This window comes from Schistocerca serialis, chromosome 12, assembly GCF_023864345.2.
Source record: "Schistocerca serialis cubense isolate TAMUIC-IGC-003099 chromosome 12, iqSchSeri2.2, whole genome shotgun sequence".
Taxonomy (NCBI): domain Eukaryota; kingdom Metazoa; phylum Arthropoda; class Insecta; order Orthoptera; family Acrididae; genus Schistocerca; species Schistocerca serialis.
In genome coordinates this window covers 14,473,164-14,761,521 of record NC_064649.1, presented here as the reverse complement: position 1 = coordinate 14,761,521, position 288,358 = coordinate 14,473,164, and the positions used below count along the sequence as shown (strand labels likewise).

General features: G+C 41.5%; 3 protein-coding genes across 3 annotated transcripts; 2 read left to right on the top strand and 1 right to left on the bottom strand.

Moving 5' to 3' along the window:
- The first annotated feature begins 76,251 nt into the window (after window positions 1-76,251).
- Window positions 76,252-149,010, top strand: LOC126428121 (uncharacterized). The gene is made up of 6 exons (XM_050090027.1): window positions 76,252-76,371; window positions 112,057-112,133; window positions 120,327-120,420; window positions 132,126-132,211; window positions 138,061-138,214; window positions 148,452-149,010. Exons 2-6 carry the CDS (start codon window positions 112,062-112,064, stop codon window positions 148,523-148,525), a joined length of 480 nt encoding a protein of 159 aa, XP_049945984.1. The 5' UTR covers window positions 76,252-76,371; window positions 112,057-112,061; the 3' UTR covers window positions 148,526-149,010.
- On the bottom strand, window positions 148,998-195,447 carry LOC126428120 (pleiotropic regulator 1). The gene is made up of 10 exons (XM_050090026.1): window positions 195,219-195,447; window positions 195,009-195,115; window positions 194,789-194,928; window positions 186,545-186,819; window positions 182,888-183,037; window positions 180,320-180,514; window positions 173,529-173,647; window positions 156,087-156,288; window positions 149,783-149,914; window positions 148,998-149,701 (listed from the first exon to the last, which is right to left on the bottom strand). Exons 1-10 carry the CDS (start codon window positions 195,225-195,227, stop codon window positions 149,642-149,644), a joined length of 1,389 nt encoding a protein of 462 aa, XP_049945983.1. The 5' UTR covers window positions 195,228-195,447; the 3' UTR covers window positions 148,998-149,641.
- Window positions 195,448-195,676: 229 nt separating this feature from the next.
- LOC126428286 (uncharacterized) lies at window positions 195,677-272,644 on the top strand. Its single transcript, XM_050090203.1, has 7 exons — window positions 195,677-195,967; window positions 196,041-196,162; window positions 206,261-206,402; window positions 234,211-234,338; window positions 250,628-250,726; window positions 267,775-267,981; window positions 272,097-272,644. Exons 1-7 carry the CDS (start codon window positions 195,826-195,828, stop codon window positions 272,211-272,213), a joined length of 957 nt encoding a protein of 318 aa, XP_049946160.1. The 5' UTR covers window positions 195,677-195,825; the 3' UTR covers window positions 272,214-272,644.
- Window positions 272,645-288,358: the final 15,714 nt, after the last annotated feature.

Below are 288,358 nucleotides of genomic sequence, written 5' to 3'. Positions count from 1 at the left end.
GGAACTAATAGGGATCCAATTGGTTATCTTTGGTGACATCTGTGGGCATGGCAGTGGGAGATGTGGTCTTGGGAGCTGCTGGAATATGCAAGGAACAGTTATGTTATGGCCATCAGACGGAGAGCTGGTTTAGTTTTTCTGATGCGTGACTGAATATTTGATTATGACCACGATAAAATTGTATTTTTCATGATGGGGAGACTAGCCAAGTCATATACTAGGAACAGAGACTTACGATTGTGACTCTGGCTGACAGAGCATGTGTCTGTATTGCACATTATATGAACTTTTGTTTATGCATCTGATGTGGGGTTAGAAGACCTGGTGTATAAACTCACTTAGCAATTTAAGCACATTAAGTTAAGACTACCATCACTTGTGTGCTGTTACTTGTGTTAAAAATGGGACATTCTTACTAAATGACTCACTGTTTTGCTTCATTAAGGACCACAATGCAGTAGGAAGCCATGTCTTTCTGAATTAACCAGTTACATTAAATATAATTCTGGGGCATAGCATATGTTATTACTGCAATTTTTCTGATAAGTTGCATGTAATAATGTTTAACTCACATTGTGTATCTGCCCTCAACTATTTCATGGCATGATTACCAGTGCAGTTGACTGATTGGTCTCTACCATATTAGGGTGTAAAGAAGACTGTGTATACCACAACCCTGAAAAAAACCATGAGCCAAGTTTTTAACTAACAGAGTTGTGCATTGGGCCACAACAGTTAAGTCACAAATGGGGTCTTTCTTGCCTGGAATGTGGTCTTAAATTTATTTAGTTCTGAATTTACAATGAAGAATGTGTTGTCCCGGTCCTGAGAGGTGTAGACAATTTTGTATAGGGGCATCGAGCTTAGAAAGATTCAGCAGTAGTAGTAGTACACAGAGTTGCTAGCTATATTAAGCAGTAGAGGAGGGAAGATGATGGCACAATGAAAGAGCACTGAATAAGTGTATCACCTTCAGCATCAGAGATCAACAGTGTAGAAATCAGCTACAAACATGAGAGCTTCAGCATCATCATCACCAGCAGCAGCAGATCCAGAATCGGCAGAAATTAAAATCAATGTAGATGTTATGATTGAGTGGAAGTTGAATCAAATCAGAACCAAAATTGACAAAATTCCCAACGAAGAAGGCTGCGTGGATGAGAAAATAAATCATGTTAAAAAGATCAATGGACCTAAAAGTGGAAAAGATGCATGACCATTGAGGGGTGGTGTTAATTACTCTTTTCTAATGCAGAATTCACTTTTGGAGGAAACACAAGATGCGATTCAGAATGTGTCTGAAAAAACTGTGAATTGCAAAATGGTCATAGGAAAAAATTCAATGGAGTTTGGAGGAGACGAGTTTGAAAGTAGATGTGTTAGTGGTTGATCAGGTCACCACATTAATAAATGTACCATGTGGTGGACCAGGATCTTCAATATGCTTTCCTAACAATGGAAAGTGCCATCTGACAGACTTTCCTGTAGCATGTAAAGACTGCTGCACACCAGGAATGTCAGATGTGTGAATAATAAAACTAGTGGGAAAAGCAGTTAGAAAGATATGTGCAACAGTAGGAAAAACTGTTCAATGACTTGCTTAGCATATATGAGGAATTTGAAAAATGTTTTGTAAATAAATCCTGGAGTGAGGCAAAACAGACGAAACTTCAGAACAAGTTCTTAAATGGACCAATTTACAGACATAGCAATACATTAATGAGAAAGTTTTGTGTATGTAGAGTAGCTAAACCCATGCACAAAGCTTGACTGCTGGATGTTCTAACTGAAATTAGAATGCTCAAGTGACAATTTCCAGAATCAATGCAATGGGACTTAATACACAGCCCAACCAACCCTGTAGCCAAATTATTAGAACTTGTAGTGAAACTGGAAACCACAGGGTTTCACCAGCAAGAAAGGGAATGGGAACTACAATGTATATTTTAATTAGAACAAAAGGAATCAATACATTATATTTCACAGGAGCATCAGTAATTATGGAAATAATTAATAACAGGGGAATATAGAGGAAGAAATTTTAGATATCAGGACAAAGAGGAAAGGTTTAAACAACCAGCAATGCAAGGACAACATAACCACAACAGGAAAGCAGAAAACTAGATTTCTCTGCATCTCAGGTCCAGAGATGTCAATCTAAACCAGCATGGTAAAGGACAAGATGGGTAGCAAATCCAAAAAAATATAGTGAGTTACAAAGCAAGGTTGAAATAATGAAAATGGAGATTGTAAAGGAAGGCAAGAAAGTAGGGACAAATCAGATGCAGAGTAACAGCAAGGAAAGAGAAATACATGGAAAAGATGTTGTTGTTGTTGTTGTGGTCTTCAGTCCTGAGACTGGTTTGATGCAGCTCTCCATGCTACTCTATCCTGTGCAAGCTTTTTCATCTCCCAGTACCTACTGACACCTACATCCTTCTGAATCTGCTTAGTGTATTCATCTCTTGGTCTCCCTCTACGATTTTTACCCTCCACGCTGCCCTCCAATACTAAACTGGTGATCCCTTGATGCCTCAGAACATGTCCTACCAACCAATCCCTTCTTCTCGTCAAGTTGTGCCACAAACTTCTCTTCTCCCCAATCCTATTCAATACTTCCTCATTAGTTATGTGATCTACCCATCTAAACTTCAGCATTCTTCTGTAGCACCACATTTCGAAAGCTTCTATTCTCTTCTTGTCCAAACTATTTATCGTCCATGTTTCACTTCCATACATGGCTACACTCCATACGAATACTTTCAGAAACGCCTTCCTGACACTTAAATCAATACTGGATGTTAACAAATTTCTCTTCTTCAGAAACGCTTTCCTTGCCATTGCCAGCCTACATTTTATATCCTCTCTACTTCGACCATCATCAGTTATTTTGCTCCCCAAATAGCAAAACTCCTTTACTACTTTAAGTGCCTCATTTCCTAATCTAATTCCCTCAGCATCACCCGACTTAATTAGACTACATTCCATTATCCTTGTTTTGCTTTTGTTGATGATCATCTTATATCCTCCTTTCAAGACACTGTCCATTCCATTCAACTGCTCTTCCAAGTCCTTTGCTGTCTCTGACAGAATTACAATGTCATCAGCGAACCTCAAAGTTTTTATTTCTTCTCCATGAATTTTAATACCTACTCCGAATTTTTCTTTTGTTTCCCTTACTGCTTGCTCAATATACAGGTTGAACAACATCGGGGAGAGGCTACAACCCTGTCTTACTCCCTTCTCAACCACTGCTTCCCTTTCATGTCCCTCGACTCTTATAACTGCCATCTGTTTTCTGTACAAATTGTAAATAGCCTTTCGCTCCCTGTATTTTACCCCTGCCACCTTTAGAATTTGAAAGAGAGTATTCCAGTCAACATTGTCAAAAGCTTTCTCTAAGTCTACAAATCCTAGAAACGTAGGTTTGCCTTTCCTTAATCTTTCTGCTAAGATAAGTCGTAAGGTCAGTATTGCCTAACGTGTTCCAGTGTTTCTACGGAATCGAAACTGATCTTCCCCGAGGTTGGCTTCTACTAGTTTTTCCATTCGTCTGTAAAGAATTCGTGTTAGTATTTTGCAGCTGTGACTTATTAAGCTGATAGTTCGGTAATTTTCACATCTGTCAACACCTGCTTTCTTTGGGATTGGAAGTATTATATTCTTCTTGAAGTCTGAGGGTATTTCGCCTGTTTCATACATCTTGCTCACCAGATGGTAGAGTTTTGTCAGGACTGGCTCTCCCACGGCCGTCAGTAGTTCCAATGGAATATTGTCTACTCCGGGGGCCTTGTTACGACTCAGGTCTTTCAGTGCTCTGTCAAACTCTTCACGCAGTATCATATCTCCCATTTCATCTTCATCTACATCCTCTTCCATTTCCATAATATTGTCCTCAAGTACATCGCCCTTGTATAGACCCTCTATATACTCCTTCCACCTTTCTGCTTTCCCTTCTTTGCTTAGAACTGGGTTTCCATCTGAGCTCTTGATATTCATACAAGTCGTTCTCTTATCTCCAAAGGTCTCTTTAATTTTCCTGTAGGCGGTATCTATCTTACCCCTAGTGAGATAGGCCTCTACATCCTTACATTTGTCCTCTAGCCATCCCCGCTTAGCCATTTTGCACTTCCTGTCGATCTCATTTTTGAGACGTTTGTATTCCTTTTTGCCTGTTTCACTTACTGCATTTTTATATTTTCTCCTTTCATCAATTAAATTCAATATTTCTTCTGTTACCCAAGGATTTCTACTAGCCCTCGTCTTTTACCTACTTGATCCTCTGCTGCCTTCACTACTTCATCCCTCAAAGCTACCCATTCTTCTTCTACTGTATTTATTTCCCCCATTCTTGTCAATTGTTTCCTTATGCTCTCCCTGAATCTCTGTACAACCTCTGGTTCTTTTAGTTTATCCAGGTCCCATCTCCTTAAATTCCCACCTTTTTGCAGTTTCTTCAGTTTTAATCTACAGGTCATAACCAATAGATTGTGGTCAGAGTCCACATCTGCCCCTGGAAATGTCTTACAATTTAAAACCTGGTTCCTAAATCTCTGTCTTACCATTATATAATCTATCTGATACCTTTTAGTATCTCCAGGCTTCTTCCATGTATACAACTTTCTTTCATGATTCTTAAACCAAGTGTTAGTTATGATTATGTTGTGCTCTGTGCAAAATTCTACCAGGCGGCTTCCTCTTTCATTTCTGTCCCCCAATCCATATTCACCTACTATGTTTCCTTCTCTCCCTTTTCCTACACTCGAATTCCAGTCACCCATGACTATTAAATTTTCGTCTCCCTTCACAATCTGAGTAATTTCTTTTATTTCATCATACATTTCTTCAATTTCTTCGTCATCTGCAGAGCTAGTTGGCATATAAACTTGTACTACTGTAGTAGGTGTGGGCTTCGTATCTATCTTGGCCACAATAATGCGTTCACTATGCTGTTTGTAGTAGCTTACCCGCATTCCTATTTTCCTATTCATTATTAAACCTACTCCTGCATTACCCCTATTTGATTTTGTGTTTATAACCCTGTAGTCACCTGACCAGAAGTCTTGTTCCTCCTGCCACCGAACTTCACTAATTCCCACTATATCTAACTCCAACCTATCCATTTCCCTTCTTAAATTTTCTAACCTACCTGCCCGATTAAGGGATCTGACATTCCACGCTCCGATCTGTAGAACGCCAGTTTTCTTTCTCCTGATAACGACATCCTCTTGAGTAGTCCCCGCCCGGAGATCCGAATGGGGGACTATTTTACCTCCGGAATATTTTACCCAAGAGGACGCCATCATCATGTAATCATACAGTAAAGCTGCATGCCCTCGGGAAAAATTACGGCTGTAGTTTCCCCTTGCTTTCAGCCGTTCGCAGTACCAGCACAGCAAGGCCGTTTTGGTTATTGTTACAAGGCCACATCAGTCAATCATCCAGACTGTTGCCCTTGCAACTACTGAAAAGGCTGCTGCCCCTCTTCAGGAACCACACGTTTGTCTGGCCTCTCAACAGATACCCCTCCGTTGTGGTTGCACCTACGGTACGGCTATCTGTATCGCTGAGGCACGCAAGCCTCCCCACCAACGGCAAGGTCCATGGTTCATGGGGGGAGGGGAAAAGATGTATCAAATTAAAAGAAAATCAGAATAAAAGATTTATTTGATTCAGGATATGATGAGGCTATTGGTAGAAAATATTGAAAAACAATATTGGTACGAGTTTTGAGACTAGAAGCTGATACAACCTTGGCAGCGATTGACCATAATCTCATCTCAATTGATATATAATCCAACAGCAGTAATCACTGCAATGTCGGTTGGAACTCAGTGGATGCATCAATGGATGTTCAGGAAGGAAGTGATAGTGGTTCATATGTTGTATTGACGGATGTAGAGAAGGTTGGATTTATGTTGATAGATGTAATTCAATCATTGTCAAAGGGAAGTCAGGGGGAGATTTCAGAGAATAAAGTAATGGGTGAGCATTATGATACTGCTGGAATAGATGTGTCACAAGGGAAAATCAAAGCTTTCATTTCTATAGAGGATGGGGAGCCAATCATTTTAGATGATGATAAAAAGTCAATGACAGTTATAAGCCAGACACAGAAAAGTAAGAAATTATGAAGAGACTATTGAGCTGGATCTCAAAATTAATGCTGAGTAGTACATAAAGGAGGAAATGGAATACAGTTTTATGATTGGAGATCATATTTGAAAATTTTAAAATCGCTGTTACTGAAATTGTGGGAGAATAAATAGTTCAAGGTGGTGAAAGCACTTAACAGAACGACACAAACGTTAGCGCAAGAGAGGTGTATGATGAAATTTTTTAAAAAATTACAAAGTTGAAAAGATGTCCGTCAAATGTCTATGATGTGATTATCACGGGTTAGACCCTAGAGCAAGGGGCGAGAACAGGTCCTAATTTGAGGAAATCGATGGTTACATTAATTCCAAAGGAATAATCTGTTGTAGCTAGAAATGGTGGTGGTGGTTGTTGGGATGTTTAAGGGGGACTAAACAGCTAAGGTCATCAGTCCCCCATTCCAAAAACAGGAAGGTGCTAAAGAACACAAATTAGGCAACGAACACTACAGAAAAGAAGAGTACAGACGAACACCAGACAGAAAGAAATAGAAGAAAAGAAGATGGCCGGAGACTGGTTGATTGACCACGACAACAAAAAAGGGAAAGAGTCAACCATCCGATAAGACACCAAAACAGCAACAAATATGGAGAGACGCAAGGACAAAAGACACAGAAACGGAAAAGTGCAGGACCCCCCTAAATGGATCCATAAAAAGGACTAGCACGGATAAAATGTAAAACATTGTCAGCCATGGAGGCATCGTCGCATAAAATCATAGGCAAGGTGCCCGGGAAATTAAAAGACTGCCGAAGGGTGCGCAGTCGGGGACACTCCAATAAAATGTGGGCGACCGTCAGCCGGGACCACACCGACACAGGGGGGGATCCTCCTGACGCAAAAGATGGCCGTGCGTCAGGTATGTATGGCCGATGCGGAGCCGACACAGGATAACAGCGGCCCTGCGAGAAGACCGCAGGGAGGAGCGCCACACATCGGTCATCTCCTTGACAGCCCGCAGTTTATTAGGCATTGTCAAGCCTCGCCACTCAGCAGACCACATCCCAAGCACCTTACGGCGCAACACCAGCTGCTGATCGGGAGCCGTGAGGCTGATCTCCAAAGCTGGGGCGTCGAGCGCCCCTTTGGCCAGCCTGTCAACACGTTCGTTCCCCGGGATGCCAACATGACCTGGCGTCCAAACCAAGACCACCGAACGTCCAGAACGGGCAATGGCAGAAACAGACTCCTGAATAGAGGACACAAGAGGAGAAGAGGGATAGCAGCAGTCGATGGCCTGAAGGCTGCTCAGGGAGTCACTGCAGATGACGATGGACCTACCTGACCAGAAACGCATATGCTCAAGAGTGCGCCAGATGGCCACCAGCTCTGCAGTAAAAATACTGCAGCCAGCCGGCAAGAAGCGTTGCTCAACATGGGCAGCGTGAGCAAAAGCGTAGGCAGTGCGACCATCAACCAGGGAACCATCAGTGTAGACAGGCTCACAGCCCGAAAATGATTCGAGGAGTGCAAGAAAACGGCGACGGAGGGGCACAGGCAGAACCGAGTCCTTAGGTCCCTATGCCAAATCCAGACGGACGGACGGCCGGGACAAACACCAGGGAGGCGTAGGTGTACGGACCCGGAAGGGAGGCAGAAGAGGGAATGACCCCAGTTCTGACAGCGGGACTGGACACGGACAGCTACGGAAAGCCCAGACCTAGGTCGCCGTTCGGGCAGATGGAGGACCATGGCAGGGAAAAGCAGGCGACGATTGGGATGGTCTGGCGAGCAATGCACGTGGACAGCATAGTCGGCGAGCAGTCGATGGCGGCGAATCCGCAGCGGGGGAACCCCGGCCTCCACCAGTATACTATCTACGGGGCTGGTACGAAAAGCGCCAGTTGCAAGCCGAACCCCACAGTGGTGTATGGGGTCTAACAACTTCAACACTGAGGGTGATGCAGACCCATAGGCCAGGCACCCATAATCAAGCCGGGACTGCACAAGGGCTCTGTACAATCGCAGCAGCGTGCAGCGATCTGCACCCCAAGACGTGTGGCTAAGGCAGCGGAGGGCGTTGAGGTGCCGCCAGCATTTTTGATTCAGTTGAGTAACATGAGGAACCCATGTGAGCCGGGCATCAAACACGAGTCCCAAGAAGCGGCAAGTGTCCACCACTTAAAGCAGGTGGCCGTCGAGGTAAAGTTCAGGATGAGGGTGGACCGTCCGACGCCTGCAGAAGTGCATAACTCGAGTCTTGGCTGCAGAGAACTGAAAACCATGAGTCAGAGCCCATGATGCTGCCTTGCGAACGGCGACTTGCAGCCTGCGGTCGGCGACTCCCGTAGTCGTGGAGCTAAATGAGATGCAGAAGTCGTCGGCATACAAAGAAGGAGACACCGACGACCCCACTGCTGCAGCCAGACCATTAATGGCCGCTAGAAATAAGGAGACGCTCAACACTGAGCCCTGCGGGACCCCATTTTCCTGTATATAAGATGAACTAGAGGTGGCACCGACTTGCACCCGGAAAGAGCGGCGCAATAAAAAGGTTTGAAGAAAAGCCGGGAGCCGACCACGAAGACCCCACTCATGCAACGTGGCGAGGATGTGATGGCGCCATGTGGTGTCATACGCCTTCCGCAGATCGAAAAATACAGCAACGAGATGCTGACGTCGGGCAAAGGCCGTACGGACTGCAGATTCCAGCCGCACCAAATTGTCCGTGGCAGACCGGCTCCGACGGAAGCCACCCTGGGATGGAGCGAGGAGACCGCGCGACTCAAGGACCCAACACAAACGCCGCCCCACCATACGTTCGAGCAATTTGCACAAAACGTTGGTGAGGGTAATGGGATGATAGCTGTCCACCACCAGTGGGTCCGCACCGGGCTTCAAGATGGGGACAATAACACCCTCTCGCCATTGCGACGGGAACACGCCTTCGCTCCAAATGCGATTAAATATCGCGAGAATGTGTCTCTGGCAGTCCCTGGAGAGATGCTTCAGCATCTGCGCGTGGATGCAGTCTGGGCCTGGTGCTGTATCAGGGCAATCGGCGAGGGCAGCGAGGAATTCCCTCTCGCTGAAAGGAGCATTGTATGTTTCAGAACGACGCGTGTGGAATGAGAACGGCGTCCACTCGGCTCGCTCCTTTAGAGAGCGAAAGGCGGGGGGATAGGATGCAGTCGCAGAGCTCTGAGCAAAGTGCGCGGCAAGCCGTTCAGCAATGGCGGCAGCGTCCGTGCAGACAGCGCCGTCCAAGGAGAGTCCAGGGACACCCATAGGGGTCTGGTATCCGTAAATCCGCCGGATCCGGGACCACACGAGCGAGGGGGAGACATGGGAGCCCAAGGATGAGACATACCTCTCCCAGCACTCCTGCTTACGCCGTGCAATAAGACGACGGGCGAAGGCACGGAGCCTCTTAAAGGCGATGAGGGTCTCAAGAGACGGGTGCCGCCTATGACGCTGGAGAGCCCGCCGACGGTCGCGAATAGCCTCAGCAACCTCCGGCGACCACCAGGGTACAGCCCTCCTCCGAGGGTGGCCAGAAGAACGGGGGATGGCAGCCTCGGCCGCTGAAATGATGGACGTGGTTAAAACACGCACCACCTCGTCAATGTCACCCTGTGGGGGAGACTCAATGGTTGCAGCGGAAGTAAAAGCTGGCCAGTCAGCCCTGTGGAGAGCCCAGCGGGGCAAGCGCCCAGAAGAATGACACTGGGGCAGTGACAAATAGATGGGAAAATGGTCACTACCACACAGGTCAGAATGCACTCTCCAGTGGAGGGATGGGACAAGTCCAGGGCTGCAAATAGAGAGATCGATGGCCGAGAACGAGCCATGGGCCACACTGAAATGCGTGGGAGCACCGGTGTTCAAGAGGCTAAGGTCGAGCTGAGCCAACACATGCTCCACGGCCCGACCGCGGTCATCGGAGACAGTCCCACCCCGTAGAGGGTTGTGGACATTGAAATCGCCCAGCAGCAAAAAAGGTGGCGGCAGTTGGGCTATCAGAGCAGCCAGGACATGCTGCGCGACAGCACCATCAGGTGGAAGGTAAATACTGCAGACGGTAATAGCCTGTGGCGTCCACACCCGAACAGCGACAGCCTCTAAAGCTGTTTGTAGAGGTACAAACTCGCTGTGAAGAGAGTTAAGGACATATATGCAGATGCCACCAGACACCCTTTCATAAGCTGCCCGGTTCTTAAAATAACCCCGATAGCCACGGAGGGCGGGGGTTCGCATTGCTGGAAACCAAGTTTCCTGCAGAGCAATGCAAAGGAAAGGATGACGGCTGATAAGTTGGCGGAGCTCAGCTAGATGGTGGAAGAAACCGCTGCAGTTCCACTGGAGGATGGTATTAGCCATGGATGGGAAAGGCATGAAGGGATTGGGGAGGCAGATTACGCCTCCGGGGCCCCTGCTGCTACTGAGTCACCACCTGGACAACAGCTATCTATTGCATCCGAGGGACTGGCGAGATCCATGTCCTCAGTGGACGCCAGAATCTCCACCTCATCCTCAGACGCAGAGCTTGTAGGAAGCGGTGGAATGGGTGCCACCGCAATGTCGGTAGCCTTGGGGAGTTTCTTCTTCTTCTGCTTCTCGCACTGCGCCTTGGGTGGTTCAGGCAGGGAGGGCGTCACTGGGTCAGTCTCAGGGACAGACGATGACCGTGTGTCCCGACGACCAGGGACTGGCGGTTGTTTGAGCCACTTGTGGCTGTCGGCTTTGGAACTGGTCGGAACGTGCGAACGGAGGTCCGCAAGGGACCCCTTCCTTACGAGAGTAGCCGAAGAAGTCTTACGCTTCTCCGGTTGGGAAGGGGGGACTGATGTCCCCGATGGTTGGGGGGGTGTTGCACCTGAAGTAGATGGAGCAGGAGCAACAGGAGGTTTAGTGCCCCCCACCATCAAGGGGGCAGGTGTGGGACTTCGACTCTGAGAGCTGACTGGAGTGGATGGAATTGTAGAAGGAGTGACAGTTGCGGCATAAGAAGCTGTCATGCGCACTGGATGAAGCCGATCATGTTTCCGCTTCGCCTCAGTGTACGTCAGGCGGTCGAGAGTCTTGATTTCCATGATCTTCCGCTCCTTCTGCAGAATCGGACAGTCTGGCGAGCAAGGCGGATGGTGCGCACCACAGTTCACACAGATTGGAGGCGGCGCACAGGGATGATCAGGATGGGAAGGTCGACCGCAATCGCGACAGACGAGGTCGGAAGCACAGCGTGAAGACATGTGGCCGAACTTCCAACACTTGAAGCACCGCATCGGGGGAGGGATATACGGCTTGACATCACAACGGTACACCATCACCTTGACCTTCTCAGGTATCGTGTCACCCTCGAAGGCCAAGATGAAGACACCGGTGGCAACTTGACGATCCCTCGGACCCCGGTGGACGCGCCGGACGAAATGGACACCTCGGCGCTCCAAGTTGGCGCGCAGCTCGTCATCGAACTGTAAAAGGAGATCGCGGTGAAAAATAATTCCCTGGACCATATTTAAGCTGTTATGTGAGGTGATAGTAACAGACACATCCCCCAACTTCGTACAAGCCAGCAAGGCTCGTGACTGGGCAGAGGATGCCGTTTTTATCAACACCGATCCAGACCGCATCTTGGACAAGCCCTCCACCTCCCCGAACTTGTCCTCTAAATGTTCGACAAAGAACTGAGGCTTCACAGACACAAACGAGTCCCCGTCAGCTCTGGTACAGACGAGATACCGGGGCGAGTATCTTTTGCTCTCATTCACAGCCTTTCGTTCCTCCCATGGTGTGGCCAGGGAGGGAAACGATTTGGGGTCATACACATTAGCCTTAAAGTGAGCTTTGGAACGCTTAGAGACTGCTGACGGCTGGCCGCCAGCGAGAGATGATGTACCACGCTTCATTGCGGGTCATCCGCCCTGATGCCACCTACTCCGACCAAGGGCCCTCCCCACGGGCGCCACCCAGCCACAGCAAAGGCCACCTGGCAGGATGGCCATTGCCAGGAGTCCCGATGCCCCAGGGCGATGGGCATCTACTCCTTGGCATACGTGGGGAGTTAACGGCGCAGGCATCAGTAGAGCGATCCCTGTGTTGTCAGGGGGCTACAACCAAGAGGGTACATGGCGGCCCCACCACAACGGACTGGCTACCGTGCTGGATCTTAGGTGCAAAAATGGCCAAGGTCGTCGTCGCAGTTAAAAGAAACACTGCAGAGTGCAGCGTGGTAATCGCCCAAGAGATCGAAAACGAGCGGGACACCATTGCAACGACGAGAAAGACGGCTAAAGGTCTAATTGCACGACAGATACAATGCACCATGTAAGGCGCCCTTCCCCAAGTGGCTCGCTCTTCGGAATAATTTAGAAAGATGGAGGTCAAACCCGAGAGGGGACCATCACATAAGGCCGAAACATGTGAGACTCCTTTTAGTCGCCTCTTACGACAGGCAGGAATACCGCGGGCCTATTCTAACCCCCGAACCCGCAGGGGGGTAGCTAGAAATATTTAGGCATAAATGGAGCAGCTCACTACCGGATAATACACATTGTACAACACTTGACAGATTGTGTGCAAAGGAAATGGAATGAAAACAAGCTGAAAATTTTAATGTAGACGTATATGTAAATGGAAATGGATCCCATTATGACAATAATAGTTCTACAATTAATTTAAATATTTTACTTGAAACAGTATTTGATACTATGTCTACTGATACTAATTACTATCCCTTTAAACACATATCTATGCTTTTCATAGACAAGATTGTGTGGTTATCAATGTAAATGTAGACTTATATGTAAATGGAATTGGACCCCATTACTACAATAATAGTTCTACAATTAATTTACATATCTTACTTGAAACATTATTTGATACTATGTCTACTGATTCTAATTACTATTCCTTTAAACACATATCTATGCTTTTCATAGACAAGAATGTGTCGTTATCACACTTTCATTCAAATACTGTTGACAAAATCAATGCGTTAAATTAATGTGTTATACTATTAATCATGTACCACTTTCTTTATAAGTGTATGTGTGGAGTATTTTGTGGTATGCCTCAATTAATGTATGCACAGATCATCATAGTATATTAAATAATAATAATATAATTTGTGTTACTACTCATGATAGTGACTACTGTGCAAAACTATTATCAGATGCTACGTCTACCTTGTAAGACTGCTATGTTTGTTATTTATAAGGTCTAATTGCCTACAGTGTACTGTCTAGTTATGTCTGTAGTTACAGTTGGTGTTTGTTTACATAACACTGCATTCCTTTGACTGACATCCAAACCTTTGGATTACTGCCACAATATCTCTCTTCACATTCTAAGTTATTAGAGTGTTTGTTCTATTCTCAGCCTCACATTTCCAAACAACACTGCTTTGCACATATGTAGCTGTCAGCTTCCCTCTTGTCTTACACGTAAGTGCCTACCACTTAAAACTAGATGCTCACCCCTGCTGATACATCCTTTGACCATAGGCCCTTGTCATACCGAGCTCGGTGAAACCCATTACCATTTACCAAGCTACATCATTACACATAGCAGCATCAACTGTTTCCTACAGAATGCTACATTAAATGCATTTCCCAAAAGCGAACCAATGTAATGCCCTTCAACAGTTCAAACTAATGGTTATATTCCTTTACTACACTGGTCTTCCATACAACACTCATTAAGGAGTGCCTTATTGTTTATGCTTAGTTGCCTTACTGCAGCAGCGGAACATTCACTTATTTCCCCAGTTTTACAAATAACTCTTAATGGCAGCATAGTGTTTTCTCTCTAGCCTCATCATAATACAGAATCTCCACTCAACACTACATTTGATTTATTTGATGACACATTCAGTACCACATAGCATACCATTGATGTTAGCATAATTTCTATCTTTGTCTGACCAGTAGTGTAAGTAGACTGAAGTGCTGGATGAAGCAATACTAGTAAAAATAGAATGATCCAGTACTTTTAAATACACTATCCTATAGGTTAAAAATTGAGTGACTTTGCATACTTTAGCACAATGAAAGAGTAACTTTACATATTATAATGAAAGGTCTTTTATGCAACAGTGTACCAATCTGCAAATTATAGTTGACTCTCACTTGTCACTTATTTGAATAATTTATATCAGCCCACTACACATGGTTCATCATAGTGCTTTACTTTTATAATGGCCAATTGGTCACAGCACCTGGCATTGCTCTCCCTACTCTTTCCAGTTGCACATCTCATTTGATAAGTCTGGTACCCAACAGTAAGTATTGCAACCATGCCTGTGTCACTCTGCACCCAACCTCATCATAACTAATGTCGAATCTGCCAAAATTGGATTTCAAAGCAGCAAGCACAATGCTAACTCTAAATAAATCGCCAAAGTCTGTGCTCTACACACCATTCCCAGTGGAATTGACATGCATGTCATAGCCAATGCAAACCACCAAATGCTTTGACAGAACTACATGTTCATTTATTTTAACTAAACATTTATATCCCTTGAATATAATAGAGGGAAACATTCTACGTGGGAAAAATATATCTAAAAACAAAGATGATGTAACTTACCAAACGAAAGCACTGGCATGTTGATAGACACACAAACATACACACAAAATTCAAGCTTTCACAACCAACGGTTGCTTCATCAGGAAAGGGGGAAGGAGAGGGAAAGACGAAAGGATGTGAGTTTTAAGGGAGAGGGTAAGGAGTCATTCCAATCCCGGGAGCAGAAAGACTTACCTTAGGGGGGAAAAAAGGACAGGTATACACTTGCGCGCGCGCACGCACACACACACACACACACACACACACACACACACACACACACACACACACATATCCATCCGCACACCATTGGATGTGAAAGCTTGAATTTTGTGTGTATGTTTGTGTTTGTTTATATCCCTTGATATATTTTAAACCTAACTAAATGACAGTTACAGTTATACACATACAAAAACATTTTAATTACATTAGCTCCTCATCATCCCTACTTGTACTGATTGGTTGCCCTTTCCCAACCTCCACATGCCTCGAATGACGCCAACTATTTGTAATACCTCCTGGCATGAAATTTTAAGTTCCTCTTTATTCTTTCAATTCCTTTGAGCACTATTAAGATCACCGTAACAGAAGACATAAATATCCAATGAATATTTTTACATTACACATGTATTACTTAATAATTTTATGCATAATCTTATATCCGTTGTGTACAGTAATGGTGAGTGAAACAGCTCATCTGTGATGGAATCTGGGGCAACTCTCACACACAAATGCAGCATTTTTTGTTCGCTACCAAGCATCCCGTTCAATTTTATTCTTGCTATTTTATGTTGTTCTTTGAATTTTAACCATTTTTTCATGTGACTTAACATCATGCTATACTTCATCATAAAATCAGTGCCCCACACAATATCTTTTATTGAGATGTTAGTGCAAGAGAAGTGTGTGATGAATTCTGTTTAAAATATTGTGAAATTGAAAAGATGTCTGTGGAATGTCTATGATGTGAATATCAGGGGTCAGGCCTCAGAACAAGGACTGAGAACAGGTCCTAGTTTGATAGAAATGGAGGGTCCCATTAATTGCAAAGGAGTAATCTGTTGGAGCTACAAATACTTAAACATTAACAGGGATTTTTGGCCACAAAATGTTGGTGAAGGTGATGTGATGTTTTCCTTACCTGCTGAGATAGTGGAGCTGTTAGATCAGAGGAATCAGATGAATTGTTTTTGGAGGAGGATGAAAATGGTGAGATAAATAATCATATTTTATGTGTAGCTGGTAAAGCTACTGAGAGTAATATGATGGAAGAAAAGTAGAGTACATTAAACTCTGTCGAGAGCATTGAATCAGACTTTGAATGACGAAGTCAAAATAGATTGTAGTACAAAAGATCTAGACAGGTATCCTAAAGATGAATGGTGTTTATGCAGTCAGAATTACAGACATCAGAAGGGTATGTCAGAGTTTGTAAAGGCTAAGATAAGGAATGAAATTGATAAGAGAACCAGGTGTGGAGGAATTACTTCACGAATTAATGGAAGGAGATAACAAGGCTCTACAGTTTTGCATTGGGAAAATGCAGACTGATCTAATAAATGGAATTTCAATTGTAAAAACCAACTACATTCAAAGACAGATGAAGCTAACTAATTAAAGCAGATATAAATGGTATAATTGAGAGGAAGTTAGCTCAAATCAGAACCAGTATGCCACATGAGAAAATAAATAGATTTTCTTGCAGCATTTATAGACAGTTGCAAACCAGAAATGTCTCATGTGTGAAAAATAAAACTAGTGGAATGACAGAAGGAAATGTGCAACAGTGGGAAAAATTGATGAATGACTTGTTTATCAGTTATGAGGCACCTGAAAAATGTTTTGTAAATAAAGTCTGGAATGAATCACAATGGACGAAACTTCCAAACAAGTTCTTGGGTGAGCCAATTTACAGACACAGCAATACAATAATGAGAAAGTTTTGTGTATGTGAAGTGGCAAAACTGATGCACAAAACTTAACTCGCTGTGTGTTCTAACTGAAATTACAATAGTGGAGTGACGATTTCCAGAATAGATGCAATGGGATCTAGTACACAGCCCAACAAACTCAGTAGGCAAATTCTTGGAATTTGTAGTGAAACTGGAAACTGCAGAGTTTCAACTGCAGGCACGGGAATGGAAACCACAATGTAAATTTTAATTAGGACAAAATGAATTAGTCCTATGTATTTCACAGAAACAGCATGAATTATGGAAATAATTAAGAAAGGGGGGATAATTATGAAGAAAATTTTAGACATTATGAGAAGGAACAAAGTTTTGAATGACCAACAATGCAAGGACAGCATAACCACAACAGGACAGCAGAAAACTAGATTTCTCTGCATCTCAGGTCCAGAGATGTAGATCTAAGCCAGAATGGAAAAGGGGAAAGATGGGTAACGAATCTGAAAATATATAGTCAGTTAGAAAGCGAGGTTGAAATAATGGAAATGGAGATTGTAAAGGAGCGCAAGAAAGTAGGGAAAAATCAGAAGCAGAGTAACAGCAAGGGAAGAAAAATACATGGGACACGGACATCAAATGACAATAAAATGGGAGTAAAAGATTTTTTTGATTCATGGGAGGAAGATGCTAATGGTAAAAGACTTTGTAAAACAATATCTCTATCAGTTTTATGACCAGAAGCAGATACAACCTTGGCAGAGATTGAATGGAATCTTATCTCAATTCATATAAAATGCAGCAGTAGTAATCATTTGAATTTATGTCGACAACAGATGTAATTCATTCGTTGTCAAAGAAAAGTGAGAAGGAGATTTCAGAGAATACTGTAGTGGATGAGGATTGTAATACTGCTGGATTAGATGTGTCAGAAGAGAGAATCAAAGCATTCATTTCTATAGTGGATGGTGGGCTAATTGTTTTATATGATGATAAAAAGCCAATGAGAAGTTCTAAGTTGGACCCACTGACCAGTAATAAATTATGAGGAAACTATTGAGCGGGATCATGAAATTAATACTCAGTAGTACATAAAGGAGGAAGTAGAATACAGTTTTATGATGAGAGATCATACTGGAAAATTTCAAAATCACTATTACTGTAATAGTGGAACAATAAATAGATTAAGGTGATGAAAGCGCTTATTAGAAGGAGAGAAAAATTAGCACAAGAGAAATTATGATGAATTCTTATTAGAAGATTATGAAATTGAAAAGATGTCCATGGAATGTCTATGATGCGAATATCAGGGGTCAGACCCTAGAGCAAGGGTGGAGAACAGATCCTAATTTGATGGAAACAGAGAATCCCTTTCATTGCAAAGGAGTACTCTAGTTTAGTTAGAAATATTTAAGCATAAATGGTGTAACTCACCACCGGATAATACACTCTTACAACCTTTGAAAGATTGTGTGTGGATGAAATAGAATGAAAATGCCCTGGGAATGAAATGTAGGTGTAAATGTAAATGGTATTGGACACCTTAACTGCAATAACAATTCTACAATTAACTTACATATTTTACATTAAACCTTACTTGGTACCATGTATACAGATACTAATTACTATTCCTTTAAGTACATGTCTAAGATTTTCATAGACAAGAATATGTGTTTATTGCACTTTCATTCAAAAACCACTGACAAAATAAATATTTAAATTAATCTGTTCTACTATTAATCATGTACCGCATCTTTTATAAGTGTATGTGTGGAGTAATTTCTGGTATCACTCAATTAATGTAAACACTTATTATCACAGCATATTAAATGATAATAACATAATTTGTGTTGCCACTCATGATGACTATTGTGGAATGCCATTGTCCGATATTATGTCTACCTTGTAATGCTGCTGTGTTTGTTATTTATAATGTGTAAATGCCTACACTGTAGAGTTGTAGAGTCTAGTTACACTTGTAGTTGAAGTTGGTGCTGGTGTACATAGGACTGCATTCCTTCAACTGACACATAACCCGTTTGGATTACTGCATCAACCTTTCTTGTCTAATTCTAAGTTACTAGAGTGTTTTCAATATAATAGAGGGAAGCATTCCACGTGGGAAAAATATATCTAAAAACAAAGATGATGTGACTTACCGAACGCAAGCGCTGGCAGGTCGATAGACACACAACAAACACAAACATACACACAAAATTCTAGCTTTCGCAACAAACGGTTGCTTCGTCAGGAAAGAGGGAAGAAGAGGGAAAGACGAAAGGAAGTGGGTTTTAAGGGAACAGCCATGGGCACCAGGATGGCCCACTCGTAAGCCAACCTATTCATGGGTCGCTTAGAGGAAGCCTTCTTGGTTAGCCTGGCCTGCCAACCCAAAGTTTGGTACAGATTTATTGATGACATCTTCATGATCTGGACTCACAGTGAAGAAGAGCTCCAGAATTTCCTCTCTAACCTCAACTCCTTTGGTTCCATCAGATTCACCTGGTCCTACTCCAAATCCCATGCCACTTTCCTTGACGTTGACCTCCACCTGTCCAATGGCCAGCTTCACACGTCCGTCCACATCAAACCCACCAACAAGCAACAGTACCTCCATTATGACAGCTGCCACCCATTCCACATCAAACGGTCCCTTCCCTACAGCCTAGGTCTTCGTGCAAACAAATCTGCTCCAGTCCGGAATCCCTGAACCATTACACCAACAACCTGACAACAGCTTTCGCATCCCGCAACTACCCTCCTGACCTGGTACAGAAGCAAATAACCAGAGCCACTTCCTCATCCCCTCAAACCCAGAATCCCCCACAGAAGAACCACAAAAGTGCCCCACTTGTGACAGGATACTTTCCGGGACTGGACCAGGCTCTGAATGTGGCTCTCCAGCAGGGATACGACTTCCTCAAATCCTGCCCTGATATGAGATCCATCCTTCATGAAATCCTCCCCACTCCACCAAGAGTGTCTTTCCGCCGTCCACCTAACCTTCGTAACCTGTTAGTTCATCCCTATGAAATCCCCAAACCACCTTCCCTACCCTCTGGCTCCTATCCTTGTAACCGCCCCCGGTGTAAAACCTGTCCCATGCACCCTCCCACCACCACCTACTCCAGTCCTGTAACCCGGAAGGTGTACACAATCAAAGGCAGAGCCACATGTGAAAGCACCCACGTGATTTACCAACTGACCTGCCTACACTGTGATGCATTGTATGTGGGAATGACCAGCAACAAACTGTCCATTCGCATGAATGGACACAGGCAGACAGTGTTTGTTGGTAATGAGGATCACCCTGTGGCTAAACATGCCTTGGTGCACGGCCAGCACATCTTGGCACAGTGTTACACCGTCCGGGTTATCTGGATACTTCCCACCAACACCAACCTATCCGAACTCCGGAGATGGGAACTTGCTCTTCAATATATCCTCTCTTCCCTTTACCCACCAGGCCTCAATCTCCGCTAATTTCAAGTTACCGCCACTCATACCTCACCTGTCATTCAACATCATCTTTGCCTCTGCACTTCCGCCTCGACTGACATCTCTGCCCAAACTCTTTGTCTTTAAATATGTCTGCTTGTGTCTGTACATGTGTGGATGGATATGTGTGTGTGTGCGAGTGTATACCCGTCCTTTTTTCCCCCTAAGGTAAGTCTTTCCGCTCCCGGGATTGGAATGACTCCTTACCCTCTCCCTTAAAACCCACTTCCTTTCGTCTTTCCCTCTCCTTCCCTCTTTCCTGATGAAGCAACCGTTTGTTGCGAAAGCTACAATTTTGTGTGTATGTTTGTGTTTGTTTGTGTGTCTATCGACCTGCCAGCGCTTGCGTTCGGTAAGTCACATCATCTTTGTTTTTAGATATATTTACTAGAGTGTTTGTTCTATTCAGGGCTTTGGCATTTCCAAACAATATTACTTTGAGCATATGTAGCTGTCTCTTGTCTTTTACATGTAAGTGACTAACACTTAAGGCTACCTGCTCACTCCTGCTAATATATTCTGTGTCCAAAGGCCCTCACCATGCTGAGCTCAGTGGAACCCATTACCATTTGCCAGGCTACATCCACATACATAGCAGCATCAACTGTTTCCTATAGTGATGCCATGATGAATGCATTTCCCACAAGGGAACTGTCCTTGACGTCCTTCAGCAGTTCAAACTAATTGTTATGCTCCTTTGCCACTCTGGTCTTTCGTACAACACTTGTTAAGGAGTGTCTTATTGTTTATGCTTAGGGGCCTTACTGCAGCAGTGGAATATTTACTTATTTCCCCAGTTGTATCAAATGGCTCTTAACGACACCATAATGTTTTCTCTCTAGCCTCATCATGTTACAGAATCTCAGCTCTACGCTACTTTTGATTTATTAGATGACACATTCAGTACCACTTAACATACCATTGATGTTGTCATCACTTCTATCTTTGTGTGACCAGTAGTGTAAATAGCTTGAAGTGGAGACTGAAGCATTACTACTAAATATAGAATGATTCAGCACTTATAAATACACTATTCTATAAATTTAAAATTAAGTGAATTTGCATACTTTTGGACAAAGAAGTAGTAATTTTAAATACTATCATGAATGGTTTCTTATGCAGTGGTGTTCATTTGTGCAAATTATTGTTGACTGTCAACTGTCACTTATTCAAATAATTTATACCAGCCCATTTCACATGTTTCATCATAGCACTTCATTTTCTTAGTAGCCAATCGGTCACAGCACCTGGCCTTGCTCTCCCTACTCTTTCCATTTGCACTTCTCATGGTGCTGAGTCTGGTACCCAACACTTAAGTACTGCAACCATGCGTGTGTCACTCTGCACCCACCATCAGCAAAGATGATGTAGAATCTGTCAAAATTGTTTCATTAAACAGTTCTCAGAATACTAAATCCGAATGAATTCCCAAAGTTTATGCTGCGCACACCATTCCCAGCAGAACTGACAAACATTGTAGGAGCCAATGCAAACTGCCTAATGCTTTGACAGAACTGGATGTTCATTTATTTTAAGTTAACATTTATATCCCTTGATAAATTTTAAAACTAACTAAATGCCAATTACAGTTATACACATACAAAAAAATTTAATTACATTAGCTTGTCATTGTTACTACTTGAACTGATTGACCTCTTGTCCTTTCCCAACCTCCGCATACCTCGAATTACGCCAACTGTTTGTTATAACTCCTGGTGCGAAATTGTAAGTTCCTCATTATTCTTTATATTCCTTTGATCTCTATAAAGATCAACATAACACAAGACACAAATATCCCATGAATATTTTTATATTAGATATGGAACATTTATAATTTTACACATAATTGTATATCCATTATGTACAGTTATGGTTTCTTTCTCCTGATAACTACGTCCTCTTGAGTTGTCCCCACCTGGAGATCCGAATGGGGGACTGTTTTACCTCTGGAATATTTTACCCAAGAAGATGCCATCATTATTTAACCATACAGTAAAGCTGCATGCCCTTGGGAAAAATTACAGCTGTAGTTTCCCCTAGCTTTCAGCCGTTCGCAGTATCAGCACAGCAAGGCCGTTGTGGTTAGTGTTACACAAGGCCAGGTCAGTCAATCATCCAGACTATTGCCCCTGCAACTACTGAATAGGCTGCTGCCCCTCTTCAGGAACCACATGTTTGTCTGGCCTCTCAACAGATACCTCTCCATTGTGGTTACACCTATGGTACGGCAAGCCTCCCCATCAACGGCAAGGTCGTAGTTACCAGGAGAAAGAAAACTGGCGTTCTACAGATCAGAGTGTGAAATGTCAAATCCCTTAATCGGGCAGGTAGGTTAGAAAATTTAAAAAGGTCAAAGTTAGATACAGTGGGAATTAGTGAAGTTCGGTGGCAGGAGGAACAAGACTTTTGGTCAGGTGAATACAGGGTTATAAATACAAAATCAAATAGGGGTAATGCAGGAGTAGGTTTAATAATGAATAAAAAAATAGGAGTGCAGGTAAGCTACTACAAACAGCATAGTAAACGCATTATTGTGGCCAAGATAGACACGAAGCCCACGCCTACTACCGTAGTACAAGTTTATATGCCAACTAGCTCTGCAGATGATGAGGAAATTGATGGAATATATGATGAGATAAAAGAAATTATTCATGTGGTGAAGGGAGACGAAAATTTAATGGTCACGGGTGACTGGAATTTGAGAGTAGGAAAAGGGAGAGAAGGAAACATAGTAGGTGAATATGGATTGGAGCTAAGAAATGAAAGAGGAAGCCGTCTGGTAGAATTTTGCACAGAGCACAACTTAATCATAGCTAACACTTGGTTCAAGAATCATAAAAGAAGGTTGTACACATGGAAGAATCCTGGAGATACAAGAAGGTTTCAGATAGATTATATAATGGTAAGACAGAGATTTAGGGACCAGATTTTAAATTGTATGACATTTCCAGAGGCAGATGTGGACTCTGACCACAATCTATTGGTTATGAACTGTAGATTAAAACTGAAGAAACTGCAAAAAGGTGGGAATTTAAAGAGATGGGACCCAGATAAACAGACTAAACCAGAGATTGTACAGAGTTTCAGGGAGAGCATAAGGGAACAACTTACACGAATGGGGGAAAGAAATACAGTAGAAGAAGAATGGGTAGCTCTGAGGGATGAAGTAGTGAAGGCAGCAGAGGATCAAGTGGGTAAAAAGACGAGGGCTAGCAGAAATCCTTGGGTAACAGAAGAAATATTGAATTTAATTGTTGAAAGGAGAAAATATAAAAATGCAGTAAATGAAGCAGGCAAAAAGGAATACAAACGTCTCAAAAATAAGATCGACAGGAAGTGCAAAATGGCTAAGCAGGGATGGCTAGAGGACAAATGTAAGGATGTAGAGGCTAATCTCACTAGGGGTAAGATACATACTGCCTACAGGAAAATTAAAGAGACCTTTGGAGAAAAGAGAAGAAAATATCAAGAGCTCAGATGGAAACCCAGTTCTAACAAGGGAACCTCCCCATCGCACCCCCCTCAGATTTATTTATAATTTGGCACAGTGGATAGGCCTTGAAAAACTGAACACAGATCAATCGAGAAAACAGGAAGAAATTGTGTGGAACTATGAAAAAATAAGCAAAATATACAAACTGAGTAGTCCATGCGCAACATAGGCAACATCAAGGACAGTGAGAGCTCAGGAGCGCCGTGGTCCCATGGTTAGCATGAGCAGCTGCGGAACAAGAAGCCCTTGGTTCAAATCTTTCCTCGAGTAAAAAGTTTAATTTTTTATTTTCAGACTAATCTGTCCGTGCAATTTTAGTATGGAAGTAGACGTGATTATCATTCCTGCAGATTGTACACCTCTTGTGCAACTGTGAGATGTGTTTGGTTCTCGGCAAGCGAAACACTTTGTGAAAAGATTCTATGATTTTGCGAAGCTACACAGGTACACAGAGCAGTATTTTTTACGTGATCATGTGTCAATTATCAAAGTTCAGGCACTCACACATAATCAACTTTGCTGTCCAAAATTCCAGGACATGTTCAGATTTGCTTGGACATATGCAGGATTTTACGGTCTACACATGGAAAAATTTGAAAATGTTAAAAACATATGTTTTGACAGAGCACAGGGAAAACTGTGTTACCATGAAACTGTTGCATTCATTTGTTGCAGTTTATGTGACACTCTTATGTTTTCATCACTTTTTTGGGAGTAATTATCACATCCACAAGAAAACCTAAATTGGGTGAGGAAGAAGAATCTTTTTACCCATTCGCCAAGTGTACAAGTTAGGTGGGTCGACAACATATTCTTGTCATGTGACGCACATGCCGTCACCAGTGTCGTATGGAATATATCAGACGTGTTTTCCTGTGGAGGAATCGGTTGACCTATGGCCTTGGAATCAAATGTTTTCGATTTCCATTGAAGAGGCACGTCCTTTTGTCTACTAATCACACGGTTTTGCGGTGCGGTCACAAAACACAGACACTAAACTTATTACAGTGAACAGAGATGTCAACGAACGAACGGATGGATCGTAACTTTGCAAAAATAAAGCAAGTAAACTTTTCACTCAAGGGAAGATTTTAACCAAGGACCTCTCGTTCCGCAGCTGCTCATGCTAACCACGGGACCATGGCGCTCCTGAGCTCCCACTATCCTTGATGTTGCCTATGTTGCGCATGGACTACTCAGTTTGTATATTTTGCTTATTTTTTCATAGTTCCACACAACTTCTTCCTGTTTTCTCGATTGATCTGTGTTCAGTTTTTCAAGGCCTATCCACTGTGCCAACTTATAACTAAATCTGAGGGGGGTGCGATGGGGAGGTTCCCATGTAAGCAAAGAAGGGAAAGCAGAAAGGTGGCAGGAGTATACAGAGTGTCTATACAAAGGCGTACTTGAGGACAATATTATGGAAATTGAAGAGGATGTAGATGAAGATGAAATGGGAGATATGATACTGCAGGAAGAGTATGACAGAGCACTGAAAGATCTGAGTCAAAACAAGGCCCTGGGAGTAGACAACATTCCATTAGAACTACTGACAGCCTTGGGAGCGCCAGTCCTGTCAAAACTCTACCATCTGATGAGCAAGATGTATGAGACAGGAGAAATACCCCCAGACTTCAAGAAGAATATAATAATTCCAATCCCAAAGAAAGCAGGTGTTGACAGATGTGAAAATTACCGAACTATCAGTGTAATAAACCATGGCTGCAAAATACTAACGCGAATTCTTAACAGACGAATGGAAAAACTGGTAGAAGCCGACCTCAGGGAAGATCAGTTTGGATTCCGTAGAAATGTTGGAACACGTGAGGCAATACTGACATTACGACTTATCTTAGAAGAAAGATTAAGGAAACCTACGTTTCTAGCATTTGTAGATTGAGAGAAAGCTTTTGACAATTTTGACAGGAATACTCTCTTTCAAATTCTAAAGGTGGCAGAGTAAAATACAGGGAGCGAAAGGCTATTTACAATTTGTACAGAAACCAGAAGACAGTTATAAGAGTCAAGGGGCATGAAAGGGAAGCAGTGGTTGGGAAGGGAGTGAGACAGGGTTGTAGCCTCTGCCCGATGTTATTCAATCTGTATATTGAGCAAGCGGTAAAGGAAACAAAAGAAAAATTCCGAGTAGGTATTAAAATCCATGGAGAAGAAGTAAAAACTTTGAGGTTCGCTGATGACAGTGTAATTCTGTCAGAGACAGCAAAGGACTTGGAAGAGCAGTTGAACGGAATGGATAGTGTCTTGAAAGGAGAATATAAGATGAACACCAACAAAAGCAAAATGAAGATATTGGAATGTAGTCGAATTAAGTCGGGTGATGCTGAGGGAATTAGATTAGGAAATGGGACACTTAAAGTAGTAAAGGAGTTTTGCTATTTGGGGAGCAAAATAACTGCTGGTGATAGAAGTAGAGAGGATATAAAATGTAGACTGGCAATGGCAAGGAAAGCATTTCTGAAGAAGAGAAATTTGTTAACATCTAGTATAGATTTAAGTGTCAGGAAGGCGTTTCTGAAAGTATTTGTATGGAGTGTTGCCATGTATGGAGGTGAAACATGGACGATAAATAGTTTGGACAAGAAGAGAATAGAAGCTTTCGAAATGTGGTGCGACAGAAGAATGCTGAAGATTAGATGAGTAGATCACATAACTAATGAGGAAGTATTGAATAGAATTAGGGAGAAGAGGAGTCTGTGGCACAACTTGACAAGAAGAAGGGACCGGTTGGTAGGACATGTTCTGAGGCATCAAGGGATCACAAATTTAGCATTGAAGGGCAGTGTGGAGGGTAAAAATTGTAGAGGGAGACCAAGAGATGAATACACTAAGCAGATTCAGAAGGATGTAGGTTGCAGTAAGTACTGGGAGATGAAGAAGCTTGCACAGGATAGAGTAGCATGGAGAGCTGCATCAAACCAGTCTCAGGACTGAAGACCACAACAACAACAACAACAAAAACAGTTATGGTGAGTAAAACAGCTCCTCTGTGATGGAGTCTGGGGTGACTGTAACATACAAATGAGTTGTTAGTTGTTCGCCACCGAGCATCCTGTTAAATTTTATTTTTGCTTTTCTAGCTGCTTCTCAAATTTTTACATTTTTTTCTTATAACTTAGCACTGTCCTAGACTTCATCATAAAATCAGTGCCCAACACAAGATCTTTTATTAACTCTCTCACTATAAAACAACTCATTCTGAACTGAAATCAATGACTGTACAGTTCTACTAACATTTCTTCTATTACTGACTTTCTCAACCCACTTGTTACAAATCTAATTTTTACACCAGTGACAGTAACAATTACCAAATTCTTGGTTTTTTGCCTATTTAACAAATTTTCTAAAATTGCTGACATCTTGCTCTCATAACCGATAAGTGCATGTATTTTCTCATCACAATTATTGATTTCTATGATCTTCGTCCAAAAATTTTTCGCTTCATAGATCATTTTCTAACTGCGGAAGGCAACGGAATACCACCGCAGATTATCTTCCCTGCATAATGCAGTCTCCATTTTATGCACAAAAAATGGCTTCCTCTCATGTTAAATCAGTGTCCGGAGGTAAAATAGTCCCCCATTCGGATCTCCGGGGGGGACAACTTGAAAGGAGGCAAAAAATCAAAACGAGAATTGGTACCTGGAATGTCAGAACTCTGCTACAAGCAGGAAAACTAGAAAACCTTAAAAGAGAGATGGAAAAGAATCATATGGACCTCGTAGGAGTTGCTGAAGTAAGATGGAATGGACATGGAGAGTTGCAGTCAGATGAATATGTATTCTACTACTCAGGAGGAGAAGTAAAAGGAATTAATGGAGTAGGGATGATTATGACAAAGGAATTGGCTAAATGTGTGGAATATGTAGACTATGCAAATGACCGGGTTATTGGTGTAAGGCTGAAAGGAGCACAAAAAGATTTACTGATTGTCCAGGTGTATATGCCAACTTCAGAACATGATGACCAAATTGTAGAGGAAACGTACAATGTAATAGAGAGAATAATGGACGAAAATAAAAAATGCTGCAAAATAGTAATGGGAGACTGGAATGCCATTGTGGGAGAAGGGAAAGAGGGAAACATAGTAGGCAGTCATGGTCTTGGAAAGAGAAATGACAGAGGTGAATGGTTAATTGACTTCTGCAGGGAAAGGCAGCTGATAGTGGCAAACACATGGTTCAAGAACCATAAGAGGAGGCTCTACACTTGGAAATCACCAGGGGATAAATATAGAAACCAAATTGATTTTATACTGGTAGAAGAAAGATACAGGAATGGAATCAAGAAGGTGCACACATTACCAGGTGCAGATATTAATAGTGACCACAACTTACTTATGGCAGAAATAGAAATAAGAATGAAAAAACTGAAAAAGGCGACAATGGTGAAGAAATGGGATCTAGAGAAGATAAGGTCCAACAAAGAACAAATTACAGAAATGCTGTCTCGGGACTTTCTAAACACATTACGAGACAAAGAAGCACCTGATAATGCCAACGAGTACTGGAATATGCTGAAAGAAGGAATCATTAAAGCAGGACAGCAAAATATAGGATATGTAAAAGGGAAAAGGTCAAAAAAACCATGGGTCACACAAGAAATGATTTCCAAGATGGAGGAGAGAAGAAAATTGAAAAACAAGAACACTGAAGATGCAAGAAAGATATACCGAAGGTTAAATAACGAACTGCGAAGAGAAACAGAGCAGGCTAGGAAAAAATGGCTAAAAGAGGAATGTGATGAAATTGAAGAACTGGACAGGAAAGGAAGGTACGATTTACTATACAACAGAGTAAAGACTATGACATGGGAACAATACAGAGCAGGAAGTGCTACTATGGAAATTTTGAGTAAAGACGAAGAGGTAGTGTATAAAGATCATGACGATGTCCTCCAGAGATGGGAAGAATATATAAAAGAGCTATATGACACAAATAGCAAACCAGAAACTCTGGAACTTGAATCACACAACAGTGTAAATGATGAAGAGAAAGGACCGACCATCATAATGGAAGAAGTAAAGTCTGCTATTGCTGCAATGAAAAATGGCAAAGCAGTAGGTACAGATATAATACCGGGAGAAATACTAAAATGCTTGAACCACAATGGAATAAGAGAAATATTGAGGTTATGTAATAAAATATATGACAGTGGTGAATGGCCTGAGGACTTTTTGACAACAGTAATGATTCCATTGCCGAAAAAACAAGGAACCAAGAAATGCAGCGAGCACAGGACAATCAGCCTCATTTCACATGCAGCCAAAGTGATGTTAAGAATAATTAATAAAAGACTTGAAAAAGTAATAGAGGAGAATCTCGGCGAGGAGCAGTTTGGCTTTAGACGGAATACGGGCACCAGAGATGCAATAGGGCTCCTACGAATCTTAGGAGAAAGGTTTATTGAAAAAGGAAGAGACCTATATATGTGCTTCATCGATTTAGAAAAGGCATTTGACAATGTGGTTTGGGACAAGCTGGCGACTATTATGAGGGAAAAGAGAGTGGACTGGAAAACCAGAAGACTTATAAACTCATTGTACCTTAATCAAAAAGTTTCAGTTAAAGTGAGAGGAGAAAGTACGAACTGGATCAGACTAGGGAAAGGAGTAAGACAAGGATGCTGTTTATCACCTACTCTTTTCAACCTGTACTTGGAAAATATGATTGACCATTGCTCATTAGATGACAAAGGAGTAGAAATTGGAGGAAGAAGAGTAGGGTGCTTGAGATTTGCTGATGACATGGTCCTTCTAGCCACAGGGGAAAAAGAATTACAGGATTTGATGGACACCATTGCAACTAATGGAAAAAAATATGGAATGAAAATTAACACAAATAAAACAAAAGTATTGGCAATAGGAGGAAATAAGGAACTAAAAATTGTGCTGAATGGAGAAAAACTAGAACAGGTGCAAAATTTTAAGTATCTTGGAAGCAGGATAGACACCGACTGGAAGTGCACCACAGAAATTAAAACAAGGATAGCAATGGCAAAAGAGGCGTTTTATAAGAAAAGGAGAATCTTCTGCAGCGGTATGGACAGAGAACTCAGAAAGAGACTCATAAAATGTCTTGTATGGAGTGTTCTTCTATATGGCGCTGAAACATGGACTATGAGGAAAAAAGACAGAGAAAGGCTGGAGGCTTTTGAGATCTGGACATAGCGGAAGATGGAAGGAATAAGTTGGATGGACAGAGTAAAAAATGAAGAGGTACTGAGAAGAGTGGGAGAGAAAAGGCAGTTACTAGATGTAATAAAGAGAAGAAAAAGAAATTGGATTGGGCAAATATTAAGAAAGAATGACGGACTGATAAAAACAGTTTTAGAAGGTTATATAGAAGGGAAAAGAAAGCGAGGAAGGAAGAGATTCCAGATACTGGATGACATGATGGACGGTACAACATACAGCAGCCTTAAGAAGGAAGCAATGGATCGCAGAAAATGGAGAGGCAAAGGACCTGCTAATATAGCAGATAACTGATGATGATGAGATCATTTTCTATGTCTCTGTACTTCCAGTGCATACATATTGTCTGTTAAACAGTCTTGACCTTGGTTATCTGGTTCCATTAATTCATCAAGTAATTCCTTCACTTCCAGTTCTCTGATCAGTTTCCCTACCTATCTCGGCCTTCTGAAAATTCCATATACCTGAATGATGTCTGTAATTTTGAGTACATAATCACCATTCCTCTTTTGTGTAATTGTCTAGATCGTTTGTACTCCCATCTAATTCGACTTTGTCATTCAAAGCCCGATTTGATCCTCTCGACAGAATGTAATGTACTCATCCTTTCTTCTATTGCATTACTCTCCATAGCTTTACCACGTACACATAAAATATAATTATTTACCTCATCCTTTTCATCTTCCTCCAACAACACTTCATCTGATTCCTCCGACCTAACAGTTTCACTAACTCATCTGATGAGGTGTTTGGTGGCTGTAGTGGCAGGGTGGTGGGTGATTTACTCTTGGGAGCTGTTGGAAAATGCAAGGAATGTTTATGTTACGGATATCAGGTAGAGAAGGCTGGTTTGGTTTTTCTGACATGAGAGAGACTGTTTAATTATAACCATCATCAACTTGTATTTTTCGTGATATGGAATTGAGCCAGGTGATAGGTTGAGAATAGAGGCTTGAGACTGTGTCTCTAGTTGATGGAGCATGTGATTGCATTTCAATATATATGGATTCTAAAATGGTGATGGAGCATGTGATTGCATTTCATTATATATGGATTATAAAATCCATATATAATGAAATGCAATCACATGCTCCATCAGCTAAAGTCTGCTTCTGATCGTTACGTTAGAAGATCTGATGTATAAATGCACTTAGCAATTTGAGCATATTAATTGGAGATTACCATCACTTGTGTGCAGTTAAGTTGAAAATAGCACATCCTTACTTGATGGAGCCACATTTTTATTTCATTAAGGACCACCATTCAGTAGGATGCTATATCTTTGTAATTAAGTGAATTACATAAAATATAAATCTGAATTACAACATACATTATTACTGCGATTTTCCTGATCTTTTCTCTTTAGTTATCTCTAACTCTCTTTACATGTCCTCCCTTAACCATTTGACAGCAGGATCACAGTGTTTTGATTGATTGGTCACTACCATATCAGGGCTTAGCCAGATAGTTTACGGCTCAACCCTGAGACATTTACGAGTGAATCTTTTAAAGATCACCACCACCACCACCACGATTATCATCAGCTGAACTGTGACTTTCACATTCAGAATAGAATTAAGAAACAATGATTTCATGTAGACTTCACCCTGTTGTTTAAGGTTGTGAATGGAGTCTGTGCTCTGATGGCAAGATATTCATGTTTCCACACAACATAAAGAAAGAAACTGGGAGTACCCACCAATTCAAAAGAAAATTAAAAAGCATACCCAATTACCAAACTTTCTACAAATTATCTGGTGCCCTAACACTAGGAAATGATAAGTTGTTGCCTATAAGGCAAGTAACAAAGTGTGACTAAAAACTGCATAACAAGCAGTTATGTACTCTGAATAGAATTCAGTAAATAAAGTTTTAGGTACATATTTCCTTTGAAATATACCATTCTAATAAAGTAAATATAAAGCTACCAATATCAATAAGCAGCAGCAATATGGCATGACTGAGATGGCACCATCCTTTTGTTCAGAGAAGCAGATTTCCTTCTGATTTAGGACATGCCATTAAATTTAAATGATAAACATGGAAAGTGTTACACAGTGTAGTGATAATTTAGGGTTAAAGCAGTATACGGATAAGGTTTCCACAATTTCCTTGTCTTTTCTTAATTAACCTTTATCTTGGCTCATTTCACATCCCTGAAGGCTATCTTTCTTGATGGACTCTAAGAAACATGATGAAAAAATGAATGGAACTCGATTTAGATTTATCCTCTAATTGTCTTGTGTAGGTATGAGAAATCAATGAGCCCCCCCCCCCCCCCCAACTGTATAATCTTTTTCAAGAACCTTCTCCAAAGATCTTAAATTGCAGATGACACCACTGGGCCTTGATTTTACTTAAAAATGCTTTTGTAACCTGGTAATCACTTCCCAAAGAGTTTTGAGCTAGTTCTGATAGTCCCCTTTTGTGGCTACTAGCCAGCAATAAGATCATTTTGGTCTTCATAAAAGTTTTCTTCCCACACAGACTGCTTGAAATTTCTTGGGTTCTCTGAATGCTTTCATCCTCACATGGGGAGGAAACAATGGCTAGGCAGGAAACTTCAAAGTTTTAGGGGTCCATGTATCAATAATCAATTTAAGCTGGAAAAAAATACATTTTGGAACTCTTAAAAGAACATAGTTCAGCTGCATTTGCACTTCAAATCATAGAAAATCTTGGAGAGAAACTAATCAGCACGCTGATATATTTTGTGTATTTTAATTCAGTTAGATCATATGAGATAATGTTCTGGGGTAACTCATCTTTGAGAAAGGAAGTGTTCATTGCTCACACATGTGCTTGCAAGAATAATATGTGGTGTTCACCCATGATCAACTTATAGGCACCTGTTTAAGGGATTAGGCATTTTGACTACTGCCTGACAGTCTATTTATTCCCTCAAGAAGTTTGTTGTAACTAGTCCACTGCAGTTGGATAGGCATAATGATATACATAATTACAATATGATATACATAATAACAATATCAGAAGACAAAATTAAATAAAATTATTCATTACTCCACATTACGGCTGCCGTTAGCACAAAAAACTTTGCTTAATGGTGCCACCAAAATTTTTGGTCTTTTTCCCTATGATGTAAAATATCCGACAGAGAGAAAAGTTAAATTTTAAAATAAACAGAAAAATATTCTTTACTTAATGTGAACTTGTAATGAGAATGTAGGATGACTTGTTCCTCATTATAATGATTAATTATACAAATGCTCCATGGAACACGTAGCTAAATCAGTCTCCAAAGCAATGAAGCTACACAACTAGAATGAAAAAAATACATTTGGAGCATCACCTAGATCTTTGTACAGATTTAGAAGGCTTGATCCAGACTGCAGCTCTCAAAATTGCCAACTCTTCTTGCACTACTATCAAATTAGCACCTAGTTTCAAGACAAGCTGCTTGTTTTTCGAACACTTTGCAGTAGAAGAGACAGTCACTGGACAATTAATGGTTGTCATGTATATTGCATTACAACATCCCATGTGAGGGGGGGAAAAAAACCACTTACATTCCTCACACTAGCTGCCATTCCTGATGATTCTGTAGTGGTGGTAGTAGTAGTAGTAGTGGTAGTAGTAGTAGTAGTAGTAGTTTTAGTCATCTGTGGATTATTTTTACAAGGATATTGGACATAACACAGTATTACAATTTAAGAAAAACAAAAATAAAGTAGTACACATATTGCATACTTACAGTACAGAATGCCAAGAATGCAACAGGTAGTTAGCTGTGGCCTTACAGTAGTAACCACTTGAAATAAATTAGAGAAACCACGGAAAACTTGAATCACAATGGCTATATGAAGATTGGAGCCTCCATCCTCCTGCAACAATTTGTACACTTGTTTATTATAACACTCGTGGTAATTGATTAGAACGCTATGTTACAAAAAGATAATGCACAAGGGATTTGTGCAACACTGTTAGAAAATTAGAATTATTTTGGGGAAAATTAGTTACATAATTTAAGAGTAGTTTTAAGTTTAAATACTATTCGCATCACAATGAAATTTATTTTCCGAGAGAATATATTATTTATTGGTGAAGATTTTAAGACAGATGTAAACTCTCTCGTCACAGAAACGGAGGTTAGGTTAGTCCACAGCTACTAGACAGTCGTGATAAAATGAAATAATCTGATGGGATTCAACTAGTAGTTTTGTGGATACTGGCGTTATACTAAACTATAGTACCGGCAACTGCACAAAACTACTGATATTTTCCTAAACCTAAATGCTAAAAGTTAGCTACAGCTTTGTTTTACAACGTCGATGCGACGTATTTTCTCCCTAACACATATAATCTACTAAGTACAGATAAACTTGATATATTGCAATAGCTGTAACTACGAAACTTTAAATAGCCGCCTCTAAACTATAATTATGACCAACCAGAAAAGCAATTCAGTAATTAGAACCTTGAGCTACATTACAAACCTATATTTCACAGCAACCTCTATTCAAAACCAGTAATTAAGAAAAATGTCGAATCTGCTGTGCTGAAAATTCGAGGGGAGAGTAAATCGTCGAATAATTTCAATTCCAGCGCTTCGAACATTTCACTCGTTCCTCGTCTCTCATTGGCTGCCTAAAACAGTCTTCCCATTGGCTACGGGACTGACGCAGTGCCAACATATGTAAATTGCAGTTGTTTCAAAGAAATTGCATTCTTTGCATGCTGCACATCGAAATTTTTATTTATGCACCCAGACGTAAAAATTGGACAAATCATGTAATACCCACTGAAGATGACTTGTAAAAAAGGCGAAACGCATCTAGGTGCATAAATAAAAGTAACAAATTTCGATGTGCAGCAAGCAAAAAAGGCATTTTCTTTGGAACAACTGCAATTTATACATAGCTGCTGCGAAAATGACCACTACAAGAAACGTTCCAACGAATATGCTTGGAAAAAAGTAGTTGTTGACACTACCCTGACACAGACTGTCACCCTGATATGAACTGGAAAACTGGCATGTTAGATTTTATTTCTGCCAAGCATCTGTTTTGCTCTTGAATGGCCTACACACGCATGAATTTATTGACCGGCCGATCGTCCACACTAGAGATGGGCAAACTGAAACACGTTAACTGTTTCGAAACAAATGAAACAGTACGATGTAATGTTTAGATACGCTGCTTCGAAACAGTGAAGCAGTTTGTGTTTTGTAATCTAATAAACCTACACATTTTATCATCTTGACTGTCTACTGTATAAGTATGTCCACATAAACAGAAATGAGGTGCGAAAGCGCTAATCATATCGCAGAAAGTATGAAATTATCACTTGGGCGTCTTGGCAGTTTCGTATTTCCTGCAGCAAATGCGCTGCTTTCGTGTCGTGTGACTTTCATACTTTTCAATTGGCTGAGGACAGCCATGGCTGAAGACAGAAGAGCCACCACGAACGGGAGGTGGGAGCAAACTGCAGAAACAACGGATATGCTACTGGGATTCCCACATTCCGTTAGTATGGGTAATATACCCATCCTGCTAATTTCTATGTACACAAAGGGAATCACTGAGGATAATAGGCACAGTGACTATAGACTCACAAATAACGCCAAATAATTCGAATAAATAACAAAATATAACAGGAAAAAAATTTGTCTTACAAGGTGTTTCGAACCGTTACTATACATTCACCATGCTTATTAGTCCTTCCCGTTCACCATTAGACTATCAGTGATATATCAAATAGATTGCTTGCAATTATACCTACATCAAATTTATGTATATGTCTAATAACTGTCACTCTACGCCTTTTCTTTTTAAATTCAATGCTGTAGACTTACTTACGTTTCTTAATATGATTACTGTACATGAACAGAGAAGCGTATGTTATCAAAAAGTGTAATTTAACTGAATGATTTTCACATATTTATTATTTTGAATGTGAAAAGTATGCGTTGTTTTATTGTTTGGTTAGTGTTTATAAAGCAGATGTGAACGCCAATTGGAATATGACAGTCAGCTAGAAACGAAGCTTTATTTTCGGATATCTTAAGCTTCATACTATTGCTCGTCAAAAAGATTTCGACACTCTTGAAAGTGTTTCATGAAATAATATGTTAAATGTGTTTCAGTACCTGTGCCGAGCCCGAATTTCGTCCGACACAGAGGGGAATGAAACATCACTGTTTCGATACAATTAGTCCGTTCCAAGCACAGGTGGACTGAAACAGCCTTATTTTGAAACGACGATACAGTTTCTGTGTCTGGCTCGATATCGAATCTGGTCCAGTTATCCGAGACAGGGACGGAATGAAAGACCACTGTTTCGAAACAGTGAGCCGTTCCGAAACACTGAAACAGTTCCACGTATCGATACACTGTATCGATACATAGAACAGCGGCCAAGTCTAGTCCACACCATTTCGCTCAACAAATCATGACTTGTGCAGCGCTGTCGTGACAAGCGTCCAACAAAAGTTTATACAATGGGTAATCGGCGGTTAAATGTATCAGGAGACAAATGACACAGTACACGAATATTGACTGTCCGTTATCACTTTGGTTTAGTGAGGAACGTCCTCAGCTGCGGGTAAAGAGATTAATTTGCAAATTCGACAACGCTGTTTCTCAACCAGTCATGAATAAAAATGTTATTATTTAGCTTCACGTTTCTGATAGCTTCTGCGACTTATCATTGTCAATAATTTACTAATTTTCCATGAAACACGGAAAATGCGAATGATTATATGGCAATAAACTCCCACTCATTGTTAGAAAAATCACGAAAAAAGACTGATCCATGAGAAAAAGAATTAACAGATGAGTTATTCTCGCTGTCAGTCGCCTATAAGGTATAAAAGAAGATTTACAAGCTAATAATTTTAAGCGACAACTTTTCCAAACAAGAACATCTTCAAATAAACCACATATGCCGACAAAATTCATTATGGTACTGGTACAAGCATATCCGTGCTGGTGTTTTTTTCTCGTTGTTTCAGTTACTTTCAAGAGCTAAGGAAAATTTATTTTTCTAACAGTGAAATGTAATTTTTCGCACAAATTATAACGTACTTCATGCAACCAGCACATTTATTTAGCATTGGGGGAGCTTCTTAAGTACAGGGCTATTACAAATGATTGAAGCGATTTCATAAATTCACTGTAGCTCCATTCATTGACATATGGTCACGACACACTACAGATACGTAGAAAAACTCATAAAGTTTTGTTCGGCTGAAGCCGCACTTCAGGTTTCTGCCGCCCGACCGCTCGAGAGCGCAGCGAGACAAAATGGCGACAGGAGCCGAGAAAGCAGATGTCGTGCTTGAAATGCACTCACATCAGTCAGTCATAACAGTGCAACGACACTTCAGGACGAAGTTCAACAAAGATCCACCAACTGTTAACTCCATTCAGCGTTGGTATGCACAGTTTAAAGCTTCTGGATGCCTCTGTAAGGGCAAATCAATGGGTCGGCCTGCAGCGAGCGAAGAAACGGTTGAATGCGTGTGGGCAAGTTTCACTCGTAGCCTGCGGAAGTCGATAAATAAAGCAAGCAGGGAGCTAAACGTACCACAGCCGACGGTCAACAGGATGGTGCTCCACCGCACTTCCATCATGATGTTCAGCATTTCTTAAACAGAAGATTGGAAAACCGATGGATCGGTCGTGGTGGAGATCATGATCAGCAATTCATGTCATGGTCTCCACGCTCCCCCGACTTAACCCCATGCGATTTCTTTCTGTGGGGTTATGTGAAAGATTCAGTGTTTAAACCTCCTCTACCAAGAAACGTGCCAGAACTGCGAGCTCGCATCAACGATGCTTTCGAACTCATTGATGGGGACATGCTGGCTGAGTGTGGGAGGAACTTGATTATCGGCTTGATGTCTGCCGAATCACTAAAGGGGCACATATCGAACATTTGTGAATGCCTAAAAAACTTTTTGAGTTTTTGTATGTGTGTGCAAAGCATTGTGAAAATATCTCAAATAATAAAGTTATTGTAGAGCTGTGAAATCGCTTCAATCATTTGTAATAACCCTGTACTTTTCGTACTACATACCAGTACTAGGTTCTCACTTTCCAAGAAAGAAAAGGCAGCAACAGTTTCCAAGTTTGCAGTGAATAAACCAGATGAACATGAAAAGAGCTTCTGCTTTAATTCATCTGTTAGAATAGCTGCCATAATCACGATTGTACCTCAATAACAGATAGCTTTATCGATGCCTTTGAGAAAGCCAAAGAATATTTTTGAAAGGAGTGCAGCTACATTACCTCTCGTGATGTGTAGAAAAAAGGCACACAACACTACTCTCTGCGCTGTTATGCAAATCTGGCATGGACTCCCGCTCCTCTCTCCTTTTACTTTTATCATGCCCCACGGATCCTCGAATGCCATGTGCTCCATCCAGTGTTTGGGCTCCACTTACACTCCCCCCGCCCCCTGCATCCTTTGCCAACTTAAAAATTCCCCAGACTACTCCTTCATCTTGAAGACCCCCATACCATAAACTCGACACTACCCACCCCCTGGCATTCCCTCCCCCCATTCACTGACTGTGATACTCTGCTGTACCTCTATGTCCACATCCCCCCAACTCCACACCTCCACATCTTCTCCCAATGAAACTTTAACTGCCTTCCTTTACCCAACCATGAAATCCACCCTGAAATATATATATGCCCATCCTACCAGATGTAATAGATCCCTACCACCATCCCATTGTGAGGGCAGTATTCCCTTCCAGTCCTCTCCACCCATTTCCTAAGTCTCAATGTCGATTCAGAGCACTCCTTCCCACTTCACCCTTCCCCAGTCCTTGCTCCAAACATCCACCCACACATATGTTTTTATATTTTAATTAATCATCAAATCAACCTTTTATATTTTAACTTACACAGCTGATAATCTGTCTTTTTATTGTTCAAAATGTTTACTCATCACCATATCTAATCTTTCTTCTTCTGATCTAAATGTGTTCCCAGTTCTCAAAATTATAGGAGACATCATTTGTGCTACATATGTAAATAAATAATTCCCCTCCCCCCCCCCCCCCCACACACACCCCCCCCTGAATTATCAGTCTTCTGACTGGACTGATGCAACCCGCAATGAATTCATTTCCTGTGCCAACCTTTTCATATCAGAGTGGCACTTACAACCTACATCCTCAATTATTTGCTGGATGTATCCCAATCTCTGTCTTCCTCTACAGTTTTTACCATCTACAGCACCCTCTACTGCCGTGAAAGTTTTCACTGATAACTTAACACTTGTACTGTCATCCTGTCCGTTTTTCTCGTCAGTGTTTTTCATATATTCCTTCCCTCGTTGATTCTGTATAAAACTTCCTCATTCCTTTCCTTATCAGTCCATCTAATTTTCAACATTCTTTGGTAGCACGAAGTCTCAGATGCCTCTATTCTCTTGCATTCTGGTTTTCCCAATTCCGCGTCTCAGTGCCGTACAGTGCTGTACTCCAGATGTACTTTCTCAGAAATTTCTTCCTCATACCAAGACTTATGTTTGATACTAGCAGATTTTTCTTAGCCAGGAATGTCCTTTTTGCCAGTGCTAGTCCTCCTTGCTCCATTCATCATGGGTTATTTTGCTGCCTAGGTAGCAGAATACCTTAACTTCATCTGCTTTGTGATCACCTATTCCTATGTTAAGTTTCTTGGTGTTCTCATTTCTGCTGCTTCTCATTACTTTCGTCTTTCCTCGGCTTACTCTCAATCCATATTCTGTACTCATTAGATGATTCATTCCATTCAACAGATCCTGTAATTCTTCTTCACTTTCACTGAGAATAGCAGTGTTACAGTGGATCTTAACATTTATATCCTTTCACTTTGAATTTTTATCCCACTCTTAAAACTTCTTCAGTATATAGATTGAACAGGGCAAAAGACTACAACCCTGTCTTACACCCTTTTCAATTGGAGCACTTTGTTTTTGATCTTCCCGTGTTATTGTTCCCTTTTTGTTCTTGTACATGTAGTATGTTACCCATCTTTCCCTAGAGCTTACCCCCATTTTTCTCAGGATTTAAAATATCTAGCACCATTTTACTTTGACGAACACATTTTCCAGGTCAACAGATCCTACGAATGTGTCTTGATTTTTCTTCAGTCTTGCTCCCGTGATCAACTGCAACATCAGACTTGCCTCTCTGGTGCCTTTACCTTTGTTAAAGCCAAACTGATCATCATCTAACAGTTCCTGAATGTTCTTTTGCAGTCGTCTGTACATTATTCTTGGATGCATAAGCTTTTCAGCTGTTTGAGTGATACTTCTCACATTTTCAGCTCTTGCATTCTTGGGAATTGTATGGATCCATTTTTCTGAAAGTCTGATGGTATATTGCCATACTCATACATTCTATACACCAGTGTCAGTAATATTCTCACTCCCCCCAATTATTTAGAAATTCTGAAGGAATGTTATCAATCCCTTCTGTCTCATTTGATTTCAAGTAATTCAAACCCCTTCTAAAATCTGATTCTAAAACTGTATCTCCTCTCTCTTCCCTATTTATTTCTGTTTCTTCTTCTATCACGTCACCAGGTAAGTCTTCCCCCCATAGAGACCCTCAATGTACTCTTTCCACCTATTCACTCTCTCCTCTACATTTAACAGTGGAGTTCCCTTAAACTATTTCTTGCATTTATCTTCCTTGCACCTACGTTTTTCTCTCTAACTTCCGTGATTGCCCATTTTACAGATGTCCATTTCTCTTCAACTGAGCTGCCAACTGAGCTATTCATTATCACAGTATGTATAGCCTCAGAGAACTTCAAGCATATCTCTTCATTCCTTAGTACTTTCGTATCCTACTTCTTTGTGTATTGATTCTTCCTGACTAGTCTCTTAAACTGCAGCCTACTCTTCATCATCAGCAAATTGTGATCTGAGTATATACCTGCCCCCAGGTGCGTTACAGTCCAATATCCGATTCTGGAATCTTTGCTTGATCATGATGTAATCTAACTGAAAGATTCGTGTATCACCCAGCCTTTAGCAAGTGTATCTCCTTCTCTTGTGATTCTTGAGCAGAGTGTTTACTGTTACCATCTGAAATTTATGTCAGAACTCAATTAGTCTTTCTCCTCTCTCATTCCTATTACCAAGCCTATTTTCTTCCATAACCTGTTCTTCTGCTCCTTCACCTACAACCGCATTACAGTCTCTCATGATTATTGACTTTCATCTCCCTTTACATACTGAATTATCCATTTAATATCCTCATATCCTTGCTCTATCTCATCATCTTCTGCTTGCAACATCGGCATGTATACCTGAAATATTGTTATTGTTGTTGGTCTGCTGCCGATTCTGATGATAGTAACTCATTCTCTGTCCTACTTTCCAATTCATAATGAATCCTACTCTCATTATTCCATTTTCTGCTGCTGTTTATATTACCCTATGCTCGTCTGACAAGAAACTCTTTTCTTCTTTCCATTTCACTTAACTGAACACATGATATCTATATTGAGCATTGGCTTTTATCTTTTCATATTTTCAAGCTTCCCCACCACATTCAAACTTCTGAGATTACTTGCCCCAACTTGTAGAAACAATATCCATTTGTAGATTGTTCAAGCTTTTCCTCATGATCACTTCTCCATTTGTAGTCCCCCCGCAGAGATCTAAATTGGGGGACTATTCTGGAATCTTTTGCCAATGGAGAATCATTATGACACTTTGTGAGTTGCAGGCCACATGTCCTGTGGATATATGTTATCTGTCTTTGATGGGATGGTTTCCATTGACCTTTGAATCCACGTGCCCTTGATCATTGTTGTTTCTGATTTGCTTTACCATGATGTATTTCCTGAACACCTGTAAGTAATGCTGCAGATTTCAGGAATAATTTTACACAATAACTGAATTAGAGAGCTTGCTAAGTTCTGTTAATAGCTAGAAAACTTGATACATTGAAGAGCTGCTCCTCACAGCTCACTGCTTCTCTTATTACTGTACCAGTATCCTTTTTCTTTGAGTGTAACTTAATGTGCTTCAGCAGCTTAGAAAAGCATCTCTCATCAAGCCTTCAATAATTCCAGAAAGCATCTGATCCCAATTCCTTCACTAATGTGGGTAAGTAAATTTCTTTCTTTGATAAAATCATTTCTTTTCCCACAGCTTTCTGTAGCCACTTCAGTCCTTGTCAGTTCTAAACTAATCAATGTAAATACAAATTGTGTGTACAGCCTCTTAGTGTATGTTTAAATTGAATGAATAATGGGTCCCTGAAATGGTACACAGTTCAAACTTGTTTTGTTAAAACAAACAATAAGTTAAAGCAACAACTATTCTTCTTAGAACGCATTCCTGCTCCCTAAATTTTGTGAACACCAAATAGAAATAAATTTCTTGTTGTATTATTTTAAGGAAGAATAGAGAAGGAACATGTACACATAATGGTGAAAGAATAAGTGTACATAGGTCAGCCAAAATAGTATAATCACCTCATTTACAATACAATACATTTGAGGGAAATGTTCGGGTTAGTTACACCAAACAACCCCCATTTAGCAGCAGTTCATTTATTCACCCAAACACAAGCAAGGCTCACAAAGAACTGGACATGGCGGAAGAGGCCAAAGATAATCGTAGCTAGATTCAAAGATGGATGCATCGATGTTGGTGTCGATTCCATCGGCGTCACATAGCCAGCCCCCCCCCCACAGTACGGAGTACTCTTGAGAGACTGGGGGGAGTGACTACGGCGTCAGCAGGAGTGGTCCGTGGGAGACGGACCATGGTCAGCTCGACAGTGTCGTCGGGGAGCTGTGTGGGTAGATTTCGTGAAGGAAGGTTGGGCCACCGAACCTGGAAGTCGTTGAAGCGAGCCGGGTGTCGAACTGGGCATGCTGGTCGTGTGGCGACAGGTAGGCCGGCGGTTTGCAGATGGAACAGAGCGACGGCGGCGATGTCTCTGGTGGGCATGGCGAACACACGAAGCATGTCCAGGTTGACGTTGGGCGGGAGGGAAACACATTTCACCATGTGGTAGGGCATGGCGGAGGTTGTAGCATGGGCACTGGATGAAGAGAAACACGACGAACAGTGTATAATCGTGCAGTATTATTGAGATGTCACGGATTATGTCCGGGGGGACAGGCACAAACACCTCGAGCGAGGGTACGTTCAAGATGGGGGAGGGGGGGGGGGGCGTGAGAAGCCTCGGCAGGGTGAGGCAGGCAATGGTGGAGAGGTCAAAGGGTCCGACGAAGGGCCTGGCGGCGAGAGCGTGATCATAGGTAAGCTTGATGTGGGGAGCATGTGGTCACTCAATGGAGTGTGTGAGACCGGAGTAGAGGTCGAGGTCAGAGGAGAGCTCGACGACTGGAGCTGGAAGTCACTCGACTGAGTGTGTAAGTCCGATGTGGAGGGAGGGGTCGGAGCGTCGTGAGCCATGACAGTGAGTGGCGTGGTCGTGGCCTGAAGGGGGTTAGAAGATGGCTCGACGTGAGCAGACTTAAGTCTGTTGAGAGACACTGTAACAGCTGAATCTTTCATCTGGTGTCATAGGTGTTGGCTGAGTGCCGGAGAACTCGGTACGGGCTGGTATATAGAGGTTGGAGGGGAGCACAGACAGTGTCATCTTGGAGCATGATGTATTCGCAATTGTACTCAGATTTCGGGATGTGAACCTTAGGGCAGGAGTGGCTGGCAGGCGGAGGGATATGGAGGTTGATGAAGTGGCGTCTGACGCAGTTCATGAAGGAAGGTAGGTCAGACTGAGGGAGAGAAGTGGAAGGGCTCACATGTTCGCCAGTGAGAACAATGTTCTGGCCGTACACGAACTCGGCTATTGTGCCTTTGAGGTCTTCCTTATAGATTGCACGAATGCCGAGTAGCACAAGGGGAAGGGCCTCCGTCCATAGAGAATCGTGGCATCGAAGAGCCGCCTTGAAAGTGCGGTGCCAGCGCTCAACTAGCCCATTACTTGCTGTGGTATGGATGCACCGGATGCCGCAAATGTTACAAATCTCGTTGAACAGGGCCGACTCAAATTGTCTGCCCTGGTCAGTCGTGATGATAGTTGGACATCCAAAATGCGATACCCATGACTCGACGAAAGCTCGATCAACAGTTTCTGCCGTAGTATTGGGGAGGGGGACAGCCTCGACCCTGCGAGTTGTTCGGTCGATAGACAAGAGAACATAACGAAAGTCGTTAGAGGGGGGAGAGGACCAACAATGTCAATATGAATATGCTGGAAACGCCCAGGAGGGATCAAAACGGCGCCGAGGGGGGGAGGGGGGGGGGGGGTGAAGTGTGCTTGTGTACTTTGCAGCGTTGGCAAGCGATGCAGGAGCGTGCCCATTGCTGGCAGTCCTTGTTGACATTTCTCCACACAAAGCACTCCACTACGAAGCTGGCAGATGCACGAACACCGGGGTGAGCTAAATTATGCAATGCGTTGAAGACAGCTTGATGGAGCATGGTTAGGATGTGGGGGCATAACGTGCCCATACTGTCGTCGCACCAGATCTCACCAGAAATGCCAGGGAAGGTGGTGCGGACGAAGTGTACTGAAGAGGTAGAGTCTGAAATCAGGTTTTGTGTTTCCTCGTCGGTGGGTTGGAGATTAGGCAGTTCAGAGAAGTCCCACAGTGAATGGACGGCGTCGACTTGTGAAAGGAAATCCGCTTGTGAAAGGAAATCAGCAACTATATTGTCAGCACCCTTTATGTGTCTGACATCAGTGGTGAACTGAGATATGAAGTCAGTGTATCTGAAGCGGCGAGGAGGCGGGTCAGCTGGCGGGTTTGTAATGGCTGCAGCCAGGGGTTTGTGGCCCATTAAAACATAGAAAGAGCGCCCCTCAACGTCAGTCTTAAAATGCTTGATCGCTTCGTAGACCACGAGCGACTCCCTGTCAGACGCGGAATATTTCCGTTGTGCCTTGGTGAGCTTGCGCGAGAAGAACTGCAAAGGCGAAGTTTGGCCGTCAATTGTCTGGCTAAGGACAGCGCCGATGGCAGTATCGCTCACGTCTGTGACGATGAAAAGCTGCACATTGGGATGAGGATGCGCGATTGTGCAGGCCTCGGCAAGAAGATTTTTGAGGGCAGTGAAAGAGTCAGTCATAGCAGGGGTCCATGGAACGGGCCGAGACCCAGAAGCGTTGGTGCTTGCCAAGGTGTCCGTCAGTGGAGCTTGAATCTCCATAGCCTGAGATAGATGTTGGCGATAATAATTAACCGTCCCCAGAAAGCGTCAGAGCTCTTTGAATGACGAAGGTCTGGGTAGGTTTAGTATTGTTTGTACTTTCTCAGGGGGCTGTGAAATGCCGTCGGCAGAGACCCGAAAACCAATAAAAGAGACAGCGGGTTGATGTAGCTGCAATTTGTCCTGGTTGGTCTCGATGCCTGCTGCTGCGAGAGTGTTCATAACATTTTGCACATGTCGAATGTTGTCCTCGACAGAGAAGCTGAACACAAGAACGTCATCAAGATATGGAAAGCAGAATTTTAGGTCGAATAGCACTTCATTGATGAAGTGTTGTCAGGTCTGGGTTGCGTTTTTCAGACCGAAGGGCATGAATCGAAACTGAAATAACACAATCGGGGTGGTGATTGCTGTCTTCTCAATGTCTTCAGGTGCCATGGGGATCTGGTGGTAGGCCCGTTTGTAATCAATGACAGAGAACGTGACCGCACCTGCGAGGGAACTGGTAAAGTTGGCAATGTTGGGTATGGGGTAGGTGCCCATAAATGTTCGTGCGTTTAGTTGACGGTAGTCTCCGCACATGTGCCAGGACCCGTCTTTCTTGGGTGTCATATGTATGGGCATAAACCAGCTACTGGCAGAGGGTCCAATGATGCCAAAGCTTATTAGTTCAGAAATCAGGTCGGAGAGGCGCTCGGGACAAAGTCGATCTGGTATATTGGAGATCAGGGGACCTGGCGTGAGGCAAAGCTTGTGAATCGTGCCATTGGTGATGACAGAAATGTTGCTGGCGGCGCGGGAGGATGTTTGTTTACAATGTGTGGCGGGCGGGGCAGGCGAGGCATGGTCATGGTGTTCGGAGCCACTCGGCGGATCCGACGGGAGTCGAGGCGGCAAAGTGTCCCAGGAGTCAACGCAACAAGATGGTCGCCGGCCCGAAGCAGTGGCACCATGGTCGGGTGAGCTCGGTAGAGCTCGTGAGCCGTTAGTGAGTCCATTGTCTGAGGGCGCGGCATGTGGTAGCACGGTCGCGAGCGAAACACTTGCCGTGAGTGCACTGTTGGTCTTGTCAGTGGGGTTCGCAAGGCGGCGTGCAGGAGCCGAAGTTGCATAGTTTGAGGTGCTGTCTTGCGAGGGGTGGAGTAGGAGCCGTCAGTTTGGGAACACGTGATGCTCATCGTGCATGCGAACTTGTGTCTGGCCGAGTGTCAAACGTTGCCGTGTTAAGAGGGTGTGGCCCTGCAGAGCTGTCAGTACATGTTATGGCAGTCTTGATAGCACAGTTGCGAGGGGTAGTGGGAGGTAAACAGACGGAGGCTCGATTGCTGGGAGGGGAAGCAGTTTTGGCGCACTTACTGACCTTGCTTTGTCCTTGCTGTAGTGTCTGTAATTCCTTTGCTTCATCGGAGAGCTGGAGCTGAGTTTCGTGGAGCCAGAGGGAGAGCTCAAAGTTTTCCTTGTGTAGGCGAGCGACGTTTTCAAGCTTGACAAGGCACTTGTGTGCTGTTTCTTGTAACATCGTTGACAGAGACGAGCGAGCATGTACGGATGAGATGAGCCTGGACCGATGTATCACGGGGGGGTTTGCTCGACGGAGCAAAGGAGAAGTGAGCCTTGGACGGGTGATGAAACACGGTGTTTCACACTAGGTCTGGTGAAAGTTTGTGGTGTTGCAATAAGTCAATGCCTAGTATAGGTTCGTCAATTTCGCACACTAAAAAAGTCCACTCGAGTTTGCAGTTTGTGGAGGGTGAGACGACGTGGGAAGTTGAACCCAAGCATTGTAGTTTAGTTGAATTCACGGCCTGCAGTGAAGTATGATGAGGGTGGATGTTCGACGACGCTAAGGACATAGGCAGCAGCGAAACATCGGCATCTATGTCCACTAGGAAAAGGTATTCCGACGAAATGTCTTTAATGTAAAGGCATCCGCAATTATCTGGCCGTTCCCAGACAGAATGGAGCACTGGGGGGATGCCTGTCATGTTGTGCGGAGGAGATGGCACCTGGACCTACCTGCGATTGGCGTTTGGGAAGTAGCAGGGTGGTCTGCAGTTCCGTGCCGTCTCACCAAACCATGTGTGGAAGTAACAGTACGGGTAGTACGGTTGCATTTCCTGCGGAACATTCGTTGCCAGTGGCGGTGGCCGAGGTTCGGTGGCCGCGGCATTCTCGGTTGCAGGAGGGGGCGTGACCATGGGAGGAGCCGGTGACATCCCAGTAGCTTGTTTACTGCTTCCCTGAGCGAGTGGAATGGTTGGCGCAATGTGGCCCCAGCCGCGTCTGGCCGCAGGACGATGAGCATGATCCTGAGACTTGTCAGGTAGGCAGTGGCTGGCGAAATAGAGCAATGATGCATCATGTAGCTCGTCAGCAAGTGTCATTCTTTGCTCGACAGGTTTGGGAGACCTCTGAGCCAGAGCAAAGCAGATGTGTGGAGAGTTTATCCGACAAGATGGCGAGGAGAGCTGTGTCAGAGAGTAGATCGGCGCTGACCAGGGCACGTAGCCATCTCCAGAGCTGGGAAGGTTTGTCTTTGCCTAGTTGCTCAACGTGGAGCACTTGCTGTATTGCTGCGTCAGTTGAGCGTGCAAGCCGACGTAGAACTGTCGTTTTGGCTAGAGTGTACCAGGTAGATGAGTCCGGGGCATCGACCAGGTCAGCAATCAAGTCCTCCTGGTCATGCAGGTGAGGCACAGAAACCTAGTTGACTCGTCGAGTTTGTAATGGTCGAGCACTTCATCTGAAATTCTGAACCAGGTAGTAGCTCTGTCGGGATTAAACAGCAGCAGCGTAGAATGTTCGGAAGAACAGGTTGGGTTGAGTTCATCGGAGCACTGCCTAAAACGAGCTGTTGTTGCTGTAGTATTCCAGGAGAGTGTGCCTTCAGGGGATGTGGCAACAACAGCTGTTCGAGTGGCAGCATGGAGGTGACATGCTGTGGTTGAGCGCAATCCGTCGTGACGCGGAAGGCTGACGCGGCTGAGACACCGTAATGTGCTGATTGCAGTTATGGAAGCTCAAATTGTTGCGGGTGTATTCGGATTGACGCAAAGCAGAAGGCCGATGTGGATGAGGCACCAAGATGTGCTGAGAATGGTAGCAGAAGCTCGCCTGGAGCCGGCGCGGGGGTGACACATGAGAAAAAGTTCAAAGTTTAAGAATGCGTGTTAGTCTGCGGAAAGCTCGACGTATGATCAGAGCCGGAGCCACCTGTGTTGCAGGGAGGCTGCAGAGGTGAGGGCTGTCCAGAAGCACAGTGTGGCAAATGATGTTGAACGTGGGATGGAATGTGTGAATGTTCACTGAGATAGTCACTCCACTCAAAACAGTGTGCGGATAAGGTGAATGTCACGGCACAAAACACTGAGGCATAGCACTGGGACAGAGGTGGAGGTCAGGCACAGATAACAAATTATTGTTCCTGTTGCAGGCCAAGGTATCAAAGGAGGAAGGGCCGGCCGGAGTGGCCGAGCGGTTCTAGATGCTACAGTCGGGCATGGATGTGTGTGATGTCCTTAGGTTAGTTAGGTTTAATTAGTTCTAAGTTCTAGGGGACTAATGACCACAGCAGTTGAGTCCAATAGTGCTCAGAGCCATTTGAACCATTTGAAGGAGGAAGGCATGTGGTGATGCTGAACCGAGGCAGGTGCGGGCGTGGTCAGATGCTGAGGAGGTAGACCTGTGAACAAAGCAGTTCTGGCCACGCGGCAGGTATCCGTGTGGTGCTGCACGGATTGCGGCAAGGCAAATCGTTGTCCTGGTGGTGGTAGGTTGTCCAACGAAGCATTTGCAGAAATCGGCAATGGTCCCGCACTGCACGGAGATCCGTAAGAGGTAACTGCACAGTCGATGAGGGAGGGCACATGTGATGGGAACAAAGGCATTTGATAGCTGGAGTCATGCACACTCCTAACCTCACTTATTGTTGCAGGCTCGAAAACGTCCGGCGAAATCGGCGAGTGATAGGAATCGTGCTGCAGTCCTGGCGGGTGTACAGTGCCCGCAACACGATGCATGTCAATCACAAAATCCGGCATTAGGTGCTGGGCCGAAATCATTGTTCGAATGCTGTGTCGATGTAATACACGTGAAAATAACCGACGTGGAGGTCGCACACACAGTAAAATGGCGAAAACGGAAGACGTTACAACTCGGGGTCACCAGTGAGGGAAATGTTCGGGTTAGTTACACCAAACAACCCCAATTTAGCAGTAGTTCATTTATTCACCCAAACACAAGCAAGGCTCACAAAGAACTGGACATGGTGGAAGAGGCCAAAGATAATCTTAGCTAGATTCAAAGATGGATGCATCGATGTTGATGTCGATTTCATCGGCACCACACATTCATCCTGTATTTTCAATTACTTCATTTACAATATGCATTTTTTATCTCAACAGTAAAGCCTATATCAAATACAATAATTTTTGTTATAAGCTTACTTTCTGGCTTCATCAAGTGCTAGGCTAGTTCCCCGTATGGAGCATGCCATGTTTTTGTGACAGCTCTAATATTATTTTTCTGCATACAAACTTTGTCAAGAATTTTAAAATATGCTGTGCCTTGAGAGACACAATACCACATCTAAAGAATTTTATTCAAAAATGTATGGTTTGCTGAACCAGTTTAATGTAAAACATAGGAAAGTAAAATCAGCTATAGAAGAGTTGCAGTGAGCTAAATGATGTAAGTAAAGAACTGCATATTTTCTACTGTACTTAAATTAAACATGTTATTTCCCAAAAGTCAGGCACATTTGACTATTCTCTGTGTGATTATTAGGCTCTTAGCTACCTCACAGTCAAAATGTTTCAAATTTATGACACACATTTGTGATTATGTTGCACTTAGCAGTACACTTACTGTGGTGTTATTAACTGAAGCCTTCGATACCACTTTACCAACTCACAACCAAACTGCCACTTCTCAGACTAACTTGTGCATCAGGCTACGCTACAGATACCTATGCCACCACAAGGTTTTTGTATTCACATTAGTCGGCTTTGAAGATTCACAACACAATTTTCAACTTTCAACGTAATCTATACCTTGGAAAAGAGGAAAAAAAACTGTCAGTGAGCTGTTCTTTTCCTTTGTGCATGTATGACGTTACACACCACATCATCAGTATATCCTTGGATAATGCTGACATATGGTATCAATACGTTCAGTTGACCCCTAATATTCATGTACAATGCTGTGTACTTAACGACCAAGGAAATAAGAACTACCGCTATCCATTTTTTGTTTCCAAAGATTGTTGAAATTTCATATATCTTCAACGACTAGTTGATGACAATGTATTTTCCCACCAACATATTTTTATGAACTTTAAATCTCGCAGATATACAAATCCACCTTGCGGTATTATCAAAAATTATTGTTGATGGGAGACATCTTTGTCGCAGAAACGAATGGGAGTCTTAGGACACAATGGACACTCATCAGCAATAAGCACTGATGACAATGATGTAATATGTACTGTTAAGTATTAATTTAATGCAAAAGCTGAATTTTGTAGGCCTTATATCTGTAGCATGTAGAATTCAAGTCCGGTAACGGAAAGAAGTTTGATTGAAATTGCAGAAATTGTAATGAAAGCTACTCCTGATGTACAAACTGCTTTTTTACAATCAATATATTCAACTGTTTTGTTGTGATACTAAGCACTGCATTCAGTGCTCCAATGAATTTTATTGTGTTTCACAATGTACACGTGTGCAGTGAGCCCTTAGATGAAATATAGTTTCCTTTAAGCAGTTCCATGCAGAAGTCATGACAAGATTCATTCTTTTGTGAGTCCACAGAAGCTACAGTACTCATGTAGGCATATTGCAGCCACTAGGCTTAATTTACGAGCTCAAGAATCACCACAACCACCACAAGGTCAGCACGCTCTGTGTGTTACTCCGAGTAGAGGGAGTACGCAAAGAGGAGTACTGACCATTACACGTCAGCAGTTGAAGTAATTCCTGCAAAAAGAATGTGTGCATTACTAACACCTCAATTTTTTTAACCATCAATCTGCTGACTGGTTTAATGCAGTCTGCCACGAATTCCTCTCTTGTGCCAACCTCTTCTTCCCAAGCTAGCACTTGCACCATGAGTCCTCAATAACTTGTTTGATGTATTCTAATGTCTGTCTTCCCCTACAGTTTTTTTTACTCTCTACAGCTCCCTCTAATACCATGGAGGTTATTCCCTGAAGTTTTAACACTTGTACTATCATCCTGCCTCTTCGTCTTGTCAGTGTTTTCCGTATGCTCTTTTCTTTGCCAATTCTGCAAAGAATCTACTCTTTCTTATCTTATCAGTCCATCTAATTTTCAACATCCTTCTACAGCAGCACATCTCAAACAATTTGATTCTCTTCTTTTCCAGTTTTCCATCAGTGTATGATTCAATACTGTACAATGCTGCGCTCCAAATATGCAGTACACACTCAGAAGTTTCTTTCTCAGACTAAGACCAATATTTGATACTAGCAGACTTCTCATTGCCAAGAATACCCTCTTTGCTTGTGCTAATTGGCTTTGTATGTCCTGCTTGTTTCATCTGTCATGTCTTATTTTGCTTCCAAAGTGGGAGAATTCCTTACCTTTGTCTAATTCACAGTCCCAGTTTGCAACGTTAAGTTTCTTGCTAATATCATTTCTGACACTTCTCATTACTTTTGCCTTTCATGAATTTACTCTTTTTCCATACTCCATTCTCATTAAAATATTTATTCCACTCAGAATGTCCCTTAATTGTTCTCCTCTTTCACTGAGGACATAAATGTCCAATGTCATCAGCGAATTCAGCGAATCTTATCTAATTTTAATCCCTTTCGAAAGTCATTGCTTCCTTCCTGTCTCACACCCTTTTTAATCCAAACCACTTCAGTCTTGTTCTTCCATTCTCTTTGTTTGCTCTCAGTTGTTGTAATACTGTATACTATATCTTTCCCTATAGCTTATTCTTATTTTTCTAATAATTTTGAAAATCTTGCACCATTTTACATTGTCAAATGCTTTTTTTGGATTGACAAATTCTATGTAGGTGGCTTGATTTACCTTCAGGCTTACTTCCACCATCAATCACATCAGGATTGTCTCTGTGGTGCTTTTACCTTTCCAAAAGTCAAACTGATCATCATCTAACAGATCTCCATTTTCTTTTCCATTCTTCTGTATATTTACATAGTGATCAACTTATCTGTTCCAGATATCTGCAGGACTGAGTGGCTGATATTTTCACGAAAGTCTGACGGTACATCAACTATATCTTGATTCTACACACTAATTTCAATAGTTATTTGGCTCCACTTCCCCCAATAATTTCATAAATTCTGAATGAATGACCTCAAGCCCTTCAGCCTTATTTGATCTCAGGTCTCCCAAAGCTCTATTAAACTCTGAAAACTGTAATCATGGATCTCCTATGTCTTACATATTGACTCTCATTACTTTGTAAATCACATAACGAGACAAGTTCTGCCCCCTTAATACCTGGCCACACAAAACAGGGCTCACCTGTGCAGTCTGTGATCTCGAGCTGTGGCAGACAGGATGTATCATTCAGATGTGTGTTATCACATTGTGTAGATCACACAAAGGACAGCTTCCTTGCTACAACCAACAAGCAACTGCCTCAGGTGGCGCAAGTCTGTCTCACTGTACAGATTCACTGCTGTGGCCGGTAGCTGTGAGCACCTGCAGGTGCATTCTTTGCTTTGTTCTGACACTGACGGCTGAGCCAGCAGTGGCAGGGGGCACATATTTCATGTTGATGGGTGCATCATGCACACAATGGAAATGATGGAAAAAGAAAAACTTTTTGAACAGTTGAGGTGGCACAACTTCTTGTACAATATAGATGATGGAGGTTTTAAGAACATTTTGGAGGAGGCCAAATCATGGAGGGATATAGATGCTAAACTGGATCAATATGGTAAATATTTTTGCAAAAATTGTAATTTTCAAACATGCAATATATTACATAAAATGGAATACAGTACAGTATTAATTACAGGTAATAAATTAGTGTTCTGGTATATTCACTTTAACCCAAGGCAATGATATATTTGTAAGTACGCAAGCAACAATGTTATCAAAACAGAAAGCAACATGTAGAAAATTGAACAGAAAATATTTTGTTGACTGCAGGGTTCATACAAGCCAGTTATGTCTCATTTAAATGGAATTAATTGCCTGGTCCCACATGGCATTTCTGATGTCGAAATGAATTATTAATTATTTCTGTGCTCACTTCTAACTCTAGCCTGGCCTCTGCACCCAGGGATAGTGATTGTGTTTGTGTGTGTGTGTGTGTGTGTGTGTGTGTGTGTGTGTGTGTATGTGTGTGTGTGTGTGTGTGTTGTCTGATTCACAAGAAGGTCTTTTGGCTGAAAGCTTACTTGTTTAGCAGGGTTGTTGTGTCTGTCTGCAATCTCAAATCTCATTACATGGTGAATAGTAACCTATCCTTTTCATATTATTGTCGTTATTCCAGCCCGGAATTTTCCATTGTTTAACAGCAGAATATGTTATTCTGCCCAATTGTTTCCTAATACAAGTTAAAACAATAGTTCTGATCTTACAACAAATTGTGTGCTTAACATTTGCGATCAGTAAAGAGTTTACTTACTCACTGAACAAATCCCGGAGCCAAATGGAATCCCTACCAGATTCTACACCCAATTTGCAGCTCAGTTGGTCCTCTGTTAACTGTACTCTGTCATAATACCCTGAACAAAAAACTGTGCCCAGTACTCGGAAGAAAGACTACATTTCACCTACATACAAGATGTGTAGCAGAAGTGTCCTCAAAACCAGCATCCAATATCCTTCATATCCATTTGTTGCAGAATCTTAGAACATATTATGAGCTCAAACATAATGTGGTACCTCACAGAGAATGGTTAGCTCCACGCCAGCCAGCATGGATTTCTAAAACATCAGTCATGTGAAACCCAACTCACACTTTTCTCACACGACATACTGAAAGGCATGAATAGATGTAGTCAGGTAAATGTATTATTTCTCGATTTCTAAATAGCATTTGACTAGTACCACACGTATAATTATGATCAAGATTACAACTGTAGGTGGGTGTATCAAAAAAATTTGTGACTGGGCTAATCATTTTTTGTTTGGGAGGATGCACAAAGTTATCTCGGATGGAGTCATAGATATTGCAGGGAAGTGTGTTGAGACCCTTGCCGCCCATGTTGTGTATTTTAATAGCGTCCTCAGATTTTCACAGCTAATGCTGTTATCTATAGCAAAGTACTGTCTGAAAGAAGTTGCACAGATATTCATTCAGATACTGCTAAGATTTCAATGTGGTGCAGAGACTGGTAACTTGCTTTAATTTTTCAGAAATGTAAAATTGTTCCCTTCACAATACAAAAAAAATGCAGTATGCTGTGACTGCAGTATCAATGAGTCACAGTTGGAATTGGTATACTCATATAAATACCTGTGCGTATCTTTTTGTGGGGATACAAAGTGGAATGATCACATAGGCTCAATCATGGGTAATGCAGGTAGCAGACTCTGATTTACTGGTAGAGTAATGAGGAAGTGCAATCAGTTTACAAAGTAGATTGTTCACAAATCACTTATGTCACCCATCCTAGAATATTGCTCAAGTGAGAGTGAGATCCGTACCAAGCAGGACTCACGGGAAATATTGATGTATACAGAGAATGGCAGCACGAATGGTCACAGCTTTGTCTGACACTTGGGTGAATGTCAACAGAAATTCTGGTCAAACTAAACATGGAGATAGATCTTGTGAAAACCTACTTACAGAGTTTCAAGAATCAGCTTTAAATAATGACTTTAGGAATATACCACAAATCCCTATGTATCAAACCCATTGAGATCATGAGGACAAGGTCAGACTAATTACAACATACACAGAGGCATTTAAACAGATATTCTTCCCATGCTCCATGTGTGAATGGAATGGAAAAGCCCTTACAACTGGTACAATAGGACATATCCACTGCCATGTACTTCACGATGGTTTGCACAGTATAGATGTAGAATTGTGTACAGATACCACAAAATAGAGAGACGTTAAATCTTGGATGTAGTTTTGCAGAGATTTCGCTTGGCTCTCTTACATTTAAAGCTGTTCATATTGTCGCAGAAGGAGCTGAGTAGTACCATGGTTTAGTGGTTATAAAACTAAACTGTTGAATGGAGGGTTGTGAGTTCAAAACTCACCTGGACTGTGCCATTTTAATTTCTATATTTGGTTCGATGCCAACTAGCTCTCCAGATGACGAAGAAATTGAAGAACTGTATGATGAAATAAAAGAAATTATTAAGATAGTGAAGGGAGATGAAAATTTAATAGTCATGGGTGACTGAAATTCGGTAGTAGGAAAAGGGAGAGAAGGAAACGTAGTAGGTGAATATGGATTGGGGCTAAGATATGAAAGAGGAAGCCGCCTGGTAGAATTTTGCACAGAGCACAACTTAATCATAGCTAACACTTGGTTCAAGAATCATAAAAGAAGGTTGTATACATGGAAGAAGCCTGTAGATACTGACAGGTTGCAGATAGATTATATAATGGTAAGACAGAGATTTAGGAACCAGGTTTTAAATTGTAAGACATTTACAGGGGCAGATGTGGACTCTGACCACAATCTATTGGTTATGAACTGTAGATTAAAACTGAAGAAACTGCAAAAAGGTGGTATTTAAGGAGATGGGACCTGGATAAACTGACTAAACCAGAGGTTGTACAGAGTTTCAGGGAGAGCATAAGGGAACAATTGACAGGAATGGGGGAAGAAATACAGTAGAAGAAGAATAGGTAGCTTTGAGAGATGAGGTAGTGAAGGCAGCAGAGGATCAAATAGGTAAAAAGACGAGGGCTAGTAGAAATCCTTGGGTAACAGAAGAAATATTGAATTTAATAGATGAAAGGAGAAAATATAAAAATGCAGTAAATGAAGCAGGCAAAAAGGAATACAAACGTCTCAAAAATGAGATCAACAGGAAGTGCAAAATGGCTAAGCAGGGATGGCTAGAGGACAAACGTAAGGATGTAGAGGCTTATCTCACTAGGGGTAAGATAGATACTGTCTACAGGAAAATTAAAGAGACCTTTGGAGAAAAGAGAACCACTTGTATGAATATCAATATCTCAGTTCTAAGCAAAGAAGGGAAAGCAGAAAGGTGGAAGGAGTATATAGAGGGTCTATACAGGGGCGATGTTCTTGAAGACAATATCATGGAAATGGAAGAGGATGTTGATGAAGATGAAATGGGAGATATGATACTGCGTGAAGAGTTTGACAGAGCATTGAAAGACCTGAGTCGAAACAAGGCCCCGGGAGCAGACAACATTCCATTAGAACTACTGACGGCCTTGGGAGAGCCATACCCGACAAAACTCTACCATCTGGTGAGCAAGATGTATGAGACAGGCGAAATACCCTCAGACTTCAAGAAGAATATAGTAATTCCAATCCCAAAGAAAGTAGGGGCTGACAGATGTGAAAATTACCGAACTATCAGTTTAATAAGTCACAGCTGCAAAATACTAACGCGAATTCTTTAGAAACGAATGAAAAAACTGGTAGAAGCCAACCTCGGGGAAGATCAGTTTGGATTCCGTAGAAATATTGCAACACGCAAGGCAATACTGACCCTACGACTTATCTTAGAAGCTAGATTAAGGAAAGGCAAACCTACATTTCTAGCATTTGTAGACTTAGAGAAAGCTTTTGACAATGTTGACTGAATTCTAAATTCTAAAGATGGCAGGGGTAAAATACAGGGAGTGAAAGGCTATTTACAATTTGTACAGAAACCAGATGGCAGTTATAAGAGTTGAGGGACATGAAAGGAAAGCAGTGGTTGGGAAGGGAGTGAGACAGGGTTGTAGCCTCTCACCAATATTATTCAATCTGTAGGCCTATATTGAGCAAGCAATGAAGGAAACAAAAGAAAAATTCGGAGTAGGAATTAAAATCCAAGGAGAAGAAATAAAAACTTTGAGGTTCGCTGATGACATTGTAATTCTGTCAGAGACAGCAAAGGACTTGAAAGAGCAGTTGAACGGAATGGATGGTGTCTTGAAGGGAGGATATAAGATGAACATCAACAAAAGCAAAACGAGGATAATGGAATGTAGTCGAATTAAGTCGGGTGATGTTGAGGGTATTAGATTAGGAAATGAGACACTTAAAGTAGTAAAGGAGTTTTGCTATTTGGGGAGCAAAATAACTGATGATGGTCGAAGTAGAGAGGGTATAAAATGTAGACTGGCAATGGCAAGGAAAGCGTTTCTCAAGAAGAGAAATTTGTTAACGTCGAGTATTGATTTAAATGTTAGGATGTCGTTTCTGAAAGTATTTGTATGGAGTGTAGCCATGTATGGAAGTGAAATGTGGACGATAAATAGTTTAGACAAGAAGAGAATAGAAGCTTTCGAAATGTGGTGCTACAGAAGAATGCTGAAGATTAGATGGGTAGATCACATAACTAATGAGGAGGTATTGAATAGAATTGGGGAGAAGAGGAGTTTGTGGCACAACTTGACTAGAAGAAGGGATCAGTTGCTAGGACATGTTCTGAGGCATCAAGGGATCACCAATTTAGTACTGGAGGGCAGCATGGAGGGTAAAAATCGTAGAGGGAGACCAAGAGATGAGTACACTAAGCAGATTCAAAAGGATGTAGGCTGCAGTAAGTACTGGGAGATGAAGAAGCTTGCACAGGATAGAGTAGCATGGAGAGCTGTATCAAACCAGTCTCAGGACTGAAGACCACAACAACAACAACAGAGCCAAACACTCGGCGAAGTAAGGAATCAGAAAAGGAAATGTGGGGTACGGCCTTTCTGCCATACATTCCCAGAGTGACGGACAGAATCGGCCGTATATTGCGAAAACATGGCATAAAGACGATTTTCAAACCGAAGATCAAAGAGTGTCTTAGATCGGTGAAGGAGAAAAGGGACCCCACTCGCAATGTCGGTAATATACCGTATACCATGCACATGTGGAAAAGTTTATGTCGGAATGACTGGACAATCAGTTAACACCAGGATCAAAGAGCATAAGCGACATTGCAGGTTGGGGCAGGTGGAGAAACCTGCTGTGGCAGGGCACTCACTGAGTGAGACCACCACGTAATAAAATTCGCCAACACAGAAGTTCTGTCTGTAGAGAAGCACTATCACACGTACTTGTTCAGAGAAGCTGTAGAAATACAAAACCACGCGAACAGTTTCAACAAGAAAGAGGAAAGCCTTAAGGTAAACGGGTCCTGGCTTCCCGTACTGCAGCGAACGACCATAGCAGGTAGCAAGAGGAGAACCGCACCGGGAATGACCGCGGAGAAGCCCTCGGACATTGGCGCGCCAGGTACATATAGTCTGCGGCTGCGAGCTCGGCTCCAGTTCACCACCGGCAATGGAGGGTGAAGCTTTGACAATGCCAGCCACTCGTGCTGGCAAAATGTCAGTAAAAGCATTAGATTAACCCGAGACAGAAGCCAATACGTAGTTTGTGAACTAAATATTACGATATATTTTATAAATAATTGACAAGTACGCCAAAGAAGAAGAGATACAATGGACATGTTATTCCATGGACTCTTGCGCTTCTGTGCATGAACTATCCTTCCTTTGTCATTTGCTTATCTTATTAGCTTGGCTTCGGACCTAAGAGGATGTTGTTGTGTAAAGCTCATCTTGCTGTATCAGTTGATAATGTAACTTGTACTTAAAACCCGAAAAATAAAATGGTTATTTTGTCAAAAGGATTTGTGTATGTGGTCAATCTGTTGTGAGTCTGATACCTAGACTGCCTTAAGTAGATATGGGCCTTAACAAAGAATTTTCATTGTTAGGCACCATCTTAAAAAATCTTTAACATTTTTCTTTTAGCTCTTCTACGAGACGTGCCGTCGGGTAGGACAACTAACTTTATTTAAAATCCCATGGGACCAGAGGCAGCTACCAATAATTTAACAATTTTATTTACAGATTTTCTTTATAGAACGAGATAACAGGCAGGAAAGGTCTGGTCACAGGATTCCAGTTCCATTATAGGATTTCATTTGTAGATGCTACTCTTGTTATCTTATATTGGGGAATCGAGACGAAACCACGATAAGTTACGTATTACAGTAGTGTACTTCGAACAGACTTGGCAAATATTCTCTGGTGCAATAAGCACACGACTTCTCACGAGCCTGGAATAATATCTGTAGTGTTGGATACATAAGAAAAGGACAATTAATTATCGATGATTACGTAACTACCCTGAGAACTGAGCTAGTTTAATGAGTGCTTATACACGTCTGGCTAAATTAAACAACATATTACGCTGTTAATAATATTCCTACATTAGTTATTTCTCTTTTACGCTGAGCCATTGCATTAATGTGTGTTTCTTTTTTATATAAATCACAGGTCATATTTTATTTTATTACGTTACACTAATAGTCACAAAATAATAAAAAAAATTATTTTATTACATTACAGTCCTCAATGATGAGTGTTCATCAGAGAGAAAGATATCATCAGGAGTGCTCCAGGGAAGTGTGAAAGGATTGCTATTATTCTCTATATACACCAAGAAGAAATGCAGATGATAAACGGGTATTCATTGGACAAATATATTATACTAGAACTGACGTGATTATATTTTCACGCAATTTGGGTGCATAGATCCTGAGAAATCAGTACCCAGAACAACCACCTGTGGCCTTAATAACGGCCTTCATACGCCTGGGCACTGAGTCAAACAGAGCTTGGATGGCGTGTACAGGTACAGCTGCCCATGCAGCTTCAACACGACACCACAGTTCATCAAGAGTAGTGACTGGCGTATTGTGACTAGCCAGTTGCTCGGCCGCCATTGACCAGACGTTTTCAATTGGTGAGAGATCTGGAGAATGTGCTCGCCAGGGCAGCAGTCGAACATTTTCTGTATCCAGAAAGACCCGTACAGGACCTGCAACATGCGGTCATGCATTATGCTGCTGAAATATAGGGTTTCAGCAGGGATCGAATGAAGGGTAGAGCCACGGGTTGTAACACATCTGAAATGTAACGTCCACTGTTCAAAGTGCCGTCATTGCGAACAAGAGGTAACCGAGACGTATAACCAATGGCACCCCATACCATCACGCCGGGTAATAAGCCAGTATGGTGATGACGAATACACGCTTCTAATGTGCGTTCACCACGATGTCACCAAACACGGATGCGACCATCATGATGCTGTAAACAGAACCTGAATTCATCTAAAAAGGTGACGTTTTGCCATTCGTGCACACAGGTTCATCGTTGAGTACACCATCGCAGGCGCTCCTGTCTGTGATGCAGCGTCAAGTGTAACCGCAGCCATGGTCTCCGAGCTGATAGTCCATGCTGCTGCAAACGTCGTCGAACTGTTCATGCAGATGGTTGTTATCTTGCAAACGTCACCATCTGTTGACTCAGGGATCGAAACGTGGCTGCACGATCCGTTACAGTCATGCGGATAAGGTGCCTGTCTTCTCGACTGCTAGTGATACGAGGCCGTTGGGATCCATCACGGCGTTCCGTATTACCCTCCTGAACCCACCGATTCCATATTCTGCTAACAGTCATTGGATCTCGACCGAGGCGAGCAGCAATGTCACGATACAATAAACCGCAATCGCGATAGACTACAATCTGACCTTTATCAAAGTCGGAAACGTGATGATACGCATTTCTTCTCCTTACACGAGGCATCACAACAACGTTTCACCAGGCAATGCTGGTCAACTGCTGTTTGTGTATGAGAAATCTGTTGGAAACTTTCCTCATGTCAGCTCGTTGTAGGTGTCGCCACCGGTGCCAACCTTGTGTGAATGCTCTGCAAAGCTAATGATTTGCATATCACAGCATCTTCTTCCTGTCGGTTAAATTTCGCGTCTGCATCACGTCTTCTTCGTGGTGTAGCAATTTTAATGGCCAGTAGTGTACATAAAGGATTTGGCAGACAGCAATCTGCTGTTGTTTGCCAATGGTGCTGTGTTGTATGGGAAGATGTTGTTGAGTGACTGTAGGGGGAAGCTAGACAACTTAGACAAAATTTCTAGTCGGTGTGATGAATGGCTGCTTGCTCTAAATATAGAAAATTTCTAAATTTATGCAGATCAGTAGGAAAAATAAACCAGTAATGTTTGGATACATCATAAGCAGTATCTTGCTTGATACAGCCATATCTGGGCATAACGTAGCAAAGCAATACGAGGTGGAACTAGCATGTGAAAACTATGATAGGGAAGGCAAATGGGAGACTTTTAGGAAAGAGTGGTTCACCTGTAATGGAAATTGCATATAGAATGCTGCTGTGACCAATCCTTGCGTACTGCTTAAGTGTTTACGATCTGTACCTGGTCAGATCAAAGGAAGACATTGAAGCAGTTCGGAGGTGGGTTGCTAGATTTGTTGTCAGTAGGTTCGAACAACATGTAAGTTTTATGCAGATGCTTTGGCAACTCAAATGGGTATCCCTGGAGGGGAGATGACATTCTTTTCGAGAAACACTATTGAGAAAATTTAGAGAACCAGCATTTGAAGCTGACTGCAGAACGATTCTGTTGCCTCCATTACACAATGCGCCTAAGGACCACAGTGATAAGATACAAGAAATTAGGGCTCAAATGAAGGCATATAGAAAGTTCTTTTCCCTCATTCTATTTGCAAGTGGAACAGGAAAGGAAATGAATGGCAGTGGTACGAGGTACCCTCTACCATGTGCTGTAATGTGGATTGCAGAATATCAGTGTAGATGTAGATGATTACCACCTCCTTTTACATTCTGAATCACCTATGATTACCACCTCCTTTTACATTGTGAATCACTTATTCAAAAAGGCTGTAGTTTTGACTCCACAAATTCATCCAACTGCTTATTTCAGCCAATTAAGAATTTTTATTTTTTTTATCAAGATGAATTTCCCTAAGACAGATCTTTGCTAACTTTGTACTGATATTCCACGTGATTTTTCAAAGTTAATTTTGAGTCAATATGAATCCCAAGAAGTTTAGCAAATGCAATCATTGTCATATTCAGTATAAAAATTGTAGAGAATATTTACAGGTTTTTCACAGTTAACACGTTGACTGGCATGCAGCCATTTATACACAGATGTGAGATCATGTTTCCTGCCTGTTGATTTATTCTTTTTTTACTACCGTAGCACAACAGCTTCTTAACATATTTTAGTGCGCATTGATAAGTAAATGCATCTTCAAGATAAGATTGTTCTCTCCTATCATCCTTAAACGTGTCCTGTGATTCTCAGTGTCATCATTTAGAAGTCTAGTGTACTTCATTTCACTGCACTGTGTTGCATGCAATTTAGTTTTTGATTTTAATCGTATGCCTTTATGGGTAAAAAAATATATTATTGAGCCCCCTTGCACCCACAACCAAACTGTCACCTTCCAACTAAACCTAGAACTCAGGAGATGCTACAGGTCAGTCTGTCACCAAAACTTATACATCAAGGGGCTTTTGTCCACTATCATACTCAGTTATCTTTATGGGGGGACAGAAAAATGCATATTGAACAATCCATCTTCCTACCGATTTTCTGAACTCTGGTGATTACATTATCGAGACATGATAACTGTGTACTTGAATTAAGCTGACCAGATTTCAGAGAGAGAAAAAACCAGGACACATGTGCGTATACTTTATGCCTAACTTTATTACTGCACTTATGGCTATGTTTCTTGTCAGTTGTAATGATATTTTGAAATAGATAATAGGCCTATGGCAATGCACAGCTGAAAAACCTACAGCAAGAATGTATCTTAATGTTGTGAACTGGAAAGGAAAATATTGTTAAATACTTTTATTTTGTAGTAGCCTGGATATATTTTCTGCAATGTTTAGTCACTTATTCAGCACCTGGACCCAATTTCTTAATCCTAAAAACAATGTAATATTACCAGTCACTAATCAGATATGAATTATAAATCTCATATTACAATTTAAGATTTCAGACTGTAAGAGCAAGCATGCACACATGACAGAAATATTCAGTAGGCACTGCAAACACACACTGCATCACTCACATGCTTCACAAAATTTACTTCCATATAACTGCAGTATTGTCAGGAGAAATAGTGTAAGTTAGGTGATGCTCTCTTGGTTTTGTTTTTATTTGTCTTGAAGGCCATAAAGAGTAAAGTCTGCAAGTTAGAGGAAGGGGTAGGTAATACCTCCTTTTTCTTTAAACATCTTTCTTACTCTTTCTTTAAGTACAAGACGAGTTAAACAAAATGCAATAGTCGTATATACTGTGAAAATATATATTTCTGTAACATTCTACTTCTAGAAAACATGTTTTACACAAATATTTAATTAACTGAAAAATATTATTGCACAATTAAAAACCATGGCAATTAGTCTTGTATACAGGGTGGACGCTGTACTGCACATCTATGCCAGTACTAATATATATACGAAGCAATCCATAAATTTCTGGTTGGTTGTTTTAAGTACAAGACATGTAGGCCTATATGCAACAAACCCCTGCATACAATGTAATTGGACAGACAAACAAAACATCTACTCACCAAGTGGTAGCACAACATGCGCATACAAGAAGGTTATACTTGTGTGAGCGTTTGGAGCCAGTGGCTCTTCCTTCCAGCAGAATGGTTGAAGTGGAAGAAAGAGGGGTGAAGAAAAAGGACAGGAGAGGATTAGGAGAAAGGAGTAGATTCTGGTTAAGTCACCCAGAACCGTTGGTCAGGGAAGACTTACTGGACGGAATGAGAAGGAAAGACTGTTTGTTGGGGATTGCACCAGATGAGTTTTGAAAACCTGAGCGGATTCAAATAGATGTACATTGTAGTTGCTGTGTAGAGACGAAGAGTCTTGCACAGGATAGACTAGCACGATGAACTGCAGCAAACCAGTGTTTGGACTGAAGGAGAAGACTAACCTTCAAAAATTCTGAAATACCCATTTTATTCTGATGCACAGACAGTTTTCTTTTCTCTGTCATTTGCAGGTACTACTTTACTCCAGTTACACATTTTATTATTTTACATACGTCTACAGGCAATTTAAGACTCACTGCGCCTAACCCATTTAAATGTAAGCCATCCTTCCCACACCATCTCTCCAAAATGTGTTAGGATGAAAGGATATTGCAGCTAACTTACAATTAACGTAATGCCAAAGTTTACGTACCTAAGTGAAACAATTTCCTTACATATACCGGTGTATATCATCGAAACATTGCATCTTTTTCATAACTTTATACCAGCGTGCTCCATAGTAAAATGCATCAAGTTTTCTGAGTAAACTGCTTGCAACTGTAGATAACGCTTGTAAGTGTAACACAGCTGGGCGTCTGTGTGTCAATAACTGTCAAAGTTGCTTCTCAAGGATATCAAATTATTTATGGATCTTCATTATTTTTAATCATTTATTCTCAGTTGCAATATATATTAAAACATTTTACATGATGCTGGGTAGAGCCATATATAACATGGTTCTAGCATGTTAAAGAAAATATTGCGATTCTAATTTAACTGTGTTTCAAAACAAACACCATCTGAAGTGGCCTCAAAGACAAAACCGGTACCAACCGGCCGCTGTGTCATCCTCGGCTCTTACGCATCACTGGATATGGATGGGTATATGGTCAGCACACCGCTCTCCTGGCCATTGTCAGTTCTCATAACTGGTGTCCTCCTCTGTCAAGTAGCTTCACAACTGGCCTCACAAGGGCTGAGTGCACCCCGCTTGCCAACAGCACTCGACAGACCCATATGGTGATCCACCCAAGTGCTAGACAAGACCGACACTGCTTAACTTCGGTGATATAATGTGAACCAGTGTTGCCACAGTGGCAAAGCTGTTGTCTTTAATTTTGTTACAGCCAAAGGAAACTAGGATGTATCTGCCTTGTACTGCTTCAGTTGTAGATTTTGCAACTCTCGGAATTGACAATTCTTGCACTAGAAAATTAGATGCAGAATAAACTGTAATATTTAAGTTATATAATATTTAACTTATCCTATCCACTATTCCCTGTTCCTAGCGGAGCTTTTGGTCTGAACTATTGTTTTTAATGTTGCAACATTACTGATTCAGGGAGCAAGATGTACAGGACAATGTGTTGTTGTTGTTGTGGTCTTCAGTCCTGAGACTGGTTTGATGCAGCTCTCCATGCTACTCTATCCTGTGCAAGCTTTTTCATCTCCCAGTACCTACTGCAACCTACATCCTTCTGAATCTGCTTAGTGTATTGATCTCTTGGTCTCCCTCTACGATTTTTACCCTCCACGCTGCCCTCCAATACTAAATTGGTGATCCCTTGATGCCTCAGAACATGTCCTACCAACCGATCCCTTCTTCTGGTCAAGTTGTGCCACAAACTTCTCTTCTCCCCAGTCCTATTCAATACTTCCTCATTAGTTATGTGATCTACCCATCTAATCTTCAGCATTCTTCTGTAGCACCACATTTCAAAAGCTTCTATTCTCTTCTTGTCCAAACTATTTATCGTCCATGTTTCACTTCCATACATGGCTACACTCCATACGAATACTTTCAGAAATGACTTCCTGACACTTAAATCAATACTGGATGTTAACAAATTTCTCTTCTTCAGAAACGCTTTCCTTGCCATTGCCATCCTACATTTTATATCCTCTCTACTTCGACCATCATCAGTTATTTTGCTCCCCAAATAGCAAAACTCCTTTACTACTTTAAGTGCCTCATTTCCTAATCTAATTCCCTCAGCATCACCCGACTTAATTAGACTACATTCCATTATCCTTGTTTTGCTTTTGTTGATGTTCATCTTATATCCTCCTTTCAAGACACTGTCCATTCCATTCAACTGCTCTTCCAAGTCCTTTGCTGTCTCTGACAAAATTACAATGTCATCGGCGAACCTCAAAGTTTTTATTTCTTCTCCATGAATTTTAATACCTACTCCGAATTTTTCTTTTGTTTCCTTTACTGCTTGCTCAATATACAGATTGAACAACATCGGGGAGAGGCTACAACCCTGTCTTACTCCCTTCCCAACCACTGCTTCCCTTTCATGTCCCTCGACTCTTATAACTGCCATCTGGTTTCTGTACAAATTGTAAATAGCCTTTCGCTCCCGGTATTTTACCCCTGCCACCTTTAGAATTTGAAAGAGAGTATTCCAGTCAACATTGTCAAAAGCTTTCTCTAAGTCTACAAATGCTAGAAACGTAGGTTTGCCTTTCCTTAATCTTTCTTCTAAGATAAGTCGGAAGGTCAGTATTGCCTCACGTGTTCCAGTGTTTCTACGGAATCCAAACTGATCTTCCCCGAGGTTGGCTTCTACTAGTTTTTCCATTCGTCTGTAAAGAATTCGTGTTAGTATTTTGCAGCTGTGACTTATTAAGCTGATAGTTCGGTAATTTTCACATCTGTCAACACCTGCTTTCTTTGGGATTGGAATTGTTATATTCTTCTTGAAGTCTGAGGGTATTTCGCCTGTTTCATACATCTTGCTCACCAGATGGTAGAGTTTTGTCAGGACTGGCTCTCCCACGGCCGTCAGTAGTTCCAATGGAATATTGTCTACTCCGGGGGCCTTGTTTCGACTCAGGTCTTTCAGTGCTCTGTCAAACTCTTCACGCAGTATCATATCTCCCATTTCATCTTCATCTACATCCTCTTCCATTTCCATAATATTGTCCTCAAGTACATCGCCCTTGTATAGACCCTCTATATACTCCTTCCACCTTTCTGCTTTCCCTTCTTTGCTTAGAACTGGGTTTCCATCTGAGCTCTTGATATTCATACAAGTCGTTCTCTTATCTCCAAAGGTCTCTTTAATTTTCCTGTAGGCGGTATCTATCTTACCCCTAGTGAGATAGGCCTCTACATCCTTACATTTGTCCTCTAGCCATCCCTGCTTAGCCATTTTGCACTTCCTGTCGATCTCATTTTTGAGGCGTTTGTATTCCTTTTTGCCTGTTTCACTTACTGCATTTTTATATTTTCTCCTTTCATCAATTAAATTCAATATTTCTTCTGTTACCCAAGGATTTCTACTAGCCCTCGTCTTTTTACCTACTTGATCCTCTGCTGCCTTCACTACTTCATCCCTCAAAGCTACCCATTCTTCTTCTACTGTATTTATTTCCCCCATTCCTGTCAATTGCTCCCTTATGCTCTCCCTGAATCTCTGTATAACCTCTGGTTCTTTTAGTTTATCCAGGTCCCATCTCCTTAAATTCCCACCTTTTTGCAGTTTCTTCAGTTTTAATCTACAGGTCATAACCAACAGATTGTGGTCAGAGTCCACATCTGCCCCTGGAAATGTCTTACAATTTAAAACCTGGTTCCTAAATCTCTGTCTTACCATTATATAATCTATCTGATACCTTTTAGTATCTCCAGGGTTCTTCCATGTATACAACCTTCTTTCATGATTCTTAAACCAAGTGTTAGTTATGATTATGTTGTGCTCTGTGCAAAATTCTACCAGGCGGCTTCCTCTTTCATTTCTGTCCCCCAATCCATATTCACCTACTATGTTTCCTTCTCTCCCTTTTCCTACACTCGAATTCCAGTCACCCATGACTATTAAATTTTCGTCTCCCTTCACAATCTGAGTAATTTCTTTTATTTCATCATACATTTCTTCAATTTCTTCGTCATCTGCAGAGCTAGTTGGCATATAAACTTGTACTACTGTAGTAGGCGTGGGCTTCGTATCTATCTTGGCCACAATAATGCGTTCACTATGCTGTTTGTAGTAGCTTAGCCGCATTCCTATTTTCCTATTCATTATTAAACCTACTCCTGCATTACCCCTATTTGATTTTGTGTTTATAACCCTGTAGTCACCTGACCAGAAGTCTTGTTCCTCCTGCCACCGAACTTCACTAATTCCCACTATATCTAACTTCAACCTATCCATTTCCCTTTTTAAATTTTCTAACCTACCTGCCCGATTAAGGGATCTGACATTCCACGCTCCGATCCGTAGAACGCCAGTTTTCTTTCTCCTTATAACGACATCCTCTTGAGTAGTCCCCGCCCGGAGATCCGAATGGGGGACTATTTTACCTCCGGAATATTTTACCCAAGAGGACGCCATCATCATGTAATCATACAGTAAAGCTGCATGCCCTCGGGAAAAATTACGGCTGTAGTTTCCCCTTGCTTTCAGCCGTTCGCAGTACCAGCACAGCAAGGCCGTTTTGGTTATTGTTACAAGGCCAGATCAGTCAATCATCCAGACTGTTGCCCTTGCAACTACTGAAAAGGCTGCTGCCCCTCTTCAGGAACCACACGTTTGTCTGGCCTCTCAACAGATACCCCTCCGTTGTGGTTGCACCTACGGTACGGCTATCTGTATCGCTGAGGCACAGGACAATATCTCACAGCAAATTTAGCATTCTTTGGCAGTACATTCATTCTGTCAGTGGAGTTACAAATGCATATACCTTATACTCAGAGTCCTTACAAACCTAGTTAAATCTGGAGAATTACAAAAAGAAAATCTCAGGGAACACTAATGTGCAAAATAATTCAACATTCTTCTATTTTTTATTCAGTGTATTTTTTGTCACAACCGAGTAATATGTACGCAAAAATACCAATGTAAAAATTGCCATACAGTGTGTAGATCTACAGAAGACTAACAGTACTGTACTACACTGTTTACAAATTCAATCTTATACGTGACTTCAGTGGATACTGATACTTTAATTATTAAAGTAGCAAGGTCACAAAAAGTCTCAAAATGCACATCATCCAATTCATATTGAAATAATCAACTGGATATTTCAGTTAAAGTTTGTTAGCTTAATGCAATATGATAAATGTATGAACAGGAGCAAGGCACATAAATCATTTCCTTTCTTCATTAACAGCAGTTGAATTTTGACATCACCATAAAACAATTGCTTTCTTTATTAACAATACTCGAATTTCAACATCATAAAAATCTGATAAATTACTCATTTCCTAAGACGAGTTTCCCCAACTGCCCTATATCCATGATGTGAACCAAGTGCAGATAAAGTTAATTCTTACAATGTGTGTGTTCAGTGCCAACATTTCCCTGTCAGGTGCTGATTACCACTGATGCCAAAATCCCTCATGGTGTGAAGGTCCAACCAAGTAATAATTTGAGTTCTTCAGTATGGATGGAATCTCTCACATCATCCAAAATCATTAGTAAAGATACCCCTTCCACAATTTACCTGAAGCATTCCAATAGTTAGCTAAAATGTAAATATATCACTAAACATACACTACTAACCATGTATGACATGCAACAGCTCACATCATTCTGTGAGGGTGAATACTAAACTGAACAGATGACACAATGCATAATTGCTCTAAGGTACAAAGCTTACTGCAGCTCAGTAAGGACCACAAAAACTGACTAATTTTAATGTATATATAGTCTACACAGAAATTATGTCTTTACCAGAACCAAATAGTACTTTTAAACTGTGGAAGAGATACTGCACTGATGTGTTTGGGTGTGTATGATGTTGTCACGTGAAACTGGAGGATATACATTGGCAAAATGATGTCTGTTGAAGTACCCTTTCTAAGAACACAGAGTGTTAGTATTTTGCAGCATGTATGTATTATGTATTAACAAACTTATTACTGTTATTTGCCAGGGCACAGCGCAAATAAAACTACCTTACGAGTTTGTGCACCAAAATCTAATAATTATATGAAGTTACTTACGGCCCGATGACTGGAATACAATCATTTCTTTTCAGTATACAACAATATACTCCCTCTGCGGTAATTTCCGAGAATGATTGCCTATCCAAATCGTGGGGTCCAAACGATACATATCGAACGTTCGATCGAATTCGATCATGCGACTCTGGCGGGCGTTATGAGTATGTTTACGTTGGTCACTACAGTAACGACAAAAGAAGAGCGTTATAAAAATACTTGTAATTATAAAGGAGACGACTTACCTTACTCGTCGTCGGTGTTGTCGTCATGTAAAAGTCCATTACGCTGGTGTGGATGGACAATTTTGAAGAGACTAACCATGTATTCTTCCTGATACTCGTTCGTTTTTCGCACTGTCCGAAATGAAATTATAACGGGATTTCAGCATCGAAACTGTTCTTACGAAGTTTTACGTGTTTCGCACCGCGAAATTCTACACAGTCCCTTATTTCCTCGTCCGGTAGTACTCCATATTTGCTACAAAAAGCCGAACCATTTTCTACGCTGCATAAACATGGAATTAGATTCTTCCATGTGAGAGAATCCGCCGAAAAAACAGCAGTAACACCAGACATTCACTAACGATGTAAATCGTCTGGGTTTCCCTAGCAACTCATAAATAATGTAAATTATGTAATTTAGAGCAAGAAAGAAAAACAACGGAAAACAGATAAAAATGACGATCACAACGCCATCCACCAGGGTCCCATGATCGAATTCGATCGAACGTTCGATATTTATCGTTTGGACCCCGCGACTTCGATAGGCAATCATTCTTGGAAATAACCCTTTTTGACACTAATTACAAATTACTCAAAACGCTGCAGTCCTACATATGGCAATTCATTTTACCTTCCTCATTTACCTTAACTGTATGCACATTTTTTTAAGTATGCATACAAAATCTCTGCTTAATTTTATTATCGACACATTGCACTGTACACTATAAAAAAATTATTCATCATTAACAAAGGACTTTCGCCACACGCGAGCGACTTGACTTGCGCCAAAACACAAGCTCCTAACGTCAACAGATCGCGTTAACTTCAAACTCTTACGCCTTTTTATGACGTCATGTGCGGTAGCCAATCAGCATCAGATGTTGATACGCAGACGCGCCGCAGCGAGATTCAACTGCCAGGCCTTAGTGAGAAACCAAGTGTGTTTAGAACCCAACAGTAAACAATTTATGATTCTGTGCCCACATGGAGCTATTACATTCCATGTTCCAGAATGCCCAGAGAACAATAAAACATGTTAGCACTTCGATACTCGAGTGTGATTCGGGCATTTCACAGGATGATCGTAAAAATGGATTCCATTTAATTTTCACTAGCGCTTTACTCATTCGTTCCACTGTCGTGCAAAATAACACCACCATATGCAACAGAAATCTCTGAATTAGATACTACATTGGCCAAAAAAATATGAATGAAGTAAGCAAGTGGCTTGAGTAGAAAATGGTACTGATACGTGCAAGAACGCCTGCCTACTTCTCTGTCAAGTGCGAAACAAATGTTCAAGTTCTTGGTATCTAAAGCGACGTATCGCCTACCACCACTTATGCTGCTCCCAGTGTCACAGAGACACGTATTTTAAATACAACAACGTGTTTCCCTCTACAGGACATTAAAGTCGAATTGACAGAAGTCAACATGCACTTCTGAATACTACCTGTGGCTCATAGTGACGTACCTTCACAATTTCAATTTAACAAGGTAATTTTCAGTTATTAAGTGGAAGGGTAAGGCGATAAGTGAGATTATAAAATTCATAGTCAGTGTGGAGGAAGGAATAATTCTGGTTATGTGGGCAATAATAGAAATGCATTGTAACTTTGTTTATCCGGATTAGGCGGGACTGACTATTGGGAACCCGGATAATGACATTCATAAAAAAAATCAAATAGAATGACATGAGTTAGATGCCACAAAAACAACGGGTTACATTTATTTTCACGTAAATTATACATTATTTTCACATACATTTTTATTTTAGCGAAATACTGAAATTTAAAGACGCAATAAGTTTTATGCGTCGAAATAGTCGGTGACTGAATTTCATGCCTTATACGTATGTCGTTTATATGCAGTGCGATCAAACAGATGTTTCACCAGCATTAGCTGGGCCTACGTTGTTCCAAATTAACCATTATTTTCCTCTAACTGCATAGTTGGATTTTTATGTGTCACAATTGGTTCAGATTTGTGCGAATTTCATCAGCTAATCCATCATCACCTTCGTGACGGCGGTAATTCATTCAGTTATCGTCGTTTCACAACTAGGCTTTACATCATTTTTTTCAACACCTACGTCTGAGTATCTAGGAATGTTTGCACATGTGTCAACAAACTCAATCCTGTGCAGTGTGTTATGCGTCTTTCCCTGGACACTATCATTGTCTTTCTCTTTCTCGTAACTTAATACTCCCAATAAAGTTGGCAATACACTGCTTTAAACCTAAAATTCAATGTTAATTTGTTAATGGAGACGGTGCCACGATCCGTATATGCGGTTGGTTGAATTCAGCTTTATGATTATCGTCTTTGGTTTTTGCTGTCATAACTTCTGGAATATCAAATACTATACACTTACTGTACGCAAGAGAGAAAAAAAAAAAAAACTTAACTACGATTCGGGTATCCAGATTAATAAGGCCCGCCCTAAGCGGTTATTTAACCCCGGACAAAAGACAAGTGCCGCCCGTTTGTGGCAAAAATAAATATATATTTTTGGACAATTTTGAAGAAATTTGCGGCTTCCAAGTACGCTTTTGCCACACCACTAACGAAAAATAGAGAACAGATAATGTTCACGAATTATATTGTTTATAACAAGATTCCACTCCTGCTATTCGTCCCTCGTATTGGACCCGTTGTCATAACCCTACGCCCTGCAAATTTGAACCGAGTTAGTAAGGTATAATATAAGGCATTTGTCTTCTTGTGGATCTTTCGGCTGATAAGAAGCCCAAAAATCTTTCGTTAAATTTAATTTGACATCTGTGTAAAATTTACTGATTGAAACATATACGATTACACGAGGCATCTGCTCGACCTTACTAATGTCAGCGAGTACAGCCTAAAACTATGCAAAAATATGCCGATTTATTTTTTTAATTTCAGACTTTACACTTTTCTATATTTTTCCGATATAGTAAGCTTCAGCCTCTTCTTTCTTTAGCTCTTCCACAATGGAACTTCAGACGGCAACTCAACTATTTTTAAGAAACTACCATTATTATACCTGAACAACTTATCAGTTGTATTTTGAAAAGCCAGAACATTTTTACCAAGTATTTTAGTAATTGGTACGATTCTCAGAAACACTACGTTCCGAAGATTTGTTTCGGCATTAATAATTCTCTGAGTTGCTGCATCTATAATTTTACAACACTTTAACCTTCGGTTCATTTCTAGCCACGATTTTCAGGCCTGACTATGATTTTTGGAAATTTCATGCTCTTTTAAAATTCGACGAGTGGCTTCCAACTTTTTAAACCGTCCTTTGAAAGGAAACTATGTATCCAGCCGAACATTTTGCAAGAGAAACAATTGACATAGTTTTGTGAATTCCAACCTCGTAAAACTTGTTCTGCATTGCTTAAAATTTGTGTACAATAACTTGCACTATAATGTCAACCAGTGTCGCTGGAAGAAAATTTGTAACTATGCAATGCTTTAGGCAGACCTTGTCTTACTAAAAAAACTTATTTCCGCGTCTTCTAAAATTCTTGGCCACAATGCTGCATCTGTACGCAGTGTTTGTAGAACGCTTTCTGTGAGTGTCACTTTCTTTCAGTGCTTTCATCTGGTGGTGACAGAGTGTCATCAGTTCCAATTGATTTAGAAACTTTGTATATTTGTTTGTCATACCCTTTGGCGATTCCGTACTTTCTTTTATAACCGTGCTCGATGTTCAATTCTCAGACTCGTCAGTTGTTCTGGTACAACTCTGGATATAATTTTTCAATGCGCCAACTTGTTTTGGCTTTTCTAGCCCTATTTGTTATTGTACTGGTAACCAGACAGTTTTGTTTGACCTACAGACATTCTGGAAAAGGCAGGTACTCACATAACTCAAACATTGTAATCTACAAAAATTAAAGATTAATCCTTGTACCAAATAAGCTAAAACCGTAATGAACAGAACTTCGGAATTATATTCTGACACTCGACATAAAAATATTTATGATCTATATAAAATATTTTTCTTATCCTGTGAATGCAAAGAAAGTTTTATGTTATTATACATGCGTTTTATAATAACAAATATTTCAGCAAATCATAAATAAAACCACCTTCAAAATTCTCGATTTTGTGATTTCATTCAGTTCAATTATTTAAATACACTCCTGGAAATGGAAAAAAGAACACATTGACACCGGTGTGTCAGACCCACCATACTTGCTCCGGACACTGCGAGAAGGCCGTACAAGCAATGATCACACGCACGGCACAGCGGACACACCAGGAACCGCGGTGTTGGCCGTCGAATGGCGCTAGCTGCGCAGCATTTGTGCACCGCCGCCGTCAGTGTCAGCCAGTCTGCCGTGGCATACGGAGCTTCATCGCAGTCTTTAACACTGATAGCATGCCGCGACAGCGTGGACGTGAACCGTATGTGCAGTTGACGGACTTTGAGCGAGGGCGTATAGTGGGCATGCGGGAGGCCGGGTGGACGTACCGCCGAATTGCTCAACACGTGGGGCGTGAGGTCTCCACAGTACATCGATGTTGTCGCCAGTGGTCGGCGGAAGGTGCACGTGCCCGTCGACCTGGGACCGGACCGCAGCGATGCACGGATGCACGCCAAGACCGTAGGATCCTACGCAGTGCCGTAGGGGACCTCACCGCCACTTCCCAGCAAATTAGGGACACTGTTGCTCCTGGGGTATCGGCGAGGACCATTCGCAACCGTCTCCATGAAGCTGGGCTACGGTCCCGCACACCGTTAGGCCGTCTTCCGCTCACGCCCCAACATCGTGCAGCCCGCCTCCAGTGGTGTCGCGACAGGCGTGAATGGAGGGACGAATGGAGACGTGTCGTCTTCAGCGATGAGAATCGCTTCTGCCTTGGTGCCAATGATGGTCGTATGCGTGTTTGGCGCCGTGCAGGTGAGCGCCACAATCAGGACTGCATACGACCGAGGCACACAGGGCCAACACCCGGCATCATGGTGTGGGGAGCGATCTCCTACACTGGCCGTACACCACTGGTGATCGTCGAGGGGACACTGAATAGTGCACGGTACATCCAAACCGTCATCGAACCCATCGTTCTACCATTCCTAGACCGGCAAGGGAACTTGCTGTTCCAACAGGACAATGCACGTCCGCATGTATCCCGTGCCACTCAACGTGCTCTAGAAGGTGTAAGTCAACTACCCTGGCCAGCAAGATCTCCGGATCTGTCCCCCATTGAGCGTGTTTGGGACTGGATGAAGCGTCGTCTCACGCGGTCTGCACGTCCAGCACGAACGCTGGTCCAACTGAGGCGCCAGGTGGAAATGGCATGGCAAGCCGTTCCACAGGACTACATCCAGCATCTCTACGATCGTCTCCATGGGAGAATAGCAGCCTGCATTGCTGCGAAAGGTGGATATACACTGTACTAGTGCCGACATTGTGCATGCTCTGTTGCCTGTGTCTATGTGCCTGTGGTTCTGTCAGTGTGATCATGTGATGTATCTGACCCCAGGAATGTGTCAATAAAGTTTCCCCTTCCTGGGACAATGAATTCACGGTGTTCTTATTTCAATTTCCAGGAGTGTATATTATTGCGAAACGCGTTTTATCGAAGCAATGAACATGATAAATGTCTTATGCTGTTGATTCAAAAGACTGCTTTTGTGAAGCAGAAATATAAATAATTATATCTATAGAATACATTCAGATTTGATTTATGCAAAAAGAAAAACGGCTTCTTTGGATAAATTAAATATTTATTTTATTTAAAACGCTTCCATTCTTTTGTTCTGATGATCGATTTACGATAAATTAATATCTACCAAACTAAACGACACCCGAATTATAGATGCACTTACGTTTCAAAAAACTGAGCAAGTGTGAATAGGATTGGTACTCTTATGATTCCACACGGCTGCTGGAGCCACGCAACCGCCATACCAGCGAACGGCGCCAACAACAGTCCACCTTAAGTGCAGATAACCGACGTGACGGAAACCACTCGCATCACTGCTGCTTACATTTTAAGCTTGCTGCGGTATCTAATGTTTTTCTGGTATTAAGTACGTAACGCATCAATATTTTTCTCACACTTGCAGCCAAATTAGGTTCCTAAATTTTGCCGCCCCTTGACCTCACGCTGGGACCAGATAAACTATCTAACAATCTTGTGCTCATAGGACAACTCCCCGTTTCAGTGCTGTTAAATGACAAAGGTTCGTAACCAGATGTAAACAAACAATCCTTAATCTCGTACAGACCGGCGGGAACTTTTTGCTCCGCTGTAGTAAGGTGGACCGCGCAGACGAGAGCGGGAATTAAAAGTGCTCAGAGCCCAGGGTTCTCCGCGCACGCAGGACGGAAGTGCAGCAGGCAGCTGGAAGGCGTGGCGTCTATTTGGGTTGTGCCGCTGTTTTGGGTAGCCGCCAATTCCACGAATAGCTGCGACGCGAAACGGAGCGAGGGCCAGTCTGCACCCAGCGGCACCAGCTCCCCACACCAGGTGACGCGCAGCAAGCGGTACGTTCCAAAACATTAAGGCACGACAGCCCGCAAGTTAAACCCAGGCCCTCCGAGCAAGTCGGAGAAACTCGCCGCTTCATCCACTCTGGCAGGCAGGGCCGGCCTTAGCCATCCAGGTGCCCCGGGCGAGTCGACCAGTTGGCGCCCTTTATTGTATAAACAGCGAACCTGGCAGTGCTTTGCAACACGGTATTTGACTGTTTTCTAGAAATCGTCTTAAGTGGTTATGATCATAACATGGTTTTTTCCATCGTAAATTTGGAAATGAAATCCAAATAATCGGAAAGCCCGCTAAGACGCTCCATGTGAGTCTTGTGTAGCCTGTGACGTCAGTCCAGCATGCTGCTGTCGCTGCCGTAACAGTCAGTATAGCAGTGATATATTGTTTGGGCATTCACGTTTTGGGAAATTGTCTAAAAATATTGCGTAGTACTGCACTATACATCTACAACAACTCCAGAAAATTGTTTTTGCGTGTTCCAAACAAAGAAAAGATGCGTAAAATGTGGTTGAAACAGGCTCGTATATCCCAAATATTTCTTTTCTTTTCTGAAGCACCCCTGTACTAAAGCGAACAAAACAAAACAAAAATTATTCAAATTGGTCAAGCCATTTCTTTGTTTTGGTGAGACTAACACACAACAATTGATTTTTATATATAGGAGGTATAACGAAAAAACACTAATTTTGAATTGGGTAACATATTTTTATTGAATTTAATACAACTGTAAGCCATAAACCTATATTTTCTGTCAGTCATCTGAACGCAAAACATATTACGCCTAATGAAAAACAATTATAAACGACTAAAATTTTACTTTTCACGCATTTCTGTCGGCAAAGTCTCTGATCAGATTAGCAAAGTCCAGGTTTTCTGCAACTTCATTTTCAATGGACAGTGAGGCCAAACTGGTTAGTCTTGTTTGAGACATTGTAGACCGCAAGTACGTTTTTATCAACTTCAGTTTGGAAAAACTGCGTTCGCCGCTTGTGACAGTCACTGGTATTGTTAGCAAAATACGTAACGTTATCCAGATATTGGGATATAACTCTTGAAGATTATGCTTTTTTATGAAGTTTAAGGCTTCAATAGGCGTTGCCTGGCTGTCTTCGAGATAGTGTTGCAGGCCTAAAATTTCGTCGCACAGCAAATTTCCATCAATATCTGACTTCTTGTTGACAGTTAACTTTTCTTGTAATTTAGAACAGCATTGTATTAGTTCTTCTTTATTTTGATTTTTTAAAATGTCAAACAAGAAACTCCACGTCGCAGAAAATTCTTGCATCTGTTCAAATCTTTCTTTCATGGATATGTGCACGGTGTCCAACAGTGCATTGAAAAACTCTACTTTAAACTTCTTTTTTGGGTCAGTTATTTGATCATCAACAGCCTCTTCACCCGGCCTGCGTTTAATACGTCTTAATCGCATTTGTGGTTTAAATAATGGCTGCGTATCAAGATCCGAAGCCAGTTCAGTTGCTGTTACAATAGCTTGTTCGAAACCTGTTTGTCTATATGTTTCCAAATAAGAGCAACATTTGTCAAGGATTCCCATAAACTCGACAAAGTTGATTGTGGGTGACTGACTTGCTTTACTCACAACGTTAATTTGAAACAGAACATCATACCATGTCACGAGAGAAACAATGAAGCTGAAGTCTTTTAATTGTCCTCCTAGTGTTGTCGCTTCGTGTGACACCGCAGCATCGCTTTGTTCAGTAGCATCGGCCAAGGAAACCAAAGCGTCATGCATTTCGCATAATTGATTACGAACCGCTTTGACGCTATCAATTCGAGCTTCCCAGCGTGTGTCACTTACATTTTTCAGGGTGTATATCTTCAAATGGTCGGTCAAAATTTTCCATCTATTTACCGATCCAGCAAATAGATTAAACATTTTTTGTAACATTCCGAACAGTGTCACGGATTTTACTGATGATTTTGCCGCATCACACAATACCAAATTATAACTACGGCATCCACATGGCACAAAAAAAGCTAGTGGATTTAACTTCTTAATTCTGTTCTGGACGCCTTTATTTTTCCCCTTCATGTTCGCGCCGTTATCGTAGCCCTGTCCTCTGCAGTCATTAATGTTAAGGTCAAGATCACTCAATGTTTTTAAAATGCTTTCTGTGGGGCCTTCACCGGTTGTATCATCTATTTGCAGAAATGAGATGAAATGTTCTTTTACACTTACGCCATCCTCTGTTATGTCGGCGCATCTTAAAGTTATCGAAAGTTGTTCTTTGTGGCTTATATCTGGAGTACAGTCAGCTATGATTGCATAATACTTTGAACCCTTTATGCGGGATACGATTGTAGACATAACGTGTGATGCCATGAGTTCTATTAATTCATTTTGTATATTTTTGCCGCAATAATGGTCAGCCAAATCACCATTCAATGCCAGTCTGACGTGCTCTTCCATGATTGGATCAAACTTTGCCAATAACTGTACAAGACCTAAGAATTTTCCATTATTTGGGGTAAATAATTTATCTGATAACCCTCTGAATGCCATATTATTTTCAGCCAAATACAAAGTAATGTGCATCAATCTTTGAAGCACATTGCTCCATCGTAAACTTTCTTTAGAAATTAGCTTTTGTTCTTCCTTGTCAATAGTTAATCCAGCTTTAAACCTGATTTCAGCTTCAGTCCATTGAGTAAATACTTTTTTGTGGTTAGGACTATTTTCATGCAGTTTCAGAGCTTCACTTAAATGTTTCCAATTTCTGAAACCCATAGTGGTAGTCAAATTAGTAGTTGACTTTAAATCAAACAGTCGACAACAAAAGCAAAAGACACTGTCGTTTGATACAGAATAAACTAGCCACCGTCGTCTGATAGTTTCTTCGTTTGATAGTTTTCTTGTGTAATGAGTTGAAGAGAAATGACGCCCATTTTCATCTTTTGGAAAGTTATTTAGACATACTTGTGAGGGTCCACATATTATAATGCGATATATATCTCTAGCATTAAGTACTTTTGGCCACGTACCTACATCAGAAACATTGTATTCTTTTATTGCAAGAACGTTGATACTTTCATCGACCACAGATGTCATGTGTTGATTTTGACATGGAGAAATATCAGAGGATTCATGCAAAGATGTACTGCGCTGGTCAATTTGATCACCTTCAATAGGTGATTGTATATTTTTTGTGTATAATTGTTCACAGTCTGAAGAAATATTTGCTGATACATGGACTTTTGATTCAATATCTGAAGTATTTGCCTTAGAATTTCCTTTAAGGTACTTATAAATATTCATGTGCTTTTTAGTTTCTTCAAGAACTTTTTCTTTTTCAGCTTTTCTTTTCCAATTTTCTGAACCAGAAAGCTTTTTTTTAATCATTTCCTTCTCTTCTGGCATGATTTAATAATTTGACAAATTATTGCTTGGACACTGCTCTATTTCGCGACCACAATATTCGATCTATAACAAATAAAGAAATTCAGCTATCAGTAGAAGTAACTAGAAAAAAACCTGAACTGAAAGATAAAAATGTTTTTCGCACCTACCAGAAAATTAAAATGTTGACACAGTCACGACACTCGTTTCACTCACAATTATTCAGCCACGAAAACATGACCGCTGCCTCCGACTCTTACTGACAATTACTGACATGCTGGTGCAAATCGTAGCGCTGCCAACATATGCAGTCTAACAAACATTGTGTGGCGCTGTATTATTTCAGTAAGTTAGGGGAGAATTCTCTATGAATGCAGTGCACGCATTGCATGATCTATTAATTAATGTACATGAGTCATTAAGTCACAAATATTCGATATAAATACATTCGTATTAATTAAATCATAATGTAATGTATATTTCACAGTCTGTATTTTCTTTTATTTGGAGCGACCGGTAGTTTCTGTTGTAAACGAGAGATGGTGCGGCTGCATGGGCTCTTCCTTGTTGCAGTTCTTGAAACAAATAAGAGAGGCGCTTTGGTAGAGCCCGTGCGAGCCCGCGTCAAACATGGATGGTTGCAGACAATACGAAGATTGCATTCAGCATGATTTCTCTTCTGCTACCCCGAATTCATCGCGCATTCGTGAGATTAGCGACGTATGTTGAATGAGACTGAATAATATTTTAGTTTCGCGAAATGGGTGATTGTAAATTGTAATTTTTTTTTTTACATGCGTTTAGTACGTGGCGCCCCTTGAGCCCCGGCGCCCTGGGCGACCGCCCGAGTCGCCCCACCCTAAAGCCGGCGCTGCTGGCAGGAATTACCGCGGCCATTGCGCAGGCTCCGATACCGGGATTATCAGTCTCGTTCTCTGTCGGTTTCCTACCGTTCTACTGAATAAGGATTTAGGAATTCCGAGGTTTTGTGGGCGATACGTTGTGTTGTTGTCGAGCCGAACGAACAAACTTCAACATGGAAGAAAATGAATGATATTTTTCGTGAAAGCTCGTGATTATTTTAACCCCGAAAAAATACAGTTCATTCATTTGCTTATTATTCCAAACACACACGTGCTTCCCTCTTTATTTAGCAAACCCACCTGCAGGAAAAATTATTTTGCTAGTTAATTTCACTGTGTATAGTGACATGAACAGACTCTTACGATTTATCTCTAATTTTTATCTTTCGATAATACGAGGTGTTGAAAATTCCTGGCATATTAAAACTGTTTGCCTTATGCGAGGTCTGCAGGACAGCTTCTCGCAGTTTGGAAGGTAGTGGACGAGGTACTTGCGGAATTTAAGGTGTGAGGATGGGTCGTGAGTCGTGTTCAGGTAGCTCAGACAGAAGATCACGTGCCCATGAAAGCCAGGGGTCCCGAGTTCGGGTCTCGATCTGGCACACAGTTTTAATCTGCCGGGAAGTTTCGCATTCTCCTGTAGAATGAAAATTTCGTTCTGGAAATATCCTCCGGGCTGTGGCTAAGACACATCTCCGCAGTGTCCCGTCTTTCAGAAGTGCTAGTTCTGCAAGGCCTACAGTAGAGGTTCTGCAAAATTTGGAAGGTCGAGGACGAGGTTACTGGCGAAATCAGAGCTGTGAGGACTGGTTGTGAGTCGTGCTCGGGTAGCGCAGATGATAGAGCACTTGCCCACGTAAAGTTAAAGTCTCGGTCCAGTACACAGTTTTAATCTGCCAGGAAGTTTCGTATTAGTGCACACTCCACTGCAGAGTGAAAATTTCATTCTTGATACAAGGTGTTGCTTGTAAGAAACACTCTCAATTTGAGGTACAGATCTACCCACACAGGCTCTGCAACAAAAATTTGTATCCCAGCCTACTTTCTCATTGTAATACACAAATATTTCACTGTTTCTCATGAAAAGATTTAAAACAATTTCGCTTCGAACAAAGCACAATACAACATAACATTTACCACATCTAATTGTTGAATATCCAACCAGACAAAATCTGCACCTTCCTTTTGCCCCACATTCAAAGGAGTGGTATGCTTTGTCCTATCTAATGTCTTGGACTGGTAAAGGAGATGTTCCTTTTCTCTTCTTCTTTTCAGTTGGCTGTGCTGCTTCCAGTAATGGTCTACCAACCTCTCTTCTTCCCCTGCAATCAAATCATTGGCAGTATCTGCTTGGAACTGCTTCAGAGATGTTCTGTAAAGTTCTGTAAGCATACCAGCGAAGTCCACTACTCTAAAATGTTTGTTATACTATCTCACAATTCTGAGATATGGGACATCCATTTTATCTTTCTCTGCAGAATCCTATCTTTCCACAGGGCTGATTGGTTCATTACCACAGAATAAGCTAGCTATCCATACAACCTTACTGTCTATTCATCTTGCTGTTATAAGGTCAGAATTTCTCTCCTTCCTGTTGTCGTAACTACCTCAACCACACTTCTGTGGATTTTTCCCATCAAGTAATGGGCAGTTTTTCAATCTATTCTTTCATAGTGTTCCAACTGAACCAATGTTCAGTTTGAATGATAAAGTCTAGACGACAAAAAATATTATCAAAATGTACCCTGCATTTTCCATCTTTTGGTATAGTCTTGCTCAGAGTAATCATGTCTTGACCACCAATTCCAAAATACTTCTCCTCTTCCAACAGGTTGGTCAGCATTTCCTTACCAGTACAAGGAAGCAAGTGATAGATAATGCTAGATATCACAGATATTACAAAAATTTTGAAACCGCATTTGTGGGACTTATTTTTTATACACTGACTGAGATTACCAGTGCTCGATCCTTAGTAAGGTACCTTCATTTAATCAATCAATTGTTCTGTTTCTTGATTTGGATTACAACAAGTAACAATCACTGGATTAAGAATAGGTCTTATTTTGAACATTCTATCATTACTATTGACAGCCTGTTCATTGTTGGCAAAATGAATGTATATGTGACACTATTAGAAGGTGTTTCAGATTCATTACATTGGAAAGCTTCTCGGTGTATGTCAACTGTGACCAGTGATCAATATATGAAGGCATTGCGAGAATGCCCATGTAAATCAGTATTCCATAGAATTTCTCCAGTCCATTTCTATTTTGATTTACAGATGATCATGATGTCTGCTGAACAGAATAGAGCTTTGTCTCGTTTTGTGTCCATTATTGCAGAGTTGAAGAATTTCTTGAAGCACTGCAATGGTGTATTGCTAACACAGGCAAATGTAACAGGGGAAAAGTTTTGTTGAGTCTGAAGAAATGTCTTTTATATGCTTATACACAATGGATGAATTTTTATTTCCGTGGTTCTTAGTTTTGCCTCAATTTGATGTACTAAGCAAAAAAATATCGAACACTGCACAATTAATTTCTTCAAAATTCACACTGTCACTTTCTAATTCTATATCTGATTCTTCCATTGCCATACCAGAGAGAGTCCCTCTGGCCAGGATCATTGTCACTTTTATCTGCTAGGATTTCAAGCTCATGTGTCAGTCTCCTTCAGAATCACCATCAGACAGTATACTGCCATTTCCTTGTCCATTGAAGGAGTGTGCATCAATTTCCTCTTGTAAATCAGTGTGTGCCACAGTGACACAAAAAACTGATAAAAACTTATCTTAGATTGGCAGAGTTGCGTACAAGCAATGTGCTTTTTATGACCAATTTTATATGCCCCTTACTGTTCTGACATAAGGTATTTATCATTACAGCTCACCTTTATAACTTCTACTACTGAATAAAAGCGCAAATTACTTCAGAATATAAGATAAACACAGAAAAAATTACTTTTATTAGCATGTAGTATCACAGGTAAAGACTGTGACTCGGAAGCTTGTTGCTGATTGTCTTTGCAACTATGATTGCTAAGTATCTGCAGATCACACAGAGTAAATGTTACTTGTATGCGTCAGTGCCAAATGGGGAATCAGAGAGTGTGTTCATTTCTCTAAATTATCTCTGATTTCAATATTGCATCAGAGCAACATCGCCAGATAAAGGGTTAATTTGTTTTCCAGTATAGGGTGCAAAAGTGTATGCCTCGGTTGTGCTTGTCGATGGAGGCTTCCCGAGATGTTTCAGTACAGCTCAGCTGACATGTCGGGAGACAGAAAACTAGTGGCTGTACAGCAAAAATGAAGGTTGTACAAAGTGGGTGTCACTCACAAAACAAGCACTTCAACTTGGCTTGTTGTGCCACATTTGGTGGTAGAGAACCTGTGTAGTTCTTATGACTCGGGTGCAGAAGTACCGTGTACGCTTACACTTAAATAGGACAGTCTACCTTTATTTATTTTCCCACTGGTTTTCTTCACTGGCTTGCTGTGAGTCCTTTGCATTGTCTACATTTATTCCGCAAAATCAGTATGTGTGGCAGAGGGTACTTCCCACTGTATTGTATATTACAGTTTTGTCCTGTTCCATTTGCTTATGGTACCCAGGAAAATGCTTCTTTGTATGTGATAATTAGTCTAATTGTGTCCTCAAGGTCCCTATGGGAGTGATGCACAGAAAGCTGCAGCATCCTTATACATTCTTCACCTAATACTGGTTCTTGAAACTTGTGAGTGGCTTTCCACAGAATATTAGACATCTATCCTCAGGTATCCATCAGTTTAGAATTTTTCAGCTGTCCCATGTCTCTCTCATGGGTCAAACAAATCCATGACCATTAGTGCCACTCTTCTTCATATACATTCAATGTCCTATGTTAGTCCTTTCCAATATGGTCCCCACCACTTGACCAACATTCTAGATTAGGTTGCTCATGTGTCTTCTAAGCAATCTCCTTTCTAGACTGATTGTGTTTTCCCAGTAATGTACCAATGAATCTATAACAAAGTGTCAAGGATGCATTGCTGCAGGCACTGACTCTGTATCGGAGATAGATGTGGGTGCAGAAGAAGGCAGCTTGTAGCTACAAGAAACCATTTATTGTAGTTTATTTACATTCATCAATCTTTGATGCTGTTATAGTGATCCCTGGTGAGCAGGGAAAGTACACCAACATGGTGGCTCCCAGCGTGTTGACCCTTGAGCGCTGCCTTATCAGCTGTAGAGATCATTCCATTTCAGATTCTCACAAATCACTACAACCAGGCATTTGTATTTGTTGACTGGTAACAGATGTGACTTACTGATATTATATCATAGAATACCACATTTTTCAAAAATTTTGTTATGTGTACAATTTCACATTAATGAACATTTGAAACAAGTTGTCAATATTTGCACCACTTTGTGAGAAAAGTGGAAGGTGGGTTTTGAATGACCAAAGCTTTCAGAGTCCATGTTCTTTAGCATGGGGAGGTCATTCTGTTCAAGGTACCTCATTATGTTCGAGCTCAGAATATGTTCTCAGATTAACCAACAGGCAGATGTGAATTATAGCTTCTCTTTTTGTAGACAGGTGTGACCTGTGATTTCTTTCAACTGGACACAGTTTTTATGTTTGGTGTTGTATGAGATATTTTGATTAAAATGGGAACTAGGTCAGTTTCTGTGTAGAATGTGACAGGTTTCCCATTGGGCTCTGGAGCAGTGGTTAATTTTGGTGTTTTCATCTGACATTAATATCAACATCACTCACCCCTGTGGTGGTGTGAAAACTAAATGGGGGCAGTACTTTCACTTCTTTTTTTAAATGAACATTTGGAAACTAAGCTCACCCTTTCTGCTTCTGTTTTGATACCCTTAATTTCAATCCTAATTTTAGTTCATTGAGAGCCTTCACATATAACAAGAAGGGATTTGGTGAGAAGTATTTTAATAAAATTCTACAACAGTAATTGTTGAAGGCTTTACACAATTGCTTTTCTGTTAGTCAAGCTCATTTAATATTTGTTCATCTATCACCCTGTTCTTCTATCAAACCTGTTATGCAGCAGTTGCTGCATCTTTGGGGTATTCTGTAAGGATTCCTCCCATCACAAACTGATCTAGTAGGTACACATCTATCCAATACATGGTCAGCTTGTCATTTGCAGAGAGAGAGGGGCCCATCATCATGTTGACAGGTTCAGTCAGGGATTTGTGTTCTCAATGTACAGTCAGCATGCGGAACATGCACATAATGATAGCACTCAGCATTATTTAGAGACTTGCATTTTGATGAAGATTTAGTTTTTTTGTTGACATTTTTGTATTTTAAAGCATGACATATCCTGCAATATTGTGAAGAGACAGATTTATTAAAACTACTTGATGTTTAGTTCAACAGTGTGAATGCAGTGATGATCAACCTGATTATTGGGCATGGTCTGAATATTTTCAGTCAGACTCTGCTGCTGCCACCAACTTATAAAAAGGACTCAATTTTACATCATTTCATTGAATGGACAGCTACATTGATATGCCTAGTAATGGATTAATTTGCATGAAAGAATTGTGAAATCCAAATTGAGTGCATGTTGACCTTTTGGGAGTTATTTGAGAATAAACTCAAATAGTGAAATTAAACTTTTTTAATTTCATATCCTCCAGCAACATAGCATACTGTTTTGTTCTGTTACTTCAATTATTATTGTGCTTGTTGAGATACAAAGGCATTTCTTGATGCAAATACAATTAATGGGTGTGAACAAGACTACCAGTGAGTCATTTGAGGCCTAAATTCAATGGATTCTCACAGAATTCCTTCAAGCTTGCACTGGTGTAGGTTCTCAGTACATCAATACTAACTGCAAGATAAGTGTCTGCTGTATGATGAGGCAGCAGATTTTTCTGATGATATAACAAGTGTGAAGAAGTGACTTATTATGGTATTCTAAAAACTTCTTTTTTAAGTGCAGTTACTTCTGTCAAAAGAATGATTGACAGTTGAGGTGCCAAAGGAATAAGTAGGCTAAGTTAACAAAAACGTCACATTTTAACATATTAGTGCCTATAGGATTACATCTCATGGTAATTGGTCACTGATGTACCTTCACTCATGAAGCACATGATTTCAGGGATCCTGCACCCATACAGTTCACAGGCCCACTTATAGAGGACACCTGTGTCAGTCCCCTGGTATGCTCTGGTGAAGTGCCAGAGAAACAGCATCATTTAAGCAATTGCAAACAAATGCTCTGCCTATTCTTTACGCTATATTAAAGTTTTCCCGTCAATGTTTCCAGTGCTACATACAAACTGTATCTGGTGTGTTGCTCTAAAAAGTACTATTTCCATAAACCAACCAAAGAAAAATCCAGGATGGAATGTAAGAATATTATGAAAAAGAAAGTTGCTACCCACTCACACTAACATCCTTAATGGCATGGCCTTATTGCTATTGAACACTACCAACAACCTTCTTCCTAGTCACCATGACAAACTATATCCTCACCCACAATTACTTCTCTTTTGAAGGTATTACCTACAAATAAATCCAGGCTATGGCTATGGGCACCTGCATGGCACCATCTTATGCTAGCCTTTTCAGGGGTCATCTCGAGGAATCCTTTCTAAAGACCCAGAATCCTAAACCCCTCACCTGGTTCAGATTCATTCATGACAACTTTGCAATCTGGATCAAGGGTGAGTACACCCTATCCACATTCCTCCAGAACCTCAACAACTTCTCCCCCAAACTTGGGAACTTTGCCTTTAGCGGGCAAGTGCTCTACCAACTAAGCTACCTAAGCACAACTCACGACCCAGCCTCACAATCTTACTTCTGCCAGTACCTCATCTCCTACCTTCCAAACTTCACAGAAGTTCTTCTGTGTAACTTGCAGGACTAGCACTGCTGAAAGAAAGGATACTGCGAAGGCATGGCTAGCCACAGCCTGGGGGATGTTTCCAGGATGAAATTTTCACTCCGTAGCAGAGTGTGCACTGATTTTGAAACTTCCTGGCAGATTAAAACTGTGTGCCAGACCGAGACTCGAACTCGGGACCTTTGCCTTTCACAGGCAAGTGATCTACCAACTGAATTACCCAAGCACAATTGATGGCCCATCCTCACAATCTTACTTCTGCCAGTAACTCGTCTCCTACCTTCCAAACTTTACAGAAGTTCTCATGTGAAACTTGCAGTAGTAGCACTACTGGAAGAAAGGATATTGTGGAAACATGGCTTAGCCACAGCCTGGGGGATGTTTCTGGAATGAAATTTTCACTCTGCAGTGGAGTGTGCGCTGATTTTGAAACTTCCTGGCAGATTAAAACTGTGTGCTAGACCAAGACTCAAACTCAGGACCCTTGCCTTTCACAGGCATGTGCTCTACCAACACCAGCTTTTCTGAACTGCGCAAGTGGGAACTTTCTTTGCAACATATCCTACATTCCCATAACCCTCCTGGCCTCAACCTCCATCAGTCGTTGTCCTCACCCACCTAACCCCTTCCCTGCTCCCATTGCAGCACTTTGCAGCCCTCATTCCACTATCGCACCCAGTGTTTTTACTTCTTTCATTTCCGCTACCCCCGTCCCTCCCCCCTCTCCCCTGGCTCTGAGCACTATGGGACTTAACCACCTCTCCCCTGCCCACTGTCTAACCCCCGACTGCACACAGCTGCCCCACCCTTTCTCCACCTCGTTCCTGCATGCCTCCCCAGCGGCACTTTAATGCCTGTCAACCCTACCCTACTATACCTCTCCCTTCCCACTCCAGCCTCCTCCTTATCCCCACCCAGTAGCCATTCCCATCATGCACTGGTGCTGCTGCTTGCAGTGTGGCGTCAGTTGCCTGAGACTTCAGTCATGTGTGTGTGAGTTGAGCGCGAGCCAGCATGCGGCTTTTTGTATGTGTGTGTGTGTGTGTGTGTGTGTGTGTGTGTGTGTGTGTGTGTGCGTGCGCGTGCGCGCGCGTGCGCTCATGCACACTCACGTATGTCCAAAGGCCTTTCTGGCCGAAAGCTTTATTTGTGACAGTCTTTTAATTGTGCCTATCTGCGACTCAGCATCTCGGCTATATGGTGAATAGCAACTTCCCTTTTCATAATACTGTTATGTTCCATAAATCACGTTTGTTCTTGCCATAACAAACTTGGGTGACAAAGTAGAGTCTAAAAGTAATGAACTATTTGTCAAGGTAGAAAATACAAAAGAAGAACTAAAATTAGAGATAACAGAACACATCACACAGGAAATAGAAGCTAAATTAACTAACATTGAAAGTACTTTGACCCAGTTGTCTAGGAGTTGAATGATTAGATCAATAACCAATGCAATTTAGTCATGAGGAAGTTAAAGAGCAATTCAAAACATTAGATGGTAAAATTAACAATGTAGGTCAATTTGCCATTTATATAGTTTAGTCAGGTTAAAGAACAAATTTCAGGGGTGAATGGGCATGTAAGTGTTTTAGAACAATGCAAAGAAGTTAGAGAAATAGCTAACACACCTGAAACACTGTCTAATTTGGAGGGATGATTAAATGAATTTGTAAATTCTACCATACAAAAGTTAGTAGAATAGTTTAATACTAACATTATTTCTAAGCAATGTGCTGAAAAACCCAGAATGTTGCTTAAAGTACGTTAAACTTTGTCCTGTTAAACAAGCAAATATCAATACTGTAATACATTGTTTGCATGACTATATCCCCTGGCAATACATTACCAATGAATATTGAAACTATTTCAGCAACACAAGACCTTCTAGTAGAAGCACAGATAAAAGTACAGGAAAAGCTATATTTTCTCTTGTGTACAGTGTAATAGAGTAATTCAATAGGTAGCATTTGTGTTACAAAGCCTCCTTTTATATTAATTAATGTGTTTTCATTTTCTTAGTTCATGGGACTCATTTAAAGTTAAATGAACTTAACTGATAATTGTTATTATAACGGAACTTGAACTGCGTATTTCATGTCAATGGTTTCAGGCCATTAGACATATAAAAGTTAAAATATCATTTTGAGGATGACTACAGAGAATGTCCAAAAGTCATTAATATATTTAAAAAAATTGATAAATAGAAATATCCGACATGTAAAAAGACACCCTATTTGTCGATGTCTAAGAAAGAGGTCGAGACAAATTCTTGGCCGAGTGCAAATAAATGGTGCCTGGAGGATAACATTTGACTAAGAATTATACAATCTATTTAATGGACCAGACACTGTCAGTTACATTAATATTAAAAGGCTGAAATGGGCAGACATGTACTGAGAGCTAATGACAGAATGATTAGGAAGATATTCAATGCAGTGTCTGAAGGAATGAGGAGGATTGGAAAACCAAAGCTAAGGTGGGAGGAAGGTTTCATGGAGGACTTAAGGAAAATTGCAATCCAGAATCAGAGGAGTTCAGCACTAAGAAGGAAAGAGTGAAATAATCTTCCACAAAAGGCCAAAGCTCACAAAGTTTTATGTCGTCTCCTTTTCTCTGTAGGTTTCCACCAAGGGAGCAAGGAGAGGATGTTGTTTGGTGGCTGGTATCCTCTTTGTATAACATAAACTGTATACATATATTAACTGGGTTCTTCATTCATTAGGATGGAAAATTACTTAACTCTGGATAGTCATTCCATTCTAGTCCATATTAGCCTCACTGCTGGTGAAGTACAAAGTCCGCTATGTACATTATTCTGGTTGCTATGTGCTGTCTGTCTCTGAGCTAGTGGCAGAGCTAACTGCTACTGTGGCTCCCACTGGGCTGTGACTGACAGCAGACTGGAACTCACTCAGTGCGACAGACTGGCAGACTGTTTGGCCCTCCAGTCCGCAGTGGCGATCTAAATACTGATGGCCGAGAGGGCGTCGGAGGCGCATTACCTGCGAGTCTGTTGTCGGCTTCCACCGATCATCTTGCAATCTCTTTGCTGCCCAGTGTGCCGGTGCCAGCTTATGCCAGCGCATTCCTGTCCCCCCCCCCCCCCCCCCCCAAAATGACACACTGTTGTCGTGTAGTGAGACTGCGAATGACCACAGGGAGGGAGGTGGGATGCTGATGTAGCAGTGGGCTGGGAGCTGTGACTGTGGGGGTAAGCATACCCCACCATCTGGCTTGTGAGGCAACACAAACATCCTCCATAAAAATGCTGCCAGGACACACATCTGGGCCCGAGGATGTGTGCCGAGGCAATTACGGCAACAGCAATAACAGTGGCAGGTCCAGGTCCACGGGGTCGGCGAGCAGGGATGGCAGGGGGAGGGCACATCATCCATCTGCTCCTCCTGGGATGCCCCAGTGGCACCAGTGGGCAGCTGCAAAAGCCGCACGGCCCCATGAGGCCATGAATCTGGGGGAAGAAAAGCAGCACAATCACGGGGCAAATGACATGCACGGATTTGGTTCTGGTGCCAGCACTGCAAACTGTCAGGACCAGCAATCGAACATGTGTAAGAGCCAATGGATTCCTGGTTCACACCTCTTTCCCAGTGCTCACGGTTGCCACAAAACCTAAAAAGAACAAGATTGCATGACCGTGGGTGAAACGGAGCACTTTTGCACTTTTTAGGTGACGAATGACATTGCATTCACAAAACTGTTCAGAATCATATGAAGTGAACTGTGGTCCATTGTCTGACTCAAGTACTTCTGGCAAAATATTGAGGACAATGCTCGAATGGTGCTACATGATGTGGCAGAGTTCATAGGCACAGCATATGGAAACTTGCTAAAAGAGTCTACCACCATGAGCCGACAAGTGTTCCAAAATGGTCCTGCAGAGTCTATGTGCACTTGTTGCCATTGTGATTGAGTCTTAGGCCAAGCTGAAAACTTTTGTGGCAGAGCAGACCGGATTTCTGCTAGAAGGTCTTGTGTTGCTGAAATAGTTCCAATATTCATTGGTAATGTGCTGTCGTCTGTTCAACGTGGGCATCTGTGCCCTGCCAAGTACAGTGGCGGTGCACTCACGATTGTCCACTGTCATTTTGAACTAGAATCACACTCTGTTTAACTGAAAGGCTATGCCGATGAGCAAAGTATCAGTGCACAAGTGAGTTCTGTATACTGTTCAATAAATGAGGCCAAGACATGCGAATATAGTGAAACAAAATCTTGAGATCTGAATCTGCTTCCGTAGCCTGTGCAATTTTTCTGTAGTGCAAGGAAAAAGATTCCAGCAATTCAGAGTCCTGCACATCAATTTGGCAAAAAAATGTGCCAGATGTATCAACATCAGAATCTGGACCAACTGAAAGGCGAGATAGGGCATCTGCATTGCTGTAGGTTGGCACACAATTTCATACTGATACTGCAAAAGCAGTAAAGCCCAGCATTGCAATTTTTGAGCAGTGCATGTAGGAACCAGCTTTGACGGATGAAACAAGGTCTGCAAAGGCTTGTGATCTGTCACTAAACAGAACTTGTGACCATACAAATAGTGATGGAGTTTTGTCACTCTATACACAATAGCAAGAACTTTTTTTTCAATTTGAGAATAACTGCACTGAGTTTGAATTAATAAGTTTGTGGCAAAAGCAATAGGTCTGTCTTGTGCACCAATGAAAGTACAACACAGATTCCATAGGAAGAAGAGTCGACTTACAAACCTACTGGCTTCACAGGGTCAAAATGCACTAAACATCTGTCACTAAGCAAAGCATTTTTGAGTTTCTGAAATGCTTCTCAATAGTCTCTAGTCAACACAAAGGTACATCTTTACAATGCAAGTGATGCAATGGAGCCAGGATCTGTGTGGTATTCGGTATGAACCAAATGTAGTATGTCATCTTGCCTAGTACTGACTGCACACAAATGAGATTGGAGGGGGTGCACTTGCTGACTGTTTATCACATGACCTAAGTACTGTAGTTCAGTTTGAAAAAAGTCGCACTTTTCGAGACAACACTCGGCTCCTGCTTCTGACAACATTTGAAAAAGAGGACACAAAATGACAATGTTTTCCTCTGGTGTATGGCCTGAGACAACAATATCGTCAGGATAGTTTGAACAAAATGGCACTTTTGCAGTCAACTGTTCCAAGTAACGTAGAAAATGGTGGGTGCGGAAGCATTGCGAAGGGCAAATGCAAATACTTGAACAGGTCTAAGTATGTATTTACAACAAACACTTTCTGTGATTCTTCATCCAATGGAATTTGCAAATAGGCATCACGTAAATCTATCTTAGAAAAGTAACGTCCTGCACCAAGCCTGTCCATGAGTTCCTCAGGGCGAAGTAATGGGTAAGTGTTTACTACTGTCTGTGGGTTGGCTGTAGACTTGAAGTCAACACAAATGAAGATGCGACAAGAAGGCATAGGCAACAAAATGAGTGGCCTCACCCATTGATTAGCTGTAATGGGAGCAATTACACAATTATCTTGCAATTCTTTCAATCATGACTACTTTGTCTCTTAAAGCAGTTTAAATGGGCTGGGCCTGAAAAAACTTAGGCTGTGCAATATCTTTCGATGTAACATGCACTACAAAGTTATTAGTTTTTCCTGTTCTCTCTGAAAATAGTTCAGGAAATTCTTTAACCAAGCAAAAATGTTCTCACTGTCTCTTGATTTCAACACAGTGAAATTTACTGTCCTAGTGTGAGATCTGTGAGTGGCAGGCAAATTGCACTGTCCAAGCACTGGAATTTCCTGTCCATTGTAAGTAGCAAGGTGCTTGCTAGATTTAGAAAGGCATGGTGAGCCTTACTGTTCATATGTGGCATGATTAAGCAAAGTTATTGAGGCACCCGTGTCCAACTGAAAGTTCACACGACAGTCAGCAATGTGTAAGGAGACAAATAGTTTGTTTGAACGTCGTTGTACAGCCCTCGAGCAAGGATGAGGCACAACCTGTATCTTACTGTTGTCAGAACCCACTGTAGGTTTGGAAAACACAGCATTCACTGCATGTGCATGAGCCTGTTTCTTCTGAGATCAGGCAATATTGACATTTCGGTGCCATTGCAAACAAATCGCTTGGACATGATCTTGTTTTCCAAACGTGTAACACATTGCGTTAGTGATGGGCAATCCTGTCGTTTATGGTGAGCAAAACATATAGGGCAAGATTTCATTAAGTTCACAAATCTGTTCACCTGTCTATGTGGCTGTCCTGAGTTAATGCGGTGATTACTTTGCAATAATTGAGTTCACTGGGAGACACTGTTGGGAATAGTTCTTGTATTAACCTGAACACTGGGGACCCCGGAATCAAAAGAAAGTATTGTAGCTCTACAGTATCTTGAACTCGATGAACTGCACAGTGAGCTTGGAACTGTGTCAGGTATGTGTAAAATAGTGAAGACAAGATCAAAAGTACAAGATTCAGTACAAGTCCATGGATAACACACAAGATATCCCATTTAATTGACAAAAAGAGAAAACAAACATGTGCCATATGAAACAGGAATAAGAGAGGGAATGCAGATATCTAAAAATGATACTAATAGAAAAGTGCAAAATGGCAAAGCAGGAATAACAAGATGAGAATTGCAAGTATGTAGAAGCATGCATGAATTGATGGAAAGTATACAAAACTTACATGAAAATTAAAGAGATATTTTGAGAAAAGAGAAGCAGCTGTATGAATATCAAAGTTCAGGTGGCATTGACAGAAGACTGAAAGTTTTCAGTTGCAAAAAGCGCCTGCAGTAGATGACAGTCCCTTATTATTAATGAGATTCTTGAGACAATGAAACTATTCTACTTGGTGTACAAAGTACATGAAACAGGTGAAATTCCAATTCCAAAGATGGTAAGTGCTGACAAATGTTGCTATACTGAACCATCAGTTTAATAAGTCATGATTGCAAAATACTGTCACAAATTATTTACAGAAGAACGGAAAAACTGGTAGGAGCCAACCTTGGAGGAGATCAGTTTTGATTCCAGAGAAACATAGGAACATTTGAGGATGGGTGATGACATTGTAATTCTGTCAGAGACAGTAGAGGACCTGGAAGAGAAGTTGAATGAAATGGACAGCATCTTGAAAGGAGGATATAAATTGAACATCAAGCAAAGTAAAACAAGGATAATAGAATGTAGTCAAATTAAATCATGTGATGCTGAGGGAATTAGATTAGGAAACAAGACATTTAAAGTAGTACATGAGTTTTTCTATTTTGGCAGCAAAATAACTGATGACGATTGAAGTCAAGGGGATTTAAAATGTAGACAGGCAATTGAAAGAAAAGCATTTCCGAAGAAGAAAACATTGTTAACTTTGAATACAGATTTAAGTTTTGAAGTCTTTTTGAAATTATTTGTATGAAGTGTATCAACATATGGAATTGAAACATAGATGTTAAGCAGTTTAGATGAGAAGAGAACAGAAGCTTTTGAAATTTCGGTGCTGCAGAAGAATGCTGAAGATTAGATGGGCAGATCACATAAATGATAAGGAGGTACTGAATAGACTTAGGGGGAGAAAAGAAATTTGTGGCACAATTTGACTAGAAGAAGGGATTGGTGTATAAGACACATTCTAAGACATCAAGAAATCATGAATTTCGTATGAAGTGTGGGGGGTAATATTTGTAGGGAGAGACCAAGAGATGAATACAGTAAGCAGATTCAGAAGGATATAAGTTGGAGTAGTTGTCCAGAGATGAAGAGGCTTGCACAGGATAGAGTAGCATGGAGCTGCATCAAAACAGTCTTTGGACTGAAGATCACACAACAACCTTGAGTTTTGAGTGTGTATATCACAAAATTTGATTAGTGAAACTAAAATGGAATGGCATTAGAGGTCTCCCACATGCATGTATGAAGTCACATCTTAACAACAGAAAGAAAGGGAACATATTAGCAAATGATGCAACAGGAATAAGATAAAATTAAGAAAGAAGAAACATTAAATACGATGTGCCACAAGATTCAGTGCTTGGCCTACACCTGTTCATTGTCTGCATAACTGATGTACCTGGGACACTGGAGGACTCTTCAAAAACTGTAATGTTTGCTGATGAAACAAGTACATTGCTAAAATATCCAAATACATCCAACCAGACACAGCCAGGAGAACAATGGAACAGGCTTACAACTGTTTCACAGCCAACAGGTTAACCATTAATCTTGCAGAAACTCATGTTATGCAAATACAGACAAACAAAAATGGGTCCATGAGAAGGGCACACACTGGATGAGGCACCACATGTGAAGTTCCTGGGCATCTATGTTCATGATAAACTGAAACAGTACTAGCATGTGGGCAAGTTAACAAAAGAGCTCAGATCTGTCTGCTTTTCACTCAGAAATATCTCTCATTGTGGTGACTTGCATACAAGACTGATTGCATATTTTACATAAGTCACTCAATTTTGTTCTAGAACAATCTTCCAGGCACTGCAATGGGTGAACTCAGCAATTCACAACCAAAACAGCAGAAGTGGAAATAATTTCCATGTAGACTGTGCATCAGTCTCTGGGGTTCAGAATGTAGTTTTCTAGTCTGGTGCAAAAGTCTATAAGAGGCTGCCAGTGGACACAAGGGAGGAAATTGAAAATCCCCAAAGTGGAACAATATCCGATTAGCAACTCTTTCTACAATTTATCTGAATACTTGGACTCAGGAATGTAAATTCTGTCTAGCCCTAATATCTGTGTCAGACAGATCATATTTTAGCAGGCTATAGACAGCTAATAGTGGTCTCTGCAACGTTGAAATGCTTTCTTTGAAGTATCAGATAATAACAGCAGCTGAGTAGTGTAGAACAAGGAGCAGTTGTTGATTCCAGTGTTAATGTAAATTATTTATGATCAGTGTAACTGAGTCAGCTTCGTGATTCCGTGAAAACATATATATTCCTCTTCTTATCTGGAATAGTATATAAAATGAAGGAAAGGCAATCACTCACCTATAGCTGACTGCTGCCCGGTGCATGGAAACACGCAACAGAAAAGAGTATTCACTCTAACCTTGGAGCTCTTGCTCTTTCTCCAGCAAAAATACACACATTCACACACACAAGAACACACAGACTAGTAAACGCACACACCTGTGGTTGCGGCTGCAGCTGCAGCTGCGGCTGTGGCTGCGGCGAGACTGACATTCGATTGTCAGTTATTGAGAGTAGTTACCTGGATAGCTGGAGGTGGGGCAGCAGTAGAGAAGGATGCATGGGATATGAAGCTGGAGAGACAATCCCCAACTGTGTACGTCAGAGAAACTTATGGTAACTATACAAATGGCTCACAAAATGAAGTCTAAGTCGTTTGTGTCATGATGCACAGCACGTTTGGCGATTAGATGGTGGAGTTTGTGGTTTGCCACACTTTGTCGGTGGACCCTCACATGAGTAGACACTCAATTACTTATCGTGCCCACAAAGAATGCTGTACAGTAATTGCAGTACAGCTGATGTATGAGGGCAGTCAAATGAAAGCCACACATCTGCCACAATGAGATTGTGGAATGGTTGCATTCAAAAATAATAACCACACATCTTAAGACATTTATCCTACTGGGAGATGAGACAATCAATTCCTGTTTCGTAGAACGCAAGCTGCCGCTGACAGACCCACAATGGTAGCCACCCTTGCACTTCCTGATCTGACTGAAACTGACGTCCATACATTCAGGTCGCCAAAGATGTGGAAATAACAAGGTGAACGATCTACACTGAATGGAGGATATTGCAGTGTTTTACAACCAAATCGCTGGAGCGTAGCCTTTGTCCAATTGGCAGTGTGGGGGCATGCATTATTATGTAGTGGAATGATTCAGAGTGACAGCATTCTGACTGTCTGACCACAATAGCCTATAGTGGAAACATCTCCCATCTCTCCCACCACAGAAATAGAAAGCTGTTCACACAGACTTCAGTAAGGTCACAATGACCTTCTTCTTCAAGTGTAGGGGCCTCTGCTCATTGAGATCCTCAAGTATTGAGCCACAATCAATACACAACACTATGAAGACATTTTGCAAAAACTGTGATACACTGTAAAATCAAAATGCCCAGAAATGCTGTTTGATGGAATTGTCCTGTTGCCCAATAATCTTGTTGCTGTTGTGGTCTTCAGTCCAGAGACTGGTTTGATGCTGCTCTTCATGCTGCTCTATCCTGTGCAAGCTCCTTCATCTCTGAATAATGGCTGCAACCCACATCCTACTGAATCTACTTAGTGTATTCATCTCTTGGTCTCCCTCAACGACTTTTACCCTCTACACTTCTCTCAAATACCAAATTGGTGATCCCTTGATGTCTCAGAATGTGTCCTACCAACTGATCCCTTCTTCTAGTCAAGTTGTGCCACATATTCCTCTTCTCCCCAACTCTATTCATTCGTTACATGATCTACTCATCTAATCTTCAGCATTGTTCTGTACCACCACATTTCAAAAGCTTCTATTCTCTTCTTGTCTACACTATTTATCGCCCATGTTTCACTTCCGTACATGGCTACACTCGATACAAATACTTTCAGAAAAGACTTCCTGGCACTTCAATCTGCACTTGATGTTAACAAATTTCTCTTCTTCAGAAATGCTTTCTTTTACCATAGCCAGTCTACATTTTATATCCTCTCTATTTTGGCCATCATCAGCTACTTTGCTCCCCAAATAGTAAAATTCATATACTACTTTAAGTGTCTCATTTTCTAATCTAATTCCCTCGGCATTACCTGATTTAATTCTACAACATTCCATTATCCTCATTTGGGTTTTTTTATGTTCATCTTATATCCTCCTTTCAAGACGCTGTCCATTCAGCTGCACTTCCAGGCCCTTTGCTGTCTCTGACAGAATTATAATGTTGTCAGCAAACCTCAAAGTTTTTATTCCTTTTCCCTGGATTTTAATTCCTACTTCAAATTTTTCTTTTGTTTAATTTACTACTTGCTCAATATACAGATTGAATAACATCAGGGACAAGCTACAACCCTGTCTTACTCCCTTCTCAACCACTGCTTCCCTTTTGTGCCCCTTGACTCTTATAACTGCCATCTGGTTTCTGTACGAATTGTAAATAGCCTTTCTCTCCCTGTATTTTATATCTGCCACCTTCAGAATTTCAAAGAGTGTCAAAAGCTTTCTCTAAGTCTACAAATGTTATAAATGTAGATTTGCCTTTCCTTATCCTATCTTCTAAGATAAGTTGTAGGGTCAGTATTGCCTTGCCTGTTCCAACATTTCTATGGAATGCAAACTGATCTTCCCTGAGGTCACCTTCTATCAGTTTTTCTGTTTGTCTGTAAAGAATTCATGTGAGTACTTTGCAACTGTGATTTGTTGAACTGATAGTTCGGTAATTTTCACACCTCTCAGCATCTGTTCTCTTTGGAATTGGAATTATTATATTCTTCTTGAAGTCTGCAGGTATTTCATCTGTCTCGTACATCTTTCTCACCAGCTTTTGTCATGGCTGGCTCTCCTAAGGCTATCAGTATCCCTAAAGGAATGTTGTCTACTCCTGGGACCTTGTTTTGACTTAGATCTTTCAGTTCTCTATCAAATTCTTCATGAAGAATCATATCTCCCATCTCATCCTCTTCCATTTACATAATATTGCCCTCAAGTATGCCTCCCTTGTATAGATCCTCTATATACTCCACATTTGTGCTTTCCCTTCTTTGCTTAAGACTGGTTTTCCATCTTAGATCTTGATATTCATGTAGGTGGTTCTCTTTTCTCCAAAGGTCTGTTTGACTTTCCTGTAGGCAATATCTATCTTACCCCAATAATGCCCACCACGATACTGCCAATCAGATGAAGGCTACACTTCGGTACATGTTTGGAAAACACTGCAACATCCTCCATACAGACCGGATCCTTCACCGTGTGATTTTCACATCCTTGGTGACCTGAAGAAAGACATCCGAAGACATCAGTTTCAATCAAATAAGGAAGTTGGTGTGGTTGGGAATCCATTAGTGGCCAACCATATTTTATGAAACAGGAATTGATCATCTCATCTCCCAGTGGGGTAAATATCTTAATGCTAGTGGTGATTACTTTTGAATGGAACATTCCATGGACCTGTTATGGTGGGTGTTCAGTTTTCATTTGACTGCTCATATAATGTAGCTGCTTTCACACATGGTCCTGCCTGTGACAACTGTGGCAGGCAGTGCAGGGTGCACATTTATCAACCACAAAGGAATAATCCATGAGGTGGAGGATTGGGAGTAGGATAAGACTGCATTTTATTGGCAGGACACTTGGAAAATGTAACAGATCTACTAAGGAGACTTCCTACACTACACTTGTCCATCCTTTTTTAGAATACTTCTGCATGGTATGGGATCCTTACCAGACAGGATGACAGAGTACATCAAAAAAGTTCAAAGAAGGGCGAAATAGGGGAGATGGCGTCACTGAAATGACACAGGGTTTGGGATGGACATCTTTAAAATAAAGGAATTTTTCACTGTGGAGGAATCTTCTCACAAAATTCAAGTGACCAACTTTCTCCTCCAAATGCAAAAATATATCGTTTAAACTGACATACATAGGGAGAAATGATCACCATGATAAAATATGGGAAATCAGAGCTCGTACAGAAAGATATAAGTATTTGTTCTTTTTGCGTGCTATATGAGATTGGAATAATAGGGAATTGTGAAGATGGTTCAATGAAAACTCTGCCAGGCACTTAAATGTGATTCACAGAGTATCCTTGTAGATGCTGATTTAGATGGGGTGGATAAGGATATTCCATACGTTGGGTGGGTGACAAAACCCTAATTTGGGTGATGTGGGTAGGAATTTGAGCAGGATATCCCTAATCTCAGGGCAGGATAAGTTGTCTTACTTGAACTTGATTACCTTAGTTGAACTTGACTTGCTTTATTGCTGCCATTTGATCATCACAGTCAGATAAATCTTTTAATATGTGGCTCAAATCTATTTTGTGGACCACTATTGTATACAGAAATAAATTATCAGTTGCTGTTCTTTTCTTGTTGGAACTATTAGTGTGGGGTTCAGGCGAAAGTGGGACATCAGTTACTATATAGGCCCCCAGTTAGAACCACCGATGATGAAATTAGTGTTGAAATCTCTGGATATGATCTCTTCTTACTTATTTCTACTACGTCTTATTACTATCATTTTTAAATTTTAATGAAGTTCAATATGACAGCTTAAGAATGCCAGCTTCAGAAAAATAACTAAACAATGATGGGTGCAGTATGAAGTGAAAATGGATCTAATGGATATATGAAAATTCAACTTCAAAATGAAAATTCAAGTAAAATTAATTTACACAATTATAAGGTGCCAGTCTTCACACCCTATCAAAATATAGCCCCTAACTTACTCAATATTGCCAAAAACTTTTAACACAATAACACTTCCTTGTAGATAACAGTGCCATGTAAAAAAGGTATGACATTAAAATTAACAACTGCTAAGTCATTAACATATAACACAAGTAATGATTGCCTTACCACTGTTCCGTGGGGCTCGTCTCAAATTACTTCTGTGCACGGGGCTGTACATCGAAAGGCCAATGCTTCACAACTGCTTGCTTAATTGTGTGTCGGTCCTCCGCAATACATCAGAGTGTCTGCACAGCACAGATTTGACACATCCTCAGTTTGTTTATGAGGATATGTGGCATTGTATGACTATGCACAGATCACACAATTCTGTATTGTGGGCCAGTGGGTCACAGATGCAGAGATGGTACTTGGTGTCATCTCAGATGTGCTCTACTGGGTCCAGATCAGGTGAACTTGGTGCCCAAGAAATCAATTTACCTTCAATAACCTGTTCTGCGAACCACTGTAGCACAATTATGGTGTTATGAAATGGCCAGTTATTCTGTTAGCAAATACCATTGTCTTTGAGGGAGACAACAAGGGTGGAGAGATTAAGATGGCCTGCAATAATGTTCACGTAGTTCACAGGTGTCACATTGCCACAAGTCCCACGTAAGCCCAGGTGAATGCCCCCATGGCAAAATACTGCTACCATCAGCCTGTAGCTGTGACACAGTGTGTTTTGAGCAGTCATTTGCCTGGATGATAGCGCATCCAAATGTGGCCGTCAAATTTGTGTAGCAAGAAACATATTCATATGATAAGGTGACATCTTTCCACTGATTCAAGGTCCAATCACAATGATCCCAGGCCCACTGCAATCATAACTGACAATGCTATTTGACAATGATACCTGACAATCATACCTGTACCAGAGGTACTGTCTCCCTTGCAGTAAGTACAGGATCTGTGATTTCTCATCCAGTTGACTGCAAGTAGCATGTCAATGGTAGGTCTAACTATCCTGTACAGGGTGTATGAGGACCAGGGAGGATTCAGGGTGATGTACTGATCCCCCTAATCGACAAGTTTCAGGTCTGTCTCTCACTAAAACTGAAATTGAGCCCGTGGAACTTGCTTTAACTGTTTTGGAGGAACCTGTTTTGTCCAGTGTCAGAAGGAGACAAATGCAACAAGGCAGGCGTCTATTAATTGTCGGCAGTTCAAACATATGCTGAAAGACGAAAGGCTATGCCAGCAGTCATTGAGGGAACAGCGGCTGGGAGAGAAGGTTGAGAAGACACCCTTGCGTGTAGAGTTTCAATGAAGCTCACAATATGCAGCATTGTCCCCAGAACTGATCATGGCTCTTTGGTTCTGAGTTGAGTGTAATGCCTGCTTGACTATGCAGCAGAGGCTTTGAAAGTTCTTGACAAGCTAGTCTGTAACTTCCTCGACTTCCACCATAGGGTTGACAATTGTATGGTCCACATAAATGGTGTAGGTGTGCACTACACATGAGAGGCTGCTGCTTAGGTAGCTAACTGTGTGTGGAACGCACACAGGGGTTGTTTTAGAGTAGGCAACTCTCCATCCAATCCAGATAATGACAGCTGTATGAATCCTAGAAGTAACAGTGTAAGATCAAAAGAAATGCCTCCCACAGGTGAGAGAACTAAAATTGTAATGGTAAATTGTTGAATCATTCGCAACAAACTGACAGAGTTTGAAGTGCTCATGAAAAGCACTGAATCTCACATAATACTAGGTACAGAAAGCTGACTGAAACCTAAAATTTATAGAAGTGAGATCTTTGGGGAAAATTTAAGTGTACAGGGTGAGTACAATTAAAGTTAAACTTTCAAACACTGTAGAAATAACACCAGTGGTCAGAATGATGTCAAATTGCAATGGAATATTATTGGAGAAGAGGGAAAATGTATGGCAGAAGAAAAAAATAGTATTAAAATTGATCAATAGATGGAGCTGTATGTGTCAGAATATGTAAATGAAAACACCTGTCATGTGCATGACCCATTGAAGTTGGTATAAACATGCCAGGTACACTGCTTTTTCTCCTTTTGTGCCAGCAACGTTCACCATGACTGTCTCAATGCAGGATCGTATCCTGCTTGTAAAGTTGTATTACAAAAATGATGACTGTGCACACATTGCTCTGCAGAAGTTCCAGACATTGAAGGGTTTGAAAAAGGTGTTTGTCTAATGACTGCCGTGGGTCTGGAGAAAATAATTTGGAAATTCAAAAAGAAGCATTCTTTTGGTGTGCAACCTGGTAGAGGGAGGAAATGAATTGACTCGATGTCAGTGAAAGCAATAGCCACAGCAATGCAGGAGATGGCAAGTGGTGGTGTGCAAACATGTAGTGCACAGAGAATTGCCTAAACATTGGACATACCCATGAGCACAGTGAGTAAAATTCTAAGAAACATTCTTCTTTGCTATCCATTCAAAATTACCCATGTGCACAAGTTGCTTCCTGTTGACCTGCCAGCAAGAGAGACCTTTTCTTTAGAATTTCTTGCTTGCATGGAAGTGGATAATGATTGGCTGTGGAAGATTTTTTGGACAGACGAAGCCCACTTCCATCTGACAGGATATGTCAATATACAGAATTGATGATTATGCACAGTGGAAAATCCACACGCAAATGAACCAATACCACTTCATCCTGAAATGGTCGCTTTGTGGGTTTATGGCATCATTTATCATAGGGCTATATTTTCTTGAAGAGACAGGTGCTTCTGTTCCTGTTATTTGTACCATCACTGGTAAGCACTATGAATGTCTTTTGCGCAACCATGTCATTCCAGCTCTCCAACAGCATGGATGTGCAGATGGGATCATTTTTATGCAAGATGGGACACCTCTGCACATTGAAAATCCAGTTAAGCAGCTGCTGAAGCGCCATTTCGGAAATGCTAGAATTATCAGCTACCATTTCCCTACAGTCTGGCTGTCCCGATCAGCTGATCTTAATCCGTGTGACTTCTGGCTGTGGGGCTATCTGAAAGATGTTGTGTTCAGTGTTCCAGCTCCAAACTTGGCTGCACTGAAGGCATGCATTGTGCACCCCGTAAACACTTTGATCAGTTGTGGAACATGCTGTTTCTCGATTTCAACTTGTTGCAGAAAATGGTGGACAGCATACTGAACGTGTTTAGTGCCAGTCACACAGAAACTAATAATCTGATTTGATTTTGAGTGATGCTTTTTATGCAGTTTTTGGCCTCATGACAATTAAAGCCCAGTGTGATTGAAGCTATTTATGTGGTTTTTGGCCTCAGGACAATTAAAAGAGCAGTCTAAGGCGCTGCAGTCATGGACTGTGCGGCTGATTCCAGCGTAGGCTCGAGTGCTCCCTCGGGCACTCCTACATATGGTAACTATTTATTTTTCTTCTGCCATGCATTTTCCCCCTTTTCTGATAATATTCCATTGCAATTTGATGTCGTTCTGACCAGTGGTGTTATTTCTACAGCGGTTTGAAAGTTTTACTTTGATTATAAACACACTGTATACTGAAAGGATGGGCAATTGGGAAATGGAGGTGGTGCATTTGTCACAGTAGACAAGAAACTCAAATCCACTAAGGTAGAAATTGTAGTTGCATGTGAGATTGTTTGGGCAAGACTCAGGTGTGGCATAAAATGACAATTGGATCCATCTATCACATACCAGACTCATCTCCTGATGTAACTGAAAACTTTAGAGAAAATCTCAATTCACTTGTACATAAGTTCCCCAATCATATTATAACCATCAGTGGAGACTTTAATCATCCAACAGTTAATTAAGTAAATTAATGTTTTTTTAGTGGTGGGCATGATAAGACATCCTGTGAAACTTAACTAAATGCCTTCTCTGAAAACTACCTAGAACAGATAGTTAGGAACCCCACTCTTAATGTAAATATATTGGATCTAATGGTAACAAACAGACTGGAGCTCCTTGAGGATGTTCGCACTGAAACTGGTATCAGTGATCATGATGTGGTTGTGGCAACAATGACTACTAAAGTACAAAGGACAACTAAAACAAGCAGAAAGATACACATGTTCAGTAAATTAGATAAAAATCAGTAGTGTCATGTCTCAATGAGGAACTTGAAACTTTCAGCAGATGGTGGGAGCATGAAGGAGAATTCCACCTCAAGTTTAAAAGAAAAATTCATAATGGAAGGGAAACTCCATTATATACAGTCACTGTAAAAAAAACTTCTAAAGAAACAGAGATTACTGTATAATAGGTATAAAGCAAAGTGTACAGCTATAGATAGAGAGAATGAAACACATTTGGCTGTCAAGAGAGGATTGTGTGATGCCTTCAATGACTATTGTGGCAGAATATTGTCAAGTGATTCACAGAACACAAAGAAATTCTGATTGCATGTAAAGACTGTTAGTGGCACCAAAGTTAGTATCCAGTCCCTAGTGAATGAGAATGGAACTGAAACAGAGGGTTACAAAGCAAAAGCTGAAATGCGCAACTCCATTTTCAAATGTTCCTTTGCAAAGGAAAATCCATGAGAACTGCCCCAGTTTAATCCCTGTACAACTTAAAAGATGAATGAAATATGTACTAGTGTCAATGGTGTTGAGTAACAACTGAAATTGTTAAAACTGAACAAAGCTCCAGAGCCCAATGGAATCCCTGTCACAGTACATACTGATTTTTTGGCTGAGTTAGCTCCTCTTCTAATTATAATCAACTGTAGATTCCTCAAACAAAAAACTGTGCCCAGTTCTTGGAAAAAGGCACAAGTCACACCTGTCTACAAGAAGGTTAGTAGAAGTGATCCAGAAAACTACCGTCCAATATACTTGACATCAATTTATTGTAGCATCTTCGAACATATTCTGAACTCAAAGACAATGAGATATCTTGAAAGAAATGACATCCTCAATTGATGATGTAAAGTGCAACTCACTCTTTTTTCACATGCCATACTGAAAGCTTTGGATCAAGGCAATCAGGTAGATGCTGTATTTCCTGATTTCCGAAAAGCATTTGACTCAGAACCAACCTACACTTATTGTCAAAAGAATGATCATATGAGCTGTCAAGTGAAATTTGTGACTGTAATGAGGACTTTTTGGTAGGGCAGATGCAGCATGTTATCTCGGATGGAGAGTCATCGTCAGATGTAGAAGTAACTTTGGATGTGTCCCAGGGAAGAGTGTTGTGACCCTTGCTATGTTATATATTAATGACCTTGCAGATAATATTAATAGTAAAATCAGGCATTCTGCAGATGATGCAGTTATCTATAATGAAGTACTATCTGAAAGAAACTGCATAAATATTCAGTCAGATATTGATAAGATTTCAAAGTGGTGCAGAGATTGATAACTTGTTTTAATGTTCAGAAATGTAAAATTTTGCACTCAACAAAATGAAAAAAACATAGTATCCTATGATTACAATATCATTGAGTCACTGTTGAAATTGTCCAACTCATACAAATACCTGAGTGTAACGCTTTGTAAGGATATGAAATGGAATGATCACATAGGTTCAGTCATGGGTAAAGCAGGTGGTAGACTTCACTTTATTGGTATTATACTGGGGAAGTGCAATCAATATGCAAATGAGATTGCTTACAAATCACTTGTGTGAATGGTTCTAGAATATTGCTCAACTGTGTGGGACCCGTTCCAAATAGGACTAGTAATACATATCTCACGAAATTCCAATAACCAACTTTCTCCTCTGAATGCGAAAATATTTTGTTGACACCAACCTACACAGGGCGGAATGATCACCATGATAAAATAAGGGAAATCAGAGCTCATACGGAAAGATATAGGTGTTCATTCTTTCTGTGCGCTATATGAGATTGGAATAATAGAGAATTGTAAAGGTGGTTCGATGAACCTTCTGCCAGGCACTTAAATGTGATTTGCAGAGAATCCATGTAGATGTAGATACAGAGAAGGGCAGCATGAATGCCCACAGGTTAGCTTAATCCGTGAGAGAGTGTCACAGAGATGCTGAAGCAACTGAACTGGAAGACTCATGAAGATAGACGTAAACTATCCTGAGAAAGTCTATTAACAAAGTTTCAAGAACTGGTTTTGAATGATTACCCTAGGATTATCCTACAACCTCCTACATATTGCTCACATAAGGATCGTGAGTATAAGGTTAGAATAATTACTGCAAACACAGAGGCATCAAACAATCATTCTTCCTGTGCACCATACATGAATGGAAAAGGAAAAAACCCTAATAATTGATACAATGAGATGTAGCCTCTGCCATGAATCTCACAGTGGTCTTCAGAGTATAGATGTAGATTTGGATGTAGGTGCTCTTGGGTTAACATAGGAACATGTAGTGTGGAACTGCCCACTCGACAGTGGGTGCTGGATATTATACTCTGGAACACTTATACCTGCACAAGTAATGTACTCTGCATCCACCCTTCCACAGACTGCTGCCTATCGTGCTTCGCAGGGTGGATATTCCTCCAACCTCCATGTTCTGTGGCAAGGCGTGGATGTCTGACAGCTTGTCACCTACTCACAGTTTCATGGTCCCTCGAGCACTTCCCACAGATGCTCGTGACAGTAGGACACAAACACTTGATCACCTCTGCCATTTCCCAGATGATCACTCCCAGGTGCTGCACCATAACAACGTGATCTTCATCAAACAGAGCACATTGGAAAAAGACTGCTATATATTATCACATACCAAAATAACAAGGATAGGTCCCCAACAGTGAGACTGACTTTTGGAAACCACCTATGTGGTATTGTAGGTTAAGGTCCCAGGTATCACACACTGCAGCCATTCACCCTGGTGGGCCCATGTTTGTGAGTAATTGATGAAAAAATTTCAGAATTTTGCTTGAAACTCAGAAGCATTAAAAAAGTATCGCCTTACTGTTTGTGCGGTGCAATGGATAGGGTAAGGCCTTGATGTGCAGAAGGTTGTGCATTTGCATCTCGGCTGGTACTTCAATTTTGTTACCTTTAAATCTTTATGGAAATGACTTTGATCATTATTTTTATTCAGTTAATTGGTTTAAATGTAATTTTTTATTTCTGCACTTTTGCCACGTCATTTTAATTATCTTATGAACCTTAACTTTTTCATTTGTTCTTATTTTTTTCTTTGTATCATCCTTTTCCATTCAGGACTTTTTGTGAATGACAGTTTAATTACATTTATCTTTTATAATATTTAAGTACTTGAAAAAGCCAAACAGTTAGGTAAGAAACAAAATATGACAAAATCTCTCAATACTGACTGTGCAATGGTGTCAAAAATGTATTTTTCGTTACAAGATGTGCATTTTTTTTATCATCATACAAACATTTAAAACAAAGACTAAATTACTGCTGCACTGTGAATGACATAACACAGATGAAAGTTTAACCGAAAGAAGGGATTGTAAATAAAATTAAATTCAAGCAAAGTGAGGAATATAAATAGTGAATGCAACAACATGGGTGAAGAAACAGGATGACAAAACTAAAGAAATTAAATCTAAATCAATATCTAAAGTTAGTTAAATTCACATTAAGAAAGATTTCAAGTCATTAAAGTTATAGGGAGAAAAAAGGTGATACAATGATTAACATCATGTGACATAGGATTAGCAATAAAAAATTGTATTTAAACCAAAGAACTGAATAAAAATAATAATCAGAGCAATTTCAATAAAGATTTGAAGATGAAAAGATTGAAGTATCTGGCAAGATTTGAACCTGACTTTCTGCATGTGAAGGACTTACCCTATCCATTACATCATGCAAACAGTCAATACAATGATACTTTTTAATGCTACTGTCCATCATGCAAAATACCAATTTTTTTTCCCAGATACTTGTGAATGAGGGCCCATCAGGTTGACTGGCTGCAGAGTGTGATACGTGGGCTCTTAGCCTGTCACCATACAGATGGTTTCAAAAAGTCAATCTCACCGACTGGCATCTCTCCTTTTAAGCCCTTCACCAGATGCTGACAAAACACACATGCATTCATACATGCATAAGTCACACACACATGGACACTGTCATCTGTATCCTGTAAGTCCCAATCTGTGTGGAGGATGGCAGTGGTGGCCAATTCCTCCACATCCGGGCCATATCATCACTACAATGCTTTGATTCACCGTTCACCTCTGCTCTGCTATACAGGGTGTAAACCCCGATAACTGTTACAACATGCCACAGAGGTGTGGAGGACGTTAAGATGAACAAGCTTTATTTATTTATTTATTTATTTAGATTTTTTTTTGTGGAGCCATCAATATGATGGCTTTTGCAAATATCAAGAACAGTTACAATCATAAAATGCATTTTGATCTTAGCCTTACAGGTAGTAATTAAACAGTAAATTGATGCTTGCCAAAATACATTACATCATACACAGCAGGTTATTTTTTTATACATTACTTTACAGCTCTTAAACTTAACCGTTTAAAATTTGTTGAGTGAATAGAGAAACTTCTCAATTAAGAATTCTTTTAGTTTTGATTTTAATTGATTTTTATTACTGTTTTTCCCATGTCCATTAGTATATGGGCTCTGGTCTCTCATTTTTAATCTTATTCTTTGTCAGTAGTAATTCTCTTTGGAACTGGTGTTGTGGTCATGTATAGCACTACATTTAGTTACTTCAGTTTTCTGTGAGACAAAAAAGTAATTAATTTATAAAGATAAAAAGAGTGTATAGTGAAGTACTTGTGTTGTCCGAAAACATCACGGCAAGAGTCTTTATAGCCTAGTCCACATATAATCCTTAACCCTATTTCTTGTTGAAGTGTTGGCAGAAGAGCCAACACCGTGTTGCTAGAGGAGGCCGAAATGCACGCTTTTAAGCTCACGCAGATTGGCGTGAGGTCTGGAACAAGATAAAGTAATTATCCTATAAAGAAAAGAACATAGTTCTTGGAATACTTAACTTTAATCCACAATTGGAGAACATCGGTCTGACGGTACAGGCATCACAAGTTAAATATCTATTGATAATGGCGCCTTGCTAGGTCATAGCAAATGACGTAGCTGAAGGCTATGCTAACTATCGTCTCGGCAAATGAGAGCGTATTTGTCAGTGAACCTTTCCTAGCAAAGTCGGCTGTACAACTGGGCGAGTGCTACGAAGTCTCTCTAGACCTGCCGTGTGGTGGCGCTTGGTCTCCAATCACTGACAGTGGCGACACGCGGGTCTGACATATACTAATGGACCGCGGCCGATTTAAAGGCTACCACCTAGCAAGTGTGGTGTCTGGCAGTGACACCACACTTGTAGCAATAGTACTCTGTTAAGGTGAATGTCTGCAGCACAACCCCATATTTATATACAGTAGCTAAGATGGCGATAGACTGACCCATATACACAGTTTTAAGCGCGTGAGTGGGCACCATTGTGGACAGTTGGCTAAGAAGATACAGCCCATTGCTGACTTTTTTACATACAGCGTTAATGTGGCTAAGCCACTGCAGGTTTGGGTCCAGATGGACCCCTAGAAATTTACACCCGTTTGCTTCCTCTGCCACCTTAAATATTGTAACACTTGCCAATAGTGATCTGAGTAAAGAAAATCAACAGTTTGAAAGTTAACACTGTCTTTTATATTTTTGTTGACTATTACATAATCTATTGTACTGGAGATTGACTCTGTTACTCTAGTGTCAGAGTTCACTATATTTGTGATATTATATGAGTTTAATATATCTGTTATTTTCAAATAGGTTATAATACAGGAGTTTGCATCAATATTTAAGTCTCCAACTATGCTAAGGTCAGTGGGGCCTGCTTGTCTAATTTCCCTGTTAAGTCTATCAAGATAGTACAACACATCTGTATTTGGTGGGCGGTACATACTAATAACTTTATGTTTGGCTAACCTGCTTGAATGAGTGTTTATGTGGACAACACCAGCCATTTCAATTGTTTCTTCTTTGCAGTATTGTTCAACAAATGAAACTTTCTTAAATGTAAGATGTTCATTTACAAATATTGCCAGCCCACCCCCTTTGTGTTGTTGCCTGCAGTAGCTATCTGCTAGCACATAACCTTCTAATTTGTAATACTCAATTTCATTGTCTTTTAATCCATGTTCTGTCATTACTAACAAGTGTGGTGAATTCTCATCCACAAATACTTGCAGCAAATTGAGTTTATTCCTGAGATACTGCACATTTAGATGCATTATCCTAAAGGGCACTGATATTTTACAACACTTTGTGACAAGATATTCTGAATCAGTCGAATTATTACACAAGTCTTTAACACTGCACTGTAATGACAATTTACCACTTCCAAGATGATTTCTTCAGCATGTGAACAGGGTTCTTTCCAACCCAAGGGATTGCCGACCTTCGTTGAAGGCTTTTACCCAATGTGCCATTGTTCTGTATGGCAACACTGATTCCTCACATGTCTCTTGAAGACCTTGATGACACTGTCATGCTGTATGAACTCTGGCACATTCAATCTTGATCCTGTTTCAAAAACATAGTGACATCATTACGTTAGACCGCTCTCTCACAAGTTATTGTTTTTCCCTTGATTGTGCGCACACTGGTGACATGGGACAGGCGAGTCCATTTGCTTGGAGGTAAGGTAGGTATGTCAGCAATGTGTGCTATCAGCGACAATAGTAGATTCCATTGCATAGTGTCTTCATAGCAGTGTTGCCACTATTTAAGTTCCAACCTACGTAATGTTGAAGAAGGCCTTGTTGGCTGTTCACTGCATCTACTGTGTTTTTATGTTGTTTGAAACCACACTGACTCTTTAGAATAATAGAATATTTTGCAATGATTTTCTGGATTTGGGCAATAGCAACTTTTTCAAATACTTTGGGTATTACTGGGAGAACTGAGATAGGATAATAACTTTCCATGGTCTCTCTTGATCCCTTTTTGAAAAGTGGTGTGACTGCAGCATATTTCAGTATATCTGGGAAGCACCCCTCTTCAAAACATTGATTCATTATTTGAGCTAGTGGGTTTGCAATTTTTTGTGTACTGCTTTAATAATTTTAGTGGATATTCCATCCCAACCTTCAGAGTTTTTGTTTCTTTTAATGTTAGAATAGCATTTTCTTCATCCCTTAGGTGGGCAATGGCCATTATGTTGCAGCTCATCAGCGTTTCTCTGTCCAAAGTAATGTCCTACATTCTCTCTATTCACCTCAACTATCAAACCCTAACCCAACCTAACATAAACTGAGATACAGCTGTCAGTGTTTACCCTCTATCTGTGTGATACTGCCCACAGGTGCAATGCTGTACATGGAGGAGTGCGGGGCGTGCTCGCTGCCAGCGGCCGCCCAGACAGCAGGCGTCGTCTCCCTGGTGAGTGGGTACTTCTTTTACTGTGCCTGTTCTGATGTACCCTACTTCTTCAAAGCTTTACTAAAATGTTATGTTTTCAGGAAAAAATAATTTGGCAGGTATTTACTTGGCTACATAACCCAAAACTCATCACTCCAGTGAAGTGAACAGTTTTAGATTAACAATCAAAAGCTTCTTGTAATCATAGCTTACACATAACTCGGATGCAGGATTAACAGTGCCCAGATAATCATTTCTTAACAACCTGACCTACTTTTCTTGCAACATAATGTTAGTTGTGCATTATTACAATTAAGGTAATTATAAAAATTTATAATTTTTTATGAGTTTTAAAAATATGTTTTAGTACTCTTTCTCACCTCCTTTTGCAATTTGGTATCTGATATTATTCCCTGATCAAAGGGCTGTTTATCTTTTTTTATGTTCAAATTGGGCTCTGGTTTCATGATTATATATAGAACTTGCACTATTAGTGAAATACCTAATGACATTTTCCCTGATTTGCATAAAAGATTGGTATTAGTATAGTAGATGAACCCACTTGGTGCAGTAAGGATACCCAGCTTTTTAAGTAGTTCTTTACAATGAGACCTACTATATTTCTAGTTATTATTGTTAGGGAGCTTTTCCAAGTTAAAAAATTGTGTCAATTTTTGTGCCTGTTTGAAAAAGACAAAGTTGTCTTTAGCAAGGTTGCAATGTGAGAAGACTGCAGCAAAATGCAGAAAGACCTGCCAATGATCAACAACTAATGCAACCACTGACAGTTGACCGGGAATGTAGATAAATGTAACATTTTGCACATAAATGGGTGGAGAGATCCATCACTGTGGATTAGACTGTTGGTGATAAATAATTGGAAACAGTAACAACTGTAAAATATCTATACTTCAATTAGAATAATTTTGCAATTGACATTTTTGTGAGTCAGTGATAGGGAACAGCTGCATATCGACCATAGTTCTTTTTCAAGTGCCATATGCTCACCATGTCACCTATTTTGCAGGTGCTGGCAGAGCCTCATCAAATGTGGCTGGCTGTAAGCCAAAACACTGTCTCCTCCACTGCAGTCTGTCATTCAAAAAGTTATTTAATTGAAGTAAAGGAGTAACTGTCCAGAGTGGCCTCAAATAAAATGACCACATCAAGCTAACTGTAGAAAAAGAAGCAGCCTGGATTCATTGGAAGAATGTCTAAGAAATGTAACTCATCCATGAAAGATGTGGATTATGAAACACTAATTTGAAAGATTCTTGAGTATATCTCGTTCACTGGGACACTTACCAGGTTCAATTAATAGAACAGATAGAGAATGTGTGATGAAGAATGGTCTGTGCAATTTGTCACAGGTTCATTAAGAAAGTGCAAGTGAATTGCAGAAATGTGATCTCTCAGGATTTTGAGGGCAACTGATTAATAGGGCGTTTCCAGGTGTTCTGGCGAGTTGTCATTTCCATTTCCTGCACAATATTTTGACAACTGACCCATCCGTCTTCTTCAAGTGCTGAAATTTTTGCCGTTATGAGTACTGGATGCTTGGATTCCATACATACTCTAAACTAATGTCAGTCTCAAGCCACTATTTTGTTAGGGAGCTCAATGTCATGAGAGATCAGTCTTACGTATGGTGGATATTATCGAATCTGCGTATGTTGTCGAAAATCTCCTCTCCTTAGAGTGATGTAATGTGACACCTCAGGTTTTCTCAGCACGTTGTGAGGAACATTAGTGTCACAGATGACTAAAACAACTGAGTAAATCAGCTGTTAATGAGCACTGCCTAAAATGCAATTGTAAAATGAAATACAATGAAACCAGTATTGTGGTGCAAATGCCAAGTTTCTAGGACAACATCATTAAGGAATCTATGAAAATAAAGAAATTAGAAAAACTGGGTCAGAGTTCTCAGTTTAAATAATGCCAATTTAACTGAAAATGGAGTCACATGCTTCTTGACAGAGCATAGGGGAACAATGCGGGTGACCCGCACCACCATACTAGGCAAGGTCCTAATGGAGGTGGTTTGCTGTTGCCTTCCTCCGACCATAATGGGAATGAATGATGATGATGAGGATGACACAACAACATCCAGTCATCTCAGGGCAGGTGAAAATCCCTGACCCTGCCGGGAATCGAACCTGGGACCCCGTGCTCGGGAAGCAAGAATGTTACCGCGAGACCTCAGCTGCGAAATTAATTTAAATAATTTATTAAAATATTGCTGGCTATGGAATCCATCAGAGTTGGAAAACACAGAGGGAATTTGCATTTCACAGAATATCGCTGCAAACTCTGAAGAACGAAAGAGCATCAAAGGGCACAGAGGACACTGAGAATCAAACTTGGCTACAAACAGTGGTACAAGACTGACATTACTTCACACGGTAATTGGAGTCTAGGCAGTGAGTAGATATTGCAGTGAAGCATAGTAAGAAAATGGAAATGACAGCCTGGCAGAATACGTGGAAGCACATCACATCATTAGCTGCAGAGATGATCACAAGCTCCAGTGCCAGATGTTACGAGAGAGGTGTTATGCATTGTACAGAAGTTTACTGTTCTTAGAGTTCTTAGAGTCTATGATCTGAGAACATTTTACTTCTTTCCACATAAATCTCAGAAATGGTCATGTTGCAAAAATCAGAGATATTACAGTATGTATGGAGGTTTCCCAATAATATTTCTCCCCTCACACCATTCAGAAAAGGAACCCGAAAGTACTGACTGCTACATGCTGTAAGATGGCTTGTGGAGTGTACATTCAGATGTGTGCTGTGCCACACATTCTACAGTGTACACTACTGGCTATTAAAATTGCTACACCAAGAAGAAGTGCAGATGATAAACGGATATTCATCGGACAAATATATTATACTAGAACTGACATGAGATTACATTTTCATGCAGTTTGGGTGCATAGATCCTGAGAAATCAGTACCCAGAACAACCACCTCTGGCCGTAATAACAGCCTTGATACACCTGGGCATTGAGTCAAACAGAGATTGGATGGCGTGTACAGGTACAGCTGCCCATGCAGCTTCAACATGATACCACAGTTCATCAAGAGTAGCGACTGGCGTATTGTGACGAGCCAATTTTTCGGCCACTATTGACCAGACGTTTTCAATTGGTGAGATATCTGGATAATGTGCTGGCCAGGGCAGGACCTGCAAGATGTGGCCGTGCATTATCTTGCTGAAATGTAGGGTTTCGCAGGGATTGAATGAAGGGTAGAGCCACGGGTCGTAACACATCTGAAATGTAACGTCCACTGTTCAAAATGCCGTCAATGCGAAAAAGAGGTGACCGAGATGTGTAACCATACCATCACACCAGATGATATGCCAGTATGGCGATGACGAATTCACGCTTCCAATGTGTGTTCACCTCGATGTCGCCAAACACGGATGCGACCATCATGATGCTGTAAACAGAACCTGGATTCATCTGAAAAAATGACGTTTTGCGATTCGTGCACCCAGGTTCATCATTGAGTACACCATCGCAGGTGCTCCTGTCTGTGATGCAGCATCAAGGGTAACCGCAGCCATGGTCTCCGGGCTGTTAGTCCATGCTGCTGCAAATGTCGTCGAACTGTTCATGCAGATGGTTGTTGTTTTCCAAATGATGACTCAGGGATTGAGACGTGGCTGCACGATGCATTACAGCCATGTGGATAAGATGCCTGTCATCTCAGCTGCTAGTGATAGGAGGCCATTGGGATCCAGCACGGCATTCCATATTACCCTCCTGAACCCACCGATTCCATATTCTGCTAACAGTCATTGGATCTCAACCAACACGAGCAGCAATGTCACAATACGATAAACCACAATTGCGATAGGCTACAATCCAACCTTTATCAAAGTCGGAAACGTGATGGTATGCATTTCTTCTCCTTACACGAGGCATCACAACAACGTTTCACCAGGCAACGCCGGTCAACTGCTGTTTGTGTATGAGAAATCGGTTGGAAACTTTCCTCATGTCAGCACGTTGTAGGTGTCGCCACCTGCGCCAACCCTGTGTGAATGCTCTGAAAAGCTAATCATTTGCATATCACAGCAGCTTCTTCCTGTCAGTTAAATTTCACGTCTGTAACACGACATCTTCGTTGTGTAGCAATTTTGCAATTTTAATGGCCAGTAGTGTATTTATTCCTTAATGAAATTTGTCAGAAATAATATACCTAGTTTTTTTTTTTTTTTTTGTTGTTTTTTTTTTTTTGTTAACAGAATTAAAGGACTATTTTTTTTGAAACTCCTTAATTCCCACACATTGTCATGCTAAATATGAAATTTAGCTCAAAGGTGCATGCAGCCTTCTTCCACAATGGTGCAAAAGCCTTGTCACATTGCCCTTGGTCTCAACAACACTTCAAACAGCAAGGTGTCAACACATTGGAGAAAAAGCTACAGCTCAGAAGTTTGTGTAACCTGTAAGATGGGTTAATGATGTGGCACCAAATTTTACCACAATTCTGCCCAATGCCACTGTGGATGCGTCACATGATGAGAAGGTAATCACAGCCCTCTTACCTCCATTTCATCTCTGCGACAGAGATCAGAACTGCGATGCACCTCATTGAAATCACAGTTTTCTTATGAGTGTGGAAAACATTCTGGGCTCACCTCTGCTCAGAACTGGCTCAGAAACGCCTTTGGGGGGGGGGGGGGGGGGATGGTATTAAGAATCTCAGTGAAACCACTCGTTTCCCTGAGGCATCATTCCCACAAATTTTTTGGTCAAAAACAACAGTTCACAGTGTGATGAACGACAAGAAGATGTTCTTGACAACTGTGACACTGCTGACATCCTCAGATGTTTTGACCATTTTCTAAGGACACATTGGGAATGCATCCCCATTAAATGTGATCTGACCCTTTTGGAGTGGAACACGACTGTAATTTTTGCTCCTGCGCACAGGTTGGAGCCCTTTGGGATCATCCAACACCATTTGACGAGGTTTGAATGTGATCCAAAGCAGCAAAGGGTGCTTATGCTTCTGCGTGCCTTGTGTTTTGCAACCTCCTGCGGCATGATAATGGGAGGAGGAGGGGTGGGGGGTGGGAGGGGGGGGGGGGGGGGGGGGGTGGAACTCTGAACACCATTTGATGAAAGTTTGAACGCAGTTCAAAGCAGCTTATGCTTCTTCATTCGTGCTGTATTGTGTCCTCCTTTGACATGTGTGTGAATAAAATGGCAAAGGGTCCTTCCCAGGCTGCCCAGTTTGGCAAACCCCTCGGTGCCACCCGCCCACCTCTGTCAAGTACCTTAAAAATGTACCTATAGGGACAGGACCTCCGACAAGTGTGCCAGTCACCTGCAGTCAGGCTACGCTGCTGCTCGTGCACTTGATAGCAGGACATCCAGAATCTGCAAATGCCTAGGACTTCATCGTGGGTTCTGTCTGTACAGGTACATGTTTAAAATTCTCAGTGAAGTTGTGCAGGTGGCTTACAGCAACCCTTTGCCATTTTATTCACAGATGTGCCAATATCGTATCCTCCGTGATCACGCCATCGCGAGACAACAGGAAATATGAGCACTGAAAAAGCATAAGCTGCCTTTACTGTTTCATATCATGTTCAAATCTCACTGAATGGTTTTGAACAGTCCTTAGTGGTTCCAACATGGACACGGAAGCAAAAATTGTGGTCGCACTGCACTCCAAATTATGTTCGATAGGGTGCACCCTCACAATGTCCTTAGAGAAGGATTGAAACACCCGAGGGTGCCGGCAGTGTCAAGGGTTGTGATGAATGTCTTGCTGTTGCTCATCACAATGCGAATTGTCATTTTGACCACAAAATACGTGGGAATCAATGCACCAGATAATGGGGTATTTCATTGACACCCTTTATGCCACCACCTGTGGCCTGTTTGTGGCAACTATGAGCAGTGGTGTGTACGGAATGTTTTTATTGGCCACTCAGAGGAACACCGCACGGTTTCAAAACTAATTGTTGTAATTCTGACCTCCAATGCAGAGGCACTGAAAGAAGAGGTGAAATGCAGGTAAGAGGGGCTGTGCTGATGTTCCCATTGTGTGGCACATCCGTGGTGGCATTGGGCAGAATCGTGGTGAAATCTGGTGCCAATGTAGCATCATTAACTCACTTTACATGTCAGAAGAACTTCTGAGCTCGAACATGTCAACACCTCACCGTTCGAAGTGTCTTCGAGCCTGAGGGTGACGTCGCAGGATGCCACACATTTGCAACATTACAGAGGAAGGTTGCACAGACAGAGAGCTAAATTTCAAACTTAAGCACCGTAATGGGTGGAAATGTCGGTATTTCGAAAAAGTGATCCTTTAGTTCTGTTTCGCAATGTACATAAAGATTTTCAGTAAATTACTTTGGTCCAGAAATGTGTCTATTATTCAGGAACACACATTTTCAATAACTTACCAATTACCATAAAAGAGTTTAACTACACATGAAGTTCAGTTCCAGAGAATCTTACAGGATTTATTGGTGGCCAGCTCCTTCTAGCCCACTGACAAAATTCTTAGGAGAACTGATGTATGTACACTCATATATTATTAATAATATTGAGTAATGAGAATACATTTACATGTTTTGAAAAGTTTGGTATTGTGCCACAAACGAAAATGTGTTTAGTACACTGACAGAAAAAATATTGTAGCATACATGAGGCGTTGTGAGGCGTATGAAAGATGATGCCTTCTCAAATTTTGCATCAGTGGCATAAGAGTGGCGCTAGTAGTGCCACTATGAGGATGCAAATCAGGGTTGCACACTGAAACAGTTGTGAGTGTTAGTTACATTTGAGATTGGATGTGGTGCATTGATGTTAGTCAAGAATTCCTGTAAAGCAACAGACACCACTATCGACACCTCACTGACTTACAGTGAGGTCGTCTAACAGGGTTATAAGAAGCAATACTGCAGAAAGACTTGGCAGGAATGTAGCCACTGTACATGGCTGCTGGTAGCAGTGGTCATGGGAATGTGCAGTTGCAAGAAGACTGGGCTCTGGATGGCCACATGACGCTACCAAAAGGGAAGACCGTGGTGCTCGGTGTATGACTCGAGCACATCATACTGCATCTGCAGCAACAATCTGAGTAACAGTTGGCAGCACAGTGACCAATAAATTGTTACAAACTGGTTACTTTCAGGACAGTTATGAGCCTCCAGTGCCATCTGTGACTTCAGTGGTGTCAAGAGAGAGCTCATTGGAGGAGAGGGTGCTCGTCTGTTGAGTTTTCTGATGCGAGGCTCTTCTACCTCGGCAAGTGCCAGTGGTGAATGTGTGCGTGTGCTGGTCAGGAGGAGGCCAGTTGAAGGCCTGTCTGTGCCTCAGACACAGCGCACCTGTGTTGCAATTTTGTATGACAGCAGGAGCACTATTGTGATTATCTCCCACACACTGACCGAAAATTTGTACGTCAGTACGGAGATGCGATCTGTTGTGCTGCCATTCGTGAACAGAATTCCAGGCAGTGATCTCCAACAAAATAATGCTCATCCACATACGACCGTTGCAATCCGATACGATCTACAGAGTGTCGACGTGTTGCCTTAGCCTGCTCGATTACCAGATCTGGCTCCAATCGAGCACATATAGGACATTATCAGATGACAATTCCAGTGTCATCCACAAACAGCATTAGCTGTCTCTATATTGAACAACCAAGTGCAACAGGCATTGAACTCCATCACACAAACTGACATCCAGCACGTGAACAAGACAATGCATGCTCATTTGGATGATTGCATTCAACATTCTGGCAGTTACATTGGTTATTAATGTATCGGCATTTCACATTTGCAATGCCTTATCTCGCAGCTACATTAACCTGTGATTTTGCAATGTTAATCACTTAAATATGGTATCTGGACAAATGCATCCCCAAAATTTCATTAGTCTACATTAATTATTTTTTGGTGTTGTGATTTTTTCTGCCAGTTTATTTTTCCTTTACCACATCCCTGAGCACAATTCCACTTAGAATATGTGGAAGGGACATCAGCATACTTTCTTTTTTTAAATATGTGTTATGTATTCTTGCTTTATGATGTATTCTAAATGCTTGAGGATCAGTTCACTGTGGATCTATGGAACAAAAAGTAAATGTAACGTATGTTTCATGAAATTTGTTAAATAACCATAAGTGTTTGAGATAACTCCTGACAAACCATTCTGCATTCTCTGAATTGTAGATAGAAGCTGCTGCCTTTGTGACAGCATCATTCCTCCTTCAGGACTGCCCGCTGGGTGCTGTTGACCACGATTTGGGACCAATGCGAGCGCAAGGTAATACCCCCTGCCACCATTCTGCCATACGTGCTTTCTCCCAGTGTCACCAAAATCTGCCATTTCCGAGCTCGAGGAGATATAAGAACCATCAAGTGACAGACAGATGAAAACAGATGTGGACAGAAATAGGCATTAATGGTCAATACTGAATAAAACACTATGAGTAAAATTTCTTAGTGTGCAGTCAGTTATTAATTAAACATGGATTTAACTCACATGAAAATTAATTGAGAATTATGTTTGCTGTGTTTACCAGTCAGCAATGTCTCTATCTCTCTTTTTTATGATTTCATTTTTGCTTTTTAGCCATAGGTCCTTTATATTTTGCTATTGCCATTTCAGCATTTCTGCCATTTTCAAGCATCTACAAAGGCATAAGCAACATATCAAGAAAAACCATATATGACATTAGTAGCACTTGCAGCCACTTTTTGTAAATTGTTAACATTTACAAAGTTACAATATAGGTTATAAATAACAATCGTGTAAGGCTGCATTACACTCAATGGTAACTTAGTCATTGGCTGTTCATAATGACTGAGTGGATTTGTTAATGGCATGCAGGCTGAAGTCAGTCAACATGGGGCAGAGATAACAGTGTAAGATGTATGTACAGCGTGACAATTACTGAACTATATGAAAAAAAACATAAATTAGTTACAAACTACAGTGTCTACACACTTTACTCAACATGTAAATGCCACTACAGATATTTGGATTTAGGTTATGACATGTTCAATATGCCTACCATCATTGGCGATGATGTGGTGCAGATGAATGGCGAAATTCTGTATGACCTGCTGAAGTGTCGGAACATCGATCCTGTCGATGACCTCCTGAATGGCTGTTTTCAGCACAGCAATGGTTTTGGGGTTATTGTTGTACACCTTGTCTTGAATATAGTTCCACAAGAAGGAGTCGCATGTGTTCAGATCCGGAGAATATGGTGGCCAATCAAGACCCATGCTAATGCCTGCTGGGTGCCCCAGAGAGAGAATGTGGTCCCCAAAGTGCTCCTCCAGGACATCAAACGCTCACCTGCTTTGATGGGGTCAAGCTCTGTCTTGCATTAACCACATCTTATCAGAATCAGGGTCACTTTGGCTAATGGGGATGAAATCACCTTTCAAAACCTTCATGTGCCATTTGGCAGTCACCGTGCCATCAAAGAAAATTGCACTGATTATTCCGCAATTGAATATTGCACACCACACAGTCACCCATTGAGGGTGAAGAGACTTCTCAATCACAAAATGTGGATTCTCAGTCCCCAAAAGTACCAAACTGCCAATTTTGCTTATTGATGAACCCATCCAAATGGAAGTGGGCTTTGTCACTAAACCAAGCCATGCATACGCTTACTAATTCCCATGGTGCCCTTTGGCCAACCATGCAATTTGAATGTCCTAACACAAACCATTCAGAAGTTATGACGATTTTATTTTATATAGTTCAATTATTGTCACCGTGTACATCACAGGGTAACTAGTGAACAGTATAGCATTGATTGTGATAATCCATTTTACATAGTGTACTCTAGAGTGAGCAGTGTACATCACAATGGGGGCTTACATACCTAAAAATGTGTACTAATAGTAAGTTAGGGGAAATTCCTAAAAAGAATCATAAAAATTTCTTATTTCTGATGTCCATTTGTTCTCTAGAGTATAATTTTCAGTTCCTCTTTGAAGCCGCTATTATAAGTCTTAATTTATTCTAAAGCATCCTTCTCAATTTTATGTAGTAATTTTAGTCAAATATTTATAGAAACTGTGAACCATACAATGAGAAGTTAATATCTCATTACATTGACTTAAAGCTGTGAGTGGGAACTCATTTTGTATGCCACCTTATAAGGTTGCCTTCTGGGGCAAGTCATCTGAAGTAAATGAAGTACCTATAGAGCAAAAGTAAGCAAGGAATCTCGGAATTGTTACCCTTGTTTCACAGAAAAACTGCAGTGGAATGGTTAGTGTCAGTGCCTCAGGTGTGGAAGTACCCAGCTTTGTTTATCAGTACCTCCTCAGATTTTTCTGAAACAGGGAGGTGTGGATTGGGATCCACTCAGCCTCGTGAGGCCAAATGCTGAGCTTCTCAAATAAAGGAGCAGTGGGCGCCATAAGGATTCATTTACTGGCAATAACGACCAGAAGGAGTCATGCTGATTACATGTCCCATGTACAGAGATCACTCCTTGTGATGCCTCGTAGGCAGCAGTCGGTGAGCCGGAATAACCTGTAGACCTAATCTGTGAGGAGTGTGTATGTTTAAATTTCAAAGAAAATTTATTCCTTTATGGTTTTTGTTGTTAATAATAAAATTAAGTTTGCAATTAATTGCAAGTTACACAATCCTGATACAAAACAAAAATAATTTTTGCATAGACTTTGTCTCTTGCTCTAGGGTTCAGAGAAGAGTTATTTACTCTCACCAAAAGATATTCAACAAGCTCCCAACACAAAGTGAGAAATTGGGAATCCCATCCAGATCAAAAGAAAATAAAAAATGTATATCACCCATAAATAACTTAGACACGAAGGTGAAAACTCACTGAATGGTAGAGATGTTGAGTCATCAACAGGAACACAAACAAGGCTGAAAACTTAGTAGCTTTTGGAGCTACAGTGCACACACAAACACATGAATATACACACACCTGCACACACAGGCATCTGCAAGGGTGGTGGAGGGGGAGGGGAGTGGGGGGTGGAAGGAAAAGGAGAGGGCAAGAGAGTTCCGCCTTCATTGCAATACTGAAACATCCAGGCAGATTAATATTGTATCCTGGACTTGGATTCGAACCCAGCACCTTAGCCAAGGTGGGGAAGTGCGTTACCACCTGAGCTATCTGAGCGGAGCTCAAGAATCTTCACTTGTGTCAGTATCTTGTCTCTTACCTCCCAAACATCACAAAAGTTGTCCTACATGTTTTGTGGGACTGGAATAATGCAGACACAGTGCTATAAATTCTGGTTAGTGTGCCCACACAACAGTGTAGCAAACTGGAGAGACAAGGCCTGGTTCAGTCAAATCTATTCTACCAATCAATATGAGGGTAGATTTAGGAGACATCCCATGTTCACCTAGTCATACAATGACTCAAGGTTACAAATTACTAACCAAAATAAAAACTATAGCTTTTAAAACACATTTTAGGCAGCTTTATTTATGTCAGTGAACATTAAAAAATAGAAAATATGAAAGTCATGCTATAACTGCATTAATGTGATGTGTTGCACCCTGTTCCTGCTCCTCAAGGTGTGTTGATCTGACATTTTTGGGGGGTTATTATCGTACATATGCAATAGGTTTTTCTCAATTGTTCTCACTTTTTTCTATTTCAGATTTTTAATTTTCAGTTTCAACCTAGCATAGCAGTAATTTTTTGTGAACATTTTCTAACTATTTTCTACCTTATTGAATGTCTCAGATTTAATCATATGAGTATGTAATTTCAGATCATTGAATAAAAAAGCTGGTGTCTTTATTCATATAGATAATATGAAATGATGAAATCTGCATATAACATTGAAATATCTTTACTGCTACTGTTTAGGTGTCAAAGCAATCTACATTAAAAATACAGAGTGTGTAACTATCAGCTGTTTGAAGTACGAAAGGTTTTGTATATTTCTTGGGACAGGGCATATTTTAAAACTCATGAAATCAGTTACATCAAAAATGGGAATTTTAGATTCTGCCTTACGGCAGGTCTTGTCATGGGAGAAGCCTCATTAGAGAGGTCCACTGCACGAGCGTCTGGGGAAGTGATTCTGGTGGTGGCTTTCCATTGCCTTCCACTGATGAGGATGAAATGATAATGAGGACAACACAACACCAGTCTGCGAGCGGAAAAAAATCTCCGAGCCGGCCGGGAATCGAACCCGGTCCCCTCGGCGTGACAGACCGCCGCGCTGACCACTCAGCTATCGCGGCGGACCTAGGACTGAATCTAGCCATAATAAAAAGTATTTATCACTAGATCTTGGCACTGAACTTTGTCATTTTTTTAAATATTTACTGGCTGTAGGGCACTACGTTGGAAATATTTTATCCACTCGCAGTGATCTGACCACCTGTCAAAAGCCTGAATAGCCACCTTTGGCAGTGCAGAAAGCTGTGAGACACAGAGAAAGAGAGCCAATAAGGCTCTGGAAGACACCGACAGGAATGTGGAGCCATCCCGACTCCAGTGCTGTAGCCAGTTATGCTAGGGATCTCAGTTGAGGATCCATGGTGCCAACAGCCCAATTGAGGTGATCATGTAGATTCTCAATTGTGCTTAAATCTGGAGAGTTTGGTGGCCAGGGGAGTACAGTAAACTCGCGCCGGTGTTCTTCAAACAACAGATATACACTGCGAGCTGTGTTACATGTTGCAGGTACTGCTCACAAATGCTGTGGTGTCGAGGAAAAACAAACTGCATGCAGGGAAGGATACAGTCCCAAATGATACGTCGAACCTTGTGTTGATCCACTGTGCCTTCCAGAATGACAAGATGACCCAGAAAATCCCATAAAAACATTCCTCAGACCATGACACCCCCTTGATTGTTGCAGGGTGTTCACTTTCAGACTTTCATGCCAAGCACGCCAATGGCCATCTGTCTAAGGGAGCGTAAAATGTGATTCATCTGAAAAGGCCAGCTGTCAGCACTCAGTGGACGACCAGTTATGGTACTGGTATGCAAATTACAGCCTTCAGTGGCAATGAACAGCAGTCAGCATGGGTGTGTGAACCGGGCACCTGCCGAGGAGACCCATATGCAGCAACGTTCCCTGAATGGTTGTTGAGGAGACACTGTCGGTAGCTCCTCGGTTCATCTGGGCAGACAGTTGCTCAGCAGTTGCACATCTATTAGCCTGTACACATCTCTGCAGCTATTGTTCACCCCTGTCATCTGTGGCCCATAGAGCACCACAATCGCCTCGGCACCAGTTTTGGATAGTGCCATTTTGCCACGGATGGTATACAGGGTGATTATAATTAAAGTTAAACTTTCAGAACACTGTAGAAATAATACTACTGGTCAGAACAACGTCAAATTGTAATGGAGTATTATGGAGAAGGAGGAAAAAGTATGGCAGAAGAAGAAAAAATAGTGTGAAAATTGATCAATAGATGGCGCTATATGTGTCAGAATATGTAAATTTTGTCACTTTCATGTTGTTGTTGTTGTGGTCTTCAGTCCTGAGACTGGTTTGATGCAGCTCTCCATGCTACTCTATCCTGTGCAAGCTTCTTCATCTCCCAGTACTTACTGCAACCTACATCCTCCTGAATCTGCTTAGTGTATTCATCTCTTGGTCTCCCTCTACGATTTTTACCCTCCAATACTAAATTGGTGATCCCTTGATGCCTCAGAACTTGTCCTACCAACCGATCCCTTCTTCTAGTCAAGTTGTGCCACAAACTCCTTTTCTCCCCAATCCTATTCAATACCTCCTCATTAGTTATGTGATCTACCCATCTAATCTTCAGCATTCTTCTGTAGCACCACATTTTGAAAGCTTCTATTCTCTTCTTGTCCAAACTATTTATTGTCCATGTTTCACTTGAATACATGGTTACAATCCAAACAAATACTTTCAGAAACTACTTCCTGACACTTAAATCTATACTCGATGTCAACAAATTTCTTTTCTTCAGAAACGCTTTCCTTGCCATTGCCAGTCTACATTTTATATCCTCTCTACTTCGACCATCATCAGTTATTTTGCTCCCCAAATAGCAAAACTCCTTTACTACTTTAAGTGTCTCATTTCCTAATCTATTTCCCTCAGCATCACCCGAGTTAATTCGACTACATTCCATTATCCTCGTTTTGCTTTTGTTGATGTTCATCTTATATCCTTCCTTGTCACTTTCATACAATCAGGAAATGTACAGGGAGATCATCATTAAAGTTAAACTTTCAAAATGCTGTACAAATAACACCACTGGTCAGAATGACGTCAAATTGCAATAGAATATTATTGGAGATGAGGGAAAACGTACGGCAGAAGAAAAAAAATAGTATGAAAATTGATCAATAGATGGCGCTTTATGTGTCAGAAAATGTAAATGAAAACACCCATCATATGCATGACCCACTGAAGTTGGTATAAACATGCCGGGTACACGGCTTTTCTTCCTTTCACATCTGCAACATTCGCCGTGACTGTCTCAATGCAGGATCGTGCTCTGCTTGTAAAGTTGTATTAAAGAATGATGACTGCGCACATGTTGCTCTGCAGACGTTATGGACAATGAAGGGTTTGAAGAAAGGCATTGGTCTGATGAGTGCTGTGGGTATGTGGAAAATGAATTCGAAAAGAAGCATTCTTTTGGTGTGCAACCTGGTAGATGAAGGAAATGAATTGATTCGATGTCAGTGGAAGCAGTGGCCACAGCAATGCAGGAGATGACGGATGGTGGTGTGGAAACATGTAGTGCACAGAGCATTGCCTGAACATTGGACATACCCATGAACACGGTGCATAAAATCCTAGCAAACATCCTTCTTTGTTATCCATTCAAAATTACCCATATGCACGAGTTGCTTCCTGTTGACCTGCCAGCAAGAGAGATCTTTGCTTTAGGATTTCTAGCTCGCATGAAAGTGGACAATGAAAGTGGGCAATGATTGGCCATGGAAGATTCTGTGGACAGATAAAGCCCATTTCCATCTGACAGGATATGTCAACACACAGAACTGTCGAAAATGGGCTAAGGAAAATCCACAAGGAAATCAACCAGTACCATTTCATCCTGAAAAGGTCACTGTGTGGTGGGCGTTTATGGCATCATTTATCGTAAGGCCATATTTTTTCGAAGAGACAGGTGCTTCCGATCCTGTTACCTGTACCGTCACTGGTAAGTGCTATGATTGTCTTTTGTGCAACCACATAATTCCAGCTCTCCAACAGCATGGATGTGTGGATGGGATCATTTTTATGCAAGATGGGACACCTCTGCACATTGCAAATCCAGTTAACCAGCCGCTGAAGTGCCATTTTGGAAATGCTAGAATTATCAGCTGCCATTTACCTACAGCCTGGCCGTCTCGATCACCTGATCTTAATCTGTGTGTCTTCTGGCTGTGGGGCTATCTGAAAGATGTTGTGTTCAGTGTTCCAATTGCAAACTTAGCTGCATTGAAGGCACACATTGTTCAGCACATTCTGAAAGTGACCCCAGAAACACTTTAATCAGTTGTGGAACATGCTGTTTCTCGATTTCAACTTGTTGCAGAAAATGGTGGACACTATATTAAACATGTTTTGCGCCAGTCACATGGAAATTAATAATCCGATTTGATTTTGATTGATGCTTTTTCTGCGGTTTTTGGCCTCAGGACAATTAAAAATCGATGTGATTCATGCTTTTTATGTGGTTTTTGGCCTCAGGACAACTAAAAACTGATGCGAGTGATGCTTTTTTGTGGTTTTTGGACTTACAGCACCATCTATTGTTATGTTTTGTAACTATTTATTTTTCTTCTGCCATATGTTTGCCCTCTTCTCCAATAACATTCCGTTGCAATTTGACATCATTCTGATCAGTGGCATTATTTCTACAGCGATTTGAAAGTTTAACTTTAATTATAATCACCCTGCACTTTAGTCATGATGGTACATGAACAGTTTACAAACTCAGCCATTTTGGAAATGCTTCCAGCCTTCACCCAAAAGCCAATGATCATCCCCTTTTGGACGTCAGATTAATCACTCCGTTTCCGCATTACGACAATGACTGCGCTGTTTTCTGCATCCCTCAACACGCTTTATACACTCCACTGCTAGTGCTGCCACCTGCAGTGTGTGAGTGGTTACTGCACACTGATGTTGAACATAGTTGTGGCCATATTGAAGTGACTGACAAAGTATATAAAATAATACATTATTGCTTAACTGCAGGTGTTGCATTCTAATTCCAATTGACACAATTATTTTCTCCCATATTTTACTGCAATAATTATAACGCTGATTCTGCTGGCTCACCACAGAATAATTATCACTCCCGACGGTCATGCACTGCTCCAATGCACAGGGAAAGAATTTAGTGTCATTCACTTGCACTTTCCATTAAAAATATTCTATTATATTATGGTAATGTCCGCCCCCGGTAGCTGAGGGGTCAGTGCGACAGCCTGTCAATCCAAAAGGCCCTGGTTCCATTCCCGGCTGGGTTGGAGATTTTCTCCACTCAGAGACTGGGTGTTGTGTTGTCCTAATCATCATCATTTCATCCCCATTGACGCGCAAGTCACCGAAGTGGCGTCAAATCGAAAGACTTGCACCAGGCGAACGGTCTACCCAACGGGGGGCCCTCGTCACACGACATTTCATTTCATTTTTTCATTGTGGTAATTGTATCTTGTATAGCTATAATTAAAAAAACATTAAAAAAATACCACAACATACATACAGAATTCCCTTAGTTGTAGAATAGCACTATATGAACACAGAAAGATTAGGCCAGCCACTTTAGAGAGTAATTTGACCAAGCAGGTTGAAAGCTGCCACTGTGTAATCATACAGTTCAGTTTGGAAATGCAATTGCGCACTGAAGTTCACAGGCATGAAGCCAGGTTTTAGTCTGAGTGAGATTCACATTTGTTACCATCTACTTACCATACCCTCCACCCCTCCCCCTCCTGGTTTATAACTAGCTGTTGCCCCTGTTTTTAACATTTCCTAGACACCTAGGATTTTAATAACAATAAAATGTCATACTATAATAATAATAATAATTTGTTTATGTCATTACTTAATAGAATGCTTTAGCATAGCTTCCATGAAACTCCGATTCGGAGAAATATGTTATTTGAAAGACATTTTCAAGACACTTATTTCTCAGGCTACTTTATTCTGTGAACATTAGCTGAGAAATTTGGAAATTGGAATATTAAAGTATGGGAATGCTTACAGAAAAATTTTCTTTGGAAGCGAAGGGGGAAGGCGGGTTGAGTGCCTCGTGACCCCCACGATTCTCTTTTGGATCTGCACCTGGTGATTCATAGTGCAGAGAGCAATGCACAGCACAAATACTGCAAGCAGACTCTTCTGCCAGATGGCAGAATGACTCCTGGATATGTCAAAACTTACTATCAACAAGTTATTATCGTTCACCACTACGCGACATACTTGGCTAGACCACTATACAAATACTTGCTCCTATTCAAAAAGTTTCGTTTGGTCAAACGCTTCAGCCCAGTAGAATATATAAGCTTTTGCCTTTTTGTTCCCTCACAAAGGGAAAAGCAGGTCTCATTATATACATTCAAGGAATTAGAAAAGTAAAAAATGACAAGTCCATTTCAGCTGTACGATGTGTGATCAAAAAGCTATGGAATTTTTTTAATTTTGTGGGCTTTCTGCGTCCAATTTTCAAAATTTCTTTTTATCTTTTTCATACACACATTCCTGATGTATATTTGCATTTTCAGCTGTTTTGAATATTTAGTTTATTTTTGGCAGTCAAGAAGGTTATACGCATTTTTGAGTGCTCAGTGAATTTCGACCTTAGAAAAAGATGGATCAAAGAATTTGCATTACATTTTGCTAGAAAAAGGAAATAACATACAAAACTGCATTTGAATTTTGGTGAATCTACTATTAAGACACAAGCTTACGAATTTCTACACATTTCAAAGAGGGTTGAGAGGACGTTAAAGACAATGACCACCCTGGACACCCTAGCACATCCATTCATGATGACATGGCAATGTGCAAGAATTAAATAAAATCACTGAATCACCATCAGAGGGGTTGCTTATGATGTCAGCATATCCTCTGGCTCATGCCAAGCACTTTTTGGACATTTTGGGCATGAAACAGGTAGCACCGAAGTTTGTTCCAAGATTGTTGAATTTTGACCAAAAATGATATCATGTAGACATCGCTCAGGAGTTGCTGAATGAAATCAACTATGATCTAGAACTTCTAAAGAATGTTGCAATAGGTGAAATTGAAACCAAGGCCCAATTGTCCTGCCTGAAGAGCCAAGACAGAAAAAAAATCGACAAGTCTGATCATGTGTGAAGGTTCTGCTCACCGTTTTCTTCCATTAACAATGAGATAACACATCATGAGTTCCTGCCTATGGTCTTATAGTCAATAAGGAATACTACCTGGAAGTTATGCACCATTTTTGTGAAGCAATCTGAAGAAAATGACAGGAATTGTGGCAAAACCAGTCATGGAAATTGGATCATGATAATGGTCCTGCTCACATCTCAATGCCTGCCTGTTCATGATTTTTTAGCAAAAAACAAACCGTTATGTTGCCTCAGCCAATGCATTCACCGAAAATGGCCCCTTGCAACTTCTTTCTATTCCCAGGGCTGAAGAGACCCATGAAAGGATGTTGTTTTGCCACCACTAATGAGATAAAACAGAATTGCTGAAGGAGCCAATCACCTCAATGAAAAGTGAGGTCCAGAAATGCTTCCAAGATTGAAAAAAGTTATATCTGGAAAGTATCTGTGCAGTGTTAGCCATATTGGATATTTAGTCTGTTGTCAGCTGTCAAAAAGGTTACATGTATTTTGGTAGTATTGGTGATAACTTATTTTGTATCAAAATGCAGCTGAGCATTTGTGTGAAATATTGTTATAGGAACAGAATAAAGTGCAGTAAAGTATTAGAAACATTAAATACTGCTTTTGGTGAGTCCACTGCGTGTAAAACAAGATTTTGCAAGTGGTATAAGCATTTTGAAGACCGTGAAGATGTGGGCAATGGATGTGGAAAAAGTGAAGGAAACGATCGTGAAGGATCGCTGAGTCACAATCACAGAAATCACTGATGATGCTGACATATCAACTGGTTCATTGCATGAAACTTTTTTGGATGTTTTAGGTATGAAACACTTTACAGCGAAATTTGTTCCAAAATTTTCCGATTATGAATAAAAAACTGTGGTGAATGCAAGTTACTCAGGAGTTGCTTGAAAATGTCAACAATATTACAGAACTACTGAAATGTGTCATAACAGGTGATCAAACATGTATTTATGGGTACAGTGTCAAAAATAAGGCTCAGTTGTCCTGGTGGAAACATTTGGGATCACCAAGACGAAAAAAAAAAAAAAAAAAACTTGACAAGTATGGTAAAATGCAAAGGCTATGCACACTGTAGTCTGCAGTTTTACAGCAGAGTGCACCTCGAGTTCTTGTCACAACATCAAATAATCAGTAAGGAGTACCATTTAACAAGTTCAATGCCTGAAGCAATCCAAAAGGGGGGGAGAGAGACTGCGTGGGTGGGAGGGGGTGGGGGGGGGGGGGGGGTGAGCAAGTCTGGATCTGCGGTGACAGAATTTGCCGTTTTGCACCACTATAATGCACCTGTTCACGCTTCATTGCTTGTTTGTGAATTTTTGGCCAAAAAAAAAAAAAAAAAAAAAAAAAAAAAAAAAAAAAAAAAAAAAAAAAAAAAAAAAATACTGTGATGATGCCACAGCATCAATATTCAAAACACATGGTTTCATGTGGCTATTCCAAAGGTTCCAGAGGTGTTTTGAGAATTGGGAAAAGTGCTATGTAAGTGTATAATATCTAATGGGGACTATAAAAAAAGAGATAATATTACTGTAAAAGAATAAATAACCTTCTTTTCAAAAAAAGAAAAATTCCTGCTATTTTGTGAACACATCTCAGATTTCTGATTCCTCCCATAAATTAACAAATATGCTGAGAAATATTGTGTGTGTTTCAGCCTTGTTCATCACGCAGATCGTGTCTATCGTGGTGGCTGCCCTGGCGCTCATTGCAACCGTTCTCCTCTTTATTGGAGTGCATCTGGTAAGTTGAGTGGTGACATAAGAGAACCACGAGCTAAAGAGTTCTCAGACTGCAAAGTAAAATCCACAGCCAACAGTGCTACACTTTGCAAAATGTTCTACTGTGAAGGGGACTTTTGCTCCAAAAAAGGAGGCTGTCGAACCCAAAATGTCAGATTCTGATTTGAGAGCATAACGAGGCCAAATAGCAAAGGTCACCAGTCTCCTATTCACTCCCCCCCCCCCCCTCCCCCACTCCACCCCCTCCCTCCACCTCAGGACATTGTAGTTTTTGCACAGAAGTTGGTTTTCGGTGACAAAGCCATGTTACGCGTGTCTGGAAAGGTAGCTTGTCATAATGTGCATGTCTGGGGCACAGAACATCCACACAAGATAGTAAAACACATTCAGAATTCATATAAAGTTAATGTATTTTGTGCCATGTCATTTTCAAAATTTATGGAACATTTTTCTTCGCAGAGAAAAATGTGGACGGGTTCATGTTCCTGGAAAAGCTGCAGCAATAGCTCATGCCTCAACTACCAGACGCCGGGGAATTGATTTTTAGACAAGACTGTGCTGCAACACACCTTCTTTCACACAGTTGTGATTACCTCAGTCCCAAACTGCCTGTGTCAAACTGGACATACTCACCAGTGCACCCCCCCCCCCCCCCCCCTCCACAAACAACCACCACCACAGGGCATCTGACTTGAATACTTTTACTTATGGAATTATGTCAAAGAGTTGTGTGTTTGTGGTCTACAGTCTGAAGACTCGTTTGATGCAGCTCTGCATGCTACTGTGTCCTGTGCAAGCCTCTTCATCTCTGAGTAACTACTGCAACCTACACCCTTCTAAGTCTGCTTACTGTGTTCATCTCTCCGTCTCCTCCTATGATTTTTCCCTCCCACATTTCCCTCCAACACTAAATTTGTGATCCCTTGTCTCGGAATGTGTCCTCTCAACAGACCCCTCCTTAATTTCTTTTCTCCCCAGTTCTATTTGGTACTCTCATTAGTTACATGCTGTTCCAATATAATTTCCAGCATTCTTCTGTATTACCACATTTCATAAGCTTCTGTTCTCTTCTTGTCTGAACTTCTTATCATCCACATTTGTTGAGTATGAGGATGTTACTCTATCTTTTTTATTAAAGATACTTTTTTTTTTTGCAAAATAACATACAAATGATGCAGGTAAAGCCAACTGACCTTCATATAGCAACTAAGATCATCCTTGAAGTATTTCTGAGGTTCAGACGAAATCAATGAAATGCTTTGTTTCAGAATATAAAATATATATCTCAAACTGGTAAACAAATCGCCACTAAACGAAATGTTACTACTAGCCTTATAACCACAAAAATTATATTTCATGTAATAGTATATGGCACCACTGTTATTTAAATAATGTTTTGTCCACAGTAACCCTCATATTTTTTTTCTCTGTCACAGTAGCTGCAACGCAAACTACTGAGCAAAAAACTGGGTACCGAGCGGAATGCTCAAGTATGAGGCATATAGAAAAATGAGAAGTTCAGCCATATGATCTAACCTCTAATTTTTGCACACACCTACACATTTGCACTCAAGCACGAGGGAAGATGCATTCTATGGACATACCTTTAGACAGATTTTCACATCATCAACCAATAGTGGTCTGCGTATTGTTACATATGAGGTGTGTTGAAAAAGTATCAAACCTTTCTCTTCCCGCACAAACTGATGACACACAGAAGACTTTCTTCTGAGGGGAAGAGGCAAGGTACATTTGTGCGCAGTTGAGAGTTTTCATGCCAACAGAAAGCATCAGTTGCAGGCGGTACGCCATTGAGGACAATAGCAAAAGCATCTCACAGATAAAAGACTGATACAACTGTTTCAAACATGGTTACATGTCACTGGACAGTGAACTGCATACAGGTAGACCATCAGTGAGTTGAAATAACAATATTATTGAGAAAGCACGGACTTTGATGATGGAAGACCATAGTGCCACATTACGAGAACTCGCAAACCAGATAGAAGTAACTGTGTTGTGCAAACATCTGGATCTATGGACTGCAAACCTTGGCAGCTCCATAATGTTAATGCACGTACCCATTCTGTGCAATTGAGTCAGTTTCCTCACCAAACGCAACATTCCTGTGATTAGTCAGGATCCCTACTCCTCTCTGTGATTCCATGTGACTTTAGCTATTTCCCAAGCTGGTAATGTTCCTGAAATGAGCACAATTTGAGACAACATGAGACATTGTGCAAAATGAAATTGTCCAGCTGATAACTATGAGTACGATGTCTGTTAGAAAAGTATTCGACCTCTGGATCGGAGAAAAAAGAACTGGCTTACCTCGAGTGTTGGACACTTAATCACCATCAAAATAGTTCCCTTGGGACTCCATGCACTTCCACCATTGTTGGAAGATGCAGAAAAAGCTTCTTTTAGAATGGAGTTAGCTAAACTGTCGTTGTGGCCATAATGCCCTCGAGTCTGAAATTGCACTCCTTTCAATGGCCTCTCAAGTTGAGGGAACAGCCAGAAGTTTCAGGGGGCCAAATCAGGATAGTAAGGAGCCAGTTGAAGCACAGGAACCTGGTTTTTAGCCAAAACAGTCAAATAAAGTGGGATGAATATGCTGGAGCATTGTCGTGGTGGAGGTGCTAATTTCCTACTGACCAAAAATCTAGTCTCTTGCACCATACAGCATCACATAGATGACGAAGGACTTCCCTGTAGTACACTTTGGTGATTGTTTGACCCTGTGGAGCGTACTCATGGTTTATCACACTGCAGGAATCAAATAAAGCAGTCATCATAGTTTTGACATTGCTACGCATCTGGCGAGCCTTCTTTGGGTCTTGGTGATGAGGAATGCATCCACTGTGACGACTGGGGTTTGGCTTCCGGGTCATACCTGCACACCCAGGACTCGTCACCAGTAATTATGGTGTTCGCAAAGTCGATGTCACTTTTTGAAGCGCCCACCACATCCTGTGAGACTTCACAACGAAGTCGCTTTTGCTCCGCCATCGGCAGTTACGGCACGAATTTCACCGATTCCCTCTTCATGGCCAAATCTTCTGTCACAATGGAATGTGCTGAAAAGTCGATATTCCGCAATTTCTTCGATAGTCACAAGACAGTCCTGCATCACCACAGCATTCACTTTAGCAATGACTCAGTCAGTTCGGCATGTCAATGGTTGACCGGAGAACAGCTTGAACTACAACAAAGTGCAATCACCTTTAAACCGGTTGTACCACTCCTTAATCTATGTGATGTCCATGGCACCATCACCAAAATCCATATGAATCTTCTGAATGGTTTCCACCAGTCGGTCACCCAGTTTCTGGCAAAATTTGAACAAGAAGTGTCATTCCAGGCTTTCTGTTATTTCTCTCACAACAAAAACTGGCGCAAGTACTACACACTACCTCACTCAGCTGCTGCTCACCGGCAACTGATGCTATCAACAGGTGGGAAAAAATTCATGCACATGCATGAAGATTCGAGATCAGCTTGTGCATGTGCACTACATTCAAATCCGCCAGGTGACTGAAAACTGAAGAGAGAGAGAGAGAGAGAGAGAGAGAGAGAGAGAGAGAGAGAGAGAGGGAAGAAGGGAACAGAAGTGTGTGCATTACATAGGAGACTACTTTGAAGTGGACTGGGGTTCTGTACCTCCAAAACAATATATGTACTTCTGCCAATCATAAGTTCAATACTCTTTGAACATATATTGGATATGCTGACTAGTACAGTAGTTTAACAGGGTGTGTATGTGGACAAGGAAAAAAAATTCACGGATTTTTCTCGGATTTCCCAGTTAAAAATACGCTTTTTCCATGTTAAGTGACAGTATACTCTTATTCGGCACTGTAAAACTCATCAATCCTTTGAATGTTAATGGTTTTATACACCGGAGTAGAATTTCCCGTCACTTTAGAAAATGTAACTCTGGGGGAAAAACACGTTTTGAAAGCCCTTTGATGTGCAGCAACATGTACGCTGGATATTTTCATATTACGAAGGTATAAATTAGAATTCCACCAAACACTGCATGTCACTTTCCGAAGCATTGAAATTGAGATTGCGATGCGCTTTTGTAAGTCAGTCATAGCCCATGTCACGTGATCTCGCCAGCTGATGACAGCATAGGACACGTGATGTAGTCAGCCAATAGCGCGAACACAAAAATAGGAAACGTTAATGGTTTAAATTAATATACGTACCATTCACCTATCATATTGGTCTCAAAGATTAATAAGGTGGAAGAGAAGCCAAGCTTCCACATATAATGTTGATCTTTTTTGCGCATGTTACACTTTAAGATACATCACACAAATTTGCCAGTAAAATTTTTAATAACAACTTAAATGTCTGATCTTCTGGGCTCGAAATTCTTCTAAATGGTCATCCTCAAAGAGTTGATTTTTAAATGAGAGTCAAATGCTTTGTGATTTAAGAAATTCATCGTACATTCTCGAACATAGCTCATCTTACGTAAAAGGAAATCTTTGAATGTAATGCTTTTCAAACCACCATTCGCAATATTTTCCTGCGACCTGTTAGAAATAGGTTCGTTTCAGCAGTTGCAAGAGAGTGCCAGATAACCACGCTTGCGCAGCTACGACGACGCAAGAAGCCCATATGTTCGTACGTGTAAAACATTAAAAGATCTTACATTATGTCATAAAAGAAACAAGACATCAGAGGATACTTTCGTGAACAATACTAAAACACATAATTTGGCTTAAAATGCACATTTGTATGCAAATTTTCTTGCAGTAGCAGTACTATATTATCTCATGTTTGGTTCTTTATTATGGCATAATGCCATACGTGCACTTGAAATCCAGTAAACAGTTGAAACTAGCCAATAGTGTGAAATTAAACACTTTGTTCCAAAGAAATTGACTGCCTCAACAGAAAAGATTAATAAAAGCCAAATCTCTTTAGCAAACCAGCCAAAATAACTTCATTGTTCTGAAAGGCGATTAATGTTTGACTGTCAGAAAGGTGGAAATAAAATCTAAAACTAATAATATATTTTAGCCTTCCGTAAATACGCGAACATATTTTAATTCATTTGACAGCTCCCGGCCACAAAAATCCATTTTGTTATCATTTAATGTGAGAGCAATAAACAAAGAGGAAACAAAAAAATCACTAAATGTAAACACAGGTCACGTGGAGACGACCCACCTCCCCACCACAAGTCAGACTGCTCTGTGCATCAGCCCCAGATTTACTAATTTCCGAACCGGGGCAATATTAAGTAGTGGCGACCAGCCACACATCTGTAACGAGAAGTGGGAGAAGGTACTACTCATACACGACTAAACTGCGCATGCGTAAGGGCCCACCCGCAACTGCCGAAACAAATCTATTTAAACAGTTGTCACGCCACACTCATTGGAGGCAATTTGTTGTTACAAAGCATTGCATAGTCTTCCTAAAGCCTTTGACACACTTTGCTGTTGGCAGACACTTGTACGAGCACTGTTTTGTTGTTGTATACGGCGCATTTCCTTTGAAACATGGGTTTTATTTTCTTTCTTTTTTTTTCTCCTGTTCATGTTTTGTTGCTGCAGTATTATTCTGCAGTAGTGGGATACAGTAATATCCTTTGTTAGAGTATTGGTTCTTACCAGTCAAAATCACAAAAATTTAACTGAAAATTAAAATAATGAAAAATTCCCGGGTTTTTCCCGGATCTCCCGGTTGTCCTGGGTCGTATACACCCTGTATAAGAGTAATGTTGAAATAATTCCCTTAAATATCAGTGTGGCAGCTCTTTGTCGGTATACAGTACAGAAACATGCAGCAGCGGCCACATTCCATGTACCCCTGTCTCCTCTGCTGCAGAGGTCCCCCGGGCTGCTGGTGCCGTGGCTGGTGCTGAATGGGCTGTCGGTGCCACTGGTGGTGCTGGCGGCGGTGCTGTTCGCCGTATTGGCTGGCCTCGGTGAGGCCTTCCTGCTGATGACAGCCATTCTCCTCGTCGGCATTTGTGTCTCCTGTGAGTAAGTCTAATAGAGCGCACAATTTCAAAATAGTTTCACAACGGCGCTGCAGTGGACATCAGATGTTAAGTCCCATAGTGCTTAGAGCCATTTGCAGTGAACGGGGCTCTGACGCAGTACCACAGGTACACTTATTATCTGAAAGTACAATCAAACGTAGTATTGAGCTGTGTGTTATATCGAATGGAGAATCGTCGACAAATGTAGAATAACTTCAGGTGTGCAACAGGGGAAGTGTGTTAGGGCACTTCCTGTTCACATTGTATATTAATGACTTTGCAGACAATATTAACAGTAACCTCAGACATTCTACAGCTGATGCAGTTACCTATAATGAAGTAATGTCTGAAAATGGCTGCAAAAATGTTCAGCGAGATCTTGATATGATTTCAAAGTGATGTTATAAGGCTGGCAACTTGTGAGTCACAGTTTGAATCAATAATCTCATACAAATAGCAGGGTTTAACAGTTGGTACCGATATGAAACAGAATGACCACACAGACTCAGTCACAGGTAAAGCAGATAGCAGACTTCTGTTTCTTGGTAGAATACTACAAAAATGCAATCAGTCTCTAAAGGAAACTGCTTACAAAACACTCATGAAACTGATCCCAAAATATTCCTGATGTGTGTGGGACCTGTTTCAAACACTCACTAACAGGGGCTATTGAACATATGCAAACAAAGGGGAACATGAATGGTAACAGGTCCAGCTTTGTTAAGAGCCTATGGGAGAGCATCATGGAGTGAGGGAGAAAAAAAGAGAATAGAAGAGAGAGGGGGGGGGGGGGGGGGGGGGGGGGGGGGGGGGGGGGGGGGGGGGGGGGGGGGGGGGGAGAGAGTGAGAGGGAGATGGAAGGGGGGGGGTGGGGGGGGGGGCGGGGGGCAGAAAGAGAGAGAGAGAGAGAGAGAGATGCTTGAAGCTATATGCAAATGAGGACAAACTTTTAAGTTACTAAGTTATGAATCTAGGTACATACTACAAACCCCTATGTAACACAACCATGGAGATAGCAGGATACCAAAGAAAACAGTGCACACAGAGGTGTCTAACAATAATCCCTCCCGTGCTCCATACATGAATGACACTGGAATAAGAATTGATAACTACCATCCATTTCACAGATTTTTGTAGAGTATAGATAGAAACATAGATGGCATGTGAATTTTATAATTGTTGTGCAGGCTGGTTGGCTGCACCTCTCCATGCTGCTCTATCCTGTGCAAGTCTCTACACACACACACACACACACACACACACACACACACACACACACATTCTCTCCAATGCTAAATCAGTAATCCCCTGATGGGTCAGTACTTCATGATTAGTTGCTCAACATACCCATCTAATCTTCATCAATCTTCTGTACCACCAAATTAAAAAAAAAAAAAAAAAAAAACTTTTCTATTCTCTTCTTGTCAGAAATGTGCATCCTCCATATTTGACTCATATACCCAAACAAATACCTTATGGCAAGACTTCCTACCACTTAAATTTATACCCAATGTTAACAAATTTCTCTTCTTCAGAAATACTTTTCTTGTCAGCGACAAAAGAATGGTTCAAATGGCTCAGAGCACTATGGAACTTAACTTCTGAGGTCATCAGTCCACTAGAACTTAGAACTACTTAAACCTAACTAACCTAAGGACATCACACACATCCATGCCCGAGGCAGGATTTGAACCTGCGACCGTAGCGGTCGCGCGATTCCGGACTGTAGCACCTAGAACCACTCGGCCGGCTACCAGCGACAGCCTACATTTTATATCATCTCTACTGATGTCATTTTGTTCTCAATAGCTAACTCATCTGTTATTTTTAATGTCTCATTTCCTAATCTAATCCCCTCGTCTTACAATATGTTTTCAAATCACAATCCTTTCTGATCACCTGGTCTTCCAAGTCCCTTGCCACCTCTAATGGAATTGCAATGCCATTACCAAGATTTTTATGTCTTCTCTCTGAACTTTAATTCATTTTCCTGATTTATGATTGATTTCATTTACTGCTTGTGCACTATACACATTGAATAACATGGGAGATATGCTACAACCCAGCCTTACTCCTTCCTCTTCATATCCTTCGATTGCTTTAACTGTGGTCTAGTTTCTGTACATGTTGCAGACAACCTTCTGCTCCCTGTATTTTAACACTGTTGCCACAAAAATTTCAACCAGTGTATTCCAGTCAACACTGTTAAAAGCTTTCTCTAAATCTACAAACATTGTAAATGAAGTTTGCCTTTCTTCAATCTATCTATTAAGCTAAGTCTCTGGAATCCAAGCTGATATTTTCACATGTCAGCTTCTACCAATTTTTCCATTCTTCTGTAAATAATTTGTGCACATATTTTGCAACCATGACACCTTAAACTGATGGTTAAATAGTATTCATACCAGTCAGAATCAGCCGTCTTTGGAGTTGGAGTCATTATATTCTTCTTGAAGCCTCAGGTTGTTTTGCTTGTCTTGTATATCTTACACAAAAGGTGGAATAATTTTCTCATTGCTGTATCTGTCAAAGATCTCAGCAAGTCTGATGGTATGTCATCTACTCGAGGAATCATGTCTTTCAGTGCTCTGCCAGATTCATCTCACAGTGCCATATCTCCAACTGTAAGACATGTGATCAATATAGTCCAAACCAGCAATGGGGAACAATCGAGTGATGATAAAAATTGATTATAAATGGAAAAACTACAATGTTAGAGTAAAAGGCACACTTTTCACTTAATTGTCATATTAAGTGTTTATATGTTGTAAAAAGCTGCCACTAGGGGCTTACATTTAGCGATGAAATGCCAAACTACAGACAAGTCAGAGCACACTCTTATCCGTGGAATAAAGTCAGCATAACGCAATATGAGAATAATCACCCTTTTCTTTATGCCATTTGCTACCTGCTTCCCTGGAAGCAAAATAACACATGACAAAGTAAGGATGACATAAAAAGCAGGCTAGCACAGACAAAGACAGCATTGCTGGCTAAAAGAAGTCAACTAGTATCAGCTTTAATTTGAGGACAAAAAATTCTGAGTATGTATATCTGGAACACAGCATTTAATAAGAGTGAACAACGAACTGGGGTTAAACCACAAAAGGAGAGAATCAAAGCATCTGAAAAGTGGTGGAACAGAAGTACGTTGAAATTTACGTAACATAAGAAATAAAGAGGTTTCCCGCAGGCTCAGTGATGAGACAAATACGTGCAAACCGACGAAAAGAAGGATGATGATGATAATGATTGGTTTTTGGGGCGCTCAACTGTGCAGTCAGCAGCACCCATACAAAGTCCCAATGTTTACACATTCCATTTTCTTTTCACAATCCAATCTAGTCAACTCTCACAAATGATGATGATGATGATGATGATGATGATGAAATGATGAGGACAACACAAACACCCAGTCTCCAGGCAGATGAAAATGAGGAGGGACACAACAATGGGATGTGCTTTATGAGATCAATGAATGACTCATGTAGTACTTGAGTGAGCTGTAGAGGGTAAGAACTGTAGTGGACAGCAGAAACTGGAACATATCCAAAAAATAATTCCAAGTGCTGTTCTGGGATGAAGAAGCTGGCACAAGAGAGGAATTTGTGGCAGACCACATCAAAACAGTGAGAAGACTGATAGAAGAGGGTGGGGGAAAACTCTCCAGGAGGGGGAAATTTATTACTAAGTGGACAAGTATGCAAATATTACACTCTGTCATTGGGAAGCTGAGCACTCCCAATGACCTCTCGTACTGCTGGACAGCACGTGTAATATGTCACACAGCTGTTGCAGTGGAGTTGGTATGAGATAAGATGGCCCTTCCTCTGACAGGGATTATGTACCCATACCAACATAGGAATTTAGGTGAGTAAAATTACAGTTTAACATCCTGACAACAATGAGATAGAACACAAGCTCACATGTGATAAGAAACCATCTCATAATTCAAATTAAATGATTAATGGAAAAATTCAGAAAGAGTGGTCAGACAGGGATTTCAAAGCCACTCTCCCTCCCCTGCGCCACCTCATTTGACCATGACCACTACAGCAGCTCTCGGTTACAGCACTGGAGCAGCACGTGCCACCTGAATTTGTGGGCCAGGCCTCGCAGTAAACACTGTCGGAAGGAGGAGTCACGTGGGGATGCTTAAGGTTTTTGGGAGGAACATTGTTAATTTTGAGGCAATCACAAGTTAGTTGAAACTGTGACTCAGGGTGCAGTTTAGCTTCTGTGTCAGATAATGAGGTGGCAGAGGATACCTCTTTGTAGTTGGTTAGAGAGAACAGTCAGAGTGCAAGTAAAAAAGAAGGAACAATGAGTAAAGTTTAACTTCCCATCAATGTCATTGGAGCAAAACATCAAATAAGGCAGGAACATGGAAGGAAGTTAGCCATATCCCTTTAGAAAGAACTTCTCCAGCATTTGCCTCAAGAGATTCAGGCGGAACAGTGGGAAACTTAGATCTGGACATGCGTACAGGGTGTCAGTGCACTGGGTGTGTGGAATACAGCTGCTTTATAGAGGGTCACTCAGGGCTTTGATTACCTATCATTGTGCCTCAAAATGAGGGACATCCTACTCGAGATGCTTCCCACCCCTCCAAAAGTGGTATTCTGTTGTCCACTCAACCTCAACAACATCCTAGTCCATCCCTATCCACTCCCAATACCAACCCCTTGCCACAAGGGTCACACCCCTGTGGAAGACCCAGATGAAAAACCTTCCCAATCCACCCACCCAGCACTTCCTATTCCAGTCCTGTCATGGGTTTATCCTACCCCAAGAGGGGCCAGGCCACCTGTGAAAGCAGCCACGTCTATTACCAGCCCTGCTGCTACCATTTCACAGCTTTTTTTATTGGTATGACTACCAACCAGCTGTCCGTCAGGATGAACGGTCACTGTCAGACTGTGGCCGTGAGCGAAGTAGACCACCTTGTGACACAACATTCAGCTGAACATAACACATTTGATTTCAATGGGTGCTTCACTACCAGAGCCATCTGGATCCTTCCCTCCACCACCAGCTTCTCTGAATTGCGCAGATGGGAGCTATCCTTACACCGCATTCTCTGCCCTATATTTAACTGGCCTCAACCTAGGTAACATACTGGCCCTATGCCCTCCACCTAACAGTTTCCCATTCTGCCTTCTCATTCTCATCTCCCACCCTGTTTATTTGCAGCCCTCTGCGAATACATCTGCATGTCTTTCCTCACTTCTTTCCTTTTTTTCCTTTTCTCCCCACCTCCCTGCCCTACAACCTACTGACACTGTGCCAGTTGGGAGGCTAGTCCCTTCATACTTAAACAGACAGTGTTCGTCTCTTTCCCCATCCGTACATTGTTGATATTCCTACCTGGAGTTTCAGTTTGATCTGTCTTCACATATGTTTATATTCTTCATTTGTGTGGCCATAGTGTCCGTAGTTGCTTTATAATTCTAGAGGGTATTTTTGGTCTGTTGTTGCAACTACAAAAATGCGTGATTTTTTCACCAGACGCATTTTGCTTTATTGTGGTAAAGCATCATCAGTGGTCTTTAATTAAGTTATTTACATTTTGATTTGCTTTTTAGATCGAAAAACAATTAGTTAAGAATCGGTTGAGACACGGATTTTTGTAGTTGCAATGACAGACCAAAAATACCCTCAAGACGTATGTTTATAATATGTATTTTATGTTCTAGGCACATACACACCATGTATAACACACGTTCAGAATTGTTGCCTTGTCCAAACTGGGTTCAACGTGTCTGAGACCACTTTTCAGAGCAAGCTGGCGCTGATGATGTTAATCTTCTCCAGTGTACGTCAGGCCAGTTTTTATAGAGCCATCCATTAAGGTAGTCCAATAGCGAAAAGTTTGAGGACATTAAATCATCTCCTCTTTTCCCTTTTCTTTGTCCATTTCCTCCGGCCTCCTCTCTCTCTCCATCTCCTTTGCCTCCCCTCTCTCTGTCCACTTCCTCCACCACTCCTTTCTATCTCCTCCTGTCTCTCTCCCTGTCCATCTACTACTGCCCCAACTCTCTCTGTACATCTGCTCCTCCTGAATCTCTCTCTCTCTCTCTCTCTCTCTCTATCTATCTGTTCCTGCCCTGAGGTCCATGCCCTCCTCCCCCCTCTGACTCCATCTCCTCCTGCCTTCTATTTCCTCTCACTCCCTTTTATCTCCTCCTTCCCATCCCCCACTCTCCTTTCTCTCTCTCTCTCATTCTCTCCATCCTCGATCAGACCATCTCCCCCCCCCCCTTTCTCTGTCTATTTCCTCCTCTCCCCTATTTCCTTCTCCCCCTCACTGTGTCTGTCCCCTTCTCCTTTTCTCCTTCATACCTGTGTCCCTGTCCTCCTTCCCCCTCTCTGTCTGTCCATTTCTTCCTACCCCCTTCTGTTTCCAAGTTTCACTCCCACTAAAACTGGAGGTTGCTTGTTCTTACGCCCCCAGTATTTCATTCCATGACCAAGTTTGGTCGAAACTGATCCAGGTGTTTAGGAGGAGCTTTTCACGTGCTACACTACTTTTTCACCCCCCCCCCCCCCCCATCCCTTTGACATGTAGGTGGTTCTTACCCCCACAGTGATTCCAGTTTAGGTAGAGTTGTGGAATATATATAGATTCGATCACCAAAAAACTCGCTCAAGGGATGAATTGTCTCATTAGATATATGACAAGTGGTGTCATCCTGCTGCAGCTGACATTAATTTGCCTCAAGATGCAATATACATTATGTTAACAATGTCCTGATAAACAACTCTTATAACCACATTTTCAAAGAAAATAGGGTTCACTGAATGAAATTTTCACTATGCAGTGGAGTGTGCACTGATATGAAACTTCCTGGCAGAATAAAACTGTGTGCAGGATCGAGACTCAAACTCGGGAAGAGTGGCTTTAAACTGCCAAAAACTTCCATAGGGTTCACTATTTGACAATGCAATGTGGCACACTACACTCCAATTTTATGACAGTGCAATCTGCTTTCATGCAAGACATGGATCTTCAGTTAACTAAGTTCTTATATTTTGACTAGCCACACATCCCCTAAAGTGAAACAACCACACATCAATGAAGAAAGCACAATCCCCACCTCAGCCAGTTTAATGTCCATCAAATTGGTTGATTTCCCAGTTCTCTACTTACCAACTAATCTGCATTCTCGAAGAAGAGCAATTAATCTCGTTACTGACACATTGTTCAGCTGTTGCATTTGTATATTTCTCACAAAATGCTTCTAGTACATGTGCATATGAACAACTAGAAAAACATTGTTCAACAGTGAAAATTTGCTGCTCTTGGGAAAAGGACATGTTTACCAAGGAATGAATTGTGCAATATGGCAGATGTCATCGTCTGTTATTGTTTGTTGTTGTTGTTGTGGTCTTCAGTCCTGAGACTGGTTTGATGCAGCTCTCCATGCTACTCTATCCTGTGCAAGCTTTTTCATCTCCCAGTACCTACTGCAACCTACATCCTTCTGAATCTGCTTAGTGTATTCATCTCTTGGTCTCCCTCTACGATTTTTACCCTCCAATACTAAATTGGTGATCCCTTGATGCCTCAGAACATGTCCTACCAACCGATCCCTTCTTCTGGTCAAGTTGTGCCACAAACTTCTCTTCTCCCCAATCCTATTCAATACTTCCTCATTAGTTATGTGATCTACCCATCTAATCTTCAGCATTCTTCTGTAGCACCACATTTCGAAAGCTTCTATTCTCTTCTTGTCCAAACTATTTATCGTCCATGTTTCACTTCCATACATGGCTACACTCCATACGAATACTTTCAGAAATGACTTCCTGACACTTAAATCTATACTGGATGTTAACAAATTTCTCTTCTTCAGAAACGCTTTCCTTGCCATTGCCAGCCTACATTTTATATCCTCTCTACTTCGACCATCATCAGTTATTTTGCTCCCCAAATAGCAAAACTCCTTTACTACTTTAAGTGCCTCATTTCCTAATCTAATTCCCTCAGCATCACCCGACTTAATCAGACTACATTCCATTATCCTTGTTTTGCTTTTGTTGATGTTCATCTTATATCCTCCTTTCAAGACACTGTCCATTCCATTCAACTGCTCTTCCAAGTCCTTTGCTGTCTCTGACAGAATTACAATGTCATCGGCGAACCTCAAAGTTTTTATTTCTTCTCCATGAATTTTAATACCTACTCCGAATTTTTCTTTTGTTTCCTTTACTGCTTGCTCAATATACAGATTGAACAACATCGGGGAGAGGCTACAACCCTGTCTTACTCCCTTCCCAACCACTGCTTCCCTTTCATGTCCCTCGACTCTTATAACTGCCATCTGGTTTCTGTACAAATTGTAAATAGCCTTTCGCTCCCTGTATTTTACCCCTGCCACCTTTAGAATTTGAAAGAGAGAATTCCAGTCAACATTGTCAAAAGCTTTCTCTAAGTCTACAAATGCTAGAAACGTAGGTTTGCCTTTCCTTAATCTTTCTTCTAAGATAAGTCGTAAGTTCAGTATTGCCTCACGTGTTCCAGTGTTTCTACGGAATCCAAACTGATCTTCCCCGAGGTTGGATTCTACTAGTTTTTCCATTCGTCTGTAAAGAATTCGTGTTAGTATTTTGCAGCTGTGACTTATTAAGCTGATAGTTCGGTAATTTTCACATCTGTCAACACCTGCTTTCTTTGGGATTGGAATTATTATATTCTTCTTGAAGTCTGAGGGTATTTCGCCTGTTTCATACATCTTGCTCACCAGATGGTAGAGTTTTGTCAGGACTGGCTCTCCCACGGCCGTCAGTAGTTCCAATGGAATATTGTCTACTCCGGGGGCCTTGTTTCGACTCAGGTCTTTCAGTGCTCTGTCAAACTCTTCACGCAGTATCATATCTCCCATTTCATCTTCATCTACACCCTCTTCCATTTCCATAATATTGTCCTCAAGTACATCGCCCTTGTATAGACCCTCTATGTACTCCTTCCACCTTTCTGCTTTCCCTTCTTTGCTTAGAACTGGGTTTCCATCTGAGCTCTTGATATTCATACAAGTCGTTCTCTTATCTCCAAAGGTCTCTTTAATTTTCCTGTAGGCGGTATCTATCTTACCCCTAGTGAGATAGGCCTCTACATCCTTACATTTGTCCTCTAGCCATCCCTGCTTAGCCATTTTGCACTTCCTGTCGATCTCATTTTTGAGACGTTTGTATTCCTTTTTGCCTGTTTCACTTACTGCATTTTTATATTTTCTCCTTTCATCAATTAAATTCAATATTTCTTCTGTTACCCAAGGATTTCTACTAGCCCTCGTCTTTTTACCTACTTGATCCTCTGCTGCCTTCACTACTTCATCCCTCAAAGCTACCCATTCTTCTTCTACTGTATTTATTTCCCCCACTCCTGTCAATTGCTCCCTTATGCTCTCCCTGAATCTCTGTACAACCTCTGGTTCTTTTAGTTTATCCAGGTCCCATCTCCTTAAATTCCCACCTTTTTGCAGTTTCTTCAGTTTTAATCTACAGGTCATAACCAATAGATTGTGGTCAGAGTCCACATCTGCCCCTGGAAATGTCTTACAATTTAAAACCTGGTTCCTAAATCTCTGTCTTACCATTATATAATCTATCTGATACCTTTTAGTATCTCCAGGGTTCTTCCATGTATACAACCTTCTTTCATGATTCTTAAACCAAGTGTTAGTTATGATTATGTTGTGCTCTGTGCAAAATTCTACCATGCGGCTTCCTCTTTCATTTCTGTCCCCCAATCCATATTCACCTACTATGTTTCCTTCTCTCCCTTTTCCTACACTCGAATTCCAGTCACCCATGACTATTAAATTTTCGTCTCCCTTCACAATCTCAATAATTTCTTTTATTTCATCATACATTTCTTCAATTTCTTCGTCATCTGCAGAGCTAGTTGGCATATAAACTTGTACTACTGTAGTAGGTGTGGGCTTCGTATCTATCTTGGACACAATAATGCGTTCACTATGCTGTTTGTAGTAGCTTACCCGCATTCCTATTGTCCTATTCATTATTAAACCTACCTACTGTTATTGTTACCGATACGTATGGTGGTAGCTTGTGAACAGACTCTTTATTTTCATGTGAAGGATGTTTTAATTGCAATGCAGTTCAGCTGATGAAGACAACAGGTTTTTATCGAACAGCATCCACGCATAAGCAGTTTCTCAAAATCAAAGTACTGATTGTCTACAAGTGACATTCTCTCCTCTTATTTCAGTCCTGCCAGCCTTCCTGGTCTACATCGTGATGAGCACTCGCTACGAGTTCCAGACCGTGCGGCTGATACGCTAACCTATCAGCCTCCAGCACTCACTTCTGTGTTCGCGACTCACCTGCTGGCTCAAATAACCTACAGAAATGCACTGCGGCAGATTTCAGCAAGACAGCCTTTTGTGTAAAATTAACACAACTGAAACTGATGGTCTCGTCAAGCCAAAGGATACAAATGGTATCTGGCATCAGAAATATGGCCAAATCTGTAAAACTGACTTAGTTTTGTGCTTTTAATTTTTTTTCTTTTCTTTTTTTTTTCCAATTGTGCAACAATTTTATATTAATGACTACTTCTGTCGATTCCAAATCTCTTCCATTTCTATACAATAGTGCCATAATTTTTATGCGACAGTTTCTTAGTGGCGTATCTGGTTGCTTACCTCAGATATCAGCAGACATGCTGTAGCTGACGAGTTGATTACTCGTGATATATATTTATGTCTCCTAGGAAGATGGAGATTCCCAAACAGTGCATCAATAAAAATAAATATACTTTAAAAACACCAATTTAATTAAAAATTTAATTTCATTTTGCTAGAAAGCTATATTACTATAAATGTATGACAGGTAAATTCTAATTAAGGGACTGAACTTACATTATGTTACACAAGTTGCCTTATGCTTAGCAAATGTGATTCGCGGAAAAATCCTTATTCTGCTTTCAGCAGACATACTGAATATAATTCCTGCATATTTGCTACTTTAAGTTTTGAAACAAAATAATTTTAACATTTTAATATAGAAATATATTTTTCTAACAAGACAAAATGTTTCAGTTTTTATTGATTTTTCTATTTCACTATGACCTCAGAGTTGATTGTCGGTTAAGCAACAGCATTCATCTCAAAACTGAAAATGAATTAATGGTGGCTACAGAATGCTGTACATAACTGATTTCTTTAATTAAAATGCCTATATTCTTTTCCAAAAAATGGATCAGTCACCATACACACACAAATTCTCTTACAGTAAAAGATAATGAACTGCAACGATTCTGCTTTTTCTTGATTTGTTATGACTGTTGGAGGAATCAGTGAGAGATGAACTGTTTCTATACTGACATCGCATTTATTTTTAGGTCGGACAGCCATGACCGATCCTTTACATACACGTGCACCGCAACTTTCACCACACTTAGTATTTCCTCCTCTTGAGTATTTCTGGTCGCCAGTGGATCGGGTGTGTTTCTTCAGTCTGCAGACACAAAAAGAGTTATGTTAGTATCGTATACCAAACAATTCACTCAGCAGTACGTACGACACAGTGAGTACTTACAGCCGTGTCGTCCTCCTTGTAAATCTTTATCGTCTTGTCTGCCTCAGTAGTAATGAGTCGGCTACCGCTCATGTCGAAAGTCATGGAGAAAATGCCGGACTCGCTGTCCATAGAACCTGGCTGCACGGGAGCCTGGAAAATGACATTGAGGCAGTGATAAATGTTCTAAATCCAAATGTTGGAGCAGAAGGACCAAAGATCACTTACAATAAGGCACAGACAGTGAACACTATCGTCACTGTGTGAGGTAGGAAAAAAAGTAGTTAATTTTTATTTTTGGGACGACATATAACCAGAAGAAAACTGAGGCAATGGTGAAGAATGTAGTGACCAGCTCTGTAGTACTTCTGCTCTCAAACTACTTCCATAAGCTGCCATTTGAAGGCACTAATAAAACAAATGGAAATTCAAGGACAGAAAGCCTTCCGTTTCTTCATCAGTATATATGACATTGAATAGTGATACCCTACGTGTATATATTGTCAGCAGTTAAAAATTAGTAATCCAGTAAAATTTTTGTGGACTGTTTAAAGGAAATGTTTGCAGTTTGATCCACATCATTTACAGATTTAAAAAGGCTCTGAAGAGTGCAGAGAATTCACAAATAAAATGTCAGTGCACTCGAGAAGACATTCACCAGTATGCAGTCTTCAGTCAGAAACTGACATTTCTTCTAAATCTGAGGGCCAACATCTGTGATATGTGTATTTTGGGTCCGAGGAATACTGTGAAGTTTTTGCAGTGTACAAGAATATCTTCAAAATTAAAGACACAGCCTAAGAGAAAGTTTGTGAGCTGCTCTTTTATGCTGAAGGGAGTGTGAAACCAGTCACTTACCTCAATATTCTACAACCACATCCCCTCCCACAAGTGCGAGACAACCTGATATCTCTATTCTGCACCTCCTCACTAACTTAGCTAATGCTGCCCCCAGCTGACCTCAAGTGGTACCACTGGACCCTAGTATTGCTCCTCCATTGTTTACAGAGGTCCAAACGAATGAGCCTACATCTCAAGCAGTGGGATCAAACTCGCCAGTTGACTGGAAAGGTGCAATGTGACAAAGAGCTGGCGGTCATATTGACCACTTTTTGGACAAACTGTTATAAAAAGATGCTAACCATTTTGTCTGCTGACTATCCATAGTTCGTGTTCCCTTTGCACCCAGTACCCTGCTCATCACTGTCAATGACACTTCCCTCAACTCTAAAATCCCCAGAGCCCATGGCCTTGCCAGTACTGAAAACTACCTCCCCCCCCCCCCCTCCCCCACCGACTGATTACAAGCCCAAAAGCTCCTTGCTGGTCACCATGACCAATTATATCCTCACCCCACAATTACTTCTCCTTTGAAAGCATCATCCACAAACAAATCTGCAGTACAACAATGGGCACCTGCATGGCACCATCCAATGCCAACTTATACAAGGGCTATCTAGAGAAAATCTTCCTAACCATCCAGAGTCCTAAACTCCTCACCTGGTTCAGATTCACTGATGACGTCTTCATGATTTGGATCACAAGTGGGCACACTCTATCCCCATTCCTACAGAACCTCAATATCCTCTCCCTCATTTCACTTTGAACAGTCCTCCACAGCCCAACAAGCCTCTATCCTCAATGTCAAACTCCATTTCAAAGATGGCTATATCTTTACCTCTGTCCACATCAAGTGTACTGTACACCAACAATACGTACAGTTCAATAGCTGCCACTTACTCCATAACAAGAAGTCTCTTTCATACACCCTAGCCACTTGCAACTGTCACATCTGTACTAATGAGCTGTGGCCTCCAAATATGTCAAGCATCTCACTGGAACCTTCACAGACCAAAATTGCCCTCCCCACCCATGGCTTATATATGAGCTGTCATACATCCTTCCACTACAGCCTACTCCAGTCTTGTAAAAGCTGTGAAAGCGACCATGCAGTGCAACAGCTTCACTGAAACCACAGCACCACATTCTACTTCAGGGTAGCCACTAATGAGCTGTGTGTCTGAATGAACAGCCTCCTTCTTTTTCTTTGTCTGATGAAGGGCTTTGTCTGGTAGCTAAGAAACATCCAACAGTCTATCTTACAGTCTATCGTAACCCTAACAATACCAACAGGGTGATGGTACTTTCTTCCCACCTTTTGTAAATATTGTTATCTGGTCATGTACTTACAAGGGAACGGTCAGACTTGTCATGTCGAAACCTGTGTTGCTTTTTTTACCACTGTGAGTTAACATTGCAAGAAGTTTGTATGCAGAATTTTAGCTGCTGACACGACCTGGAAGTCTGTAAACAATTTTATGAAATAAGACATTATTGTCACATGGTTTCCGCACTTATAACTGCCTCTTGTACAACCCTGACCTCTCTCGCTACGTTATACCAATGCCATCTAGGGACAAGGTGGAGTTAGCTACGCGCCGCTCTCTTGCCACAGCAGTGAGAGAGCTGATACCCCCAGTGAAAGCGATCGTATGATAATTAAACATTCGTTGACAAATATGGCTGATATGTTATCTACAACATTCTTTCCAAATAGCTATGAAATAGACACAAATAAATATACGATTTAGAAAACGTCCAAATTTTATTTCTTGTAATTACCGCAAAAATGCAAAATAGTAATACAATGTTCAAAACATAGGTTTCTTGTGCACCAAGAACATACAAGCAAAGACGACATTTGACAGCCCTGCGAATCACAGACGTTGTTAGATGTCCGTAGACAAAACTGGGCTGGTGTTAGGAATGAATCAGGCCTAGTATCAGCATATTTCGAGGAGTTTCACGCATATTTAATCAAATTCTGAAACCGTTGGGAGGAAAATTGATAATGTAATACTGATTGCAGCTTGAGAATATTGTCACGGTGATAGGCAGGAAATTGCAGTGATCTGCACACAATAATTTTCTCTGTAAGTTTTCTGTAAAATGCCTTCCACTGACGCAAAAATTCTCTGTCTAAAGGTTGAATTACGTTCGTCGTGCCAGGTGGAATCTGAAGTATCTCTACTTCTTTGTCAGGGTGGGCTTGAAATACAGCTTTTAATGAATCAGACCTTTTATGACCTGACCACGAATCCAGAAGGAGAAGAGATTTGTTCCCGCAGAATGGAAGAAAAGCATGATGCATGAAAAGGATAACGTTTTCATTTTCCATTTTTTCAGACTTCGATGCGTCTACCACAAGATTGTTTGCGTAGAACATTGTCCTTTTGACACGTAGTCCAAAATGTCCAGTTGGTTCTTGAAAACACACATATAGTTTAGGTAGCAATGAACCATCCAGACTAATTATGGGCATTATAGTGTATGAATGGGTGAGTGCAGTCGTGGACTGCGCAATCGCCTCAATATGTTTTTCCCCTTTGAATGACAGTGTTCTTTTCGCACTCATTTCTTTTTGAAAACCTGACTGATCTGCATTGTACACGTACGATTCACTAAAACTAGCGATCTTATTTTTTTCATTCATAAAAAAGCTTCTATCATTTCAATACAAATTTTGTTATCTTTCTTGCCACAATTTTATGTGATCTTTTGAAGCGACTAATCCAACTTTGAGAAGCTGTAAATTCGTTAGCGCCTATAGCATTGGCAATCTCTAACGCCCAATCATGCAAAGTTGTATTGCTGACACTAAATGACTGTTGTCTGGCATTGGTAAATAGCTCAGAAAGTCGCGCGTTTATCTCCGTCGCAATTTCCAGTCAACTCTTACGTCGTCCAGTGACTTCCTTTTTCCATCTATACAATTCACGTTCGGAACGGACAAAGTGATACTTATTTTGAACAGTACTGACATGTAGGCATTTCTTACCACTTTCGTTCAACCAATATGTCACCGCTTTTTCTTTGTCTGATAAGGTAATTGTAGTTGCTGGTGTTACTTTCGGAGATAATTGATGATGGTACGTGGCACTATCACTCGAAGAGTCTTCATGAGTGCAACTTTAGTTGGTGGCTTCGCCGTCTGTAGATTCACAGTCTGCAATATTGAGTGTTTCAGTTGTTTCAAGCCACATGTCTGCACCATTTACATGCTCGTCTAGAAGTTTAACAACCACATCACACAGCACATAGTCTTCACGCGTGTTTTCTGTTGATTGCTTCATTTGGCGTCTGTGGTACATCTCCATGGCAAGCAGCAAAACATTTACAGGGTTCCCCATCACCTGTGAGGGGAGATTGAATGTTCACCGTAAAGTGGCTTGCGGAGTATAGATGAACATGTACAGAACATCTTTCACATCTCTAACCAGTTTCAGAACGGTATGTTTCGAAATACGTACCACAAATTAAAAGGATGTGCATGCCACAGAAACGAATATTCGTTTCCCCTTTCCACCAAAACCGTGCAGCGATATTCCTCTTTAGTGAACTCCGCAATAAGACGGCCGCACTTCCCGACCATGCGCACAACGCTCACGACTCGCCATTTCCAGGGGTGGCCAGCCATCACTGCAAGCGCCAAGCAGGAAACACAGCCATGTTCGTGATTTTTTTTAGGTGACTTCCAGTTCATGTCAGCAGCTACAATTTTGCATATGGACCTTTTGCACAGTTAAATAACAGTGCTAAAAAAAGCAATACATGTTTCGGCATGACAAGTCTGACCATTCCCTTGTTAGTATGGTAAAATTCTGAAAAATATATTTATTGTTTTTAATGACTTCTTCTAACCAGATTCTCTCATCAACGTATTTTAAGTAATCTGCAGCTGGTGCCACTTGTCACTTTCCGCATTCCAATTCCTTCGACTGGGCCAGCCTCCTCCTCATAGTCCTCTGGCATCCATCATGTCCCAGACATCTTGATCCCTGCTCCCCCACGTTTGCCCAAACTTTCTTCTTTCTACTGGGGCCACTCCCACACTTTCTTTGGCCGTCAACTATCACCCATCCCTTCTAGATGTCGGCAATATTTTAGAAATTTTGTCTCTGCAGTGTCTATTACTGGTGTCTATTACTGACACCCATACTTTCTCTTAATTTGGTATTTAGTAAACAGTCCACCTTGGAGAGGCCACAACTTCATCTCCAAAAGTCCCAGTCCAAGCAACTCATTTCTGTTCAGTACCCACATTTTTGTTCTGTACATAAAGATGTTTTCAACAACTGAAAGATACATCACATGTTTGAGCCTTTTTGTTATTGAAAAGAACTGAGTTCAGTTGCCATACAGTCCCCTGCCCTGCCCTACTTTATTATTTGTGTCATCTTCACTCCTTCCATCTGATGACATCGTAACTACCAGATACTTAAAAGACCTGCATCCCCTGATCTTACTGGCTGCAAACTCCAGATCCTCTGTCGTATTGTTGCAAATGTTCAGATATTTGGTTTTTGTCATGCTTATTGTGAGGAACTATCTTCCATACTCCTCTTTTAACTTCCAAAGCATGTACTCAGCATCATCCATGTCTCCTGCTACAATGACTTGATCATCAGCAAAGAAAAGTGCATACGAGATTTTGTCCCCTACAAGGACTCTCATGCCTTCACATTTGCTTCTCCAGGCTGTAAGTGCATCCTCCACATTGATTTTAAATAGTGTCAGCACTAATGCACATACCTGATGTTACACTTTTGTAAGGGGAAACTCCAGTGACAGTGACTTTGCTACTTTGACAGTACTCAGACGTCTTTATTTTTATTTTATTATTTTTTTTTCAATTAAATTTAATTCGAAAATTTATTTTTAACTGAGGTGGTCAGAAAGTCTCTTCACCCCTTCCCCTTAGTACTCGATTCAAAATTCCACAATAAATATCATATTCAGTATTTTCATGTTCAAATGATGTCGTTAATAAAAGTCAACAAAACAAGGTTTGTATTTTATTCTTATTGTGTTGGTCTTAAAGTGTGCACCCCTCCCCCCCCTTCCGGGTTGGTAGTATGTTATTCAAAATGGGTTGCTACTGGTAAGAGAATGCTAAAACATATTATCATGTTGTGGACCATACTTAAGCACCAGTCTCTATTTAAAATGCATATCGTTAATAAAAGTCAATGAGAATTAACAATATTTGTTTATTTTTTATTTTTTGCAGTGGCCACAAAATACTCCCTCACTGGTAGTATGTCACTGAAAATGCACTGGTATTGCTCAGGTTAAATGTGCTTGTTCCCAATCAACACCTTGCTGTATGTGGCAAGCAGCAAAGTTTCCATACACCTGGAGACTGCACAAAATAAATTATGCTTCAAAAAATTAAAAGAATAACAAGCAACACCAACTAAATTGGGCACAGGGAAATGAAATTCACAATTAAACTGCACAGCACAGACAGCCGGCAGCGCCTCACCTGCAAGCGTTGGAAGTTGTAGCCGGTGCGCCAGTCCCAGCAGTGCAGCGTGCCATTGTCCGCACCCGACACCAGCACCCCCTCCGGATTCACCGCCAGGCAGTTGATAATTGCGTTGTGGCCCGGCAGGTTCTGCACGAACTTGCCGTCTGGGCACTTCCACTGCTTGATGTTGTCAGGTGAGGCAGACGCAAACATATACCTGACAACACAGTACGGAAAGTTACATCTTCTACTGACTGCCGTTGGCAAGGAGCAGTGCAAGGTGCGAGCTGCAGTTAAGGGGGAGAAAGAGGCCTCAGGTAGTAGAGGGAGAGTGCCTGTCTAGCTACGATCGACCTCATAAATATCGGGCCATCAATCGGCACATCCGTAAGGCCAAATGGAGGCCACTCGAGTAAGTGTCACTACTGTAAAATGTTGTTGCCAGTGTCCTGTAGATGTTACTGTTGTTCACATTATTACGCTGTTTGCCTGTATGCTGACAATGTATTGAGCAGGCATTGCGTCAATAGTCATTCCTCTTCCAATTTTCAATCATGACTAAAGAGAAGTGTACTCAACATTATAACACAAAACCGTTGCTCTACATTTGAAGTGCACTGTCCAATGTGAATGTAAAATTCTTCTTTAACAAATATAGTATCAGTGTAACACAAATGAGATAGATTGCAAGTGAGTAAGATTTACGTAAAGTGGTAATCTAAGAACTGACTTCTCATAAGCAGCGAGGATAGCATCAAATTTTAAACGTTTCATCATTCATAAGAGATCGCAGTTCTGCTTTTTACATAGCTTCATGAAACAAAATAACTTTCTGTGAGAACCAGCTGTGTATTTCAAGATTCCAGAAATGAAAGGCAGATGCATTTGACTTCAGTGTTACAATAAGCACAACCAAATTTTATCCCAGAATTAAATGTTAATAATACATTTGCTACAAATCCATTTTCACCACTAGTATTCGCAACGATATCTCACTTTCCCTTAGAAACTGATACGAGACACCTTTGGTCTTACCACCACTCCAAAAACTGACAAGTAGGACGTAAGAAATGCACATACATCTCACTAATATATAAAATACAGTACCCACTATTACCGTACTTCCCTACAGCTCAGAAATACTGCAGATAGTGTTCCTTTCCCCCGTCCTCACACTGTGCTTCGAGGTACGCACATATATACCCACGGACACAATTCACTTGACATTTCCCAAACGGACTTGGGCGAGCAATCTGAAAGCAGAAGTAGTCACTGCAGGTCCGGGGTGGCTTTCTCCTAACCCCCCCCCCCCCCCCCCCCCCACACACACACACCACACGTCTCTCCCCCAACGTCTGCCAGCACATGCTGACCACTACAATGGTATCTACAATTTTACTGAGGACAAAGAAAGACCAGTTGACAAACAGAGGAAGTAAAGTCTCTCACAGGGAGTACTGCAGATAGAGATCAATTTGCAGGGAGCTCGAGGACAAAGTACACTACAAAGCTTTGAGGGTGACTAGGTGGGCAATCCGCAAGTCTGGGATCAGATTCCCGGGCAGCACAAGCAACTCAGGAAATGACTCGACAACTTGAAAAATGCTGAGCTGTGATGTGGCTCTAAGTGCAAATTAAACTGAATGTCACAGTGAGCCAGTTTGGAGCTCAGAGGAAGGCGAGGGCATACCACCTGTGATGTGACTGACCCCAGTGTGGCACTGTGCCGTTCCAACTGCCTGTCAGGCCACTGACAGCATTATCTTTTACCTTACATGGACTCTTTTGTCGATTTAATCACTGTTGCACTGTGTTACGACATAATTACTCAGGCGTGTGTAACTTTTTCTTTTCATTTTCCATCTGTATTATTATTCTTGCTCAGTAGTGTATCATACCACAAATAAAGTAATATACACTACTGGCCATTAAAATTGCTACACCACGAAGATGACGTGCTACAGACGTGAAATTTAACCGACAGGAAGAGGATGCTGTGATATGCAAGTGATTAGCTTTTCAGAGCATTCAAACAAGGTTGGCGCCGGTAGTGACACCTACAACGTGGTGACGTGAGGAACGTTTCCAACCAATTTCTCATACACAAGCAGTAGTTGACTGGCGTTGCCTGGTGAAACGTTGTTGTGATGCCTCGTGTAAGGAGGAGAAATGGGTACCATCATGTTTTTGATAAAGGTCGGATTGTAGCCTATTGCAATTGCGGTTTATCGTATCGCGACATTGCTGCTCGCGTTGGTCGAGATCCAATGACTGTTACAGAACATGGAATCGGTGGGTTCAGGAGGGTAATACGGAATGCTGCGCTGGATCCCAACGGCCTCGTATCAGTAACAGTCGAGATGACAGGCATATTATCCGCATGGCTGTAACAGATCGTGCAGCCACGTCTCGATCCCTGAGTCAACAGATGGGGACGTTTGCAAGACAACAACCATCTGCATGAACAGTTCGACGATGTTTGCAGCAGCATGGATTATCAGCTCGGAGACCATAGCTGTAGTTACCCTTGACGGTGCATCACAGACAGGAGCGCGTGCGATGGTGTACTCAACGACAAACCTGGGAGCACGAATGGCAAAACGTCATTTTTTCGGATGAATCCAGGTTCTGTTTACACCATCATGATGGTCGCATCCGTGTTTGGCGACATTGCGGTGAACGCACATTGGAAGCATGTATTCGTCATCGCCATACTGGCGTATCACTTGCCGTGATGGTATGGGGTGCCATTGGTTACACGTCTCGGTCACCTCTTGTTCGCATTGACGGCACTCTGAACAGTGGACGTTACGTTTCAGATGTGTTACAACCCGTGGTTCTACCCTTCATTCGATCCCTGTGAAACCCTACATTTCAGCAGGATAATGCACGACCGCATGTTGAAGGTCCCGTATGGGTATTTCTGGATACAGAAAATGTTCGACTGCTGCCCTGGCCAGCACATTCTCCAGATCACTCCCCAACTGAAAACATCTGGTCAATGGTGGCCGAGCAACTGGCTCGTCACAATACGCCAGTCACTACTCTTGATGAACTGTGGTATCGTGTTGAAGCTGCATGGGCAGCTGTACCTGTACACGCCATCCAAGCTCTGTTTGACTCAATGCCCAGACGTATCAAGGCCGTTATTATGGCCAGAGGTGGTTGTTGTGGGTCCTGATTTCTCAGGAACTATGCACCCAAATTGCGTGAAAGTGTAATCACATGTCAGTTCTAGTATAATATATTTGTCCAATGAATACCCGTTTATCATCTGCATTTCTTCTTGGTGTAGCAATTTTAATGGCCAGTAGTGTACATATATCAATATCAACTATTCAGAGATTTTAGATTACTCTTGAGAACTGCACAGTTTCCCATGGAACGCCATAATAAAGAACTATCATGTGTCTTTGCTGTACATTTAAGTGTGTTGTCAGAAGTAAGAATACACGGTAACTGCTTGGAAACAGTGCTGCGCCGGATATTGAGATGAGAATGTTTAAAGTATACCTGAAGTTACTTAAAACTGAGAAAGCAAAGGGTTCGTTTTCTTATTCATCTTTTGTATCAGTCCTTTCTAAGTGTCACCGACATTAACAGTGATGGTATATTATGTAACTACACAGAAAGTAAATGTTGGCAAAAAGTAATTACACAACTGGAAACAGAGGTATGAAAAACACTGAGTGGAAAATTTTAGACAATCTACCATCACAATCTTTCAAAACTTGTGTTTCAGTCTGAGCGTTTCAGAAAAAAAAATTGAAGAAAACCACACGTACTTGTGCCCCCCACCCCCCACCCCACCCCCCACCCTCTGCCACGCACACCCACACCAACTAAACAAATTTGATGAGCATAAACATAAAAAAGAAGTTGAAATTTGTATGTATTTTTGCCCTACGACAGGAAAGAGACCAGTTGCAAAAGATTGGCAACCACCAGCTAGCCAATGAGAAGAGGGCAGAACCGAAATACCACGAATCCAGTATACGAGGAAACTGCAAATAAAGTACATAGCACACGCTGCAGTGAGGGCTAAGAGATGGTAGGGTCACAAGACAAAGTAAGCTTTAGACCAATAGTCAGCAGAATAGACATGGACCGACAAACTGTGGAGGTGGTGAGTTCAGTTCGAAAAGGTACATGTTCCAAAGGTAGGGGTTATCTCGTATCAGGAAATGGGCACAAGGAAGATGTTATGGGCAAAGAATGGTCTGAGAGGAGTTAATGCATCTGATCACCAGCACTGCAGCAGGTGTTTGACTGGAAGTCTCTATAGTGTAACGGATTCTCAGGGTGGAAGGATAGCCACGATAAGATTTACTGATCACACTGCTTTCCCCAGTGAAAGGAGGAACAACTGCTCGACCAGTTGAATGGAATCAACATTATGAACAGAGAGTACACCAAAGAATGATCAAAATAATGAGGAGTAGGACAATGAGAATAGCGATAAAATTGACATAACAACTGGGGACAAAGAAGTATACGAGTGAAGGAATTCTGATATCTTGAAAGAAAAATAACACACAATGCACAAAGTGAGGAATACATGAAAAGCAGAGAACACAGGCTAAAAAAAGATATTTATATTGTTGCCATTTGAGTAAACAACTAGCGAGAAAACTTGAATTTTTATGACTGTCAAAAAAATAAAAAATGTATTATTATATACACGCAACGTCAAACCACTGAACAAATTTAGAACATTACTGAAATAATATTCCCTCCAACAACTACAGGCAGTAGTAATAATTTATTCAAAGCTGACTTATGTCGATCTACAACAGAGACACGTACTGATAAAGGCAATACAGCCAACATAAGATTATATACAGAAATAAAATATCAAGCAGCATACTGTATAATAATTCTCTGCATAAACAGAGCTGTGCTGACTTGTGCCTCCTGAAAAGCAACAAACTATACTAAAAACAACTGGTTTTTGATTATACCAATGTTCATCACCTCCAATTTAACCCGACTGTTAAAACCAATCAAAACAACCTCTTTCTGAAATAACCGCTTTTCTATTTTTTCTTGCTTTTTCCAGTAATAAATATAGTCATCAAACAAAGATTGAAAAATTCTAAGACTACCCCAGCTTTTGCATTATATATTTCAAGATTACACACAGAATAGATCATTAAATAAAATAGCTAAATAAAACAAAATTTTGTCCACTGCTTTTTTCGAAAAGTAATGAGAGGTCGGATACTACAAAAAAAAAAAAAAAAAAAAAAAAAAAAAAAAAAAAAAAAAAAAAAAAAACGGTATTATGTTATTAATTCCTGTTTTTTGTAACTCTGCTCAAAATCATGTTGTATCCAGGGTATATGAATAGTTAGTGCTAACTGGTGAAAACTGAGGATAGAAAACTATATTTCCGATTTTAAGTTGCCCCATTTTCCATGGGCTACAAGCAGATAAAGGCATATTATATAGACACAGGCAGTAGATGACTTACTTTCTATTTTAATTAAAAGCTATGAATTAATTGTTAAGTTTTTAATTTAGTACTGTTGCCTTAATTACTTTCTCTTTTCTTATTTCATAGACACAGACAGCTATAAAGTAATTGTGTTAAACTTGTACCATTATTTTTCTTTGATTATCTAGAATGAAAAACAGTTTTGTAGTGAAATATAATTACTTTTTAACAGGAGTTTAAATAAAATTAATTTTTTGCTGACAAAACTAAAAATCCTTATTTAAAAAATCAAATGAATAATTTAGATAGGAGGTGAAACAGAACATTTAACAGGAACAATGACACTATAATAGTTAATATTTCAACAACGAATTAATCCAATTGCCAATATTTATTGTCCAGTCTGTTCACAAATACTCATCCTACAATGTGTTGCTCTCTAAGTTGGCTCCTTTCAGAAACAGTATCATTCAAAGACGATGCCAATCCTTTTTAAGCCACAAAACTTTCTAACTACAATAAATATTGTCGAGCTACAAATGACAAGCCTAGCATACACCTTTTACTGCTTCTGCATAATAAAGGAAAACAGGTACAGTATTGTCTTAGCAATGCTGCACTGATTCTTACATTCTGTGTGTGTTGCTCATTTGTAACTGACAATGTTGTTATTAAAATAGCACTGATTGCTTTCCCCATTTTGTATACTAATCGAATATTTCAAAGCAATGGAAATTTTACGAACCAGTGTTACTCATTTTAAAAAGAGTTTGATTTAAAAACCAATAATCTTACCACTACTGCTATGACAAATAGATATACCACTTTTTTATATAGTTATTAATTTAAAAAAATAAAAATACTGGTATAATGGAAACCAAACAAATAATATAAGACACCGGTTATTTTGAATTAAACTATCAGTATCAGTTTTAATTGGTAAGTTTTCCCATCCCTAACTCATAGGCTTCCACCACAATGCGAAGGGCCAGGAAGAGGGGAAAAGGGAGAGGGAGAGGGAGAGGGAGAGGGAGAGGGAGAGGGAGAGGGAGAGGGAGAGGGAGAGGGAGAGGGAGAGGGAGGGGTGGTGGTGCAAGGACACTTGCCCACTTCTGGATTAATTCATATTATTCTCCCACATTTCTAGTGTCTATTGCGTTTTATTCTATTAAGTTGCAGATTCAGTATTAGCGAACAATTCAGGTAATGCCACAGACAATTACTATACAATGTTGCGCCCGACCAACTAGCCGCGCAGTCTAACGTGCTGCTTCCTGAGCAGGAAGGCATGCCGGACCCCGGCACGAATCCGCCCAGCAGATTGGTGTCGAGGTCCAGTGTGCCGGCCAGCTTGTGAATGGTTTTTAAGGCGGTTTTCCATCTACCTTGGCAAATGAAGGCCGGTTCCCCTTATTCCACCTCAGTTACACTGTGTCGGCGATTACTGTGCAAACACCATTTCCATGTACACGTACACCCTAATTATTCTACCACGCAATCATTTGAGGTTACACTCATCTGGTATGAAAAGTTCCTGGGGGCCGAACTGCACAATAACCCTGGGTTTGGTGTGGGGCGTCGGTGGGGTTGATGGACTGCTGTGAGGTTGTGAACCACTGAAGGCTACAGCGGAATGAAGCCTCTATTGTATAGGATGGCAGCCAGTTAGGGAATATTTTAGGGGAATTGATTAAAAAATTTATTTCAAAGGCCCAGTGAAATCTTTACAAGTTTTCTCCCAGAGTAACTTACGCTGTATCTACGTGACACAAGTCCCCTGTCTTGCAAAACCGAGGCAGTTCTGTCCAGTTAAAGCTGCTGACAAGAGACGCCTTGAGACCTCTGCTGAAACTGCTAGCGAATTCATGCCACTGGTTGTACCCTATAGCGTGCATGGGATACACGTCACGTGGGTGGACAGTGGAGTGTTGTGCGGTATGGAACTCAGTTTCCTCTCTCTCTTGTAATCCAGACCTCGAGCAGAACAGAGATCTTTTCGGAAGGCAGAGCCACTGGCTCTGCTTTCCACGACCGGTCACCAACATGAACCGCTTCCCCTTCCGTTGCCCATTTCAGTTAACTGTTCGACCTCCTAGACTGGCCTAAGCGGTGGTGGTTGTTGGGATGTTTAAGGGGGACTAAACAGCGAAGGTCATCAGTCCCCCATCCCAAAAACAGGCGAGACATAAATTCGCGAAGCAGGTAAAATCCCAAGGGGAAGGAGACCCCCCCCCCCCAGGCACGGAAAGAACACAAATGTGGCAACGAACACTACAGACAAGAAGAGTACAGATGAACACCAGACAGAAAGAAACAGAAGAAAAGAAGATGGCCGGAGACTGGTTGACTGACCACGAGAACAAAAAAAGGGAAAGAGTCAACCGTCCGACTACACACTAAAATCTGCAACCAAATACAAGAGACTCGAGGACAAGAGACACAGAAAGGGAAAGGGGCAGTACCTCCCTAAATGGAACCATAAAAAGGACTACCACAGACAAAATTTAAAACGTCGTCAGCCATGGAGGCATCGTCGCATAAAAACAAAGGCAAAGTGCCCGGGAGATTAAAAGACTACCGGAGGGTGCGCAGTCGGGGACACTCCAACAAAATGTGGGCGACCGTCAGCCAGGACCCACACCGACACAGGGGGGGATCCTCCTGACGCAAAAGATGGCCGTGCGTCAGGTAGGTATGGCCGATGTGGAGCCGACACAGGATGACAGAGTCCCTGCGAGAAGCCCGCAGGGAGGACCGCCACACATCGGTCGTCGCCTTAACAGCCCGCAGTTTATTCGGGGATGTCAGGCCACGCCACTCATCAGCCCACATCCCAAGCACCTTACAGCGCAACACCAACTGCTGATCTCGAGCCGGGAGGCCGATCTCCAAAGCTGGGGTGTCGATCGCCCCTTTGGCCAGCCTGTCGACACGTTCGTTCCCCGGGATGCCAACGTGACCTGGCGTCCAAACAAAAACCACCGAACGACCAGAGCGGGTAATGGCGGAAACAGACTCCCGAATAGAGGATACCAGAGGAGAAGAGGGATAGCAGCGGTCGATGGCCTGGAGGCTGCTCAGGGAGTCACTGCAGATGACGATGGACGTACCTGAGCAGGAACGCATATGCTCAAGAGCGCGCAATATGGCCACCAGCTCTGCAGTAAAAATACTGCAGCCAGCCGGCAAGGAGCGCTGTTCAACATGGGCAGCGTGAGCAAAAGCGTAGGCAGTGCGACCATCAACCAGGGAACCATCAGTGTAGACAGTCTCAAAACCCGAAAATGAGGCGAAGAGCGCAAGAAAACGGCGACAGAGGGCCACAGGCGGAACCGAGTCCTTGGGTCCCTGTGCCAAGTCCAGACGGACGGACGGACGGACGGACGGACGGCCGGGGCAAACACCATGGTGGCATAGGTGCACGGACCCGGAAGGGAGGCAGAAGAGGGAATGACCCCGGTTCCGACAGTAGGGACTGGACGCGGACAGCTATGGAAAGCCCAGACCGAGGTCGCCGTTCAGGCAGATGGGGTACCACGGCAGGGAAAAGTAGGCGATGATGGGGATGGCCTGGCGAGCAATGCACGTGGACAGCATAGTCGGTGAGCAGTCGATGGCGGCGAATCCGCAGCGGGGGAACACCGGCCTCCACCAGTAGACTACCCACGGGGCTCGTATGAAAAGCGCCAGTTGCAAGCCGAACCCCACAGTGCTGTATGGGGTCTAACAACGTCAACACTGAGGGTGATGCAGACCCATAGGCCAGGCTCCCATAATCAAGCCTGGACTGCACAAGGGCTCTGTACAATCGCAACAGCGTGCAGCGATCTGCACCCCAAGACGTGTGGCTTAGGCAGCGGAGGGCATTGAGGTGCCGCCAGCACTTTTGCTTCAGCTGAGTAATATGAGGAACCCATGTGAGCCGGGCATCAAAGACGAGTCCTAAGAAGCGGCAAGTGTCCTCCACTTCAAGCAGGTGGCCGTCGAGGTAAAGTTCAGGATGAGGGTGGACCGTCCGACGCCTGCAGAAGTGCATAACTTGAGTCTTGGCTGCAGAGAACTGAAAACCATGAGTCAGAGCCCATGATGCTGCCTTGTGAACGGCTACTTGCAGCCTGCGTTCGGCGACTCCCGTAGTCGTTGAGCTAAATGAAATGCAGAAGTCGCCGGCATACAAAGAAGGAGACACCGACGACCCCACAGCTGCAGCCAGACCATTAATGGCCATGAGAAATAAGGAGACGATCAACACCGAGCTCTGCGGGACCCCATTTTCCTGTATATAAGAGGAACTAGAGGTGACACCGACTTGCACCCGGAAAGAGCGGCACAATAAGAAGGTTTGAAGAAAAGCCGGGAGCTGACCACGAAGACCCCACTCATGCAACGTAGCGAGGATGTGATGCCTCCATGTGGTGTCATACGCCTTCCGCAGATCAAAAAATACAGCAACGAGATGCTGACGTCGGGCAAAGGCCGTACGGATAGCAGATTCCAGCCGCACCAAATTGTCCGCAGCAGACCGGCCCCGACGGAAGCCACCCTGGGATGGAACGAGGAGACCGCGCGACTCAAGGACCCAACACAAACGCCCCACCATACATTCGAGCAATTTGCACAAAACGTTGGTGAGGGTAATGGGACGATAGCTGTCCACCCCCAGTGGGTCCGCACCGGGCTTCAAGATCGGGACAATAACACCCTCTCGCCATTGCGACGGGAACACGCCCTCGCTCCAAATGCGGTGAAAGATGGTGAGGATGTGTCTCTGGCAGTCCCTGGAGAGATGCTTCAGCATCTGCGCATGGATGCAGTCTGGTCCTGGTGCTGTATCAGGGCAATCGGCGAGGGCAGCGAGGAATTCCCTCTCACTGAAAGGAGCATTGTATGTTTCAGAACGACGCGTGTGGAATGATAACGGCGTCTGCTGGGCTCGTTCCTTTATAGAGCGAAAGGCGGGGGAGGGGGGGGGGGGGGGTAAGTTGCAGTCGCAGAGCTCGTAGCAAAATGCGCTGCAAGGTGTTCAGCAATGGCGGCAGCGTCCGTGCAAACAGCGCCGTCCAGGGCGAGCCCAGGGACACCCATAGGGGTCCAGTATCCATAAATCCGCCGGATCCGGGACCACACGAGCGAGGGAGAGACACGGGAGCCCAAGGATGAGACATACCTCTCCCAGCACTCCTGCTTACGCCGTGCAATAAGACAACGGGCCAAGGCACGGAGCCTCTTAAAGGTGATGAGGGTCTCCAGAGACAAGTGCCGCCTATGACGCTGGAGAGCCCGCCTACGGTCGCGAATAGCCTCAGCAATCTCCGGCGACCACCAGGGGCAGCCTTCATCTGAGGGAGACCAGAAGAGTGGGGGATGGCAGCCTCGGCCGCAGAAATGATTGACGTGGTCAAGACATGGACCACCTCGTCAATGTCACTCTGTGGGGGAGACTCAATGGTGGCAGCGGAAGTAAAAGCCGGCCAGTCAGCCCTGTTGAGAGCCCAGCGGGACAGGTGCCCAGAAGAACGACACTGGGGCAGTGACAAATAGATGGGAAAATGGTCACTACCACACAGGTCAGGAGGGATGGGACAAGTCCAGGGCTGCAAAGAGAGAGATCGATGGCCGAGAACGAGCCATGGGCCACACTGAAATGCGTGAGAGCACCGGTGTTCAAGAGGCTAAGGTCGAGCTGAGCCAACACATGCTCCACGGCACGACCGCGGTCATCGGAGACAGTCCCACCCCATAGAGGGTTGCTGGCATTGAAATCGCCCAGAAGCAGCAATGGTGGCGGGAGTTGAGCCAGCAGCGCAGCCAAGACATGTCGGGGGAGCTCTCCATCTGGAGGAATGTAAACAGAGCAAACAGTAATAGCCGGCGAGAGCTCAACCCTGGCAGCGACTGCATCTAAAGGCGTCAGAAGGGGTACTGGCGAGCTACAGACAGAGTGGTGAACAAAGAGGCAAACCCCACCTGACGCTCGTTGATAGGCAGCGCGGTTCTTATAGTATCCCCGATAACTGCGAAGGGCGGGGGTCCGCGTGGCTGGAAACCAAGTTTCCTGCAGAGCAATGCAGAGAACAGGGGAAACACTCAGAAGCATCCGGAGCTCAGGAGGGTGGCGGAAATAACCGCCGCAGTTCCACTGGAGAATGGAAGCAGGAAGGGACTGGGAGGGCGTGAAGGCGACTAAGAGGCAGACGGTGCCTCAGAGCCAACTCCCGCCACTGGAGGAGAGGCAGCTGTGTCCATAGGAAAGGCCCCCGAGGGTTCTGTGAGGGCGAGATCCGCGGCAGAGGCGAGGATCTCCACCTCATCCCCGGAGCCAAAACTATTTATAGCAGGCGGTACTGAAACCGCCGGAACGTCCTTCTTCTTGGACACGTTCCGTTCCTTCTTCTAGCGTCTGTCCTTAGGGTTAGAGGGCTGGGAGAGCTTCTCTGAAGGAGCGTCGGAAGCTGACGATGACGCAGAAGCCCTACGACCAGCAGGTGGTGGAACCTTCAGCCACTGGCTGACATCCGGCTGGGTAGGAGAAGAAAAGGAGGAAGGGAGAGCCCCGAGGGACCCCTCCCGCGAGAGAGGAACTGGCAGAGGCAACGCCGGCAGAGAAAGAGGGGGAGGGATCGAGCCCCCCAGTTTTGGAGCAGATGTCACTCCCGAAGGAAGCGTGGGAGGAGTGACAGAAGAGGGTTTGCCCCCAACTGCTAAGGGGGCAACAGAGGAAGGCTTGCCCCCAGACACGAGGGGGGCAGACAGAGATGCACGGCCCCGAGGGCCCACTGAAGGTGGCACACATGAGGCGACAACCGTCGCTTGCGAGGGCGACGATAACGTGGCTGCAGCATAAGATGTTCAAAGGAAAGCAGGATACAACCTTTCATATTTCAATTTTGCCTCTCGATAAGTAAGCCGGTCCAGGGTCTTAAATTCCATTATCTTTCGCTCCTTATGAAGAACACGGCAATCCGGCGAGCATGGAGAGTGGTGCTCCCCACAGTTGACACATACAGGCGGAGGCGCACATGGAGAATCGGAATGAGAGGGGCGTCCGCAATCTCGACATGTGGCGCTGGATGGGCAACGGGAGGACATATGCCCAAACTTCCAGCACTGGAAGCACCGCATCGGGGGAGGGACGTATGGCTTGACGTCACAACGGTAAACCATTACCTTGACCTTCTCGGGCAAGACATCACCCTCGAAGGCCAAGATAAAGGCACCGGTGGCCACCCTGTTAGTCTTGGGTCCTCTATGTACACGACGGACAAAATGTACACCACGTCGTTCCAAGTCGGCTCTCAGCTTGTCATCGGATTGTAACAATAGGTCACGATGGTAAATAATCCCCTGGACCATATTTAAGCTACTGTGGGGAGTGGCAGTAACAGGGACGTCACCCAGCCTATCACACAAGAGCAACGCTCGTGACTGGGCTGGGGAGGACGTCTTGAGGAGGATGGACCCATTCTTCATTTTAGACAACCCCGCCACTCCCGCAAACGTATCCTCCAGGTGTTCCACAAAAAACAGAGGCTTCGTCATAAGAAAGGAGTCACCATCAGTCCTGCTGCAGACAAAGTATTGTGGCACATAAGGCTCCCGCTTGGCACTAGATCTGCGTTCCTCCCACGGCGCAGCCAACGAGGGGAACGACTGAGGGTCATATTGCGCAGCATCAAACTCAACTCTGCCTCACTTAGAGACGCTGGTGGCCGTGCGACCACCAGCTTGGTGTGATTTATTGCACTTCACTGCACCCCATCCGCCCAGATGCCACCTACTCCGAACGAGGGCTCTCCCCAAGGGCACCACCCAGCCAAAGCAACAGGTACCTGGCCGATATCCCGTTGCCCGGAGTCCCCGTGCCCCAGACAAGATGGGCACATACTCCTTGGCATGCATGGGGAGGAAACAGCTCTGGCATCTGTAGTGCGATCCCTGTGTGGTCAGGGGGCTACCACCAAGAGGGTACATGACAACCCCACCACAACAGACGCTACCGTGCTGGATTTTAGGTGTCGAAAGGGTCCACAGTTGTCGTGGGCGCTAAGAAGGGGATTGCGCACAAGACGAGAAGGCGGCAACCCAGAAGACGTTGGGTGTAAATCCCGCCACACGACAAGAGGTAGCATGCAAGATGGCGGTGCATGATGGACCAATAGAAAAACACCGTGTAAGGCGTCCTTCCCCAAATGGCACGCACTAACAACGGAAATTTGGAAAAATGGAGGTCAAACCCAAGAGGGGACCATCACATAAGGCCGAAAAGTTTGAGACTCCTTTCAGTCGCCTCTTACGATAGGCAGGAATACCGCGGGCCTAGTCTTACCCCCGAACCCGCAGGGGGAACTGGCCTAAGCCTGGTAACATCCGACCCTAGGCGTGCCCCCTGTACACCGTACATTGAAGTATATCCTCTTTATTGTACCTGATTTCCTGTTGTGTCATTTAACGGCAGCCCCGGATGCCCACTCTCAAATCCTGACCGCTCGACCTCCGGCAGACTGTCTTCACGGGGCATGTGTAACAACCTCCTCCCCACTTCCCTGCCTGTATACATTAACATTGGTGACCAGAAGTGGGATCATAGATGTTAACATTGGTGTCAGAAGTGGGATCCTATACATTAACACCATCGTTTCTAGGGGCCAGGTTTAATACATACAAACAGTGTTTATCTGGCTAGCCACAAGAAAGTGTGTCACTTCATTGGTGTGGTGGCAGTTTCAGCAATGTCTCACATTAAGACACTGCTGCACATTAACATGTCAAAATGGGGAGCCGAGACAGTTTTGGGTCACACTGAGAGATTCCCCACTGTTGTCTAGCTGAATACTGGTCCTAAATTACACTTTACGTGACCATCCAAAAATGTAGCTTTCATACAACATTCTGATCAACTTCAATTATACCAGCAACACGACACACACACACACACACACACACACACACACACACACACACAAAACCTCTGCCTCTGGCCACCGAGGACAGACTGGGAGTAACTGAGAGGAGTAAAAAAACTGCGGGTGCAGTTGTGTAACAGAAGGTTGTGCAGTGCTGGAGTTGGAGCACGGAATGGGTTAGGGGGACCTAGCAAAGGTTGAGGCCAGGAGGGTTACTGGAACATAGGCTATATTGCAGGGAGAGTTTCCACCTGTGCAGTTCAAAAAAACAAGTGATAATAGGAAGGAGCCAGATGGCACAGGTTGTGAAGCAGTCATTGAAGTGAAGAATGTTGTGTTGGGCAGAGTGCTCAGCAACTGGGCGGCCCATCTCTTTCTTGGGCACAGTTTGTTGGTGGCTAGTTGTGCAGACAGAAAGCCTGTTGGTTGTCATGCGCATGTAGAACACAGCATAGTGGTTGCAACTTAGCTTGCAGATCACATGACAGCTTTCACAGGTAGCCCTGCCTTTGATGAGGTACGAGATGCCTATGACAGGACTGGAGTAAGTGATGGTGGGAGGATGTGTGGGACAGGTCTTAAATCTAGGTGTATAGCAGGGATATATGCCACGAGGCAAGGGTTTGGGAGCAGGGGTTGTGCAGGATATTGTGTAGGTACAACAGGTAGCAGAATACCACTATGGGAGGACTGGGACAGATAGTGGTTAGGATATTCTTCATTTCAGAGCACAATGAGATGCAGTTAAAACCCTGGCAGATTCAGTTGCCCCAGTCCTGGGTGGTACTATATTTCTCAATGCCCAAGGGATTCCTAACTTATAACCCCCTTCCCGTCACCAAGACCAAATATATCTTCACTCAAAATTACTTCAGCTTTGAATGCATTAACTACAAACAACTCTGTAATATGGTGATGGGCACATGCACGGCACCATCCTTTGCCAAACTATTCACAGGCCATCTAAAGGAATCCTTCCATACCACCCAGAATCCCAAAATCCTCATCTGATTCAGATTCACTGACGATATCTTTGTGCTGGATTGAGAGTGAGGTCACCGTATCCACAATCCTCCAGAACCTCAATGCCTTTTCCTCCATTTTCTTCACCTGGTCCTCCTCAACACAAGAAGCCACCTTCGTCGATGTTGAACCCCACCTCAAAGATGGCTACATCAGTACCTCTGTCCATATCAGACCTAACAACCACCAGCAATACCTCCACTTCAACAGCTGTCACCCATTCCATGCCATGAAGTCCCTCCCATACAGCCTACCAACCTGTCACTGTTGCATCTGTACTTACGAGTAATCCCTTTCCAAATATACTGAGGGTCTCGCTGGGGCCTTCACAGACCAAAATTACCCTCCCAATCTGGTACAGAAACAGATCTCCTGTGCCTTATCTCTCCAATCACCCACCACCTTCCAAAGCCCCTTTGTCTGGCCGAAAAGGATTATTCCCCTCGTGACTCAGTGCCACCCAGGACTGGAGCAACTGAATCATGATCTCCACCAAAGTTTCAACTACATGTAGTTATGCCCCCTGAAATGAAGAATATCCTACCTGCTATCTTTTCAACCCCCCCCCCCCCCCACCACCACCACCACCACAACATATTCTGCTGCTCACCCAACCTACCTAATATCCTTGTCTGTCCCTACTCCACCCGGTTCCCAATTCCTTGCCTCATGGCTCATATCCCTGTAATAGACCTGCATGCAATACCTGTCTCATATATTCTCCAACTACCACCACCACCACCACCTACTCCACTACGGTCAAAGCATCACTTTTCCCATCAACAGCACAGCTACTTGTGAAAGAAGCCATATGATCTACAAGCTAAGCTGCAACCACAATGGCGCATTCTATGTGGGACTGAAAACCAACAAGTTGTCTGTTTGCACAAATGGCTACATACGAACTGCTGGACTACCCAGTTGTTGAGTACACTGGCCAACACAAAGTTCTTCACAACAATGACTGCTCCATCAATATCAGCTCTTCTGAACTGCGCAAGTGTGACTTTGTCCACCTCGCACTCCAGCACTACACAGCACCCACAGTCTTTTTACATCTCTCCTTTACGACTTTCCCCACCCTCCTCCCTTCTGGCTGCCCATCTCGGCCATATATGCTCCCACATGCAGCACTTTACTGTCCCCCACAACTATCACGCTATCACTCCCCCTCCTCACCCGAGCCTAGTCCTTACCCCCACCATCTCACATTGCTTCTCCTCATCACACACAGCTGCTTGCAGTCCAGTCTTGGTGGCCAGAGACAGTGGTCGTGTGTGTCACTTGTGCTTGCATGAACATGCACGCGTGTTTGTGTGTGTGTGTGTGTGTGTGTGTATAAACCTCTCTTTTTTAGCAGTCTTTCTGTTGTGCCTGTCTGTGACTCAATATCTCCACTATATGCTAAGTAGCGATCTTTCCTTTTCATAATATTGTCATTATGTTTTATCAAAGTAATTTATTTGAAAAAATACACTGAGTGAATAAATATCAATTGCTTTGGACACAAATTGTCAAATTTAATTCTTCAGGCACAATATCTCTTCAAATTCTACGACTAAGTTGTATGAAGAATGGCAATTTAGAATTTTGTCATTGCTCAGATAAATGTCTGCGGACACCCACTGAGGTATCTAAAGTTTAATGTGCACTCCCATCAAAGCACAACCTAGCCTCTTCTTACATTAACAACTCACTGTCAGAGGTGATAAGTGACACGAAAGTCCTCATACTGATCTCCGATCGAACTCGGCATCAAAGGATTTGTCACCTTGAATGTCAGCACTGAGCCACTGCTCTACACGAGCAATAAGAAGTTACAGAATGAAAACAGACTTTGGGCTGTGAGTCTTCTGTCATTCTCACAGCTGGCCAACTGATGGGTCACCCGAATATCTTTGCCATTCTATGTAGAGTTTCTGTTACCTGAGGCAAGGGATACTCTGCTACCCTTCCAAAAATTTGAATGGAGCACAGACAAACTGCAAAGTTTTTGTCGTGCGCTGTGCCGAAATCTGTTTCAAAAATGATCCGATGCATAGAAGGCAGCAGTCAGGGAGGGATCTAGTTATACAATTACTCAGATGTACTTACACTGTCGGGTGGAAGACGAGTGCACGGACACTCTTCTTGTGGTTGGTCAATGTGGCCCTCGACTTGCCAGCGGCCAAGTCCCACAGCCTTATAGTGCAATCATGGCTGCCGGTCACAATCTGCACAGACAGAGCGAAAGAAATCCGTCAATTGGATAATGAGAACAAAGTACACTGAAAAGTGTGATGTGTGCATTTACTTTTTTAATGCTGAGAGAAAAAATTAATAGTAAAGTACAATTACGACCACAAAATCATTACAAAAGTCTTCAGACTGAGCGAAAGAAATCTGTCACTTGGATAATGAGAACAAAGTTCACTGCAAAGTGTGATGCGTGCATTTACTTTTTTAATGCCGAGAGAAAAAAATTAATAGTAAAGTACAATTATGACCACAAAATCATTACAAAAGTCCTCAGGAGTGAAAATCCTTACAAGCATCAGCAAGCCTCGTTTGTATACACACCTGCCTTCTTTTCAGTTTCTCCATTTTTCTCACTACTGATTTTCTCTCACCAGATTCCAAAATGCACTGCATCAGCTATTCCATTTAAATATGAGGGTTGTACCAAAAGTAAGGTTCCCATATTTTTTACAAATAGAAAATATTGTTTATTGTTATTAATGTATACATTGTTGAAGAGCTTACACTTTTGTCTATTTTTCAACATACTCTCCAATTTTTTTGACACACTTTTGAGGACAGTCCTCCAGCTTTTGCATTCCTAAGTTGAAGAAGTCTCCCGCCAACTTGTTGAGGACACGTGTGACCTCTGCTCGGAATTCATGGTCGCTCTGGAAGCATTTGCCACCTAAGTGTTCCTTTAGCTTGGGGAAGAGGTGATAATTGCTGTATGGGGGATAGGGCATAACAGTACACCCAAATTTCTTCAAAAGCTCCTTTGTTTGATGGGCGACATGGGGTCATGTGTGGTCGTGAAGAAGCACTACTGCCTCCGTCAGTCATCCTCTGCAGCAATTCTGGATTGCTCGCTGGAGTTTGGTCAATGTTTCACAATATCTGTCTGAGCTTACTGTCATCCCAGGTTGCATGAAATCAATGAGGAGTACCCCCTTCCGATCCCAAAACACAGTCGCCATAACCTTTCCTGCCGACTGCGTTTGTTGGAATTTCTTTGGTGGCAGTGAAGTGGAGTGACACCACTGATGAGATTGTTGTTTTGTTTTGGGGGTGTAATGAAACACCCACATTTCATCTCCCATGATGACAGAGTCCAACAACTTCTCCTTGTTGCCCCCCCCCTCCCCCCTCACACTGTTGAAGAAACCTGTGAGCCAGTCAAGGTGTTGCTCCTTGTGTCCATCAATCAGCATCTGGGGGACCCAGCGAGCACACATCTTGCGAAAACCCAATGTTTCTGTTAAAGTTCTTTCAATTGTGCTGTGGGAAGCTTCAGGAATGCATTCAACAAGTTCACGGACAGGGACCCACCCAACTTTGAGCAGCTCACTGTTGATATTCTCCACAATCATATCCGAAACTGGCGGTCTTCCACTCCGTTCTTCATTGTGAACCTCTGTGCAACCCTCAAGAAAAAGTCTTGCACCATTTGCGGACGTGCTGAACAGACATGCACCCTTAACCATAAGCCTCAGTCAGTTGCCAATGAATCTCCACGGATGGTAACTTTCTCGCGTGGAGAAACCGAATTACTGCTTGAACCTCGCACTTGGCGAGAGCAGCGATCAACACTTCCATCTCTGATGGCCGCCAAGCCAACACTGAGCGACATAGAGAATCATAGATGGGCGGGCTCGAGAGTGGGGGAACCACAACACATGGCACTGTTGTCAACTTAGCCTAGCACCTTCCCTCGAGGCTGTAGCGCATTGGGAACCTTACTTTTGGTACAACCCTCGTACTGTCCAAATCCGTAACTTTCTTGAGAATATTAACAGTTTTGAATAGAGTTAATTGTCTTTGACATTACACTTGGTCGACATGTAACCAGTGTTGCAAAAGTTAAAAAAAAATTTTGAGAATAAGAAAGCTTTAAAATTTTTATTTGCATCATCTGTCCTCCATATCATGGACTTCTTTCCAGATGTTTATTCTCATAAATACAAAATAATTATTTGCCTGTACTTAACTGAAAAATAATATAAGCAAACATTATCTGTACACTGGCTCAAACATTATGTCTAAAGTCAAATCTTCAAATGTACTGGATAATATACGAAATTGCTTTGCAATTGAGAGTAAAGGTATTCGCTTGTGCGTAATATCAGTTACTGGAAAAAAATCTGAGTGCTATATTAATTGATCCATTTGCCTTTTGTGTTCAGAAGCCTACATCAGGAATGGAGATCAGTGTTTAATGTCCTGTTGACAATGGGGTCATTTGGAGACGGAGCACAAATGCAGATTAGGGAAGGATGGAGAAGGAAATCAGCCGTGCCTTTTCAAAGGAACCATCTCGGCATCTGCCTGAATCCAAATCCGCTAATGACTGTGCTACCCCACTTGGTGCTACATCAAGAACAACAGCTAGCAGCACTGTGGGACAAGTAAGATAGCTGTCAAAAAGGCAGAAGTAAAATACTAGCACACTCAATTAACACCAGTCTGCTAAAGCCTGTTTGTACCCACATGGACATAACTCAATCACCAGGAGTCACTGGTCTTGTACACTGATAGGGAATGGTGTTGCATCATTAAGTGGCATACTACTGACAGTAACTTTTTGTTCCTTAAATTTAAATAGTCACCTGCAGGAGGAGTGACTAAACACATTCTTTTTTTTAATTTTCAGGGATTCTCTGTTTCTCGTTGTGTGTGTAGTTTCAGCATTGAATTTCAAGACATTCTTATCTGTCGTACAAAGTACAACAAGTAGTATATCATAAACTTATGCAGGCAAATCTATTTTTACAATTTGAGAAGAATAACAATGTCCGTACCTATAACACTATAAGAAAAAGTGACATTAATCAATCATTATTAAAAATGTCAGTGGCTCAGAAGTTCACTATACATTGACAAAAATTGTTGATCATCTGCTCAATAATATAATATGTCTGACAAGTAATAAAGCAAGTTTTAATTTAATTTAAAATAATTTCTTCTGGAGACCACCTCTTATTCCGTACACAAATTTTTTTTAAACAGGCAGTGTGCAAAAAATTTAGTTTCTAGTGTAGTTGCACGAGTACGACTGAAAAATAGTATTTTCATAAATGTTAAATTTATGTCAAGTTTGCGATTTAGGAACACGTACATAGCTAGTGCGCAGTCATTCACTAAAACTAGTTATATCTAAAAACAAAGATGATGTGACTTACCAAACAAAAGTGCTGGCAGGTCGATAGACACACAAACCAACACAAACATACACACAAAATTCAAGCTTTCGCAACAAACGGATGCTTCATCAGGAAAGAGGGAAGGAGAGGGAAAGATGAAAGGATGTGGGTTTTAAGGGAGAGGTAAGGAGTCATTCCAATCCCGGGAGCGGAAAGACTTACCTTAGAGGGAAAAAAGGACAGGTATACACTCGCACACACACACATATCCATCCACACATACACAAACACAAGCAGACATTTGTAAAGGCAAAGAGTTTGGGCAGTTTTGAAGCTACCGTTTGTTGCGAAAGCTTGAATTTTGTGTGTATGTTTGTGTTTGTTTGTGTGTCTATCGACCTGCCAGCACTTTCGTTTGGTAAGTCACATAATCTTTGTTTTTAGATATATTTTTCCCACGTGGAATGTTTCCCTCTATTATATTCATATCACTAAAACTAGTTACATATAATTATTCTGTGAACTGACTCAGTTCACGTCATTCCACTAAAACATAATTCAGATTATCTATGCAACATGTCACTACATACCTAATAAGCCAGCTAACTACTAACACCTTTCACACTCTGCTGGCACCCTTAATGCTTTGATACACAGGTTTCCAGATGAAGAATCACCACACGACAAACCTGCACTCGGGGAAGAGCATCTTCAAATCAAATGCATATTTCCGGCAACATATTCACAAGGTGTTCGACATATGACCGAGGATGCACGTTCATGACTGCAAGGACGAGGGCGATACTTTTGGGTCGACTACATTTCTGCTGTACTCAGGTGCTCTTTTCTCTCAAAGGTAGGGCAGATACTCGAGATATGCCATATCGGAGTGATCTTCCACTCTCCTGTGAAGACTGCAGTCCTACTCGGTTCTGCAAGGGTTGTTCACCTCTTCAAAAGACAGATGCGTACCAGATTACTCTCAGGAGGAATGGCAATTATAAATGTGTAGGCTTCTGTGGCCACAGCCAGTTAATGTAAAAGCATTTTTAAGTGTCAGTTTTATCCAGTAATAGTTGTTTTAGTATCCTGAAAAGAGTTTATCAGATGAACATCAACAAAAGTAAAACAAGGGTAATGGAATGTAGTTGAACTAAATCAGGTGACACTGAGGCAATTAGACTTGGGAATGGCACATTAAAACTAAGACAGTGAGTTCTGCTTCACTGATGGTGGCCAAAGTAGAGTATAAAATTTAGACTGGCATCAGAAAGAAAGGCATTACTGAAAAAGAGAAATTTGTTAACATCTAATATAAATTCAAGTTTTACAAAGTCTTTTATGAAGGTATCTGTGTGGAGCATAGCCTTGCACGGAAGTGACATGTGTACAGCAAACAGTTCAAATGAGAAGAGAAGTATTCAAAATGAGGTGTTACAAAAGAATGCTGAAGATCTGGTGAGTAAGTCAAATGACTAATGAGGAGGGACTGAACTGAATTGGTGAGAAAAGAAATTTATGGGAGAACCTGAGTAAAAGAAGGGACAAGTTGATACGACACATTCTGGAGCATAAAGGAACTGTCAGTTCAGTAATGAAGAAAAATGTGGAGAGTAAAAACTACAGATGTGCACAAAGACTTGAATACAGTACGCAGGTTCAAACGAATGCAGGTTGCTGTAGTTATTCGGAAATGAAGATACTTGCACAGGATAGAGGAGTACAGAGAACTGCATCATGCCAGTCTTTGGACTGAAGATTGCAGCAACAACAACAGCAACAGTTGTTTTACAATATGGTGTGGCACCATACCTAGAAAATTTTTTTAATTAATTATAGCAGTTTGTACATTGGCAAAATGACACAAAATGTTCACGAGAGACGCATCTGGCGAAGACAGTACTCCTGCCTGTTACAGAAGAAGTCAGCAGCAATGGACCTCTGTGTCACTGTATGGACTACCCCAAAAATCTACCAGCCTTGAGAGTGGAAGTTAGATCTCTGAATATGATATTGCAGTGCCTGTGTTGTTCAGAAGTATGCTGCAATGTTCCTTCTGTGCAAAACAGGTACTGCAATATTGCATTTATTTGTCGACACTAAGTAAATGTCTCCCCTACACAGGAATGTACATAATGGATATACGAGTCAGGTCGTACACACACGATTTATGACATATGGAAGTTTGTATCTGGCCATGACACATGTTCGGACAGCCTCATGGAAAGGCCCTCGTGATAAGCGGGACTTCTAGGTTCGAGTCCCAGTGTGGCGCATATTTTCATTGTCATCATTCCATTAGATAGTTGATGGTTGTCCATATTTGCAACTGTGAATAGATTTCATACAAATCTTTCAATGTTTATACATGCACTTAAAAATTACGTTTGTAGAAAAAACAATATGGTCTATGGCAAGCTAGGCCACAAGAATGAGAATTGTAAGGACCCCATAAATGGGTCAATGGTGCACTACACATCAGAGGCCACTAACTAGGTGACTGACAGTGTGTGGAATGCATATAACTTTTGTTTAGCTTACATGACTATCCATTCATTCTGAATAATGATAGCTGAAGGACACCCCAAAGTATTACGATGAGATTAAAAGAAATAACCCCCCCAGGGATCAAAAAGATTAAAATCCTACTGACCGAGCGCCAAAGAATGTGAACAAAGTGTGGAAGTTGAAGCCTTCTACGAAACAATGGAACTTGTACATACTACCAACAGCAAACTGGTTGAAACATGCAACTGATAGCAGTGAGATATTTGTGGTAAATTTAAGTTTATACTGGAAGGATAGGCTAAAGGGAAACACGGTTGGCACATTTATCACAGTAGAAAATAAACTCTAATCCAACCAGATATAAATTTTAGCTTATACAAGATTATTTGGGGAAGACTCAGTACAGAGGATAGGCATAGACTTGTTATTGGACCTTTCCATCAAACAAAAGATGTAACCAAGAACTTTAGAGACAACCTCATTTCACTGGTATGCACGTTCCTTTCTCATTCTGTCATCATAAGGCAGAATAACTGTCTTTCTAAGTAGTTATCTTGGCATTACAGCCTGTGAAACAGAACTAAATGCCTTCTCTGAAAACTACTTAGAACAGATAGTTTGGAAGCTCACTCATGACACAAATGTACTGGATCTAATTGCAATAAAAAGATCCGACCTCTTTTAGGCAGTTCCCACTGAAACTGGTACAGAATATTACGTGATGAAGAGGCAGTAGCACTTTATCTCAAAGAGCAACTCATAACATTTTTGTTCACCAAACACTAGATATATATGTACCTAGTACAATAGCTCACGATGGAAGAGACCCTCCACGGTACACAGTCACAGTAAAGAAACTTATAGAGAAATCGCGTATCACCTCAATACGGAACACACAGTAGTTACAGATTCTACTGAGGAGTCACCATCTCCAATACTGGCAGGTCAAGGAAATGGATTAGGACAAACGAGCACTCCATTCTCGTGCAAAGTGAGATACAACGAGCAGTCAATACGGACCTGTGGCTCAGCGGACTGGCAGATGACAGAGGCAACTGTGTTGGTGTGGCCAGTAAGTGTGTGCACGTTCGCCTTGGTGCGCATATCCCAGATGCGGCACGTCGCGTCGCGTCCCGCCGTCGCCAGCACGTCGATGTTAGGGTGCAGTGCCAATGTGTAGACGGCACTCAGGTGGCCGTGGTAGTGCCGGATTACCTGCAAATTCAAAACCAGGAATGTCATAAAAGCAGACGATCCTCCTATTTAAAAAACTGATTCGTATCGAACAGAAGGAGATAATGCTTTAATGCGCCACCACTTCCTAGTCCGTTAAGAGGTGTGGTGGGATTGGGAAAGAGTACAGCAGGCAATCAGTCAGGTCCTTTTTGAGGGCCATTCCTGTTAAACCTAGATTACTAAACCCTTGAAAAAATTATGACCATACTAGGGTATAAAATGAGACATTTTGTACTTAATTTGATATTAACATACCACTGGAAATCTAATAATGGTGATCAACTAATGCATAGCCCATAAATTATGACTTCCTCTAAATAAAATTTGGATTAGTAAATTTTACGGTGGTTTAGCAGCAACATAACATTTCCTTCCTACAGTATTCTAGGATTAAGTGATTGTGAGAAACTGAGTAAGACCTAAATCCAGACAGCGTTCAAACGGAACTCCTGTCGAAATTAAAGCCCCTATCTTAACAACTGCCTGGGTTGACAGTTTGCACTTTTTTATGTCTAGCAGTTTGTATGATAAAAAATTAAAAATATATGGTCTAGCAGAGAGGGCATGTACTGTGTAGTCATAATTAAACTGATGTAGTTCTGTAAACTGCTGTGGAGGTTGTATATGTCGTAGGATGCTGAAACACTGTGGTATTTTCATTAATCAGTGCACTCGAGGAGTATGCAAAAAAATAAATTCTAGTTTCACTTTCTGCCATCACGTGAAAATATGGTGCTCTAAGCAGTCAGAGTGTGAAATATTTCTTGTTTTGATGTCAGTAAGCTGTTTGTAACTTGTCGATGCGAGTAGATTTCTTTTACAAAGCGACTGTTGGTGTACAGGGTTAAGAATATTGAAGTTTTCCATACAAAATGCAGTGGCTATTGAGAAGAAAGACTGTGCACTGGCAGTAAAGTTGTTTTATTGGAAGGGCAGCAACACAAACACAGCAGTGCAGGAATATACTCGAAGGAAACAGCCGTGAAGAGGCCCTTGTCAATGAATGGGGTAAGAATATGATCAAGAAATTTTAAGAAGCAGGTGAATTATGTGGTGCGGCAGGGAGAGGGAAGCAGCCCATTCCCATGGGAGCTGCTGTAGCTATAGTCGACGGTGCGACACGTGCCTCATATCCTGCAGCCAGTGATAAAGCTGTGTCACGAGAATTGTCTCTCCGTTGGTCAGCAGGTCAAAAGATTTTGTGGCGCATTTTACACTGGTATCCCTACAAGATTCAAAATGCGTGTCTTCTGTTCTTTGGCACACGTGGATATGGATTGGATGACATGAGATGTGGCTAGGGAATATCCTTTGGAAAGACAAGGCACATTTTACTCTGCACAGTGTTGTGAATACACAGAACTGTCACATATGAGGTTCTACTCCACCATATGTTGTACAGGAACATATACTGCAACTGTGTGGCACGATTTCACAAGTTCCTTCATTCTCAGTCCGTTTCTGTTTGAGGAGGTGAAAACTCGTGGGAATGTTAGTTGTACAGTGACATCTGCACGTTATAAGCACCTCTTTGTGCAACACGTGATTCAACCTTTGCAAGAATGACACCACATTTCACTTGCCAGGTGAAAGATTTGCTTAGGGAAACCTTCGGTAGTGACCGCATCATCTCTGGGCGAGTTCAAGATGTGTGGCTTCCCAGATCCACTGACCTAAATCTGTGTGGTTACTTGTTGTGTGGATATCTGAGAGACTGTGTCTATCAGGGTTGTATCCTGACTCTTCCTGATATAAAAAACAGCACACAATGACATATCAGTCTGATAACACCAAATGTTCTGCAAGGAACTGTCGACTGTGCCACACTATGGACGCAGCATGTTGCTGAGCCGGGAGACCGTACTGAACACGTGTTGTAAATCGTGAGGAAATCCTTATAAATGTGCTAGAACCACCATCATTTTTTCATGTGTGTGACTGTTTCTCCGTTTTCCTGCAGCCACATCACATTCTGACTCCTTACAGCACCAGATTTTCACCTGTGCCAGAAAGTGGAAATTTTATACCTACGACGCTTCAGCACCCTGCAATGTATACAGGCCACACTGCAGCACCTGAAACACTGTCGGGTTAATAATAAGTACCTGGTATTAACAACACAACAGTTGTAAACAAGTAAGTAACAATAATGGTGAAGATATGAACTTATCCACAGACAAGGGCTGTAAATGAGCTAATGAAAGCAGGGGAAGGCATTCTGGTAGCATTGCAGTCAACTGTATTCCAACACTGAACAGATAGATATCCCACTTGCCTTACAGATGGGGTGCATTCAGCTTCACCACTCAGTTTTATGCATCTCTTATCGCAAGTGTACATAAACTCACTCACCTTATTGTACTCAAGATCCCAGCACTTGACCTGGCGGTCCTCTCCGCAGCTGAAGAGATATGGGTGTCGCGCCGACACGGCCAGCCCACGCACGCTGCTGATGTGGCCCGTCAGGGACACTTTCAACTGCCCAGATGCCAGGTCCCAGATCTAAACATTTTGTGTGCAAACTTACAGGTTAATATTTAACGAACAAATTTTGAACCACAATATTTTTACGTATAATTGGACATGTGTTAGTGCTATTAGAAAATACCGGCCTTTTGCCAGTGGCTTCAGTTGCGGAAGTATGTGCTATGCATATTTCACATATTTTTAATGTGTTTCACATATATCTGTACCTGTATTTCATCTATAGTTGTATCTGTATATTAAAATTCATTATGTAGTTTCACCTCAATCCTGAGAAATGTATTCATCTGTGTGGCATAATATTCGGTTTCCAAAGACAATGGCAAAATTATTGGCTTGTTGTAGTGCTCATTCTCACGACCTGCTTGACCTGTCAAATGACACAAATAAGGACAGATTGAGCTTTGCAGTTTTAAAGTATTCCGAAGCAAGTAAATACATGAAAGTAATTTCGACAGGCCATTTTTTAACATTTTTACATGTCCTCTTTCTAATCCCCATCCCACTCCTAGGGGCAGTAGGGGTATCGTTTTCCTACAGCATTTTTTATACAAATGACGGGTCATGTTTATATCATAATTGGTTGAAAGTGCTATGCTTTTCACCCTCATCTCTACAGGAGGTACACGGGTCTTATCCCCACAGTGTTTCAGATCTGGGGCAGTGACAGTCACAGCGATACTTCTACAGTGCTCACAGGTTTGCAATACGACAATTTCACAGAGTCAGTGGGAAGATACATTCACTTAACTAATGAGAGGTGACATAAAAGGCAACTAATTTCTAGTGCCAAAATAGAAACTATTTTCTTCTTTGCTATTGTCACAAACATTTGGCAATTTTTTTCTGAATGTGTTAAAAACTGTGAGGTTGTTGTTAAGTTGGGATATATTAGTAAAGAACAAATTGCCATGAGTGAAACAAGCAGCTATTAAATTTTTAAGCTTTATTGTCACAAATATCTGACTTTTTTTCTGAGTATGTCACAAATTACCAGGTTCTGGTTAAGTTGGAACAAACCTGGTTGTGATGACAAACATATCTTTATCACAGCCCGTGGTTTAGGTTGGATTGGACTGTGACAGTTTGGTTGTGAAACTGTGACCATATTCCTTCAAAATATGCCAACTGTCTGCTGCCTCCTCACTGGGTGCATAGGCCCGGTAGCAGACATCCTCTTTCCTTCTCATCATACCTTACAACAAGCACTGAAAACATTGCTGCACGAAACATGTGAGGAAGCAACTGGCCCTCATCTAGACTTTTACCCTTCTTCTAACAAATTTTGTTGAAATCAATCCAGCGGTTTAGGAAGAGATGTGAAATGTTGCCCCCCCCCCCCCCCCTAAACACACACACACACACACACACACACACACACACACACACACACACAAAATATATTTTTAAATGGGAACATTTCATTTTTGGTTAGACTTTACTATGACTGTTATTGATATCAAATGAAACACCAAGTTTGCTTATTCATCATTTGGTATGAAGGTCTTGTAATAACCATCTTGACAGACAAAATTACTGGCTTTCCAGTCCACCTCTTATGCAAACAACTGTTTGTTATATAAACCTAAACATATTTCAGCACCTTTGTACCATCATCAGTGGGTATTCTTTACTCAGTTTTTAATTTTTTTTAAAGTAGAAAAAATTATTAGCTGGATAAATAATACCCAGTGATTATGGCAAAAAGTTGGTGAAGCATGTCTGAGTCTACTTATATAACAATTATTTATTTTATTTTAGTTTTATTTATTTGTTTCAGGTGTTCAGTCTTACATATCAGGTGGATTTGTGTGGATTAATATGGTATCTATATATGTGATCACTTAAATGTGTGCAAAGTATTAGGTCATGTAAACTTTACGGGACAGAATCTGTGGCCACTGAACATCTTTATACTTACATTTCTGTTCAATCCATGAAACCAACGATCCCCATAATGCTTTGAGTCTTGTTTCAAAAATAGACTCTAGATGCTATTTTTGCTCCCTTCAGCATTGACAGAGTGTGATGTAACATGGCAGGAAAAGAAGTCTGTGACCCCTGGAAGAATTTTATTTTTACTGTTGCTTTCACATTTATATTTTTGTTCCCACTTTCAATCAAAAACCTACACGAAATATGAACCATATAGTGAAACAGCATTCTATTTTTAAGTCCTTCTGCTATACAGTGACATAAGTTATTCCAAAGTCATAACACGACACATACATGTCGTACAAGGCATGTTCAGAAAGCAGGTGTACGGCAACCAAAATGCGCTGTGGTCCTTTTTTGTTTTTTTGAGAACTGGCAACACTGAGCTGTAGAGGGAGACACTGACCAGAGCGAGCATCGCAGGGACACACAGGTACATGAACTCACGTCGTAGTGTCCAGTTGTGTGAAAGACGTCAGTAAGAAGTCCCACCAAGTGTGAGCCACATGTTGTGACTCTCTTCCCACTCTTGGAAGGAATAACTCGTACCAAAATTTTCTTGCAAATCAAAACAGTTTAAAGCAAACATCTCATGAATGGAACAAATGTGTTTAACTGGTGTAGGGAGCGTAGTGGAAGCAGAACAAATGTTTGTGACAAACAGAGGAGTGAAAGACCTCCTACTCTGAGTGACGAGTTGGTGCAAAAATTGGAAGAAACTGTCCGTGAGGACAGACTATTGGAAATGGATGAAATTTCTGTGATGTTTCCACAACTCTCTAGATCTCTCTTATAAGACATACACACAGATATCGGAAACTGCACACAATGGGTCCCAAAACAGCTGACAGAGCAGCACAAGAAAAATCAGGTCAATAGTACCTGTAAGTTTCTTGAGTGACTCAGAGGATTTTCTGAGCTCTACTGTGACTGGAGGTGAAATGTGGGTGGCTCATTACGTGCACGAGACAAAAAGACAGTCGTCACTGTGGCATCACAGCAATTCCCCCACCTGCCAAAAAGTTCAAAACTACGATTTCCAGTTTAAAAGTATTTTTGTATCGAAAAGGCAACATTTTCATTGAATTTCTTCATCAGCTGGACATCATCAACGCATAACGAGACCCTTAAAAAAACTCAGAAGGAGCATTCAAAAGAAAAGGAGGAGAATGCTAACGATGGGAGTGTGCTTGTTGTACTACAACTTCCATCCTCACACAGCCACATATGTCTGCTTGTGTCTGTATGTGTGGATGGATATGTGTGTGTGTGTGCGAGTGTATACCTGTCCTTTTTTCCCCCTAAGGTAAGTCTTTCCGCTCCCGGGATTGGAATGACTCCTTACCCTCTGCCTTAAAACCCACTTCCTTTCGTCTTTCCCTCTCCTTCCCTCTTTCCTGATGAGGCAACAGTTTGTTGTGAAAGCTTGAATTTTGTGTGTATGTTTGTGTTTGTTTGTGTGTCTATCGACCTGCCAGCGCTTTCGTTCGGTAAGTCACCTCAGAGAGAGAGAGAGAGAGAGAGAGAGAGAGAGAGAGAGAGAGAGAGTGTTCGCTACACTCCTCACAGCATTGCCAGTTTGCAGCCCACCTTTATCACCCTGTCAGCTGACCCCGTCGCAAACCACTCATTTCCCGGCTCTACGGCAGCACAGCGCACCCAGCCCAGGTGACCCGAGATGACGCGGTACAGCTTCCACGGTGGGTGCCACTTAGGTTTGGGCATGGCAGGTGCGCGCCGTGGGATCAGAGTCTGGACTGTAGCACCAGCTGAGGTGGCACTCTGCTGCTGCGCGACCGGTGGTGCAGCTGGCACCAGCGCCGCCTCCGACATTGCAGGCGATGGCACGGCTGGTGCGTCTGCCCCTGTAGCACGTAAAAGGTCAATTCTGTAGCAGGTGAATGTGCTGGAGGGACGGTATGTGCCAAAATCTGTGATGAGCACCTGACGCGATCGTACGTTTGGTACACGAGGTACACCTCGAAGTAAAGAGCTACCACATTAGGAAGGGTAGCTACACTGCTGATCATAAAATACAACTAAACAAAAATTTACGAAAACCACAAACGTATCCGTGCATCTATTTGTCACCGAATACATTTGAAATGGAATGGAGTGAGATAGGTTTGTAGCCCATCCCCAACGTTATTCAATATATACACTGAAGAAGCTGTGAAAGATAATGAAGGATAAATTTGGAGAGACAGACGGAGTTGTGAAATAAGGCAGGCAATAAACAGATGTCCAACTGGAAAACTGCTTATTCCTAGTTATTCTCCAAAACTCAGTTCAAAAAGTACAGCAGCATACTTTAAATTATATTTAACTGCTTATTAAATACAACTATGTTCTCAGTATACATTCATAACAGTAAGACTTACATAGCAATTGGAAGCCTGTGTGGCAGAAATAAATTTTCATGGAAAGTCAGTAATAACAGCCACAATGTACAGGATTCAGTAAAGGTGCGCTTATGGTGATAGCATCAGTTGTATTGTGAGCACACATTGGTGACAATTCGCATGATGAATGATGAGAACTGATTATGAAAAATCTTGAGTCGGCTGTTGGTAGCGAATAAGTTGGTTGGTTTGGGGAAGGAGACCAGACAGCTAGGTCATCGGTCTCATCGGATTAGGGAAGGACGGGGAAGGAAGTCGGCTGTGCCCTTTGAAAGGAACCATCCCGGCATTTGCCTGGAGCGATTTAGGGAAATCACGGAAAACCTAAATCAGGATGGCCGGACGCGGGATTGAACCGTCGTCCTCCCGAATGCGAGTCCAGTGTCTAACCACTACGCCACCTCGCTCAGCGAATAAGATGGTTTGAAACTAAAGTTAGCTGCTCTTCCATTCTATAAGGTTAGAATTTAATCAATCATCACAATTTTCAGCAAAATTGGAAGTAAAACATACAAACAAGGTATTGCAGTGATGAATAAATATCTCAGATTACGCTATACATCAATCTATTACACAGTAACATTTTCATGTTGAGGTATGTCAATTGCCAAGTTCAGCACACAACAGATGAGCTGCCGACATTGTAGTAGGTATGTATTAGCTACAGGACTATCTGGTAAGTCTGAATTATTTACAAACAATTTTACACATTATTAAACTTCTTGTCTAAGCAGAATGAGGTAAATGCATATTAATAAACTTGTCCAAGGTTTTTTACACTGCTGATCATAAAATACAACTAAACAAACTCTTACCCGAAAAACTGTGTGTGTGTGTGTGTGTGTGTGTGTGTGTGTGTGTGTGTGTGTGTGTGTGTGTGTGTGTAGGGATGAGTACTGACTGTCAATTAAAATGGAATGAACACACAAAGATACTGGCAAAACGAACATCCTCAGCCTGTTATGCTCTCAACATTCTACTCTCAGTTTGTAACACTCCATGTGATATAACATTCCTACATATACTCAGCTGTTAGCTACAGGATTCTTTTCTGGTGATGAAAGGCACAAAACTTGACCACAATTTTCAAATGGCTGAAAAGGTCCATAAGAATAATAACTAAAATTAATAGTCGTGCTCACTGTAAAGAAATGTTTAAAGAAACAGGTATCCTTACTACGACCGAGTGAATACATCTTCCAATCTGTTGTGCAAATCAGGGAAAAAACTAGTGTTTCACTAACAGTTCTGTACATAATCATAAGACAAGAGTCAGTTTGGACTTTCATTTAGCAAGGAAAACCATACAAAAAACTCAGGCAACCATTTTCTTTCAGGAAACAAAACCGTATACTAAATCGCCCAAGAAGATGAAAAAGGTCAGTAAAATGCATTGGTTACAACCTACTTTATTAGTAACACATACAAAACAATTAACGATTATTTAGAACACACAGATTAGTGATTAATAATGAAAGAGGACAAGTATAACACCTTGTCACATTACAGTATATAATCCCAATGTAATACTCTTACAAGAAAATCACATGCCAAAGACATATAGTGCATTGTACTAATATCTTGTCAGTCCTCTGAGCTAAAAAATCAACCTCATAATTGGAGGATGGAGGAGGAGGGGGGGGGGGGGAATTGGGAATTGGGGGAGGGGTGGTGGTGGTGGTGGTGGTGGTGGTGGTGGTGGTGGTGGTGTTGATTTAATTTTCAAAATGGGCTGAAATGATAACATGAACAGGTGCATGGGGCACTGCAGCACATTTATTGAACAGGTTTTCCGAACAGACTGAAATGCAGTGTAATGGACACAGCAGGATATTTGTGGTTCTGATGTCACCAATGGGTGTTCATAATGTGTGCAGTAAATGTGTTGAGGAGTGCAAAGAAACGGTGCAGAGCTATTTTTTTGTATTATAAGTTATCTTGGGCAAATTGTGTATAGTCAAAAAAACGTTGCACAATTGGGACAAATCGAATGAGGCAGTGTAGTTGTTAAGACAGTGACTTCATACTTGGGAGTGTGGAGTTTGCTCTGTATGTCACCCTGATTTCTGTAGTTCTCCTAAATCAGTTCAAACAAATGCAGGGATGATTTCTTCGGCAAGACCATGACCAACCATCTGTCCCATCCTTGTAAACAGATCATTATGTATTCTATCTGTACTCATTTTTTGAGTTGTTCATTTTCATTGTATTATGACAACAAACCCAATGCCATTGTGAGATGATCCCTGGATGAATAAATAAATAAATATTAAGTGGAAATTATAATTTGAATTTTTTGAGAGCACCTGAATCTTCTTCCATTCCATGTATCTACCTCCGCTTATACAACTAGGAACAAGAGTTACAGGGGGGGGGGGGGGGGGGGCACAGCATTGCTATTGACAACATTTTTATAGAGGCATAGAGATTGCAAAGTTGTAGTGTAATTGCATTTATTAACTACCAACAAAATTTTTCTGGTGGTTGACTAATGTCATTCTTCAGTAATGGAGATATGAAGTAACCTATCACTTTCAGGAAGTGATATGTTACACTACAATACCGCCAGTGCACAAAGTTTCAATCTGTCATGAAGTTTCATATCAGCACACACTCTGCTGCAGAGTAAAAAAGTAATTCTTGTAGTGCAAGTGTCATAGTTAATGGCCTCTCAGACCATGCCGGTCAATCAGAGTGCTTGAGATGTAAACAAAAATAACTAGAAAACTTAAAGAGTGATAAGTGAAAAAGGAATCAAGAAATTCAAGAATAATCTGCCAATTAGAGACTAGGAAAAGATGTTCACAACATCCACAGTGTTAATGAAAAATGTAATGTACTCCACGGCACAGTCATAGGCAACTTTGAAAACTGTTTTCTGAAAAAATGAACCAGTGGAAGCAGATTAAACATGCCTAAACTCTGGGTTACAAATAGACTCAGAATATCACGCACAGCTAGGAGAGGACTCTCTGCAAGACGGGACACGGACAACGACAGGTTTAAATCATATTTCAAACTGTATTATAAAATTCTAATCAAAGTTATCAGACTATCAAAATGTATCACCCAGACAAAATATGCTCCTACAGCAACAAGATAAAAATTATTTAGAACATTGTACTACATAATGCAGGAAAAAGAAATTGAGAAACTGGAAAAATCTCTTTAAAAGTAGGTAATCAACTAATCAAAGATAACCCCAACACTGCAGATAGTTAAGGCTTGAACACTTCCTTAGCCTAAAGTTCCTAAGGAAATCCTTCCAAAATAACTTTGATGAAATTCAATTTCAACCTGTGTGTCCCAAAGCAATCAACTCTCTTTAAAAAAGTTATAATGAAATAAAGAGCGAAATAATGAAATTTTATTCAGCTGAACTTAGGCACCATGAAAGGACTGCTATTCATTTTAGTTTTCATCTGAAACGCCTTCTTCTGCAGTAGAACACACACACACACACACACACACACACACACACACACACCATAAAGCAAGGACAACTCACGCACACACGACCAATGTCTCTGGCTGGTGTAGAATGACTGGGTTGTAGCTGTGCCTCATGAGAGTACCATTCTAATGATGGGGTTAAGGAGGAGGTACGGGGAGAAGAGGGAGAGGATAGCAGGAGTGTGTGTGGTGGGGGCAGCGCTGCGATGCTACGGGGAGGGGCGGGGGGCGGAATAGGGAATAGGAAAAAAGAAGTAGAGAAGGGGAAAGGATTTGGTGTGTTGGCAGAACAGAAAACTGTGTTGTGCTAGAGTGGGAACAGGTAAGGAGATGGGCAGGTGGAGGACAGGGACTAGCAAAGGTTGAGGCCAAAGGGCTATGGGGACGAAGGATATGTTGTACGGAGAGCTCCCACCAGAAACGCTGGTGTTGGCACGAAGGATCCAGATGGCACAGGCTGTTAAGCAGTCACATTGTGTTGTGCACCATGGTTCAGCAACTGGGTGGTCCAGCTGTCTCTCGGCCAAAGTTTATTAGTGGCCATTCGTGTGGGTAGAAAGCTTGTCGGCTGCCGTGTCCACATAGAACATAGTACAGTGGTTGCAGCTTAGCTTGTACATCACATCACTGCTTTCACAGATAGTCCTGCCTTTGATGGGATGGGTGATGCTTGTGACCGAAGTGGAGTAGGCGGTGGTGGGAGACTGTATGGGACAGGTCTTATATCTGGGTCTATTGCACGGATACGAGCCATGAGGCAAAGGGCTGGGAGCTCTCCCTGCAGTATATCTATGTACCCATAAGCCCCTTGGCCTCAGCCTTTGTTAATCCCTGTCCTTCACCCACGTATCCCCTTCCCTGACCCCACTCCGGCATAACACAGCCTTCCATTCCACCAACCCACTCACAGACTTTTTCCCCTTCTCCATTTGTCTCTTTCTGCAACCTCTTCCCTCCCCCCACCCCCTACCCACCAACTTCCTGACTACACTTATCAGCCCTACCCTGTCCCTACCACATCCCCGCACACTCTCACGAGCAGCACTACACCTTCCCCCATCCCACCCTGCTATGCCCTCCCTCCCTGCCACACGCCTACTCAGTCTGACCACAGTGGCCAGAGACAGGGGCCACGTGAGCGTCAGTTGTGTTTGTGTGAACGTGCGTGTGTTTTCTATTTCAGAAGAAAGCCTTTTGGATGTCACTCATTTCCACTAGCGGTGAGTAGCAAGCTATCCTTTTCATAATTTTGTTTTTGATTGTGTGAACCACAATATCTTAATAGAAAAATTATGGAATAGTAGGAACAGCATGTTCACGGTTTTTGTTTTATCTGGATTATACAAAGCATTGCGTTTCAGTTATATGTTAATCGTATAACAATAAACTCTGAATTTGAAGTAATTAGACATTGTGTATTACAAGGTTTCATTTTGGGTCCTCTGTTGCTGCTGATATACATAACTGATCCTGCACTTTCAGTTTCAGAAGATGCAATTTTATCTTTTTGCAAATGACACAAATATAAGAATAAAAAATATAATACCAGTTATCTTACTGAAAAGGAATCCAATGAAATATTCAAAAACCTCAACAGATTGTTCAATGGAAATGCATTATCACTGAATTTTGACAAGTGCACAGAGTTCAGTATTTCTCGTAGAACTCCACAAGCTACAAAATATTTTGAAAAATTTGTCAAATGTTTTGTAAAGTGATTTGTCCACTGTTTGCAAATAAAATAGATAAGACAAACATCTGACATGCCTCATTTCACTATAAATGATTTCAAGCATCATTCATGGGTGAATTAAATGTTTCTCTGATACATTTTGTTTCTTACTTTCAGACAAATCATTTCACAAAACATTTTACCAATTTTTGGATAAAGAGGAATATTCAACATTAGTCACCAGATTTGACCAGTCACACAGGAAACATGTACCAAACACTGTAAACAACACTAATGATACCACTGCCATTATTTTTAAAATTGAAACAGACCAGCCTGTCACTACCACCATGTTGGCTTCACCAACTTACAACTAAACTGAGCATATGCACCACAAGGAACATCGGAGCAGCCATTAACATTAAGTGACTGGTCAAAGCTCTTGATTAGTATTGAGTATTCCTCTTGTGGCAATTTTTTTAAAATTTATTTATTTCTATTTTTTTCTTCAGCAAACATGATCTTATTGAGAAATCGATTTGCTTTCCTGGTGCCTTCTGTTTTTGAAATGCCCTGAATTTACTACTTATTTCAACAGAAACAAACTGTTAAATATCACATCAATAAAACATTTTAAGCACCCAATTAACAGGCCTTAAAGAGATGAACTTTTAGACACTTTATTTAAATGCCTAGCAGCAGCTATTCGTGAAATATTCCTATTTTCTCTCAAATCACTAATTAAGATTTTCTTAATTACCCTGATCACTTTCAAGCAATGAAATATTATTTTGCAAAACTACAGTGCTCACTGGTCAATTTGATAACCCCCCCTCTATTCCTTTCCCATTCCTTGTTTGGCTATGAAAAGTGAGACAAAAACTTTCCCTCAAAACCACCAATTTATCATGATCATACAGACCCTGTTAATTGAGTCATTATCGTTTTGATAAAATAATAGTTCAAATGACCTACATTATGACCCCACCTACCTAACTATCAAAATACAGATCAAACTGTGACGTTACAACACCCATTTAACATTACATCACTGGCCAAAGCTGCTGACTAGTGTCGCATATTTCTCTTTACCAGACTACAGATAACTCAAAACCTTAACTGGAGCACCCGCTGCCTAGAATTTATGAGGCGCCTTAATTCAGCTAAGTTTGCAGTACGCTCGATCACTGCTACAAGTGATTTAAAAATTAAGTAACTACTTTAATCTGTACATTTTCATTTGGAATTATTTTCTGGTGAAACTCAGTTTACACGGACAGTACTTTCAGAATACAGAATTGAACTATTATAATATACATGTGATTATAATTGTAAAACATCCAGCACAGGCCTCTTCTTTTTTTTTAAAAAAAAAAAAAAACTGGGTATTTTGAGCAGTATTTCTGTTTTCTCCACGCATACTGATAGATATGAGTATAACACTAGGATTAGAAACAACTACAAAAAGTTCAAGCACTTAAAAACAATATAGAAAGGAGCTAAAAGCGTGCGTGTATGCAATACATTACCAGGGTAGGCCTACATCAAATCTCATGTACATAATTTGGTGGAGTTTAAGACTAATTTTCTTTTTTTTTTTTTTTTTTGGGCAACTCCAACTCCATTGATGAGTAGATTTCATAGAACAAATTAATACTTGTTCCATGTATCATCAATATGACAGCAATGATGTGGAATGTGCCATTTAGGAGAAAATTGTTGTTTTACACTAACTGTTAAAAATCACTAATTTATGCCTAAAAATTCATCTACTGAATAAGAGCTGTCATTCAGAAATTTTTTAATTTGTTTTTAAATGCTGTAGTACTGTAATAGACTAATGTAAAGTGCTTTAACTGTATTCCTCTTTAATTTACATCTTTGACATCTAGCCACATCCCAAAGACAATTCTCAAAGGGATCCCTCCCTTTGAATTTTTCACAGATAAATACATGTGTGCGTATGAGGGTGAAGCAAGTGAAAGCTTCAGACTACACTATAAATCAGTCTGTTTAAGACAACTTTGATTTCGTAGTTTTTTTCTTTAACTTTGTCAATGCATAAGTGAGCTGTCAACTACCAACAGAACCTAGACTGGTGGCTATGTTACATATAAGTGGGCCTACATCATCACAGTCAAAATGTCATGAAGGACACTTACATATTAAAATACTGAAAGTCATATGAACCAATGTTGTGAAAAACTTAAGTTTCTAACAAACGGTATATTTCATGAGACACAAAACCTGTATCAATTTCAGGGTAACATGCTGATAGATACTGTAGTTATAACAGTCTGTAATTACCCATTATTGCAAGCGGCTGTTGACTATTGGGTTCCCTGTTCTCGATGTGTTGCATCTGCTTCATGGCGTTGGCCCTTTTCACGCGATCAAAAACCAGCCCATAACAATCCCTCGACTTCACCAGTTTCTTTACCTTTTCTCTGGAACATTCAAATCTATTAAGTGAAAGCAAATCTCAAGTATACTTTATTAATATTTTATACTGAAATTTAAAACTTACGCTTTTTCATCAATAGGTGCTAATATCCCCTGATTCGAGAGGAACATATCATGACTCCTCTTTAGTGATCTGAACACTAGAGTATGTACAGAGTGTCTCTGGACTTCCTAAAAAAGAACGGATACACAACAATAACTTCATAGATACAGTGTTATTAAAATATTAAGAAACAGTGAGATCATACAAGTATAGGTTCCGTACTGTACTCACCTCAGTCATTTTTCTGTTGTAAAGTTATCTCTAAATTGAATCAAAGCATAATAGTTTACAATGAAACTATTATATTGTCAAAACAGTCCATGCAAATCATACATGTGATGAGAAACAATAATTACGATAAAAGCGGAGTGTTCCGCTTATTTTCACAACACTTCCATGTGTTTACATTCACACCAGCACTACCAAAACACAACACTCTCTCTCTCTCTCTCTCTCTCTCACACACACACACACACACATCACTCCAAAGTTAGTATACCTCATACTATCACTTCTCGTAATAATTTGGAGTTATTTAGAGTATATGAAATATTTAATCCCATCACTTTTCCTTGGTAATTGTGCTCCATTATATAGAACTTTTTAATGCTTGTAAATAAAATAATAAATAAAAACATCCTAGCGATGAACGTATAAAGTCTTTGATTCAATTTCATTTGTGGTACACCGACCACTGTCTGTGATACCGACGCGAGACCATAGAATTGAAGTTCGAATGTTGTTTACATGTGTACATGTTCATAAGTAGCAAAGTTACAGTAACGCATTATAATGAATTTACGCTAAACATTAATGCTCAAGTCTAGGATTTAACTTAATGGCGATGGCTGCGGGAGATCCGGCACAGAAAATGAGTCTTCCTAGAGCAAGAGAAGAATTTATGAATATCATACGAAATATTGACGACCCTGAGACAACCAAAAATTTTCTCTCTTGGATAAAGTGGAATTGGCTGAATTGTGTGTATGTCATGCGTTGTTTATGATATGGCTCACTTATCGCTAGTTATTAAATGTATATTTTTCTTCACAGCAACTAAGACAGAAGATGAATCAGACGATTTGCTCAAAACTATAGCCGATGACATCAAGGAAGTTCTTCCTCCAGATGCAGTCTTGCCTTCGGAAAACATAAGTACTCCTCTTGTTGGTGAGGTATGTATATTCAGTGTAAAGTGAAAGCTAAATATTTCAATACAATCGTTCTAAAATTCGTGACAGTTCCACTGGTCAGAGAACTTTCTTTTTAAATTGTTTTGAATGGGTAGTAAGTCAACAGCTTCTTTGACGTATACAACAATCACAGTGATCACATTGTTGGGAAAGATTAGCAACCACTATTTGTACCCGTACTTACTCTTCTCAAGGATAGGACAATCAGTGCTGTATTCGCAGATACCAGTTATTCTCTAGTGTCCTGGGCATCTAGCATGATGGCGCCATTCCCTATGACGCCTCTGTCATTGCTGAACAACTACCAAAGCACTTTGTCCAACCCTTGGAAACTGAAAATCACTCCACTACCTTCCAACTCCGTTGAAGGTGAGTGAAGAGTATTTATCATTTGATTCTCAGTCGTCAGAAGCATAGTTACGGGCACAATGAATGGGAACTCTTCAGTGCCTTGCTTTGGTGCAATGCCACTGCACAGACCCAGGCACTCCAATTTACTCACAACCAGATGTTCCATACTTTACCTCTAGAATACAAATGTCATATTCTTGCTCTTTTCAGTTGTATCTGACATGAGAGAGAGTCCTACCCCACCTCCCCCATTCCTCCAGTGTAGCTGGAGCATATTCATCCTGGTTATGAAACCAGGTAAGAGCCATCTCTATCGCCTAATATGTAAGACCTGAAATCAGAGAGGGAGACAGCAATCTGTACTTTTCCTGACTGTTTCTGAACATTTTGACTGTGTCTCAGTGTGCCACCTGTCAGTTATAACTGGCCAAAAGGCCTGGCAATTTCTTAAAAACATCAATAATGACCCCCAACTAACACTCAAAATTCATATGTCACACCAAATCAAATAGCCCATCAGCTCATACTCAATGGCAAAACCAACAGCAAACATGCAAGAAAGAAGCTTCTGAAATTCATTCATGAAGAAGACCATCTAGGCACTCCCTTTACCCTGTAAGAATTAGGAGACTCAGTCTCTCTAATGAAGAATAGTAAAACTGATGGACTAGATGTGATGAACAAATGCGTCCTTGAAATGAAGATCCCCAAGATCTGGTGGAAGGCAAAGATAGTAGCTATACCAAGCCCCACATATCCCAAAAATTTTCAACCCAACTCCCTTCTCTGCCAGCTCTATGAAGTCCTAGAAAGAATGATGGTCAACACCATCTGTGCACATGTAGAACAGAATATTACTAAAGAGCAAGCAGGGTTCCTCCCTGGGAGGCCACCCTGTGCACAAATGTTGAACCTCAGACGTCACATAGAAGATGGCTACGAACGGAAACAAATCACAGGTGCAGTGTGCTTTTGTCAACCTTACAACCTTGCATGACACCATTAACCATAATAAGTGAATATTAAAAATATATAACACCCCGAAGGATTACCGACTGGTGTAATTCATCCAGTGCCTGGTGTAGAACAGACACTTCTTTGTTACGCTGCAGACAAAGAGGAGCCAATAGCGGACCCAGAAAAATGGACTACCCCAAGGTAGTGTCCTTGCCTCACTGATGTACAACATATATACCAATGACCAGCCGATTAGTACAGATGCTCACCCATTCATCTACGCAGATTATACAGTCATTGCTGCTCAGAGTAAAACATTTGAAAAGGTGGAAAGCAAACTGACAACAGTGCTTGAGAATCTAGCTGTCTGCTATGGAGATAATCACCTCAAGCCAAACAGCAAAAATCCAGGTCTGCACTTTTGACCTGTGCAGTTGAGAAGCCAGAAGAAAACTCAACATGGTCTGGACAGGACAGCACCTCTCTCATTGTGACACACTGAAAGATCTTGGAGTCAAACCCAACTGTTCTCTCACTTTCAATGATCCCTGTGTGGACATAAAAATGAAAGTGACTGTCAGGAATAACACCATCCGCAAGCTTACAAATAGTGGATGAGGTGCACAGCCCACAGTTATGCATACATCAGCTTTAGCATTATGTTTCTCCGCAACGTAGTACTCGGCACCTGTACGACAAAAATCCACCCAGGCAAAACAAATAAATATAGCTCTGAATGAGACAGGACACATCATAACAGGCTGCCTCCACCCAACTCCTGCAAACCAGCTTATGGGCATAGCCCCGCCACACATCAGAAGGAGAACAGCTGCAGAAATCGAGAAACAAAAACAAGAAACAGATCCCAGGCATCTGTTGGTTGGACACTACCCCCCAACCTTGTTGTTGTTGTTGTCGTTGCTGTCATTGTCATTGTCGTCATCTTCAGTCCAGAGACTGGTTTGATGAAGGTCTCCATGCTACTCTATCCTGTGCAAGCTTCATCTCCCAGTACGTACTGGAGCCTACATCCTTCTGAATCTGCTTAGTGTTGGGTCAGTCCACATCAAGGTCACCACCCGACCATCACCAAATCTAATGAAATTTGGTGTGAAGGTTCTATATGGTTTTGAATGTTTGTATACAAAATTTCACAGCTAAACATAGATAAAACCCTCTAAAGTGGCTAAAAAATTTGTTACACTATTCTGAGAGACAAGATTTGACCGACCACTGCTACTTTTCACGTGAACCAATCACACCAAAACTTCAGAGAGTTATTCCTACCAGTGATTTCTATATATGGATCAAATTTAATTAACATTGAATGCCTAAATGAAAAGAAATGCATCTGCCAAGTTGGCCAAAATTTTCTACGTGCATATTTTAGGGTATTTTTGGGAAGCAAAATCTCAAATGTGTCTTGTTCAATTCTTTTTTTTTCTTGCAAAAGCTGGAAAATGCATGCTCTAAACTTTCAAAGCTATATTGTTTAACTTCTGGATCTTGCATATTGATGAGTAAGAATATGTTGCAAAAGTTATTATTTTAGCACTTCGAGAATATAGAAAAGTGAAATTATATTTTACTCCTGAAGTCCCATAATTAGTTTCTTTTTTTATTCCAGTATATTCAAACATTGATTTAACACACACCCTAAGAACAAATATAATACAAAACACAGCCAATTTCAAAACAAACGTACTAGAGAGTCAGTTCCCTTTTTGATTAAACAGTTCTACAATTTTTTAAGGACATATTATGTATAACTATATTGTCTTCCTGATGGTGATGTTGATGTTGCTTCTAAAGTCATGAAAATATGTTGCTTCTGCGCCCAGCAGGTGTCTTTAGCAGTTGGCCAGTGGAGGGAACAAGCAGAACCATGTAGGTGCATAAACGTGACGAGGACATTTTGTTGTTCATGTGAAACTGCACACACGCTTCAAAACCAGCAAAAATTGTCATACATACATGCAACATATTGTCCTGGTTGTAAACTTGCAATTGAGAATGCTGGAATTTCTTCATCTTCGAAGGCATTAACTCTGAATGCTGTAGCATCACTGGAAACTCTGCTTGCTCTGAGCTGATTACAATTAATTTGCTTAAATTGATGATTTTCTCTTATTCCAGGTATTGTATGTCCCATGGCAACCTTGTTTCTTGATCAGGCTGATTTTTTTTTTCCAATCTCTTCTTATGGTACATAAAAAACTTTATACCTGGTATACCTGGTATACCTGGAATACTATCATCACAGAATTTGAAGAAATCATATGGAGTCAATATTTGGTTACCTAAGGGGCTCTGCAGACTAGCACGGTGCAGACTAGCACGGGCTGCTAGTCTTTTTACTGTTCCTCCAATGCCATCACAAGGCAATTTAGCACGCCTTGTTCCAAAAAAATGCTTTCCGTGCAGACATAAATTGATGAATTTTTTGAAATTCGTATACTGAGCAGCTGAACCGTCACTAAAGTAGTAAGTGTTCTTAACATTTTCATTCTTTATCTTTAAATATGCTACTACCTTTATTTGAAAAGCATGAACAGCAACGGTATCATGTCGGAGACTGTTGCTAATCATACAAATGTGACATTCTTTGCCACCAAAATGGATGACAGATGGATGTAAAGTGGCCTGACTATTCTCCCAATGAAATCCTTGCACAGCATCTTGCACAACAAATGAACAAATCTCAAACAATTTCTATCAATATAATTAATTCATTTTCTGCAAGATTTCTTTTTAGCTGCTTAAGGTATAAACTTCGGTGTTTTGACACAAAGTGATGGTGTCTTAAACCGGTAATTTTCAAAGTCAGTGCCTCCATGAAATTTGCAACAGTTCTATGACATGTCTCTAATGTGTCTCTGTCAATATGGGCCATTGCTTGTATTCCATTGTTTCTGCAGAGTAAGCATCTTCAAAAAAAGCCTCTAGTTGCTTTTTCCAGGACATTCCTCACAACGTTGCAGCATACAGTCTTTTGATTCCAAACTGCATACAGTTTTTACATCAATTTCTTGTAGTCATCTTGGATGGTTATTGCTGAAGCCAACATGACATTTTGATGCATTGCACATACACATACTGAATGTGATCTAGAAGCACCAACTGCAGTACACCATTTCGTCCTGACCTCACAAAATTTTAGAGAGAATCTCAGTTGATTTCCATATTGCTTACAATAAGCAATGAACATTTCTTTCAGGTTACAAAGGAGAAGGCATTTCTGCTTGTGAACCTTTTCCCCGTTTATTCTTACTGCAACACAATCCTTTTTGCAAGGACATAAATGAGAAAACTCATCTTCAAAAATGTGAGGACATTTTATTTTACTTCAACACTGAGCTTTTTCCCTTTTCGGTTTGCAAGTGTTGCCAAAACCCACCTTCCATCTTTAGTTCCCAGCCTTCTTCACCATTTTAGTTGAAACAGCAATTTCTTTAGCCTTTTCTAAATAGTCCAACTATTTGGGGCCCGGTTCAAAATTTGAACTTTACTGCAATTGTCTGAAGTCTGAAGCTTAATCTTATGTTCTTCAATTAAGATATCCATGTCTTTACATTTCTGGCACTCTTCCATTTGCATTTGAACAACATCTACATGGCTCACACCAGCAGCTGTGGTAGTTACGTTAGTAATGCAGCCTTGTACTTTCAGAAATTTGTCTTTATGTATCCCATTGAATCCCTTTTGCTTATCCGTTGAAGCTTTGATGGTGACTATCCAATTGATGATGATGGAGTATTAGCAGAAAAGCAAGCAACAACACAATCCATGTCTTCAGTGGATAGTGATTCTTGCTTATCCTGGTGGAATGTTTCTTTTTGGGTCACTTCATGTCTACATTTGGTACAAATTTTCTGACCAAGTTTAAAAACTTCATTAGTCAGTAACTTCAACATGTCAGACATTGCTATGGTTACTGGTGTTAAAGCCTTCTTCCATACACATTTTTCTTTAGCAAATGGGTTGCAGCAAGTCTTCTGTTTTAGTGCTTACATTCAGCTACAACAATGATTATTGATTATTCAAACACTCAATACTCAACACTGAGATTGTACAATGTCAACACTAAAGATTACACCGCACAGAAGACTGACATTATGAAAAGCAACAATTGAAAATGGTCATTCAGCAAGGTACCACTGCTATGAGGATAGAGCCTTAAAAACTATAACTGCTTAATAATCCCGATGGAAACTGAGTGACAATGCATATATGCATCACTATGCATTGTAGGGTTGAAACATTCTAAAGCAACATACCATTCCATTGTGATCTAGATTTTATAATCTTAAGAGCATTTTCTGAAGTTTTATTATATTTATATTCTATACTGTAAAATAATGTAAAAACACTTCTTATTAGCATAGTTGCATTCTCTAAACCACAGAAAAATCTTATACTATTAAAAGACACTACAATTGCACATTTGTTGACTTAAAACTTCAAATTGTATTTTTTGTATTTATCGATAATCCATTTTCCCTACTTTTGATATGTATTCTTACTCATCAATGTGCAAGATCCAGAAATTAAACAATATAGCTTTGAAAGTTTAAAGCATGCTCTTTCCAGCTTGGGCGCTGATGACCCCGCTGTTTAGCGCCCGTAAATCTCAAACACACACACACACTCTTTCCAGCTGTGGCAAGGGAAAAAGGATTGAGCAAGACACAGCTGAGATATTGCTCCCCAAAAAATACCCAAAATTTGCACATAAAAATTTTTTGCCAACTTTGCAGATGTATATATTTTCATTTAGGCATCCAATGTTAATTAAATTTGATCCATATACAGAAATCACAGGTAGGAATAACTCTCTGAAGTTTTGGTGTGATTGGTTCATATGAAAAGTAGCAGTGCTCTGCCAATCCTTGGCTCTCAGAATTCCTCTACGATTTTTACCCTCCACGCATCCCTCCAATACTAAATTGGTGATTGTTTGATGCCTCAGAACATGTCCTACCAACCGATCTCAGTCTTCTAGTCAAGTTGTGCCACAAATTCCTCTTCTCCCCAGTTCTATTCAGTACCTCCTCATTAGTTACGTGATCTACCCATATAATCTTCAGCATTCTTCTGTAGCACCACATTTCAAAAGCTTCTATTCTCTTCTTGTCTAAAGTATTTATCGTCCATGTTTCACTTCCATACATTGCTACACTCTGTACAAATACTTTCAAAAAAGACTTACTGACACTTAAATCTATACTAGATATTAACAAATTAACAAACTTCTCTTCTTCAGAAATGCTTTCCTTGCCATTGCCAATCTACATTTTACATCCTCTCTACTTCGACCATCGTCAGTTATTTTGCTCCCCAAATACAAAACACATTTACTGCTTTAAGTGTCTTCATTTTCTAACTTAATTCCATCAGCATCACCTGATTTAATTCCACTGCATTCCATTATCCTCGTTTTGCATTTGTTGATGTTTATCTTATATCCTCCTTTCAAGACACTGTTGATTCCGTTCAACTGCTCTTCCAGGTCCTTTGCTGACTCTGACAGAATTACAATGTCATCGGCGAACCTCAAAGTTTTTATTTCTTCTTCGTGCATTTTAATTCCAACTCCTCCCCCCCCCCCCCCTTCCCCCCTCTCTATACTGCTTGCTCAGTATATAGATAGAATAACATCGGGGAGAGACTACAACCCTGTCTCACTCCCTTCCCAACCACTGCTTCCCTTTGATGTCCGACTCTTATAACTGCCATCTGGTTTCTGTACAAATTGTAAATAGCTTTTTGCTCCCTGTATTTTACCCTGACACCTTCAGAATTTGAAAGAGAGTATTCCATTCAACATTTTCAAAAGCTTTTTCTGAGTCTACAAATGCAGAAACGTAGGTTAGCCTTTCCTTACTCTATCATCTAAGATAAGTCGTAGGGTCAGTATTGCCTCACATGTTCCTACATTTCTACGGAATCCAAACTGATCTTCCCCAAGGAGAAAAGAGAAGCAGCTGTAGGAATATGAAGAACTTGGAAGACAAGCTAGTACTAAACAAAGGAAGAAAATTTTGAAGGACTATGCAAGATAAATGAACTTGAAGACAATGTTAACAGAAAGGGAAGAGGAAGTAGGTGACAATGAGAGAGAAGACTCGATACTGCGAGAATAATTTGACAGAGGTCTGAAAGGCCCTAATTAAATGAGGCCACTGGAGCAGATGACATATCCTCAGAATTAACTGATCTTATAACTTATCTTAAGGCAGTAAGACAATGTTTATAGCATTTGTAGATTTACATAAAGTTTTTGATAATATTTGCAGGATTACAATCTTCGAAATTCTCCAGTAGCAGGCATGAAATATGAGAAGGGTCAGATTATTCATTGTTTTCTACTGGAACCAGACTGCAATTATGAATTGAAGGACTGTAAAAAGGGAGCAGTGGTAGAGAGGAGAGGATCGGGATCGTAGCCTATTGCCAACGTTAATTCGACCTGTCCATTAAGCAAGTAGTAAAAGAAAATGAGGAGAAATTTGACAAAGGGACTTAAACTTCAAGGAGAAAAACTTTGAGACTTGCCAAGAACATTGTAATTCTGTCAGAGATGGCAGAAGATCTGGAAGATCAGCTGAATGAAGTGGACAGTGTTTTAGCATCAACAGAAGTAAGATGAGGTCAATAAAATTAGGCAGTGCTGAGAGAATGAGATTGGGAAATAAGAAATTAAAAGCAGTAGACGAGTTTTGCCATGTGGACAGTAAAATAACTAATGGCCAAAGTAGGGAGAATACGAAACTCAGATTGACGACAACTAGAAAAGCTTTTCTGAGAAAGTGGAGTTTACTAACAGTTAGTATTAATTTATGTATTAGGAACTCTTTTGTGAGGGTATACTGGTGGGGGAAAAAAATTAATACAGTGGGAAAGATGATACCGATTTTCGTTCAATGACAGTATATGCCACCTGGGAGATAGTAGAGGTACTGATAATGGTTTCAACATCATCTGCCAACAGATAGCACAGTGAGATAGCTACCAGAGGGGCATCTGTGTGTACTCTTTAATAGGGAATGCTCATAGCCAGAAGGGTCAGTGTGGTGCAAATGTGAGAAGCAAGCAGGCAACCATGCCACAGAGATGCACTTACAGCCAACTGAGCGGGTTTGAAAGTGGTCAATTTGTGGCCTTCTGAATGGCGGAATGGTCCTTTCAGAGAATTACTACACGAGTTGGACATGCTGCATCAATTGTACAATTATACTGGTATGAGTGGTGACACGAACATTCTCACACCCGTAGACAAGGTTCTGGATGTCCATGCAGCACAGACGTCTGTGTCAGGAGAGTCCTATTGCAAGCTATAACAGCACAGATAAGAGGGCTTGTGAGCCAGATGGATGAACACAAACTGTTGCAAACGTGTTATTGGCAATGGGACTATGGGCGTGCACACCTCTGTCCTGACTTGACTCGTGCCACAGCATAGACCTGCACGGCTCAGCTGGTTCAGTCAGAGCATCACTTTGAAGATGTAGTGGCACGCCATGGGCTTCAGCAATGAAAGCAGGTTCTGTCTTCATGCAAGTGATGGTTGTGTGCACATATGATGTAGAGCTGATGAGCGCTGTCTCATAGAAAGCATTTATTCGAGACACGTTGGCCCCACCCTAGGCATTATGGTATGGGGTGTATAAGCTGAAACTCTCATTCACCATTGATGTTTCTGTTGGGGAGGTTAACCAATGCCCAGTACGTGCAGAATGTTGACCCATTCTTTTGCCATTCTTGCAACAGGAAGGTGAAGTGTTGTTCCAACAGGACAATGCTCATCCACCTACTGCCTGCGAAACTCAGTGTGCTCTGCAAGATTTACAGCAACTTCCCTGGCCAGCATGATCTCCGGACTTTTCTCCGGTCAAGCACATGTGGGATATGATGGGATGAGATGGAACGAAGAAGTGACTTTGTGCGTCATGTCAACCGAGAACTCTTACAGAATTATGTAAATAGATCGAGCAGGTGTATTGTAACATATCCCAGGACACTTTTAGCCATCTGTGTGATTGACTGAATGCCAGAGTCGGCACTTGCATTGCCGCCTGTGGAGGCTACATCATGGATGTTTCAGAGTGGGTCAATACCTGGTGTCTCAGAACCACTTGTGCTATTGATCTGTAAATGTAATCATTTCATGTACTCCATATGCACTGTTGCACTAATAAATCCTGAGTTAGTTGGAAACATCTAAAAGGGTGTATTAATTTTTTTCCAGCATTACATTTGTCTGTAGTGTACAGAAGTAAAATGCAAAAATAAACATTCCAGACAAGAATAGAATAAAAGATAGTGAAATGTAGTGCTACAGAAGAATGTTGAAGATTAGATGGGAAGATCAGATAAATAATGAGAAGATACTGAATTGAATAGGGGAAAAAAGGATTTTTCTGCCATAACTTGGTTAAAAGAAGGGAACATTTAATAGGAAATGTCATGAGGCATCACTGAATTATCAGTTTGGCAATGCAGGGAAGTGTGGTAACTGGGAGATGGGGTTAAAATTGTAAAGGGAGACCAAGGTTAGAATAGAGGAAGGATGTTCAAATGGATATAGGTTGCAGTTCGCCTGCAGGGATGAAGAGGCTAGCAAAGGATAGACTAGAGTGGAGAGCTGAATTAAATCAGTCTTTGGGCTGAAAGCAACAACAACATCAACACACATCACCACATTGCTAATATTAATTTAGGCAGTTCTTACTGTGACTTCACCACTTACTGAGCACTCCCTCTCTTTCTCAGAATGCAGACTGTGATCCAAGACACACACTGCATGTGGACGCATTTTTGTACGATGATGAGCAAGTAGATGACATGTGTGAAGATGGTCGGCTGGACAGAAACTACTGCCTGCAGTGTGGTTCACACAAGACAAGGCCTCTGAGTAAGTACTGGAGATGTAACCCAGTCTGGTAAAGCATATTTCACATGATGGCCAGTTATTTTTGTCATCCACTTCATTAAAAGAACATTTATTTTATTTAAAAAATGTTTGTTAGTTTGGTTGTTATTTTCCCATTTCAACTATGATATTCACAATGTTTCTATATGGTATCAGCCTGGGTACAAATGTTTGTTTTGTCAGTTTATACGAGTTCTTTTAAATGTACAGTGGCCCACACTAATCTAGTTCCCCAGATAGTTTTAGAAGTACAGTAACAGTACCGTATTCGACCAGAATGAAAAATGCTCATATTGTAGCACAAAAAAGGCGAATATGCCCTGACAGAATTAGAGATTTAAAAGAAGATAACTAGCTTTTTGACTTATTTGCGAGCCTCAAAGACATTTAAATCAAAGCATCTTGACATATTCACACTGTTTTACATGATATTATAAGTACCCATGTCATGTAATGTAATGCATTGTGTCAAGTAAAGTAACGCGATGCATCATGTCGTGTCTTATAACATGACACATGTCGAAATGCCGTGCAGTGTGACACAGTGTGTCATTAAAGTTTAGAATGCATACATCCATCCCCACTGGCATACTTCCTATTACTCTCTCTCTCTCTCTCTCTCTCTCTCTCTCTCTCTCTCTCTCTCTCTTACTCTCCCTCTCTCTCCCTCTCTCCCTACCACACCCACGCCCTCAGATACATCCTATTGCAGATGTATCCCACTCCCTAGAAACACACAAATTTGTGTCTCTAAGAGAGCTCACTGTGCCAGGGAAGTAAGATTACCTCGTCAAAAATTGCGGATATGTCAAGATCTTCTCAGGAGCTACTTAATAAGTTGAAAAGCTAGTTCCCTTTTAATCCCTAACTCTGTCCAAGACATATTCACCTTCTTTTGTGCTATGCTAGCATATTCAATTGTGGTTTCCAACTTTTACTCAGCATAATTTTGACATTAGACTGTCTTAGCGTGGTAACCAATGTAGAGTTTTAAAATACTGAAGTACCTGTATTATTCTGAATTATGACGCATGTCCAAAGGAACAGGCACTACAGTGACTACTAGAAATGGGCAAATTCGTTCATCCTTGGGAACTAGTTCACTGGTGATTGCTCCTTTTTTGGAACTGTTCATTTTTACTCGTTCACTGTTCATTTGTGCTTGGTATACGGTTCTTATGAAAAATTGAAAATTAGTAGCATAGGTAACTGAAGATGGAAGGTGCCAAGAGGGGGCCCTTGCCTCCGCCCTGGAGTACAGAGGTTTTATTCATAACAAAATTCTCACACACTCGTAAGTTTTGTGATTTTGCAAAACCTCTCATTAAGCCAACTGTAGCGTTATGTGGCTGTTCGTAGTGAAATAATATAAAGTGGCACACGAAAAACTGGCCCCGAGTACAGACTGCTCGCCAGTTACGCAGGATTTGTTGTCCGCTACGAGCAGAACAGGCAGTGAAGAAATAAAAAATAAGCTAATGCAAACAACAACTTCGAAACATAGATGACGATTGGTAGGCAACAATGAGCAGTCTAGTACTCAGGACCGATTTTTCGTGTGCCACCCTGTACCACTGAAATAATATTGTAGAAGTTATCATATTCTCTTTACAGAAAGTGACACCAGACATTCGATTATGAAACGCGGATGTCATTCAGTTGTAAGTCAGTCTGCCTTCCATAACAGTGAACATGCTCTTTTACTTCGGATCAAAAAGAGACTGAAAGTGGCCACTGTATGATAACAAAAAATTCTTGCCATTTTACAAGTATTTCTTCTGCTGTTTATCGAAATAGTGAAATAAGCTGATGTGCCATTCTATTACCTGAAAAGATGTATATATTACATACCACTTTATTTTTATATAATTTACATAATTATAAAATTCATTTTAATTGCCGGTCATTGGTGCTGAATAGAATACGAAAAGAACCAGACGTTTAGAGTTCAAGAAAGGTTTGAAACTGATCTAAAATGGGCGTGCACAGCAAACAAAACGAACAACAACTCGATACTGAACTAACTAAGAGCAGTAGGCAGTGGAACTACAAGTGGCCACGTGAAGAAGGACAAGTCCGGTCGAGCGAGACCGAAACCGAGACCGAGACACATGAGAATGGGACCGAGGCTGGACAAGACCAGCTGATGTGCCATTGTGGGAATGAGACAGATCGTTTCCCATTCTCAGGAACTATAAGTAGAAAGCCGTGACCGAAGTGAACTATGAAGGATCGTTTCTTAGAGTTCGTTTCCCGTTCATCTTGATGAACTGATCCTTTGGACCTGTTAGTTCGCAAATGATCCATCTATAGTGACTACTGTCATTGTGAAATACATTAAATTTATCAACAATTGCGAATATGGACAACCATCAGCTGTAGAGCGGAATGATGACAATGAAGTGGACTGGCCACGTGTCGTGCACGGGTAGCCAAATCGTAAGGCGACCACTGACAATAAATGGAAAATCCTGGTTTGTTCCGCAGTCCGGCACAAAGTTTCATTGTCGTTATTACATTATACAGCTGGTGGTTGTCCATATTCACAATTGCAAATACATTTGATATAGATTTTTGTTGACTCGGGTGATGAATGATCCACTATTTTATTATTGTCTTTTAAACCATGTTGCTTACATCATGCCAACAGGTAAAGGCTTTCAAAAAACAACAGGGTGACCTTTAATTACTTACAAAATTTGACCCGTTTCATACAAGTTGGGAATTTAGAAATGGTATGTGTGAAAACCTCTCAAAAAAGACATGTCCGGTTGGAGACAGGCACAATTAAAAGATGCTCGCGTAAGACTTTCGGCCACAGCCTTCGTCAGCAAAAAACACACACACACACACACACACACACACACACACACACACACACACACACACCTCATGCACATATGACCACCTACTCTAGCATCTCAGGCCGAAATGCAGTTATCACATGGGATGCCAGCAGCAATCTGGAGGAGGTGGGGCAGTGTCAGGAGGTTGTGGGCAGTGAGGTAGTGAAAAAAGGAGAGGAGTGGGGAAGCACCATCAGATACATTGGCAGAGGGCTTCAAGTAAACAGGTTGGGAGATGAGAATGGGGAGAGGATATGACAGAGGGGGTAGAAACTGTTGGGTGGAGGATTTGGGGACAAGATGTTACAGTAGGTAACCTCCACAACATCCTAGTTCATCCCTATGCCACTCCCAAGCCCAGCTGCTTGCCACAAGAGCCATATCCCTGTGGAAGACCCAGGCGCAAAGGCTGCCCAATCTACTCACCCAGCACTTCCTATTCCAGTCCTGTCACTGGTTTATCCTACACCTGTGAAAGCAGCCAAGTCAAATACCAGCTTTTTACACTGGTATGACTCAAACTGTGGCCAAGAGCAAAGTAGACCACCCCATGGCACAACATGCACCTGAACATAACACAACTGATTTCAGTGACTGCTTCACTATCTGAGCCATTTGGATGCTTTCCTCCACCACTAGCATTTCTGTACTCAGCAGATGGGAGTTATACTTACAACACATTCTCCACTCCCACAGTTATCCCGCCATAAACCGAAGGTGACATCCTCCACACAACAGTTTCTACCCCCTCTATCCTATCATCTTCTCCCCGTTCTCATCTCCCACCCTGTTTACTTGAAGACATCTGCGAATTCCCAACTCCTCTCCTATTTTGCTCCGTTTTGCTCCCTGCCCCACAACCCCCTGGCGCTGTGCCTGTTGGCAGTCTAGTCGCTGCACACACCACCAGACAGTGTTCATCACTCTCCCCACCTGTACACTACTATCCCTTCACCTTCCCCTTCCCTACCCCCTCCAGATTGCTGCTGGCATCCCACATGATAGTTGCATTCCAGCCTGAGATACTGGAGTTGGCGATGTGTGTGTGTCTGTGTGTGTGTGTTTTACTGACGAAGGCTGTGGCCGAAAGTCTTACGCGAGCATCTTTTAATTGTGCCTGTCTGCAACTTGACCTCTCATCTTCACGGTAAGTAGCAATCTGTCTTTTCCCTCAAAATTGATAAACTCTCAAAAAACAGGCTTTCTGTACTGTAATCTGACTGAAGCTAGGTTTTTGACAGCGATTTTTCAATTTTATCATAATAATGCTGTTTTTACTTATTTGATTCACTTTAAACTGTTTCTGTGCATTCAGCCGACATAAGAATGAAAACTGGCGTTCTACGGATCGGAGCGTGGAATGTCAGATCCCTTAATCGGGCAGCTAGGTTAGAAAATTTAAAAGGGGAAATGGATAGGTTGAAGTTAGATATAGTGGGAATTAGTGAAGTTCGGTGGCAGGAGGAACAAGACTTCTGGTCAGGTGACTACAGAGTTATAAACACAAAATCAAATAGGGGTAATGCAGGAGTAGGTTTAATAATGAATAGGAAAATAGGAATGCGGGTAAGCTACTACAAGCAGCATAGTGAACGCATTATTGTGGCCAAGATAGATACGAAGCCCACACCTACTACAGTAGTACAAGTTTATATGCCAACTAGCTCTGCAGATGACGAAGAAATTGAAGAAATGTATGATGAAATAAAAGAAATTATTCAGATAGTGAAGGGAGACGAAAATTTAATAGTCATGGGTGACTGGAATTCGAGTGTAGGAAAAGGGAGAGAAGGAAACATAGTAGGTGAATATGGATTGGGGGACAGAAATGAAAGAGGAAGCCGCCTGGTAGAATTTTGCACAGAGCACAACATAATCATAACTAACACTTGGTTTAAGAATCATGAAAGAAGGTTGTATACATGGAAGAACCCTGGAGATACTAAAAGGTATCAGATAGATTCTATAATGGTAAGACAGAGATTTAGGAACCAGGTTTTAAATTGTAAGACATTTCCAGGGGCAGATGTGGACTCTGACCACAATCTATTGGTTATGACCTGTAGATTAAAACTGAAGAAACTGCAAAAAGGTGGGAATTTAAGGAGATGGGACCTGGATAAACTAAAAGAACCAGAGGTTGTACAGAGATTCAGGGAGAGCATAAGGGAGCAATTGACAGGGATGGGGGAAATAAATACAGTAGAAGAAGAATGGGTAGCTTTGAGGGATGAAGTAGTGAAGGCAGCAGAGGATCAAGTAGGTAAAAAGACGAGGGCTAGTAGAAATCCTTGGGTAACAGAAGAAATATTGAATTTACTTGATGAAAGGAGAAAATATAAAAATGCAGTAAGTGAAACAGACAAAAAGGAATACAAACGTCTCAAAAATGAGATCGACAGGAAGTGCAAAATGGCTAAGGAGGGATGGCTAGAGGATAAATGTAAGGATGTAGAGGCCTATCTCACTAGGGGTAAGATAGATACCGCCTATAGGAAAATTAAAGAGACCTTTGGAGATAAGAGAACGACTTGTATGAATATCAAGAGCTCAGATGGAAACCCAGTTCTAAGCAAAGAAGGGAAAGCAGAAAGGTGGAAGGAGTATATAGAGGGTCTATACAAGGGCGATGTACTTGAGGACAATATTATGGAAATGGAAGAGGATGTAGATGAAGATGAAATGGGAGATATGATACTGCGTGAAGAGTTTGACAGAGCACTGAAAGACCTGAGTCGAAACAAGGCCCCCGGAGTAGACAATATTCCATTGGAACTACTGACGGCCGTGGGAGAGCCAGTCCTGACAAAACTCTACCATCTGGTGAGCAAGATGTATGAAACAGGCGAAATACCCTCAGACTTCAAGAAGAATATAATAATTCCAATCCCAAAGAAAGCAGGTGTTGACAGATGTGAAAATTACCAAATTATCAGCTTAATAAGTCACAGCTGCAAAATACTAACATGAATTCTTTACAGACGAATGGAAAAACTAGTAGAAGCCAACCTCGGGGAAGATCAGTTTGGATTCCGTAGAAACACTGGAACACGTGAGGCAATACTGACCTTACGACTTATCTTAGAAGAAAGATTAAGGAAAGGCAAACCTACGTTTCTAGCATTTGTAGACTTAGAGAAAGCTTTTGACAATGTTGACTGGAATACTCTCTTTAAAATTCTAAAGGTGGCAGGGGTAAAATACAGGCAGCGAAAGGCTATTTACAATTTGTACAGAAACCAGATGGCAGTTATAAGAGTCAAGGGACATGAAAGGGAAGCAGTGGTTGGGAAGGGAGTAAGACAGGGTTGTAGCCTCTCCCCGTTGTTCAATCTGTATATTGAGCAAGCAGTAAAGGAAACAAAAGAAAAATTCGGAGTAGGTATTAAAATTCATGGAGAAGAAATAAAAACTTTGAGGTTCGCCGATGACATTGTAATTCTGTCAGAGACAGCAAAGGACTTGGAAGAGCAGTTGAATGGAATGGACAGTGTCTTGAAAGGAGGATATAAGATGAACATCAACAAAAGCAAAACAAGGATAATGGAATGTAGTCTAATTAAGTCGGGTGATGCTGAGGGAATTAGATTAGGAAATGAGACACTTAAAGTAGTAAAGGAGTTTTGCTATTTGGGGTGCAAAATAACTGATGATGGTCGAAGTAGAGAGGATATAAAATGTAGGCTGGCAATGGCAAGGAAAGCGTTTCTGAAGAAGAGAAATTTGTTAACATCGAGTATTGATTTAAGTGTCAGGAAGTCATTTCTGAAAGTATTCGTATGGAGTGTAGCCATGTATGGAAGTGAAACATGGACGATAAATAGTTTGGACAAGAAGAGAATAGAAGCTTTCGAAATGTGGTGCTACAGATGAATGCTGAAGATTAGATGGGTAGATCACATAACTAATGAGGAAGTATTGAATAGGATTGGGGAGAAGAGAAGTTTGTGGCACAACTTGACCAGAAGAAGGGATCGGTTGGTAGGACATGTTCTGAGGCATCAAGGGATCACCAATTTAGTATTGGAGGGCAGCGTGGAGGGTAAAAATCATAGAGGGAGACCAAGAGATGAATACACTAAGCAGATTCAGAAGGATGTAGGTTGCAGTAGGTACTGGGAGATGAAAAAGCTTGCACAGGATAGAGTAGCATGGAGAGCTGCATCAAACAAGTCTCAGGACTGAAGACCACAACAACAACAACAAGAATGAATTTTGTGCGCTACATTTAGCCCTACTTTAAACCCTCATATGTCGACAATGGATAAAGATTATTGGATACAAAAAATTTTGTGTTGACTTTTTCCATTTATCTACCCTGTGAAAAGTTTGAACTGATTCATACAAGTTTAAAGCTTACAAGTGGAACACTTGATGAACCTCCCTAGAAAAGTGTTTCTCACACATGAAATACAAATGAAGCAAGATTTTCTCAGATGGTTAAACTTATCGTAGACAGAGGGCTGGTACACTGTTGGTTGCCCCCTGCGGGTCTGGGGGTTAGAATAGGCCCGAGGTATTCCTGCCTGTCGTAAGAGGCGACTAAAAGGAGTTTCACACATTTTGGCCTTTATGTGATGGTCCCCTGTAGGGTTTGACCTCCATTCTTCAAAATTTTCCCGAAGAGCAGGCCAATTGGGGAAGGGTGCCTTACATGGTGCATCATGTCCATTGTGCATAGAGATCTGTAGCCCAATTTCGCATCGTCGAATTGCAGTCCCGCCCATTCTCCATCTCTTGGGCGAGGACACCTTCCTGATGCGTTTTCCACCATGCACAATGCAATGTCACTTTCTGCGTCGACGATGAACTTGGACTTCTTAGCACCTGATATTCAGCACGGTAGCCAGTCCATTGTGGTGGGGCCGTCATGTACCCTGTTGGTTGTAGCCCCTGACCACACAGGGATCACTGTGCTGATGCCTGCACTGTTAACTCCTCATGTATGCCCGTCCCCCCTGGGGCATCAGGACTCCTGGCAGTGGCCGTCCTGCCAGGTGGCCTTTGCTGCGGCTGGGTGGCGCCCTGGGGAGAGCCCCTGGTCGGAGTGAGTGGCATCAGGGTGGGTGACACGCGATGAAGCATAGTCCATCATCTCTTGCTGGTGGGGAAACACCAGCAGTCTCTAAGCGATAATGAGCTCAATTCAATGCACAGAAGTAAGACCTCAAATCATTCCCCTCCCTGGCCACACAATGGGAGGAACGTCAGGTTACGGATGGCAGCGGATCTTATTTGCCCTGCTACCTTATATGCTCGAGAGCTGATGGGGAATCTTTCATGACGATGAAGCCTCAGTTTTTTGTTGAGCATTTAAAGGACAAGTTTGGGGAGGTGGCGGGATTGTCGAAAATGAGATCTGGGTCAGTCTTGATCAAAACAACATCCTCTGCCGAGTCATGGGAGTTAGTGTGACAAGCTGTGGGATGTTTCTGTAACCATCATGCCCCATAAGAGCTTAAATATGGTCCAGGTTATCGTATTTCACAGGTACCTTCTTTTGCATTCTGATGATGAGCTGTGCACCAATTTAGAGTGGCAAGGTGTACATTTCGTCCTGCGTGTCCACCAGGGTCCGAGGGATAATCAGGTTGCCACTGGTGCCTTGATCTTGGCCTTTGGGGGTGATACATTGCCTGAGAAAGTCAAGGTGATGGTCTACCGCTTTGATGTAAAGCCCTATATCCCTCTACCCCTGTGGTGCTTCAGTGCTGAAAGTTCAGCCATATGTCTTCGTGCTGTACTTCCAGTGTCACATGTCGAGATTGGGGATGCCCATCACATCCCAATACTCCATGTACCCCACCTCCCATCTGTGTCATCTACGGAGAGCACCATTCGCCTTGCTCGCCAGACTGCAGGATTCTCCAGAAAGAAAGGAAAATCATGGAGTACAAGACCTGGACTGACTGACCTACACTGAGGGTAAGAGAAAATTTGGTCGCCTGCGTCCTGTGCGTATGACATCGTCTTATGCCGCCGCTACAACAGTTCTGGTACCATCAGTTCCACCGACCCAAGTCTTCCCTCAGAGCCGGAAGACTAATCCTGCCCCCTCGATGGTGGGGTGCATTTCCCTCCCTGTTGCTCCTGCAACACCTATTTTGGGAGCAACACCCCCCCAACCATCAGGGACGTCCGTCTCCACTTCTAAGCCGGAGAAGTGTAAGTCTTCTTCGGCTTCTTTCGCTAGGAAGGAGTCCATTGGGTCACTCCCTTAGCAGGTTTCTGCTAGTGGGGAAGACAACACCTGCCAGTGGCTGAAAAGCCCAAAAGCAGTTGCTCATATGGCTTCACGCTCTTCCTCCGTCCCAGAGGCTGAGCCAGTGAAGTCCTCCTAGCCAGGGAAACTCAAGGAACAACAAGAGAAATCCAAAAAGAAAACTCCTTAGACAAAGGAAATTGCAGTGCCACCCACGCCACTGCTATCTACAAGCTCTGTGTCTGAGGATGGGGTGGAGATTTTGGCGTCCGCTGTGGACCTAGATCTCGCCAGACCCTCGGACACAATGGATATCAACTGCTCAGGCAATAAATAAGTCAGTGGCAGCAGGTGATTCTGAGGTGTAAACTGCCTCATTGAATGTTCCATGCCTTCCCAGTCTCACAATGTCATCCTCCAGTGGAATGGAGCAGTTTTTTCCAATGCCTGGCTGAGCTACAGCAGCTGTTACGCTTTACGCCTGCCATCTGCATTGCCCTCCAGGAAACCTGGTTCCCAGGAGTGCAGACCCCTGCCCTCTGTGGCTATAAGGGATATTACAGGAACCATAGCAACTATAATCGATTGCCAGGTGGAGTTTGTGTTTATGTCCTATAATCAGTCTGTAGTGAACCTGTGCCCCTTCAAACCCCACTTGAAGCTATGACTGTCAGAATAAGGACGACGCAGGAAATAACTGTCTGCAATGTATGTTTTCCTCCAGTTTGTGCAGTACGTCTGAATGTATTAGCTGCACTGACTGATCAACTCCCTAAACCTTTCCTATTTTTGGGAGATTTTAATGCCCATAACCCCTTGTGGGGTGGTACCATGCTTACTGGCCGAGACAGAGATGTCGAAACTTTACTGTCTCAGTTCGACCTCTACCTCTTAAACACTGGGGCTGCCACACATTTCAGTGTGGCTCATGGTAGTTACTAGGTCATTTATTTATCAATTTGCAGTCCAGGACTTCTCCCATCTATCCACTGGAGAGCATATGATGATCTGTGTGGTAGTGACCACTAGAGTCCAGCATGACCGAGTAAGCGAGCACAAAATACGAGATGGGGCGAGCACACCCTAACTGGATAGGCTGCCCGCCCTATTTCTACTGACCAAGCATAGAAGCCGTGACCGAATACGTAGCACGTAACTTCAAACACATTACACCTGTCGTTATCCGTGTGAGACTGCAGCCAGTACGGGCTTCTCATTTGTGGTGTGTCTCTCTCTCTGTAATCACGCAGTGCGAGGAAGCCAGTGCAGAAGACGTAAGACTGAAACCAATGTTTACACATTGAAGAGACGGGAGGGTCTAAAAAGCCAAGTACGGAGCACATTTTTGTTGGTTGTAGATGAAAACATTGCGTCAACTGGGTACGTATCGTTCATAAACTGCTCCACATTATTGTGTTTCCAATTGGAAACCGCTCATTTAAAGAAACACAGTTGTAAGAAACCTCACGAAGATACAGCTCCTTCAGGAATACCGGCAGTAATAAAAAACAGTATTACAGCAAAGTGCGTTGCAATGTGTGCTAGAGATATGAGACCTTTTAATGCTGTTTCTGGTGAAGGTTTCAGAGAACCAGGCCAAGAATTAATACATCTAGGTGCGGATTATGGGGAAGTTAACATGGCAGATGTAATGCCATATCTCTCTACTATAAGCAGACATGTCAAAGAACAAGCTGATGCAATACGATACAGCATAATGCCTTCTGTTATTGCGGAAGTTATTAATAAAACATGTGCTGCAACAGTTGATATGTGGACTGATTCGCATAATCAGGTGCACTATTTGACACTTACAACACATTACATTAACACAGATTGGTCTCTTATGAACAATGTTTTATTTACAACAAAATTGTGTGTGTGTGTGTGTGTGTGTGTGTGTGTGTGTGTGTGTGTGTGTGAGAGAGAGAGAGAGAGAGAGAGAGAGAGAGAGAGAGAGAGAGAGAGAGGTGTTGGATTTGTACAGTGCAGTGCAGCGAGCCGGGGCGAGGCGAGGTGAGATGTCAGCGGTGACCGGCCATGCTCGGTTATCTGCGTGTCTGGAATCCGGACAACAGACATGGGGCGAGTACGTGACCGAGCCGAGTTGTGTGGGGCTGGACACGAGCGGCTCGGTCCGCCTGTCAACAGGCGAGCCGCGACCGGTCAAACATCGAGCGTTGCAGCACTCTAGTGACCACTTCCCAATCTTCCTGTTACTGCCCCAGCATCAGGCCCACGGACACCTGCTCACATGGGCTTTAAACAAGGCAGACTGGGAAACTTGCACCTCTGTTGTCACCCTTGAATCTCCCCCACATGCTAACATAGATGTGATGGTTGAGCAGATGAAAACAATAATTGTTTCTGTGGCAGCAGATGCGATCTCTCGCTCTTTAGGGCGCCCGAGGCATAAGGCAGGCCCTCGGTGGTCGCCGGAAGTCGCTGAAGGAAATAAGGAGCATCGGCGAGGTCTACAGTGGCATAAGCGGCACCCTTTTTTGGAGCACCTCATTGCCTTTAAACGGCTCCACGCCCGCATTTGCCAACTTATCAAATGACAGAAGCAGGAGCATTGGGAGAGATGCGTCTCGACCATTCGGTGCCATATGTCACCTTCCCAAGTCTGGGCAAAGACCAAACGTCTTTTTGGGTACCAGGCCCAAACAGGTGTCCCCAGTGTTACCATAAATGGCGTGTTATCTACTGTCACAAATGCAATTGCCGAGTACTTTGCTGAGCACTTTGCTCGAGCCTCTGCTTCGGAGAATTACCTCCCAGCCTTTCACACACTCAAACAGCTGCTGGATGGGAATGTCCTCTCATTCACTACACACCGCAGTGACTCCTATAATGCCCCATTTTCAGAGTGAGAGCTCCTCAGTGCCCGTGCTCATTGCCCCGACACAGCTCCTGGGCGTGATTGCATCCACAGCCATACGATTAAATATCTCTCATCTGACTACAAGCAACATCTCCTCGTCATCTTCAACCGGATCTGGTGCGATGGCGTTCTTCTATCGCAATGGCGTGAGACCACCATCATTCTGGTGCTCAAACCTGGTAAAAACATGCTTGATGTGGAAAGCTATCGGGCCATCAGCCTCACCATTGTCCTTTGTAAGCTGCTGGAACATATGGTATGTCGGCGGTTGAGTGTCGTCTGGAGTCACGCAGCCTACTGGCTCCATGTCAGGGCAGCTTCCGCCAGGGTCACTCTACCACTGATAATCTTGTGTCCATTGAGTCTGCCATCTGAACGGCCTTTTCCAGATGGCAACAACTGGTTTTTGATTTATGTAAAGTGTACGACATGACCTGGCGACATCATATCCTTGCCACATTGTATGACACGAATTTTATCCATAATTTCCTGTCGGTCTGTACTTTCTTCGTGAATGTTGGTGCCTCCCATAGTTCCATCCATATCCATGAGAATGGAGTCCCGCAGAGCTGTATTAAGTGTCTTTCTATTTTTAATGGCCATTAACAGGCTAGCAGCAGCTGTCGGGCCCTCTGTCTCACCTTCTCTGTATGCAGACAACTTCTGCATTTCATACTGCTGCTCCAGTACTGGTGTTGCTGAGCGCCACCTACAGGGAGCCATCCACAATGCGCAGTCATGGGCTCTAGCCCACGGCTTCCAGTTTTCAGCCGCAAAGTCGTATGTCATGCACTTCTGTCAGCGTCGTACTGTTCATCCGGAACCAGAACTTTACCTTAATGACAATCCACTCACTGTAGTGAAGACATACTGATTCCTAGGACTGGTTTTCGACACTCAATTGACATGGCTCCCTCATCTTCGTCAGCTTAAGCATAAGTGCTGGCTGCACCTCAATGCCCTCTGTTGCCTGATCAACACCAATTGGGGTGCAGATCGCTCTACGCTGCTGCGGCTCTACAGAGCCTTTGTTTGATCCCAAGTTGACTATGGGAGTGTGGTTTATGATTCTGCAGCACCTTCAGTGTTGCATTTACTCGACCCTGTGCACCACTGCGGGGTTCGACTAGTGACAGGGGCTTTTAGGACAAATCTGGTGACTAGCGTACTGGTGTAGGCTGGTGTCCCTCCAAGGCAGATCGGACATGCTCAACTGCTCGCCAGTTACACAGCACAGATTCGTAGTTGCCCTGAGCATCCAAATTACCATCTCCTTTTCCCGCCTGCGGCAGTCTATCTCCTGCATCAGCGGCCAAGGTCGGGGCTAACCATTGCAGTTCGCGTGCATTCCCTTCTCTCCGAACTGGAGTCCTTCCCTTTACCACCTATACTTGCGGTCCGTTCACGTACACCTCCATGGTGTACACCTCGGCCACAGTTTTGTCTGGACCTCTCACATGGTCCTAAGGACTCCATTAACCCTGCGGCTCTCCGCTGTCACTTCCTCTGGATTGTTGACATGTTCCGGGGCTCTGAAGTGGTTTACACCGACGGCTGGATGGCTGATGATCGCGTTGGCTTTGCCTACGTTCAAGGCGGCCATATTGAACAGCATTCCTTACCCGGTGGGTGCAGTGTATTCACTGCAGAGCTGGTGGCCATTTCTCGTGAACTTCAGTATCTCCATTCATGACCTGGGGAGTCTTTTCTTTTATGTACTGACTCCTTGAGTAGCCTGAAAACTATCACCCAGTGCTACCCTCATCATCCTTTGGTAGTGTACATGCAGGAGTCCGTCTATGCCCAGTAACGTTCCAGTCGTTCAGTGGTGTTCGCTAGACTCCCAGGAAATGAACTTGCTGACAGGCCGGCCAAACAGGTACACAGAAACCACTTCTGGAGATGGGCATCCCCGCAGCTGACCTGCGTTCGTTATTATGCTGCAAGGTTTTTTAGCTTTGGGAGATGGAATGGCAAAATCTCAGTACAAACAACAAACTGCGAGCTATTAAGTGGACCACGAATGTGTGGAAGTCCTCGATGAAGACGTCTCGCTGGGACTCTCTGGTTCTCTGCAGGCTCCACATTGGCCATGCATCGGCGACCCACGGCTACCTCCTGTGCCGTGAAGACCCACCTCAGTGTCGGTGCGGCGCCCGGTTGACAGTGGTCCATGTTCTTCTGCTATGTCCTTCTTAGGCTGCCCTGAGACTTCATCTTTGGTTGCCAGACTTGTTATCATTGATTTTAGCAGACAACGCCTCATCGGCTGATTTGGTTTTACGTTTCATCCGTGAGGGTGGGTTTTATCATTCGATCTGAATTTTAGCGCCTGTCCTTTGTCCCTCTGTCTCCTCCACCCTAGTGCTTTTAGGGTGAAGGTTTTAATGTGTTGCAGGGTGCCTGGCTTTTCCTTTTTGTTTTTGTGGTCAGCCAGTCACTGTAATCTGCTTCCTTGTTTTACTCTCTTCTCAATGTTTCTTGCAACTCTCTGTTGTTCTCTTGTCCTCTTTTGTTCCTTTTAGTGTTTGTTTCCTTTCCTTGTGGTCTTTCCTTTCTTTCTCACACTTGTGGCATTGTATTAGGAACAAGGGACCGATGACCTTGTAGTTTGGTCCCATTCCCCCCTCTTTTAAACCAACCAACCAACGAATGCTGTTGGTCCAAATTTGAATCATCAGTCTCACTCCAATGTGGAATTATTTAACAATGACCGATCCAAATGAGGGTGACTATTTCTTCCCGTTAAATCCAAACAACATCATTAGATGAGCGTTAATTTCAGCCCAGTTAAAATCTTTCACAAGACGAATTAATCGAGTTGCACAGTTTACGTGGGTACTAGCTCTGGTCCATTGTTCAAACCTCACTTACTATACTGTAACATAGCTAAAGTAAGACATATGTTTAATAGCTATACAAATGGGCACCATTCCATGCTAAACCTAAACCTTTTTGTACTATCTGGTTTTGGTGTTTTGTGTGTGTGTGTGTGTGTGTGTGTGTGTGTGTGTGTGTGTGTGTGTGTGTATATATATCTGTGTGTGTGTGTGTGTGTGTGTGTGTGTCTATATATATATATATATATATAGAGGGAAACATTCCACATGGGAAAAATATATCTGAAAACATAGAAGCTGTAATTTAACAAACGAAAGTGTTGGTATGTTGATAGAGACAAAAAAAAACCACACACACACACACAAATTACAAGCTTTCGCAACCCACGGTTGCTTCATCAGGAAAGAGGGAAGGAGAGAGAAAGACGAAAGGATGTGTGTTTTACGGGAGAGGGTAAGGAGTCATTCCAATCCCGGGAGTGGAAAGACTTACCTTACCTTAGGGGGGAAAAAGGACAGGTATACACTCGCCCTCCTTGAAGTCAAGTTGTCTTTCAGTTTCTTTTCTCCCCAATTTGATTCAGTACCTCTTCATCAGTTATTCTACTTATGCATCTAATCTTCAGAATTCTGCTGCAGCATCGCATTTCAACAGTGTCTGTTCTCTTCGTGTCTAAACTGCGTATAATCCACATTTCACTTCTATACGAGGCTACACTCCAAACAAATTCTGTTGTTAAAGATTTCACAATACTTAAATTTATATTCAGTATTTATCTTCCTGAGAATGCTTTCCTTGCTATTCTGTCTGCATTTTGTTTCCTCTGTACTTCAGCAATCATCAGTTATTTTGCCACCCATATAGAAAAGCTTATCTACTACTTCTAATGTCTCCTTTCCTAATTAATCTAATTCCCTCAGCATCACTTGATTTAATTAGGCTACATTCCATTATCTTTACTTTACGTTTGTTGATTTTCATTTTATATCCTCCTTTCAAGATGCTGTCAGAGACTGCTCTTCCAATTTTTCCGCCTCTGTCAGAATTACAATGTTGTTGGCAAATCTCAAAGCTTTACATGTTCTTTCTGTAGTTTAAATCTTATTCTGAACCTCTTCTTGGTTCCCTTCAGTGTACAGATTGAATAGAATCATTGAAAGGCTGTAACCCTGTCTCACCCTCTTCTAAACTATTACAGGCCTTTCGTGTTCTTCAGCTTGCATACATGGAATCTGACTTCAACACAAGTTGTAAATAGACATTTGCACCTATTATTGGTTGGTAATAACAGTGGCACGTAAAGTGCCCTCCGCCACACACCGTTGGGTGGCTTGCGGAGTATAAATGTAGATGTAGATTATTTAATTCCTGCTACTTTCAGAATTTCGAATAGTGTAGTCCATCCAACATTGTCAAAAGCTTTTTCTAAATGCTATAAATGTAAATTTGCCTTACTTTAACCTGCCTCCTGAGATAAGTCTTTTTATCAGTAGTGCCTCATATGTGTAACATTTTCTTTTTCTCGTATCATGTGGTGCATTCAAAAACACGACAGATAATATAATGCTTACTTATTAATCAATACTATATTGCAGATTAGCAGTTTCTTTTACTAAGCACTTCAGCTGGTATTGTATTTTGCAACTGAGAGTGATGGTTTGGTGCTATTCACAGCTGTCGGATCCTGCCTCCTCTGGAAGTCTAGTGGTATTTCACCTGTTGAGATGACAGATCTGGTGAAATAATTACCCATACCTTTTTTATTTTATTAGGGGACTGTAATGCTCATAACAACATACAAGGCAACAACTAGCAGAGGGCAAGTAATGCTGCCAGTGGCTCCTATTCTGTGACAGACCTGACTGTCTGCAGACCTAAATTCTCAACTATGATCAAATAGTGTATTGGTAGTGACCTTTAAAATAGTCACTGGTACCTGATTTTTGTATCAGTTTGAAATCTACAACATCTGCATCTCCATCTACATATGTACTCTGCAAACCACTGTGAGGTGCAAGGCAGAGGGTACATCCCACTGTACAAGTTGTTAGGGTTTCTTCCTGTTCCATTCACATATAGAGCGTGGCAAGAATGACTGTTTGAACGCCTCTGTGTGTGCAGTAATTATTCTAATCTTATCCTCACAGTCTCTGTGTGAGCAATACATTGGGGGTTGTAGTATATCCCCAGAGTAATCATTTAAAGCCGACTCTTGAAACTTCATTAATAGACTGTCTTGGAATAGTTTACATCTGTCTTCAAGAGTCTGCCATTTCAGTTCCTTCAGTATTCTGCATACATTCAATATTCCCTGTTAGTCCTATCTGGTACGGATCCCGCACACTTGAGCAATATTCTAGGATGGGTCCCATGAGTGATTTGTAAGTGATATCTTCAATAGACTGATTGCACTTCCCCAGTATTCTACCAATAAACTGAAGTCTACAATCTGCTTTACTCACAACTGAACCTATGTGATCATTCCATTTCATATCCCTACAAAGTGTTATGCCCAGGCATTTGTATGAGTTGGCTGATTCCAGCAGTGACTCATTGATATTATAGGCAAAGGGTACTATGTTTTTTTGTTTTGTGAAGGGCACAATTTTACATTTCTGAATATCTATAGGAAGTTGCCAATCTTTGCACATCTTTGAAATCTTATCAAGATCCTACTGAATATTTATGCAGCTTCTTTCAGATAGTACTTCATTATAGATAGCTGCATCATCTGCAAAAAGCCTGATTCTACTATTAATATTGTCTGCAAGTTTATTAACATACAAGTTGAACCACAAGGATCCAAACACACTTCCTGGGGCACACCCAAAGTTACTTCTTCATCTGAAAATGACTCTCCACCCAAGATAACATACTGTGTCCTCCCTCCCAGAAAGTCCTCAATCCAGTCACAAATTTCACATGATAGCCCCATATTATAGTACTTTTGACAATAAGTGTATGTGCGGTACTGAGTCCAATGCTTTTCACAAATCAAGAAATACTGCATCTACCTGACTGCCTTGATCCAAAGCTTTCAGTGTGTCATGTGAGAAAAGTACGAGTTGGGTTTAGGATGATTGATATTTTTGAAAACCATGCTGGTTGGCATTGAGGAGGTCATTCTGTGCAAGATACCTTTTCAAGTTTGAGCTTAGAATATGTTCTAAGATTAAACAACAAATCAATATAAAGGATATTGGGCGGTAGTTTTGTGGATCACTTCTACTACCCTTCTTGTTGTTGGGTGTGACCTGTGCATTTTTCCAAGAACTGGGGCATGGGTTTTTGTTCGAAGGATCTAGGATAGATTATAGTGAGAAGAGGGGCCAACTCAGCCACAAATTCAGCATAGAATCTGACAGGGATTCCATCGGGGCCTGGAGCTTTCTTAAATGTTAACAATTTCAGCTGGTTCTCAACACCACTGACACTAATACTTACTTCATTCATCATTTCAGTGGTGCAAGGATTCAATTGGAGCAATTCTCCTTTGTAAAGGAACATCTGAAAATGGAGTTGAGCATTTCAGCTTTTGCTTTGTTACCCTAATTTTCAGTTCCTGTCTGATTCACTAGGCATTGGACACTTAACTTTGGTGCCACTAACAGCCTTTTCATACGACCAGAATTTCTTTGGATTTTGTGACATGTTATTTGACAATATTTTGCTGTGGTAGGCATTGGAGCAATCATGCATTGCTCTCTTGACAGCATTGTGCAGTAATCTCTGTTTCTTTAGAAGTTTCTTTACAGGGACTGTATACCATGGAGGTTCCCTTCCATTATGAACTGTTCTACAGGATACATGTCTATCGAGAGCATGGTCAACCATTCTTTTAAACTTGAGCCAGAGTTTTCCTGTACATGCTCATCCAGTGTGCTGAGAGTTTCAAGTTCCTCATGGAGACAAGACATTACTAATTTTTTATCTTTCTGCTTGTTTTAGTTGTCCTTTGGTTATCATTGTTACTGCAACCATATCGTAGTCACTGATACCAGTTTTGATGTGGATATCCTCAAAGGGGTCAGGTGTTTTTGCTGCCATTAGATCCAATATATTTCCACCAGAGTGGGGTTCCTAACTATCTGTTCTAGTTAGTTTTCAGAGAAGACCTTTAGTAAAGTTTTACGGGACACCTTATCACGCCCATCACTATCAAAATTGTAATTTTCTCAGCTAATTATTGGATGATTAAAATTGTCACCGATGATTACAGTATGATCGGTGAACTTACATACAAGTGAACTGAGGTTTTCTCTGAAGTTTTCTGTTACACCAGGCAGTTAGTCTGGTGGGCAATAGAAGGATCCAGTTACCATTTTATGCCCATTCCTGATACTCTCACTTTCAGCTTCAATTTCTATATCGGTAGATTTGAGTTTTTTATATACTGCGACAGTGCACCGGCTCCGTTTCCCATTTGCCTTTCCTTTCGATGTACGCATAAATTTTCCCCAAGAATCTCACTGCTGTCAATTTCAGGTTTCAATGTGCTTTCTATAACTATTATTATGTGAGCTTCACTGCTTTTCATGAGTGATTTTTTACCAAGTTGATAACTACAAAGAAACAACTGGTAAACTATCATTGCTAATGTGTAAATCATAATAAATGCAGAGATGATAATCAGTGAACTAGTAAAAGGCATAAAAGAAACAACCATCTGAGTTGCGAACTCTACAGTACCCTTCTCATCAGACGCTCCTGCTACTGTCATGTGTGGATCAGAAAGTTCGCAGACAATAGCAAGCAAAGGTGAAGAGAATGACAACGACAACAACGACAACAACAACAACAACAACATAGGTACCAACCCTCGACTGACTACAAAATTTTATTCAGGAGATAGTGGGCAAAAGGACATTATCTATTTCAACAACAGAACAAAAGATACTGAGAACAATGTCTATTCTATGGAAGTGTATACTCCAACTTTCTAATTGTGGGCAAAGTCAAAGAATATTAGTGCCCATGAGTACACTAAGCAATCTTTGAAAAAGGAATAATTAACATACATTCCCCAGACTTCTAGTAATACTGTGCAAAAATGACTGCAAGTGATAACCTAAGGTTATGGCCCCATTTAATGGTATGTAATACCATTTCTTTTAGCTTAAAGAACTAGAAACTCACTGTGTCCACATTACAGTCTGGGAACTCAATAATTCTTCATTAGAATGTAGAGATATGTTCCTAAGTCCAGACAACATGAGTATTAAAATGCTTCAGCATCATAGTGAAAATAGTAAAAATTCTGTCATTTTTCCTTTGCAGTGGTGAGAGAGTATCATAATACCAGTACTTAATCCAGTAAAAGACACAAAGAAACAGAAGTAGCTGCAGATTGATCAACCAAACAACTAACTTGGGAGAGCTATGAGCCAGTCTCTGGACTGAAGACCACAAAAACAACAAGAGAAAGGATGGTTAATGAATGGCTTTATTGGTGTTTGGAAGTGAGAAATCTCCTTTCCTGATTCCAGTTGAAAGGCCCGAGTTTGCAGTAATGTTCCTGTATGTCGAAACTTCCTGGCAGATTAAAACTGTGTGCCCGACCGAGACTCGAACTCGGGACCTTTGCCTTTCGTGGGCAAGTGCTCTACCATCTGAGCTACCGAAGCACGACTCACGCCCGGTACTCACAGCTTTACTTCTGCCAGTATCTCGTCTCCTACCTTCCAAACTTTACAGAAGCTCTCCTGCGAACCTTGCAGAACTAGCACTCCTGAAAGAAAGGATATAGCGGAGACATGGCTTAGCCACAGCCTGGGGGATGTTTCCAGAATGAAATTTTCACTCTGCAGCAGAGTGTATGTGCGCTGATATCAGCGCACACTCCGCTGCAGAGTGAAAATCTCATTCTTCCTGTATGTCATTCATGCAGTGCAAATGATGAGATAAAGGATTGATATTGTTTGAGTTCTTCTTATGGAGTTTGCAAACAATTAACCACATACGATAAAAGATGAAATTCTTCTCTACTATTTCTCTGAGTGCAACAGTTATGCTTTCATTATTCAGATTCACCCATATTTAAATAAATATATATTTTTTTCTGTACTTGTAGAAGTTGGGTAAATAGTTTACCATATTGATACTTCCATTCATCCTAGACAGCTTCTTACGGACCTACAATTTTGCAGATTTTTCACAAGTACGATTTCCTGTGGTACTGACTGTTCACAGCTTTCAGTTCAATATCTAGCTAATTGTTTGTATCAATGCCTATGGAAATACATTGGAATGAAGTTCACTGAAGTCTTCTTCAGCACCACATATGGTGTCATTATCTGTATTAAACACCTGTCGTGGCATTGAGATTTATGTTCACAAATCACATGAGGAGTAATTAAAAAAAATTACAAAATAAAACAAGGCCAGGTGCTGCAGCATTTTATTCGTATTTGTTATAACCTTAATCACCAATAATTGCGTGGATATTCAAACACACTCACTTAGAAACAATAGCTCGTAACGTGATAACAACTCAGTATCTCTTATTCGACTGCCGTGCCGTGACATGCGGCCGGCGCCGTTTGTAGCTAGGTGGCGCTCCTGCGCTCAGCCGAGTTGCGGAGCGCCTCTATCGCCATTTGCACGTACTGTCGTGGCGGCACTGTTAAATGTCGTGGCACTGTCACAACACTTTTCCCCCCTTGAAAAAAAAAACACTCACTTCCTTGGAGACATGGACAGTGCGGAGACATCCATGGCCTCTTGTGAGGCCCCGAGAAGATCCCGCGGAGAGACACGAGAGTATGGTCGAAAATGTCCAGGACGGAAGCTCGTGCGTGGAACGTGCCTCCTGGATGAGATGATGGGTGAAAACTCCGGAGCAGCATCCATAGGTGTCGTGGACCTGGGGGTGTGCTCCAGCGAGATGGGTCCCAGAGAAGGCGGGTCCCAGAGGGGCCGGTTCCGGCGTACTCGGAAGCGGTAGCGATGTCGGCTGCATCAACACGTACGGTAGATTGGCTGCAGTGACAGGACTGGCTTCTCGGGCTGGTGGAGGCGAAGGAAGGGGAGGTGGCACCGGCGTGGCCACCACTCGTGGGCGCATCTGGTCATAATGGCGAACAACCATGCCGTCGTCCGTACGTATTTCACAAAGCCGGTGGCCGCGAAGAGCCTTGACCACCCCTGGAATCCATTCAGGGCGAGATCCATACCCTCGTGCCCACACGTCGGCGCCCAACGAGTATTTTCCCGCACTAGGGGACACAGCACAAGGCCTGACAGGGTGAAGCAGGTGCAGTGGAGTGCGCGGTTGGCGGCCATGCAAAAGTTCAGCAGGGCTGCGATCACCCAGAGGCGTGAAGCGATAAGAACTCAGAAATTGCAGCAGAGCGTCATCTGTGGAAAAATCACTACGGAATTTTTTCATCTGGCTTTTGAAAGTACGGACAAGGCGCTCGACCTCCCCATTCGATTGCGGATGGAAGGGCGGTGCTGTAACATGATGAATCCGTTGTCCAGTACAAAAATCACGGAAGGCCTGCAAAGAGAACTGAGGGCCATTGTCCGTGACGATCGTGGATGGAAGACCTTCTAGCGTAAAGATTTTGGACAAAGCCAGCGTCGTTGCCGCAGTGGTGGGCGACGGCCATCGAACAACAAACGGAAACTTCGAGAAGGTGTCAATCAACAGTAGCCAATAAGTACCGAGGAAGGGGCCAGCAAAGTCAGCGTGCACCCGTTCCCATGGCTGCGCCGGATCAGGCCACGGAGAGGGCATTGTACGAGGTGCAGCCAGTTGTTGAGCACACTGACCACACACAGCAACAATGTGGGCGATGTCCGAATCAATACCGGGCCAATAAACGTGCCTGCGGGCCAGGGACTTAGTCCGAGAAATACGCCAATGGCCTTCATGCAACAGTTTGAGAACATCTTTGCGAAGAGAGGCTGGCACTATGACCTGTGGAGATGCGCCATCCGTGACCAGAAGAACAACACCATCACGAACAGACAGACGAAGGCGCAAGGCATGGTAGTTGCAAAAGGGGATCCGATGCCCGGCCCTTGGTCCTGTCCGGCCAACCTTGTTGAACAAACCCGATCACCTGACGCAGGACTGGGTCCCGCGCAGTAGCCGACACGACCTGTGAACCTGTAAGTGGAAAACCCTCGACTGCACGACGTTCTTCCTCATCAATGTAGAAACAGAGTAGTTCATCACGATCAAAAACCGGGTCGGGGCCCATCGGCAATCGCGACAATGCGTCAGCGTTGGCGTGCTGGGCCGTGGGGCGATAGTGAATCTCATAGTGAAAACGAGGCAAGTATAAGGCCCAACGTTGCAGGCGGTGAGCTGCCTTACCCGGAAGCGACGCCGAGGGTCTGGACAGAGAGACCAGCGGCTTGTGGTTGGTGATGAGGTGAAACTTAGAACCATACAAAAAAACGCTGAAATTTTTTAGAGCATAAATGATAGCGAGCGCCTCCTTTTCGATTTGAGAGTAACGCCGTTGCGCATCGTTGAGGGTCTTGGAAGCATAGGCGATGGGTCGTTCCGACCCATCCTCATACCGATGGGCGAGAACAGCCCCTAGGCCATACTGTGACCCGTCAGTCGCCAGAACCAAGTGCTGACCCGGACGGAATGTGGCAAGACAAGGCGCCGACTGCAAATGAGCCTTCAGTCGGACAAAAGCCTGCTCACACTCGTCGGACCAACAGAAAGGGACGTTTTTGCGTAACAGCTGATGCAGAGGATGAGCTACCGCCGCGGCGGATGGAATGAATTTGTGATAATAAGCAATCTTGCCTAGAAATGCCTGAAGTTCTTTGACTGTAGATGGCCGGGGTAGAGCGTTAATGGTCACAATGTGCCGACGTAGTGGACGTATACCCTCACGGGACAAGTGGAAACCAAGATACACAATGGAGGGTTGGAAGGACTGTGACTTGTCCAGATTGCACCTCAACCCAGCTGAATGCAAAACCCGAAACAGTGAACGCAAATTGTGAAGGTGCTCCTCAGTGGAGGCCCCCGTGACAACAATGTCATCCAGATAGTTTATGCAGCCGGGAACGGAAGCCGTGAGCTGTTCCAAAAACCGCTGAAAAATGGCTGGCGCGATAGCGACGCCAAATGGTAACCGCTGGTACTGATACAACCCACAAGGAGTGTTGATGATGAGAAATTCCTTGGAAGAAGCATCCAACGGCAACTGATGGTACGCCTCCGATAAGTCAAGTTTGGAAAAGAACTGGCCCCCAGCGAGCTTGGTAAATAACTCCTCAGGACGGGGAAGAGGATAAGTGTCAATGAGGCTCTGAGCATTGACAGTGGCTTTAAAATCACCACACAATCGCATACTCCCATTTGGTTTAGAAACCACCACGATTGGCGATGCCCATTCGCTGGAGGTAACAGGAAGGAGAATCCCTGAAGCTGTTAACCTGTCTATCTCAGCCTTGACAGGTGCACGCAATGCCACCGGAATAGGGCATGCCCGGAAAAACTTAGGGCGAGCTGTAGGTTTAAGAGTAATGTGGGCTTCAAAATCCTTGGCCCGACCCAGACCAGCAGAGAACACGGACGAAAATTCAGAACACAATCCATCCAGCTGTTGATACGGAATATTCTCAGATATGAGGTGCACATCATCATCAATGGAGAACCCGAACAACTGGAAAGCATCATAACCGAACAGGTTTTCAGTGCCCGCATGATCCACCACATAAAACGTGAGGAGCCTAACAACAGACTTGTAGGCAGTGGAAGCATCAAACTGGCCAATGATAGGAATTTTCTGTTTATTATAAGTTCTCGGATTTCACGTAACTGTAGACAAGGGAGGGGAGCCCAACTCCAAATACGTGCAAGAATTAATGAGAGTTACTGCAGAGCCAGTGTCCACTTGCATGCGAATGTCTTTATCCAGAACATGAACAGTAACAAACAACTTATTTGTTGGAGAAAGCACACAGTTAACATCCATGTCCGATGCCTCGTCCTCGTCGACAGGAACTTTAGGGGACTGACACACAGAAGCAATGTGGCCTTTTTTCCTACATGAATTACACGTGGCACAACGTTTTGGACACACGGCACTGTCATGCTGTACGGAACAACGTGGACAAAAAGGAAGTGCAGAACGAACCTGCTTCTGTGGTTGCTGTTTTCGCTGCGAGTGTTGCGGCCCAACGCGACGTTGTTTACGCGAGTGAACCACCGTCACATCTTCATTCTCCTGTGAAACAGGCAAATTGTCCATGTCGAAAGTTGACTGTACAGCGCCTACATCACACCACACGTCTATTTGCGCGCCAGCAGCGTGAGACACTTCAAAGGATTGAGCGATGCTTAGAACTTCCGACGACGACGGGTTTGGCAGTTGTAGGGCACGTTGCCGAACTTCTTTATCAGGAGCAAGCCGTAGAATAGCATCCCTAACCATTGAATCAGCATAAGACTCATGATGAGTGTCCGTGACAAACTGACATTACCTACTCAGACTGTGTAGTTCCGCCGCCCAAGTCCGGTAAGATTGATGGGGCTATTTACGACACCAGTAGAACGCCACGCGGGCGGCAATGACGTGGGTGTTTTTTCGGTAATAGTTAGACAATAAGTCACACATTTCTTGGAAGGACAGAGAGGCTGGTTCCCGCAGAGGGGCTAACTGAGATAGCAGCTGATAGTTCCATGGGGAAATCCAAGATAGAAATAACGACTTACACATAGGAGCGTCGACAACGCCGAAAGCCAAGAAGTGTTGCCGCAAACGCTTCTCATAATCCTCCCAATCTTCAGCGGCCTCGTCGTAAGGAGGGAATGGAGGCGGAGAAGAGGAAGACAGACGATGAGTAAGCAACGTCGACAACGCCTGAATAGCAGTCGTCAGCTGTTTTTGTTGTTCAATGAGCGCTTGCATAAGCTTTTTCCATGTCTGCCCCATCACGAACACACACATCCACAACGCAGTGAAAATATCCGACCTCGTCGCCAAAAAGTGTTATAACCTTAATCACCAATAATTGCGTGGATATTCAAACACACTCACTTAGAAACAATAGCTCGTTACATGATAACAACTCAGTATCTCTTATTCGACTGTCATGCCGTGACATGCGGCCGGCGCCGTTTGTAGCTAGGTGGTGCTCTCGCGCTCAGCCGAGTTGCGGAGTGCCTCTATCGCCGTTTGCACGTACTGTCGTGGCGGCACTGTTAAATGTCGTGGCACTGTCACAACAGTATTAATATTGTTGTTCTCATATTTTTCATTGGTGCCACTTTACTGTAGCTAGTGCTTTTATTCCTTTCCCTGCCAATTCTCATTTAAAAAATAGTATTCACTTGTAAATACGCATACAAATAAGAGTATCCCAGGCTACCTGCAGATTCTTATCCCTTTCAGTTATTATTAAGTTAGGCAATACATGCTTGCTCGTTTGGAGATGACCAGCTTGCAGAGCCTTTTGCATCTTTAATATGTGATAGAAATTTCTAAACACATAAGTTTGCTGAATTCTATACCCTCTTGAGGTGACATTGTAGCTTAAAAATATTAGCTATCTGATATTCCCTGCTCAGGGAGTTGTGTACAGCTTTAGATATACTGCTCCCTTTATGACTCTTTTTAAGCTTCTTTCTATTCCAGCCTTACCTTAGTCCTCCTGTGTTGTCAGAATGTTCCTGAACTTCTTGGGTAATCTGCACTTTCGTATATGCTGTCTTCAGAGCAGCCAAGACTAAAGCTAGCAGACTCAGAGTGTCTGTCAAACCTCTTGCCTGCTTTGACAGGTTTGACCACATTCCAGACATATAACCTATTTCTAAGGTAACTTCTGTCAGCTGTTTTAATTCTGCCTGTACTACTGGCAGAGTTTTAAGATCACCTACTTCTTCACTGTAATTTTGGAGTGATACACACAGTTACTTCTGCACTAACTGCTACAGACATTGCCATCCAAAATTGGTCATTTCAGAGTATCCAACACAAAAGAAATGTAGACAGTCTTCACACATTTCTCAGTGTCCTCCTCTTCTGTCAGCCAGTGTTAATGATTGCGTGCCAGAATGCCAAAGGTGCGTTCACATTTGGAATTTGAGAGATGGTGTATGAAACAAAAGCAGGTAACAGGGAACAGAGTACATTAAAATGAACATTCATTTGGTTGGCATTTAAATCCCACAATGATGTTACTTTGTAGCTTTGTGGATCTGCAGATGCTGGACTTGGAGAGAAGATTTATGTGATTGACTTGGAGAGAAGATTAATGGTACATTAATTATCCCACGTGTGCCTTGAAATGCCATTGCACAGGGTGAAGTCATTCTGCCCGATACTGGAGTCATGTTATCCATGAGTGCTGAAGGTAGATGGAACAATTCCCTTCAGTGCCACCACCTTGTACTGTCGTTCTTGTCAAATTGGTTGCGAGCTGAGCTTTGAGGCAGAGACGCAGCTTGTATGGTCTGCAGATTTGCAAGTAAGCAGGCCAGCAAAAACCGTAACTGGTTGAAGATTCATAGAGGTGACTCAGATACCTAGGTGAAGCCAGACTAAGCAAAGTAGCCAATAATCAAAACTGTATAAGATATTCTACATAACAAAGTTTCGAAAAACACAACTCTGACAAAAATATTATGATTCCACATTGGTCTATGTTTTACATATGGAATACATAGCGGAAGAGGGGAAAAAGTATTTTTGCAAGGAGTAGCATTGTAGCAAGTGTAGCTATTCCACACTGCTACATTTCAATAAGTCACTATTTGCAAACATTGTGCAGAGATTGGGTAATGGGTAGCACAAGCATTTATTTTATTCTCTGTTACAGCAATTTAACTTCACATGAGTATCTAATAAATAAGCTCATAAAGATCACACATTAATGGAATATTTTTTTCTGAACCTAAATGTTTTGAATATGCAGGGTTTTCCAAAAAGAATATACGTGTTACAATGTTTTATTTTGTCCAAACTATCGATCGCAGATTGTAATGACACACATTTATTTTTTTGTTCAGTAAGTGAGAATCACTATTCTCAATGATTGCAGCCTTCATATCTCACTCGGCATCACGGGAGCGGCTGCGCTACATCTTCAGAGCCCTGTTGCCACCGTTAGAGCGTGAGGGGACAGTCATCCTGGACGTGGGCTCGAGGCTGGGGGCCGTGCTGTATGCGGTAAGTCCTGTTAGTCTGACCTCTCCTCTAGCTTTGTGAATTTTCCTTCCTCATCTACATCTCTCCTCATTACGTTACTTCTATCCTTACATCAAATTCCACAGCTGACTAAATGCCACCGTCTGCTGCACAGTTTCGTCCACCTGTATCGTTAAGGGATTTGAGCAACAGACAGGAAGTTGAAAAATGGTTTTAACTTCTTGCTGAGCCCACCACATAGTTGGCCCAGATACCACTTTCTCTGCTCCTGTTCAGAGAATTAAACGACTCTGATGACCCCCCTCTCCCCTCAGACGAGAGGCCACTGGGAATCGCAAAAGCATTGGGTGGAGACTGTCTGCCCTCTCTGGCTCTGTTAAGTGCTTGCCTTACTGCCAATGGAGAAGTTGCAGAGAATCTGTCTGATATGTGACCTCTAAATGAGCGGCACAAACTGAGAGCATTTGCCAGGTGCTGCAGAATTTTATTTGTATTAATATTGTTGTTCTCATATTTTTCATTGATGCTACTTTACTGTAGCCAGTGCTTTTATTCCTTTCCCTACCAATTCTCATCTGATAGTGTGATAATGTTTGAAGTGTCTATGGAGAACAAACTTAATCAATTTTACATTTTCCTGACTTCCAGAATACAATATTTTGTGGCTGCGCAGGCCACATCTGTGTTATTTCTGTATTTTCTACAATAAATTTATGAATAAAGGAAACTGGAGGTTATTCTGAAGTCACTAGGTCCTCTCAAACATGAGGAAATGTGGGACGAACTGGATTTTTTTAGTATGAGGTGCATTTGACTGGGAGACTGACAGCATTGGTAAAAAATCTCGAAAAGTTTGAGATTTGTGAATGGTGCCATCCTCTTTCCAAAAGGAATCATAGTCTGGAAATCTGTTTTAGCAGTAACACTAAATAATAAGTTAAAATAAAGAAAAATCCACTATGAGTCTGACTTGCAACAAGCAGCAAAGTGATCAGTGTCTGTTCACCAGAGGTGCGGTTGGAAATGTATTCCTCAGGTGTATGTATGAGGTCATCGTGACTGCAGGGTCCCTGAGCTGGGGACTGGTAAGCACCGCCTGTTCCCTTTCACCATAAGCTCTAGGCATGCTTCAGTGACCACTGTACGGCGCAGCAGTGGAACGTTGTGTGTCAGGGATCTCGACTAGACAGCCCATATTGCGAGGATTGTAAAAACGTCTACAAAAAACTGCTTGATCTCAGTGTGCTGCACACTGATGAGATGTGTGGCTGTTGAGGTGGAACAATCGTCAGTGGGGAACCTGCCGCACCTCAGTTGTATAAGGCTTACCTAGGCACCCGGGGCTCTGTCTAGGTGTTCTTTTATTTTCCTAGCTGTTCGTGGAGCTGAGATGGATCTTTTGAAGTTGTCTCTTCCACCTCCTAGCAATATGGGTGGGCTGCTGGTAGGTACAGACACCCAATCAAATAAGGGGGCTCATGTAACCAGTCCTCCAGACTCAGGGGTATTACATAATTCTTGCTTTTAGTGACAAAACACATGCTGCTGGCCAGCATGTTTTTATTGTTTAAACAGAAAGAGGGAAGTTTTAAGAAAGTATCAACTTTTTACATATACAAAAGGGTTTAGAGGGGATTGCAGGTACTTTAAAATCAGTTGAAGAGTTATGAAATGGGACACTGCTGGTGAAAACATCAAGACATTAAATTATGGTGAAAATATTGTGACACTTTGAGACCTGGTGGACATCCTCAAAGAAGACCTGATAGTCGAATGGGCCAAGTAGGTGTTGTAGATGTGCAGAATAGTATGAAAAGAGTGGAAGGTAATCTGATTACATCAGACTTGTTCATCCTCACTTTTAATAGCACAAAACTCCCAGAACATTATTAAGGAGGGGTTTTCTTTGCTTAACAGTGTTGCCCTCTGTCCCCGACCCAATGTGCTTTGGGCACACCACTCTCGGATGTAAGGGAAAAGACACTTGTGGCAAATGTGGTAAGGATGCCCACAAGGGAATCATATGTTGTTCTCCTCCAAAGTGTGCGAATTTCTCAGGGGCTCACCCTGTCTGGAGCAGGGACTGCTTGAACTTCCTTGAAGAATGGAAGGTACATCAGATAAAACCACATGACAGATCCCTTAGGGTGAGACCCAAGATTTATAAGACCGTGCAGGCCCCGATGTTCGCTACAGCCTTTGTGTCAGTTGCTAAACAACCAGTACAGAAAACTGATGCTGCTACACCAACGAATGTAGCTTGTGTCAGCACTAGTACCTGTGTTTGTCAGTGTACTTGTGCTACTGCAGTTACTTCATACTGTATACTTCCTCCCAAAACATCGGTCAAGTCTGTGGTCGCTAACGTTGTGGAGCTCCCTGCTCCTCCAAAGGTACAGTGTGGTCCACTGTCCAGTGCTCCTACTACCATTGCTGCAGTTGTGGCTCCGAAGCCTGCCCTATACAAAAAATCAAAGGTCATGCATCCACCACTGATGGAGATGGGAGGTAAACAGTCCGACAAGATTGAGCTCCCGGCAGTTATGGGCTCTCCTCCGCGGAATGCCCCCTGTGCCTATACTTACAAGAAACACATTATAAAGCCACTGACACTCCAGTGCTACAGGGCTCTATCCCTCACCAAAAGAATGACCTGGCTGGGGACAGAGCCAAGGGAGGGGTTGATGTGTTTGTCAGTAATGCGCACCATGCCTCTGGTCTTGACTGACTACTGACCTGCAAGCAGTTGCTGTCGAAATTCACATGTGTTGGAGGATCAGTATGTGCTCACTGCTTTCCCTCTGCAAGATTCAATAGACTCTGAGCCTCTCATAGATCTTGTGGAACAATTCCCCCAACCATTTTTCCTGCTGGGAGACTTCAATGCTTGTCACATCTTGTGGGGCTGGACCTCTCCTTGCCATCAGGGTCGGGTTTTGGAGAGCTTTGTGATGTCTCATGAGTTGTGCATCCTCAACACAGGTACTCACTCTCATTTCTGTACCGCTACTGGGTCATTCTCAGCCATCGACCTTTCTTTTTGCTCTCCAGCCCTCGCAAACTCTATTCAGTGGGAGGTCATTGATAATTATCATTGTAGTAACAATTTCCCCACTCCACATTCATCTGCTGGATGGATCGTGCCCTAAAGAGAAGCCTCCAAAATGGGTGGTCATCAAGGTTAACTGGACACTGTTCAGCCAGCTGGCTGTGTTTGAACACCGCAACAGCATCCAGGAGTAGGTGGACTACATCACACGAGTGGTCCGTCATGCCACTGACCTACCGATCCCAAAGTCCTCAGGTAATCTTAGGAGGCAACCTGAACCTTGGTGTACAGATGAGTGCCGTTCAGCAAACTGAGACAGGAATGCGGATCTTAGTCGGTTTAAATGCTGCCTGACAACAGACAACCTTGTAGCGTTTAGAGTCGCAAGAGCTAAGGCTTGACCTGTACTTCAGGAGAGCAAGAAAAGGTCATGGCAAGTGTTCCACTTATTCTATTTCTACAAAAGTACAGGAAGCCATCCCGAGGATTTCTGGTAAACACAGTCATTTACCTATAGCAGCAGTGCTGAAACAAAGGCGTCTCCAAATAATGCCCGGAGACATCGCTCAAATGCTGGCAGAGCATTTCGAGAAAACTACTGCCAATGCCAGCCAACATCCAGCGTTTTGCCACTACTGTGCGACTGTAGAGAGGGGCAAGTTGGATGTCAGATGCCACGATTCTGAGTCTTACAACTGCCCTTTCTCCTTGTGGTAGCTGGATTTGCCACTGTCAGAGTCCCATAATACTGCGTCCAGTCACGATGAAATCCGGTACTGCATCCTTCGACATTTGTGAACAGTATCAAAGGACATACCCCTCGAATATTTTAACTTAATATGGCAGTCAGGTCAATTCCACAACCTGTGGAGAAATGCAGGAAAGGACTGCACATGTCCCAGTATTTTTGGATTATCACCTTTACAATCTGCGTAGGAAAGACCCTGGGGCAAGTGGTTAGCTGTCGTCTGGTCTGGTTGTTAGAGATCGTGGAACTCCTTAGCCACTCTCAGTGTGAATTCTAGAAATTTCAGCCCACTGTGCCGACAAATCTGAGCAGTCTTTCCTACGTGAACATTTCTGTGTAAGCATATTATTTGATATTGGTAAGGCATATGATAAGGCATATGATACTACTCCCCCCAATGAACCATGGACCTTGCCGTTGGTGGGGAGGCTTGCGTGCCTCAGCGATACAGATAGCCGTTCCGTAGGTGCAACCACAACGGAGGGGTATCTGTTGAGAGGCCAGACAAACGTGTGGTTCCTGAAGAGGGGCAGCAGCCTTTTCAGTAGTTGCAAGGGCAACAGTCTGGATGATTGACTGATCTGGCCTTGTAACAATAACCAAAACGGCCTTGCTGTGCTGGTACTGCGAACGGCTGAAAGCAAGGGGAAACTACAGCCGTAATTTTCCCGAGGGCATGCAGCTTTACTGTATGATTACATGATGATGGCGTCCTCTTGGGTAAAATATTCCGGAGGTAAAATAGTCCCCCATTCGGATCTCCGGGCGGGGACTACTCAAGAGGATGTAGTTATCAGGAGAAAGAAAACTGGCGTTCTACGGATCGGAGCGTGGAATGTCAGATCCCTTAATCGGGCAGCTAGGTTAGAAAATTTAAAAAGGGAAATGGATAGGTTGAAGTTAGATATAGTGGGAATTAGTGAAGTTCGGTGGCAGGAGGAACAAGACTTCTGGTCAGGTGACTACAGAGTTATAAACACAAAATCAAATAGGGGTAATGCAGGAGTAGGTTTAATAATGAATAGGAAAATAGGAATGCGGGTAAGCTACTACAAGCAGCATAGTGAACGCATTATTGTGGCCAAGATAGATACGAAGCCCACACCTACTACAGTAGTACAAGTTTATATGCCAACTAGCTCTGCAGATGACGAAGAAATTGAAGAAATGTATGATGAAATAAAAGAAATTATTCAGATAGTGAAGGGAGACGAAAATTTAATAGTCATGGGTGACTGGAATTCGAGTGTAGGAAAAGGGAGAGAAGGAAACATAGTAGGTGAATATGGATTGGGGGACAGAAATGAAAGAGGAAGCCGCCTGGTAGAATTTTGCACAGAGCACAACATAATCATAACTAACACTTGGTTTAAGAATCATGAAAGGAGGTTGTATACATGGAAGAACCCTGGAGATACTAAAAGGTATCAGATAGATTATATAATGGTAAGACAGAGATTTAGGAACCAGGTTTTAAATTGTAAGACATTTCCAGGGGCAGATGTGGACTCTGACCACAATCTATTGGTTATGACCTGTAGATTAAAACTGAAGAAACTGCAAAAAGGTGGGAATTTAAGGAGATGGGACCTGGATAAACTAAAAGAACCAGAGGTTGTACAGAGATTCAGGGAGAGGATAAGGGAGCAATTGACAGGAATGGGGGAAATAAATACAGTAGAAGAAGAATGGGTAGCTTTGAGGGATGAAGTAGTGAAGGCAGCAGAGGATCAAGTAGGTAAAAAGACGAGGGCTAGTAGAAATCCTTGGGTAACAGAAGAAATATTGAATTTAATTGATGAAAGGAGAAAATATAAAAATGCAGTAAGTGAAACAGGCAAAAAGGAATACAAACACCTCAAAAATGAGATCGACAGGAAGTGCAAAATGGCTAAGCAGGGATGGCTAGAGGACAAATGTAAGGATGTAGAGGCCTATCTCACTAGGGGTAAGATAGATACCGCCTACAGGAAAATTAAAGAGACCTTTGGAGATAAGAGAACGACTTGTATGAATATCAAGAGCTCAGATGGAAACCCAGTTCTAAGCAAAGAAGGGAAAGCAGAAAGGTGGAAGGAGTATATAGAGGGTCTATACAAGGGCGATGTACTTGAGGACAATATTATGGAAATGGAAGAGGATGTAGATGAAGATGAAATGGGAGATACGATACTGCGTGAAGAGTTTGACAGAGCACTGAAAGACCTGAGTCGAAACAAGGTCCCCGGAGTAGACAATATTCCATTGGAACTACTGACGGCCGTGGGAGAGCCAGTCCTGACAAAACTCTACCATCTGGTGAGCAAGATGTATGAAACAGGCGAAATACCCTCAGACTTCAAGAAGAATATAATAATTCCAATCCCAAAGAAAGCAGGTGTTGACAGATGTGAACATTACCGAACTATCAGTTTAATAAGTCACAGCTGCAAAATACTAACACGAATTCTTTACAGACGAATGGAAAAACTAGTAGAAGCCAACCTCGGGGAAGATCAGTTTGGATTTCGTAGAAACACTGGAACACGTGAGGCAATACTGCCTTACGACTTATCTTAGAAGAAAGATTAAGGAAAGGCAAACCTACGTTTCTAGCATTTGTAGACTTAGAGAAAGCTTTTGACAATGTTGACTGGAATACTCTCTTTCAAATTCTAAAGGTGGCAGGGGTAAAATACAGGGAGCGAAAGGCTATTTACAATTTGTACAGAAAGCAGATGGCAGTTATAAGAGTCGAGGGAGATGAAAGGGAAGCATTGGTTGGGAAGGGAGTAAGACAGGGTTGTAGCCTCTCCCCGATGTTGTTCAATCTGTATATTGAGCAAGCAGTAAAGGAAACAAAAGAAAAATTCGGAGTAGGTATTAAAATTCATGGAGAAGAAATAAAAACTTTGAGGTTCGCTGATGACATTGTAATTCTGTCAGAGACAGCAAAGGACTTGGAAGAGCAGTTGAATGGAATGGACAGTGTCTTGAAAGGAGGATATAAGATGAACATCAACAAAAGCAAAACAAGGATAATGGAATGTAGTCTAATTAAGTCGGGTGATGCTGAGGGAATTAGATTAGGAAATGAGACACTTAAAGTAGTAAAGGAGTTTTGCTATTTGGGGAGCAAAATAACTGATGATGGTCGAAGTAGAGAGGATATAAAATGTAGGCTGGCAATGGCAAGGAAATCGTTTCTGAAGAAGAGAAATTTGTTAACATCGAGTATAGATTTAAGTGTCAGGAAGTCATTTCTGAAAGTATTTGTATGGAGTGTAGCCATGTATGGAAGTGAAACATGGACGATAAATAGTTTGGACAAGAAGAGAATAGAAGCTTTCGAAATGTGGTGCTACAGAAGAACGCTGAAGATAAGGTGGGTAGATCACGTAACTAATGAGGAGGTACTGAATAGGATTGGGGAGAAGAGAAGTTTGTGGCACAACTTGACTAGAAGAAGGGATCGGTTGGTAGGACATGTCCTGAGGCATCAAGGGATCACAAATTTAGCATTGGAGGGCAGCGTGGAGGGTAAAAATCGTAGGGGGAGACCAAGAGATGAATACACTAAGCAGATTCAGAAGGATGTAGGTTGCAGTAGGTACTGGGAGATGAAAAAGCTTGCACAGGATAGAGTAGCATGGAGAGCTGCATCAAACCAGTCTCAGGACTGAAGACCACAACAACAACAACAACATGATACTACTTGGAGACACTGTATTCTCACACAACTGCATCAATGGGGCTTTCATGGCCACCACTCCATCTTCATACAATCTTTCCTGTCTCAGCGATTTTATCGAACCCAAAAAGAGTTACGATGAATGTACCCTAATTTGGAACAAATTTCATTGTAATCAAAAACTCAATAATAGAATTTAAATCAATTAATGAAAGACTTTGCATATTTAACATTTAAATCCTCAAACAAAGTTTAAACTATTTTAAATACATATGCACCAACAAATGAGAAAAACAGAACACAGAGAGAGCAAACAGAAAAAATTTGGTAAGATGTGTCGAATGCCTGAGATCACATTTCATTAAAAAACACAGCATTACTACTTGGAGATTTTTATACACAAATTTTCAAAGAATGTCAGCACAGATCAATAGTAGGAAATTTGCTGCACATAAAAGAACCAGCAGCACAAAGAAAGAATTTTAAGCCTGTGCAGACAGCATAACATAGTACTAAAACATACATTTTTCAGAAAACTGCCTTGAAAACAAAATACATGGGTATCACAAAATCTGATTTGTGGTGAGAAACAACTCGATCACATTTCTATAAGTAGATTCTGCAACACAGGCACTTGGTATAAAAATTGCTGGTTTAGATTCACACCACTACCTACCTATCTTTCATTAAATTCAATGTCAGATCAATATTTAGAAAAAAAAGAATCAATACCAACCCTGGAAGTCTGACATACAGATGTTACCTAGAGAAAGTGATTGCAAAATTGTGGAAATTGAATTGTGGAAACACTCTAATGACAACATTGTTATATGTCTAACAGAAATCATTATTCAACTTTTGAAAACAAGCAGATTACCGTCAGCATGGACGTAATGATTAATGCATCCACTACATAAAAGAGATTAGAAAACTGATCCTAACAATTATACCAGTCACATATAAGATCTGTCCATGGCAGTTTAGAAGATAGCTGAAGGAATGTTCAGCCCACAGCTAGGAGAGTACCAAGCAGGATTTAGGAAGGGAAGGTCTTTTGCAGAGCAAATACTAAATCTAAGAAACATAACAGAAATGAAGAAAATCAGAAACTTGAAACACATGATAACTTCCGTAGATTTTAAAAAGGCATATGACCCAATTAGATATGCACTAATCAGCATTATAAATGAATTTACATTTGACAATAAAACAACAGGGAAATATCAAAAACTTTTGAAATAATCAGAAGTAAGACAGGGAGATGGTTTGTCATTAACTGCGCATTAGAGACGGTAGTGAGAGAATGGAGAGAGTCCAATTACTAAGTAGTAATTACAGTAGAAAGAAACCGAAACAAAATCACCATATATTTCCTAATTTTTGCAGATGACATGACATTAATTACTGACTTGGTGGATAGTTGCAAAGAACAAATCACAGAACTATAAAAAAAGTGAAATAGGATTAAAAATATCATTTGAAAAAACGCATTTCATCACAAGTATTAATGCTGCCCCCTCCAAATTCATAAGAATGGAATATCTGAAACAAATTGTTTTAAATGCCTAGGAGAATGGATAACAAGCAGCATGGAAGAAAATATGTCAATAGAAAATAGAGTACATAAAATGGAAAAGGCATTCCAAATGACAGAAAACATATATAACAAAAAACATTACCTGGAACACAAAACTAACACACTATCAAATGGTGGTATGGCCTGAAACACTGTATGCAGCAGAAACCCTTAAACAAACAAGATTTAGGGTTCTTGAAAAACTGTAAAAAGTTGAATGAAGAATTATAAGGAAAATATGGGGACTTGGAAGTAATAGTAATGTTGAACACAGATTAAGATCAAATAGAGAACCTTACTTGAAAATGGAAAAAGTAAGTGTAATGAGGAAAAGAAGACTACAATTTTATGGCCACACCTACTGAATGGATAATAACAGGCAAACCAAGTAGATATGCAACTGGCTGAACAATTACAGATCCAAACCCATGTGGCTCACTGAAACTGAAAAAGCCTGCCGCAGTGGCCGTGCGGTTAAAGGCGCTGCAGTCTGGAACCGCAAGACCGCTAAGGTCGCAGGTTCGAGTCCTGCCTCGGGCATGGATGTTTGTGATGTCCTTAGGTTAGTTAGGTTTAACTAGTTCTAAGTTCTAGGGGACTAATGCCCTCAGCAGTTGAGTCCCATAGTGCTCAGAGCCATTTGAACCATTTTGAAACTGAAAAAGATATGAAAAACATTGGAATTAGAATGGATGTAATAGATAATAGTATACTTTCTAGAGAGGCAACACAAAAGGCAGGATTTCAGGAAAGAGGTCTGAAAAAGGATGAAAGTGGACCCAGAAAGAAAAAGAAAACACTCTTGAAGGAGGAAGGAAAACTGGATGCAACAAAAACTTAAACACAAAGAGATAAAACCAACCTCTAAAAGGGTTATTCAAATAAATAAATAAGTTCACAGTGTAAGTAAAGACATGTGATGGCAGTTACGAAGTTAGGTAGTAAACTGGAAAATTTTAATGAAAATATATCTCAGGATGCACATTAATAAGAAATCGATGCGGCCTCGACAAATTGAGAAGTAGGTCAGTTGTTTTCTATGGCTTGAGAAATTAGGTGTAATTCCTGTAGAATCAAAGACAGAAAGCCCGCTTGTGATCCATGCTATAGATAGTGCAGAGAACAGCATGGCCTACTTCCCCAAGGCTGTCGACAGTGGTGATGAACCACAGCAATGTGACAACATGTCTTGATAGTAAATTCAGTTGGGAGCAACATACTAAAGAACTGCTAAAGTGCCTAAACAAATCTGTGTTTGCAATGCGAATGATGCCAGACATAGGAGATATAAATATAAAAAAACTGGCATATTTTGCTTATTTTCTCTCCATTGTGTCATATGGTATCATATTTTGGGGTAACTCCACAAACAGAGAAAAAATTTTTAGACTACAGAAGCGTATACTAAGAGTAATGAATAGTGTAAATCCAAGATCATCATGTTGAAACGTACTCAAAGAATTGGGCATATTAACACAGCTTCTCAGTATATTTACTCCTTAATGAAGTTTGTTGTAAATAATACAACTCTTTTTCCAACTAACTGCTTAGTACACAGTATCAATACCAGGAATAAGAACAATATAAGAACAATCAGTTTGGATTCTGTAGAAATGTTGGAACACGTGAGGCAATACTGACCCTACGACTTACCTTAGAAGAAAGATAAGGAAAGGCAAACCTACGTTTCTAACATTTGTAGACATAGAGAAAGCCTTTAACAATGTTGACTGGAATACCCTCTTTCAAATTCTGAAGGTGGCAGGGGTAAAATACAGGGAGCGAAAGGCTATTTACAATTTGTACAGAAAACAGAAGGCAGTTATAAGAGTCGAGGGACGTGAAAGGGAAGCAGTGGTTAGGAAGGGAGTGAGACAGGGTTGTAGCTCTCCCTGATGCTATTCAATCTGTATATTGAGCAATCAGTAAAGGAAACAAAAGAAAAGTTCGGAGTATGTATTAAAATCGATGGAGAAGAAATAAAAACTTTGAGGTTCGCCGATGACATTGTAATTCTGTCAGAGACAACAAATGACTTGGAAGAGCAGTTGAACGGAATGGACAATGTCTTGAAAGGAGGGTATAAGATGAACATCAACAAATGCAAAACAAGGATAATGGATTGTAGTCGAAATAAGTCGGGTGATGCTGAGGGAATTAGATTAGGAAATGAGACACTTAAAGTAGTAAAGGAGTTTTGCTATTTGGGGAGCAAAATAACTGATGATGGTCGAAGTAGAGAGGATATAAAATGTAGACTGGCAATGGCAAGGAAAGCGTTTTTGAAGAAGAGAAATTTGTTAACATCGAGTATAGATTTAAGTGTCAGGAAGTCGTTTCTGAAAGTATTTGTATGGAGTGTAGCCATGTATGGAAGTGAAACATGGACGATAAATAGTTTAGGCAAGAAGAGAATAGAAGCTTTCGAAATGTGGTGCTACAGAAGAATGCTGAAGATTAGATGGGTAGATCACATAACTAATGAGGAGGTATTGAACAGAATTGGAAAGAAGAGGAGTTTGTGGCACAACTTGACCAGAAGAAGGGATCGGTTGATAGTACATGTTCTGAGGCATCAAGGGATCAACAATTTAGTACTGGAGGGCAGCATGGAGGGTAAAAATCGTAGAGGGAGACCAAGAGATGAATACACTAAGCAGATTCAGAAGGATGTAGGCTGCAGTAGGTACTGGGAGATGAAGAAGCTTGCACAGGATAGAGTAGCATGGAGAGCTGCATCAAACCAGTCTCAGGACTGAAGACCACAACAACAACAACAACAACAACATAAAGAATTAAAATCACTTACTCTTTCCCAGAAAGTAGTCCAGTATTCAGCAACGCATATTTTCAATAAGTTACCAGCAACTGTTAAGAGTTTAGTTTCAGACAAGGCACAATTTAAACATAATGTAAAAGAATTTTTGGTGGACAGCTCCTTCTATTCCATCCATGAGTTTCTCAACAAGTGTAGTAGACCATTTTAATGAAATATATTATACTTTAATTTTTGACAATACTTGGTTGTTACAGCCTTGTAACTACCTACTGTGTGAATGATGGATGTTTGGAAAGCAGATGTAAGTCTTAAGTCTGTAAATAGTGGAAGTTTAATTTTAAATCTTGTACATAATCTGACTGTTCTTAATTTGAGGATCGTTGAAATGAATAATTTACTTTAATTTTTGACAGTACTTAGTTGTAATAGACAAGAAACTAGTAAATATCTGAATGATAGATTTAATGAAAGCAGATGTAAGTATTAAACCTATAAATATTAGAAGTTTAAATTTAATTCATGTACATAATTTTACTGTTTGTTGACTGAGGGTCATTAAAATTAATGAAACTCAAGTTTTTCTAATTACATTTTTGTAATGTGTTTATCTGACTTGTTCCACACCCAGAATGATTCCCTCTTTTATGGTTCTATGGAATGAATAATTAATCTAATCGAATCTCATGAAATTTGTGCAGCATATCTGAAAGATGTAGAAACATGGCATGATAAAATGTGGAGGTGTGATACAACTTGACTAAAATAAGGAGTTGGTTGATAGGACATGTCCCCAGGCAGAAAGGAATCATCACTTTGATTATGTGGGAAATACTGTGGATGGACACTAAGGTTTGAGAACATGAAGCAGGATCAAGTACACGATGTTTCAAAAAGAATATACATATTGCAAAGTATTATTTTGTCCAAACTTTCGGATCACTGCGCCTCGGCTTGGTTATTGGAGAAATGAGTACATAGTCTAGTGTTGTCTCTTGTTTGCTTGGTAACCGTCAAATGTTTAAAATGGCTACTCTGCAGCAGAAATCATTTTGTGTTCTCAAGTTTGCAAAGTGCAATTCCGTGATTACAGTGCAAAGACATTTCACGTTGATGTACCATATTGATCCTCCGAATGGGTGGAACATTCGCAGATGGTATCGACAGTTTCTAGATACAGGATGTGTTTGTATAGGAAAGAGTCCTGGCCGCCCTCATGTTCCTGAAGAAAATGTTGCATGAATTCAAACCGCTTTCCAACATAGCCCTTCAACTTGTGGTGTCGGTAGGGAGTTACAACTGCCTACAACAATAATTTGGCGTGTTTTGAGACGTCAGTTGGCTATGAAGCCATACAAGTTACAGCTGTTACAAACTCTGCGTCCTGATGACAAACGGAGACCTGTGGCATTTTGTAATGAGATTCTTGATGCTATTGCCAATGATAATACTTTCACACAATGCATTGTGTTCAGTGATGAAGCGACTTTCCACGTTAGTGGTCAGGTCAGCAAACACAATGTTCAAATTTGGGACCTACAGAACCGACATGCAGCCATTGAACATGTACGAGATTCGCCCAAAGTCTACGTGTTTTGTGCGATATCTCGATCATCAGTTTATGGCCCACTCTTCTTTAATGGAAACACGGTTAACGGTCAGCAGTATCAGGCTATGTTACAAAACTGGTTGTTTCCGAGGCTGCATGAAGACAACTTCATTTTTCAACAAGCCGGGCACCCTCTCGCTGGAGTTACCAAATGTGTGAATATCTGAATGAAACTCTACCAAACTGTTGGATTGGTCATGAAGGAGCTGGCAACTTAGCATGTCTCACTTGAGCTCCACAGTCACCGAATTTGACACCCTCTGATTTCTTCCTGTGGGGTTTTGTTAAAGACAACTTTTATGTACCACCACTCTGACAGAACCTGGAAGAGTTGAAGAACCGAATCCATACTGCCATAACATCAGTGCCGAAGGACATACTTGCCCCAGTATGGGAGGAATTTGAGTATCGATGTGATACTGTTCATGTCGCTGATGGAGGGCATACTGAACAACTGTAATCTGAACTTGAGAGGTTCGTAAATATGTGTGTAAAGTTTCATATTCATATGTCTTAAAGTTTAATAAATATATGCATTCAAAAAACATATATTCTTTTTGAAACACCCTGTAGATGTAGGATGTAGTAGTTGCGCAGAAATAAAGAGGACTGCACGAGATAGAGTAGCGTGGAGAGCTGAGTCAAAATGCTATTCAGACTGAAGACCACAGTTGCGGTCTGAGGGGAGACAAGTGTTAGCAAAAGTGTAACGGAATCGTAGGGTAGAAGTAGAATCTAGTTCGTGAAGTAGCCTTGTCATGTCATGACCGGCAGAGGAAAGAGACGTGTTTGCTCCTATTTAATATTGTTTGGAAAACAATGTTGTTTCATGTTCAGTGTGGAGCTTGTCTGGAAATAGATGGATGATAGGCGCACATATAGTACATAATATAAGAGCAGTTAGTGGCTCTGGCATGAGGTGGCCCCACCTGTGGACATCTGAGTGACCTCACTGGCTGGTGAGGCCACAGCAGATCTCTCGGTGGTGCTGTTTGAAATACGGTGGAAAATGTGTAGAGGACTACAGGTGTGGTCCTGTATTCAATCTAAAGGGTGGCAAACAAAAGTCACAATTTGTTCCTTACATAATTTATAAGTCACATTAGATATCCTGTTGAGCATCTCAACTGTAGTAACAGTTGAGCTGGAGAAACAAATGACTTACGAAATCATGTGCAGTTCATGATACCTTCACTAGGAGACTAGTGTTTACAACATGGCTGACTTAGGAAGGCTAAACTACAGCAGTGATCGCCAGTTGTGTTTCTTTTTCACGAAGTGAGAAGTCCTATTTTGACTCAGAGGAGTTTTGACAACAGTTTAACACAAGGTGGGTCCCTTACAAGATAACAATTCACAGGCTGTATGATCAGGTTGCACAGGAAGGTTCAATATTGGAAGCGAAACCACCTCGGCTGAAGCCTGTTTGTTTGCCGGAGAGTACTCAAGTGGTACAAGTTGCTCTACAAGGAAGCCCCGGTGAAACGTGCAGAAAGGGAGCAATGCAATAGAGCATATCCAGATGCTCTGTTCAATGGATTCTTAAAAGTGATCTCCAGATGTACGTGTACAAAGTTTACCTCTGCTCATAAGCTCTCTGCAGACTACAAGAGGCAGAGACTTCTGTTTGCCCGCTGCACGGAGGATAGGAAACAAACTCTCAATGACGTTTGGTTTTCAGATGAGGTGCATTTTCATTTGGATGGTCTGTTTTTAGATTAGATTAGATTTACTTTCATTCCAATTGATCCATAGTGAAGAGGTCCTCCAGGATGATTAACAAATAAAATAAACACTGTTGAGGTACTGAAAAACAGCAACTGCATCATGAATGACATCGTGCTGCAAGGATTACAGTGTGGGTTGCAATTTCCAGTCATGGACTTCTTAGACTTTTTTAAAAAAAAAAAAAAAAACTGTTAGCAGTGCACTTTATTTGAGCATGCTCCAAAATAATTCTATTCTGTAGCCTCTTGCTACTGTATTGCCCTTCCACACGCAAACACTGTGTTGGATATCTTACACGAGTGTTTTCCAATATGGGACATTTCACTCAGATTTCCAAGACATTTCTATGAGAGGCAATTTTGGCCCCCAATAGTCCAGACCTGAACCTGTGTAACTTCTTTCTTTTGCAGTATCAAAAAGAAACAATTTTTCCCTAACGTCTACATGATTTAATTGAGCTTGGGCGCCTTCACTCTTGCAGTCAAATCATGGAAGAAGTGTGCTGTAGGGTTATCGCTAGTATTAGTGTTTGTGTCAAGGAAGTTGGGAATCAAAACAGTGGACATATTTGGGCATGATCTGAGCTCTAGAACAATTGTCCAGAGGTTTTCCATGGTGGTAGATGTTTCTTGAGTGTTTCTCGACAGTGAAGTGTATACCAAGAAACAAAATGGTGACACATTTTATGTGACACCCTTTACCAAAAATGAGCTGAAGTTGCTAAATTGTTTAGCAAATTATTCCACATTCAACTGATTTTTATTCACAGTATAACTCAGTTCAAAATTAAATTCATTAATTGATATAAGCAAGTAGGTACTTTGACTTTGAAATTATAATGCACCAGTCATCTCTCAGAACTTGTGGAATCCAAAACTGCCTCTGAGTGTAAATTTTTTCTTTGTTAAATTACAGATTTTGGTAAGTTAGAACAACAACAGATTTGTTTGTCTCCACAAACTAGTTAATGAAACAAATAAAACTTGTAGCTGGGCACCATCTCTGGAAATAAGAACATGAAAATACTGCAACAAACACAAAATTGTGATTTTTCCTTCTATACAGTGTACTTTTGCTATTAATAAATATTGTGAAACATAACTTGTTTTAGTTACAATTTATAACCTAAATAAACTTCTGTGTTCTTTTTATAGGCGTACATATACACAAAGGCAACCAAGATTTTTGGAGTGGAAATAAATAAAGACTTCTGTAATCTACAACGCGATATTATCAAGAAATATAATTTCCAGGTATGTGATCAAAAGTAATTGTTAATACCATACAGACAATTGTGAGGGGAGTAGAAATACTGGAAGAAGTGAAGATGATTCCCTGGTCAACGGCAGATAAAAGAATCGAGCAGTTGGCTGGCACTTAGACGAATGCTGCAGTGCCTCAATTCTGTATGGTGAGGGGTGGGCTGCTGTATTCACTCCTCTTGGTAGTATTACCGAGTGTGTCTGACAGTTAGTTGCAAGCAAATATTAAGTGTAGTTGCTTGAGTAGGACTAAAAATAATATAGTTATTAATGTTAACATTAGCGTGTGTGTGTGTGTGTGTGTGTGTGTGTGTGTGTGTGTGTGTGTGTGTGTGTGTGTGTACGTGTACTGTACCGTACTGTGCTGTGCTGTGCTGTAAACTGACTAGTTCCACATAATTTCGATAAAAGAATGGTTCAAGTGCTCTGTGGAACATAACTTAACTGGTGGAGAGACATGTCATTAATTGACACAGGACATCAAACACACTAAACTGAAGTACACTTTTACCATAATCTTCTTGAATTCTTTGGCTGATGGTTGACTGGCATTTAGTGCTTCTTGTTGGAGGCCAGATTGTCATATTTACAGATACTTTTTCTCATTGGTCTCATTATTCTTAGCACATGCCGTAGCCACTGATATTGATGCACATTTAGATATCTTTTATGCTTACAATTTCTTCCCAATTTTTTTTAGTAACTGGCATTTTATTCATAGTCATATTCATGGTCAATATCAATTCAGGCAGGCTAGGAAAAAATCTTAGCTTCATGATCTCGGATGTTATTTAATTTAGCATACGTTAAAATGCAGGACTAAGTAAGGAACACGTGCTATTTTGTTTTCTCCAAAAAAAATTCTGCTCTAAGATACAACCCTCCAAAGATGGCACTGTGCATGCCATTTTGAAGATACAAATTTTGGAAAAACGTTTTAAAATGGTGTGTCTCTGGAATAGTGCTAGATACTGTGTTGTTATTGTTTTTACTTGAAAGGTAATTGTTTTATGATTATAAAGAAATCCTCCGTTTGGACTTACCTGTCAACGTTCTTTTCCTATAGCGTTCTGAACTTTTTTATAACATATGAATTTTTTTTTATTCTTCATAAATGTCAATCAATATGATTTTTATTTTTTTCTGTTGATTTATACCATATAGTTCTACATTCCCTGAAAAGGAGAACTTCCACTTTTATGTTGAACAGGTTTTATAAACAATTGAAATTTTTGCCATACGTGAAACCTGTTTTATCATCACATAACAGGCTCATAAAAATCAAAACCTAACATAATTGTAGTTTTGAAAGATGAGTAAGAGACTCATTTTTCAAACATTTTAAATGGTTCCAAAATTTATGTGAAAGGTCCAAAGACTTAAGAGTTTCAATTTATACAACTTCTGTGCACTCTGTTTTGAACTGAAATTAGCCATTCAGTTAACTAAAAATGTGTCCCCCTTCTCACATTGTGATTCTGAATATTATCCTGCTGATTCTGAGGTGTTTAGCAAATCAACAAAATTTCTTCTTTCTTGCTCTTTAAAGCGCGTGCAATATGAGTTCGCCCATCACTTTGAGTCCAAAAATGTTACTTTTGAATTCCTTTCACAGTAGTAGTTTGTTTGGACCATTATTCTATTTTCTGCCCACAGAATTCCTTCATTTCCTCTTTGGACAAAAGAATGAGAGCTGTGGATGTGTAAGATTTTAAGACTCTCGTAAAATGCTCAGCATTCTGAATCGCAGCTATATTTGGTCTGAAAAGATTATGTTTTGTAGCCTGGTGCTTCAGCAGGCCTCCTACTCCATCCTGAGGCCCCTTCCTGTCACCAGTAGCACTGTATACCCAGTCAGTTGACACAAGCGACTTACTCAATTCAAACAGCTGGTAACGATTTGTAAAATGACTAGGAGCACCATCAGAAATAATGATGATTTTCTCTGCCCCTGTTTGCAGTTGAAGAATTTTGCACATTGCTAGGAAAGCTTGTGCTGAGTCATGTCCTGTGTCATCACTTATAATTGCAATACTTGTGGTCTTGTTTTGAAAATATGTCACTGCTGTAAAAATGAAACCTGGTCATTACTCCAATTATACCCTGTACTTAGAAACAGAATTACAAACCAGTTCTCAGCAAAATCACGGTGAAGCACTAAACATACTTCTTCAGCCTGTACACGCCCTTTTATTGCAGCAGTGTGGTGTTGTTGCAATTTCTTCAGACTGACTATTTACAAAGTTCATCATTGAAACTGTCAAATGCAACAGTTTCCTCAATTAGTTTATTTTCCTCCCATGTTGCATATGTAATTTCTGCAGAGTTATCTGCTACATTTTCCAGGCCAAGTATCTGTAAAGACAGTCCTCCTTTTCCGGGGCAGTCACCACATTCTTGAAACAAACAAGTCTCTCACTTTACGTCACAGACTATAATGACATCACACGCCCAACTAAGGTGTTTGTCATGTGCTCCAGTAAGTTCTTCAAAGTTACCACACAAAGTTGAAAATTCGCACAGTATACACATAAACAGACATCTCTACGTGGATGTGGAACTACCCACTTTGGTTGTAGTGCATAAAATTTTGATCTTTCAATATGTAAAGTTCTATAATTGCTCTTACAAATTTCAAACATTCCTTTAATACTGCGAGTCATGTACCTCTTCGCTTTCACAACTTTTTGAGCTTCAACTGTTTCAGTTATAGTGTCTTTTTGTTGGCACTCTGTTGAGAACAGTCCCATTTACCTTCCAGATAAAATGACTGCACTATTTGAACTTGGGCTGCTTCTACAGGATGACCATAATAGGGATCTGGTCTTGCAAATACTCCTTTTACAGACCTCACATGTCTTGATTTGTCTACCATGTACTTTGATACTGATGGAATGTGGTGCAAAATTGTTTTCTTCGAAAATGGCTCTTGAATACTAGTTAAAACATGCACCTTTTCACTGCACAATATTCAACAGCTGAATTGATATCTGTGAAAAATTCCTGGCAAGAGGTGCAAGAGTGCTTTGGTTCATTTTCTTCTGAGGATGGAATTTCTACTTTGAAGAGTGTGGTCAGTTTTGCTGTAGTGTATTCATCCATAGCTTTAGTAATTTCTCTGCACTTTCTTGATCCACAGAGCTTATGACTTGACTTCATTGACCACAGTTTCTTAACAGGACTAACACCTACTTCTGTAGTTGACTGATTCAGGGTATTTAATTCTTCCTCTATTGATGCAGAATCTGTATCATTTGCACCATGGGAGGCTTCACCTTGTTCAGATACTATCATTGTTGTTGTTATGTCAAAACATTTAGAACACAAAAAGTCGTCACTGGAAACATTTTCACTTTGAAACAGTATTCAAATGAGAACAAGTATTTCAACCTGAACAAAGTCTGCTTTTTTGTTTGTCTTATATATCACTCTTTTATGGATATGCAAATAGTCAGCACACTTCACTCTCACTTGGCCCCAGTCAGAAGACATTTCAAACAGTCCTTTTCATGACATACACTGCAACTGTGTCATCTGGCAAATTCCTCACGAAAACATAGAACTCACTGCATGGTCTCAGATTCCTTAGAAGCCTCTTCAGTAACCAAATTCAACAGGATGGCATCACTCTATATCAAGGGGGGATGACTGGCTAATTTCCGTACAGAACAGAGTGCACAGAGGTTGTATGAATAGAAACCTTTAAGACTTTAGACCTTTCACGTACATTTTGGAGCCATTTAAAATGCTTGAAAAATTAGTCTTGTACTCATCTTTCAAAACTAAAATTATGTTGAATGAGGCTAGGTTTTGATTTTTTATGAGCGTGTTATGTGATAATGTGGTGATAAAACAGGTTTTATGTATGGCAAAAATTTCAATTGTTTGTAAAACGTGTTCAACCTAAAGGTGGAAGCTCTTCTTTCCAATGTAGAACTATATGGTACTAATCAACAGAAAAAAAATCAAAATGTTATGGATTGGCATTTTTGAAAAAAAAAAATTCCGTAAATTATAAAAAAGTTCATAATGCTATAGTATAAGAACTTTGACAGATAAGTCTAAATGGAGGATTTCTTTGTAATCATAAACAATTATCTTTAAAATAATAAAAAAAAAATACCTAGAACTGTTCCAGAGATACAACATTTTAAAATTTTTTCCAAAATTCGCATCTTCAAAATGGTGTTTGCTGTGTCATCTTTGGAGGCCTGTATCTCGGGGCAGGAATGTTTTTTGGAGAAAACAAAAAATACATGTTTCTTACTTACTCCTGGATTTTAACATATGCTAAATTCAATAACATCAGAGACTATGAAGGTAACCCCCCTGCCTGAAGTGATACGGATTATGCCAACTGTAGATTTCAGCAGCTGTAGTACATATTCTTTTTGCAATAAAATTCAGTTGTCAGGTACAAATATATTCCTATTTTGCTTTACCGGATTCGACAAATTAATTTGTCACCTTCATAAGTTTAGTATTGGTTTAGAGATGTCTATATATATTCTCCAAAAAAGCATAATGCTGTGATACGGCCAGACTGTACTTATTGTATGTGATTATCATAAACAGAGATTGACAGTTTACAGTAACTGAATAACCTCTATGTATCTAGATATATTTAGATCTGTTTAATGCTTAGAATTTCTTCCCATTAATTTTTTAGTATCTATCATTGTATTCATAGCTGTAAATTGCAGCAACTTTGTCAGCTGCAAAGTTGGAGTCAGAGTGTCTGACTTCAGCTGCCAGAGGCTGTGGTCTCTACTACAAAGTGCCACACAGATGTAGAGGTGTACTGCAGGCTGCAGCATATTCACACGTGATATCGATGTGTGTGTATGGGACTGAAGGCATACAAACTATTTTCATGGCTGCAAAATTGAAAGGAAATTGTCAGTGACATTCCACATTTGCATTAACATCTGTGATAAGTTGAACAACAGATGACACAAGGCAAGTGTCTGTGACGAGCACAGAATTAGCCACTGTCTCGAAAGGTCCGTATCAGAGGAACCGAGGTTAGTGAGGGTGGTGTCAAAGTACTCATTCGGTGAGATTTCATCGGTAGTATATCGGGTCACAACTTGGGGTTCACATGTCTACTGTAGAACAGAGCATGACACAGGTGCAGACTGCTGGAGATTCCATCAATAATTCTGAATGACAAGCAAAGATCCTTAGTGGTGGACTTTTGAAGCCACTAATATGATGGTGTAGTTACAATCCCAAGTATTACACCTTGCAGTCATTCCTCTGGTGGGCCCTCGTTTATAAGTAATTGATAAAAAAGAATATCAAGATTTCTTGAGGTCCACTGGAGCCTTGAAAATGACACGCACTATAAAACAGTGCCATAGCCTAGTGTTTAAGTTGATTGGTTGATATGCTCCAGGTTGTGGATCTGAATCCCGTCAGGAGCAATCTACTTCTCTTTTCCTACACCATCATATGGGTGGTTACAAAACGTCGAGTCCATCCATGAGGACTCTTGCTTGTGAGTTTCATCTTACCTGAAAAACACTCACCGAGAGCAAGGTCAGACAGTGAGACAGTGTAGGGCAATCCAGTGACTGTGTCACAAACACTTTGAGAAAATTAACTGCATAATGATTGCAAAATTCTGTGTGTGTGTGTGTGTGTGTGTGTGTGTGTGTGTGTGTGTGTGTAATTATTATCTCCCAGAGATAAGTTTTGTATAGGCAACAACCACCATTGTAGTGCTCAGCTGTGTCCCCTTCGGTTTTACATTCAGCCAATGTTCTCTATTCATGAAGGTGTATCCAAACGATGCCTTTTCTTGTGTTCAGCTTTGCACATGCACATAAGTTTCCAACAGCGCAAGTACACATGTGAATTTGTGTGTGTGTAATTTCCTGGAAATGGAGGCCATACATATGGTGCATTGCTTACCAATTTCTGTGGGAATCTTTTTAGCAGATGACAGGCGGCTGGGGCCATGTGTGTTTCATTGTGTAGTGTGTTGAAGTTATGCTGTGAAGTTGTTTATGTGCAGTAATGTCTGCTGGCTCCAAAGGAAACATGCTAAATTTATAGATAATTCAGGGTGTATAAACCTCGGGAAATCCAGGGAAAACTCCGGAATTTTTTCATCCGGGAGAAAACTGGAAATTTTCATTGTTTTAGTTTTCAGTTAAATTTTTGTAATTTTGACTGGCAGGAAGTGATACTCTAACAAAGAATTTTACTTTAGTCTGCTACTGCAGAATAACACTGCGGCAATAAAACTTAAACGAGAGAAAGAAAACCAAAATAACCTCAAGTTGCAATGCACACACAAGCGTCTGCCAACACCGTAAAGTGCCAAAGGATTTAGGACAAAGACTATGCAATACTTGATAACAACAAACTGGTTCGGATGACCGTGACATCAAATGGTTTACATTAGGTTTGGTTGAGCAGTTGCCAGCAGGCTCGCACGCATGGGTAGTTGAGTTGCGTATGAGCAGTACCTGCTCCCGCTTATGGCTACTTGAAGCACGGTTGTTAGCTGTATTAGCAGTAGCAACAAGCAGCCAGACACTAGTCAGAAAAATTCTTCTGGCGAACCCAAGCTGCCAAATTCATGCATGCGCAGAGCTGTCTAAGTTGCCGTGGAGAGGGCGGTAGTTTCCACAAAATAGTCTCCTTGTGAACCGTGTTTAGGTTTAGTGGTTTCTCTGTTTCTTCTTTGTTTATAACTCTCATGTTAAATGAAGACAAAATGGATATCTGTGAGAGTTAGGAAGTGAATTATAATGCATTCACATACTTATGGACGGTTGAAATATGTCATCAGTTTTAGTTTCCTGATTTGATTTTATTTCCAGGTTTTTGGCAGTCAAGCACTAATTGTCTTGCACAACACTGAGTTATTTTTGTTGCTTTGCTAAAGAAATTTGGCATTTGTTAATCTTTTCTGCAGAGGCAATCAATTTATTTGAAATGAAGTGTTTCATTCCACAGTATTGGTTAGTGTCAACTCTTTGCTGAATTACAAGTACCCGTTTTTATCTCCTGGTACACATGGCATTATGCCATAATAAAGAATCAAACATGAGAATACATTAGTGGTACTCCAAGAAAATTTGCAGCCCGAAAACCACACTGAAAAGCTTAATATCAGGTTGAGGCATACTTCTTCGTGAATCTGGATATACAAATGTGCACTTTCAGGCGAATTATGCATTTTAGTCTATCTTGTGGAATACCCTCTGATGTTCTGTTTTGTTTACGACGTTATGTGAGATCTCTTAAAGTTATATAGGTACAAACATGTGGGCTTCCTATGTCATTGTAGCTGCGCACGTGCAGTAAAGTCGTTTTCTGTCGCTCTCTGACAACTGCTGAAACAAAGTGTAACAGGTCGCAGCAAAATATTGCGGATGGTGGTTGAAGAGCGTTATTTTCAAAGTAAATTTCATTTTATGCAAGATGAATTAAGTTAAGTGTGCGAATGTGCTTTGAATTTCTGAAATCACAGAGCATTTGATTCTCATTTAAAGCTTAACACACTGAGGGCCAACCACTTAGAAGAATTTCGAACCCAGACACTTATGTAATTTAAAATTTTACCAGTACATTTGTGTGATGTACCTGTATTAAAGTGTAACACTTGCAAAAAGACCAATATTATATGTGAAAGCTTAATTTCTCTTGTCGCTACACTATGTGTATTAGTTTAAACCATTAACTTTGCCTATTTATGTGTGCACGCTACTGAACAGTGATGTTGGTTGCTATTGGCTGACTACGTCACATGTCATATGCTCTGAATATCTGCTATCATCGGCTGGTGAGATCACATGACATCAGCTGTGATTGACCTACTAAAATGCATCGCAATCTCGATTTCAATGCTTCGGAAACCAACGTGCTGTTTTTGGTGGAATTCAAATATATACTTTCGCAGTACGAAAATATGCAGCGTACATGCTGCTGCACATCAAAGATCTTTCCAAAATGTATGTTTCTTTTTTTGCGGGGTGGCTTGTTCATTTTCTAAAGTGTGGGAAAGTTCTACACCGGTGTTTAAAACCTTAATCATTCAAAGGATCGAAAAGTTTTGTGGTTCTGAGAGAAAGTATTCTGTTACTTAACATGGAAAAAGTGTATTATCACTCAGGAAAAAGTGTGTTCTTAACTGGGACAACCGTGAAAAATCCAGAAATTTTTTTTTCTTGTCCACATATACACCCTATAATTACAAGCAAAGAAAAGTCATATGGAATGCTGCATCTAAAAATTTGAGATGTGGTGCTGTGAGCGTCAAGCATTACATAAAAAGTTTCCGACAGTATTACTGTAAAAAATAAGGTACCATAACTTTCGAAGTTGAAAAGCAGAGAAGAATAAGGAAGAACTTTACAAAAAGTGTGTATGAAAACTGTGCACAAATATTTATGCTATGGCAATTTATTGGCACTACCGCTGAGGAGCCTGACATCTGAACAAAAGAACTGGGTGTAACTCTTCGACAGACTATTAAAAATCGAAATAAAGGACTCAAAATAATAATAATAATAATAATAAGAATAATAATACAAAATTGGAAATCACTATGACTGTTCTAATGGATTCTGGCATCTATGAAATTCCCAAACTTACTGGGTCTGAGGATGTTGATCTACACATAATATTTCATGATTAAAGTTGTGTAAACAATTTTTTATAAAATAAAAGACAAATGATACATTGAAAATTAATTAACCTTCACATAAAGACCAAGAACCTACCTCAAGCATTGCTTGGTCCCAGGAATAAACAGTGGAATGCTTTGTTTTGAAATGTGAATTAAATATTTGACTGCTGTATAAGTCGCCAATTTCTAGCTGACAAAATATTGTTGCCAGCCTTATCACTGCTGTTTCCCAAGCAGAAAATGTAGAATCTCTCTGTGACCTTCTTTTGAAGTTTGCAGACACAATATTTTCACATTATATTTTTCATACCTCTGTTATTGAAATACTTCTTTACCTACAGGCACTTTTGCATTTTCTTCTTCTTGTCACCTTTTCATCACAATAAACACAGCACAAGCTCCCAAGCAAAGAAGGTGATCCATGTCAGACTGCTTGCACAATGAGGCATCGTGTTGGACATGAGAAAACCCATTCTTTCCCCTAATTGTTGTGCATGCCGTTTTATTCCCGTGCGTCTGCGATTTCACACGAGAAAAGAGGCTTCGTGTGCACATGCATTTAGACTGTTCATTTTTCTTCACTTTCACTGGGAGGAAGTAATCTCATTCGTGAATCTATTAATTGATATGCAGTTTTAGTCCTACTTGTGAACCTTCTTTTTATTTCCATCATTGCTGCTTCAGTGTATAGATTCATCAGGAGGACCAAAAGATTCTTTCTAATGTGAGCATTTCCTTTCTTGGTCTTTCATTGTTATTGCTCTTTCTTGGATTTTGTACATTTTGTCAGTCACACAATATTAAAAATGTTGGGTTGGCTGAACTCAATAACAAGGCCGTAACACCAAGTGTATCTAGGACAGAACTGAACCCACCTGACTATGTAGAGCAACATTTTGATTGATTATACTATGCAGATGATAGAAAATTGCTTCAGATTCAAAACTATACAGTAATCAAAGTGAAATAAAGGGATGTTTTAACATGTCTACTACTGCCCTTTCATAGCCAGAACAGTATTCTTTTCTCTGAGAGTTAATCATTTTATCAAAAAAAGAAGAATCATATGGGTGACCATGCACATTGCTTATAGAAAATGAAATCTATTGTAGCCAACTAAATCTCTGTTAGATTCTGGTTGTCGAATTTTGTTACGTTATTCTTCTCGGCATACTGGAAATAATTATCCTTTTAGTTCACAAATAAACCTCTCTTCTTAAATAACAATTCCAGCATTGATGACAAAAATTTCCTGTACTTTAATCTGGGGCATTCAGTCTTGATATGTCAGCTCAAATAATATGCCTAATGGCTTGTAATAGCTCTTCGACATTCTTTTCACAATAATATGGGGTGTATATGTCCTGGGGCAACCAATAAAGAATCCTTTTTAGCCCACTACTGCAGAATAATACTGCAGCACCAAAACATAAACAAGAGAAAAACACCAAAATGAAACTTAAATTGCAAAAAAATGTGCTATTTACAACAAAACACAGTCCACACACAACTGTCTACTGACAGCAAAATGTCAATGGCTGTAGGACAAAAACTGTGCAATACTGCATAACAACAAACAGCTTTCGATGAGGGTGATGTTACAATTGTTTACATTTTCTAACAGGTCATGGGAAAATATTGCAAACGGTGGTTTGAGAAGCGTTGTTCTCAAAGTATAGAAGATGAGTAATGTTCCATGTGAAAATGTGCGATGAATTTATTAAATTACAGAGCAGTTGACACTCTTTTGAGGACCAGCCACTTAGAAAAATTTCAAACCCTGTAGACTAGCCTATATTTGATTATTTAAAATTTTAGAGTAACACTTGAAAAAAGGACCAATGTTACTTTTGAAATCTTAGCTTTGCTTATAGCTATACTATATGTAAAGTAATTTAAACCATTAACTTTTCTTATTTGTATGTTCATGACACTTAATAGTGATGTTGCTGTTGGCTAACATCATCATGTGTCCTATACTGCGACCATCTGCTGTCATATGCCGGCGAGATGATGTGATGTGAGCTATGATTGCTTGACAAAACTACACGGCAATCTCTCTTTCAGACCTTCGGAAACCAATGAGCTCTATTTGATGGAATTCATGTTTATACTTTCTTAATAAGAAGATACGCAATTTACATGTTGCTGCACATCAAAATGCAGTTTACATGTTGCTGCACATCAAAGATCTTTCCTAAACACATTGGTTTTTTTTTTTTTCCTAAAGTGCTGACAATGTATATGCTTGAGTATAAAACCTTTCCCATTCAAAAGACTAGTAAGTTGTAGAGCTCCGAGGGAAAGTATACTGTCACTTAACATGGAGAAAGTTTATTTTCACCTGGGAAAAAGTGTATTTTTAACAGGAAATCTGGGAAAAACCCAGGGATTTTTTTTTTTCCATGTATACACCCTGTAATAGAGTCTAGTTTTTCTTTCCCTCAGATTCCAACTAGATTCTTTGCGACAAAGAATGAGAATCTCCAGGCAAGTGTTGCTGTACAGATTTAGGAAAGACAGCATTTCCAAAGAAAACGTGCAAATTAGTACTTTTCATATCAGACCACTTATATGCTTCAGAATACTTTTATAAATTAGTATTAAAAGTAGGCCACTAAATTATTTTACTTGAATTTCCTTCAAGCTTACACTTTTTTTCAGCATTCATTCAGATTACGAAAAATTTTTGGACTTTGCATAAAACATCCATTTTTTAAGCATTTGCACAGTGACAGAATGGTGCTCTGAGGCAGGCTGGCTCTACAGCCAGTTGCAACTGAAATATTGGAGTATAATGAAGATTACCAAAAGTGTATTGTGGTTTATGTCAAATAAGTGGAAGGGGAGTGAAGGTATTTTGTCCTATTTTGTCCACAACTTCCATTTACTGTGTTTTCAAACATTTTTTGTTCACACTTCACAATCTTACATCTTCCGATGGTCTTCACATCTCCTGCACTTTTCCCTGTCTCCTTGACTAGCTATCCCTTCTCCTGATCTGATCATTGATTCCCTGTGGTTTTTTAATCAAGTTCTGTGGGGCCATACGAGCCAAAGTTACATAGTGATGGAACAAATCAGTACATGGTTTACAGAACGCTGATGAGAAAATTTCTGAACACAAGAGTTAAAGCAATGAAACACACAAAAAATGTGAGTGATTTTATGGATAAATGCCACATTGTGAGGTCATGATTGCTGCATCTCAACTGAAATGAAAACAGATATGATCTCTTTGAGTTGTGACAACTTTCAGTTCAGCATATCTTGGCTCAACAGCGAGTTGTATGCACCAGCATGGTACTCATTAATGTGGTTTCTACACATATAGTCAGTTGGGAGCACACTGTCAGAGGAAGTATTATAGGGGGAAAAAAGGCCAAGTTATGTATTGAATTTTACATTTACATGTCGAAATAATATTGAACAATAATTTTCAGATAGGGAATGTCCTTAAAGATTGAATTATTTGTGAAAGTTGAAATTTTATTTGAATCTCATAGAATGATTTAGTTACTATAATTCAATAACAAAACATTTTATACTGTGGGCAGCCACAGCTCTGGAATTACATCTTGATAAACTGCAGCAGCTGTTAAATGATCCTTTATTAAAATGACTAGTTTTGCAGCTTACAGTTGCATTGTCAGGTATACAGGTACATTTGAATAGAAAAAAAAGGGGGGGGGGGGAATATGTTGTTGTTGTGGTCTTCAGTCCGACGACTGGTTTGACGCAGCTCTCCATGCTAATCTATCCTGTGCAAGCTCCTTCATCTCCCAGTACCTACTGCAACCTACATCCTTCTGAATCTGCTTAGTGTATTCATCTCTTGGTCTCCCTCTACGATTTTTACCCTCCTCGCTGCCCTCCAATGCTAAATTTGTGATCCCTTGATGCCTCAGGACATGTCCTACCAGCCGATCCCTTCTTCTAGTCATGTTGCACCACAAACTTCTCTTCTCACCAATCCTATTCAATACCTCCTCATTAGTTGCGTGATTTACCCACCTAATCTTCAACATACTTCTGTAGCACCACATTTCGAAAGCTTCTATTCTCTTCCTGTCCAAACTATTTATTGTCCATGTTTCACTTCCATACATGGCTACACTCGATACAAATACTTTCAGAAACGACTTCCTGACACTTAAATCTATACTCGATGTTAACAAATTTCTCTTCTTCAGAAACGCTTTCCTTGCCATTGCCAGTCTACATTTTATATCCTCTCTACTTCGACCATCATCAGTTATTTTGCACCCCAAATAGCAAAACTCCTTTACTACTTTAAGTGTCTCATTTCCTAATCTAATTCCCTCAGCATCACCCGAGTTAATTCGACTACATTCCATTATCCTTGTTTTGCTTTTGTTGATGTTCATCTTATATCCTCTTTTCAAGACACTGTCCATTCCATTCAACTGCTCTTCCAAGTCCTTTGCTGTCTCTGACAGAATTACAATGTCATCAGCGAACCTCAAAGTTTTTATTCCTTCTCCCTGGATTTTAATACCTACTCCAAATTTTTCTTTTGTTTCCTTTACTGCTTGCTCAATATACAGATTGAATAACATTGGGGAGAGGCTAAAACCCTGTCTCACTCCCTTCCCAACCACTGCTTCCCTTTCATGCCCCTCGACTCTAACTGCCATGTGTTTTCTGTACAAATTGTAAATAGCCTTTCGCTCCCTGTATTTTACCCCTGCCACCTTTAGAATTTGAAAAAGAGTATTCCAGTCAACATTGTCAAAAGCTTTCTCTTTAAGTCTACAAATGCTAGAACGTAGGTTTGCCTTTCCTTAATCTTTCTTCTAAGATAAGTCGTCAGTTTTTCCATTCGTCTGTAAATAATTCGTGTTAGTATTTTGCAGCTGTGACTTATTAAACTGATAGTTCGATAATTTTCACATCTGTCAACACCTGCTTTCGTTGGGATTGGAATTATTATATTCTTCTTGAAGTCTGAGGGTATTTCGCCTGTCTCGTACATCTTGCTCACTAGATGGAAGAGCTTTGTCAGGACTGGCTCTCCCAAGGCCGTCAGTAGTTCTAATGGAATGTTATCTACTCCCAGGGCCTTGTTTCGACTTAGGTCTTTCAGTGCTCTGTCAAGCTCTTCACGCAGTATAGTATCTCCCATTTCATCTTTATCGACATCCTCTTCCATTTCCATAATATTGTCCTCAAGTACATTGCCCTTGTACAGACCCTCTATATACTCCTTCCACCTTTCTGCTTTCCCCTCTTTGCTTAGAACTGGGTTTCCATCTGAGCTCTTGATATTCATACAAGTGCCTCTCATTTCTCCAAAGGTCTCTTTAATTTTCCTGTAGTCTGTATCTATCTTACCCCTAGTGAGATAAGCCTCTACATCCTTACATTTGCCCTCTAGCCATGCCCGCTTAGCCATTTTGCACTTCCTGTCGATCTCATTTTTGAGACGTTTGTATTCCTTTTTGCCTGCTTCATTTACTGCATTTTTATATTTTCTTCTCTCATCAATTAAATTCAATATTTCTTCTGTTACCCAAGGATTTCTACTAGCCCTAGTCTTTTTACCTACTTGATCCTCTGCTGCCTTCACTACTTCATCCCTCAGAGCTACCCATTCGTCTTCTACTGTATTTCTTTCCTCCATTCCTGTCAATCGTTCCCTTATGCCCTCCCTGAAACTCTGGTTTAGTCAGTTTATCCAGGTCCCATCTCCTTAAATTCCCACCTTTTTGCAATTTCTGCAGTTTTAATCAACAGTTCATAACCAATAGACTGTGGTCAGAGTCCACATTTGGCCCTGGAAATGTCTTACAATTTAAAACCTGGTTCCTAAATCTCTGTCTTACCATTATATAATCTATCTGATACCTTTTAGTATCTCCAGGATTCTTCCATGTATACAACCTTCTTTTATGATTCTTGAACCAAGCGTTAGCTATGATTAAGTTATGCTCTGTGCAAAATTCTAACAGACGGCTTCCTCTTTCATTTCTTAGCTCCACTCCATATTCACCTACTATGTTTCCTTCTCTCCCTTTTCCTACTGTTGAATTCCAGTCACCCATGACTATTAAATTTTCGTCTCTCTTCACTACCTGAATAATTTCTTTTATCTCATCATACATTTCTTCAATTTCTTCGTCATCTGCAGAGCTAGTTGGCATATAAACTTGTACTACTGTAGTAGGGCTGAGCTTCGTGTCTATCTTGGCCACAATAATGCGTTCACTATGCTGTTTGTAGTAGCTTACCCGTACACCTATTTTTTTTATTCATTATTAAACCTACTCCTGCATTACCCCTATTTGATTTTGTATTTATAACCCTGTATTCACCTGACCAGAAGTCTTGTTCCTCCTGCCACCGAACTTCACTAATTCCCACTATATCTAACTTTAACCTATCCATTTCCCTTTTTAAATTTTCTAACCTACCTGCCCAATTAAGGGATCTGACATTCCACACTTCGATCCGGAGAATGCCAGTTTTCTTTCTCCTGATAACGATGTCCTCCTGGGTAGTCCCCGCCCGGAGATCCGAATGGGAGACTATTTTACCTCCGGAATATTTTACCCAAGAGGACACCATCATCATTTAACCATACAGTAAAGCTGCATGCCCTCGGGATAAGTTACGGCTGTAGTTTCCCCTTGCTTTCAGCTGTTCGCAGTACCACAACAGCAAGGCCGTTTTGGTTAATGTTACAAGGCCAGATCAGTCAATCATCCAGACTGTTGCCCCTGCAACTACTGAATAGGCTGCTGCCCCTCTTCAGGAACTACACGTTTGTCTGGCCTCTCAACAGATACCCCTCCGTTGTGGTTGCACCTACGGTACGGCTATCTGTATCGTTGAGGCACGCAAGCCTCCCCACCAACTTCAAGGTCCATCGTTCATGGGGGAATATAATAAACAATATTTCTATATCCAAAGTTGAAAGGGAATGTAGTAAATAATGATGGATAAAAGCACTCACAATCATTTCATATAAAATCTAGGCCGACCTTAAATTGACGGTCCAACATTCTTAGTCAGTTCAGAATATAACACCCATCTAAAGAGCAGTAGTCGGGTAATAAAATCAGTAAAATGATGGAGTCGACCATCCCAAACGGCAAAGGATCCTACAATAAAAACTGAGAGAACTGATAGGGTCTACAACTCAAAGTCTGAAAATGTGGAATTAAAGTAACAACTTTTGACAGAGAATTTAATAAAGTAATAATGATGTCTCAGTCCATTGTGCTTAAAGAACTCTGAACAACCAATTATCAAATAATAATGATGCTGAAGCAATGCATCATCAACAAGGCAAGACGTAATTATTGATGAAGTGAGAAAGCGAGACGGGTCTTACGACTGGTAACATGTGGAAGATCACAGGTTGAAGTTCTGTTACGGTAATCAATATTGAGACTCCTTCTGCTTGCTCACTCCAATGATGATAACTCCTCCTCATGTTGATGACAGATCACGGTGGCAATTCTTCTGGAAAACCTGGAATTCTCAGGGCTTCATGTTGATTATGGAACAGGGTGACAGTTCTTCTGGAAAACTTGCAATTCCCATGGAATTACATTTTACCTGGAAAAATCAGGGAGATATGAGGGAATTCTGTGTTTTTAACCTAGCACTGAAATCGAAATTTATTGAGTTGTATAAATTGCACATTTTAGAATTCTTAATATCTCGAAGTGTGTTAAATATATGAATATTATTCAACATAAATTATCGATGTTTGAAAACTGTGGTTAAATTACTGCTTATGGTTGGTTCTCAGCTCAGAGGAAAGAAAAAATAATTATTGTGGTATGCTGCCACACCACCTCCCCAATGCAGACCATTAATTTCAGGAGCTTCTTGATGCCATCTTCCTCCTCACACCTGGTATAATTCTCGGGGTGGTTTCTGCCGCCCCCCCCCCACACCAAGTTTGAGTAGGCACCCTGTGGATTGGTTTTCATCATGAGTATTATTATCTAATTGATTGTGAAATTCGTTAAATGCAGGGTAATGAGGAGACACTGTTAGTCTTTTACATCCTTTGTCAAAAGAGGTCACTGAATTGTACAGGTGGTAACAAAATCGTGCCAAGAGAATTGAATAAAACTTCAACTTTCACAAATTCTTTGACCTTGGACGACAGCCCCTACTTGTGAATTACCATTCAATGTTGTTCCGAAATGTGACCATACAATGTGTTATGCTATTTGGCTTTCTTTCAAATACTACCTCTGCCAAAGTGTTCCAAGTGATTGTAGACATTTTGATGACTGTCGCACTCAGAAACGAGCGAGTGTAATTCTCACTGTATCGCCTTGCTGAGGTTGTACCCCTTCTAATACTGGAGCTCGTACTGCTGAAGCAATTTTGACGCACTCACATGTTCTATCAGGACAGAGTGGTGGTACTGGAAGGCGATGTGACTAATGCGGCAGATGTGATCCGGGCAGCGGACGTGATCGTGATGAACAACGTGTTCGAGTTCTTCATGCCGGCGGAGAAGCAGGTGGCGGTGTGGCGGCTCCTGCGTGCAGCGGCACGGCCGGGTGCACTTCTGGTGACAGTTCCCGCACTTGAGGCAGCCTTCGCCCACCTACAGGTAAGTGCTGGCCACACCCTGCAGGTGGGAAATATGGTGAGACGGAAGAGGTCTATGTGCTACAGTTCCAACCCTTAAATGTTTTCTTTTGTTTTTTCCATTCTACATGTAAAGGCTAGTTTACACAATGACACTGGGTTGCAAAACTCATTTTGTGAAACACAGCGACACGAGTACACTTTCGTTTTGTTGTTCGGTCTCAGAAGTGAACCTTTTGGCAGGTACACAAGTAGTGACGGAGTTGATACCTGTGTGAAAAAAATAAGAATTGTGTTTGTATTGAAGAAGAAGAAGAAGAAGAAGAAGTCAGCTCAGTAACTTCACTACAAGAAGCTATTGTAGAAGACCCAAAAAGTTATTTCCACTATCTCAGAATGTAACTAGGACAGTTCACTTTCCATCTTAATAGAGCTAATGATATGACAAGAAAGAAAGATACTATAATGTGTGAAGCATTGTTATCAGAACTGAAACTACAGATCATGTTGCATTTCTTTGCAAGTGGGGGATTTGTATTCGCCTCTATAGTAGGTGTTGTCTGTTCTACGGCCAGATGTTTCAGTTGCTTGTATTTCTCATAGTTCACTTTGTGTGTGTGTGTGTGTGTGTGTGTGTGTTTTTGTGTGTTTATAATGGAACGGACTTTGCTCTGCAGCTCAGATATTGTCAATCCGTCTGTGTTCAGCAGTACATTGCTGCTTGTTTTTATAGTCGACACCATCGAAATCCTACAAGTGCCTCGCATGCCGTAGATGTCTGAGAAGTGCAAATTTTCCTCCATTTCCCACCTTGTATTTAACTTTATTGATGCGACACCTAACCTCAGATGATGTGCAACTATTGGTTTCGTGTCATCAAAGTTTGAAAAAACCAAAATGGTTTACTTTCGTCAGCAACTTGCACGTAGTGAAGCAGCCAGTAATGCAGTTTGGAAACTTGATTTTACATCCCAGTGTCATCATGTAAACTAACTTAATGCATATGCTACGATTCCATAAAATGGCTAAATTCTTATTTGTGTAGTATTTCACTAGACTATTGACAGTATAGTGTACAGGCTGCTGATGATGAGAGTGTGCATAGTTCATGTAGAAATATTTTATGTAAACAAGTATTCATATTTTACAATATCTGTAAACCGTGTGCATGTGAAAGTTCGGCTTCTCTAGAAATTGTTTGTTTTTTGATTGATGTGGCTTATTTGAAGGCCCTCATTCTCCTCTTTCAACCAAATGTTATTCTTTTCTTTTTTTGTCAGAACTTAATGCTTCAGGGTGCATTGTCATGCTGATACAATCAATCGTCGTCTCCAGACTATCACTTTACTGTATGCAGGAAACAATGCTATAAAATGTGTTCATATACTTCTGCATTTAGTGTTTTATTAAGCACAACAAAGAAACCACACCACAATTGTGAAAAATACTCCCACACTCTGACGGAACTTCCTCTATTCTTCACTGATGGCTCTACCGCGATGGCAGATAGCATTCTGCAGACATTCACCAACCCCTAACCCTCCCATTGGATTGCCACTTAGAGCTCGATTAATCACTCCAAATCATTCCTTTTCAATCATCCACTGTCCAGTGGTGTCAGTTTTTACACCTCTTCGAGTGTTGCTTAGCATTGCCTACAGACTCGTGTGCCTTACAAGGTGCCGCACGACCATCGTACCCCATTTCTTTTTACCTCACTATGCACAGTCATTTTGCTGGCTGGACTGCTAGTAGCAGTTTGGAACTCACGAGTGATTCCTTTTGATGATTTCATGCAATTTTTTATGACCCTCCGAAATGCTCAAAAGTCCCTGTCCGTCAGTACGTGAGGTCTCGATCCCTGTTTAGCTGTGATTGCTCCTTAGTATTGTTTCCACTTCACAGTCTTATCACCAACAGTTCACTTGGCAGTCTTGCTGAGGTGACATACGATGGCTGTAGTCTGATTAAAATTACTCAATAGTTGAAGATCAGTTTGCATTCCGTAGAAATATTAGAACACGTGAGGCAATACTGACCCTACGACTTATCTTAGAAGATAGATTAAGGAAAGGCAAACCAGTGTTTCTAGCATTTGTAGACTTAGAGAAAGCCTTTGACAATGTTGACTGGAATACCCTCTTTCAAATTCTGAAGGTGGCAGGGGTAAAATACAGGGAGCGAAAGGCTATTTACAATTTGTACAGAAATCAGAAGACAGTTATAAGAGTCGAGGGGCATGAAAGGGAAGCAGTGGTTGGGAAGGGAGTGAGACAGGGTTGTAGCCTATCCCCAATGTTATTCAATCTGTATATTGAGCAAGCAGTAAAGGAAACAAAAGAAAAATTCGGAGGAGGTATTAAAATCCATGGAGAAGAAATAAAAACTAAATAACTGATGATGGTCGAAGCAGAGAGGATATAAAATGTAGACTTGCAATGGCAAGGAAAGCGTTTCTGAAGAAGAGAAATTTGTTAACATCGAGTGTAGATTTAAGTGTCAGGAAGTCGTTTCTGAAAGTATTTGTATGGAGTGTAGCCATGTATGAAAGTGAAACATGGACGATTAATAGTTTGGACAAGAAAAAAATAGAAGCTTTTGAAATGTGGTGCTACAGAAGAATGCTGAAGATTAGATGGGTAGATCATATAACTAATGAGGAGGTATTGAATAGAATTAGGGAGAAATTTATGACACAACTTGACTAGAAGAAGGGATCGGTTGGTAGGACATGTTCTGAGGCATCAAGGGATCACCAATTTAGTAATGGAGGGCAGCGTGGAGGGTAAAAATCGTAGAAGGAGACCAAGAGATGAATACACATAAGCAGATTCAGAAGGATGTATGTTGCAGTAGGTACTGGGAGATGAAGTAGCTTGCACAGGATAGAGTAGCTTATCAGCTGCCGGCTATCATTGGCTTATAGGTGATACACAAACACCGAATGGCAGAAGACAGGTTTTGTAGCCCTGAATTTAAATCCCTGTCCTAAGTTAACCTCAGCCTCATGATGTTCCAAGGAAATGGTGGTCAACGATCTGCAGCAGAAGTAAAATCATGATCGCTTTGTTCACGGCAATTAAACCTAACCTTAATGAGCAAGATGGAAAAAAATTCAGCAGTAAATGCAAACTGTAATTTCTCGCCGTCATTGATTAGCTGAAACTGACCTGACTCCGGCTACACGAGCTGCTGCGGTACCGGCAGATAAACAGTCCTCGTTGGCACTTGGTTGCAGATTATAGGCAACACAGGCAGATTCCAAACTAAAAAAGAATGACAGGAGGAAAAATAAGAGCAATAAAATAGTCAATACAGTGATGAAAATTGACTTGGCAAAGAATTAGAAATAAAAATTGCATTTAAATCAGTTAATTGAATGGTTCTATATGATTATATTAACTGTATGTGTGATGCTGAATCACATCTTGCGTAGAAGTATCCAGCAGTATTTGGTTAGTGCTGTTTATGAAATGTGTGTATTTCATTAACATTGTTTGTTTGTTTGTTTGTGTGTGGGGGGGAGGGGGGATGGTTTGTGCGCACACTCTTGTGCTTTTGTGTGTGGGGGAGGGGGGGGGGTGGAGAGAGTTGGTGTGGTTATTATGTGAGATGAAATACAAAATAAAAGTGCCAGACCCATTATTTGGGATCCAAACACATCATGAAAGAATACCGGACAAAGAATCAAAGTGAACTGACCAATTGTTATGGCAGTTTGGCAACAGCGAATGGCTTGGGCATGCTGTTGAGTGCTCTGATTGGAGGAAACATGTGAAGTGTCAACTATCAAGTAATTTTAATAGGACTATAGTCCACACTAGTAGTCACTGACCTCTTCCAACTGTGCCATTCTGCTGTTCCCACTTTTCTACTTACAACATAATACTCCCTGCCTCATTTTATACTGACATGTTCCTCTAACGATGTCTAGTTCTAGTAGTCAATTTCACATTTTGTAGGGGAGTCGATATACTTACACGCGCGCGCGCGCGCCACACACACACACACACACACACACACACACACACACACACACACACACACACACACACACACGAGAGAGAGAGGGAGAGAGAGAGAGAGAGAGAGAGAGAGATATGTTTCCAAAACAGTTGATCCATGGACTTTTTGCAGACGGGCATCGACCTGACGTCGTGGGTGCGACCGGTGCCACCGCATGACCCCGAGGCACCTGGCTTAGTGGACATAGCGGAGGAGGCAGAGCACGTGCGGCTGTACGAGGTGATGTAGTGCCCGGCAGAGGGGGCCTGCACGTGCAGGCCAGGACGATCTTCTGTGTTGACAGTCAGTGGCCACAGCAGTATGTGCGGCAAAAAATTGGTGGCACCGCAACACGCCATGTGACAGTTCAGCATGGGGTGAAACGTGGGCCAGTGGCAGTCGGTATCTGTATCGGCCTCAGAAGGTGGCATCAGTGTTACTAAATACTCATTCTCCTATGCATGTGTCGGATGTAAGTGGTATAATTTGTGTGTGTGTGTGTGTGTGTGTGTGTGTGTGTGTGTGTGTGTGTGTGTGTATGCAGTTAACGAAGTGTGGCTGTTTGGTCCAGGTGAGCCTGTGTGGGGAGACAGTGAACACTCACCTCATTGGACAGACTCAATTTTTGTCTCTGTAGAAATTCAGGAATATTTGATCTATTAAATGTCTTCCTAATTGAAGTGTTGCACTTGTGTTCATCAGTGTTGTTACCATCTGACAATTTTTGTGTATTATGTATCTGTGTTTTCTTTTTAACTTAAAATTCTTAAAGGTTAATGTTATGATTACATTAAACTAATGGGCACAGTTTTGGAACTGACACAATATTTTGTTACAGTAGTGGAAGTCAACCTGGGTGTCATGTAAAAATGTAAGCTCAACAGATTTAGCAAATCTATCTTTATTTGTAGTCTGCAAACCACTGTTTAGAGAATGGCAAAGGATACTTCCCACAGTAACACGTTTGTGGGTTGTTTCTTGTTCCAGGATAACTGCTTCCAGTTCCAGGTTAATTGCTTAAAATGGCTCTGTAAAGGCTTTAATCAGTTTATTGGTAGTCTTGCCTTCTCAGTCTGTGCAAGAGCAATAAATAGTGTTTTCCCTACAGGATCAATAATTAAGGGTGACGTAGTAATCTTGTAGATTCTCCACTTCGTACTGTTTCGTGAAATATTGTAAGCAAGCTTACGTGGGACAGTACACATCCACGTTTAAGCATACACCATTTCCGCATCTCCGAGATTTTCTCTCATGGGTCAGTCAACCGCGTCACCATTCGTGCTGCGTTTCTGTCTTGTTATCTCTGACGGAATTATGGTGTTGTTGGCAAACTTAAAAATTGTTTGTTGTTTTCAAATTTTAAGTCTTTTTCAAAATTTCTCCATTACTTCTTGTACCACGGGTCATGGATATGGCGCATTACCATGATGGAAAATGCCACTGCCATCTGGAAATATCATAATCGTGAAGGGGCGTACGTGGTCTGCAACCAGTGTCTGATACTACTCGGCCGTCACAGTGCCTTGCACGAGCTGCACTGGACCCAGGGATGCCCACATGAATGGTCCCCAGAGCATAATGAGGCTGCCGTCAGCTTGTATCCATCCAACAGTAAAGATGTGAAGGAGCTGTTCCCCTGGAAGATGACAGATTCGCACCCTCCCAATGGTGTGATGAAGAAGCTATTGGGATCCTTCAGACCACGCAATGCTCTGCCACTATTCCAATGTCCAGTGCCGATGTTCATGTGCCCATTTAAGTTTAATTGCTGATGTTAACATTGGCATACACATGTCGTTGGCTGTGGAGGCCAATCATTAGGAATGTTCAGTGCACTGTGTGTTCAGAGACATTTGTACTCTGCCCATCATCAATGTCTGATGATGATAGTTCCACCACAGTTCGCACCTGTCCTGTTTCACCAGTCTGCACAGCCTACGATGTCCGACATGTGTAATGAGGGGTAGCCACTCAACCCCATGGTTTCTGGATGTGGCTTCACCTTGGTTGCTCCACGTGTTGAAGACACTCATTACAGCACTCCGAGAACATACAAGAAGTCGTGCAGATTTTCAAATGCTGATGTTGAGCCCTCGGTCAAACTCAAATACATCGTGGACCTTCCCTATTCTACACACAGACAGCAGGCTTACTGATACTACATGCACTGTGTCTGACTTGCAGTCATTCCTTGCTAGGTGATGGAGTCATCACCTGGAAAGGTTTATATCAATAGTAGGTTGGTTGTAATAATCTTCTGGCTGGTAAGTGTGTATGTATCTGTAAAAGCTCTCTTTCGCTTTATCTTGTCGTCGTGGGCCTTGCACGAAATGTACTTTGGTGGCAGTAGAATCACTTTGCAGGAAATAGATTGAAGAATCATCTTTCATTGCACCCTTGGCATAAAATCATTCTCTTTTTTTTCATAGCTGTGATTAATGTGAAACATTATGTTCATAATAAGTGGATTTCTGTAATCACGCAATATAGTGGTAAACTTCAGACAATTTGAGTCTCAGTATAATACTTAAGTCAGTTATATTTCTTGCTGAATGAGGCACTTATGGGGCGGCTGGTGGAAATTAATGTTGTTTATTTAAAATGTTTTGTAAAATGTAGAAAAGATGCAATTCCCTGCCGTTTAACCATATGTGGGGCTGCGGGTGGAATTATGTTGATTAAAATGTTCCTATTATTTATGCTGTTGTTTTGCCGTTCTCAACACTGGCTCTCTAACTACAATTTTGGCAACCAGAAAGTAATTAGCAAAACGTGAAGCCTGTAATTAGAATTCCTAGTGCCCACTTCATCTGAGAAATACACCTATAGCTACAGCTTAAAGCTCTGAGGAATTAGGAAATTGTCTGGGATTCATAATCAAAAACGATCGTGGAAAAAACGTTCACTGTATTCTGAAAGTCACAGATGAAAAAAAAGAATCCACACAATCTGACTAACAGAGCAGTTCAGAGTCTAATGCGCTGATGCAACTATAACTGTCCAAATTAAATGTTTAAGTGAATGCTCGCCATAATTTGATGATTATGTTCATCAAACACCACGCTAAATGATGGTAGAATGTTTGTCCCACGACGGCGCGTGAAAATACGACATACGAAAACTGAAAATAGATCATTAAAGTCATCCCAGAATTAACACTTCACTCGAAAATTATTTCATGGTTACGCGTATCCCGAGTAACTTAATACGGCATCTGAGGCTGTTTATAGCAATGATACCGACGCGACGCGACTCCCGACACAGATGGTGTGCTATTCAGCATCTGGAGAGAACTGGGGCCTTTTTCTCTTGCGCAGCGTTCTTATATTTAAAGCCGCGGTGCGGACGGCTAAGGGATTACCTGATCAAAATTGCTCTCCCGACTAGCCGCTGGGCTAGTAATGCACCACTTTAAGTTATAGAATAAATCATAGCTTCTTTTCCTGATGACAGATGAAGCTCTCAATTTAAATGCGCATTCAGCACACAGGTAAGTAATCATAATAAAAATATAATAGAGGGAAACATTCCACGTGGGAAAAATTATATATAAAAACAAAGATGAGGTGACTTACCGAACGAAAGCGCTGGCAGGTCGATAGACACACAAACAAACACAAACATACACACAAAATTCTAGCTTTCGCAACCAACGGTTGCCTCATCAGAAAAGAGGGAAGGAGAGGGAAAGATGAAAGGATGTGGGTTTTAAGGGAGAGGGTAAGGAGTCATTCCAATCCCGGGAGCGGAAAGACTTACCTTAGGGGGAAAAAAGGACAGGTATACACTCGCGCACACACACATACATATCCATCCACACATACAGACACAAGCAGACATATTTAAAGACAAAGAGTTCGGGCAGAGATGTCAGTCGAGGTGGAAGTGTAGAGGCAAAGAAGTTGTTGAAAGACAGGTGAGGTATGAGTGGCGGCAACTTGAAATTAGTGGAGATTGAGGCCTGGCGGATAACGAGAAGAGAGGATATACTGAAGGGCAAGTTCCCATCTCTGGAGTTTGGATAGGTTGGTGTTGGTGGGAAGTATCCAGATAACCCGGACGGTGTAACACTGTGCCAAGATGTGCTGGCTGTGCACCAAGGCATGTTTAGCCACAGGGTGATCCTCATTACCAACAAACACTGTCTGCCTGTGTCCATTCATGCGAATGGACAGTTTGTTGCTGGTCATTCCCACATAGAATGCATCACAGTGTAGGCAGGTCAGTTGGTAAATCACGTGGGTGCTTTCACACGTGGCTCTGCCTTTGATCGTGTACACCTTCCGGGTTACAGGACTGGAGTAGGTGGTGGTGGGAGGGTGCATGGGACAGGTTTTGCACCGGGGGCGGTTACAAGGATAGGAGCCAGAGGGTAGGGAAGGTGGTTTGGGGATTTCATAGGGATGAACTAACAGGTTACGAAGGTTAGGTGGACGGCGGAAAGACACTCTTGACGGAGTGGGGAGGATTTCATGAAGGATGGATCTCATTTCAGGGCAGGATTTGAGGAAGTCGTATCCCTGCTGGAGAGCCACATTCAGAGTCTGGTCCAGTCCCGGAAAGTATCCTGTCACAAGTGGGGCACTTTTGTGGTTCTTCTGTGGGGGATTCTGGGTTTGAGGGGATGAGGCTCTGGTTATTTGCTTCTGTACCAGGTCGGGAGGGTAGTTGCGGGATGTGAAAGCTGTTGTCAGGTTGTTGGTGTAATGATTCAGGGATTCCGGACTGGAGCAGATTCGTTTGCCACGAAGACCTAGGCTGTAGGGAAGGGACCGTTTGATGTGGAATGGGTGGCAGCTGTCATAATGGAGGTACTGTTGCTTGTTGGTGGGTTTGATGTGGACGGACGTGTGAAGTTGACCATTGGACAGGTGGAGGTCAACGTCAAGGAAAGTGGCATGGGATTTGGAGTAGGACCAGGTGAATCTGATGGAACCAAAGGAGTTGAGGTTGGAGAGGAAATTCTGAAGTTCTTCTTCACTGTGAGTCCAGATCATGAAGATGTCATCAATAAATCTGTACCAAACTTTGGGTTGGCAGACCTAGGTAACCAGGAAGGCTTCCTCTAAGCGACCCATGAATAGGTTGGCGTACGAGGGGGCCATCCTGGTACCCATGGCTGTTCCCTTTAATTGTTGGTATGTCTGGCCTTCGAAAGTGAAGAAGTTGTGGGTCAGGATGAAGCTGGCTAAGGTAATGAGGAAAGAGGTTTTAGGTAGGGTGGCAGGTGATCGGCGTGAAAGGAAATGCTCCATCACAGCGAGGCCCTGGACATGCGGAATATTTGTGTATAAGGAAGTGGCATCAATGGTTACAAGGATGGTTTCCGGGGGTAACAGATTGGGTAAGGATTCCAGGCGCTCAAGGAAGTGGTTAGTGTCTTCCTCATCCCCTCCAACCCAGAATCCCCCACAGAAGAACCACAAAAGTGCCCCACTTGTGACAGGATACTTTCCGGGACTGGACCAGACTCTGAATGTGGCTCTCCAGCAGGGATACGACTTCCTCAAACCCTGCCCTGAAATGAGATCCATCCTTCATGAAATCCTCCCCACTCCGCCAAGAGTGTCTTTCCGCCGTCCACCTAACCTTCGTAACCTGTTAGTTCATCCCTATGAAATCCCCAAACCATCTTCCCTACCCTCTGGCTCTTACCCTTGTAACCGCCCCCGGTGCAAAACCTGTCCCATGCACCCTCCCACCACCACCTACTCCAGTCCTGTAACCCGGAAGGTGTACACGATCAAAGGCAGAGCCACGTGTGAAAGCACCCACGTGATTTACCAACTGACCTGCCTACACTGTGATGCATTCTATGTGGGAATGACCAGCAACAAACTGTCCATTCGCATGAATGGACACAGGCAGACAGTGTTTGTTGGTAATGAGGATCACCCTGTGGCTAAACATGCCTTGGTGCACAGCCAGCACATCTTGGCACAGTGTTACACCATCCGGGTTATCTGGATACTTCCCACCAACACCAACCTATCCAAACTCCGGAGATGGGAACTTGCCCTTCAGTATATCCTCTCTTCTCGTTATCCGCCAGGCCTCAATCTCCGCTAATTTCAAGTTGCCGCCACTCAGACCTCACCTGTCTTTCAACAACTTCTTTGCCTCTACACTTCCACCTCGACTGACATCTCTGCCCGAACTCTTTGTCTTTAAATATGTCTGCTTGTGTCTGTATGTGTGGATGGATATGTGTGTGTGTGTGCGAGTGTATACCTGTCCTTTTTTCCCCCTAAGGTAAGCCTTTCCGCTCCCGGGATTGGAATGACTCCTTACCCTCTCCCTTAAAACCCACATCCTTTCATCTTTCCCTCTCCTTCCCTCTTTCCTGATGAGGCAACCGTTGGTTGCGAAAGCTAGAATTTTGTGTGTATGTTTGTGTTTGTTTGTGTGTCTATCGACCTGCCAGCGCTTTCGTTCGGCAAGTCACCTCATCTTTGTTTTTATATATAATCATAATAAAAGTTTGACGTGGCTAAGTTAAATATTTTGGGCGAGAGAATTAATTTAATTACACTACACGCAGTAGATGAGCTCTGAACTTGCCCTTTGGAGATATGCTATCGCAATAGTTTTATAGTTATTCAATTGAAACTTCTCACATCTTTATGATTATAGCGGATCTCTCTTCTACTTAAATCTAAACATCCTAGCCTTATTTATTAGCCTACTTAATCTATCTTGCTTCCTTAATTTTTAAGACAAAAACCAGAAAATCATCAATTTCCACTAAAATTTTAATTTGTGATATCCAGAATATTGTTTCTATTAAATTATTATGAAAAAGGAATCTAAATATAAATTTTTAAGTCTCTAGCTCTTTTCTGTTGTGTCAATGATTTTTATACCAAACCGTCCAAATTTCGAAAATGGTTTAAGTTATTGAACTGACATTCAACACATACTGATTTAGTATTACTCCTGATATGCTAGAACCGTTTCAGGTTATTTACTTGATTTTAAAAGTATTGCGCAACCGGTATGACATCAGAGCTAGTTACAGCAGACTGGCTGGCACACAATAAGACTATGTGAATTTATTACGGCGTGAGTAGGCTGCTTCCCTACACACTGATAATGATGTTATTGTCCAAAGGACAACTACTACAGTTAACCACTAAGGAAAAAACAGTTATGAGTTTGTACTGCCAGGTCTTCCAAGAATCTGACAGCTATTTATGGATCATGAGAGAATTACATGCTAAGAATATGTAGACATATATCATCCTGGTTGACAGGCATAAGTAAAATCACTGCTGCTTTTCCCATTTCCATTTTACACATACAGAAAAGTAATACCGTATAAATACGCCTGACATTCACTAAATAGGCCTGGGGATACACTGTGCTACAAAACTTACATAAACTAGACTTACTGCAGCCACCCTGTAAAGAAAAATATAAACTTTAGATGCATTTGTCAGCCTGTAAGGAGAGGAATGTGGTCTGAAAAGTCTTAGCTTGCTGTGAAAAACACTTTCTTCCTTATCCCTTTTCTGTGACTTACTGTTTTGTAACTAGCTCACCACACATCTTGGAAAACTATTGTCATTTGTTTGCTTCCTCTTTTCACAGTCTTTCTCTTGAGCTCATTGAAAACAGAGGAAAATATGGGGCACATATTGTGGTTACGTGACATATAAACTTTAAACTTGAGTAAACAAGTTGTGTTTTTTTATGTTCTTACTTCAGAGGTTCAGTTTCTTCTTCAAAGGTGTTTTCATTTCTTTGCATAAAACATTAGTTCGGATAAAATTACAATTAGGGATAATGTATAGCTGAGTAACATGATGTTAACGATGAATATCCTAAAACAGAATCCTTAAAGGTTTAAGATTTTGAGACTTGCCCAAAAGGAACTTCTGCAACAAAGGCTTATGTATTTCTTTGAGTCATATACATTGTAGCTATACAATATTTATTGTACTATGCACTAACAAGCATGATGTGGTGGTGAATGTCACTGTCTAAGGCACTGCAACCCAGAAAATATTGAAAGGAAATTATGGAAAACTGATAACACCAGCTTGACACTTGATGGGATGGAGGCAACGTTCTTCCACTCAGGTTGTAATATTTATGAAGACTTCTACTTGATCTTAGTCTTGGTAAGTACTACAGACTGAGTGAAAGGTTGCCATCAGTTTGTCAAATGCAGGAGGCAGTGGTGCCCATTATGAAGGATAATAAATAACACTACAAAAGAGAGGGACGGAGGCAGGTGATATGTCTTTTGTCAATGCCATTGTTGGCAGGTAGCATTACAGAAATGCTAATTTTAGCAGTCTCTGTATTGACCTCTAATTTTAGCATTATAGTTTTTCATTAAAATTACAGTGAACCAATTTACTGGGTGAAAATCAAGACCAAGTCCAGAATCAATTTCAAAGCATAAACACACATTAGATATCTATTACTTGAAATAATAAAATTTGCCTCCCTGTACTTTAGAAATGATTTTAGAAACATTTGTGAAATAATGCATAGCAATTGATAATGTGTAAAGTGCTCTGATTTTGTAAAATTGTGAAACCTGTTAGAGATGAGAGAGCTGCATCCAATATATGTCACTGTCGTACTACAGCATGAGATTACGGAATTAAAGCATAGCTGTAATTGTAGTTTTTAAGATGCACACTGTAATGAGGAATATAATGCTGTAGCTATAGTAAGGAGGTGAATGGGCAGTTCAAAGCAATACGAAACATTCGTAACTTGTAACTACACTATGAACTAATAAATAAAGGAAGGCGCTTCCAACTGAGTAACGTCCAGGTCATAACCTCCAGGATATTTAAAGAATGACAGCAGTCTGTGGGAAGGCTCTTTCATGCCACGCCAACTGAAGAGCTGCGACCACACCTCCAGGGGCAGTTCCACCACTGTGATGGTGACTCGGTTCTGCCGGCATGCATCCCCCACCACTTTGGCAGTGGTGGTGTGGGACAGTAGGGGAGAGGGGAGAGAGTATATAAGATGGCGTCCAGCAGGAGAATAGCTGCTGTCAATAGCATCTGAAGGTGGCCGCAATGAGTCATTTTCCAGAAATGTACGAGAGAACATTTCAGATTGATTATCTTTAATGTTAGTTGTCTCACATCCTGCAGAGACTGTTTTAAAAACTTAGTATTTTTACAATTACTTCATAAAATATTAATTGTTTTTGTTTGCCATTACATTTATATCTTTTCGCAAAAAATGCTTGAAAGAGTGGATATAACAGTATGACCAAAAACACCCTCTACAAAGATATAAAGTGGTTACATCAGACAAAAAGTATTTAACAACCCACCAGAGCACATTAAATGTGACATAGATAATGTGGTGGAGTATAAGACTGAATTAAGCATCTTTTGGTGGACCCTGCCTTCTACTCAACTGAAGAGTCTCTTCACAGAAACTCCTAAATTAAATGTTTTAGGTTATTTTATGCTTATAATTAGCTTGGTAAGACAGTAGTGTAAAGTCATTTCACTGCATTGCCCTTAATTTAAGTGTACATCTTTCACTTTATTCCAAATCCCAGAGACCACTTTCATCAGCATTTGTGGAATATGACCGATGTAGTGTTGTAATTTAATAGTTGCTGATACGACAAGGTAAAGCAATGAAAGATGCTCATAACGTTTGATCTGTGCAGCTACATGAACTATTAGGTATATGTAGCAGAGGATCTTATAAAATAACATTAATTGGTTTCACCTCCATTCAGTGGCAACTTAAATGTAAAGCTTCACTACAAAAGCAGTGTGATACCATAAAAGGAAGGTCAAAACTGTAGGCATCCCATACATCCCTTCGAGAAGGAGAACCTTCAGGGATGTGGAATGAGCTGAGGAACACATTAACAAAAGACAGGCAAATGATGGAAACTTGATGTGGAAGATTCATTGTAGAAAAAAGGTACTGTCTCCTCAATTGAATTACACAAGTGACATTTGTCTGCTATTGGTAGTTTATTATTTACTTGTTGATAGGAATATTTTTCAAAGAAAATAATCTCCTATACATGCAAACACAGGTTTTGTTTGCCGCACATTGTCATGCAACTCTGCAATGAACACTGCTACTTGCCCTGTAGCTAACACAAAGTATCAATCTTTGAAACTAATTTGTAGGAGTGGCCAATAATGCATTTTATTTATATTCAGGAGATTGTCACAGTAGTGTGCCCGAATAAAATCTTTTCAGTTTTCGAGCCACATCAGTTTGAATAAAACACTCAGGCTTTCTACAGTTGTCTCTGCAGGAGTAAACACCACTGACTGCAGGGTTGACTGACATTAAATTTACTGACGAGGTTGAGAGGGAAATGCTGCGGTCGAAGGTTTGAATCCTGCCTCGGGCATTGATGTATGTGATGTCCTTAGGTTAGTTAGGTTTAAGTAGTTCTAAGTCTAGGGGACTGATGACCTCAGATGTTATGTCCCTTAGTGCTTAGAGCCATTTGAACCATTTTTGAGAGGGAAACCGAGCTACTGTTCTCTGACACTTTAGTCGAACGGGAGGAAGGACACTGGCTCGGTCATTCTGTGTATGGGAAACCTATAAACCTTGCCTGTACTTAATTGCAAATAGTTTCCACGACACGTTAGTGCACAGAGCAAAGATTATTTCTGATGACACCAGTTACAATCTGAATTTCATCATTTGAAATGTACGTTCAGAGAAAAGACTTACAACGAGGGAGACATTGCTGTAGCCTTCATGTGTCACTGACGGAGGACCTTTGTGAATTGGTGAAATAGGTCGAGCCGGCTGCATTCCTTCCATACTGTTGGGCAATTACTATCAAGATAAGATGGATCCTTTGTTGCAGAGAGATAGACTGAGACCAGTGTTACACCCCACCACCAAAGTAAGAGATAAGTCATCCATTAAAAGATTATGTAAGTCTTAATGCCCGATGTCCGATGTGAAAGTGGCAGCATCTACATAGGCCAAATCATTCGCATGGTTGCTGAACATTGTGCTAAGCACATGTGACACATTAAGTAGGGGGGAAGCATGGGAAGTTGGCCGTGGCTGAACATTTCCTGGAGAACAGTCACAAAATACAATTTGACAAGACAAGAGTCTCAGCTTTTGCGTCACTGATATGTAATATATGACACACACATCACCAGTGCAATTCCATTTGACAATGACCACAGTCTGAAACTGGTCACTAAAGTAACATAATACATGATGCAATAAAGGTCATCTCGCATAAAGAATTTGACAGCCTGCAGTGGATATTTAAAATGATTTTATCTTTCAGAAACCTCATAAGTTGGCTTTTGAGGATAATTGATGTCTATCTTGCAGTTCAAGTTCGGGTTTTACAGCACGTCCACGACACTCTCTCACAGGCCAAATAATTGTGTGTCCATTGCATTAGCAGTGCCCTTCTTTGTTCTTGTTCAGTATCCCTGTTAGTCCTGTTGGATATGAACCCTACCCACTACTATGGGTGGCAAGTGCATGTTGTTGGCAATCCCTCTGGTAGGTAGAGAAAGCTGGCTGAATTGTGAATTGGGTTGTCAGGTTAAGTGGATGCTGCCATGGAATATCTCAGACCAGTCAGTACAAATGCCTATAATAATATGAGTGTGACCCTCACAACACCAGTAGAAGTAATGTCTACTGCAAAAATCTTAAAATCAAAAAGTTATAGTGGCTATGATAATATATAAGCAAAGTTGGTCAAACATTGTACCTCTGAGTTCAGTGACATTTTAAGTTATTTGTTTAAGTAGTCTGTTATCAGTAGAACATTTCCTGAATGGTTGAAATATGCTGAATTTAAGCCTTTGTATAAGAAAAGAGAGAGAGAAATACCATCAAACTTCCATCCAATTTCACTTTTGCACACATTCTCAAAGAGTTTAGTAAAGATAACACCCATATACAGTTGTCTTCACAACCATGTGCCCACAAATAAAATATTATTCCAGTCACAATTCAGATTTATAAACGGCTCCAATATTGAGAAGGCTATCTACACACACACACACACACACACACACACACACACACACTCACTGAGAATGTAATAAATTACTTGCTATTGATATATTTTGTGATCTGTCAAAGGCATCTGATTGTGTAAATCACAACCTTTTAAGTAAATTAGAATAGTATGGTGTAACAAGAAATGCTGCAAAATGATTCAAATCCTTCATCTCTGTCAGAAAACAAAGTGCGTCAATAGGATAGATGTATTAAGCCATCAGGCATGATTCAACTGGAAACAATAATGTGGTGTCCCCCAAGATTCCATCTTAGGGCCCTTGCTTTTTCTCGTGCAGAGCAATGACCTTTTGTCAGTAACATTACAAGTTGTCAAGATTGTTTTGTTTACAGGTGATACAAACATAGCAATAAATAGTAAGTCAAGGATAGCCTTAGAAAGGTTGTCTAATGAAATTTTCATGGACAATAATAGATGGTTCTTAACCAATTGTCTGCCAGTAAACCTTGAAAGAACATACTCTATGCAGTCCAGGACTTGTAACAGGTTTCCTGCCAGTATGTGCCTAAAATATGATGACAAGCATATGGAAGAAGTTGACAGTGTTTAATTGTTGGGATTACAGCTTGATAACAAATTTAACTGGAAGGAGCATACCACAGAGTTCCTGATGTGCCTAAACAAATTTCTGTTTGCTATCCAATTGCTGTCAGACGTAGGAGACAAAAAAGCAAGCATACTATGTTTACTTTCATTCCATATTATCATACAGGGTTATTTCTGGGGTCACAAATTGAACCAAGCTGAAGTTTTCTGAGCCCAGAAACATGCAATACGAATTATTTGTTGTACGAACTCAATAACATCCTCCAGAGAGCTATTTAAAGAACTGGGACACTAACTACAGTGTCCCAATATATTTATCCCTTAATGAAATTTGTCATTAAAAATGTGACTCTTTTTTCCTCCAAACCAAAGGCACAGTTCATGGACTCAGCTGTAGAAATAAGAATAACTTTCACAAAGATTTAGTCACTTACTTTGGTTAAGAAAGATGCCAACTATTCAGTAATACACATTTTCAGTAATAGGCCAGCACTCATAAAAAAATTCAACTAATAAAAAGGTGCAGTTTGAGAGGAGTCTAAAGGATTTACTGGTGGCCAACTCATTGTACTCCACTGATGAATTCCTTAGCAGAACCAACTGATGTGTATATGGTGTTAATATCACATAATGTTAATATTGTGCACAGTCCCACTTCTGAACAAATTTTGTGCAGTAATGTGATCACATTAAATAAATGCTGCCAAATTGGCTGCAATAGCCTAAGAATTATGTTATGTACATAAGTGTATTGAACATTTAATATTGATGATATTGTTTTTTAATTTGATGATGCTTGGCTGCAATAGCCTAAGAATTATGATATGCACATAAGTATATTGAACATTTAATATTTGATGATAAGTTCAATATCCTTTTCAATGCAAATTTATTTACGCAGATTCCACCTCCACAAGGGAAATGTCATTTGGAACCTGTAGACGGTGCATTAACACGTATATTCTTAATTTATGAATATTTATTGTGTGTTCTTGTTTTGTGACATGTTCCAATCCCAGATGATCTCTTCACTATGGATCAATTGGAACAAAAAGTATGTCTAACCTGAAACCTGAGATTACCAGAAGATTTTTGGCATAAATCTAAAAGTATCAAAAGATGGGGAAATCGAGGTATTATATTTGTCACATTACATACAAAACTCAACTCTGCCAAGGTAGAAATTCAAGCTATATGCGAGATTGATTGTGCAAGACCAGTATTGAGGGTGAGTGCAAACATACAATTGAACCCTTCTGTCAGCCACCACATTTTTCCCCAGATAAAACAGACAAAATCAGAAAAAATCCTAAGCTTGTTAATACACATTTTATTATTTCATCATTGGAGGAGACTTTAATCACCTCTGGAAACCATTGGGATAGTTACACTTTTGTAGGTGGGATGACAAGACATCCCGTGAAACAATACTATATGTTTTCTCTGAAAACTGCTAAGAGGAGATAGAACTTTTGATATTGCAGCACATCAGCAATCGTGAATAATTTAATGATTATAAAGAATCCGCCTCGATTGCAAATTGAAACCGGATGTTGACCTTGGTTTTGGTGCAGATAACCACGCCATCTTCGGAACACATTAAAACTACAAACTGCCTAAAGAGATATGGTCCAACATTAATACAGAACGCCCAAAAGGGCAAAAGACTTGCATAAAATGTAAAATAAACAGTACGCGTGTACCTGAGAGCCCGCAACCCACCAAACATTGGCTGAGGTGAGGAAGCACACTTCTGGCGTTTGAGTTAAGTACAGCTATTGACATGGTACACATGTACCGTTTATTTTACATTTTATGTGAGTCTTTTGCCCCTTTTGGGCGTTCTGTATTAATGTTGGACTCTGCCTCTTTAGGCAGTTTGTAGTTTTAATGTGTTCCGAAGAAGGTGTGGTTATCTGCACTGATACCTAGATTAACATCCGGTTTCAATTTGCAATCGAGTGGATTCTTTATAATCATTAAGAGTAGATAGTTCAGAAGTCCACTCACGACTGGCTTATATTAGATCTAATGGCAACATGAACATGTCCCCATTGAAACTGGTATCAGCAACTGGGAGACAGCTGTAGCAGCAATGCTTACCAAAGCACAAAGGCCAACTAAAGTAAGTAGACAGGTGTACATGTGCAGTTAACTGTGCAAAGAGTCAGCAGTGCTATGTCACATGGAAGAACTCGAAACCTGTACCTCTAGGCAGGAGCCAGTAGAGAGGCTCTGGACAGGATACTGTAAAGCAGGGCTTCCCAACCTTTTCAGCAGGTGGACCCCTTCTTCAGTTGAAAATCCATGGCGGACCCCTAGTCAGTCAAAAGCACAGTAACTTCAGATTTCAGAGCGAAACCCATGCGAACTGAAAGCTTCTTAATGCAAATTCCATGCTCCCAATGATCCCTCCCCTCCCAAAGGTATCAATAGTCTTTGGTTTAGAGATGAATGAAAACAACTTGTGCCTCGTGATGACTGGGTGTTGTGTGATGTCCTTAGGTTAGTTAGGTTTAAGTAGTTCTAAGTTCTAGGGTACTGATGACCATAGATGTTAAGTCTCATAGTGCTCAGAGCCATTTGAACCATTTTGAAAACAACTTGAAGGTCAAAAATTGACTTATGAAATAGGTAGTCACAGACAAAGCAAGTTTACCATTTAATGATGCCTGGGGCCGCATACGTACCAGCGAGCGCTGTGATTGGTCGACAAAGCTCACTCCGCGCATGCGTAAAAGGTTTCAGCGTATCTAACGCCGTGAGCCGGCGCACAAACAACCCAGGTATTGTTGCAACACAATCAGAGAAGCCGCATTCTCCGGCACTAAACTGTGTGTGCATTCTCACTTAGGAACTGCAAAGGAACTGTTCTAAAACATATTAGGTATATAATACATTAATAAAATTAAAGTTTGTACTGACTGGAAAAGATGCAGTACTTACAAGTCACATATTAAAAAAGATCTAAGCCAGAAAGGCGACGTCATGAATAGTTGTGAGATGGCGAGCCGCTAAGGGCTGCTCGTACTGTGAATAAGGGTTGCAACAAGACTGAGGTGCCCACTTTAGAAAGTGGGGTCAAGTAAACATGGTGTTGTTACGAGCGCCATCTAGTAGCCGCAGAAACAACTAGGCTACTGTACATTCAAAATTAGACACATGAAATTGTGATGCAGCTGATTCAGGCATAACGTAAGCATTAATAATACAGGATGAAGTTTATCTGCTTTAAATAGTAATAATAATTGTGAATGTACAGTAGCCTAGTTGTTTCTGCGGCTACTAGATGGCGCTCGTAGCAACACCTGGTTTACTTGACCACACTTTCTAAAGTGGGCACCTCAGTCTTGTTGCAACCCTTTTTCACAGTACGGGCAGCCCTTAGCAGCTCGCCATCTCACAACTATTCATGACGTCGTCTTTCCGGCTTAGATCTTTTTTAATATGTGACTTGTAAGTGCCGCATGTTTTCCAGTCAGTACAAACTTTAATTTTATTAATGTACTATATACCTAATATGTTTTAGAACAGTTAGTCGAATTCTGAAGACGACGCTCATAGTAGCGTCGAAACCGGGTCAATTTTGACTTAATATTTGTGACCGAGGGCTTATTTGTACCAATATAATTCTGACACGGTCACTAAACCTTAGCAGCTATGTTCAAAGTTTTAAATGTACACGTTTTTCACACCAAAAAAAAAAAATATGAATTTGATTTTCACATTTTTATTCAATAATTTTACTCATTATTTTACATGATTTGGTGAAGGGTGGCCGCGGAACCCCTAGAAAGAGCCGACAGACCCGTAAGGAGTC

Coding starts and splice junctions, on each gene's coding strand:
- LOC126428120 (XM_050090026.1), bottom strand. Junction 194,929..195,008: donor GCACCTATTGATGAAAAAGC/GTAAGTTTTAAA, acceptor TGAATGTTCCAG/AGAAAAGGTAAAGAAACTGG. Junction 180,515..182,887: donor GGGATCTTGAGTACAATAAG/GTGAGTGAGTTT, acceptor TTGAATTTGCAG/GTAATCCGGCACTACCACGG.
- LOC126428286 (XM_050090203.1), top strand. CDS start 195,826: ATGGCGATGGCTGCGGGAGATCCGGCACAGAAAATGAGTCTTCCTAGA. Junction 196,163..206,260: donor GTACTCCTCTTGTTGGTGAG/GTATGTATATTC, acceptor TCTCTTTCTCAG/AATGCAGACTGTGATCCAAG. Junction 267,982..272,096: donor CAGCCTTCGCCCACCTACAG/GTAAGTGCTGGC, acceptor GACTTTTTGCAG/ACGGGCATCGACCTGACGTC.
- LOC126428121 (XM_050090027.1), top strand. CDS start 112,062: ATGCTGTACATGGAGGAGTGCGGGGCGTGCTCGCTGCCAGCGGCCGCC. Junction 120,421..132,125: donor GGGACCAATGCGAGCGCAAG/GTAATACCCCCT, acceptor TGTGTGTTTCAG/CCTTGTTCATCACGCAGATC. Junction 138,215..148,451: donor CGTCGGCATTTGTGTCTCCT/GTGAGTAAGTCT, acceptor CTCTTATTTCAG/TCCTGCCAGCCTTCCTGGTC.